Here is a 288,358-nt window from a genome sequence, read left to right as displayed (position 1 = left end):
CTGGTGATGGATTCCAGCTTTCTCTTCACTGACTGCACTGTTTTTCTGCTTGCAGCCTGAGAGTTCAAGACACAGGGGAACAGTCCAAACTTCAGTCTTCCAGTGGTGGTCCGAAGGGGACCAGTCCATCCTGCCACCTCATTCCCTCACTGGTCCTCACTGGGAAGAAAGGCAGGGGGTGTTCAAACTGCTTTGCTGACTCTGATTGGCCTTTAAATTTTCAAGGAAGTTCCCTGTGGTCCCTGCGCGCAGGAGGGCTGACAACAGCTGGGAGCAATCCAACAGAGTCCCGGTGACAAGGAGCACTCTCTGCCATCATGATCAGTGGCTGAGGTTGGTGACAGTACAGGAGAAAGCAGTGGGCAAGCCTACACCCATGGCCATTGAAGTATCTAAGCCAAGTGGCCTCTGAGCTGTTTGTATGGCCCAGTATACATAGCAGAAGGTGTGAGTTGGCACTGGAAGAACGGAGAGTATGGGCAACTGAAGAGAGATCAGGGGAAGAGCGATGCAGAAGAACTGACCCCTGGATCCTCTTGGGGGGCGGGGAATAGCAACTATCTGAGATGAAATGAAGGGGAAAATAGAAAATAGTCCAGTAGCACCTTCAAAACTAACCAACTTTGCTGAAGCATAAGCTTTCAAGAATCACAGTTCTCTTCTTCAGATGGATGGAGGGTAAGAAGAAACTGGTCAGATATATAGGTGGAGAGGGGAGGGAGGAGTAGATGCCATCAGTAGCTCTCCTTGCCTATAGACAGCCTCGCAGCCTTAAACGACTTCTCACTTACAACCATGAATCGGCTAGCAGAGTCACCAACACCGGGACCAGACCCTGCAACAAACCCAGATGCCAGCTCTGCCCTCATATCTCCCCAGGAAATACAGGACCTAATGGCGTCAACTACACTCTCTCTGGCTCTTACAGCTGCTCATCCTCCAACATGATATATGCCCTCATGTGCCAACAATGTCCATCTGCTCTGTACATTGGACAAACCAGCCAACCTCTGCGCAAAATAAATGGACACAAATCTGACATTAAAAATGGCAACATCCAGAAACCAGTGGGAGAACACTTCAGTCTATCAGGATATTCCATCAAGGACTTAAAGGTCATTGTAGTTCAACAGAAACTTTTCAAAAACAGAATCCAACAGGAAGCTGCCGAACTGGAATTCATATGTAAATTTGACTCAGTCAGGCTTGGATTGAATAGGGACTATGAATGGTTATCTCATTATCAGAAGCAAACTGATCCCATTAGCAGACGCTACTGCTGGCATCTCCTCCCCCCTCCCCTCTCCACCTACATATCTGACCAGTTTCTTCTTACCCTCCATGCATCTGACGAAGAGAACTGTGATTCTCGAAAGCTTATGCTACAGTAAAGTTGGTTAGTCTTAAAGGTGCTTCTGGACTCTTTTCTATTTTTGCTACTACAGACTAACATGGCTAACTCCTCTGGGTCGAAATGAAGAGAGGATGCCAGAGAGCTGATACATAATTAGAAGAGTCATGGTTATGCCATTGTGTGGGAGAAATCAGGGAGGCCAAGGCCAGGGACTTAAAATAGAATAAGGACACCTAGATAATAAAATCCTGTGAGTTCTTAATGTATGGAAAAAAGAAGAAGCCGATATAAAGTTTTTGCTGAGTCAGTGGAAAGAAAAAGAATGAATGTTAGGAGTGTATTATACAGAAGGAGATGAGCATCCAGAGAAGGGGGGGGCAGGATCTAAGAGAATGCCCAAACGCTGAGCTTGCAGAGAAGAAAGAAGGCAAAGATTACGGAGGGCGAGAAAAAGGGGAGAGGATCTGGGAGGGGGCCAGGCTAATCTGGCTCAGGGGACATGCTAGAGTTTGATCAAATTATGAACAGGATGGAGCAAACCAGGAGGATTCTCTTAGCCCTGGAGCTTGAGGTCAGGTCCTGCAATAAAACAAAGAGCCCAAAGCACACCTTAGCGGCAACACAGGAGATCCACCTCAAGACTCCCCAATATTTTCATTTTTGCATCAGAGCTGGGGGTGGGGGCAGGAGGCTGCCAGTTTCATAGGAGCAGCAGCCGGTGGGGGGCATTGATAAATAACATCCCATGAAGCCTCTATTAAAGGGGCAGGGCATTTTTTTTCTCCAGGGAGCTGGGAATCTTACCCCTTTCCCCAGCATGACTGCCCTGATCAAACTGTTCCCCAGTAGAAAATAATGATGTCAAGAGAGCCGATGGCAGATCACCCGTGTAATACTTTGTTTGGGTTTGAGTGGCCATGTTAAACTGCAGTCTAGCCTGTACTCAGTGAGAAGTAAATACATAGGACTAAAATAAATTTGTTTAGCGCTGTTGTGAAAACTATTGTAAGACAAAGGAGAGTTGTGGATTTTAAAGGCCTATGGTAGACCATAGAGATTGTAGATTGTATGGATTCCTAGAGCTTCCCCTCAAAGGTGTAGAGCTGTAGTTTGTGAAATCACTTTTGCATGGCGTTCCAGTAATCTATACAATCTCTGTGATCTTTACCATCGGTCAATTAGAATATTCCTAGAGCATCATGGAGGATGTGATGTCATATCAACTGAAAATCCATGCTCCCCAGGTGCCATCCCAAAAAATTCCTGGCATTTGCTGGTGCAGAATCGCCTACCCTAGGCAAATGATTTTTCCACCACGCGGAAGCTGCCCCCATTCATGCAGTGTTTATTGTGGCCAAGGCTGTTGCTTGTCACAGTGCCATGCCTCCTACCAGGGGTGGTTTGAGAGGCAAAAATAACCATGGGAAAAACCCCACCCATGTCCCCATTCTTTGACAAAAGGGGAAGTGAAGGAGCAAGTGTGCCTCTGGCCACTTGCTGGGGTGGGAGTCCTCCTCAGGGCTACTGCTTGCTGCAGCAGACCCCAATGTGGCAGGTGAGCAGGGCTGATTGGACTTCCCTCCACCTCTGGCACCCTAGGCAATTCATTGCCTATGTGCACCTAATGGATGGGCTGGGCTCTGCTGACTAATGTGCCAGTTGCAAAGGGACTGCAGAAGTGAAAGGAAAGGACACTTTGGACTCTGCCATTGGCCAGAGGCACAAAAGGCACTGGAAGGTTGCACGTCCCCATTACAGAGAAAGGTCAGCCTGGGCCAGAGGAGGAATGGCCACAGGTTAGGAACTAGAGTGGTATAGTGGTTAGAATGCCAGACGTGGACCTAGAAGACCTGGGTTCAGATCCTCACTCTCCCATTAAGCTCTCTGGATGACCTTGGGCCACTCACTGTCACTCTGTCTCAGACTAATATACCTCACAGGTTATTGAGCAGAACATGTGATGGAGAAGAAGAAAGGATGCCTGGAGGAAGTATGGGATAAAATCGTGACAGGCAGGCAGACTAACATGGCTAGAGATCCAGAGGAGTTTGCCCTGTTAGTCTGCATTTGCAAAATAGTAAACAGTCCAGAAGCTCCTTTAAGACTAACCAACTTTATTGTAGCATAAGCTTCAGAGAACCACAGCTCTCTTCATCAGATGCATTACAAATTCCCTTGTGGACCTTAGGGAGGAAGAGTATTTGCTCTCTACAACAGCTATTTCAAACTTGTCCAAAGGACTTAATAATAATAAAAATAATAATAACATTCGATTTATATACCACCCCTCAGGATGACTTAACACCCACTTAGAGAGGTTTACAAAGTATGTCATTATTATCCCCACAACAAAACACCCTGTGAGGTGGGTGGGGCTGAGAGAGCTCCAGAGAGCCCTGACTAGCCCAAGGTCACCCAGCTGGCTTCAAGTGGAGGAGTGGGGAATCAAATCAGGCTCTCCAGATTAGAGTTGTGCGCTTTTAACCACTACACCAAACTGGCTGCAATGAATTACACCAAACTTGGCTGCAATGAACCATGCCTAGCAGCAAGTGGCACTGTAGCCCACAAAATGAGGTGGGGAAATGCAGCCAGCACTGAAGGGATCAGAGAGTGGAGGAATACAAGCTCCAGTTGGCCAGATCCAGACAAAGAGAGAGGTCACTGAGCTTGGGGAGGAGGTGGTTCTGGAGCTGGAAAAGGGTGAGCTGGAAGCTCCAAATCTCACCTTATCAACTCAATGGTCAACCCCAAGCAAGACATAATTTTCTTATCTGCAAAATGGGAATGGCTGACCTTCCCTGGATTATTGAGATAGTGAATTTTTCTGACCACTCAATACTTGCAATATGAATTCTAATTATTATTATTCTCACCACAACAACATCTGTCCACATTCTAGCACAAGGGAGTTAGTTATAATCAGCGGAACTGTCAGGGCTGGACTTGGAGGCAGAAGTCTGGAGCTGGAGAAATGGACATTACGCACCTTCCACTTTTCCATTGGGCCAGGACTAATTCCAGTTGCCCTCCATTCCTGGAAGATGGTTCAGCCGCAATTGTCATAGAGCCCTGGTTTTTCTCCCCTCTGTACACAAATGCATCTAAAACTCTGTTATGTTAAAATAAAAGGTGTAAGGACAAAGTCCATGTCTCAGAAGCCTCCTTTTCAAAATAAAAGATTCAGCCAAAGACCGCAGACCAAAGCCTGAGGTTGCTGGAACCAGCTGTTGATGTACCAATGCAGATTCCTCTCGCATCTCCTTTTAGAGTACTTCCCAAAGAGCAATAAATAAAATAAAAATTTGGAAGCATGCAAGACAGGCCTCAATACAAAGGTCTGGAACTGGTGAGTATTCCATTTTTTAAAATGTTTGTTTTACAAAACTATTGGAAATGCAATTCTAATCATAATCCTAACTACTATACAACCTCCCCCCAATCACGAGATGAACCTCTATAAACCAAATAAAGAATATTAATATAAATTTGGCAATGGTATTCCTTGAACATTCCTAATCAGGATATTCCTAGACAGTTCCTTGTTGCACAATACTAGCTGTGTGGGAACCTAAGCCTGACCTCTTCAAGCAGGCCATTCCACCAAGTAGAAGCCACAACGGAGAATGCTGCAGTACCGGCAGCTGCTGATCTTATCTATTTGCAGGCTGGCACCTTCCAAAGGCTAATGATGTGCCACGCTTTACAAATCCAATATTAGACAAAGTCCTTTGCTTCCCAAACTGGGCTGTTATATATAGGTCCATACAGAACAAATACTGGAGGTGTTATTCTTGCCTTTACCAATCCGGTTCTAAGATTTACAGTGCAATCCTAAGAAGATTTATTCCAATCTAAACCCATTGAAATAAATGGGCTTAAACTGGAGTAACTCTTGTTAGGATTGCACTGTTAGTTATTTTGGAAAACTGTAGTTCACTTTGTGAATGAGGAGTTATGTAATCATATACATTTGAACCTAAGATAATCTTATCAGGATATTTGAAAGGTTACATTGACTCTTAATATGTGGAGCTAGTCCTGAGTCTTTTACTGCTGCAGAAATGGCTAAAGCAGCAAACCGGCCCACCCATCCACAGCCCCATAAGTGAATGGTGCAATAAAATCTGGAGTACTGATGTACAGCTTTATTGCTAACATTAACATACTATCAAGAAACTCAAAGAAGCAATTTTCAGAATGTAATAAGCCTGGGATATTAGTTGTTGTGTTCTGGAATGAAAAATTAAAAGCTTTCTCCGTCTGCTTTTCTATGAACTATTGTAACCATCTTTTTTGTGAATTATTGTATAATAAATATACAATATTATATATTGTATAATAGATATAACCAGTTTCTGCTGGATTGCCGTGTCGATCTGCAGTCGAAGAGCAAGGACCCGGATCTTGTATCATAAATGTTTCTTTTAAACTAAAATTTGAACAAAAAACTGCTCCAAGAATTCTTGCTGCCTTAGGGTTTTCAGTGAATAGACATGCTCTTTTCTTCTCTGTGCTGTGTGTAGAGTACTCCATCTGAAGGGGAATATTTGTCTGAAATCTGCAGATATGGTGTGGGGGCCCTTGTGCTTCCGGGACAGGTTTTCTCTGCCCCAGACATTTAGCTGGCTGTGCTTTTGTCATAGCAAGGCCATTCTGGATAAGAACAACGGCATTAAAAAAAAATCACAGTTGATGGATTGCAGTATATTTATGGATTTAGTTACGTTCTCCAGAAAGAAGTGCTCAAAGTGAGGTGCAGGATTACAGCAAAGAATGTCAAATGGGCTATAAACTCAGAAAACTAACAATGAATGGGCTCATGGCAAATGAATAGCCTGAAAACAAGAGATAACTGTTTTGACTGGCTCTTGTTTTAAACTGGCCTCTTTGTAATACCTCTCCCTAGGGTTGCCAGCACCAGACTGGAAAATTCATGGAGTTTTGAGGGTGCAGACTGGAGAGGGCAGGGTTTGGGGAGGGGAGAAACTTCAGTAAGGAATAATGCCATAGAGTTAGGGTTGCCAACCTCCAGGTGGTAGCTGGAGATCTCCAAGAATGGCAACTGATCTCCAGACTACAAAGATCAGTTCCCCTGGAGAAAATGGCTGCATTGGAAAGACTCTATGGCATTATGCCCTGCTGAGGTCCCTCCCCTCCCCAAACTCTGTCCTCTCCAGGCTCCACCCCCTAAATCTCCAGGAATTTCTCAACCTGGAGCTGGCAACCCTAATTACCCTCCAAATCAGCCATTTTCTCCAGGGGAACTGTTCTGTGGAGTCTGGAGATGAGCGCTAATTTTGGAAGCTCACTGGGTCCCACCAGGTGGTTGGCACCCCTACCTCTCCCCATTCTGTTGTTAGTAGGCTTCAGTATAAATTGATCAGTCTTTGGATATACACATTATGTAGCTGATGAAGCGAGGTCTGTCTGATTCATGATAGGTTATACTAGAATAGATTTGGTTAGTCTGGGCTCTTGTTTTATGTTACTACAAACAGTGGGAACCACTCAAAGGCAACCATTTCCAACCAGAAAATGCCTCCTGAAGCTGCCCCCCCCCACCATCAAATTCTTCTCTCATAAGCAGAAACAGCACACAGTGAGGCCAGCATAGGGGTGGTGGTTACAATGTTCTGAGAGTCAGCATCGTTTAACTAGGAAACCCAGGTTCGAATCCCCGCTCTGTCATGGAAGTTCACAAGGTTGTTGTCAGAATTAATTGGAAGGCAAGAGAACTATGTAAACTGATTTGGGTCTCCATTGGGGAAAAAGGCAAGATATAAAAGAAGAAAAATAAATAATAAAATAAATAAATACAAAAACATTCTCTGTCTAGTGAAAGATTGGCTAGGCAGGGGTTGAGAAGAATGAGAAGGCTTAGGTAGACTTTTGACTGTTGTTGTTTGGGGTAAGTAAATGTGGGCAGCTGGACAGCTGGGATCCTCCCCTCAGAGAAACGCTCACTGCAGAACCCCGAGGATCTTAATAGCAAGTTTGCTGGGATCAGCATTGTCAAGCTGGAGTGTGGCCTGTGGCCTAGAACAAGGAGGAGGTTGGGTGCGGCTTCCAGGGCTGGCTGATTCATCACAGGCTTGTGAGATTGATAGGTCTGGAGGGACAGGTCAGAGGTGTGTCTGTTAGGTGCAGCTTTTCTCCCATTTTTCCACAAAGGTGACCTTTCCTCTCCACTGTCCTCAGTCACTATGCATCAAATGGTTTGGCATCAATATGGGTCATCTCTATAACAACAACAACAATAATAATAACATTCAATTTATATACCCAGTTTGGTGTAGAGGTTAAGAGCATGGGACTCTAATCTGGAGAACCGGGTTTGATTCCTCACTCCTCCACTTGAAGCCAGCTGGGTGACCTTGGGCTAGTCACAGTTCTCTGGAGCTCTCTCAGCCCCACCCTCCTCACAGGGTGTTTTGTTGTGGGGATAATAATGCATACTTTGTAAACCTCTCTGAGTGGGCATTAAGTTGTCTTGAAGGGTTGTATATAAATTGAATGTTATTATACTGCCTGTCAGGACAACTGAATGCCTACTCAGAGCGGTTTACAAAGTATGTTATCATTATCCTCAGGACAATCACCCTGTGAAGTGAGTGGGGCTGAGAGAGCTCTAGAATTGCTGTGATTGACCCAAGGTCACCCAGCTGGCTTCAAGTGGAGGAGTGGGGAATCAAACCCGGTTCTCCAGGTTAGAGTCCCTCTGCTCTTAACCACTACACCAAACTGGCTATACAAAGTCTCTCTACCTGTTTCAAGAATGGGACAGGAAAAGAATCCCCTTTGAAGCTGCTGCTCCATATTCCCACCCACCCCCACCCCCGCAGTGCCCATTGCTGGATGCCTGCCCATCAGTTCACTTGCAAAGAATCCACGCAGGTCCCCTCACTGTGGGAAGACTGGCTTTGTCAGCACCAGCAGGGCGCACATGCTGGGCCATGAAGGGTTAAGCCACTTCCTGGCGGACAAGTTCCTGCAATGCCCCATTGATGGAAGAGGGAGGATGGGTATGAATGGGCAGCTGTGAAGGACAATGGATGCTTGTGTTTGAAGGGAAGCGGTGAGAGCAATGCTGGGGGGGGGCAGCACAGAAGTGGGTATAGGGTCGGAACAGAGCATTAGACTACATGGCCAGTTGATACAATCAGCAGAGCGGTCAAACTTTCTCCAGATTCTACCGCTTTGGGCTGCTGGTGGTGAGTGAACATTTCCCTGTGGGGAAAAAAGGCACAATGTGTATAGAAAGCAAACACATCGGGCACAAAGGCCTAGTCAGCTTTTCTCACTGGTCCACCCCCTGCTTCAGTGGGATCACCTGGTTGTCTGTAGAGGAGACTGTGTGGGGAAATGACCTCGTGAACTCTCCTCCCTGCAATCAGCAATGTTCCAAAACCAATAAGGGAGAGTTTGTGTGGTCACTTCCTTTCTGCAGTCACCCCTGCAGATGACCAGGCATTAGCATGGAAGCAGGAGGTGGGGCCAGTGTGCTCACACCTGCTTCGCTCTCCCTGTGCATTCATTGAACACACAGGGCTATAGTATCCTCCAGCCTACTCTCAGCTGCTCTCCATATTCCATGTAGGGTTGCCAGCTCCCTTTTGGGGGCAGAGGATTTCCTGCCCCTAGCTGCTGCCCTCTGCCACCACTTTCCTGGCTAGTGGGGGGAAATGGAGGAGGCAGGCTGCAGGCATGTGTGTGAAGCATGGCCTGGCAACCACTGGGAGGCCCTGGAGACAGGGACAAGGGGAGCAGCTGTCAGTGATGACATGACACCATGTCCAAGAAAACCTAGATGTGATATTTTACCTCTCTAGGAATTGTCCGAAACTCTTTGGTGAAACCATAGAGGTCCCAGCAATTTCTAGAGAGAACTGGCAACGCTTCTGGGTTCCCACAGGAAATGGCATCACTTCATTGGCCCTTATTTTATTTTTCTCTTGCTGCTGCTTAGAGTGGAGGCAGGCAGCAGCAAGGGAAATGAGTGTTGGGGAGAGGCTTGGCCTGCCCTCACTGGAGAGCTGGCAAGCCTAGGTTAATTTACAACATTGTGTTTGTTTGCAGACCGGACAAGTCCCTCCAGATGTGTAGAGAGCTCAGGCCTACCTTGTCTGTGTTTGCCTTCCTTCCTTCCTTCCTTTCTGCCTACCAACCTGCCTAACTCATTCATGGATAGCACAAGTGCCAACAAGTTAACCATTAGATATAGTGAATGCTTTTATTGTGAAGTGCCTTAAATGCATTAATAGAAAAGCAGTATAGAAGTATTTCAAATAAATTAAATAGCACATAAATAAATCACTGCTTTGGTACCTGGAGTTGTGCCCCACAATCTTAACATGAAAATGTCCCTTTTCCTGCTATCCAGGAAACTCTGAGTCATCCAGATTTAGTAAGAAAGATTTCAAAAGAAAGAGGCTGTGACAGACTATATGTGAGACTCATAGAATTACAAACTTCTGCAAATATTAGCCATGGTAGTACTGAGTTTCCAGTCTCCTGGCGTTCCATAAACTATGGAAAACTGAATTGTTTAAGTGGGTTTTTTTTTTACACAGATACCAGGCTGTACTGTAAGAAAACAGTTTAGAGAGATGCTTTGATAGAAGTGCAGGAGCGGTAGATTATACTACTGTGTGCTGTCTGTTGCTGTAACTATGCTCCTGCTGGGTAGCTTCCATGTTGTTTAATATATTGTGTTAAATTGCTTATGTTTTGTTTCAGCATTGTTTCAGCTCTGTATCAGATTTCTGCTCCCCCCCCCAAATTTCTGTAATCTGTACCCTATTGCATTGTTCATTGAATGCCCCAGCTGTTGATTGTATTGATTTACACTGTGTAATCCGCCTTCAGTCTCAGTGAAAAAGGTGGACTACAAATGACGTAAGTAAATAAAGTGTCATTTTACTAATAGTTTGACCACCTCCAACTATTATTAACATGTTAGGCACAAGCAGAATACCTGCTACACAGTGAGAAAACAGTCCAATTGAATTGCCTTGTTTGCTAAGGAAAAAAAACCTTTTTAGGTTCATGTAGACACATGCAAGCTTTTATGTATCACAGAATCTTTCAGCACATGTAAGTTTGAGCTTGACAAAGAATCCTTTGAAACACAAATGTTTGCATACTCCTATCCCAATTAAGGTAGTCCAATGAAAATATAATCTTGCCTACTTTGCTTTTTCCTTCTGTGTCATGCAGTTAATCAATAAAATCAACAATCTGCATAGGGTCTTGTGCTGTAAAACTGTGCAGCTCTTCAAATGTTCTGAAATTATCATAGCAAAAACATCCTCTCTAACCTTAATGGGAACAGGTAAAGGATGACAGCTGCTCAGGGACGTGGAAGGTTGAATGGCTTCTTACTTGCTGCTGAACACTTCGGCTGGGCTGGGACTTCCCTTGAACAGTTGCTAAAACCATTTGCTTGATGAGGAAATGATCCGAGGTTGCTGACTCTGGTGTTTCTCTTTACTATAGTAGCCTAAAGCAGAGCTAAGGGTGTGAGTCATAAAAATCCTGGACACACCCAACACTGCATAACAGGGACTGGGTGGCTGCTATATGTTCTTGAGATCAAGATGGGAGCTAAGAGGCAGGGCTTGCTTTGAAGCAGGATATCACGTATTCCTTAACTACAGTTATGGGTATCTGTAATAAACCGAGAGTCTCTCTTCATGAGACATCTGACATGTGAAGAATACGTGTCAGGAGATGCAGTGTTAGCTGGGAAGGGTAGTTTAAAAAGACAGAGCCGGCAGGGCAAAGGAGCTGTGTGAAGGGGTTGTGAAATGCCAGAAGGGATACTTCAGCCCATTATAACCTCTCCAGGTCCAAACCCGGATCTGGAAGGCAGCTCCAGCCCATTTCCATTCCTCGCTGGCCTCTGGTTGCGATCCCACACAGTTTTAGACTGGAGAGGTGAAATCGACAGAGCCTTTGGAGAAGCAAAGATGAAATGAACAAACCTTATGAAATTAACAAACCCTCTTTTTAAACTACGTTTCCTGGCTAACGCTGCGTGTCCTTACACTTGAGCATCCCCGTGGAAGATGTCTTTTGTAGAGAGACTTTTAAGTGTCCACATCTTTGTGGGACCCTCCCTTTCATCCCTGGGTCCTTGGGTTTCTCTTGTCAGTAGATGTTTGGTACACAGCAACAAGACTGCATGCCAGAGCATCATCAGCAAGTACAGTTTATACTAACTGATCTCTGGTTGTGGTCCATGATGCTAGGTTTCCTGAAGATGGAGGAGGCCCTGGTCCTGGCAGATAATTAGACCGAGTCTAAACTGACATCTGCCGTCAACATCACTGTGAGGGACAACTGATCAGCAGGCCAATTCATACATTACAATGTCCAAGTGTACCCCATAATGGACTATCCAACAAATATGGTCTGGGAGTTCCATGTTTGGAACATAATTCTTAAGTGCGCAGGGCCCCAGTTTGGATTGGGAGCGTTGTAAATGGGAAGAGGTCTTAAGCCCTTTCCTTGCACCCTTTTCCTTACCTGAAATGAGGAGCTGCTATTTAGCCAGTTGGGAAAACTTAAATATACTGATGGCTACATGTGAGTTTCCCCAATAAGGCAAATAGTAGTTGCATGGGGCCATTTCTGGTTGGGAAAACAGCGTGGGAGGAGCCCCCACAGGCGCCTGAAAATTAAGTTGTGTGAACTCCTGGCACACTTCTAATCAAAAGTCCTCGTGGTAGCCAAGTGTTGCATACAAGGACTTTGTGTCAGTTACCCTTAGGTGCTTCTTATCTGGATGAACTATCTATGAGCAAACATGGAGGTTGATGAAGCCCTGATGGTTGAGACAGTTACATTGCTGCTATGAGTGGCACCTTCCCACATCACAAAATGCATTCACTGTAGTGTCAGAAGAAGTCTCCATGCACTGGGGAAAAATGCCATCATCAGTTAAACAGGTCCATGGGATCCCACGTACTATGATTCTGATTTTAGATGCTGGTTACACTGAAATTTGAACTGTGAACTTCAGGCCTGAACATAGGAATGGCTTAATCTGTGATAATCACTACCTGGGCTGAATCCACACGCCCTCGGAGCATCCTGGTGTTGCGCTAAATGTTCGCTAAACACCCGGAAGTATAGCGTCTTTCTAGTGCGATTCAGAAATCGCTCTAGAAAGACGCTATACTTCCGGGTGTTTAGCGAACATTTAGCACAACACCGGGACGCTCCAAGGGCATGTGGATTCAGCCCTGGCCTTGCATGGCACCGCCTCCTCTTTGTTTCTCTCCTGAAACTTCCAACAGTTAATTCTTGCCTTGAACCCCTGAGTCCAGAGGCCATAAATCAGAGATGCTGATGTTTCTTCCAACCAGCTGACACATTATCCTATGCATTGGACTATTGGTGGTGGTAGAGGGAGGAAACAATAGGAAGTCTTTACTGTCCTGAACACAAAGGCCTCTTTCAAGTTGCCACTCTGCTCCCTAGGAGGAAAAAAAAATTGAAACAGCTACAGTGACCAAGTTACATGGAAAAGGGCATGAAGAGGAACCACGGGAAGGAAGTATGCATGTTCACAGAGCTTGGGGGGTAGGGGGAGACTAGAATGTTCTACAGAACTGAAGTCAAAGCTTCTACTGGCCATAACGCTCTGCAGATATAGATAAGCTTATAATTTATTAATCTGTGTCTTTACAGTGCCAGCCATATTTTGAATCAGCCATTTCAATAGCCACATGCGTCAGTTTTGGACCAGAAGTGCTAACCAGGAGTGCACTCGGACTTGGACTCCTTTAACAGATGGGAGATTTGTTCATTAGAGGGTTTTTTTCTGTCTTCCTTTCTGGGGGACTAAAAAGATGGAGACAGCACAATGGGAGTGTACTAAGAATCAAGCCGAAGCAGCCCTGCCATGAGGCCTCAGTGGATTCTGGGCCTCAGAATGGGAGGCAGATAGATCTGACTCACAGGGCAGAATCCACTGAGAAATTCTCCTACGTGAGTCATGCTGAAATGACCAGAAGATGTGCAAGAACCCTACTTCAATTTATTTGATTTATATTCTACCGCCCTTCCATGGCACTCAAGGAAGTTCATTCATTTCAATGAAACTTACAGATGAATGTTCAGCTGGATTGTTCCTCCTGTTAATTACCATGTATTTGCAAGGGATATTGTTTTGATTTTCCTCTATAGCCATAACAACTGAGGCCTTGGACCCGTACTGGATGTGGGGCAAGGAAGTCCCCATCATTCCTCATTTCCTTGCCAGCATGTCGGGAAGGCTATCCCAAGATCAACTATGGGATTCAGCAGCTGGAAGCTCTGGTCACAGCAGCATTCGGTTCTCTGTGTGGATACAGGAATTACTGATGGTGAAGCAAAACAGCTGCTGAATAATTGAGCCACTGCGGTATCTGATCTGATCTCCCTTTTTGCCTTTTGAATAAGCTTAATTACTCAATACACACACCTGTTCCTCCAGTGGCAGCTTGGGGGTTACGCACACCCCACCAGTCCATTTTGCCTTTCTGTTCCCTTCTTTTATATGGTTTCCTATTGCTCCCAGAGGCCTCCAACACCTAGTGGCTATAGGATGCTGCAAACTATGGAAGATGGCTCGAGGAAGTAAGCCAGGATAGACCAAATCCTGCAAAAGAATGGAATGCTGTGCTTTGTTAAAGCCCCTGAACCTAGTTTTATATAGACATGTTTGCACAATGAATGGCACCACCGACTCCAGTTTATGAGCCTGGAACCAAATCCATGTCTTAGGTTTTTCACTGGTGATTCTTAGCTATCACAACCTCATTTCCAGCCACTAGTTTAAAAGTACATCAGACAAATATGTTTGGTTAAAAAAACCCCCTGCTTTTAAAAAAAACATCACAGCATTCACAGGAGGGGAAAATGTTAAGTATTTCCAATTTATTTTATTAAATGACAAACATAACTACTTCAAACAAAAATTGCAGACACACCAGGGAAAATTCACGTAACATTAAAATTCTTGTGCTTGGCCTCTCGTGAGTCTTGGCTTACACTAGAGGAAGGATGTACAGTTGCCTTCAAGCTCTGTGGGCAGCAGGAGTGGACTTAGTCGTTCACACAGGCTGCTGAGGGGAGATCAAGGGCAGTGATCTGATATGATGCTGCAGGAGTAGGCTGGGCACAGGAATTTCTAGGGCAAGTACCGGAATTTCAGTTCTGCAAAAAAAATAGAGCAAATGTAAAATGAAAGCACTTCAGTTAAGTGTGTCTCCCCCACCCCGATGGGTGGGGGTCCTTCTGTAGTGACTCTGGAGAGAGTAGAATGCACTCTGTATCTGCCTAGGAACAAGTGCAGCTTACAGGCTGAGCTCAAGTACAGAGGCAGGAAGGAGATTGGGGGCAGATTAACATTACATGTAGGGTCAGAGATGTGCAGGAATGAGGTATGCCTGCCTTCCCTGAGAGGCAGCAAACAGATGGGAATGTGGCTCAGTGGTAGAGTACCTCCTTTGCATGCAAAAGATTCCAGATTCAATCCCTGGCATCTGAGTTTATTTATGTTATTTGTAGTCTGCCTTTCTCAGTAAGGCTCAAGGTGGATTAAATAGTCAATATGAACGACAAACAATGCAATAGGTTACAGCAACACACAGTACCAAGTAGCATAGTCTTCAGTCCCTATGCCTTTGCAAGGCATCTCTCTGGACCATTTCTTTACAGCACAGACCTCTTACCTGGGTAAAAAATCCTTCCTGAATAATTCAGTTTTGCATAGTTTGTGGAAAGCGAGCAGAGCTGGAGCCCTCCTAACCTCATCAGGCAGGCCATTCCGCATGGCGGGGGGCACAACAGAGAATTCGAGTGCGGGCAGCTGTTGATTTTGCCCATTTGCAGGGTGGTACTTGCAAATCCTTACAATTCAGAAGACCTCTGCTTGAGACCCTGGGGAGAAGCTGTAGACCAGACTGCTCTTCATAGACCAAAGGCAATTCAGTAGCAGGCAGCTTCATGGGCAGGGACAGCATTTGTCCTTCACAGAATCTGGACTTCGGTTTCTAAGGGATTGCATCTCTGAAATGAGTTTCTCTAGTGTTGATGCTTCCTCCAATGCGAAAAACTGCAGAAGTAGCTGATACTTTAAGCTTCAGCATCACTGCAGTTTCCCTCCCCTCATTTTTATATTCTCTTAATATAAATCTCATTCATGTATGGTGAATCTCTTTGATGGCAGAATAAGGCAAGGATGCCAAACTACATCACCGTGGTCAAAGGGATGACTGAGATGTGTGTGACAATTCAGAACTCCCCCCCCCAGGCGTCTAGCATTGCGCTGTTGATGTTCTTACTGCAACTGTTTCCTTCTTCTGTAGGCATGGGGCAAGGCCGGGTGAAGCAGCATCCATGTCCTCTGAAAAGAGGATGCAGAGAAGAACCCTGGATGTTGATCTTCCTTGGAGGGCACAGCTTCTCTTTGCCCTGTTGTCAGAGATGTATCCCAGGATCTACTTGCCAGTTACTGAGGCATGTGTGCAGTGTGTGAACACAAGCATAGCGTTGATACTGCAAGACGGTGACACAGATCCTGGTTTGAAACAGATCTTGGTTGAACAAAAGAAGCAGGCCTGATCATATCTTTAGTGTTTATAGTTGCAACGCACGTTTTTCTCAGATATGTTCTTGATGGTCCATTGTTGGAAAGAGATACATTACAAGGGTCAAAGGAATGTCCAGAATAATTTCAACAGCTTGTTCTGAACAAGTACAAATTTTGTTACATTTATTTCATGAGAAAGGTTTTCTAAGGCTCAGAGAAGGAGTCATGACATGCTATCAGAAGCGACAGATCAGAGGATTTTGATATGGTCATATGTATGCTTCCCAGGTGCCTGTCAGTGGCAGGCAAATTCGTAGCGGTTTTTCCCCTGCCCGTCAATCACCCCAGCAAGACCCAGCAATCGGGGAGAGGTGGCAAGCTTCCTGGAAATCACCTGCCACTGGCAAGCAACCTGGGCAAAAGCATGGCACACTTGCTCCTGGTAGGGTTGACAGGTCCCTATACCCTCCTGTCGGGGGGTGAGGGGTGGCGCTTACCTTGTGCCAGTAGCAAGGTTCCCAAATTGGTCCCAAATGAAGCACAGGAATGCTGTTGTGGACAGCATGACAATATCGCTTTTGGGGGTGATGTCATCATACTCCTTGGGAGTGCACGCAAAACGTGTGTTCCTGGGGTGCCTGACAGTGGTGGGCAATCTCCGGGAGCTGGCCACCTCCCACTGACCACTGGTCGGTCAGCAGGCAAGGTGGTAAACTCCCAGAAGTTTACCTGCCAGCAGCGGGCACCTGGGAACCCTAGCTCCTGGTTGGGTGCGCGCAAAAATGTCACTTCAGGAAGTGATATCATTGTGCTGCCCATGAAAGCACTCACACACTTTGCGTGGGACTGATTTTGGCCCCAAGCAGGCTAAATCTTAAAGAATTGGCCACCCACAAAGTGCAGGTGCACTCCTGCAGGCAGCGTGATGATGTCACTTCCGGGAGAGATGTCATTGTGCAAAGGAGACGACCAGTAAGTACTGCCTCCTGCTGGCTGCCAAGGAGACCTGGCAGCCCTTGGCATATGGGTTTCACATACTTAAGCCTCTATTATACCTGTATTAAGTAGTCACACCCAAAAGACCCCAGAATCTCTCAGACAGGTTGCATGAGACTCTCTTATCTTTCTTATAGCATTTTGCTGAGATTCTTAAAATTGTATTTTATCTTTTAGCTTTAAGATAGGCTAGATAAGAGATGATGACATGTATGCATATCTTCCGATATCTTTGACAGATGGAATTGTCTTTTGTAACTTTGTCATCCTTGTATGCTTGATTGTTTCAAGATTGATGAGATTGTTTTTAGTCTTAAAAGACAACATTGAGTGATTATTGGCTGGCACACATGGTTTTCTCCTGATATGTGGAAAATAAATAAACTTCTGACTTACCTTGAGAACAGCCATTTCTATACAGCTCTGTGGTTTAGTGGTTAGAGTGTCACTTTGAAATAGACAAAGAGATTCATAGTTTCCATGTGTCTAATTTAAAAGGAATGCTCTCCTTGCAAGAGAGAAAGTAATCCTTAGCGCTCTTGAACTTCTAAGCTTACAATGCACACCACTAATCACAGATGGCTCCACCTACCATATTGTAATTTTTTTCTTTTGCTGCTGCTTCTGCTGGGATCAAGGCTGGCCCTACCTAACAATCACATCAGCCATTGCTACACAACCACAAGAGTATTGATAGCCATCCAGGGTTGGGTTTTGTCAGTAAAAGGTGGGAGGGCAGGGCCCTTTTGGGGGCTGTTTTGGCCCAGGACTCATTGGGGCTAGGCTTGGCAGCAATCATCAGGTGACTTGCTACCACCTGACTAGCATTACTCACCTAGGTCTGGATGCGTGCTACTGTTCAGCAGCAGCAGCGGCTCCATGAAAGCCACTATTGTGTAATAGCACTTCAGACTAGTATCTGGGGGATCCAGATTTGAATAATCAGTCCGCCTCAGAAGCTCACTAAGTGACCTAGGCATACACACACTCAGCCTCACCTACCTCACAGGGTTGCTATGAGGATGATGCTTTGTGATTGCTGGGAACCTCTGCTGCAATATTTCTCTGTGTCGCTCTGTGTCTCATCCAGCATTTTTCTCTCATTACAGCTTCTTCTTTACCTTTTGCTAGATCTAAGAGGCCACCGCCTTTTTTTAATGGTTTCTCTCTTCTCCTTTTGGGTGGGCTCAGAGGGGGAAGGGACAGAAACATTCTCTTTGCCTTCTCAATTATTATTTGATTACTCTGACTTTAATCAGAATAACACAAACATCATTTAAGTCATCGTGCAAAAAGACCCCAAGAGGTGATTACTGCTAACTTACATGGTTTTAAAGAGGACTGGACAAATTCATGAAAGAGAGGTCTACCAATGATTATGCAGTATGCACCATTAAACGGAACATCCAGGGTCGGAGCGAGTATATCCCTGGATGCCAGGTGAGAGGACAAGCAGCAAACCTGGGAAGTGGATCCAAGGAAGACTGTACAGGAGCAGGAGCTTGGTGTTAATGGCCAGTATATCAGTTGCCCAAATCACCCACATTTTGAAGTGAGGACAAAGAGAAACCATGGTACTGATGGATGATAAAGGCTTTTGACTCCAGCCCCTTAGTGTGTAATTCTATTGTAACCACCACCTTGAGAACCCTGGTTGCAAATGTGGGGTGAGGATTGGGGGGGGGGGAGTTTTAAATACATATCAGACCAAAAAACTGCTGATTCCCACAATAATGTGACTGACAAATTGTAGTCAGAAACAGTAGAGCTCAATCCAATCTCATCTGTGAGGCTATCATCTCTCACTGGCACCGAGACAGCAGGACCCTTTTCCAGCATGTGCAATTAATTTCCTTGCTCCTTTGTTTCCAGCTCAGCATTCTTTCCATTCACAGATGGCTGATGTCACTTTTTAAAGAAAACGAGGCAGTCTCATGTGAAGGGAAAGAGCACTTGAAAGGCGCTTGGGGGGGATACATAAATAAAAAAAAGAGGTAGGAGGATTAGAATGATTTTTTGATGCACGGTAGTGGTGCAGGAAAGTGCTGGTTGTAAAACTGGCAAACGATGGGATGTTTATGGCCAGCATTCTTCCACAATGTTTGCTTAGAAGCAACAAAGACACACCCTCTTAGCAATGGAGGTGCCTGACTGGTTCCTGATGGAAGACAATGAACAGTTGGTTCTTCACAGAGCCAAATCCCTGCTTGATATTAAAAAAGGAACATTGCTTGTTGCTGAGTTCCCATTCTCCCTTCACTTCTCCCTCTCCCTTCTCATGCAGACTGTAATCGAAGGCTTCTGGGTTTGGCTTAAGCTCCTTTGCTGTGACATTTGAGTGCAGGTGCCTGGGCAAACTGGAGCTTGTTTCCTCTCCTCAAACTGGGATTCTAAACTGGAGATTGGACTCCGGTTGGCTCCGATTGTGTGCCTGCAATCGAATGTGATGGCAAATGGCAAACTGGAATTTGAGGCATGGCTTCCCAAACCCAGAATCCTTTGATAACACCCCAATTGCAACGGAAGAAGCACGGGAGCATTTTATTTATTTTTATTTTACTTCACTTATATGCCACCTTTCTCCCCCAAGTGGCTTATAGCTCTCCTCTGTTTTATCCTAAAAATAATCCTTTGAGGGAGATTAAGCTAAGAGTGTGATGGGCCCAAGGTCACCCGGTGAGCTTCCATGGCAGAGTGGTGATTTGAACCTGGGTCTCCCAAATCCTAGTTCAACAATCTAACCACTATGTCCTATCTCCTAGGAAGCAGCCTTTTGCAGAATCAAGATACTATCCCTCCCTGTTGGTCCAGATTTATCTACTCTGACCAGCAGTAACCATCCAGGGTTTCAGGCAAAGAAAGGTCTTTCTCAGCAGCTGCTGCCTGAGATCTTTTTAACTGGAGATGACAGGGAGTGAACCTGGGATTTCTTGCATGTAAAAAAATATGTATGAAATTATCAGAGATGAGTCTGAGACCCATGAAGCCCGTTCAAGAGTTAGATGCCAAGTTCTCCCTTTTTGAATAATTTGTTGAAGTTAAGTAGTTCTGCTCATTCAATCCCTATGAATAGTTCTTCTGATCCTATCACAGCAGGCTTGTATAAAAAAAGAAAGGCCAGATGACCAAAGGCTGGAGAATTGGGAAAATGCTGCTGCTTCTTGGGCAACAATACATTTCTAGGCATTGAAGTGACAAAGCACCCAGGATTTCTTTAGCAGCCATAGTTTCTGGTGAGTAGCCGTGTTGATCTGCAGTAGAACATCAAGACTTCAGTCCAGTGGCAACTTAGAGACCAACAAGATTTTCAGGGTGTAAGCTTTCCAGAGTCAAAGTATCAGGAGAAGGGAGCTCTTAATATGGCTTACACCCAGAGTCTCGTTGGTCTCTTAGGATGCCACTGGACTCAAATCCTGCTGCTCTAGCAGCAATAGCGTGTTTGGCTATTTTTTGCTCAAATGTTGAGAGAAAAAAAGCCAGGATCGAGTTGATGCTTATTCAACGTAGCTCTTGCAGGGGGATGCTTGCTCGGAGGAGTGTGCGTGTTTTCAGTCAGAATTTTTTTTCTCTATGATTGTGTGTTAGAAGGAGTTTGCTGTAGGACATTAAGACCTACTACAACTGGAGGCAACGTTGTGTGTAGTGATTAAACTGAATAGAAACCCAGGTCTGCGGATCTCATTAAGGACCAACGGGCTGAATAAAACTGTACAAATAAACCTAGGCGAAACATGCCTCGTTGTCACATCGCACAGGGTTTTAATTCGGGCTGAGAATGCCAGGGGAGACAGAGCCTGCTCCGCTTCTCGCAACCAGCATACATAAGTGGGTCCCAACAGTAAATCAGAAAATGCGCAGGCAACACGTGCGAACAAATTACACAGCTCGGTGTAAAAGGAGAAGAGCAACCAAACGGAGCACACTGTTTCGAGCAAATTTGCGCATGCCTGCTCCAACGCTTCGCTTCCTCTGAAGTTACATCATCACCCCTTCTCATAGAGCCACTCACCGTCAAGGCCTGACAGCCAATCCGGGATAAGGAAGGGCGGGCATTCATCTTATTTCTGCCCTTCCAGAAACTGGCCTCGTTATTGAGTCTGCGCGTGCGCAATCAGGGGCAAGACCAACCTTTCTCTTTTCTTTCTCTCAGACCTCGAGAAGCCTCTCACCGCCCTTCGATTGGGTACGTCACACGCTGTCCTTTCGTACGTACGTGTAACCGCCGGCTCGCTCATCGAGGCACCGGTCACTACGCGCGTGCGCGACCAGTCACGTGGGTGGTAGAAGCCCTGCGTCTCTAGAGTGGGGAGGGAAGAAAGGGAGCGGTCGGCCCGCGTGCACGCGCGCGCTCCCTCCCTTTCGCTCGCCCAGCCTTGGGCGTACGTAAGCCCCGCCTCCTGCCGTTCAGTCAGTCAGTCAGGCCTGGTGGCGCGGCCTGCTAGTGGGAGAGGGAGCGGGACGCGGGGCGTTTGCCTGAGGTGTGACGCCGAGGAGAGGCATGAAGCCGGGCTTAGCCGTTGCCGCTTGCCTCGACCCGTGAGGAGGCTTGGGAGTACCGCTGCTGCTGCCGCCTCTACCACCTCCCTTCTCAGCCCGCCGCCCACCCGCCGCCCAGCTCGACCGCCGCCTGGGCCGCCATTTTGTATCTCCCGCCCCCCCTCCCTTTACCGGCCCGGGCTGCGTGGTGCGCCTTGCGCTGAGGGGGTGCTCGGAGACACGGGCGGCGGCGGCGGGGAGGCCTTCTGAGGCGGAGCCTGGCGAGGGAGGGGCGCACGGCGCGGGGGGGCCCCCATGGCGAAGAAAACCTACGACCTGCTCTTCAAGCTGCTGCTGATCGGCGACTCGGGTGTCGGCAAGACCTGCGTGCTCTTCCGCTTCTCCGATGATGCCTTCAACACCACCTTCATCTCCACGATCGGTGAGGAAGCGCCGGAGACTCTGCCTCCTCACCCCCTTACGCGGCCATTGACAGGCCAGTGGGAGTTGCCCCTTCCTCTCCACTGTCTGTGCCGCCCCTTGGCTTTGAATAGGGCTTCTTTTCCATCCCCCTTTCCTTCTCTTGTCCTTAGTGCTCCCTCCCTTGGGCGCTCCCTATCGTGGGTGCTTCACTCTCCCACCACAGACGTAGCTGCCTGATCACACTGTGAGACAGAACCTGGGAGAATGGTCACTTTAATCTCCCCCAAGGCATCGTTTTATCGCTATGTTATTACGTTTAGTGTTGTAATCCCGAATCACTGCTTTGGTGTGCTTTGCACAATGTAATCTCTCCCTCCTTCTGCTCTCGCAGGATAGACCTTTTTCTTGATTTATATGTTTCATAGGCTGATTTTCATTTCTCTGCCATGTAGTTAATACATCTCTCCTACAGTCCATCTTTCCTGTAATACCTTTTATTTTCTTGGTGGAGAAATTTAACTACTGTAAACCTTGTTTTATATTGTGGGGATATGTTGCAATACTTGTTCTCCACCCTGGCTGAGAATAACCTCATCTGTCATTGCTGCTCCACAGTGGAGGACCTCTGCCAAATCCCTGTTGTTGGCCTACTTCGTGATGTTAAATACAAGGCATGGTACTGCTTCTGCTGTACTTGCTGGCTCTTGCATACTGTCTCCACTGGACAAGCTCCTGCTACTCCTGCCCATTCTTCTGCTGATTAACAACACCTCACTTTGTTCTTCTCTTCACACTGTCACCTGAAGTGTGTTTGGAGTATCATTATGGCCTAATATCTCTGTCGCTCCTTGGAGTGACATCACTGTCATTCAGGCCTTCTTATTCTCACCTTGCATCCTAAATCTTTAGTTTAGCATGAGTGTTGTTCTCCTTTTATGGAATCTTTCTCCTGCATGTCACACCTCATCATGTGTATCTGTTTTGCATGTTTGTTGGGTTATGTATGTGCAAATAACTGACCATGAGTACAACACTTACAGTTTTTAGTACATTCAATGTTTCTGTTCTCAGGAACTGTGAAATTCCAAAGTAGTCTCCAAGAAAACCTTGTAGATTTCAGAACAAATTGGGAGCAGGGCACAGGATTTAATCTGCTATTTTAGTTGGAGAATATCGAGTATAAGAAAATGAGTTTTGCTTTTCTTCTGGATTTTGTGGATTGTCCTGACTGGAAATAGGATGATAGGTATGTTGGACTTGTCAGAAACTGACAAAAGATGCTTTTTAGAAAGTTATGTTGGGATTGTGCTTTGTTGTCTAATACTGACATACTTGATGTGTTAGGCAGGTGTGACTTCACCCATTTGTATGTTACCTCAGAGATATTTCCAGGGCTGTGTATCCACATTTGCATGCTTTTTATCTTTGAGGGAGAAAAAGTGAGCTCTGATTTGTCTAACTTACAAAAATACCTACTTTGGTACGTTTGAAAATTCCTGGAAAAAAAACCTTAGGTCCCAAAACTTATCTTTTGAATGAAAAGTGAGGTCATCAGTATGCTGAGCTCAATTAATAGCACAGTTTGTGCACTGGAATGTTGTTGTTCAGGCATCTCTGGCTTTGGGCACCAAATGACAAGTGTGTTTCCTTAAGGCATTTCTATTAATTTCCTTTGTCCTGCCTCTAACATAGATGCTTACAAAGTATTCATCTCTCGTGAGCAGGTTACTTTTCAGCAATTAAAAACAATATAGGTGAAATATCTGTCTCCTAACCTGTCGGAAGAAGGTGACAGCAAAAGAATCAAATTGATGATTCAACTGTTGAAATTTGGTATACTTATCTATCTGTAAATCTTTCTGCCAGATTTTGTTAAAACAGGAATGGTTAAATAAAATGCTTTACATGCTTTACTCATTATACAAGAAAAATTTTCCCCAAGATCTCAAGTTACAAGCAGAGGTTTGATTTTTATTATTTCCTGGCCCATGTAGCAGTTCCTTTTAGTTAGTGATACTAATATGTTGAGACCTCTCAGCTGTATCAGCAGCTGGCACTGTTACATGATAAAGACACTGTAGTATACTGTTATTTTTACTAGACTGAGCTCTGATCTTTAGTGCTTTATACTGCCTGTACTGGCTGAGTGGTGTGGTTTAATACTCTTCAGATGTTCTTCTGACCTATATTGTGGAAGGAAGGGATGTGTGCTGTTATTCTCCGTGACCTTGCCCAGAACATTCTAACTGAAACTCAAAGGAGGTAGAGCATGGGAAAGCACAAAGTCTTAATGAAACACAGGTTAATTCACTTTTATCTGAAAGTTTTCCTCTGTAGAATCTAATAGAAATTCAGTTTAGTATGATCCTAATATCTTAAGATTATGCTTAATTTGTTTCAGATGCTGATAACTAATATTCATTAACTTTACTTTGTATAAATTTGCTGTAAACGACTTTCCATGGTGATAGTATATTTTGTCAAGGTTCTGTGGAGTAGGTTACCTTAAAGTCATTTCACATACATTTGCAGAGATGAACTTAATATTTTCTAATTGCGCTTTCAGTAGGAGGTAATAGCCAGTTTTGTTTCTCAGTTGTATTCATGCATATGTATTCATGCCTAGAAAATATAATGGGTTAGGTGCATTAATCTGTTGTATCTAAAATAAGTCTTGTGGCACCTTATGTCAGCAAGCTTATGGCATAGCATTTAACTGGCTGAACCCCATTTTGTGAGATGCATAAAAAATGACATTTTTTCTTGCGCTGTGGCATTTAGTACAGACAACTGGCTTTACTGAGTTGAACTTCTGATGATTTACTTTCACAGTCTTTCCTAGTTGCAATCTAATATTTGCTTGGAGGTGCTCAGGCTTATATATAGACCCTTGCCTGGTCACCCATGGAAAAGAAGAATCCTCTTGGCACTTTGAGGTAGGGGAGCCTTACAGAAGATGTCTTCTAGATCCTTACAGTGACAGTGTATTTGTAAGTGTATGTGTGGGCATGTAGGCTACTATCTTTAAACTTATTTGCAAAGTTGGGAGTGGCTATTTATAGACTATCAGTCTGTGGCAAGCCTCTGAGCATAATATTTAAATACTAGAGGCTTCTTCTGTAAGTACTATTGCAGGCACTAGCAAACTACACTGTTTCTGTAACTACTGCATAATAACTTCCCCTAAAGAGAGGCAGCCGAAACTTCAAATATTAGTCACTAAAAGTTCTAGTGTGGCTTGCTATTCTTTGTCTGCTGATAGGTGAAGTCAGGGCACTTTTTTCCCCGTACTGATGCCTTCAAGTTTTGCTTTCTTTTGTAGCCCTTAAACAAGTCCTGACAGATCTACTCATTTCCAAGTGGAACAAAACTTCACAACTGCCTGCCTCATTTAACAAAGCAGCAGCAATCGTAATACCTAGACTTTTTGACACTGATTTGGTATAAGGATCAAATTTATTTATTTCAGGGAGCAATAGTTTTTCAAAATGAAGGGCTTTTTGATAGTGTTGGTACACCTGCTAATATAGTACTTTGTTATTTTTAGTTGTGGCCCAGCTTCTGCTTGCAAAGTAAGTTACTGGGTGGAGGGCAGATGAATTCAGTACTCTGGCTAGGGTTGCTATAAATACACCCCAGTGCGAAAATCCACAAGTCATCATAAGTGCCTTGAACAGAGCAAGGATTCTGTCTTCCAAAGCTTGCTGTGACGTTTAAACCAGTCTTAAGAAAGCTTATTAAATTAGAATCTATCTTGCATTTGGATGTTAGTTTGAGATTTTCTGCATTGGAGTCAGCTTTTGAGAATGTTCTCCTTGTTTTCCCCCCTTACCTCCATTCCACCCAGGCTGTCATTCAATTAGTTTCAGCAACATCTGCTCTGTTCACAAGTAGAAGTGGTGCTTATATTGAAGAGTTGCTAGCCTTCATGAGCCGTGAAGTAGTATTCACATGTTTTTGGAGTACTTAGATGTTTATTTCTTGTGGGTTAAAGAGCTGCTCATGTAAGGTGACAGCAATTAAAACACACTAGATTTGTCATTTGACTTGCTTGCCATTTAAAAATTACTTTAGATAGTCTAGTCACTTATTGGGTTGAGTGAATGACTTGGGACTTCCTGCCCTTTACTACTACCAGTACCAGATGTGTTACCTGTTCTATTATTGCACATAAGTTGGAGCTGTTTGCTTTCATATATAGGTAACTTTTGAACAATTACAGTGGGTAAAGAGATATTTGTATACTTTTTGTTGGAGTGCTTAGGTAAAGAAAACGGCTGAGAGAGAGCACAGTGAAATAGGATATTGAGGATGCCATGAAAGATCTGTATCCTTGATTTCCTGAGTGCATGGCTATGAGGAACTATTATGGAAGCAGTGTTCTTCAAGGCAGGCTGAATACCTGTGAGGCTTGGGGCACTCTGTTGCAACTGCTTGTATAAGTAGCTTCAGAAATAATAGTTGTAGCCATAATTTGATTTCTAGCATTGAGCTGTGTAGTAAGGAATTGATGCCTCCAAGATTTATGATTATCCTACCTCTGTCTTTATAGCCTCTGTCCTAACATTAATCAGTGAATGCTTTCCCCCTTTCTCTTCTAGATGGCTTTATTTTGTGTGTGTGTGTGTGTGTGTGTGGATAGAGTTGAACTAGGATAAAGGTATGTTCTCAAGTTCTTGTATCTTACTTTTCCACTTATGGGGAAAATGGTCTGTTTTCCTACCTCTCAAATGTCAGCTATAGCAACTTAATGGGGAGAAGGAATGAATGGAATACAGCAGGACTGGGAAGGAACAGCATCCCACTGTTATGTTCTGCTCTCCTACACACTCCCTGCTGGTTGTAAATCAGAACAAGACTGCATTTTTTTCTGTTGCAGTTACAGAGCGAGATGGCCCTGGTCTCAAAATTTCTACTTGAGCAATCAAACTTCATTCAGATAGCTAGGTGCTTGTTCAGGCCCAACCGTCATCCTTTTCCCGACCCTAACAATTTTTGACATTTTCCTCTAGGTTCCTAAAATAACTCTTTAGTTGCTTTACAGTATTTTGTCAGGGGTAGATCTCAGATGTCTGCCTTAAAGGAAACAGAATTTAAGAAAAATAACATTTTACAAAAGTCAGTACCTCTTGCAGTATTGTTTGTTTTACAATGATTCCATGTCTTACAGATTCAGGACCAACTACGTATTTTCCCACTTCAGTTGTGTGTAAACAGTCAAATCCTTATGAACAGCAGCAGTTGAACATGTTTTGTTTTGAGAAGAAAGCTGTAAACTGATTGTTGTAATGGCTTGCATTTCTTTGTGTAGTATAAGCTTTAAGAAAATGTGAAGGAAATTTTAGGACTGAGCATTTTAAGGAAATAAAAGAGAGTTATTGACAAGATACAGTGACTTCTACAGCCATGTGAAATTAGCATTTCACTGTTTGCAGCTGCTAATCTGGCTGTCCCCTTTGTTGTTAAATTAGTCCTAGGACATAGGCTACACAGGAGTCCTGCTTTTGTACTTTGGAGTATAGAGAGGAAAACAGCTACTGTCCCACATCTTTCAGTTTTCAAGTAACAATATATTGGATCCCAGATAATCAACTAAATGATGCCTTTTTGACTTGATGCCATGACAAAGGCAATTGCAGTTTGCTGAAATCAACACAAGAATGATCTTGCTGGACCAAATCAAGGGTTCGTCTAGATATCCATGAGGAACTTGTATACATGTAGTAATCAGAAACGCATTACTTCTGGTTGTTGCTATTATGATACTTTTCATGAATTTCTCCAACAGTCTTTAAATTCCAGTGAAGTTAGGGGTCGTCATTGCTTGTTCAAGGAATGGATTTACTTTGTTTACTGTGTCAAGTGAAGAAAAGCTTTCACTTTTTAAAAAGCCTTCCAAATAATTAAGTTCATATGAAGCATAGTTTTTGTCTGTGGAGAGGATACATTCCATTACTTATTGCTTTCTCTATACCAAAACATTTTTAAACTTCATTTTACTTCTGTATCACACAATGTGAGTCCAAGTTTTTGAATTTTTGAGAACTGTTCAGCAGGTTGGCTATTAAGAACAAAAATAGGAGTGGAGGAGGGGTGATGTTTCAAAATATGTTGGCAAAAGTCTTCAGCTTCTAGCTTTCTTACAAGGGCCACCAGGAGATATTGTTGTCTCTACTAGATCAAATGGTACTGGGATACAAACCAGATTTTAAGATACACAAAGGCTTCAGGGATGAAGAAGCAAAAGAAGTGTTTCCCTTTGAAATTGTAAAAAAAAAATTGTAAGTAGTTCATTAGAACTTCACTCTTCTGATTGTAATTTTATAAAGCTGTTCTACATCATTCATAATCTTATAAAGCTATAGACTGCACCCTCTCAGAGTGAGCTGCTAAACTTAACCTTCAGCTGTTTCAGCCTGTTTTCATAAGAACCTACTTCCCAGTCATTTTACTTGCTCTCAGTAGCTTATTCTCCTGTTCTATAACTTACCTATTCATTTGCCCTACTTTTCTCCTGTCATAGTCAGGACCCAAGGTGGGTAATAACGATAAATACAAATAGTCATCTATTAAAATCATAAAAACAGGTAAGTCAAAGCCCACATCTACATTCAAGCTGTCTTAAAGAGCTCCCTTTTAAAGCTTCACTGCAAGGCACTTGCTTCGTTTCTTCCAGGAGGCTGTTTCACAGCTGTGGAGCAGCAATTGAAAAGGCCCAGGCATGAACTGTAACAGACTATATTCTCAAAGTTGAAAGAATTGCTAGGAGACCCTATTGGGTGGAGCACAGTTGCTGCATGGACTTATATAAGGAGAAGCAGCTCTTTCTAGGTTATGAGGACTTTTAAAAGTAAGCATCAGCACTTTAAATTAAATCAATAGGCAGCCAATGAAGTCAGTTCAGTAGTGGTGGTTCTGAAAGATGGCCCCTGATAATAAAAAGGCTGTCACATTTTGTACTACCTGAAGCTTCCAAATGATCTTCAGTGGCAGCCCCATGTAGGATTGTATTACAGTAATCTACCTTCAAACATGAATGACCAGATGGATCAGTGTGGCCAGATCAGATGTCTGCAGAAATAGGGATAACTTCCACATTAATGCAAGATTTTAATTGAGTTCTTTAATGAAATTGCAAACATCTTGTCAACCAGTATTACCTCAGCTTTATTTGGATTCAGTTGATTCTCACTCAGCCACATGACTACCACATACAGGCAATGGCTCAGCATAGAGATGACTCTTCCTGGTAGTTTAGATCAGGTGATATATAGCTGGGTGGTATCAGCATTTGATGACACCATGTTCCCTTATATATAATCTTGTTCAGGGATCTCACAGGTACTGAACGCTACATTGGAAGGAGCTGAACCTTGTGGGGACATCTCCGCCTCCACCCCCAAGGATTGTATGGATCTGATTCTGTATTTCCCACCTGGAGCTATTCTTTTCCCACTATCTTGTTTGTTTGTTTTATTTGACTTATACCCTGCCCTTCCCGCAAGTGAGCTCAGGGTGGCTTCCAACAAAATATATTATTAAAATACAATAAAACATTATTACAAATAGCATAAAAACCAATATTAATACACAATTATACCAACAGCATAAAAATTGCTCGTTGAGTACAGCCTACTTGAAAGGGCTTAACCCATTTGAAAACTACTCTACCAAATTGGCTCCTCCTCTAGACGATTTAGCAGTACTGTGCAGACCATGGAGTTAAAAGCAGCAAAAGATCTGATAGCAATAGCAAAGACGTACTCCCCTTATCTGAATGCTAAGATAATCTGCCTCTGAAGTCGCCTGTCCTGAAGCCGTGCCTAAAGCTTGACTGAAAAAGGTCAAGGGCAGATGTGTCATCCAAGTAAACCTGGAGAAGTTCTGTTGCCTGTTCAATAATTTTCCCATAAAAGGTGGACTTGATACAGGTTTATTTGCTGAAGATTTCTTTAATAAAGGTCTGATAATTGCTTCATTCAGGGACCTCAGAAAAAGTACTTCCAGTAAAGAGGCACTCACCATTTTCTGGATCAGAGTTCTTGTTACCTTGCCATAAGATTTTTCAAACCATGAAGGGTGTGGGTCTGGACTGCAGGTGGTAGTTTTCACATACCTCAAGATCTTGTTGATATCACTCAGGGAAATTAAGCTGAACTGACAAAACCTAGATGGTGCTAAAGAAACCCCAAGCAGCTGTTTACAGCAGGCTAAGAACTTCTTCCTCGCATCACTGAGGATGGACAGGAACTTAAAAAGGCAGTAACCTACCATCCTGCCCTCTATCATATTAGGCCATCATTGTTTGTAACTGGACAACCAGCATTGTTAATGGTATTCTAAGTATTTGTATGCCATGTTTATATTATCCATTTATTGTACTTGTTGCTTTACTCATCCTTTGCTAATATTAAACCTTATCAGGATATGTGCGTGTAAAAAATTTTCCCAGTGTCCAGCTCACACTGAATTTCATCTGTCATTGTGTTTCCCATTTACTCAGTTTGAAGTGGACGTTTTGAAGCTTTTCAAACTTTGTTCAGTTTTCAGCTTACTGGATTATTTGATGTCATCAGTAAACCTGCCTGTCTTGATAATTCTCTGACTCCAAATTAGAGTTGCATGTTAAATAAGCATCTGCCCCCAACTTACCCTTGCGGACTCCACTGTTTATTTCCTTCTGTTGTGAAAACTGTCCACTTTGGATCCTAGTTTTTCGGCTATTATCCTTAAGAGGACCTGCCCACATTTATCTCATGACTACTGAATTTGCTTAAACTTCCTAGAAATCCCAATCTGTATTTAACTCCATGATGGATGGAGGGTTTTAATGCATACTATAAACTTAGACAACTATGTAAGCAACTAACAACTGAATTTTTTGTGTAGTATAAACCTTTGTCTAATCCATTGAAGTAAAAATGTAGAGTTTCTTTTTTCAGATTGTAGTATGTGGACTTATTTTCTCAGATTGTAATAATTAGTATAAATATTTCCATTATGTTAAATCAAAAAGCGGATTTTTGGGTGTAAGCGTATATTATGTACTGTAAGGATAAAACTTCAGATGTTGTTTATTATGGTGCAGAGTTGTAAGGCCCCTGTGAATGAAAGGTTTCTCTAATGTTCAAACTGTAACTGGAAGGCTAAACTGCTTTAAGTTTTCTGGGCACTGCATCTGACAAAGAGCTGTGGTTCTCGAAAGCTTATGCTACAATAAAGTTGGTTAGTCTTAAAGGTGCTACTGGACTCCTTACTATTTTGCTACTACAGACTAACACGGCTAACTCCTTTGGATCTGGGCACTGTGTAACACTTGTGAATTCTATGGAATACACTGAACAGCAACTGAAGGGAGGATGTATTCATGGACTCAAGTATATGTTTTAAATGAGCTTGCTTTGTCTGATATCATTTGTCAGCCCCCTCCCCCCTTGTAGCCAAGTGAATAGAATATGTACTACATGTTGGATATTGCAGTGATGAGTTTGAGTTTCATGTTTTTCTCATCATGTTAAGTCCTGTGAAGAAGGCCAAGTTATAGACGACCTGTTTATAGAAGACTTGTGCTTTTAGGAAAGCAGTAGATTTCCTTGAATTTCAAATAGAGACATATAGGCCCAGAAAAAATGTTTTGTGGACTTTCAGCTTTTCCAGTGGGAAAGTTTAGAGGGAATTTCCTATGAAGAGGGAAATTCCTATGAAATACTTTCTCTTTTGGAATGAGTGAATTACTTTTTAAGTAATTACATTAGGACAATCTGCAGCAATAGCTACTGATAATTCCTACATTTATAGTAGAGTTCAAACATATCCTTGAAAATATTGTTTTTAAAATATGAATAATTCTGACAATTATTAATACGCTGTAAAGAGTCTAGTGTTTTCAGTGTTACAAAGTTTAACTTGATATCTAAATGTGTTGTTAGTCCTGTTGTGACTATATGAGTTTGTTTTCTTATTTTCAGTTTGTTTTTTCCTACCTCAGGTGGCAGAAACTAAGATACACATACCAAGATTGCATAGGGTACAACATATCCCAGCAATATCAAATATTGCAATTTTGCTTATAATAATAACATTCGATTTATATACCGCCCTTCAGGACAACTTAATGCCCACTCAGAGCGGTTTACAAAGTATGTCATCATTATCCCCACAACAATAATCACCCTGTGAGGTGGGTGGGGCTGAGAGAGCTCCTGTGACTAGCCCAAGGTCACCCAGCTGGCTTCAAGTGGAGGAGTGGAGAGTCAAACCCGGCTCTCCAGATTAGAGTCCCGCACTCTTAACCACTATACCAAACGAAGGCATTTATTTTAAAATTCATAAATATTTGAATTAATGCAATTTTATATGCTAAGTTATAAATTATGCATTTTACATTGTTAAAGCTATAAAATGTTACATTTGATAGGAAAGCAAGTATTGCATAGTTGAATTCCCCCTGAATTTTCACCCCCCCTCCCATAAAAGAGGAAACTGTTCCATGGATTCAGAATCTTCAGAAACTTGATATGTCTACTTCCAGACGATGATTCATCTCTACCTAATCTTTCTCATGTTCATTGTTTTGGCAACTTTATGAAAGGGTCAAGTGGGCTTTTCTATTCTTTTTATTGACTTGACTGGAATTTAAGTCAGTCTCTCTCAAGTTTCATACTTTGGAATAGCACTGGGATGTGATAGGAGCTACAGTGGAATGGGAAATCTGTAAATAAACTCATTGCCTCCCTTTCTCATGTTGAAACTATTCTACAGGCTGAAGATGGCTTTGGATCCAACTTATTTAAATTGCAATGGGTAAAAAAAAATCAATATATACTAATGATGTAAAAATGAACATTCTAAATTAGTAATGCAAAAACTTTCCTGTTATCTTACTGACAAGTGGTGTTGCTTAGTGTTGAAGCCAGTGAGTACAAAGACAAAAGCCAAATGTGTTCTTTGTGCAGATAAAGTTACAGATTTTTGTAACATATTGTTCATTTCTAGTTCTTCCTGTTAAGGCGGCCTTGATTCTATAGTATCCCTTGCTTTAATTGGATGTGTTCATCCTCCCCCCCTCCCCTTTGCTCATGGGAATTGATAAGCCATTGCTTGATGGGGACCACGATCAGGTTTAAAACAGTCTGGTAATATGAGTAGATATTGCTGTTTCAGCATCTACTGTCTTTCCAAGAACAAGAGATTGTTTTAGCTGTAAGTTCCCAAATTGCTTGGGTATAAGAATGTGAAAACTGGTCTGATTCAGGAATACAAAAGATCATCTAATTTGCACCCTGTCTCTGGTAGCGCCTAGTCAGAGATGCTTTTGAAGCTCACAAGCTGCATCATGGAGGTGGCTGTCTTCTATTTGCCTCATTTAGTAACCAAAGGTATACTGCCTCATAATATGAAGGTTACGTTTCAAGCTATTCTGGTTAGTTATATCTAAATGGTTTATAAATCCGTCTCTGCCAACAGTGATAACCGTTCCTCTAAGTGAGCCATTCATGCAACTATCTTGAATAAGAAAGGCCTTGAAAATGAGTTCATAATCGATTTTCCCCAGCAATAAAGCTGCTTCCTTTTGCAGTTTGCGAAAGCTATGTCCCAAAAATCTTAATCAGGGGTTTCAAGCTTATGGTCTGTGGACTGCATTCAGCTTACCAAGGGCACTCATGCAGCCCTTGAGACAGCCTCGGTCAGGGAAAATGGGTGGGTTTTCTCCTTATTTTTAAAGCTGCATATTAAGAAACCAATATTTCAGCTATGAAGGGCAAATTTGGGGAGTCAGCTTCTGTCTCTGTGGTCAGCCTGGCTGTGACTTGCCTGTAAAGGAGGCAAGGCAATTTCTTTAGCTTCTAGGTTAAAGAGCTGCACTGCACATGCTCAGAGATACTCTCTGTCTCTGAGAAAAACGTGAGTTTGCAGGTATTGCTTTCTCTTTCATCTGTGGTCCTATGAATACTTCCTTGAGAGGAGAAATGCACTGCCTAAGGAGAAGGGGGACAGATAATCAGGAGCTGGCCCTCCCTGTACTGAGCAAAAGGTGGAAGATAAATCTGTCGCGCTTGTTTGCATAGTGAAAAGTTGTTGCCTGCCTGCCCTGTTGTGAGTGAACTCCAGCTCTGCTCATTTAGGGTTGGCACTGCACAGCGCTGCTTCCTTGGTTCTCATCTCTCTGTCTGAAGGATAGTGGGGTCCCGAGGCAGGTAAAGTGAGTGAACGAGAGCACCAGTTGCATGCTGCACTGGTCTCCATGAGTGGCAGCATTGTGTGGTGCCTCTGTTACCCTCTTCTGCCCCCACTCCTTCACTCCCTCCCTTGTATTTTTTCCTCCACACCCCATTTCTTCTTTCTTCCCTTTCTCTCTTTCCCAGCCCATGCTCTTTTCTTCCTTACTGTCTTGTGGGGATGAGGGGCCAGTATTGGAGAATCCAGGACTCAGTCAGATAGCATGACTAGAAATGTCTACCAGTATCAGGGCGGAGCCTGGGGAGGGTTATAGAAGGGATGGTGGTGGGAGCTTTAATTCAGGTGTGGAGCTATGAGTGTAGCCCCTGAACGTCTGTTGGGTAGGGAATTTAGTCCTTTGCTCTCTTAATCTTGACTTCGCTGATCTTAATAGTACTTCTGATTTGGGCATGTGTTTAATGGGCAGTGGTCTGTATTAATTTTAGTGATGTATTTAAGCTGTATTTATTAATCACTTTGTTTTGGTATGTGGGTTGCCCTATGATTCTGTTACTGGAAATGGCTATTTATCTTGCAAGTAAATTGTTGCCCTTGAAGGAATTTGGGTGGGGAGACTGATGGGAAACCTCCCCCCTCCCACTTCAGGAATGAAGCAGTCATAATTTAAATACTCCAATATAATCTTGAGCTTTCTTTCCAGGATCCTTTAAACTGTGGGGTTTTCTCCTTAGTTTAAAGGGGTTTTTAACGGGTGGTTACTTGAAATCAGAAGGAAAAGCACTTCCTCCAGTCCAGGTTAACACAAATGGAATGACTAAGCTGTTGAGGGGGCAGCCCCCTAGAGCGCCCAAAAAGTGGGCAGGGGAGAAATTACATCATGCATCAGCTGAAGTACACAGTTGGGTGAGCTTCTCCCTGAAATGAATTTTATTTCTAGATCTGAAGTGTTGAAGGAAGCAAATTACTGCATTAACTGTTTCCCATAAGACTTTAAGCAGGTTGCAATCTGAGCATTGTTGGAGCTGTTGATAATTTGTAATGAGCTTGGATTTTTAAATATATATTTATTGTAATTGTAATATTACAGCTCTGTAGACTGTATAATTTTATGCAACTTACTTTCTTTTATCACAGGACAGATTTTAAACTGGATTTGACCGTGATTAATCAGAACAGCACTTTTCTGCTGTTCCTCTCTCTTTTTGCACTCTCTGGTATCAGTGCATGCCTTGAAGAGGAGGCAGTTAAAACTTCCATTGGCAACAGCTCCTTTCTCAAACCATACTTAAAACAAGGTGATCTGTAGATGGTTACAGGTGGGGCTGCAGAAGCTTTTGAAAGAATTGTGGGTGTATTTTGTATGTATTGCTACTACAGTTGCACCAACCCTCCTGTTTGCAAAGTTTATTTTATTTATGATCCAAATTTTGGTGGCAGTGCATCAGCGAAACAAAATCTTAATTGGAGGGTGAGCTAACTGTCTCATTTAAATCAAAAGTTGTCAGCACAGGATTGGAAATCCTCAATTCTTTTAGATCCAGTTCTACAACCCTGCCTTAATTTTCATGTAAAATGTATAGTGGCCCTGCCCTTTCTTTTCGTAGCAGTCATTTGCTTAATCTTGCTAGGGTGTAAGATGGAACAGATATACTAGGTGTGGCATGTACTGCTTAATGTATGGGGGCTTTCCTCTCAAACCATTTCAATTATAATTTTAAATATTGCAGGAATGAAATGTATCTGTTGCTATGGCCATCTTAGTCTAGATGGCCTCTCGGTTTAGAAGAGCATAATTATTGGGTCCATCTAGCTTAGCACTCTAATTCCAGCATTTGTGTGTTAGCTTGAAACAGACTTACTGTCAATCCTTATGGGTTATTGTAGGCATAACGGTACTTAATGAAAGATCTTCGCCCTTCTCTAACTTTTTCTTCTGTCATGCTTTCTTGATGCTGACTACAACTGCAGTTAAAACATTGACACGCAGTGTTCCATTTTAACAAGTCTTGAAGTTAATTGGCAAATGTTAAATGTTAAAAAGAAAACAACAGTTAAGGTTTGTGGCAGAAATTCTTACTAGGTTGCTAGCAAAATTCATATTTTCTGATTTTTTTTTAATACTGGGTCAGCACAGCTCTAAAATATTGTAGTTCATTGTTTTGAGATAGTGTTGATAGCTGTAATGACAGCTAATGTTGTGACTATTTTCTCTCCAAAGGAAAAAAACCAGTTAACAAAACAGGTTGTCTTTGTAGTGGGGATGATTTTTCTCCACAATCAATCCCCCAATTATTTATTTGTTATTTATAGTCCACCTTTCTCACTGAGACTTGAGGTAGATTACACTGTGAAAGTCAATACAGTCAACGGCTGTTCAGTAAACAGTAGGCTATGGATTCCAGAAGTTTGGTGGAAGCAAGCATCAGTTTGAAAACAAGCATAATTCCGAATACAGAGGTGAAATATTGCTGAACCAAAACATAAGTAATTTAACATGACACATTAAACAATGTAGAAACTACCCAGTAGGAGCATATCTACATCTACAGACAGTACCCTGTAGTCCTGTATGCGTTGGTAAAGAGGACAGTCCTGTCTCTTTACCAAAGCATCCTTCTGAGCCATTTCTTAGAGCATAGTTCTGTTGCTTGAATGAAAAAGCCCTCCTGAATAAAATTGCATGTCTCAGTAGCTAAGAGAGCCTTGGGCAACTTCATTTCCTGTTTTTAGTCTCTCAGTTACAAATTAATATATTAACAATGTAATGAGCCTAGGAACCATGAACCAACTGAGCATGCAGAAAGTCCCAGACTGTATCCCTGAAAACTCCAGTTAAAGGATTAGGTGATGTGAAAAACCTCTACTTGAGATTATGAGCTTCGAAAGTCAACTCCAGCCCTTTTAATTGTTCCTGGAAACCGATTGGGAGCCAGTGTAGATGTGCCAGAGTTTGAAGCCATATGGTCAGTATGATCCACTTCAATCAACGTGCTGACTGCAGCATTCTGCGTCAGTTGAAGTTTCCAAACACTTTTCAAGAGCAGCCCCATCTTGAGCACGTTGCAGTAGTCTAATATAGATGCAACTAGGACATGCAACACAGTGGTTAGATCTTCTTCGCTCAAGAAAGGCTGCAACTGTTAGAGGTTGTAAAAGGCAGTCATGGCCACAGCTGCCAGTTGTTATCCAGCACTAGGCCAGTGCCCAACAGCACCATCAGACTACAGACTCCTTCTTTCAAGGGGAGTACAACCCCATTCAGAACAGGCGACACCTTAAATCCTTCAGACCGTCCAGTTACCAGTAGCACTTCAGTCTTGACAGAATATTAAACTTCAGTTTATTTAGCCTTCATCCACTCCAGAACTGCCTCCAGGCACTGGTTCAGGGTTTCTGCAGCCTCCCTGGGATCAGCCAGAAGCACAAGATAAAGCAGAGTGTCACCTGCATATTGGTAACAACCCAGTCCAAATATCCAGAGGACCTCACCCAGAAGTTTCTTGTAGATGCTAAAGCGCATAGGGGACAAGATGAAACTCGTGGGACCCTGCAAGCCAAAAAGACAAGGAACTGACCAGCAATCCTTCAGTACCACCTTCTGAAACCTACTGTCCAGATAGGAGCAGAACCGCTGCAAAACTGTTCCTCCCAGTCCCAGCCTGGAAAGGCTGTCCAGAAAGATGCCATGATCAGTGGTATCGAAAGCCATTGGAGAGGTCCAGGGCAATCAACAGTCACACTCCCTATGTCCATCTCCCAGTGCAGAATATCCAACAGGGTGACCAAGGCTGTTTCAGTCCCATAACCAGATTGGTTTTTAGACCTAACCAGTCTATAAAAAACTGCATGAATGAAGTAATTTCTCAGCATCCCTAGTTATAACTCCTGATAACTGCGACGATTTGCCCCTCCTCCAGATAATTCAGTTTGGTTTTTGTTTTCAGATTAGAAAAATATGTACAATCTAGATAAAGAGGGCCTGAAGTGACTTCTCATGATACAAAAGCTTTATTCTTTCTCTGCTGTTCACTGTTCCTCCACTGTTGCTTATCATATCTGTCTCCTCTTTAATACAAGATCATATTTCAGTTCAGAAAGACTCTTCCATGCATTGCTTAGTTGTTTTGTACTTAGACAGTTGTTAAATTCAGGTCAGACTAGCATGGCAGTATAACAGACTAAAATGGCATTTATAGAATTTTGAAAGGTTCATTACTTCTATTTTAATTTCAGACTAATGAGGGACTGAATTTATTTTGTTTATTTGCCTCATTTGAGGATGAGGTTTTCCCCCCAAATACTGTGACTGTGCTTACCTGGGGTTCTCCTAGGTACTGTGGGAAAGGAAGATACAGATACTTGTTCTCATGTAAATGGTTTTAGAGAGCTGCTGGTGGCTTTGATTTCCCCTCCCCCAAGATCTTTTTGCATGGAGTGGAACCCTTGAATGCTTTCTGTTGGAGGCATATTACTTTACTTATTAAAATATGTATATTCTGCCTTTCTTCTTGGCTCAAGAGGAGTTGATGGAATTCTCCCCCAAGTAGTAGTGACAAATCAGGATTTGTCTTAAATTCAGAGTCATCACGATTTTGAGTAAACACAGTAGTGAAGGGGTAGACTTCATGAGTGGGAAAATATGGGAGCACAAATGCATATAAAGTTCAGTATGACTTTTTTGCTTGCAAAAATATTGTTCTGAGAATCTGAAGAGGCCTAAAAGCTGCTTAGAAAATCTTCTGATAATTCTAGGAAAAGATACAAGGGAGCTGAGTAGGTGAAAGTAAAATGCTCATGACTCATAGGTATGACTCATGATTTGACATGTAGAATGGATAGTGCCAGAGGCCTTAGCCTCACTAATGGGTTGTAATTTAGCAGTTGAATTGTACTTGCTGGAGAGCTCTTTCCCAATTTTCCTTCAGATATGTTTAATCACTTTGTGTATGCTCTGAAGCCAATTTGCACATCAAAATATATTAATGCACCCAGGCTACAGCATGCTTGACTTGAATTTGGAGTGATGTGATGCTTTCTAAAATGCATAGGTTAACTAGCTGCGAAATTTAGTTTCCATTTGCTTGAGACTGGATATTAAGCAAATGAAACTTGCAAATGACACTAAAGGAGGAAGAAGAGGACTGAGAAGCTATGTAGAATAGGATTACCCTACAGAACTGGAGTGCTAAAAATAGAATGAAACGTTAATGGTGCTAAAAGCATTTGGGAAACAACTGAATTTATCGACTGTGAGATTTCATGAGCTAGAAAATGACAATGGAAAAACGATCTCTGGAGATTGAGTGCTGAAATCATTACATTTCTGAGGTATACACAAATTCAAATTAAGAATATTTTCATAATTTTTGCATGAGATTCAGTTTTTACTTCTGGGACAGAGCACTGAAGCCTCATTCTCACCATCACCACCACTAGTGGGGTGCTTTTTCAAAAGGAAGATTTGATATTTTATTGTATCTTGTACATTTTTAATTAGATTTATGTTACCTTGAGCCCCTGAGAAAGTTGGGTTATAAATATTTTAATCATAAATAATCCTTCTAGCTTCTGAGGCTTCAGGGGGCAGATTCTAGCCCTTATAATTGCATATAGGAAGCTAAATTTTGTATGTCTGTGGGATTATAATGTATATGTAGCTGTGATGGTGAGCCACTAACCTGACCCAACAAAGAAGGCAGGTGCAGTGGGCTGTATTGGGTGAAATGCTTTTAACACATATCAGGATGTGTAAGTTCTTTGTAAAAGGTACCTGTGAGGCTATATCTGAAGTTGGTCAGTCTTGTGTTCATGGAGAATAAATTCAAAATAGAGAAGAAAAAATTAAAGGGCTCTGCTGGATCCAGGATCATGTTGCTAGCAGTGGCCAGTGAGAAGCTTCCTGAAAAGGCACAAGCAAGGTGGAGACATGAGAAACCGGTAAAGATCTGGAAAAAGAACTAAGTCCCATGGATATTTTATTATGAGTTTAACAAAAGGAGGCTAAAAAAACCCTCTAAACATTTTGGAGAGCATTAAAAAAAAAAACTACTCGAGTGAATATTGTTCTTTTTTGGAATGAGTAAAATGCCTTTAAACTCCGTTTTAATCAATAGTGGTAGTATCAGGGTTTTTATGAAAGAATCTACAACATTACATAATTCCTGTGTAAACTATGAACATACGTAGCATATTTTCAAGGATATATTATGTTTAAATGTGATTGATTTGCCCACACTCAACATGCTGCAATTTATCTGATAATAGATTATTTAAGAGCTTATTATTTTCAGTGCTGTACAGTTTATACAGTTGATAGATAGTATTTTATAAGGTTATTTGGACAGAAACACTTCTGATTGCTACAAAACTTGTTTTCCATTCAATGTTTATTAGTTCTGACTTCTCAATATGCACGCACGCATTTGGTAAATCTTAATTTTTTTTACTGAATCTGAGAAAAAATTCGGAATTCCTCAAATTCCAAATTGATTCTCTAATTCAGTTCAAGTATTTCTGAAAAATTCAGCCTTTGCTTTCTATGGGAAAATCACTCTGGGAGATATCCAGTGAGATGGAGGGGTAATTTTTCAACCAAACATCACCACATTTGGAGGGAACCTACTGATAACTGCTCTCTAAGGATCCCACAAGTTTCATGAATATTGAACCCAAGGGGCCAATTTTATGGACCCCCAAAGAAGGTGCCCCCAGCCACTCTCCATTATTCACTATGTGGGAAAGTATCTGTGAGCTATCCAGGGAGCTGGGGGTGGCATTTTTCATGCAAACACCACTAAATTTCATAGGGATCTACCCCTGACTGTCCTCTAATGAACCTCCCAAGTTTCAGGAAGATTTGACACTGGGAGCCAGCTCTATGGGCCCCTGAACAAGGTGCCTCCAGCCACTCCATTGTTTCCTATGGGGAAAGAAAGCTGACTCCCATTGCAGAAACACAGTGGGGCAAAGCTTGCCATGGCCCAGGCACACTCCCAAATGTAAGCTGAGCTCATCTCAGAGAAAGCCCAATAGAACCAAACTGAAGTACAGATAGGGAGTCCCCCCAGAACCAAAGTGAAACAACAGGTCCAACATCACATCAGAGAATTGTATCCATTCCACCCAAACCAAACTGAAGCAAGGGACACTGTTGCAACTTAGCCAGACAGAAGCAAACTGAAGCAGGGAAATGCTTTGTGCTTATGGTTGGGTACTGCTTGGTTCTGTTCTGTGGTGTTTTCCCCACTGGCTGAACCCAGCATCTGGCTGCTGTGAATGACCATGGTTCTGTTGGGCTATTTCTCAAGAGGCAAAACTGATACATGTGCAACATAAGGATAGCTTATAATAGTTACAGGGATTTTCTTTGGCTTTGGGTATACTCACAGTTTTGTTTGTAGAAAGCTGTATACTTTTAAGTTCCAAAAATATGCCAAATCCTACAATTTTATGTGCCAAGTTAGAAATTAAGCATTTTATTTTAAAGCAATAAAATACGTATTGCATGATTAAGTTTTCCCCCAAATCTCCCCCCACCCCCATGGCTTCCAAACTTCTAGAAATTTTAATCTCTTAAAAGGAGACAGTACCCTCCACCCAAGCAATTGATATTCAGAGGTATACTACTATCATACATGATTATCTGTATAAATACCATGGCTAATAGCTGTTAGACTTGGGCTCCATAATCTTGTCCTGCCCTCCTGCCATTATGACAGCAGATTCTATAAATTATGCAATTGTCCTGTATGTACTGCACATCAGTTTCATTGGATGACTAAAAGTGTTAGTATTACACAAGCAGGAGACATTTTTTTATCCACGTAATTTATTTATTTATTTACTTTGCATATACTCTTTTCTCCCCAGTGGGGACCCAGAGTGGCTTATAACTTTTTCCCCTCCTGCATTTTATTCTTGCAACAACCGTGTGATGTAGGTTAGGCTTAGAGTGTGATTGGCACAGTCACCCTGTGAGCCAGAGTGGGATTTGAACCTGGGCTCCCAGTTCCTAGTCTAACACTCTGACCACTACACTACACTGGCTGTCACTTATGGAAGATATTCCAACCCATTATTATTTTAATTGCTCTTTTCTACTTTTCGTAGCTCATACCTTTCTCCTTATCTCCCCTCCCTCAGTTTATAATGATCCCAAACATGGAATAAAAGAATCTGCCTTTTTCATTATTATGAACTAATGCTGATGATTTCATTGAGCTATTCACCATAGTATCCAAACAGAAAGAACAACCAAGATCATGAGAGCAGAGATCAGCCTACTTAATGTGAGGCCAGGGGAGGTGCTGACCTTAGAACATAATAGCAATCATAATGCATTCTTTTTTTATACTCTTTCTGTGCTGTTTATCTTAAAAGTATGTCCATTGGGCAGGTTTAATTATATGATTTTTAGATCATGTCTAATGAGAAGTGGCATATGTTGATCACCAGCACAGCTCGGTAGTTTAATCTTGCAGTGTCAGTCTTACATAAATATGCTCAATGCTTTATTGAGGGTGTGTATTCATGTATACAAGGGGTAAGGCTTTTCCCATTGCCAGTGTGTAGGGCACTTAAATAGTTTTTCTGGGCATGCTGTAATATTTTATTGCTAAATTTGCCTTTCATTTCATTTCATAGGGATAGATTTCAAGATCAAAACAGTTGAATTGCAAGGAAAGAAGATCAAGCTACAGATATGGTAAGTAACACTTCTGAATTTGCTGCAAACAGCACTAAGAGTGGAGGCAGACTACTTAAACACTCCTGGCACCATCAGAAAGCTGGTACTCTTTTATATGTACTGCATAATGAAATTTGGGTGACTGCACTGAAGGGGATGAAAACATTCACCTATTCAGGGAGAGGGCAGTGCTTTGTGAACTGCATTTATTTGTGTTCTGTGACACATCTATCTGGTTGCACAAGTGTTGTGAGGTCATCTTGTTTACAACATGATCTCCAGCTGAGGGGAAATAATAGTAAACAGCCAAAATGGTGACAATTTTCAGCATATATATGCTCAGTGCTTTATGTATGTCTCCCCCCCCCCCCCAAAAAAAAACCAACCATGAGGAGGCACACATTTGAATACAGGACTTAGGTCATGTTCGCAGAAAACTGCATTGGTCTGAAGAAATCAAAATGTCCATGTGTCTAGATTTAATTTTATGTGCATGTGAGAAATAAAATGGCCATGTGTCGCTGCATATTATCTCTGCAAGGTCAGCTGCTTAATTGTTTGATGAGATTTAAATTTAGTAGCAAGTAGTGTTAAACAACAACAAGGGTATAAAAATTAGAGTGTTAAAGTAGACCATAACATAGGGAAAATCCGCTGTGTGATTTCTGGAGGAAGCAAGTGTCTACTAATGATTTATTGTTAATTCTGTGCACAGACTGCTAGCCAAATATGTATTGCTAAATTAGTGTTCACTGTCATTGTGAACCTCAGTGGTGCATGTATGCTACCGACTTCTCCTTCTCCCATGTGGGTTCTACCTGGATCATCTGAGATGCAATTAACTAGTGTTCTGCTCTCTCAGCAATCCCTTTCTGCAACATAAAGGTTTTCTTTTTTAATAACTAAAGAATAGAAGAAGATTATTCAGAGCGCAGACCCCTAGTCAGTTGCATACCCAGAAGGAAAAAGGCAAATCGGCCCAGTGATGTTTCCTGGGAACACTTCCTGATTCCAGTCTGTTTTTATAGCTGTTGCTGATTCTGCAAACAGTATATAATGAATTGGATCAGGGTGACTTCTAAAATCTTGGTTCCCCACCAACATCTTAGGACAAAAGGCGGAGAAGCTCTGATATAATGCATTTTTACTGCTCATCTGCTGGCCCTGACTGTGGCTCTGCCTTCAGTGACATATTATGCAGTCAGTCTCCCAGTATAGCTAGAACTTGCTAAGGAAAGAAAAGGGGAGTCCTTACAACTGTATTACCACAAAAGCTCTGGTGCTGTATGTATCAAGCCTTTTCTTTATTTTACACAATAGTATGAATGTATCCTGAAACTTCAAAATGGAACATTATTGACCATGTCCAGCAATAAGCAGTTAGGAATTCTGTTGCTCAGTTTGCAGTAAACTTTCAGTTATTTGCCCTGGAACATGTATTTATTCTAAAATTTGCTGCTTATTGACATGTATTGAGTACCTCCCTTGCCTTTTTTATGTGAATCTCTTCATCCCTTTGGTGGTTTTTAGAGGCTATGTGGAAGCAATGGGACATGGTTTACAAAATGGCAGGTAGAGGGGATCCTGATTTTTATTTGAATAAAACGCTTGTAAATTAGTAAAATAGTCTTCTGATTGGCTGCAGTCACTGTGATTGGAAATATGCTTACATTGTTTCCCATCAGCATCCTATGTTGAAAGGCTGAGGTCTTCCAATTGAATGTTTTTTCACTGCTCATCTGCTGCATTTTGTTGTCCTACCACAGCTTCCAATTTAAGGACTGGGTCTTTAGATGAATAAGTAGAGGGAAAGCATGACCCTGCTCATGCTTTTGCAAATCCTGGTTTTTCGGTTTGTCCTGTTGTAACTGCACCCAGTTGAAGAAATAAGGTCTATTTAAAAATATATTGTAACCCACCTGTCCTCCTTAGAGCCTAAGACTGCTAGTATCAATTAAAAACCCTCTTACCTAGAACTTAAAATCATAATGAATAAAAATCTCAGATAGGAAAGATTTTCACAAATTTAATTAGAGCACCTTTTGAAATAAAGATCTTTACAACCCTCCTAAAAGCTAGCAGCAGTGAGATCTGACAGTTCTCCATGGGGAATTCTTTCCACAGCTGTGGGGCAGCTATAATAAAGGCATATTAGTTGGTCATGACGACCTGCTGTGCCACCCTGTTTGGCCCATTTTGACCAGCAGAAAGTAAGTGGCAGGCGGGAACAGATGGTCCTTCAAATACTTGGGTCTCCAGGACATGAAAAACTTTAAAGCTCAGCACTAGCACCTTGAATTCAGCTTGAAAGCAAATGAGTAGTGTGTAAAGCTTTCTTAATTGTTGAGCTACTTCACAGAAGCAGCTTTTCCTGGTTAACAAATGGGCAGTCACATTCTGAGCTAGCAGAAGCTTCTAGGTTGACTGGGAGGGTAATGCTCATGTTATACAGCAAAGTCAGCCTTGTTCAGGAGGTTTGATAGTCTATGAATATGATACAGATGAAAAACGTAATTTGTAGCCACCACTGTTTTTCTAGCAATAATACAAGATTTAACAGGGATGGTCAGGGTCTTGACAGAGTTTGCTAATGGTAACTGCACCATCAAGTAGATGCGAACTGGATTCCTTCCAGTAACACAGACTTTCCTAAGAGCAGCACATCTATCTTTGTCTGGATTTGGCTTCAGCATGTTCCTCCTTGATGAGTTTGATCATAATATCCAGACACTGTCAGGGGGAGGGGGGATGACATCACTATGTTATCAGCATATTGATGACACCTAATTCCAGAACTTTGGGTGATCTCATTTAGTAGTTGATGATAAATATTGGAGAGCATAGGGGACAAAATAAGTAATCCATATTCCAATTCTCAAACAGATTATTCTAGATCTCCAGTGATGACTTCCTTAGTTTGTTTAGATTTTTAAAGAACTGAAGCCAGCAAAAAGCCATTCCTTTTATCTCCATAAGCCTCTCCGTCCATTGTAATAAAATGTTGTGATCTGTAAAATCAAAGGCAGGAGACAAGTTCTAACAGAAATGGAGGTTGTCCAGTTAAAGACCTAGTCATTTTTGTCCTATAGACTGGCCTGAAACCAGATTGTAAAATGTCTCGGGCAGGTGCATGATTTAGATGTGCCCGCATTTGATCTGTTGCCACCTGTTCTCACTCCCTTTGCCTAAAAGGGGGAGATCTGAATCTGGCCTATAATTATCCAGATTATATTTGACTAATGAAAGTTTCTTTAATAAAGGCCTGACCACTGCCTCCTTCAAAGCTAAAGGAAATTTTCTCTCTACTAAAGAGGAGTTCAGTCCTCCCAAGACATGCTCCAAATTTGTCTCAGCTTGATTTAATTGGTCAGAAGAGGCAAAATCTGTATTGCAGATGGTATGCTTCATAGGCACAAGCCACTCTGTCTACATCAGTCAGTAAGGCCAAATCCACCCTCTTCATGCTGCTGTGATAAACAGATGCTTCTAGCAACCATCAGTAAAGAACCTAGTAAAAGCGCCAGACCGTTCAGCTGAATTTTCTCTCCAAAGGGATCCAGTCTCAGTATTAAGAGATCACAAACCACCTTGAATAATTTTGTAAGAGTTTAATATAACTGTTATAATGATAATGAAGAAAAACATTTTCTCTATCACCACCTTATGCTGCTTTCTTTCTCTAGAATCTCAGGTGAAACTTTCCTAGCCTTTAACCTGGGATCTTTTAATTGGAAACGTCAGCGGTTGAATTTGGATCTGCCTTTATGCCAAGTGTATTGACCTCCACTGAGCTGTGGCTTTACTAGCATAAGTTATCACATAGCCATGATTGTTAATGAGTAAAGGGCTACTAGAATCTCCAATCCCCAGAGGGCTAAGTGAAGTATCAATTGAATCCTCAAGAGGATATGAATGATAAAGGGTTTTTAATGTAATGTGATCCTGATGTGGAAAGCATCCTGGATGTTGCACAGAACAGGTGCTTGCCTTTGCAAAGAGGCTGTGGGGCTGGAGACAATGTTATTAAGGGGAAAGGGGGTGTGGCTCAGTTGTAGAATATTTGCTTTGTGTGCAGGAGGTCTCAGGTTCAATCTCTGACATCTTCTACTAAAAGAATCAGGTAGCAGGTGATGTAAAAAAAATAACAGCACCTCTGATCCCCTGAATAGCTGATGCCACTCAAAGTAGACAATGGCCTTGATGATCTAACTTGGTATAAGGCAGCTTCACGTGTTCAAAGATGGCAGGATGGAAAACCAACAAAGTGAATGCTGCATAAGTTTTCCAGGCTCAGCTGAAAGCACTGAAAGCTTGTAGTATGAGTGTCTTCATGCAATTTGAGAATTTGTTCTTGCTTATATAATGAATCACTTTATGAAACAGTTTCTAGATTTAATATTGTACACTACATATTTTCCTAAATATACATTTGTGCTTCTTTCTAAGTGCTATACACAAGAGTCCTGCAAGGTGGATGCTGTCCCTTTTATCTTCTCCCTCTGAGGCGGAGGACATCTTGGGTGATTCCCACCGTCCAATCGGGGAGGCAGGAAGTCAAATTCCTCTTCCTCTTCCTTGGCGTGTGGGACCACCCCCTTAGGCTCTCAGTTCTGTTCCTGCCTCCTGGGAGAACAGTTCTTTTTAGGTTAGCTGAGCTACCTAACTTCTTTAACTACTTTCACCTTTCCTTTTTGCCTTTTGCCTTAACTTCTTCTGATTCTGATTTCCATCTCTACCTTTCAAGCTCTCTTTCTCTCTTCCTTTCATCGAGAGAAAGAGGTCACCGTGGCTTCTAATGAGTCATCGGACTCGGAGGAGAGCCTCGGTCGTGTGGGTCAGATGTTTGATTCAGCTCCTCCCAGAGAACAACAGACGTCTCCTAGAAGGTGCTAACAGTCTCCTAGAAGGTGCTAACAGAATACTCAAGGCCAGCACGTTCACAGCCAATGCAACACTAGATGCTCTGTTTGCCTCTAGGGCCATGGCTTCGTCAACAGTGACCAGACGCCTTCTGTGGCTTAGGGCGTGGCCAGCGGACGTTCCATCCAAGGTTATTCTGATGTCCTATCCCTTTCAGAGAGGAAAGCTGTTTGGGGACCAGTTAGAGAAAATACTCGTGGAAACTAAGGACAAAAAGAAGGCACTCCCAAAGTCCTTGAAGAGATCAGAGAGAAGGACCTTCGGCTTCCAACCCTTTCGTACACAACACACACTCGCCAGAAGTGGTCCAGAGAACAAGAGATCCTGGAATTTTCAGGGCAACCAGTCCCGTAGAGGAACCTTTCATGCCAGGTCGCCACGTCAACAGATGAACTGTGGCGGCAGACGTGATGCAGAGGAGAAGGGACATAAGCCCTGACTCTTTGGATGCTCCGTTGGGAGGCCGTCTACTTCTCTTTCAAGACACGTGGTTGAATCATGAGACAGGTGCCTGGGTCAGAGAGGTAGTGTTCAACGGCGATTCGATAGAATTAGTCTCGTTTTCACCAGAGCAATTTCTCACTTCTCTCAAGAAGGATCCACACAGACGAAAGATTACGGCCAAAGCCATTCAACATCTAATAGACATTCGAGCAGTAGAACCAGTTCCCCCCAGCCAGCGGGGGAAAGGGGTATATTCAATCTTTTTCACGATCCCGAAGAGGAATGGAGACTGGAGATCCATTCTGGACCTCAAGTATGTGAATCGCTTCATCAGGATCCGACACTTGGATGGAAACACTGCGCTCGATTGCAGAGGCACTACAACAGGGAGAATTTTTACGTCAGTAGATCTGATGGAAGCATACCTGCACATCCCTATCGCCTCAGCTCATCGTCAGTACCTCAGGTTCTGTGTGGCGGGCGTACATCTTCAGTTTCGAGCAATGCCTTTTGAGATGGCTACCGCCCCGAGGGTCTTCACGAAGGTTCTCGTGAAACCTCAGGGAGATCAAACTCAGGGAGATGGGATTTCATCTGCACCCTTATTTGGATGATATTTTGATAACGTCCAGTTTGAGGGAAACATTGCTCCAGGATACAGCTACCATCACCCAATTCCTACAGGATCATGGATTCTTAATAAACTTGGCCAAGTGTTCTCTGAAGCCCTCACAATGTTTGGAACACGTGGGACTGTTGCTAGACACTCAAAAGTGTCGTTTTTTTCCTTACCAAGGTTAAAAGGCTCAAAACCAAGCAGCTGGCCTCAGCCATGATCAGACAGCCCATCTTTCTTCTGATGGAACTAGCCAAGTTACTGAGTCTGTTAGTTGCAGATGCAGAAGCGATCTACTAGGGGTGCTTCCATATATTACCCCTACAAGCATTCTTGAGACCCTTCCAGTTACAGATAGCTCAGAAAAGGACTGTCAAGTTGAGGGTTCCCCAACCAGTCAAGGACAGCCTACGATGGTGGACTGTAAATGCCAACCTGGGACAAGGGAAGAGCTTTCTGACTCCTCAGTTTGTACAACTCTTCACGGATGCCAGTCTGTCAGGTTGGGGAGCAACCCTGGAGGGGTCTCCAGTTCAGGGTCAATGGACAGTAAGAGAATCAAGCCTGCCCATCAGGCACTACGACACTTCAGATACGACATAGCCAAATGTCACATACTTGTTCGCATGAACAACATCATGACCAAGGCTTATATCAACAAACAAGGGGGAACCAGATCATCCCGCTTGCAAAGGGAGGCGAACAAGCTGATCAGCTGGGTGGAAGACAACCTTCTTTCAATACAAGCGGAACACATCAAGGGAGTTCTCAACATCGAGGCAGACTTACTGAGCAGGGAAGACCTTCACCCAGGGGAATGGTCACTCAAAAGAGATGTGTTCCATCTTCTGACAAGTCACTTCGGAATGCCAACAGTGGATCTGTTTGCCTCGCATCTGAACCACCAGCTCCCTCGATTCTTTGTGAGGTACTACCACCTGGAAGTGGAAGACACGGATGCGTTGACCTCTCGGTGGCCAAAGGGCCTACTATACGCCTTCCCTCCTCTTCCGTTAATACCCAAACCTGAGGAAGATATGAGAACAAAAGGCAACAGTACTTGTGGTGGTTCCTTGGTGGCCGAGGAGTCCTTGGTTTTCTACTGTACAGCTCATGTCCATCAAGCCCCCCCTGTGCCTGCCAGTGCTATCGGACCTATTACAACAGAGTCCAGTATGGCACCCACAGCCAGGGTGGTGGTCACTGACAGGATGGAAATTGAAAGGGAATCTCTCCAACAGAAGGGCTACCCCCCGGAGGTAATAAATACTCTCTTGGCTTCGAGAAAGAAGTCCACGACTAGAATCTACAACATCACCTGGAAGGCGTTTGTTAGATGGTGCAAAAGTAAGAGGGTTGTACCTAGGAGCCCTTCCCTCCACAACATCCTGAGTTTTTTGCAGGAGGGACTTGACAGAGGACTGAAACCAGCAACCCTAAGGAAACAGCAGCAATCAGCACTATCATACCCACTATTGAGAAATACTCTCTTGCAGTACATCCTCATGTCTGCAGATTCCTTTGGGGGGGGCGACGTTACTGAACCCTTCGATGGTACACCACTTTCCTACATGGCAACTGCATGCGGTATTATCAGCTCTTACCAAACCACCCTTTGAGCCTCTGAGGGATGTGTCTTTACGATGGTTGAAACTGAAAACGATTTTCTTGGTGGCAATAACTTCTGCTCGTCGTATTTCTGAGATGTCGGCTCTTTCCACACATCCAGACTTGTGTATCTTTCATAAAGACAAAGTGATACTGAGGACAGACCCGACCTTTTTACCCAAGGCGTATTCCACGTTCTATCGTACGCAAGAGATCAATTTGCCATCTTTCTGCCCAAATCCCAGACACGCAAAGGGACAAGAATGGCACACCCTAGACGTGCGCAGGGCTCTTAAGGTGTACCTAATCTGGACTGAACAGTTGAGACAGATGGATTTGCTCTTTGTCAATATTACGCCACCTAAACTAGGATCGTGCATGTCGGCTGTGGCTATTGCGTACAGTATTAAAACTTGCATCAAAGAGGCATATAAAAGTCTCAAGTTGGACATTCCTTCCAGAATAACAACACACTTGACACGGAGCGCAGCAGCTAATGCAGCCCTGAGGAAGAATGCTTCAGTAGAAGACATATGTAAGGCAGCCACGTGGTCTTCACTTTCAACCTTTGTCAAGCACTACCATCTGCTTACGTATGCATCGGCTGACGCAGCCTTTGGGAGAAGAGTTCTTCAGCATGTCGTTGAGGATGAAGATATAATCCCGCCTGGAACATAAGGGGACTGCTTTGGGAGCACCCAAGATGTCCTTTGCCTCAGAGGGAGAATGGATCTTTGGACACTTACTGTGAAGGGTCCTTCTCTTCTGAGGTTAGGAGGACATCTTACCCTCCCTAGATTTTCATCTTCTATCTTCCACTTACTCTGCTTGCCTTGCTGAGTCTAAACTGTTCTTCTCTCTAAATTGAGTATTGGTCTACTAACAGCCCAACAGGGTTTTGTGTTATAGTTGCAGTTATAGTTACAGGTTCAGTTGTTTTCAGTGTGGAGAGGATACTGCTGTGGGGATCCACCAGAACTGAGAGCCTAAGAGGGTGGTCCCACATGCCGAGGAAGATGAATTTGACTTCCTGCCTTCCCGATTGGACAGTGGGAATCACCTAAGATGTCCTCCTAACCTCAGAGGAGAAGGACCCTTCACGGTAAGTGTCCAAAGGTCAGTTCCCTTTTAGCTATTCCTTTTATCTTGTCCCAAATCTTTTCTGGCCACCTACTTAAACCTCCATTCCCCCCCCCCCCACACACACCCTTGCATTACTGGTTTGAATAGAGATTTTAGAAGCTGCAACTAAGGGATGTGTGTCACAAGCTTGCTAAAAGGCTACAATAGAGCAACCCTTCAGTAAAATTCCATGAGTGAAAATGAAGAAAGCTTTCATTGCTGAAGACAACAATTCCCTTCAGTGCGGGAAGGCTGCTTAGCATTTCATGGCATTGCAGTGCATTATAGTTGTTACATGATCTTCTTGCTATTAATATAAAAGCATTAAGATAACAAAATTGCTTCCCTTCTAAAAGCATTACTCCCTTGGGTGGTTGCTGAACTTACAACAAATTTCCAACTTACTGCTCACTGTATTTGTACTACTGTTTAGATTTCCCAACCTTAGTTTTTATGTTCATAAAACTCCAGCCTGCCTCAAATGTGATGCAAACAAGTTGGTTGTCTTAAGACAGTAGATGAAATAATAGGTATGGAGATAATACTGTCCCTGAAGGCGCTGGGAATGGAGTAGCAGCAAGGAATTGATGTGTGTGTTGCTGGGGAACAGGTGGTGTAGCTTGGATTGCTGTCAGAGGAACACATGAAGCTGCCTCAGATGGAATCAGACCCTTGGTCTGTCGCAGTCAGTACTGTCCACTCTGGCAGTAGCTTTCCAGGTAAAGGTCTTTCACATTACTTCCTGTCTGATTTTTTTAACTTGAGATACTTTCAGTTGAACCTGGGACCTTCTCTGTGCAAAGCAGATGCTCTTTCACTAAGCCACAGTGCCCCTCATCAGCTTCTGCAGCAGAAGACGGCTTAACTAAACGATCCCCACTCTGTCCTGTGTACTTTCCCAGTAAGAGATTAACATACCTACTTTGTGGGTACTTCTGAGACCAGTGTAAAACAGCTTTCTATGAGTTCTTGGCAAATCCTGTGATGGTAGTGGAGAAGCACCTCATGTGCTTTGCAGTAGAAATATCTTCAGTCATGCTGGAAGTCTTAACTGCTTAAGTTTTTTTTTGTCTTGCCTTTGTCATTTGGTGACAGCTCACTCCTTGAAGCTAGTTCAGAATACACTGCAACCTGTAACTGTGCCTGTTATTCTTTGTAAGCTATTCTGTTTCCAATCCAGGCAGAAGTGGTGTCTGTACAATCAGGTAATTTTGATTCTTCCCTGCAGTATTATGTTTGGTTCTTAAGAGCTTTCCATCAGATGGTAATCTGCTGCCTATTTATACATGCTGTGTTCTTGTACTCTAATTCTGAGTCGGTTTGAGATTGTTTAACAGACGAGCTGCCATCTGGGCTTCATTTCTATATTAGTAAAATGTCAGTCATTATGATGAGTGCTGTGTGAAGGGAGAGCCTGTAGATTGCAGGGACCCCTTGGGATGCTGTGCTGAATATGCAGTAATTCATAACACCCCTGGAGTCCCTGGCAGTGGAGGCCCCTTGCTGCACACATTTGGTAACCAAGGAACTGAAACCAGGGCTATGTAACATACTTCCTCACTGCTTTCTGGTCAGCATAAAGAGATTCCTAGGGTTTTTTGTTTGTGAATTTTACATTGTGTGTTCATGAACTGCCTTGAGCTTTGGAATGGGAGCATACAAATGTTTTAAATAAACAGTAGAGTGACTCATTGTGTATTTGCTGAGCCCTTACTCGGAAGCTTTTCCGGCTTACATACTCTAAACTTGCGCCAATAGCTGGGTCCAAATTAGCAACTCTCAGTTGCTTTGCAGTGTACAAAATGGCCATGTGAGTCTGCTTGCAGTACAGAAAATTCAAGGATTCAGAAGTTAGTGGAGATGGGACAAAAGGACCTTTAGGTTAGGTTCTTCCTCTCTTCAACATTGCTTACTGAGTAAACTCAGTGGGCTTCTTATGATGCTTGGAAGGTCTTCGATCTGCCATGGTAAAAGCACTTATGATACTGAATCCAGTAACACCTTTAAGACTAACCAACTTTACTGTAGCATAAGCTTTCGAGAATCACATCTGACGAAGAGAACTGATTCTCGAAAGCTTATGCTACAGTAAAGTTGGTTAGTCTTGAAGGTGCTACTGGACTCTTTTCTATTTTGCTACTACAGACTAACACGGCTAACTCCTCTGGATCTATATCATGCTACTGTGAATGCATCCACCGGACATGGTGTAAGAGAGACCTATCCTATAACAGACTGATCCTTTCAGTGGTAACACAGACTGCACTAAGCATTCTACACAATCTAGTCTCTCTTACTACCTTATGATACTGAAGTGGAAGTTAGTAATTTGTGACTTCTGGCTGCCTAATATCACTGTTTGGTTGTACTTTTTTAACCTATGGCATGGCTAGACTGTATTTGAATGCGTCTTTGCTTTCTTTCACAGGGACACGGCAGGGCAGGAGCGGTTTCACACCATCACCACCTCCTACTACAGGGGTGCCATGGGAATCATGCTAGTGTATGACATCACCAATGCCAAAAGCTTTGAAAACATCAGCAAATGGCTCAGAAACATAGATGAGGTGAGGACAAAATGTTAACACTGTGCAGTGCATTTGAAGGTCTGCATAGCCTGTTGTTGATGGTTCTTAATGGCCGTTGACTGTAAACATTAAACAAACAAACAAGGTCAGCATAGCAAAAAGTGGCTTTCTGAAACAGTGGGATGTGTGTGTTGCATGTGCCATAATAGTAAGTGCTGCTGTATATCAAGTCCTTGTTTGAAAGGGACCCTATCGATTAGATTCAATGAGGAGCTTCTGTAGCTAACCCATCTTGAGCTTCCTGTCCATATTTCGTATCTGCACAGCAGATGATTCTACAGCCTCTTCCATTGCTAAACTGCCATAGTTATGTACAGAAATTCTTGGTCTGTCTTTTTAGCTGCAAAACTGTAACACAGCTACCTCACTGGAATTACGTTTAACTGCAACATGCTCTTAGTAGAGATGTCCTTTTACCTTAAATGCTTTCAAAACTATAACCATGTATCCTCTTTCTGTAAATTTTATTTATCCAAAGCTATGTGTAAGATTTCCTCTAATGTTCCTTGTAATAGCTTGCCTCTTAGACATTTGGACATCCTTGTAACATCTCTGTTAATCTCCTGACCTTCGGGAACTCCTTTCCTGAACGAAGGTCACGCTGACTGCTCTTGCATATAAAACCTATGTGGAAGCATCTTTTTTGGTAACTGTCTAATGGGCTTTGGTTCCATTTTCAGTGGTGGTACAACTCTTAGCAACAAGGAGCTATTCAATGTCTCCTTCTATACCAAGTAGCGAAGAATTTGCTTAGATGCTTGAGTAATGCCAGTGGTGTCAAGCTACTGATGAGGTTTGTGTGCAGGGCGCTTGGATGGGTGTCAAATGAAGTGGAAGAAATTGACCCAACACAGTTACTGAAAATGACCAAGCTCTAATTATTATGAGGGCTTCTGTAGTTGATGATCAGTTAACACTTTAGTCATGGACCTCCTTGGCTTCTTTTTCTTTGACTGTGCTTCATCAGATTATTTATTTATTTATATCCTGCCCTCCCCGCAAGCGAGCTCAGGGGAGGGAAGATAAATTCACAATAAATTAACAGCTTTCTAATAAAACACCTGCTCACCGTATAAAAACCATATAACATCTGACGGAGGTGTAGGTGTGGCTTAACCATGCGTGGTCGCTCATATATGGGGGGTAGATGGTCAATACCCCCTACAAACATAGAAGAGACCGGGAGAGAGGCTCATTTGGTGGAAACCCTAATGGCCTCAACCATACGCCTGGCGGAACATCTCCGTCTTACAGGCCTGCCTGAAGGAGACAAGATTTTGGCGGGCCTGGGTGTCCTCAGACAGTTCCACCAGGTTGGGGCCAGGACCAAAAAGGCCCTGGCCCTGGTTGAGGCCAATTGAGCCTCCCTGGGGCCCGGGACCACCAGTAGGTGCTTACCGGCTGATCTCAGCACCCTCCGGGGAGTATATGGGAAGAGACAGTCCCTCACATGGGCTCCCAGTGGATAGTAATGATCAGAATTGCCATCAGGACTCAGCACCATGTTTGGATCCACATGACTAAAATGACTTTGTTACCTTCTACTGACCATGGTATTAAAAGTGGCTTAGAAATATTCAAAACAACCATTAATAAAATAAAACAGCAGATAATTTGGAGCAGCTAGAATTAATTAACCAAGATTAGTCAAAGCTGTCTATACAATGTCAGAACTAGCTAGAACAGTTTTTTCCTGTAATGATTGCTCTCTTCTAACATCTCCACCTTCCAGATGTAAATAGACCAGATTTCTCCCTGCACTTAGTGCAAGGTGATTCTTGCTTGGGAAAGAGTTTTATAACTGAGGTGCAGCCACTAAACAGCCCTTTCTCCCAGTAACTGTGTAAGGGATTTCATTTACTCTCCGCTGCTAAGCAAATTCAAAAGTCAGAAGGCAGGTATGACTTAAATAGACTTCGCAATCTCTGAATTATTGTAGATTTTGGAAGAGAATGGAGTAGGCAAATGCATGGGAAGAGGGGGTGATAATTCACAGACTCGGAGCACTGCCTTCTAGAAGCAGTGCTTGAGGCTAATCTTGATTCTTGAGCCTTCAGTACAAATGTGTCATACTGCTCTGTGTGGAAGGGTTTTTTAAAATTAGTCTAGTGTAACTTTAAGTAACGAAAGTAACGAAATATTGGCATGATCTCTCCATCACTGCAGCAGGCAGACGCACACACACTTCTCTTGCTACCATCATAGTTATCATTGTCCTGTGCATATTTTTTCTGGAAGTTGCTGGTGTCCCAGCTTTAACTGCAATTTTGCCTTGCATATATTCAGTCTATAAATACAGATTATGGCCAGGGCTTGAGGCACTAGCCACAAGGCCACAATGCAAGGGAGAGGTTTGGCTGAAAGGCTACCTGGAGATATAGGGCAGGCATGATGATAACTGTATACTGTCGATCTGAAGAACTGAAGGCTGATGGGGCCAATTTGGTGATCTTGCAATTGTTTGAATTCTAGCTAGGTTTGATGTAGAAAATCTCTTTACATGCATCATTCCTCCATTTCTCTGTTCTGATTGGCATCGTGCAGCACATTAGGTGCTTGTTTCATGGCTCCCTTTCTGCCACCCTGTAGAGCTGTGATGGAAACCACCAAGGTATCTATATTTGGACCCAGGTAGCTGATGTCAGTACTTAGTGAGCCAAGGCTTGAGGCAGGGTCCTGTTTGAGCTCATGTTGCAGTTTGGCAGTTGGCACATCAAGGCCATTTGCTGAGTTAGCTTTCTTTTGCTGAGAAACTAGGCATAACTAGAGCTGTACAAGCCTTCTGTACATATTTGTGTGGGATGGTTTGTTAGCTTGCCTTCAGTCCATGTAACTCACTTCTAGTAGATGTGATTGAGTAGCTAAGCTCCTCCCCTTTCACAATATTTGCTTGAGGGAGCTGAGGTAAACTTGGGCGGGGGGGGGTGTTAATTCATTTCTGCTTTCAAACGTTGGTATTAATAGTAATAGTAGCTTGTATAGGACTGTGTACAAGCATTAAAAGCAGTTTTCTGGTTCTGCTTCATTGTCTTTGCAGTGATTAAGGACTTAAGGAAGCTCCTTTGGTCACAGTAACACTGAGTGGAGTATTTCTCCACAGCCCATCTTTAAGACTATTGCACCTCTCTCATTTCCATGCTCCATGTCATACAGCACAGTTGGATCATTCGTGAATATCTTCAAACTCCCAATCAAATTTCAAGAGGAAAATACTACATGTGGTGTGAAAGAGTTTCTGAACTGGGCATTTTTCTAAACAACGATTCTGCTTCAGAAAAGCCAGATTCTACAGCATATCAGCACCTCTTGTCTTAATCACCTTTCCCTTGCTTCTTGAAAGGCAACATAGCCATGATGTGTGTCTTAATGAAACAGGAAATTAACTTGTGATACTAATTGAAATTAGTGAATAATTTGGTATCTTTATTAAAGCATAAATTTCTAAAGCGCTGAAAGTTCTTTAGCAAAGACTTTCCCAATATTGTGTGACAACAGAATCAGATACAAACAGCCTTCAGTTGTCATAGAAAGAGTATTTTCCCTATCTTACATGAAAGATTTCACCTACCTTAGAATATCCTATAGCCTCAAGTGAAAGGCGTGGTCCTCACAAACATTACAGGGTATGGTAGACTGCACATACCTACATAAATGTATTTCCGCTTTGAAGTTGGTATGGGGCTGTGCACAGACATTAAAGAGTTGTTTTCTGGTTCTGCCTTAGCATGCCAATGAAGATGTGGAGAGGATGCTGCTAGGAAACAAGTGTGATATGGAAGACAAGAGAGTGGTACCAAAAGCAAAAGGCGAGCAGGTGAGTGAGTGACAGCCTGTCCAGAGGTAAAGAGCTGAAGGCGGCTGTGGCCAGGCTTTTCCCCTTGAGCAGTGAAGTGTCTCCATTCTTGGCTTTTGATTATGATGCTTCCTGGGGGAAGTTTCCTCTGGAAGAATGTAGGGGGCATCTTTTGCCTGGGGTGGCCTCACTTGAAAGTGGACTGAGAGCAGTCAGCTTAGCCAGGGCTGGAGGGCTACAGTGAGCCTTCATGTGTTGAAATTTTTCACAGACCCAGCAGCTGTCTCACTCAGGTTGGTAGTTTTGTTGCACTTGCTTTGCAGAATTTTCTCTTTGATGTTATAATGAGATGTGAAAACCCCAGACTTGTCTTTTTCTCAAGAAGAAAACCTTCAAAATATGAACTTAAAGTTGAAAAACAGTGGGATTGAATATTTTCTTCCTTCTTTTTGACCTCATACAATAGATCTAATCCAATGAGAACTGCAAATGGTTTCTCGCCTTTGCCCTTCAGAGTGAGGCCTGTCCCATAGAGCCCCCAGAGTGCTCTGTAGGCCTATGGGGAATCTGTCATGTTAGTGCCATTTGGTTATGTCTTCAACAAACAAACCCAGTCTCTGCATATTGAGTGACATGCCTGCTTTGAAAGGGTGACACTTCAATTGCTGGACTGACTTTATGAGTACTTGACTTTTACTGCTATGGTTAAACGTGTTCTGTACGCTGCTGTGGGAAGTCTGAGGGCAGTGGTGGCTCTGTTGCCCGTTACCCATATGTGCCAGCTACAGGAAGTGTTTACTAACTTAACAGGCTTTCTTTCTTTCTTTGGTTTAGATTGCAAGGGAGCACGGTATTAGGTTTTTCGAAACTAGTGCAAAAGCAAATATAAACATTGAGAAGGCATTCCTCACGTTAGCAGAAGACATTCTTCGAAAGGTAACTACGGACTTAATTGCTTACTGTAAGAGCTCATGTGACCTGGTGTATAAATTTCCCCCCCTATCGCTGAAACTGTAAGCTGCCCTTAGCTGACATGTCACCCTTCATTCCCCCAAATAGTAGCCAGTCTTCTAACATTGTGAAAGGCCATGAGCTTAAAAGGTGCAATAAAGAGTAGTTTGTTGTTTCCCAAATTGCTTGGAAATCAACATGCATGAGAACATGACTGTGTTCTAAAATGCCATTTCTTTTATTTTTTATTCATTGATATCCCACTTTTCTTCCCAATAGGAACCCAAAAGTGGCTTATATCATTCTCTACTTCATTTCCCTCTCACAACAACCCTGTGAGGTAGGTTAGGCTGAGAGTGTGTGACTGGCCCACAGTCACCCAGCAAGCTTTCATAGTACAGCAGGGAATCAAAACCAGGTTGCCCAGATCCTAGTCCACCACTCTAGCCACTACACTACACTGGCCCATTTATTTCGGTGTAGCTTCGCCTGCCCACCACTTCCTTTCCTGTTTACATAAGAATGTAAAACAAATTTTTGGCACTGAGTACTTAAAAGAATACACTTGTCTGAATATTCAGCTTGACTTCTTTTCATGGACTGAGGAAATGGCTGTTGTGGAACCTTGGGATGCCTTGTAACTCTCCTGTGTTGCTTCTTTTGTTATAGACACCTGTAAAAGAGCCCAACAGTGAAAATGTAGATATCAGCAGTGGAGGAGGAGTGACAGGCTGGAAGAGCAAGTGCTGCTGAATGTGTTCCCCTCACCAGGCGCCATCCACCACCCCCTCCTCTTCTTGCTGCGGAATAAACCACTTTGCCCATTTTAACCTTAAATATTTTTTGTTCCTCATCTTAACATGGCTCCCTTATTCTTCTGTTTTAGGAGAGCTCGCTGACTATAACGTTCTTGAAACAAAACTGTATTAAAAAGAAAATCATGTCTGAATTGCTCTTTTCTTTTTTTATGTACCAGCTCCAACTCAGCATCACGTTCTGGTTGTATTATAGTATGGTCTTAACATTTAAACCTAGAGCAATCATTTCAGCTCCAGCCTGCAAATTGTATGAGAATAAAACTTTAGCATTAACAGTTTCTTTTGTACAACGGTGGGATTTTTGTTACAAATAATGTGCTTAAGTCACCATATTTGCATCAGTAAAAAAAAATCATTCGCCTTGAGTATGTAAATGGGGTTTACTTTGTCCTGTGCCTTATGTGGAAAGGAACTTTGATTCTCCCCTCTCCTTTCTTTATTCTGGTTGAAGCACGAGCAAGAGATTTACTATCCACAACTGATCATGCCACATTTCAAAAAAATATTAAACTCTCTTCCCATAACTTTACTGTGGCTGATGTAGTGAATTGAGGACAAAGAGGTTAGAGCAAGATATTCCAGTTTGCTAAGAGGCTTAATCTCTGACCAGTATCTGCTGCCATTTTCTTTCTCACTAGCAGTTTTTCTTTTTCTTTTTTGTTGCCTGCATGCAAGTTTTGTGTTTTTTTAATGGTGTGATGTTACGAGACAGTACAGTATGTACGCCCAGTTAAATACAAAGCACTGATCTAGCTTTCTGAGGTAAAATAGTAAGTTATCTAATCTTTGTCTAGCAACCATCAGACCAACTACTACTCTCTCCCTCCCTTCCCTCCCACATAGTCATTGGGTTCTATGGTAATGGAAGCATTAATTGCATGCACTAGTTTTCTATGGAGAATGATGTGGCTGTCTTTCTTTGTGTATGCCATGTGGTTCCCAAATCAACAACCATTAATAAATATGTATTTGGTTCTCTTGTTTGCTGTTCCAGGCAGATGACTTGGTAGCCTAGGATATATTTAAAATTTGGGTGGGGGGAGGGGTAAGATGATCACCGTCCCCTTCTGTGTTAAGTTCTTTATAATAAAAAAAAATCCCTTGTCTACAACTATGGGCAATTGTTAATTCTTTCAATGGATGCTAAAGAATGGTAAGCAAAAACAGCATTTTTTTGGTGCAAACAGAAAGGTTTTCTCTCATAGGGGAGAGCGTGGGTATGTGACTTACTTTTCCAGCTTGTGTGTTTTGCCTCTCATCAATGAGACACCTGTTTCGAAACAAGGGACTGGTGTCATTCACTTCTTGCAGAGCTGGGGTTCAGAGGACAAGGGACCTTTCTCTTGAGGCTCAAGCTGAAATCAGGTGCTTTGCTGGGACAGCGTTCTTTCCTGCTGCTTGGCCCATCTACACATGCTGCACGATGATTCGTGCAAGTTTTTGTACCCGCTCCTCCAAGAACACATGCTCCAGAAGTGAGCTTGCGGGGGACCTTTTTGCACTTGTTTTTAGGAAACTTACTCTGCTAATTACAGCAGCCAGTGATGCTGAATGAATTTTAATAAAAAGAAAGTGTTTGGAACTTTAGCCTTGATCTGATATCATCTAGTGTAGTGCTGATCCCTTCCTTGTGCTTGGCAATCTGTCTTTCTGTGCTTATTTAACCTTTCCCAGCTGATTGGCTGTTAAAACAGGGCTAAAACCTTGGGACTTGAGGTGACAAATAAGGAAAGTTTTGTTCCTCACATGTTGATGTACTGATTAGCATTGTAAATATAAATTGCTACCTTTTCAGATCTGCACTTTCTAACATCAAAAAAAAGGGAATATGGAGTATACATCAATTTTTTTTGTATAATCTTTGTTTAAAACATGCGATTTGCTTCCTGGGGCTTGGCCCTCTTGTATCTCTTTGAGACCCTTTGTAAAGCTGTGTTCATTAAGCACCAAGCAGTTAAACAAACAAACAAAAACAGTCCACTCTCTGGCACTACTAGCTAAAAATTCATATTCTACTTAACAAAAGTTAAATAAACTGAAATATTTCTAGCTGGTCTATTTCTGTTGATATTAAATGGTGATCTGAGTTTCATTGATTTTTTCAGAATATGTAAGCATGCCTCTTTCTCGGTCTAGTATCAAAATGCTGCTCATAGACACATTGCAATTCTGCCCAAAGACCAACACAGGAGGAGAGAAGAGCAAATGGAGTACACCAGCTTGTTAGTATCAGTATTTACATCCCTATTCCTTTATTTTGGTTAGGGTGCTGGTACTCACTCCATGGCTGGCTGAGAGCCACATTTGTGATGATCAGCTCAGACACATTTACTTTTATCTTTAGTATGAGGCCTGCGCATCACGAAGGCACACAGATTTATCTGTTCCTCCTGTGGCAGGTGTTTCAGGGTGGGAACCAAATGCTAACCAGAAGCCCTGTTGGGCAATGGCTTTATCCACTTTCCTGAAACATGGGGTCAGGTGCCATATTAGGGCATGGAACTTAGAAGAGCCCCATGTGGTTCTTGAGCCACTAAGCAAGTTCAAGAGTCCTTTGACAATTGCAGTATTACAAGCTCCCTTGACAATTACGCCCAGAATGCGCAGTTCTGGCCACTTCGCCATACCTTCCCTGTTAGCCATGTTTAGGCTGTTATTCCCCAATCCTTGGGCAGTGTAGGCTTTGGAGTCGGATACCAGTTTTCCTTCACAGTAGCAGTTCTATATCAAGACCAACCTATAAGCATTATTTTTAGTACAGCTAAGTAGTATATCAAAGTGTTTCAGTGAAACTTTGCAGGTTTACAGAGAAAAAGAGGCACCATCAAGGGATTACTGCTACTGTAGGAGGGTGAGTTAAAAGTTCAGGGTGTATATATGAGTGAGGCAGCTGGGGTTCAGACTTTGCTGTATAGAAGTTGCTGGATGTTATTGACTTAATCAGTGGGAGCGTTCATAACAATACCCTGTTCAGTGTTTCTCGTGTCTTCTATGTTCTCTGCCTTTTGAGCTGTGGACAATTCACAGTGACTAGGTACGATTCCTCAGGAGGGTTACACCTTTCTAAACCCATCGGGGTGTACCTTTGTTTTGGATTGCACTGTTTGTGTCCTTCCTGTTTCAAAATGTAGCTGCCTTCTGGAAGGGTCATGTATCTCTGGAAGAATCACTTCCAGCCATTCTGTCCCACTTTTACCTAACCAAGGGTGATCTACAAATCTTCAGCAGTTTGGGGACAAACGGGGCATTGGGGGTATTTATTTTTTTTGTTATTTATAGTCCACTTTTCTCACTGACACTCAAGTCGGATTGCACAGTGCAAGTCAATATTATCAACAGCTGGGATATTCAACAAACAATAGGATGTGGGTCGCAGAAATGTGAAAACAAGCAGAAATCCAATATAGAGCTGAAACAAGGCATAACCAAATTTACGTGACATATTAAACAGTGTGGAAACTACTCAGTAGGAGCATATTTGCTGCAATAGATGGTACCCAGCAGTATAGTCGACTGTCCACATCCCTTTACCAAACACCTCTGTGAACTCTCATTACAGCACAGCCTTATTACTTGTATAAAAAGCTCTTTTGAATAATTCAGTTTTACATAGTGCGTGGAAAGCCAGGGGAGTGGGAGCTTTCTTGACCTCTTCAGGTAAGCTGAGGCCACTAGAGAAAATACTTACAGGTAAGCTGTTGATTTTGCCCATTGGCGGGCTGGTACCTACAGAAGGCCTCGTTCAGACAAATGGAGCTGCTATGCCATAGTGTAAGGAGAAAGACAGTCCCATAGATAATGGATCAAGACTTCTTTATATGTGATAACCAAAACCTGACGAGTAGCTGAGTGATTGAAGAATGAGAGTAATGTGCCGTGCTGAGCACACTGCTTGCAATGGCTTCTACCAGCCACACGAGGACAATTGTTTCATATTCATCTGTGCTGAGGGTGAAATCCCAGATTTCTTCAGGGCCTTAAAAAAAGCACAAAACAAACAAATCAAATGGTGGCATTAAATTAACATTTAATAGGCACAATCCCGTGCTGCAGTCTCTTGGTCATAGCTTAAAGTTAAGAAACACAAGTCAGAAACTGATACAGGGTAGGGTAGAGAATAGAAGGTAGCAATCTGTGTAGAAGAACAAGCTGCACCATCTTGTGGGTCAGTTTTCCAATCACACACATTGTGTGCCCTGCCCCCTTCTCTCTGCTCCTGAGACCAAATACATCTATTTGTGTGTGTGTTAGTGGTAATTCACAGATTTTTGGTTATCTTGAATTTCTGCGGAATGAAAAAGCAAGGCATACCCATGCTCTCTATAAGTTCAGCAGCATTTGCACCAGAAGTACATGAAGAGACACTGGCTGGGGTGGGTGGGTTACACAACTGCTGAAACAGAGCAAAGATTTCTCCATTGGTCATGATCAAACCATTCTCCAGGGTTGTGCTTTTCCCCAGACGAGGACATTTTATAAAGGAATTTTTGGTGACCACAAGAGAGACCACAATGATTTCACACTTCACTTTCCTTTTGGAGAGGACAAAAAGACTACATCGCACATACACACCCTGGTCTATGGCTATTGAGGACTGGGGTTAAAGTGGCATGAGTGTAAGACAATAGCTTTTCTTTTGATTTTTAAATGCTTTTAGGTCTGCTGTCGCAGTGCAAGGAAGGTAGAAATCTAACTAAAGAATGTATTACAAGTTCATTGAACTTGCACTCTTCTGGTGGGGAATTAATGCTGGTGTACATGGGCTTTCCAGGTGGTCTCTCATCCAGACAAAGCCTGGCCCTGCTTCAATAAGCGTGTACCATCTCATGCATTCAACTAGAAGATGCCAGTGTTCTCCTATTTCAGCTACATAATTCTTCAATTCCTATTATAATTTCTACTTTGGTAGTGTTTCTAAATTCATCCTATGCCCTCCAGTGCTCTGATCCACAGGCCTATTTAAGAGCAAGTTCTATTAATTTCAAGGGAAACAAGACCATAAGATTTCAGCCAAAGACCAATTCTTGCTTTCAGCAGAACCCCTATATGCCAGCAGGGGGTGCTGCAATCAGATTTATCACAAATGTTTATTGGCATTTAAAGCCATTGTTTAAATTTTTTTTAGAGCTGCTGAGATCTCAAATCTGTCTGTAAACCACACATTCTAATCTAGAAACCACAAGACCTGTAGGATTGTAGGATTAGGATTAGGATTGTAGGATTAGGATATTTCTTCCATCCCTTTGCTCTCAAACCAATAAATCTCATAACCACCAGGCACCTTTTCTGAGTACAGAGAAACACTAGGGCAGTACCCCCTTCCAAGAACAGAACAAACCAACTAAAACTAAAAATATAGGTAGAAAGGAGGCCACTTAAAATGGACTAATAGATTTACTAGTCTGCTCTATACATTCCAGCCTAGATATATATCCTGCTTAACTTAGTGACAGAGGAGGTATGATCTACTTACAAGCTCTAGTTCATCAGAGGGGAGCTTCAGGTCTAGTGAGCAATAAGCAGCTCAGGTTCTGTGAAGTTGTGTGTGTTGTCTTGCAAAGTATTTTTCTTTGATTTAGAATTCTCAGTTGACTCTATGTGGCCAGTGCTGTTGTTTGAGTAAATATATAGGAAATGAAACTAGTTAGAACCAAGGCAAAATTAGATCTTGAAACAGGAGAGGATGGGATATCATCTGTCCAATGGTAGTAGTAGTGGGGGCAAGATTTATTCACTTCATTGGTAATCCACTTTTCTGCCCGTAGGGACCCAGAGTGATGTATAACCAGCTCTCCTCCTTCATTTTATCCTCATAACCATCCTGTGGCATTGGTTAGGCTGAGCATGTGCGAGTGGCCCAAAGTCCCCCAACAAGCTTCTATGGCAGAAGGGGGATTTAAATCATAGTCTGACACACTAACCACTGCAACATGCCAATGTGTTTGTGCTTACCAGTCTGTTCCAAACTAGCCTTTATTTTTGCCGGTTCTACTAAATCCTTATATTTGCACTGTTGAAAAGACACAAGAAAATATACGCTATAGTTAAAGCCAACCCAAGTAGCATCTGCTTGTCTTGGAAGGATAAAACATAAACGGTGACTCTGCTGCCAGTGTGCCTGCTGAGATGGCAGGAACAGCATCACAAAGGATAGTGAACTGGAAAAAGAACATAGTCAATGAGGCAACACCTTTCCTGGGATTGAAAAGTAAAGATGGAAGCCATACAGAGATCTTCTTCAGATAAAAGCAAAAAGAAAAGGAAGAATAAATTCAACAATCCTGTGATAAGAGGACAAGATCCTCTTTATAAATCAGTAATTGACTAAGAAATAAATAATGGTCTGTGGTCCTAAGACAGAGAAGTAAACAATGGAATCCCACCCTCCTCTACTCCACCCTCCAAAATTATCTGTATTGTAATGTCCTTGAAAAGATCTACAGTGCAGCCATGTGTACAGTTGTGATTACCCAGTTGAAAAAGGATATCACAGAGCTGGAAAGGTGTGACCTTCGGGGCTTTTTGCTTAAGAAAAAATGTCTGGTAACAACAACAACAACAACGTGCTTACATACCACCTTTCTGGGCAGATTAGTGCCACACTCAGAAGGGTGAACAAAGTCAGTGTTATTATTATCCCCACAATACAGCTGGGGGGTGGTGGGGCTTGGCTGAGAAGAGTGGCTGGCCCAAGGCCACCTGCAGAGTTCATGGCAGTAGCGGGAGTCAAACTAGCAGAGTGCTGATTCAGAGTCTGTCCACTTAACCATTATGCTACAGCAGCTGATAGAGGTGTGTAGAAGTATGCAAAAATTTCTTCTTTGTCTTTCATAATATATGAATTTGGGATCACCTGGTGAAATCAGCAGTAAGTCTGGGATGGATAAAAGAAAGAAATTATCAAGACAATTAATAATTAATACATGGAATTCACTGCAACAAGATTTGGTGCTGGCAGCTAGCTTATATGGCTTCTAAAAAAGGGTTAGACACAATTCATAGACTAGAAATGGCTATCAGCCCTTATGGAACCTCCATGTTCAGAGGTGTTATACCTCCAAATACCATTTGCAGAAGGGGGGATGACAGCTGTTACTTTTACGTCCAACTTGTAGAATTATACAGCTGGAAGGGACCCCAAGGATCATCTAGTCCAACTGCTTACACAAAGAAGGACATTCACAGCTACACCCCCTTCCCCCCCCCCCGGTGTTTCCTGCTCCATGTGCAGAGGAAGGCAAAAAACCTCCAGGAGCCCTGGCCAATCTGTAAATCCCTGACCCAAATGTGCATTACCCTGAGCACACAAGGAAGGGCCACGAGACCCGAGCCCTGGCTTACCCTTTCTTGCCCTCCCTCTCACAATCTGCCTAAGTTCCTCCTGACTCATAGAATCCGTATTGCTGACAGCCGGCCCTCTAGTCTCTGCAAGCAAGGAGAGCTCCCAAGGAAGTTTGTTCCACTGAGGAACCACTCCGTCAGCAGGTTCTTCCTGACACTTAGCCAAAAGCTTTTTTGGTTTGATTTTAACCAATTTGTTCTTGTCCCAACTCACTGAGGCAACAGAAAACAACTTTGTTCTACCTCTATGTGACTTGTAGGCTCCCAAGAAGCTTCTGCCTGGCCACTCATGGAAACCAGAAGCTAGGTCACCATTGGGCTCTTCTGATGTTCTTATGATTTTCCTTGATGCTCTCCTACCATGAAAAAGAAACAAGGTATTAGCTAACACAGATATACACTGGCGAGATTGCAAACATGCCCTGACTGGTCTGAGTTTAATTATAAAAGGTCCCTTTCAGGGCTTTTTTTCTGGGAAAAGAGGTGGTGGAACTCAGTGGTGGAACTCAGGACCTCACAATGACGTCACTTTGGGTCAGCTGGAACAAGGGGGGGGAGTTTTTTAAAGTTTAAATCACCCTAGGCAAAAATGGTCACATGGCCGGTGGCCCCGCCCCCTGATCTCCAGACAGAGGGGGGTTTAGATTGCCCTCTGCGCTGCTCAATCTCAACTCCCCTCTGTCTGGAGATCAGGGGGTGGGGCCACCGGCCATGTGACCATTTTCAAGAGGTTCCAGAACTCTGTTCCACCGCATTCCAGCTGAAAAAAAGCCCTGGTCCCTTTAGAAACAAAGAACTACACTTGGAAATGTAACTCCCTTTAGTAAGACAAGTCTGTAACTCCAGGATCATTCTAGTGTCACAGAAAATAGACAAAGACCTTATGCTTACCATAGGCCACTGTAGAAGACCTGCCTGAGTCTTGCAGGCCCTTGCCAGCAGGGAGCGCTGTGCACCCTTTAGAGGTCTCAGACTGGAAGGGAAGGGATTTCCTTCATCCTTGTCTCCCACACTCCCTGCTCCTTTCAGCTGGAGGAACAAGAGCTCCTTGGACACCTTCCCTTTGCCCCTTTGGTGGCTCCACCTCTCTGGAACTACCATGAGATCTGAGCCTCTTTCCTCAGTCCTGGCTCCATGTTGCCTCCCACCTGACTGTCGGGTAATGGGCTGTTAAAGGGCCAGCCACTGCCAACCAGATGATCATCAGATATTGGCTTAAAAGTGCCACGTGTGTTGCAGACTTAACATGTGGGTATTGAAGATGACTGCATGGAGCCCCTTGGAGTCAGGGACCCTGGGGGTCCCTCAGGTCTCCTGCCTTTCTGGCTGAGTCTCAAGGCTGATTACACAGTGTAAAACTATGCAGTCAAATAGCACGAGGCATTCAACAAATGCAATAGAAAACATTTTAAAAAATGCAAAAAAGTTTCAGACATTATATGTCAAAAACAGAGCAAAAATAGAATTACAAGTAGAAAACAAGAAAGTGCAAGATAATACATACAATAAACAGTTAAACGGGCTGCAATCCTGTTCCCTTCATAAAAGCATCCTCCATTCCATTATACTACAGTCTTACCAATTATAAAAATGCCCTCCTGAGTTCTGAATGGTTCAGTTTTACAGTCTGCAGCATGACAGAGCTGTAGGAGCTTTCCTGACTTCTTCAAGCAGGCCATTACACATAGTGAGAATCACAAGTTGTAGGTGGAGGGACAGCTATTGATCTCACACATTTGTAGGGTGGTAGCTTTGGAAGGCTTTGGTCAGATGTCCTGGTCCTGTAGATAGGAGGCCCCAAAGGCATGAAGAGTTTTATAGGTGATATGATGTAATATACAATATACAGAGCAAGATTCTCTTCATTCAAGCTTTGACTCTCAAAAGCTCATACCCTGGAAATCTAGTTTGTCTCTAAGGTGCTACTGGACGCAAATCTTGTTCTTCTATTACAGACCAACATGGCTATCCACTGAAACTATATGATGGGTAGCTGCAGATTATAGCCTGGGGCCTACATCTGGATGGTCTGCAGGAGCTTTTCATCTAGCCATCAAGGTACTTAACAATTTGATCAGGTGCTTCCAAAAACCTGCCCCATCATTTAAGGGCTGAATACCGTTAAGAGCAGACCACATTGAGGTTTCCACCAGCTTTAGAGGGTTTTGAGTTGGACACTGTCTCTTCCTGAAACAGGCAAAATTAGAACATCTAATACAAAGCGGAAGAGCCTCATAATCCCTCCCTCCCAGTTTAGGAGACTGACTAAGCCTGCAGTCAACCACAACTCTCCAAAGCACTATCTAAACTCCTTACCAGAACACATGCAGCTCAGGTGACAGTGTGTGTATAAGGCTGCCAGCATTTCAACTGGCACTTCTAGCTGTCCCTTTAATATCAATGTAATCTGCAGTGATTATCAAGTGGTGTTATTTAGCTCCATGCCATAACATCCCTTCAGCTGCCCATCTCTGAAAGAATACTTGCACAACCGCCAAACATGAGAACAAACACTATTCCAATATGTTGCTTCTACTGGTCTGCTCAGAACCCCTGACTGTATTCCACCTCCTGACGTGAGCAGTGGCTCCTCCACTGCTCCAACTGGCAATGTATAGACAATGCACACCACACAGGAAAACAAGAAGTGAGGATCCTGGCCTCAAACTGACTGATGGTAGCGTTGTGCTCGCTCGCTCGCTCGCTCTCTCTCTCTCTCTCTCTCTCTCTCTCTCTCTCTCACACACACACACACACACACACACACAAGCCCTCTCATTTGAGAAATGAGGTTTTTGCAAACTCTGCATGTGCCATATTTTGGCTATTCCCAAACTATGTGCTGGTAATGTGATGAGAGAGGCTAGTTAATTAAATACATGTATTATTAACACTATTTATAGCCCATCTTTCAACTTGCTGGCTAAGAACAATTAAAATATAAAACCACAGAATGAGCATTAATCAATGGACCTAGAAAGCTACAGCAGTCAGCAACATGATAATTATTTAATTACCATCTGTAGCTTTGTAGTTATAGAGATTTATGGTCATTATAAGATGACTGCAACAGAGCATGCAGAGATGCAGCAGACACCCTCTTAGGTGGAGAGACCCATAGCTGCCTCTTCCAGTCATCCTCTGCTGGGGGTCATGTAATTCTCCCACATTTCTGCACTGGCTCACTGAATCACTCCTATACAGAGATACGTCGACATTCCTTGCCCCTTAAAAGAGGCTGGGTGTTATGCCTCTGAACTAGTCACTGTTCTGTTGCAGGTGTGGAACTCCTAACTGCGCTGGCCTGAGACGGAAGCTGTGCTTGAGGCGAAAGAAGTCGGTGGCAGAAGGGCAAAGAGAGGGCCAAGCGGCCCCTGCTGAGAGGCAGTCTGCGCGAGGCAGCTCCCCGCTCGGGCACGGCGTCGCTTGGCGTGCCCTCGTCCCCTGGAGTGGGTGGCAGGTGGCAGGCGGGGTGCCCCGAAGGCGGCCAGCCGGGCGCTTCGAAGGGGCGTGTGAGCGCCGCCGGGCCTCCCTCCCTCCGGGGGCGGGTCTGAGCGGGCCGGCAAAGGCAGGCGAGCGACGGAGGCGGGGATGGTGCCGGCCGGAGAGAGAGCAGCCTGCAGCTTGCGCGCCGGGGCGCCTTGCCCGCGAGCGGGCCCTGCCGCCGGACGGGGCGGACGCGGACGCCGCCGCCGCGCTTCTTGCCTGGGGCGGCCCGGCGGGCGGCGGAGGAGCGGGGCCGGCTGGGCTGCCGAGCGTGTGCCTGGAGGGAGCGGGCGAGGCTGAGGGCGATGCCGCGGCGACGGGACGGACGGCCAGCATGGAGAGACTGGCGGCGGCGCTGGGGCGCGTCGCGTGGAGCCCGGGGCCGGCGCTGCCGCTCGACCTCATCGTGGCCAAGTGCCGCCTGCCCGCCCTCGTGCGCCCCGGGCCCGGTGGGTCAACAGTCGCGGGCCAGGCGCCTTCTGGGGTTTGCTGTGGGCTCCCGGGGAATTGCGCTGAGCAGGGTCGCCAGAGAGGAGCCGCCCAAGCAAGTCGCGGGAGTTTACTTTGGGGGCCGCGGAGGCGGGTGGAGGGAGAGGTCCGTTTTAAGGGGCTCGCGAAGGCCTCCGCCCCTCTGGCCTCGCATGTTTGGGGCGGTGAAATCCTTCCGACGGGTGTATTTTGGGGTCTCAGGTGGAAGATCCCTCTGGCGCCCTCCTTCCCGCTCATCGGCAGGGGGCACGATCCGCCTGGAAAGGGTCACCTTGCAAAAGTCCCATTGAAATGAACTGGAGCGGCACCCTTTTCAGTGGGGCTCGCGCAGGTGGGCTGCACCCTCTGGGCCGCATCTCTTTTTCTACTCTCTCACCTGACGCTTCACCTTGCCTCGAGGTAAGGCTGCCTTCCTCCGATGAGTCCCTGTGTCTCTATTAAATCAGGTCTTTATTACTTTTTTGGAAAAGTCGCTTAACAGCTTTTAAGCCCTTTCAGTCTGTTGCAGCGAGAATAATAAGCTCCATCAGAGCAGTTCATTTTTAAATGCCCCAAGACAGCCTCTTGAGTTCCGTTCATTTGTCCTATTGCCTGGGCAGGAGAAAGAACTTAGTTCTGTGTGTTTGTGCCGTGATTGTGTTTGGTGGGGGAGAGAAGGGAGGCATCTGTACTTTTGGTGGGACTTCGTAATCTGTTGGGGGTAAACCTTCTAGGGGGTTAGTTTAAGCCCTCTGTAGTTGCTTTGATGGCGCTCTATTAGGATGTGAAAATGTGTTCCACAATTGGAGGGGGAGGGGTGGCTTTTCAAACCAGAGGTATCGCCTACCCTGGCAACTGGTACCTCTCTCATCTCCACTCTCTCCCCCACCGCCCCAATTTCTGTCCCTCTGATTGCTGGGGAGGGATTGGTTGCAGATGGCACTCATTCTGTTCCTGCAAACCCCTGGCAGAGGGGAGCGAGGGAGGGGGGTGTTTTCGTGGCAGGCTGCCCAGCTTGGGTTTTGTACACCGTGAGAAGAATAGGAATTTTTTCAATCCGTGGTACGTGTGATGCCTTGAATACTAATGGGAGGGGGAGATCAGAGTGTCTCTCCTCTGTTTTATTTGTGAATGAGTTTGGGGAAGGGGGGTGAGGATGAGTCTTCAATTGCTGGTAAGCCTAATGAGACAACTGGGACCTGACCCCCATCCGCTAGCATAAATGACATCAAGGCAACAGACAGCTGTCAGTTTGGCCTCTTTTTTTTTCATTTCAGCAAAACGGGAGGGAGAGTTGCTTCGGCCATCGTGCCTTGTCCACCCCCTACGTGCATGCAGGCATGCACCAGCTGGGTTAACGTATGTTGTTATCTTGCAAAAAGCGTAAACTCTGAGATGCTTTTTTTCCGCTAGACTGGCATCATGGTTTCTCTCTACTGCCTGCTGAGTTTGTCTAATTCATAGAATTGGAGAGTCTGGAAAGAAACCCAGGAGACTCCTGTGCTGGGTGACGATGCGTTGATTCTTCACTGGCAGCCTGTGGGCCACATTGGGCCCTTGGAGGCTGCCCTCTCTGTGTTGCAGAGCTTGTGATGCCAGTTGTGGCAGCTGCCAGCATCCTGGTCCTTGCAGCTGTGTTTTCCTTACTGCACATGGTGCAGGGAGTGGGATCCTGGCAGCCACTGCAACCAGCAGGTATACAGAAGCTATTTTTTTGAATTTGTAATTGGGTCTTTTGAAACAAAGTGGCCTCAGGAGAGGTGGATGACAGGTGGGATGGCCACAATCTCAGCATTGTTTCAGGTGGGTAGTTGTTTGTCTGTAGTAGTAGAACAAAATTGGAGTCCACTAGCATCTTAAAGACCAATAAGACTGTCCAGGTATAAGCTGCTTTTGTGAGTCAAAGCTCACTTCGTTAGATATCATCTGCCAAAGTGAGCATTGACTCATGAAGACGTATACCTTGGAAAAAATTTGTTGGTCTTTTAAGATGCTAGTGGACTTGGATTTGAACATTATTGCTGAATGTTTGCCATTGCACTGGCAGATCACTCCACAAATCAGCTGGTCTTCAAAAAAGTGTGTCGGCTTGTGTGTGTGTGTGTAACGGATTAGAAAATAAATTCAAATTTGAAAGGTTTAAAAAAAATTTTTTTGAAAAATGTTACAAGGGATTGGGGTGTAGATCTGGATTTTGTGATGGCTGATTTTCTCCTGTTGTGCCCACCTTAATAACCTGGTAAGTGATCCCCCCACCTGGATGAAAATGAAAATGAAAATTATTAGCAGCACCATTTGTGACTGAACTTTGAGGAATGCCACGTGCAGTTGGATGGCCAAAAGTTCTGTGCAAGAATTGCCTGCAGGGTAAAGAAAGGAACCTGCATTCTGTGATGTGATCTTGGCAGAGCAGAGGAATTCACACCTGCTCTTTGCAGAATCGAGAGTCCATATATGAACACAGGACATCAGACCATGGTCTGTCAAGATCAATTTTGTCTGCACTGACTGGTGGCAGCTCTCCAGAATCTCAGGTAGAATTCTTTCACATTACGCATTATCGGAGCCTCTTAACTGGAGATGCTGGAGATTAAACCTGGGACCTTCTGCTTGAAAAACAGATACTCTGTCACTGAACCGTGACCCCTCTCCAGGACTTGAGTAATTTGTTCTATTCCAGTAGCATCATAGGATGGTGTTCCCCCTCTCTGGTAAATGAGGTCATCCTGGGCTGCTCCAGTTGTTCTTGGTAGAATACACAGAGGAGAAATCAGCCCCACTGAATAGCACAGTTGGTGCGTGGTGGTGTGAATTATGTAGGTTAATCTGCTGCAGGGTCATTGTGTGGGAACCTTTCTTTGGGTCAAGGTATGGCTTCCTGGCTCCTTCATGCCATCATTCAGGCACCGATCCACCTGTCGGCGTAGCTTCTGTTCTGTTTGCAATGTGTGCAATGCGCTGGAAAATTTGACAGATAAGGCAAGATGGAAGGGGTTTGGGGTCTGGGGTCTGCTCGGAGTAGGAAGAGAGGAGGCTGATGAGAGGTGAATCATCCTCAGGTTGGGCTGCCTGAAGGAGAAAGGAGGGTATATAGTTCTGTTCAGTTGCAGTATGAGCTAGTGTATTTCACTATAAAATGGCTGGGCTCTAGGAAGCACTCTAGGAACCTTAGGAGTTGGGGTAGGAGAGGACAGAAATGTTAGAATACGTTGCCTGGAAATGTGGAGGAGCCACAGTTTAGTGGCAGAGCACTTGAAGGCACCAAGTTCAATCCTTGGCATCTCTAGCTGACCGGAGAGTCATTGCCCATCGTAGACAGCCTAGGTTAGATGAACTAACATTCCGAAAGTATAAGGCATAGCTACATATGAGGTCTTCAAAAGCAACTCTTCTTTCAAGCAGAGATTTATGTCCTGCGTTTTTAAAAAATGAGTGTCTTCTAACCCTGATTAAAACGATTCCACAAAAAAGATCATCATCATCATCTCGGCAAAATCGCAGTGAAATCTATTCCGATCAGATGCTTGCTTGCTTGAACAACATTTTGTTGGGTTAATGCAGGGAAACTTGCAGTATAATCCTAGGCAGAGTTACTCCGGTTGCAGAGTTACCCCAGACTAAGCTCAGGATTGAAAGTAACTTATATTTTTTCCTGGTACTCTCTCTCTTGGTGGTGCATGAAGCAGAAGGTAGAAGATACTGTGCTGGCCACTTTATTACCACTATGCTGTCCCAATCTGTTATCTGTTTCACCCCAGCTTTTTTGTTTTCAATCAACTCGTAGGGTTTTTAAGGCAAGAGCCATTCAGACTTCCTTGGTGGCTTCCTATCCAACTACTAACTAGAGCTGACCCTGTTTAGCTTCCTAGTTCCGATGAGATCATGCTAGCCTGGGTTATCCAGATCAGGGATCAACCTAGGTTAGACTGGAGAAACCCTGCAACTGGGGTCCACTATTGGTCCCTGAGGCCGAAGGGCTCAGATAATGTGTCGTGTGGAGGTGGAGATGATGATACTTTTCTTTGCTGTGCGATGCACTGTTGAGTGTCTGATTTTTCAACCATGCTGAATACATTAAGGGATAAACACGGGAGGGAATGTCTTATGGAGGTGAGTGTGGACAGGTGGCTCCCCCTCCTCCCAATAAAGCTGCTTTCGGCAGAGATTGCCTGCTGGAGCTGCGTGAGTTGGCCAGATCACTCTGTGATAGGCAATGAGGCTATGCTGGACGCTTTCAGGACTGGATGCTTTAAGGTAGAATGTGCCCTGCAGGAAGAACTCTGGCAGAGAGATCACTTAATGCTTTTCTCTACAAAATTATCTGCAAATTCTTAATAAAGAACATCAGGAAGGAGAGTTGGGAATTTGTATTGGGAAGGAGCGGGTCTAACTCCCAGCTGTCCTTTCTGCTGGTTTTTATTAAGAATTCCCAACTCATGAAGGGAAAAACCTTTATTTCTAGCTCTCTCCCTGAAGAATGTATCCGGATGCCAGTTTTTGGTTTTCTTGTGACCAGCTTTGTCAAGATAACAGCTTTGGTGCCTTTTGTCTGCAAGCTTTGCCACCCCTTTCTCTCCACCTCCACCCCCTTCCTGGCTTGCTGTTGGCCCTGATACGCTGCTCTCTGAATGCAAAGAAAGCATTAGTACAGATCAGTTTGGAGAAGCTGCAGAGCAAAGAGACGGAACAGACACAAATGAGGATTAATTCCCAGGGCTTCTGGTGCACAGAAAAATAGTTTCCCATGCCGTGTTAATGGATTTACTTGGGAGCTCCCATCCCTGATTCCTGTGGAATATTTATCATCGGTTTGCAAGTGTGAACACAGCTACTGTGTCCACCTTGGTAGTGTTTTCTGGGAAGCCCTAGGTTCAAATTCCACTTTGGTTGTGGAGGTATTGTGCCATTTCATGTACAATGTTTTAAAGATATCCCCAAAATGCAGTGTAGCAATTGTGTGTTTTGACATGTGTGCATGTTGGGGATCGTGCCAAGGAATACAGTTTGGGATGCAGTCCATGAAAGTTGATCCCATGGAACCGGTTAACCTGTCTACAAAGAGCCTTTTAAGACTTACACAGCTGGCCAGATGGAAGACACCATATAGGAAATGGCTCTTGGTTGCTTTGGCAAGTTGCTGCCCTTGAGCCTTGCCTTACCCACCTCCCCAGCACAAGCAGAATGGCAGCAGCAGTCTGGCTCAAGGAAGGGTTGGCAAACCCAGTCAAAATAATTGTTACTCTTTATAAACGGCTGTCAATGGCTGGGGCATTGACAAGGGAGCAACGGGTGGGTGGGAAAGGAAGGGCAAGAGGAGCAAGGGAGGAAGGACTTGTTCATTTACTTCGTTTATACCCTGCCTTTCTCCCCAGTGGAGACCGAAGGTGGCTTATATCATTCTCCATTTTAGCCTTAAAACAACAACCCTCTGTGGTAGGTTAGAGTGTGAATGTGTGACTGTCCCAATGGCATCCAACAAGTTTCCATGGCAGAATGGGGATTTGAACCTGGGTTCAACGGGGAGGAAATAAATTTCCACGAGCTTAGAGTTCATTGCTGGTGGGTAAGGCTAAGGGGTTCATGGGAAAGGAGAGGTTTTTTTTGAAGATGAGGAAACACTTTGGAAATCTAACAGTGCAATCTTAAGCAGAGTTGCATCCTTGGACTTCAGTGGACTTAGAAGGGTGTAACTCTTCCTAGGACTGCACTGTAAATTGCTGTTGCAGAAACCATAGCCATTTGGGGTGAGAGGGGGTCCGTATTCCCCGATCACTACTTCTGAGAAATGGCTGGTGCCAGAGACTGGAAATGTCCTTGTAGCAAACATCTCTGAGTAGCTTTGTTCTCATTTGATGGAAGGATAGAACAACAACAATTGATTAATTCCAAGATGATATCCTAGGAAGGCTCAGATATGTTGGTGGTGGGAAGTGCCGTCAAGTCGTAGTCGCATATGGTTAACCCTGCTGGAGTTTTCAAGGCAAGAGACTAACAAGAGTTGATTTGCCATTGCCTACTTCTGCATAGTGATCCTGGTCTTCTTTGGAAGTCTCCTGCCCAATTACTAACTGAAGCTGACCCTGCTTAGCTTCTGAGATCTGACAAGATTAGGCTACAGAGACAGAGCGCTGGCTTCCCCTGGCCAAGTAAAGCAGGCCTTGTCCTCATGGCATTGAGTCCAGTGGGAGAATCCCCTAAAGCAATTCTAGGGCAGGCCTTCCTTTATAGGGTGGAATGGATCAGACGGTTGAGAGGAGATGCCCTCACCTCCCAGATAACTTACAGCTAATAGGAGCCTTACTTACAGTTAAGTCAGTTGAAGGGGCTTCCTCCAAGTAGAAGGTTGTCTGAGAGAAGCTGAGTCTCAAAAAGCTGGTAGTTCAAGGTGCTTCAAGGATGAATGGACAGCTAATTTGGCACGGCAGGGAATTCAATGTCTTCAAGGGTCCTGTGAGGGAAAGCAATGGTTTCAAAGGGGCTGCTGGCATTTCATGCAAACACAATGGACCTTGCTGGCAACAAGGCAGAGAGAAAGGGTGCTGCATACAAAGCTAGTGGCTATTGTCTTGCTAGCAGACATGTGGCAAAGCAGAACTTCTCTTACAAAAACATGCATCCCTTTGGGGGATAACTTCCACTGCAAGGTCCCCAGGGCAATCCTGGCCCATACGGCCCTTTGAACACATGCAGGCAATCCGTTGGGTCATTGAAAGAGTGTGTGATGTGGCCTCGGCATGTCTGAACCAGAAAGAAGGCACTGTGAAGTGCATGCGCCGTTCGTTCTCTTTGCTTCTCCTCAGTCCCTTTCCTGTAGGGCCAGGGAAGTGCTGTTAGAATCTTAGCATGGTGATGTTCACGGTGAGGGAACGTGGCCACACTTATGAGGGATTTTGGCATTACACTGCGATCATTAGCTGCTTTCTCCGTGGGACAAATCGAGTTATAAACTTTTTTAAAAAATTAGGTGTGTCTTCCCCCCTTGCCTTTCTGTCCTCCTGCAGTGATACAAAAGGATCCTCTTGCTGCTTGCTGCCAAGTAGGCTTATTTTTGGCTGCAAAGTCCTTGGAACGTAGCAGATTACCCTAGTAACCATTCCTGGCATTTGTGGCAGGCTGACTAGGAAAGTGGAGCACCCGTGGTTTGCCTCCTGATACCCGTTGGCTCATGCCCTATTGGAGACATGCAGTACAAAGAGCAGAGGCTTGGGGCTGCGCCCTCCCTAGGTTGATCTTCCTGTGGTATGTGAAAGTCCCTGGTTGAAATCTTATCTCTGCAGTGAACATTTGGGGAAGCAGAGGCGGAACATCGGCTTGGCATCCGGAAGATCCCAGGTTCAACCCCCAGCATTTCTCGATCAAAGGATCATATAGGAAGTGGTGTAAATGGTCATTGCCGGAGACCTCAAAGAGCTGTTGCCAGCCAAAATAGACGGTACTGACCTAGATAGACCAGTAGTCTGTCTCAGGATAATGTTTTCAGGAGTGACCCTGGCTCAGCGGTAGAACATCTGCTTTGCATGCAGGCGGTCCCAGATCCAGTTCTTCCAGTTATAGGATTAGGTAGCAGGTGATGTTAAATGACTTGTACCTGAGACCCTGGAGAACTGCTGCCAGTCAGAGTAGACAGCACTGAGCTAGGGAGACCAATGGTATGGCTCAGGAAAAGGCATCTTCATGCGTTGAATAGGTAGCCTTAGGCAAACCTCTATTTTTTCAGATAATAGACATGAAAAGATACCTACGGTGTGCAGATAATAATGTTGACATATGTTGTAAGCCTGTTGTGTGGATTACAGACAATCCATATGAACTGCTTTGAGTATTCCAAAGCATGCTACAAATGCTAAGGGTTATTATTTAAATATTCCATGCTAAGTCATGTTGTTCTGCATAATAAATGTCTTCTATTGCCAAAAGCCATAGAAAGAATCCTGATAAATTTCTTTAGGTTCTGATTCTGCCTACAGTCCTTGGGGCTGGACCAAAACATGTAGGTATCTAACATGGGAAATATAAACGGTCTCTTTCCTGTTAATTGATACAAAGCACAATCCACTGTGAAATTCCTCCACCCAAGCTACTGTACTTTTGGGTAACTCCTGTTCATTTCAGTGAGGCTTGTGCCAAAGAACATCCTGATGGGTTGTGAGGTTGTCAACCTCAAGGCGGGGCCTGGGGCTCTGGAATTACAATTGATCTCCAGACTACAGAGATCAAGTCCCCTGGAGAAAATGGTAGCTTCAGAGGCTGGACTCTGCGGCCTCACTTCCTCACTGAGCTCCCTCCCTGCCCCCAAACCCCAACCTACCCAGCACCACTTTCAAGTCTCCAAAAATTGCTCAAGGCAGAATTGGTAACCCTCATGGGTTGTGCCTTCTGGACCAAGAAATAATGGCTTCCTGCCTACCACCCTGAATGATGCCTCAGATCTGTTGCCGGACAGCTTTCTCCATAGAAGTCTTGCATCTTACAGTCTTATGCACAATGTCCAGTTAGGCAATCCCTGTTATTTCTAAATAGCTGGACAACAAAGCTAATTGAAATTTATCATGTCAAATGTGCAATTTAAAAAAAACAGCAGCAGAAGCAAAGCAAATAAAAGTTAGTAGTGATAGGATGTCCTATACTATGTTACTTCCAGCATACTGCACCAAAATTCCACCCCTTCCTGTGATGTCACTTGCAGGACCCGCCCCCAAACCCACTTCTTCGTCTGAAGTCACTTCAATGCATCATGTCTTGCGGCTTTCAAACATCTGATGTTTATTCTATGTGGCTCTTACATTAAGCAGGTTTGGCCACCCCTGCCCTATAGTGTGCCTTTCAAAGATGATGTCCAGCTGTGGCGGAAAAGTGCTTTATTAATCACAGAAATCCTTTTCAGGCAGAGGAAGATATCATATATTCAGAGACATATCAGTATCTTGGGGGGGGGGGCGGTGGATGGCTGCTAATTGGTCTGCTCCTGAGTATTTTAGCCCCAGCCTGAGACTCATAAATGAAGCAAATTAAGTATTTCCTGACCTTGAGAGAATTGGCAGGGAAGAACTTTAGTGATTTTATTTGTGCATGTCAGGCTGTTTCTCAAGGCACAGGAGCAAGGCAGGTAAAAAGAAACAGTAACTTTATCCAGTGTTCATTGTTGAGGAGCGTTCAGGCTTCCTGCAGAATTCCTGTCAGATTGCAAAACGAGGTTTGTCTCAAATGAGTCTTACTTCAGTGGGAAGAGGCCCTGAATTGGCTTGCTCTACTCTGCAGGCCAGATCAACAAACCACCAACTACAGTGAAAGGAAGGCAAAGCAGTTTCCTTGTTCCTTTCGACACCAGCTTCTCCTGTGGGAAGAAGGGACTTGAAAGGAGGGAGGTGCGGATAGGTGTGCAAAAGTGGGAGCTTTTTCACACACAAATTCGTTTGCTGTGCAATTTCTATGTGTGTGTGTGTGTGTGTGTGCGTGTGCGCGCGTGCGTGTGTGCGTATGTAGAACTCCCTCTTTCTTCAGCCATCAGTTAGCTGCTGATAAGGGGGAAATATTGACAACAGAGAGGCTCATGTGAGTGGTGTAACCAAACAAACTGAAAGAAAGCCTTCATTCTTAAGCAATAATAATGAGCAAGGATAAAGAGCAGGCTCAGGGAACTGAAGGGCTGTTTTTGGAGTCTGGCAGAGATGAGGCCTAATGGAAAGGGCTCACAAACCCCAGAATTCCAGCTATTAAGCCTAGTGGGCAAAACTCACATAAACCAAGACTCCAGAGATAAGGCCTAGTGGGCAGGGCTCATAGAAACCTGGACTCCGGGTAAGCATTGGCTCACATTTGTTGGTATTGCCTGTATTCCCCCGGGCATGGCATTGTGAACATTTGTACGAATCAACATTTGCCTTTTTAAGGGTCAGAACCAACTTTTCCCCTCACATCTGTACCAGGGGACAGGATTTGGAGTTCCCAGAGAGGACTATGCCCTGTTTGCCCCAGACTGGCTCCAGGGGGAGATGTCTGGGTTTGCTCAGCTGTTGCCCTTTCTAAGGAGACCCTCAGGCTAGGCCCACCCGGGGTGTTTGTCCACTCTGCTTGCCCAGAGCAGGGCCTGGCTCGAACCCCCCACAGGCCAGATTCAGTGTCAATAGAAGAGCTTGCTCCAGATGAGCATTTGGGCCTACAGCTCTGGCCATTTAGCAAGAACAAAGAGTTGTTTCCAGGGCAACCTGTCACTCTTGGCAGCAAAGACCTGCTGATCTTGTGTTGCTCAGGGAGGAGAATGGAGGATGTTACCCTGTTTAAAGAGCCATCTCAAGGGATCTCTGGGCTGGCAGGGGGAGGTGAGAGTGAATCCTACACCAGCTCCAACTGCCTGTGAGCCTCATGTGTACTTTCAGGGTCTTTTCTGTGCAATGCTAAAATGTTACCCTTTCCCATGCCCATCAGTGGAACAAATGATCATGAGAATGTACATTTGATGTGAAAGTAGCTTTTTGGTGCCGCCTCTATCCCATTGGCTTAGTACCATTGGTGAAAGTGGCAGGCCAATATCAGTGCTACTACAGAGTTATGCCTCTAGGCACATCTGTAAGCTGTCATTAATGATTAGGAGACAGACTTGTAAACCTTAGTGGAATCAGGTGTGTGTTGATCGTTGTGGAGTCACCTGCAGATTTCTGGATGTGTGCAGACTGACATTGCATGATAAAGTTTTTCAGTGGGGAGGGGACCACAGACGGAGGGTGTTGCTAAGCCTGTGCGTGCATGGTGGGAGGCAAGGGAGGCTTGGTCTCTCTGAGGGGTAAGATGCCAAGGAAATGGGGAGGGGAGGCCACCCGAATGCTTTGCTGAACTCTCATGCCCTTCACTACTTCCCCCTTGCAGGAGAGTACATGGAGGGAGTGAATGACCAGGATGTGCTCTTTGTTCATTCCTGCCGCCAGTGGACCACAGTGACAGCCCACAGCTTGGAGGAGGGACACTACGTCATTGGGCCCAAGATTGACATCCCCCTCCAGTACCCAGGTAACAAGATGGGGAAATTAGGGTGGGACATTTGAGGAAGGGACTCAGTGGCAGAGCACATGCTTTATATGTGGAAGGCTTCATGTTCTATCCCTGGATCACAGGTTGCAAAACTGAAATAGACTTTCTCTACCTGACCTAGATAGCCCAGGTGAGCCTGACCTTGTCAGATTTCAGAAGCTAAGCAGGGGCTGCCTTGGTTAGTAATTAGATGGGAGACCTCCAACGAAGATCGGAGTTGCAGAGTCAGGCAATGGCAAACCACCTCTGTTAGTCCCTTGCCATGAAAACACCGCCAGAGGTCTCCATAAGCCAGCCATTACTTGAGGGCACTCTCCACCACCACCTGAGAATATGGAGAGCTTCTGTCAGAGTAGACAGTACTCTGTTAGATAGAACAGTGGTCTGACTTAGTTCACAATAGGTTCATATATTCAAATTCTGATGGGAGGATCCCATACTAAGAGATGACGGAAGGGGTAAGTAGAGGATCATAGCGTTATTAGCATCACATTATCACAGGCACAAATTTGGATAGCATCTGTGAATTCTTGGGTTGGATTTATGATTTTAGATTCTGGACTTCTGTTTACCTCTGTGGGTGGTGGAACAGTATGGTATAGCCTGATCTCATCAGATCTTGGAAGCAGGTTTAGTACTTAGATGGGAGACCACCAAAGAAGATTGAGGTTGCTCTGCAGAGGAAGGCAATGGCAAACCACCTCTGCTCCTTACTTGCCTTGAAAGCCCCTTGCTGAGGTAGCCATAAATGGGTTGCGAGTTGCGACTTGATGGCGTTCACATACACACTCGCACATGCACCTCTATTGTAGGGTGTTCTAGCATAACTGTTGCTTTTGTGAAGCTTATGTTCACAACAGTGAAGCAGATTTGCTGACCGTGATGAACAAATTAAAATCAACAGTACATTGCCCTCGATGTGTATTGTGGTTTACCATATGATCCCTGCCCAGAGGAGCTTACAAACGAAACTTTGGTGGTTGGGAGAACAAGGAGAAGCAGAAGTGCAGAGACTGGACCAGAATTCATGAATCTAGGCCTATGGGTGGAAAAGCAGGACATTAAGTGAAGTGTTGCAAGCAGAAGATGCTGCTCTGTTGACTAGAAAAGAATAAAAAGCCTATCCAGAGGAATCATACTGCCTGCTAGTCAGAAAGGCCAGTGTGGCATACCCCATTCCATTACGGGCCTGCTCTGGGGTGGGGGGCTCTGAGCAAGCAGTCTCATTGGCTCTCCGAACACAGCTTCATCCAATTTCCATTCTGAACTAGTGTTCAAATTACAGAAGTGTCAAGGTGGTGCCTGGCCCCTGCCTGTTGCAATGGGGCCACTTAGCTATTATGCCCTAGGGCAATATGATCCCTCCCACCATATTCAAGGTAGGGTTGCCAACAGGCTGTGAAATTCCTGGAGATTTGAGGGTGGTGTCTGGGGAGGACAGGGTATAAAGCCATAGAGTCCATTTGCCAAAGCAGCTATTTTCTCCAGGGGATCTGATCTCTGTAGTCTAGAGATGAGTTGTAATTCCAGAAGATCTCCAGGCCCTGCCTAGAGGTTGGAACCCTAATTCAAGGGCCCATTGTGACTCTCTTTCATGGATCTTTCTGTGGCTGTGTGCCTGGTTGAAGAGGGCAGTCTCGTCTCCAGCTCTGCATTGCTTTTTTGACTCTTCCTTGGTCTGTCCATGCTATAGCCCCGGGTGGGCTCTCTCTTTAGCCTGCTGCCTGCTTGCCACTCTCCTCCCGCTCACTTAGTTTGACCAGATACAACTTGCTGTCCATCGTTGCTGCATCCCAAGTATCCTAGCTGGCTCCCAATATACTGCATATTCTGGTTGAGGGAATTTTCTAACCAATTGAAAAATGCCTTATTAACTGCTTAAAAGCTTAAATCAGTGTCAGGATCCAAAAGAACCCTAGCCAGGCCCAAAGGGAGCTGTGCACACCCTTCAGCTCCAGCAAAGGGGATGTCCAGCTCATATGGCCATGAGGAGTTACACAGCAGAGGGTTGGGTCCTTTCTATATGGGCTGGAAGCCCTGCTGGGGAAGAGGCGGACCTTGTGACACAAAAGAAATGCCGAGGCCCTGCTGGTCTCTGCTTTGTGAAGCTCCAGAATAGGGAATGGAAAGCAAGAAACAAATGCCTGCAGATTCCCTTCCAGCCTTAACGGGGTGGCAGGTGGATAGGTTCCAGCCCAGAACAAAAAGAGGCCCCTGTGATTGGTCACAGTGTGGAGATAAAATTTCACTGGCTAAGAGGAGTTTGGTTAATGAAAGGAATTGCCTACTGTACATCACTGCCATCCCCTTCAGTGGATAACCCTTGATGGGAGAAATACCGGAATATGGGGATGTATTTCCCCTTTTGGACCGAACACTTCACAAATATAGTGAGAGTGAGGGGCAAGAGTTATTGCTGCAGGCCTGGGGTTTGGGGGGGGGTATAAGAAGAACCCTTAAATAATGCTGATGAGACTGCTTGAATTTGTTCTCTCATTTCACTGCAGTTGTAAACAAGGAAAAGGAGGTTGTTGGTCTAGGGGGATAGAGTAGTCTGAGCTGAAGAGGGCATTAGGTTCCCAAGCACTTTCCTGATTGTTGTGCAAATGTCCTCATAAACCTGGCTTACAATGATCCCAGTCTTTCGACTGCTTTTCTACCACTGCTTCCATATGTATTTGCATCTTTTGTTTGTAGAAAGAGATGTGTTTGCGAGGAAGGGGGGGGGGAGAAATTCAAGAAGAATTTATTGTCTTCTAAGACAGCTTCTAAAAAGTACTAGCGGTGTGTCTGCTTGTTCTGAATGCCATTGCCAAAAGTAAGGCCATGCATGACTCTTTACAGCTGTTCCACAAAGTAACGTACTCTTTGTTCGATAATTTTGTATAGAAGCCTGTAGGAATGGAATTGGGGGTGTGGCTTACAAGGACCAGTAGGGGGGCTAAAATTGAGGGGAGTGGCAAAGGCTGCTTATGAACAAAAGAAGGCATGTACCCCTAAGCTTCCTTGAAGTCAGTGATGAAGACTTTGGAGTCAATGGGTTTCTAAGGGCCACTTCAATACTTCTTTTGGGGAGCTGCCACAATATTGCACCTTCATGGGACCCAGAGGATTCCACACCGTATCTCCTCTTGCAAGCGTTTTCCCTGGTTGACGAGAACCAGCTTGGTGTAGTAGTTCGAGTGTTGGATTAGGATCTGGGAAACCCAAGTTCGAATCCCTGCTCTGCCATCAAAGCTTGCTGAGTGACCTTGGGCCAGTCACACACTCTCATCCTAACCTACCTCAGAGGGTTGTTGTGAGGATAAAATGGAGAATGATAAAAGCCAGAGTCCCCATTGGGGAGAAAAGGAGAGTATAAATGAAGTAAAATCACATTCCTTTCCTCATCATTATTGGGCAGTTCTTTGCATTTTAGAGGGGTGTATACATGTGGCGCATGGTGGGGGACCTTTTTAAAAACATCTGATCAAGTGCGCACCTAATATAAGTCATGGCAGGCAAAGCAGCTGGCTGTGGGGATTGTTCTAGGGTGAGCAGGACTTCTGGGAGTGTGTCAGCCACTCTTTCCACCGTCCCAGGCTGTTTCAGAAGTACAAACCAGCTCGTAACCCCTTGTGCTGTGTAGGAGTAAGAAGCAAACACAATCTATGAGGAAAGCCAAGAGAAGTCAGCAGAGCAGGCTAAACTGTGGCTCAGGCCAGGAAAGTCATGGGAAAGTAAAGGGAGAAGGACTTGGGGCCTGTTTTAGGGTTCCCCAAGGAAGCAATTGCACAGGAGATAAATAACACCATCCCAAAATGTTGCAAAAAACCAAACATACTGCAGTGAACGATGAAATTCCCATGGTGCTAGTTCTGGTCATGGTAACGGAGATCCAAACAGCCTGGAGTGTGATCCCTCCTCAGTGCAGATTGAGTGTCCCAAAGCATACCAAACAGTCCCTTTGCGCAAATTGCTTCCTGTCCAGATTGGGAAAGAGTTGCCTTTGTCTCTACTTGGCTGGGGGAATCTGCTCCTCCAAATGGCCTTAGTGGATCTGGGCTTTTCTTTGCTCAGCTGATTACAGTGGTGGCTCTGCAGATTGGAAGCACACCCGTTCACCCTTACCTTTCAGTCCATCGTGGTTCTAAGCTTTTGATGCAAGAGCTCATTTCCAACAACAACAACATTCAATTTATATACCGCCCTTCAGGTATATAATATTGACAATGCCCGGGATGGTCCTGTGTGGGTTGAAGATTGTTGCTTCTTGGCCTCAGACATTTCCTCAAGCATTGCTGGAGGGAATCCTGGCAAGAGATGTCGCAAAGATGTCAAGAGGGCAAGCCTCGTTAAGAATATAGCAGTTGTAGCTGGCCTGTGCTTTCGAGAGGATAGTGCAGGGTAGAAAGAGGTGCCTGGACTCAAGGGTCAAAGAGAGGAAAGGGACGGATCGGCGCCGTGCTGGGAGGCAACGGAATGGGCTGGACAGATGGTGCAGTAGGAGGGGAGTGACCAGAGCTGGGAATTAACGGGGCTGAGATCATCCCTGGCCTTTAATGAGCCCACTAAGTGCTTCCCATCTTGGGTAATGATGTGCAAGAATGAATAAATAATGGGAGATGGGCCAGCAGGGGCCGCTAATCGCTGCTCCTGGGGGAGATGAACGGGACAGAGAAAGAGGAGAGGAGTGTGTTAACCTGCTTTGCTGGCCCCATTCATAAAATGGGAGCAGCTGGTTCCTGCCGCAGCTTGCAGAGAAAGGGATGGGGCTTCTGGCTGCCCTCCATTGTGCGAGGAATGGAGTCCGTTTTAACAGGAAGAGGCACAAAGAGATAGTAAATCCAGAGAAGGCCTATTGATATATTCCATGTACTCAGCGACGGTAATGCTGCAGGGCAGGGAAAGGCTTGATCTGTGGGAAGCAATCCTATGGGAAGTTCTTGAATGAAACGAACAGAAGATGTAGCAAGAGCACAGCAGTGCACCCATTTCAGTGAGGCTTGAGCAATAGGCCCTCTTGGTGGATTGGGTGCCTCATGCTAATATGGGGGGAAATAAGTTGCTGTTTTGATTTTCCGTCTTGGGTCGGCCTGCACATAACCCCAGATCTCACCTCCATCTATACCCTGTCTCGATTATACATTTATATCCTGCTCTTCTTCCAAGTTTCTCCCTTGCCTCCACTTTATCCTCATAGCAAATCCATGACTTAAGATTGCCTGAGAGATGGCTAGCCCAAGATTACACACTAATAAGGATTTGAATCTGGATCTTCTCAATTCTAGTCCAACACACTGCTTGTGTTTCTCAAACAGGGATCCACATGGGTACTCATGGCAGGTCCAGAAATCTTCTGTAAGGGCAGAAGGGCGAGTCCTTCTCACAGTCATCTGGCGAATGTTCAAACAGAACCCCCTCATTTTTCTAGCAATGGGGCCTCAAGAGAAGGCAGCAGGATAAAGTTCCCACTTAGGAGGGACAGGAGCTCCTACAGCCACCCCACCGGCCACCTCTCAGATCACCCTTGGGACACTAGCCTTTGAATGTGCTGATTGGTTACCAATAACTCAGCCCTAAGAATTCTGTTTGATTGAGTGGTACCAAGGAGGTACAGCCCTCATGCAGTTGTTATCATTATTTCTGGTATAAAATTGACCTGAGTTTGGTTCTACTTTTCAATGCAAAGGCTATCCGTGTAGAGACAGTGAGATGCCACTCTGTGTCCGTAGACAATAATAACTGATGGTAGTTTTCAGCTAAATACAGGTATTATGTGATGCTGTGAGCATCTCTCAATGTTTTTCCATCCCCCTTCCCACCCCGTTCAGCTACCCTCTGTTAGAAGTTATTAACCAGTAAAGAAAGTTTCTTGCTGTTTCCAGCAGAAAGTTCCTACCAATCCAGGAGTGAGATTGATTACAAGTTCAGTAAGGGCCTTTTGAGTTGTGGCTCAATAGAATCATTTATCTTTCAAGACCTGACCTTATAGGCCATGTGCTGAGAAAACAGACACTTTGTTGAAATTTGTTTTGAAAGCTTAGCTGATAAGGGTCTCGCTGTATTGTTTTGTGCACCCTAGAGGACAGAAACAGCCTGTGTAGCCCAGACTAGTTGGATCTCATTAGACCTCAGAAGCTAAGCCAGGTCAGCTGTGGTTAGTACTTGGATAGGAGACCACCAAGGAAGACTAGAAAGGCAAAGGCAAGCCACCTTGGCTCATCTCTTGCCTTGAAAACCCTAGGAGGGGTCGCCATGAGTTAGTTGCGACTTGACAGCACTTATTAATCAGAGGATGGGACCCTCCAAAGGGCATGCAAGGTATGCCTCATGCTCTTTGAAAAGGGCAGTGCTGGAAGGGGTTGCAAGTCTGCGAATATCCTAAATCCCAGTGGAAGCCATTGAGTTGCTAAAGGCTGAGTAGGGCTGCTTTGCAAATTTAATCTGGAAAAATGATTATGCCTAATTCTGTTCTCCATGAAGCACTGAGGGGTAGATTTGCCCTCTCGCCATCCTTACGTTTGGTTTTTTAGCACGGCTGTCTATTTTTTTAAAGAGTTACTAATCCTCATTAAGTGTCTTTGGATTAGTGACATTACGTCACTGAGAGCTGCGCCTAAATTGTGGCAAGGGTCTGGGACACATTCCCAGATCCCCATTATGTAGTTTTTATTGTCTCTTTAGCACCCTTGGACCACCATGTGTATCATGTTTACAGAGGTTTTAAAGTGTAGTAAAGCTACACTGCCTTTCTTTGGTCCCCATGGATGAAACTGATGATCTAGTATGAATCGAGGATTGCAAGAATGGAAACATAGCTGTGATTACTTCAGTTTAACTAATATGGAGTAGCTACATGAACTTTTTACTGCTGTGGCATCGGAAAGGAAGGGGCAGGAGAGATAACATTTATCTTCTTTATACCAACTTGTGAATATTCAGAGTTCTTTGACATACATAATCTTGGCAATCTGTGTCATGTAATTTTGCAGTATCCCCACATTCTGGAGTTGAGAGGTCTGAGGAGACAGTGGCTTCAGGAGCCACTCAGAGATTTTGTGGCAGTAGTAAGTTTTGAATCCAGGTTGTTTAGTTCTCTGTTCACGCCAGGGTCACCAAGAGGGGAAACTAGTAGGATAAGTTTCTGGGCACCGTGGCCACCCCAGGAGGGCATACTGCTGGGCTTTCTAGATTTGCTTTCTAGTGATGTTTAGGTCGGGTCAGGGTGCTGCTATGTGGATGTGTGTGCAGGAGGAGTATTTGTGTGGAGGTCTGTGATGGTTCTTGGCAGTTCTGACTCACACTGGTTCTCTGTGGCTCTGACTTGCAAGATCACAAGGGAAAATCCGGGGGCTGCAATAGGGCGTCCGTTTATTATGTGCTGTCCAATCTCCATAGTCTGGCTGCGACAGAGGGAGGGGGGCACAGAAGAGGCCACAGGTACCATGGTTACAAGTTTTCATCCATTGTAAAGCTTCTGTACCTCTTCCAGCTGGTACATTAAGAACTCTCCTCCCCTCCCCACTCCCTCGTGCTGCAGCCTGTTCTCACAACATCCCTTCCCTAGGGTGGGAAGGGTGAGATAAAAGTGCACAGTTGTTTGAAGAATGTTTGGGGGGTGGGTGGGCAACCCTGGCTGTCTTCCTATGTTGCTTCTTCTCCTTCTCCTGATGGGTCTCATTTTGGGCTGCACATCCCTTCTTCCTGAGCCTTTATTGTTTGCTGGATATGTGCAAAGGGGCCATTTGAGGAAGTGTTTGCAGATGGGGCACCATCTCCCTGCGGAAGGGTGGGTGTAGCAGATCTTGGTGTGGGGAGCTGTTAAAATAAAAATAAAATGCACCCCTCCCTTGTAGCAGCTTGGAGGGTGTGCTTCTGTTGGAACAGGGAGTTGAAGCAATTGAATTGGGGCTTGACCCAAGCTGGATCCAACTTGGGTATTTTTATAGCATCTGATCTCACCCTGGAACATGCAAATGGATCCAGTCCATTGTTCTTACTGGATTTGTACACCACTGCTAGTTTATTTTAGTGGCAAAGTGTGGTAAAAATCCTTTGATAAACAAATCCTAAACAAATACATAGAAGGCAATCTTGAGAATCTTACAAAAGCATCCACCAGATCAGGTCCCTGTTACAGTTGTAGCCTCTTTGCCAGAGAGAGATTTACAGTAGTGTTTAAAATACCTTTTAAGGTTTTTATCCTGTGCATTTGGGGGTGGGTGGGGGTTAGGGCAGACAGCACTTCCAAACTGCCTACAAATGTAGCGTGTGTATTCTGGTCAGCATGGTTTGCTTTTAGGGAATGATTTTTCAAAATGTTCCTAGTGAAACTTGCTAGAGGTGTCATTCTTCAGATTTCTTCTTGCTACTTCTGGACAAGTTAAATCTGAAGTGGGTGCTTGGGGGTGCATCTCATTTCTTGTGTTCATGGGTGTAAATGCATGCATGAGGACTCTGAAGAGATCATGCTAGACAGCTGATTTTGTGCTTTTAATATTCTCTCTCAGAAGAGGATCCAGAGGAATTAGCTGTGTTAGTCTGTAGTAGCAAAATAGTAGAGTCCAGTAGCACCTTTAAGACTAACCAACTTTATTGTAGCATAAGCTTTCAAGAGCCACAGCTCTCTTCATCAGATGCATGGAGGGATCTGACAAAGAAGGCAAAGCTTCATCCGCCCCTCAAATTGCTTATTGTTGAGAATGTCAGCCCACTGGATTGGAGTATTGGCTACTGGAAGATGCTCCTGAAAAATTGTCAACTAGTTTGAGGTCCGTTAAGAGAAATACAGTAGGAGAGAGCGCCACATCTGTGTCTCTGTCTGGTTTGGAGGGTTCTGAATTCTGCAGGGGCAACTTAGAGGCTCCATAGGAAGGCGGAGACCCAGATGTAGCTCTCAGGCCCCAAACCTTGCTCACACCTGTTCCATCTGCTCTTTTTAATGCTTGTTTTAATGTTGCTTTTACTGCTAGTTTTTAAAGGATTAATCTGTTTTATTGTTTCAATATGAGAGTTGTAAGCCATCTTGGGAATTGAATGAGTGGGATATTCAGTTAATTATTTAGACAATAATTAGTTAGATAATAATATAATGGTTGCCAGAACATTTTTCTGCTTATTTTGTAATTGTGAGGCAGGGTCTTAACACTTCCCCTTAACACTCCCCACACACATGCACACACTGTTCCCACACGTTAAACAGTCATTTGCCACATTGAGGCTATACATACAGGCAACCTATAACTGAGATTGAGAGAATACCTATCTAAGGCCACCCATTGGGCTCCCTGGCTGTGGGCCTTCAGGGTTGCCCCAATTGCTGCCTGATGAATTCATCTTTATCAAAAGCCTAGAAGACTGTATCTGAGGGATGGACAGATGAAGGGGAGGTGGGAGGGAGAAGAAAGTCCATTAAGGTCTGCCTATAGCTCACAGAGGGGACAGGCCCTTGCGATCAATCCTTGATCCTTGATTTATCCTTTAATGCTCCGGACGTCCGTCTGCATGCTCCATTTGCAGTCCTCTGTGGGAAGTGACTGCCTAGGAGCTGTTCATGCCCCTGTCTGGAGACAGAGCGAGGATACTGAGCCAGGTGGATGAGTTTGGCTACCAGTTTTGGGGAACCACAGGACTGGAATGGACTGTGCCCAGTGGTTCCAGGGTGGGATTTTCAGCCTCAGCACCTGCCGTCTCTAATGCTTCTTGCAAACCTTCAAAGGTGAGAGACTGCAGGTTCCTCAGCTACCAAACTGCTGCACAAGGATGCGTTCTGGAAGAACTTCCTAACCGAATCTGGCTTAAAGCTGCTACTCCTTTTTATCCCCAGTAGACAAATGGGATGAACTGTTGCTTCCCCTTTTCTGACTGAATGAAATCCTTTTGAACATTTGGAAACTGCCAATCATCCTTATCACATGATCTTTCCCCCCCAGGTTGAGTATATCCTATTTCTTCCCTGTCTATAAAAACCAGCTCCTTCCTGCCATCACACCCTAGGGTGACCATGATAGAGAATCCAGGCTATGCAATGAGGCTGTGCAATGACGAAGTGGGGACTGTGCAAATAGGAGCAGGCTGGCTGGTCCCTATCCTAATAGTTTAATTAATTTACATTATTTTTAGCTAGCCTTTCGCGCTGAGACTCAAGGCAGATTGTACTGTATAAGTCAATATAGTGAACAGGATGGGACATCCACTAAGTCATGTTATAGGATTAGGAGGAGTGCAGAAGTCTGAGATCAAGCTGAAACAAAGCAGAAGTATTAACATGACGTTTTAAATGATTACAATAGTGTTTTCAGGGACACTCTTTTTCTTTCTTTCATATCATTATGAATGTAAGAAATGCCGTACTGGATCAGACCAAAGGTCCATCATGTCCAGCATCTAGTTTCCAACAATGGCCAGACAGGTGCTTCCAGGAAGTCCACAAGCACAAGGGGTGGGGTAGGGGAGTGGAGGAGCAACCTTCCACAGTTGGTGGCAAGTAGATTTACCCTGCCTTTGAATATGGAGGATCCATTTAGCTATCTTACATACTAATAGCAAAGTGGCCCTGATCTACACACCTAAAAAATGCCCCAGATTTGCAGAAAAATCTGAAACCTTAAAAAAAAATACACTGGGGATTAAAAAAATGCAAAATATCAAAAGAGCTCCTGTAGCTTTAACCAGATGCCCTCAGTGGCTGTTATGAGGCAGTTAAGTAACAGGTCGGTATTCCAGGCTTGTTTACTGTAAGGAAAAGGCGGAGGGTGGGGGGAGCTTTCCAGGGCTGTTTGGGCCTTTGAGGGAGGACTTATCGGGACCAGGTCCAGAAACAACCATCAGATTACTTGATACCACATGACTTGCAGGACTCACCTGGGCCTGGCTGCTTGCTACTGCTCACCAGCAGCCCCTCCTAAAGCCAGTGTAGAATAGTAGTTAGAGTTTCAGAGAAGGATATGGGAGACTAAGAGCAGAACCACAAGTGACAAAAGGCACAGATTGGACACTGGTCAGCTTCCCTCAAGTTTTGATGGGAAGTGTAGGCATCCTGGTCTCGCAGCTTCGCTCTCTGACTGCTGTCCAACGGACTTTTCAACTGTTACTTGTCCAACATTCCGCCAAGCTGCCTACATTTCCCACCAAAACTTGAGGGAAGCTGACAAGTGTCCAATCTGTGCCTTTTGTCACTTGTGGTTCTGCTCTAAGTTTCCAATCTCTACTCTCCTGCAGAAATTCACTGGGTGACTTTGATCCAGTCACACAATCTCAGCCTATCCTACCTCTCAAGATTGTTGTGAGGATAATATTGAGGGAAGAAGGATGATGTAAGCTGCTTTGGGTCCCCACTGGGGAGTATATAAATGAAATAAACTAGTAAATATAGATGAAGGTAAGTTGTTTAATGGGTAGAAGGATAGAAGGACACAGAGAAAAGATAAGCTTATGGGGGCTGCCTGGAGGAAGGAAAGAAGAAATATTGTGGGGAAGGGGATACAGGGAAAAGTGAAGTACGCCACACAAGTCCTTAGAGGTTCCCCACCATGCAACCGGGCCTGGCCCAGTTGGCACCCTGCAACTGTGCCATAGGGGGGAGGTTGCCTGGGGTGGAAGGGGGAAAGGAGAAAATGGGGATGGACAAAGGTGGGTGGGGAGAAGGAAGCAGGAAAAGGGGCAAGGCTGTGTGGGGCAGGGAAGGGAAAGAAGACATGTGTGAGAGGGGGACATGAGATGCCCCCCGCACATCCTTGTTGGTTCCCACTTGTTATGACGAATAGCCCTGGATGGACTTTTCATTTTCTTTTTAAAACCAGTGATCATCTCCATATCTCATGACAATGAATTCCATAAGATAATTATACTTTGTGTGATGAAAGTGTTTCTTTTGTGTTTTCTGAACCTATTGCCAATCCACTTCACTGGGTGACCGCAAGTGCTAATTGAATGGCTGCTATTCACAACTGTGGATTGATCTCCCAATTCCAGACATTGGGGACACTTGTGATGAAGACTGCTGGGTGGCCCAGATCTTGCAGACAGGGGTCTTCCCCCCTTACAACTATGCCCTTCCCTCACATATATCCAGGGCTTTTTTTCTGGGAAAAGAGGCGGTGGAACTCAGTGGGTTGCCCTTGGAGAAAATGGTCACATGGCTGGTGGCCCCGCGCCCTGATCTCCAGACAGAGGGGAGTTTAGATTGCCCTCTGCGGAGGGCAATCTAAACTCCCCTCTGTCTGGAGATCAGGGCGCGGGGCCACCAGCCATGTGACCATTTTCAAGAGGTTCTGGAACTCCATTCCACCGTGTTCCAGCTGAAAAAAAGCTCTGCATATATCCCATCCACATTAATGGCAGTCGCTTGGTTAGCATCCAGTAAACACATCTATGTATCACATTTCCAACGGATTTCAAATACATCTCAGTAATCCATCCAACAATCCTATATGCTACTGTACTGTGTGACCTGTCAAGGCCTAGTGAAATATGATGAAGATCACAGATCTGTAAAAGGCAATCTGTAAAAGCAAATTGCCTACACAGCCCAGTTTGGATAAAGGTCTTGCAGAGAGGGGATTCACCCTGCACTGTGGTTGGTGTTGCTAGGCAAGATTGGGCTCCCAACACAGTTAGCATTTTGAAGGCCCAAAGGTATTTTAAAAAACCCATCTTTCTTCTTTTTGAGTGTGTTATGTGCCATCAAGTCACTTCCGACTTATGGTGGCCCTATGAATTAATGACCATTAAAACATCCTATCATTAACAGCCTTGCTCAGGACTTGCAAACTTTATGAACTCAAATGTGTGGGGAGCCTAGTTTTGATGATCATAACTAAACTGGGGATTGAACAGTTTAATCCCCTCTGCACCTAACCCTGATCCAAATCAAGGCTTTGCACATGTGTGCAATTTGCCCTTTGCAGATGGCTAGAGAATAGATCCATCATGGTCTTTCTTTTGTCTGTTTGTGTCCTCCTTGAGTTAGACTTAGGTGTTTTTTGAGCAGTAGAGGTTAAGCAAAATGCAAAGATAGAATTTGTTGATTTTATTTATTCTGTTTATACCCTGCATTTCTTCCTAGTGAAAACCTATAGCGGCTTATCCAAAAATGGCTTAGATAGAAAGACTCTTTGATTCGTGATTTCTTATTGGCTGGCTGGCAGCACATTGGAGAGAACTGGACTAAAAAATGAGACCTGGACAGTGACCATCTGCCAGCCAGAGTGGACAGTACTGGGTGGTTTGACTGCTAAATGCATGTTCACATGTTCAAGGTTGGGCATCAGTTGCCCTCTCTAAATAAGTGACAGCAACCGGGGTGAAAGGGTGAGTTAAGACCATCCCAGTGAATTCCTAGGAAAGGTAATTTCAAGTCCCAAAAGAGCCACTGGCGATATCTGAAAGCTGCCATGCACTTTGGAGGAGTGCTGACTGTCAGATGCTATGAAACATCCGTGTCTGCTCTGCTGTATGGTCAGAGAGTCTGAGAGTAGCTGTGATGGATTGGAAAGCAATTGACACATTGATTTGGCCTTCTCTTGCTAGCTTCCTCTCTATTCTTGGATTTCTATGTCTTTCTGTCTTAAGGGACCTTCTGACGTGGGGGCAGAAAAAGGGGGAGAGTCTTCCCATAAATGGAGCTGATCTTACCACTGCTTCTTTTTGGCACCTCCTTTTCTTTTCCATGGCTACAAAGGCTCCACAGGGAGAAGGGGCAGCTGATTTAATTCATTACTTTAGCTCTCTCCAAACGCAGATATAAATGTGTGGGATGCATTCACTGGGACTCGTCCCCAAAGCTCAGGTGGAAGAGGATCATGGAATGTGTGCAGAACGCCTTCCTAGCACTCACATTCAACACCCAGATCAGCCCTGGAATTGGAGAAATAACTATTTAACTTTAGAACCTCATTCTGAAAGAAGGAATAAGAAAAGACCTTTGAGCATGAACAGAGTATCTTTTCCTTACCACTAAATAATCACAAATTAGTCAGCTGGGAGAAAGAGTTGGAACTGCTGAATTCATTCTGTTAATGGGAGCACCTTTCCCCTGGCGCAAGGAACTTTTCTCTGATGCAAGAGTCTGCTCTGTTGCTAGTAGAATAGATATGTGGGTGAGAGTCAACCCATGGTCTTTCTGATTTGAGGGTCTGACTTCACATGCTGGCTTGAACTGCAATGCCTCGCATTCTGCCCCATGTCTCTCCCCTCACAACAATCCTGTGAGGTAGCTTAGGCTGACAGAGAGTGTGTGTGACTGGGTGACTGGCCCAGGTCATCCAATGCACATTGGAGGGGGCAGGGTTGAACTGTGATTCCTCCAGCTGTCGTCTGGCCCTCTAACCACTGCATCTTAGTGGCTCATACATAAGAGAATGCAAATTGAGGACATGGGCAGCCTTTTTGGAAAGCTGGGGAGAAGGTGAAAAGTCTGCCCCTATGCCAACATCCAGTCTGCCCCTTGGCCAAGCCATTCTGTGTCCAGCGGTTAATGTTTCCACAGCAGAGTAACCAGGACCTGCTTAGAGTTTATTTCTTCTGAACACGGCAGCTTGGCTCCCAATCCCAAATATTCATGAGTGTATGTGGGGGGAGGGGCTTGCTGTTTGCAGCTTGTGGTGAAAAGAATGTGTTCTGCACACCCTACAATGCAATCTGATCATTAGTGCATATATGGCCTCCAAGGCAGAGTCCTGGCCTGGAAAATGGGTCTGGTGTTGTGGAGAGAATTGTTTGTGCCTTTCTCACAATACTAGAACTTGTCACCCAGTGAAATTGACAGGCAATAAATTCAGAATAAAGTTATTTACACTTTACATGGTGCGTCATCACTACCACAAGATGGCAGCGAGCACCGGCTTAGGTGGCTTTAAAAGGAGATTGGGCAAATTCCTGAGAGAGGAGACCAGTGGAGTCCTGTGGAGAGTTAGACCGATCTAGGCCCATGTAAATTAATTAGACTGGAGTAGTTCTGCATACTGTTATAGCGGAAGTCAGTCAGTGGTTCGTAGTCATGATATTTAAATGGCTTCTCCAGGTTCAGAGTCTGAAAGAAACCATCCTAAGCTAGTCTACCATGAAGTAAGTCCCATGTTATCCAACAGGGCATAGTCCCAGAAAAATGACCTTAGGATAGTAGCTTGAATCCCTATTGCTGTGGAGAAAAGGACAGGGCAGGAGTATCTGGAAACATCTGGCTGACCACTGCAGTAAGTGTCTTCTTGTATTACATTTTTCTGTTTTAACAAAGAACTTCATAACAGTAATAGAGGATAGTTCTGTCAGTTGGCCATGGTAGTTAAAAATGAACCGTCCATTTTCAGGACATGATACCTCTGATGACCAAGTACTGGGGACAAAACATGGGAAGGCAGCCTTCATTATGTCCTGCTTAAGAACTTCCTTAGGGCATTTGGCTGGCTGTTACTGGAAACAATACCCAAGGACTAGATTTCCCTAGCCCAGCAAGGTAATTTTCAGCTGTGTAAGAAAGAGTCCTGCAGGCATCTCCATTCTACCAAAGGAATGTGGAATATGTCCAGATGTCCCAAGTCACTAGACCATAATGAGGTTTGCCTTTCCCACCATATTTCCACACCACCACCGTCCTCAACAGAACTGATGGTGTGGCGGAACGGGCGCTGGCTCTCAGTCCGGGCAACTGAGCCGCCGTCAATGGCCTGCTAGCCCTGCTATCAGCCTCCCACTGTCCCTGGTGGGCGTGGCTCACCTTCTTCGTCGCTGCCACCACTCACTGAATTGTACACCACCTGAATGAGGGGCAGTGAGACCCCTCTGGCTGAATTTCCCTACTGGGAAGTGAATTCCCCAATCTTTGGGTGGGCCCCGGAGAATTGGCAACCCACCAAGGTCTGGCCTGATCAGTTCTCCTGGGTTCCCTCCCTTCCTGTAGCGTGCCAAGTGGGGGAGCTTACGTAGTCAGAGCGCCACAAGGTCGTTTATATTCCAAAAAAGTATAATTTAATAACTATATACAAAGCAGGTAAAGGCACAACACATAGGGGTAGACCCCCCCCCCCGTTCAGAACTCATAGGGCAGAAAATCAAACTGAAGAGAACCGCTGTCTGCTTTCCCTACCGCACTGTTCCCTACTCTACCTTAAAGGGGGGGGGGGGTCTGAGGGAAGGTTCACCCTTTACTTCCTTTCTGCTGCCTCCCAGGCCCTCCACATTTAGGGCCCAGGCACCCGGGTTTCCCCCAGCAGCAGGAGCCTCTCCTTCTTCAACCAAGTAGGAGCCTAACTGCCTTTTTCCCCTCAGGATCTGCTGAGTCTCTCAATTCCGGCTCCGCCCCTTATTTTTCCCGCCCTTCTTGGCCCAGGGCAGCTGGGAGTTGTAGTCCAGGAAGAAGGGCTTCCTACACCAAGACTCCTGCAGGCCTCTCCCTGGCCCCACAGCCCATCAACCCTCGGGGGGAATATTTCCTCCCCTTTCTTTAAAAACAGATTAACAGCAACTGGCACTCATCTGAGCAAGGCTATTAATGATGTTTTGGAGGTTGTTAATTCATAGGTTAGCTGTCAATCAGAAGCGACTTGATAGCACATGACGTTCAACCACCACCACCACCACCAGAAGCAAGTATAGTTCTGATAATCACTTTTCAGATACTTTCATTTATTTATTGATCACTGGTATTTCCCTAGCTACCTATTTTAGTTTCCCTGAGCACAGGGATACTAGGTTGGGATCCAGTCTGTCTTACTGTGCAATCCTAAGCAAAGTTATATCCTTCTAAGGACCACACTACATGTGACATACGTATTGCAGCCATTTTGTGGCTGAAGACCTTCCTTCCCCTGCACCATGCTCCCAAGATTAGGGATATTAGTTCCCCAGCATCACATGCATATGTAAAATGGGTTGAGGAACCCTGACCTGTCTCATGGCAGATGTTGTGTCTAGTTTGTCCCTAAGTCCATGGACTTCAAGGGACTTAGGTTTATCTCTGTTTAGGACTGCAATCGCCCAAATCCAGGCACAAGTTTCCTAGCCTCCTCTTTATAACCTGGTAAGCATTGTGCCAAGTGGAGGCTTATGTAGAGTTGAGTGACCTGTAAGATATCAATTTCTGAAGAAAAAAGTTGTTCACTACTTCTAAATGTACCTATCCAATAGAGAAAGGGGGGTGGGAGAGGGAGCCATGAAGTGAGCAGAATTTACTAACCGTTGCTGAACAAAGGTTGAATTAAAAAGGAGTTATTAAACACAGCCCTCTTTCTGTAGTTGTAAACGTATCTCCCTGTTAAGAGAGAGCCAGAGTAAGGGAAGGTTACCAGATTTCAGTTTCCATTTTTGTACCGCTTCTACTGAAAGAAAAAGGTTCCTTTCTTTCCACTGCTCCATGAAGAGCCGACCTCTCTCAGCCCTTTCTTTTATTCCCCCCTCCTTTCAGAGTTTCTGAGGCTGCTGTCCTGAAATGTCTTCCTTCTTTTATGTCCGATTAGAACCTCCCCGCCCCCCACCTCTTAGCCCCAGAATATTCCTAGGAGTCTACAGTGGCCCTGAAGGTTCTGACACTACAGAAAACGCTCTATTGTTTTGTTGGTTGTCACCATTAAAATGTCATCTGCCATATATCTAGGTAGGCAGGCCAGAGGCAAATGAGGTAAACTTGTTCTGCAATGGGAAAGACTATGTAAAACTAGCCTCTGAGCGTTAATGGAGTGCAAATTAAATGTTCCTCGTCCCAAGTTGCAAGTCTGATACAAATTATCTGGAAGAGAGGTGGGAAGTGTTGTTTCACCACAGATTTATTGTTCTTGTTACCTATTTTTCAGGGATGCTGGCTTTGTGATTCACCTTTTTTAAAGGACTGCAGTCATGATTTCCATAACAAGTTTCCCAGCAAGCACATCCAAAAACCAAACTAATGTGTTTTGGGTTCCAATCCTGCAGGGAAATTTAAGCTGCTGGACCAGGACAGGGACGTCCGGGAGCCCGTTCAGTACTTCAACAGTGTGGAGGAGGTGGCCAGCATATTCCCGGATCGGGTGTTTGTCATGGAGGCCATCACCTTCAGCGTCAAGGTCAGCTGTGCTTCTGCAGGGTGAGCGTATCTTTCCCCAAGCACAGTTTATTTCTTTATTACATATTTTCTTCATTTACACTCTGCTTTTCTCTCTTGTGGGGACCCAAAGTGGTTTACATCATTCTTCTCTCCTCCATTTTATCCTAACAACTATCCTGTGAGGTAGGTTACACTAAGAGTGCATGGCTGCTGAGAAAGTGGTTGTGTGGGTGTGTGAGAATTCTCCTCACAGCTCTCTCTAAAGGGGAGTCTTAGAGAGAGCTGTTTTTATTTGAAGTTCTGTTTCTTGAATTCAGCTGCTTTGTTTCTCCTTTATTCATTCTAAAAGATGTTATTGGCCGTTAACAAAGAGCTGAATGGTGTCGGAGCCCACCCTTTGCAATCCTTGTGGTTTGTAATCCTTGTATTTGGCTGAGGCAAGAGGATCTAAATTTTTAAAATAAATAATTAACATCACTCCTCTTAATTCATTTTTCAAATGAATTTTCAAAACCTGAGCTGCTGCATCACAACAGAGCTGGTTACCCAAACCCAGGCCTTCTGCAACTTAGTGTCATCCTAAGAAGAGTTACACCCTTCTAGGTCCATTAAAGTTAGGGTTTCTAACCTCAAGGATATGAGGTAGGAAATTTAAATTGAAAATTTAAATATTTGCGAGAGGATGTGACCTCACAGGAAGGGGAGATGATCTTTGCCCTGGACATCACAGAACATGCCAACACATTCCTGCTTGAACTCCCTCCACTCCTCAGATTTCACCCTCCCGGCACGGCCCTCAAATCTCCTGAACATTCCCAAGACAGAGTTGAAGTCAGTGGGCTTAGTAGGATGTAATTCTGCTTAGGGTGGCGAAGTTAACTAACTTCTTAGTGATCAAACTTGAGGTCCTGCGAATGGGGTGAAAGGTCATTTCCCACCCACCCACCCCCAGTTTGACCGCTAGGGGATCTGGCAACCCTACCATGCAGGCAGATCGTTGTTTGCCAGCAAGCTAAGCAGGGAGTTGTCTACATAACATAGAGTTATGAAGACTTAAACTATATTTGGGCTTTAAAGCAGGGCAGCCTGTTGTCTTCATACCCTGATCTGAGCTTCCTGGAAGGATCTGGCTGGCTGCTGTTCAGAACAGGATATAGTTCTTATATGGCCTTTTAAGGACTGGTCCAGCAGGGGTGTTCATCTGTTCTTAAATATTAAGCATCTTAATAGACTTGTTTTTGAGAAAGATTGCAGATATTTTAAATCGCTCCCCCTGGCTTTATTGGCTCTACTTTAATAATCTGTGGAGATTGGAAGGTTAGAGGAAGGATCATTTTCATTTAAACACCTTGTTGACTTTCTTAAAGCTTCATGTTCCCGTTTACTATCTGTTTTTTTCCAGAGCTCTGTAAGAGCTCGATAGGGCCCAAGCACGGAGGTCCTGAATTAAACCGGATTCTGGCAAGGCAAAAGAACTCCCCCACACACACGCTCACCAAGGGCTCACTGAAACTGGGCATGCTACATGTGCAAAGCTGCAACATGGGTTGCAGCTTGGTTTCTATGAGTTGCTGTGGAGTGCAAAAGCTCCCGTGGGATTTCTTTTGCTCTGCCAACATCATGTTTTTTAAAGCAGGCCTTCCTGTCCAACGATTATCATGCTCTGGAATAGAACAGCTAACAGATATTAGCAAATGTGTAGGATACAACAGAGTCCAAGTTTGCAACAGAGACCAAGAGAGATTTCCAAGCCAGCACGTGGAATGCAAATATCATGGATTGTATTTGATGCTGAAACATAAGATGCTTGCTATCAGGACAAGAGGGAAGGGACGATTTTTACACCATCTCGGACTCAGAGAGAAGTTAAGGAAGCTGCTTCCAATCTGAAGAGGCTAAATTCTTGCATCCCAGCTTAGATTGCAAATAGCCTCTATGCTCTGCAGAGAGAAGACAGGCAGCTGAATGGCTTCAGGTGTGCCTGGTTTTCTACTGGCAACAGCCTTGGAACCCATTCAATAACCTATTATGTGGAAACCTCAGAATTATCTTTAACTGAGATTAATTAATCTACTAAAAATCTACTAGAAACCCAGCAATCAGCCATTTCTGTGGGTTCAGTTCTTGGTTTTTCACAACTCTGTGCTCTTGCCACTAAATTCTGTCTCTGTCTCTGTTTCCCTTCCCAAATGGAAGATATTTCCATTTGGCTTCTGGAGCAGACCTGTACAACTGATGTCCATACTAAACATAGTCATATTGAGACCTTTCAGGTACTCAGCAATCCACCTGCTCCACCCCCCTGCAATCCCTGGCTGGAACAACAAATGGATTATTAAGCTCTTGACAGATTGTCACATGTGGCAGGTGGAATGCGATCTGCTTTGGAATACAAACCATGAGGTACAGTGGTTCAACAGTGAGCAGGACCAGAGAGGACTAGATACCACTCACTGTGCCATGGAAGCTTGCTGGATGATCTTCGGCTAGTCACTCTCTGTCAGCTTAACCTACCTCACAAGGTTGTTGTGGGGATGAAAGGGAAGAAGGGAGAATCACATGTGCCACCTCTTTAGAGGACAGGTGGAATAAATAAAGATGATGGGTGGTGGTGGTGGTGCAGAAGCAGCCCTATTATGGCAGAGAACTCTCCTTGTTCTCACTGTCTCCAACTTCTCAATGGCTTCCTTCACAGGTTGTGTCAGGCGAGTTCAGTGAGGACAGCGAGGTGTACAACTTCACCTTGCATGCAGGGGATGAGCTGACGCTCATGGGCCAGGCAGAGATCCTGTGTGCCAAGACGGCGAAGGAGAAGTCACGCTTCAACACATTGCTTCGCAAGCTGGGAAAAACAGGAGGCACTGGTGGAAGTGGCAGTGGCTGCAGTGGGAATGGCAGTGGAGGGGGCAGCAGCAAGCAGCTGAAAGGCAAGATGCCCTGCCTGATCTGCATGAACCACCGAACAAATGAGAGCCTCAGCCTGCCCTTCCAATGCAAAGGGCGCTTCAGCACCCGCTCCCCACTGGAGCTGCAGATGCAGGAGGGGGAGCACACCATCCGCAGCATCATTGAGAAGGTGCGGCTGCCCGTCAACGTGACCGTCCCCAGCCGACCGCCTCGCAACCCCTATGATCTGCATGCCATCCGTGAGGGCCACTGTTACAAGCTGGTGAGCATCATTTCCAAGACTGTGGTGCTGTGCTGCATCCTTCGCAGGGATGAGGTGGCGCCCTTCCACTTCCTCCTGCTCACAGACATGCCCCGTTTCCTGTTGCCAGAGGGGATGTTGCGAGCAGGCGGAGACCCCCAGCTGGAAAAGCTTTTGCACGAGTGTGCTGCCCTCTGCCAGGAGTGCTTTGACCCCAACGAATACTCCAAGGCAGTGCGTGAGGCAAAGCCAGATTTCTCAGAAGAGTGTGCCAGCCCACGTCGTGTACGACTCTGCTTGCAGGGCTACGCCCGTGATGAACTAGCCCAGTCCTTCCAGCGCCTCTCGCTCTGTCTCTATAGTGCCACTGAAAGTGGCTGCCAGGACTCTGCCCCAGGAGGGAGGAACCAGCGGTTGCTCCTCCCCTCCCGCCAGGAACATTCTGCCCATCTTTCTGAGGCTTCAGACTCTGAGCGTGAGTACATGACGCCCGACTGGGCTGAACCCACATTCCGGACTCAGGAGCTCCCGTATGAGGAGCTGTGGACCAATCAAAATGCTGAGAATTTCTCAGAATCCAGCAGCAACCTTCCAGGATTGGAGAGTGCCAACAAGGGCCAACGTGACCTCATCTCCTTTGCAAACATCTCCTCCCCATTGGGCTCCCCGCGTTGCCGAGGCCACCTGAAAGCCGAGCCTTTGGGGGAGACTCCTCCTCCAGTTCCACCCAAATCGGAAGCGGTAAGAGAGTCTGGCAGCCAGTGCTGAGGGTGTGTGTTGAAGGGTGGCAGAGTGTCCTATTCTGACTTAAGTAATGTGTGTCCAAACCTCTGTTTCACTGCCCAAAAGGAAAAAAATATAGCTTGCCAGCTGACTGCAGGGCAGTCACTGTCTTTCAGTGAGTCTCCATGCTAATGCAGCCTAACTCTCAGGGTTATTGCAAAGACAAAGGAGGGCAGCCATGTATGCCAATCCCACTCTCCTTGGAGGAAGGGTGGGATGAATGTGTAATAAAGATTTGGAAGGAAAGTGGAATCTGCAAAGAGAGAAAACAAAAGAGCTTAAAAACAAAAAAGGAATTTGATTAATTTGAAGGGGCCCTCCAGGCAGATTGGTTTTTTTGTGGGGGGGGGGGGGGAGACTTGCAACTTTAGAATCATTTTGAACAGGCCACCTTATCAGCAGAGGGAGGCCTGTGGGTGAGAGCACCTTATTCTTTAGAATTAATCCCCCTCTTGAGCTGCCCTGAGGCGGCCAGCAATTTATAAGAATTGCTTCAGGATTTGGGTAGAGAATACCTTCCCAGCACCGAGATCAAGATGGGCAGTCGTGTTAGTCTCTCTCTAGCAGTAGAAAAGAGCAAGAGTCCAGTAGCTCCTATAAGATTAACAAAATTTGTGGCTGAGTATAAGTTTTCGTGATTCATGGCTTACTTCTTCAGATACAGCTAGAATGTGAGTCCATCTGACCTTATATCTTGGAGAGTGAAATGATTAAAGCCGAATGATAATAGCCAGTGAATGACAATAGCAGGTGTGGTTGGATAGGGTAGGGTATGCAGAAGAGTAGTGGGTGTGGAGAAATCAGCATTGGTAAATGAGCCAGGAAGCCTACGTCTCAATTCAGTCCAAGTGGATGCATTGTCTTGAGCTTCGCTATCAGTTGCAATTCAGCAATCTCTCTTTCTAATCTCCCTTTGAAATTCTTCTGCAGGATAACTCATAGAAACCTCATACCCTACCACAAATTTTGTTAGTCTTATAGGTGCTGGACTCTTGCTCTTTTCTACTGCTTCTGCCTGGTGTTTTACCTGATCCAAAGGTGATGGATGACCTTTCATTAAGAGGGCTTTAAACATTCATCAAGGCAGCTGTTCACTTCTCTTGGCACCCCTCCACCCCCACTGTGTACATATTTCCTTGCAGGAAATGAAGGATTAGTCTGTAAGAGTTTAGGCAAAAGCAGAACAGGGTAATGGATTGAGCACACAACTGTGCGTTGCAAGGAGTCTGGAGTTGCTGCTTAAAATGAGAGCCCCATATCAAGTTCTCCCCTCCCCATCATGTCTCGTTTCACTTGTGATGCCTCCTGCTGTCTTTAGGAAGTGGGTTTTCCTCTCCCACTATTAGTAGCCAGTGATGTGGAGCAGAAGCATGAAAACATACATCCTAATGGTAGGACACGGTAGGTTGGAGAGTCAGTGTGGTGGTGTGGTTGGCCTAGGACCTTGGAGACCTGGGTTCAAATCTACACTTGCCATGAAACTCACTGGGTGACCTTGTACCACTCATACTCTGTCAGCCTAAACCGGTTGTTTAGGTTGTTGTGAAGATAAAATGGAGGCAGGGAGAACCATGAATGCTGCCTTGAGCTCCAGGAGGAAGGGCAGGATATAGTCGCACTAAACAAAATAATATAATAATATAAGTTGTGCGGCCTTTCAGAATTACTTTGTCTGCCTTTTGGAGTACTTAAAAACTACTTTCAGATTTTCAGCCCAAACGGCAGCCTTTGCCTTCCATTGCTACCTCCAGCCTTGTTTCATTTTCTGATACCTCCCAGACCTGTAGCCTATTAACAGAAGAGCCTTAGGCACTTGGTTGCTGCCTGTGAATACCTGGGAAGAACGCCTACAGATTTATGGCAGGGCCCCACCCACCATTGGTGCTGGTCAACTGGATCTGTATAAAATATGCCACTTTGGTTTCTATGAATGCGTTAGATTCATTGCACATGTTCATTAACAGACAAATTCCTTTCAGTGTATGCAGTGTCACTTCAGAATTGCACACCACCCAGCAATGAGCAAGAACACCTTGTTTTAAGTTAGGCAGATGTCAACCAACTATATATAAAATGTCACTTTGGTTTCTGCGTGCCTTTTATAGGAACAGAATGCTTTAGGGCACTTCTCCTGCTGGCATCATGTCACAATGGATCGAGGTAGAAGGGATGCGGCAAGGTCAGGGTTACCCTGTGGATGTCTCCTTGTGATGTATTTAAGGCCATGAGGGGGTCAATTCAGGCATACTGATCTTTCAGTGCTAGGGTTGGAGAGACAAATGAGGATCTTTTCTTGAAATGTTTTAAAACCCAGATAAAAGAAAACTTAATAATGAATTATAGGTACATTTCACACTCACTGGTTACCGCGCTATTTCTGAGGAATCGCCACGATTGCAACAGATTTGGCTTGGCACCCATGCCAGTGTGAACACTGTCTGAGAAGTTTCTAATTGGTGTCCTGCATTTTGTTTCACACTCGCTTCAAAGCCCTGGTTTTGTTGCAGGCTTTGTGGGCTTAGGGATTCACGTGTTTTTTTTTTAAGTTTGTGCATGCATTGTAACGTTGTGACATTACCACTTGAAACCTCGCCCCTCCCTATGCACATCAATACTGCAGCCATTTTCGCACCCTAACTTTTCATGTTTGAAAATAGCACCAAGGGATGTTGAGAGCTGATTGTCCCTGCCCAGCAAATATTCCGGCCACCATTGGTCTCACGCGATCACATGAACCCTGAATAGGTGGGGTGCGGTGATCTTTTTGGAGAAAGACTCCCCATGTTTGTTCGAATGTCATATTTTAAGGCCATCATTATCATTTATATTGAGCATTAAAAATCAAAAGGGAAATGTGTCCAAACATTCAAATGAACTGAACTGGTTCTTTGCGGAGCCAGAGAGCATATCTACTGGTGGTGATTTCCCATGGCACCTTTTTCCCAAACAGCAGTAATGTAAGAGCGTTGCTTTCTATCCATTGATTTAAACAAAGATGTACAATGCTGAAACTTTACTGTCCTTTAGAAATACAAAAAAAAAATTACAGAAAAAGTGGACGGGGGTGCTGAAGAGGGTGGGTTTTATTAGATCCACACAGACTAATCAGCTCAAGGAAAAGGAGAGGGCGGTGTACAGAAGCAAACAGCTCAAATGTGATGAGGAAGCTTAAGAGGAAGCCACGGCAGCAGGGGGGAGGGTCCGCAAGGATGGGAGCCATAAGAGAGGAGAGGCTGAGCGGAGGCCTTGCTGGAGGGAGAGTTCCCCGCGGCCCTTGCTCATTCCCAGCCTTCTGCCCTCCTTTGCTCTGGGCTGCAGATAACCCCTGGTTCACAAACCCACCAGCACTTGGCAAGGACAAGAGGCAGCTGAGCAAAGATTAAAGTCAGCTCAGCCCCAGACCATGCACCGAGTGCCTCGCGTGCTGCACAGCCAAAGTGGGCCCCCACCCCTGGCTAGGGCTGCCCGCTAAGCCAAGCCCGACTTCTTTGGGGGCATCGTTCGGACAGAGGTGCCAGGGTGCAGAGGGCAAGTGCGCGCACTTGTACCCCGCGACCCTGGCCCTGCCTGCCTGCCTGCCTCCCATTCTGCACTCTGCTTTCCCTGCTTGGGCCAGGCCAGGCAGGTGCCTGGCTCCCTGCTGCCAGCCTGCTGAGCGGCCTGGGGGCGCTTCGCCACACTGCCAACAAATGCTGAAACGTTAGAAAAAGGGGCGGACAAAACTGTTGGGGAGCTGAGGAGAGTGGGTGTTCTCAGATACGCACAGACCAATCAGCTCCCGAGGAAAAGGAGGAGGAGGGTGAGTGAAGCAAAAAGAGGACAGAAGTGTTCACACTGGCATGAATTGGGCCAGCCGAGAGTCAGCAGCGGGTTCAAAATAACACTGCAGTATGTCTGCAGGGGGAAAAATCGGGGATACCGTGGACTAAGAGCGGCACTGCATCCCATGACTAGCTTGCAAGTGTGAAACCTCTGCAAACATGGGACATGAAATAGGTGCAGAAGCGCTGTAAAGTATGAGTGTGAAAAGTACTATAGAAGATCCAAAGATAGGAAGATTAATCGTGCTGGTAGACATTTTCCATTCCTATTATCAAAGAATGATTTGGTGATGTAAAAGGAGACTATACTTGTATAAATCATAAAGGGACAAGCGTAGTAGATTATTTTGTTGCATCTGCCGATTTACTCAAAAGAGCTGAAAGCTTGGAAGTAATGGAATATTTGCGAGGTGATCATTGCCCAGTGCAATTGTTATTATGCCTAGATATCTGTCACCTCTCCCTACATGTAACGAACTTAGCTTTAGCCCAGACATATAACACCTTAAGGTCATTGAGATGGTGTGAAGCCATGGAAGAGAAAGTTAAAGCCCAAACGGTGTTGATAAAAACCAGATCTGTAGATTCCCAAGAAACCAAGAATATGGGAAATATGGAATTTCTTATTGAACTAATGGACCACTTTAAGCCTTTCTTGGTAACAACAAAGCCTGTGGATACAGATGATTCCATTACCCTTTCCGTGGCAAAATATATAGGGGCAATAATTAAACATCAGAGACGTGATACTAAGTAAGGTTCTTCCCATTTTAATTTCTGCTTAAAGCAATAGCCGTAGGAGCAGGGATGGATGGATGGATGGGTGATCAGCTCATGTGGATCATCTTCATAGGAAGCATTGTGAGTTGCAGGGAGTGTGCATCTCAGGCAGGAGAGGAGAGACGTGATTCTGCCATGCAGGATGGCAACCCGCTGCCCCTGTACCATGGCTGCGACTTGCAGCCCCAGGCACATGGGCCCACCAGACATGCCACAAATCCCTCCAGGGACTGGCCTTGCACATTCCCTGCCTAGTCCTTCCACAGGGTGGGAGTGAATTCAAGAAGGATAAGGAGCTTAGGCTGGGGCCTGAGATTCATTTGGAACATTTCCCTCCCACTTAGGAGATTGTGCTGCCAAATTTCCTGCCCAGCCATTCTACTTAAGAATTATTAATCAGAAGAGCTAGGGAAAGAAGAGATCCAAAATAAAATAGCATCTCATAATGCCATTAAGGGCAGAATATACAATGGGCAAATATTCTGAATTTAGCATTTTCCAACTAAGGCAAATGCAGCAGACGAGGGTCACTTTGCAGAGGTGAAGCTGCACGGGGAGTCAGTGCTCCACTCTTCCCTTCTCCCCTGCAAATTCTGCCTCAGGGTTTTAAAAGCCTCTTTATTTCCTCATGAAAGTTCCAAGATGGGATGTAAACTTTGCTAGAGGAAAAAAAGTTCTGAGGGGGATAGGGCATATAGGAAGAACCATTGGCCGGAAGCTACAAAACCCCCTGCATTTTGGCAAAACCAGATGTGGGGCCCCTGTGTTTACTGTGACCCATAAGATTCTTCTTTCAAATTGTTGTGTATCACTCCATCTTAGAGGAGGAGCTTTACTTGCCCTAGGAGGTATCTGGCTCTCTACCACCACCACCCCAACAGCAGATGACTATCCATATACCATTTTGTCTTTTTCAGGTGAAGGAGGAGTGCCGCCTTCTCATTGCACCCCCAGTACCCCCACGGGGTGGTCACCCACCCACCTCTTCCAGCCCTCCAGTGCCTCTGCGCTTCCCTAAACTCCAGCCAGCTGCTTCGCCCAGCTCCAGCCTCTCCTATTATTCATCTGGACTTCATGACGTGTGAGTGAGGGTAGCAGTTGACCTCTACAGGTGGCGGGGCCAGGAACTCTGGCTGTGGGGTCTCAGTAGGAGGAGGAGAGGGACAATTACTTCATGTGTTCTGACATAGGTTAGGTCCCAGGCTATCCACATAAAGGGGTCCGGGCTCATTCTCAGAGCAGCGAGTTGGAGGATCTACCTATCTATCTACAAAATGTATACCTTGCCTTTCTGCCCTCATCAGGGCCACCAAGGCAGCTAACAGATTAAAAACGTAGTAAAATGCATCTTAAAAACCACTAAAACCAAACAAAAATGCATCATTCGAACACTTAAAACCAGGTTAAAGTACACAAGCAGTACAACAAAATACACATAACAAGAACAACTAAAAACAGGGAGGGAAGGAAGGATCGCTGAGGGAATGCCAGCTGGAACAAAAGAAGTCTCCACCTGCTGGCAGGAGACTGCAACAGAAGGGGCAGATGAGCCTCTCTGGAAAGTTCCTTTGGTGCCACAGTCAAGAAGGCCCTTTCCCAAGTGGCCACTCACCTCATCTCAGAAGGTGGGAGCACTTCAAACAGGGCCTCGCACAATGATTGAGATTCCAGAAACAGTCTTAACTCCCATTGAGCTTAATATAACAGAGGGAGCCAGATAGTTTGATTATTCTTCTTCGGTTGGTCCTGAGGCATGTTGCAACCTTTCAGGACCTGAAATTTCTGGCGTCCAAAGATGATGGTTATTTGCAGGGGTGCAAATTTGGCAACTGACACCAATGTTGTTGCAGAGAGAAGAAAGCCGGTTTCTCCTTGGCAGTCTCACTGGCTCTTAAGTTTTGCAGAAAAAGAAATTGCACCCTTCTCCCTAAATCCATCCTTTAAGGAGGAATCCCAGGAGTCAGTGTTACAGGTTCAGTAATGATGCTGCTTTAATGCCGCCCCTCCTCCCCAAGATAGCCCCTTGCCAGCCTCTTTGATTGTAAACAAAGAGAGCAGAGTTCAGAAAGGAACCCCTGTGGAGGACGGGTACCAGCTCCATGTCTTCTTGGGAAGGGGACCCATCCTCCCCCCTCCCCACCCCACTTGCATTCACCCTTTCGCTTCTCCCCCCTCACTCACCCCATGCCATCACAACATCAGAGATTACGTGGCAGAAAGGGTCACTTGCTTCATGCTGGCCTGTAGTGTTGAGGATGGACTGCTTTGACTTTGTACCGGGCTCCTGCGGCTTGTGCAATATGTGATATTTCTGGAAATCTACCATCAAATCAACTGGGGAGGGAAACTCCAGAGTCTGTTGTCCCTCTGTAGCTGTCCAATCCTGCTGTCTATTGATACCAGCCATTGTCAGAGTTCTCAGCGATATTTGGGAAACTTTGATCTGTGCAGCTGCAGCACACAGAAAGGTGTTGCAAAATAACAGACGCAGCTCACTAGTCAAGCCTGGAACCTACCTGCATGTTTGTCCTAGTATCAGTGATGACTGATGTAGGGCTCAGTGACTTCCGTGGGGGAAGGTTGCCTGAGGAGCCAGCAGGGGGAGCTAGAGTTTTGAACTTCTTCAAGCTGTTGTCATGTATGACCTTCAACATACTCATTGAGCAGGGATTTTTCCTCTCTTTCAGTAATGCTGACCCCTGCACTCTCTTCTCCTCCCTCCACCCAGGTCGAGGCCACAGAGTGGTAGCTGCTCCCCATCTCCGGACTCCTACTCCCTCTACTGCTACCCTTGCACATGGGGTGACTGCAAAGTTGGGGAGTCTTCTACTCGCCAGCTTTCCAGTCCCCAGGCACAACCCCAGTCTCCGCCGCAGCCCACACAGGCATCTTCGTGGTCAGATCCGTGGGCGTATAGCGACCTGGGATCCAGCGTGGCAACTGGCCGATCCACCCCACTGCTGGGAAGTGGCGACTCTACCACCATCAAGAGCTACCACAGCTGTCCGCGCCTGAAACCTCCCCACCCTCAGAAACGGTTTGCCCCCTTTGGGGCTCTCAACCCCTTTGCCAATCCAGCCTATTCGTCCAGCCCGGCTTCTTCTGGCTCCTCGGACTGGTTGGAGTCCCTTGAGTGGCAGAAACCGGCTGCATCCTCTCCGGAGACCTTTGACCCCTTTGAGGGTACTTCCTCCCCAGAGGGGGAGCTGCACTACAGCCCGGCTCCTCCCCCTCGGCCCACAAAGGCCTTTGAGTCAGCTGACAATATTGTCATCCGCACGGCTATGGCCCCGTTGTCCCCTACCATTGTTCACGGTGCCGAGGGAGGGGTCACCCGCTTATATTTGGCCCAGGGGGTCATTGAGGTGCCACCCACCCGGCTCAATGGGGACGGCTCACCCTGGCAACCTCCAGCTGACCTGTCCACACTATCCCTTGAGGAAGTGTCCCGGTGCCTGCGTTTCATTGGCCTCTCTGAGGACGTGGTGAGCTTCTTTGTCCGTGAGCGTATTGACGGCAGTATCTTTGTACAGCTGACAGAGGAAATCCTTTCTGAGGACTTCCACCTCACCAAACTTCAGGTCAAGAAAATCATGCAGTTTATCAAGGGCTGGAGGCCTAAGATCTAGCATGTGCAAGAGACCTGGAGACAAGCACAGAGGATGGTTACTTCCTGGAACTGAGGGATGTAAGGGACATGAAAGGTCTTCAGCTAAGACACCAGACCCACAGCAGAAGATGGAGTGGGGGAACCAAGCTCTGACAGTGGGGCGGGGGGGACTGTGTGTGCACATCTCTTTAGACGGGTCTGTTGGGTGAAGACTAATGAAGAGGGCTGGGGAGGGTTGGGTACACCTTTCCCATAATCCTGTGAAATGAGGAGGGGGAAAGAGGATTGATGTTCAAGAGGGGCAAGATAACAGGCTTCCCTTTTCCTGTACACTTAGGGGCAGGGGTGAAAGGAAGGGACAAGGCCTTACTCCCATATCCATACAACCCAGGCTGCCTCTCATTAAGAGATGGTACAGCCCTGTCTGCCTTTGCTCTCACCACCACAGAAAAACGACAACAGCAAGGCTCAGGCAAGAGCTGGGCGTACAGCTTTTGTTTAAGCACCCCGGGTCCAATAACATGGCTCTATGAGCACCTACGTGACAGCTGTCTCCCTTCTTGATATAGTACTGATGGTCACTTAGACCTGCTGTTGGGACCACAAGCATTGCTGTTGGCCCCTTGTGTGGCCACCGCCTGAGAGCTTCTCTGCCACATCTGCACATGAGGCTTTTGAGACTTCTGTTCAGCTACCCCCAAAATGCAATTCTTAGGGAGTTGGCAGGAAAATGCCATATAGTGAACAAAGGACTGCGTAGTGCAGGCCATGTGCCAATTGTGCTTGCTAACAGTAAGACCCGGTGCCAGCAGTCTTCTGGAACAGGATCCCTCCACTGCCACCATGCTGCTGGTAGAGAGTAACGTTCCAAAACCTGGCTCTTGCCTTTACGGTTGGTTTCTACTGGCTTCTCTCGTGGGTAGAAAAGGTTCCTATCAGCCTACAATTTCAGTGGGCGGGTGGGGGGGGGGGGAGCAACAGTTTAGCAGCTTCATTCTGCCCTGCACTGCAAGGGTAGTGTTAGCGCATCCTAGCGGTCATCTTGCTTTCTAGCTGCTTTTGAACTTGCAGGGGTAGGGTGAAAGATACTCGGTTCTAGGATGTGCTGAAGATTCATAACAAACATTCTTGGGAGTAAAATATCTTCTTGCCCTTGAAACCCTTGCCTTTAAGTCTAGAATAGGAACTGCTAGCTTCTTCAAGCTAGTAAATGATACACCTGGGTCTGGATTATTCCACGGCATGGGGCAAGGGAGAAACTCGATTTGAAAGCTCCTCTACAGAAGAATTTCTCACCTATCGAAAGCTAGTCTGCCACTGGGAACTCTAGGATAGCCTTTTGCCTTAAGTAATAGTTTCCTATGTGCAGAGAGCTGTTTATACAAATGGGAGAGAGTTCCACTGGTAAGCCGCTCACCCCCCCCCCCCTCCGGTGTTTTGCTGTGATACAGTCCATCAGAAATGGTACTGTACAGTTCTGCAGCAAGCCTTGTGGGAACACTGAAACCTCTTCCCTACTTTCCCTAATACTTGAAATTCCCCTCTTTGTTCAAGCACCTCTCTACTGCCCTAAGGGAAAAAATGAAGGTCGAGCTATATTATAAATGTCATGCTCCTGATTGGAGAAGAGGCAATCCCAATATTTCACATGGGAGGAGCATTCACCAGGCCTTAATTCCCATGAGATGACCCCTGCCGTCTCTTCCAGATCCTGAGGCCTGCAGGAGGCCAGCCAGAGTCCAGCACAGCCTTTTATGTGGCAGTTACTCTTAACTGCACCTTAGCACAATGTGTAGACAATTGGTTGTTTCCCTACGAGTTTCAGTGTCTTACTTCTCTGCCACGGCTGGTCGAGAGCTGCCACCTGGCTGATTTTTCCGCTTTTCTGCCAAGTGCTGCCTGTGGCATAGGAATACCGCTTTGGTCTTGAGGCAGGATGGGGGTGTTTGGTTGAGGCCTAGAGGATGGCAGAGTATTTGTATTCATTTCTACTTTAATCCTTGCCAATTAGTGAAATAAAACCAGTTTATTTTAAAGAAATAAACACATGCATAGTGTTTAAGTGGGCAGAGTTCCACAGCAGCAGTAGCTGCTTGGGGTGGGGGTGGGTGGGGGGGATATGCACTTGTAACCTTGCAATGCTTGCCCCACATAACAATTCCTAGACAGCACCATTGGGAAGAATAATCTACATACCATATTAGACATAGCGCAGAACTAATTGCCACCAAAGGGAGCGGAGGAGAGTAAGAAGCTGGGCAAGGCCATAAAGGCTCCCATTGCTGCAAGTTCTCTCAAGCAGGGATTTTCCACAAGTAAGAATTTTCATACCAATCGACTATACCCTTTAAAAGAGCAAGATGAAGCAAAGAGCAATATTTCAGCAGAGCAAGAGCTTCAGCACCTGAGGCTTGCTGAATGATGCAGGGGAAAGCAAAAGCCTTTGAATCTTGCTTGCTGTCCAGAGAGGTGATGCTATTCCAGGCTGATACAAACAGCAAGTTCATAAGGAGAAGATGCAGAGGGAGGAGAGGAAGAATTCTTTAGGAATGGAAAAGTCAAACCATCAGTTGTTGGGGATGCAGCAAGCATGGCTTGTCCAGCTCTGGAGCAGAACAGAGGCCCTGCAAAGGGGAAAGCATGGGAGGATCACCACCTAAGGGCATTGTGGCTCAGTGGTTGCCAGCTTCAGGTTGGGAAATGCCTAGAGATTTTGGGGGTGAGGCCTGGAGAGGGGCAGGGTTTGGGGAGGGGAAGGACCTCTGAAATATGCCAGGGTCCACCCTCCAAAGCAGTTTTCCAGGGAAACTGATCCCTATGGCCTGGACATCAGCTGTAATTGCAGGGGAGCTCCAGCCACCACCTGGAGGCTGACAACCCTAGTTGGTAGAGCATCTGCTTGGCATATGGAGGTCCTAGGGTTCAATCCTTAGCATCTCCAGTTAAAAGGATCAGGTTGAGGGTCTCTACCTGAGAGCCACTACCAATCAGAGTGGACAGCACTGATCGTGATAGATGAAGGGTCTAACTTTGTATAAGGCAGCTTCAGTTGTTCACATGAGATAAATTAAAAGCTGCTGTTGCTGGACTGGCATCCAAAATGCCATGGCTGGCAGCTGCACCTTGGACAGAAGGACACTGATGCTAAACCAGGATTAATTCTGCATATATAGTCTCTGCTCTCCACCCCCAATTTCCATTTTGCAATTATAATAGAACCTTAAGTAGGAAACCTGTAGGCAGAGGCCAGATGGATAAAGGTGGAAATCCAGCAGCTCATGAGGCAAAGCTTCTCTCCCACAACTTGCCCAGGATGAATGTGCTTGATGGGGCTTCGAATATGTCATCCAGGCTTGGCCCTTAGAAACTGCATTTGTATTATCAAAATTGCATTTGTATTGTCAAAACTGCTGGAACTTGGTCTTGAAGCCCTTGAGGTTCTTCACCCAAGAAGGAACCCCTCAGATTCACTTTGCATTTCAACATGAGCAAAGGTTTGGTGCAACTCCAGAATAAATGACACAAAGAATCCACTGAACAAGACATTGGGATTTATTCTGCAGAACTCTCTCTCTCTGTGAATTATGCCTGTGGGTCTGTCCTGGACATGGAAAGAACTGTATATTCATCACTGATGCACCCTTAGTGGCATTGGAACCGCAGGGTGCCAGGCTCAGACCGAAGAGAAAACCCTGATTTTATCTCCAGATAAAGAGAGGCCAACATCCGCTCGATGAAGGGTGTGTCGGGGAGAGGTAGTGCCTGAGCATCTAAGGCACTTAAAGGGTTAATACCCATGGCCACCTCTGAGCCTTTGGGCAAGAGGCTCTCTTCCTGAACAGCAGGCCTCTTTCCTCCTTTGGGCTGGGGAGAGGGCTCACACATCAGTGGACGGAGGCACAAACAAGTTCACTTGTGGAATTTCTTGCTGGAGTCCTTGGCATGGTCAAGCAGCAGCTGACATGGTGTGAACTGGCTCCCATAGACATCCTCATACTTCCTCATGCGGTCCACCAGCCGCTGGGCTCCATAGTAGTCTGCGTACCGAAAAGGCCCTGCCATAATATTTGAGGGAAGGGGGTTGGGGGAGGAAAGAGGGAGACTCATTAAGTTGGCACTAATGTCTAAAAAGTTGGCAAATGGATGCAAATAAAACACCACCCGCACCACTACAGCACAAAGGAGGTATTCAACACTTAAGAACTACCCCAAAGCCTAAACGATAATGTATGTGAAAACAAAATTACCTCCCAGACATGGTGGGAAACCCAGCCCAAACACGGCTCCAATGTCTCCCTCTACAGGATTACTGAGGATTCCTTCTTGCAAAGTGAGGACTGCCTCATTCACAAACCTGGCCACCAAGCGCATCTGGATGTCTTCCTCTGTGGAGCTGCAAACAAATGGCCATTTATTGAGTCATCCAATGGCAGAGAGAAACAGCTGGGCCAGCCCACAACAGCCTGGAGTGCAGGCTCCAGTGCACAGCTCTTGTGGGGTGTTGCCCTCTTATGAAACACGGATTAATAGCCACATTCTAGACACACACACACACACAGCTGAGAAGGCCAGCCTCATAGGTCTATCTCACCCATGACATCTTTACATTTACACATAACTTACACTTCTGGGTTGGCTGGCATCTTGAACCTCTCCAGGATCTCATCCATGCCAGTGTTGATGTTCCGGTTCTTTACACTTTCCTGGTAAATGTAGAACCCCTTCCCAGCTTTGCGGCCTGCCAAAGGAAGGCAAAAGGGAGGGGGAGTGGGTACAAAGATTAACAGTGAGAACAAATGCCTTCATTAAGCAACGAGGATAGGACAGGATGCATAAGCTTACAAGGGGAGAGAAGGGACACAGGAGTTTACGCAATTATATGTGTTGCAAACATGAAACCTTAAAAAAAGCACTATGAACTCGTCACAATGATAAACAGCACCACAGGATTTTAAAAAACCCTCTAGGTAAGTGTATAAGGAACAGATTTATCAGCAGCTTGGGAGGGGAGAAGAGGCTGTGTGTGTGGCTAACCCATCCTGGTATTCCGCAGGTCACTGACACTGTTTCTGAACACCTGGACAGCAGAAAGACACCCTAAGCATCCATTCCTTAGCCACTCCCAGGAGCACAGACATTTCTGAGAGTGAAAAGCTGGGATCTTTGCCTCAGTTGCAGCTGGGCAGTCCCCCCGCCCCGAACTGGCTTTACTACTTCCCTCTGGCAAGGGAGCCATTGGCCTTCTGTAGCTCATGCGAAGCAGCAGCTTTCTTCTGGGTCCTACTGCCAGTGTGCAGAGCTCCTCTATGCTACTCACCAGGAGGGTAGCTTGGAAATAAACGGAAGATGCAAATTTCTTGTTGAAGGACCAGCTGGGGCGGTGCGGTGGGGAGGACACACCCAGAAAAAGAAGCACAGCCCTTGTTAGGCCACGGGTGCTTACCCAGAAAGCCTTTGTCCACCATGGCTTTCATCAGCTCCACATTTCCACCTTTGAACCGTTCACCGAAGGCTTTGCCGAGATCCTCTGCGACGTGGGTAGCAACATCAACGCCCACTTCATCAATCAGAGTGGCAGCACCAACCGGGAAGCCAAAATTTGTTGAAAGGGTGTCCACTTTCTTGGGATCAGTGCCTTCCTACACAAGACGGAGTTGGAGCAACAGTGTCAGACAGGAGGCAGTCAGGGCATGCTGTTGCTTGCTATTGTCCAGCCACCCAACTGCAGTGAAGCTTGTACATAAAGCAGGCAGGGAAGAGGAGCAGGGGAGGACAGAAGATCTGAGATCTGAGAGTTTTTGAAGCAAGTTCTAGGAGCTTGAACCCCATTCAGACTGTATCAGAGAGGCAGCATCAAAGCCTTAGGGACAGGAGCGAAAGACACAATGAAAGTGACACGTATGTTTAAGCACAGACTCCCTAGAACAATTATTGCTTCATCCCTCAGCACTGCACATTAGACCCTGGCATGTGTTGAAAAAGCTGAGCACAGGTACTCAGGAAGGAAAGCTGCTCCTGTAGAGGAGGTGCCAGTGTGGCCCAGGGCCCCTCTGTGCAGTTAAGGCCGGAGGAACAGGAAGAGAGGTTATTGAGGTTATGAAGCTGCAACAGAAGGATAAGCATCTCTGCTCACAAATATTGCAGTAAGGAAAGCTTTGGGCTGTTCCCTCCTTCCCAACAAAAAAAGAAACCTCTCCAATGGGGGTCAGTGGGGAGGAGACTTCCAAAAGGTGCTACAAAACAGAGTTTTATCAGAATGCCCTGAAATTGCTACGTCTGATGTGTTTCAACTGCTGATGTAGTCTGTCAAGGCAAAGGATTATATGGTAACAAGGCTTAACCATTCCACCCTTCCCCATTCATCAATGACTCTTCATCTCATCCTTCCAGCACTGGGAGCATACTTGCCCCAAGATCTATCTATAAATGAAAAAAAAAGTATCCAGCACAGCAAGTGTGAAGCACTTCTATTAATCAATAGCCAACACCAATGGAAGAGAGAGACATGAATTTCTCCCACACTCCTTTCCCCCTCTATGATCCCTCCTTTCAACCCCTGGTACGATTATTCTTGGGGTGGTGGGAACATGTGGATGAGCACATCCTTGTGAGACAGGAGACTACAGCAAGGAGCAGAAGGGGAATGAGGCTCACCCCTCCTCTGCCCACCACACTCCATTGGCAGTTTACTGTAGTCAAGCCATTGTTTATTGCATCTTTTTGAGGATCACCTTTTTGAGAATGCTGCCCCATGTCCTTTTGCCTATTAAGCTGCTCCCTCATCCAAAATATCATGCATTTTTTCAGCATGGTTTGCAGCTCTGTATTTTTGGATTTCTGCTATCCTTACCCTATTGTATTGTTTAATTAATGTCCTAGCCATTTATTGTACTGGCTTACACTGTATAATCTGCCTTGAGTCCTCATGAGAAAGGTAGAAAATAAATAGCTCGGAGAAAGTGCTCCACAACCCTAGCCACTAACCTGGAGAACTCGAACGATTTCAGCCAACATGGGTGCAAGACATCTGGTAGTGTAGAAACCAGGGCCATCCTGTAAAGGAGGAAGCAGAACACTGAAGACAAGCCAGGCAAGGAGAATGGCAAGAGAAGAGTCCAATTATACACTTCCTTGCTTGGGCACAGGCAGAACCTACTGCTCAGAACAGGGAAGATTTCTGCAACTGATCGCAACAACCAATTTTGTTATTTGTTATAACACTTCTTGCCAGAGAGAGGTTTGAATGGCTGGGGCTAAGTTAGAGTCATATTTATTTAGTAAAAGTACATGCTGCTTCTTCAACAACCTGTTCAAGGTGGCTCATGAAGTTAAAAAAATACAATGAAACTATTAAAACAGTGCAAGACTTAATCATAAAAGAGCTATTAGAACAAGTTATGAACACAGGCCTCAAACATAAAAACATTCAGCCGCTTAAAATGATATTCACAACATAGTCCTCAGACTTGAGGGTGATCATGAAAACAGGCGAACAAAGTTGGAACTGCTCCATTAACTGTCTGAGAGAATAAGAACTTGCTGTATTGATTGTTGATCAGTAAACATAATAAAAATGCAAGTGGCTGAGCAGTGGACTTTCCTCAAGTTGTCCTGCGGATCCAGGGAGGTTGTGATATCAATGCAGTCTGATGCACAAAAAGTAATTCTGCACCATCCCAAGGCATGCACACAGCCTGAGCTTCTTTGGCTACTGTGCATGTGTTCCGATTTATGGCAACCCTATCAAATGACAGCCTCCAAAACATTCTATCAATAAAAGCCTTGCTCAGATCTTGTAAACTGGAGGCTGTGGCTCCTTTGATGGCGTGAAGGGAGAAATTGGCCCCTGCAGCTGGCCTCTCTGTGAGTGGCTTCATCCTGCCAGCTTGACAGCAGGCAAGCCACACAGTTTTCAGAGGAAGAGCTTATTCCTTCTTGCAGCAGAAGATTTTTTTTAAAAAGTCAGTCCCTCACCTTAACCACAATGATGACCTTCCCCTGCCTGAGGCCAACGGCGACTGCAGAGGCAGCTGTGTCCTGTGATGTTTTGTCCGTGGTGATGATTTCGAGCAGCTGCATCTTGTCGACAGGAGAGAAGTAGTGCATCCCAATCACCTGGAAAGAACAAGCAGGACAATAGGAACAGGATCAGCTTCTCTCCCACAGCAAAACATTGAACTGCCACAGGGGACAGCGATCCCTTGGTTAGGCAAATGTTTGGCTTAACTCTGCATCCAAAAGTATGCATTTCAGCAGGACCTCTAGGATAATAATGGGGAGACGGGGGTGTGCATGATGGATCTGCCCTGAGTATGTTTTGGGGGACAAGAAGTCTAGCCATGGGCAGTTTTTGTTCCTTTCAACCATACTGGCAGAGAAAGTCTGCAGCCGTTCTTCTTCGGCCCCACAGTGTACCACAGCTGGGAGCTGACTGCCAACACGACCTCTTTGTATTCCCTTCCTGTCCACTGCAAAGTGGAAAGATGCGCTCCTGACTGATCTTAAGGTCTGCAGCAGAACACTGAAAGGAAGGTGGCCTTCTAGAACCCAAATAATCTCCTCCTAGTGGAAGGGGCCAGAGCTCAGTCGCAGAACATGCATTTTGCAGGTCTTCAAGAACCAGGTGATGGGAAAGGTCTCTCTCTACCTGAGACCTCTGAGAACTGCAGCCAGTCAGAGCAGGTGAAACTGAGATAGATGTACAAAGGGTACAAGGCCTCGGCATAGTCTAATGGAGCGATCCCATGCAGAATCAGTGCAGTCTAAGTTCAGTGAAAATCAATGGGCACACATGGGGGTAACTCTGCACCCAATCACCCCAAACTTTTTTCACCTACCTTTTATCAGATCTGCATATTGCTAAAAACTTGTAATATAAAATAGTTTATAACCTTCACAGCTAGTCCTTCTAGACAGAAAGGCCATCTCTAACGTTTTCTTGTGCAAGAACCAGCATTTGGTCCAGACTGCTTCCATGTGACTGAAAATACCATGGACAGAAGGGAATAAAGGAGAGCAGGCCTTCCCTCACTTTAAAGTCCCAGAATAGTCCAAAGTGCTCAAACTGATGGAAGGTAAAGTACTGACATTCGATTAAGGCAAAACTGATAAGGAAGTGCCTGCTACTGAAGAGAAAGGCCCCTGGAAGACCAGAGTTATGCTTGTGCTAGATACTCCATTAACATTTAGCAATCGGATACTGAGCTTCAGAGTTCTTCTCCCACAAGAAGAACCTAGCAGGTTCCAGGACTCACCTTCTCTGGCCGTTTGCTGGCTGCAGCTATCTGACTGATGGGGAGAGCAGAGGTATTGCTGGCAAAGATGCAGTGAGGAGGGACCACCTGGGGAGATAAAAGGCGGGCATTGCATGGGAAGGGGGGGTTTCCTGTGGTGCAAAGATCAGTGCTTTCAGCAAAAGAGCTGAGCACACTAGGTTACCACGAATCGCAGGAGAACAAAAAGGAAGTTCAGCATAGGTTATACCATAACTTGAAGTCACTTCACATAATCTCCACCCTATGGAACCATAACAGACGCTGCCTAGAGTCAGAGAAGTTGTTTTGGTTGGCTGTTACTCCCCACAGGGTCACCATAAAAAGGGCACAGGGCAGACGTGTAGAAAGTTCGTTTGCTTCATTACCATGCAGTTTTTATGGGTCATTAAGAGATCATCCTACTGCTTAGAAGCAGCACCCCTACTGTAGCAGCATAGAGCAAGCTATTCATACAGAAGCCATCCCTAATATAGCAACTATTAAAAACGCAGAGAGGCTGTATAGAATATTAAGGTTTATGTAACAGTATCATGTCCCAAGGTCCATGAAGCCATTATCCTCCAAGTACCCTCTTATTTGCAACTGCATATGCCCCATTTTTATACCCCTTGTTTCTCCCCTTCCTCATGATCTTCAGATTGTATGCTGCTCAGGGCAAAGAAGAGCTGTTTTCCTGTTATTATATTCAGTGCATGAATAGTAAAGAGTCCAGCAGCACCTTTAACACTAACTAACTTTATTGTAGCATAAGCTTTCAAGAGCCACAGCTCTCTTCGTCAGATGCATCTGACGAAGAGAACTGTGGCTCTCGAAAGCTTATGCTACAATAAAGTTGGCTAGTCTTAAAGGTGCTACTGGACTCTTTACTATTTTGCTACTACAGACCAACACGGCTAACTCCTCTGGATCTAAGTGCATAAATAGTGATGGTGCCATAAAACAATTATAAAATGATTCTCATTTTCAGCAAGAAGCAGCTCAGCTGCAGCCATCTCCCTCTCTCCCCACCTCCCAGCACAACTAACTGTTTACACTAAACAAGATGTGTAATGATTTGTTCTCTTTAAGCAGGAAGATGCCATTCTGTGATTGTTCACCCCACAACAGCACTAATGCAGCCAGGGGCTCTGCCACAGCCCAAGAGCTCACTTCAGCTTCGGTTCACATGCAGAAGTACTGCGCAATGGCATGCAATAGTGTTGGGTTCCACAAACTGATCCCCTCTGAGCCCCCAGCACTCATCCCTGTGTGGGTTGAATAGTCCCCAGTTCCAAGCAGCCATTATGTTGTCCCAAATGGGATCCGCACAGGCTATTTAGGGCTGCCATGTCTCTGGTCAAGGACTGGGGTACTGAATGAGCACCCAAAATCTAATCCCATCTCATAGCCATTCTCCAGTTGTCCTAGATCCCAACAAAGCCAACAAGAGTCTTACTTACCGCTTCCACTTCCTTTACGACTTTGTGTTTGATGTTGATGTCCTCAAAGACGGCTTCGATCACCATGTCAGCCTTCGAAAAGTTCTTGTAATCCAGCTGTCCTGTCATGTTACTGAAGATCGTGTCCCTCTCAAACGATGTCAAGTTCTTCTTCTTCACTTTGTCATTCAAACTATGGAAGAGAAGGCATGAGTGAGCCGAGAAAGAGACAGGCAGGTTCAGAACCGAGAACAGGCTTGGAGTTGAACCCTAGTTCAAAGTGAGCTGCCCAAGCTTCCCAACTTCTTCCCAACCATGAGGGCCAGAAACAGATCCTGACATTCCAGGAATCACACAGCCTCCAAGGTCTTAACCAAATGCAAGGGCTGGCCCCGGTCCCTCGTCTGATTAGGCTGTGGACCCTCCACAAAGCTGGAGGAGGAGGGGGGGGAAAGGTGAGCTAAGCCAAAAATTATACCTGAAAGAGTACTTCCTATAAAAAGTATCTTGGAAGTTGTGAAACATGAAGATTGCTACATTCCAGTGGCCTACTCTTCTCATTCTTAGCTTCCCTGCTTCCAGACTATGTTGTCACGTATATGAACTTTTGCCAGCCCAAAACAATCTGGCAGAGAACATGCCTCTTCCCCACAGCAGAGGTAGTCCATATGCAGAGCCACCAAACTCCTGCTCCCTTTCAGCAGCAAGAAAGGAGGGACTTATTTGAAAGGAAGTGTGCACAAGGCCTGGAAGTCGGAAGTGAGAAGGGCTGGTCTCAAGTGACCTGCGGGTAAGTCCATTTGCTTTCATTTCAGATACGCAGTGCTGCCAAGGGAGGAGAATTCTCTCCATGCTGAACTCTACACTACCACTCCAGAAACTCATTGAGGGCCAAGCCTGCCCTGATACTAGATGTGGAATCTGGAGCAGAGCCTCAGCTCAGACTGAAGCGTTGGCATGACCCACAACTGTCCCAAGGCTGGACTGAGAGCCTACCCTTTGAAGACTTGCTGCTGTCCTCTGCTCAAGCCCTGCAAGGCAGTATCTTTCAGCAGAGTCTTCATCCCTTTATCCACAGAGACCTGCGCAATTCCTGCACCCATCAGGCCTGCTCCCAGGATAGCAAGAGTCCTGCACAGAGAGAAACATGGCGGAAGACAAGAGTCCATTCATGTTGGAAGCAGTAACTCAAGAGCACACTTGCCACCATTTTTCACTTTGCTGAAAACAGCCGTATCTTCTGTTTCCAATCCCCAGAGACTTTGGTACAAATAAGATGCCTGAAACCTTTGCATAAAACTAGAGTGCCCATTAGTGCTCCCCTTGGCACATAACCCTGGGCACAAACACACCAGAACCCTGTTGCTCTGGTCTGCTTGCCCTTCAGGCCGGCTTGCTAGCTCTTACCACCCAGTCTAGTCTTGGAGCTACAGTTCTGAAGCTGGACTTACTGGACCTGCTGCTTTGGTTGTCCAAACTTGTTCTTCTTGCACTGCACTTGCCCGTGGTACAGCCCCATCAGTGCCTTGCATTCAGGGGTCATCCCAAGTTCCCCAAATTTCTAGAAGAAGTGGGGTGAGTGGGGAGGAGGAAAAAACAAAACAATGTGAGGTTAGGGCCATTGGATCAGTGCTGTGGCATTTTTGTTATTGTTCCATTGTAGAGTCACACTCCAGAGTACCAGCTACAGCCCTGTTGCTTAGGCAGCAGGTTTGCCAGTTAGTATTTGCCTGGGTTTGCTGGTGTGGCAGACAGAACAACTCAATAAACACTGCTACTCATGTATATTCCTCCAACATTTCCCCTCCATTCCTCCCTTGCTCTTTTCACAGCACAAGGGAGAAAGACTTCACGCTGAGCTGAGCAGAGTGGTGGGATCCAACCCCAGGTCAGCTGTTTAAGAAGATCAAGGATATCAGCAGCTGAACTGGTCACCTTGTCACTAGACCTGGAGAACAGAACAGCTCCTACTCTAATATCCATCGCAGAGACACATTTATTTGCAGGACTGGACGGTTCCATAAATGGCAATAGACAGGAGAGACTGTCAATCTTGTCTCCTAGCACAGGTATGCCTCTGAGCCAGGAGGCCTTATCCAGGAAGTCACATCCTTGGAGAACCCAGAGTTATGTCACAGCAATCTCAAATAAAATGCAGGCACTCTGGAGGTTCACAACCCAGAGCAGAAAATTTGTGGGATACCATCAACAAAAATGGCCTCTGCCCATTACCAGCCCGTCTATTGTTTAGCTGTTCTGAAAAGCTGCTGCTGCAATAACCGGAATTATGTTAAATGAAGTGATCAGAAGAGTTTACTGTAAGCTGCTTTTGCTATTCCTGTGGGCATTTTTAACCCTCAAGTCCCTCATGAAAGGAGACCAAGACACAGAGACAGACAACATTCTGGATCCAACATAAGACCTCAAAAGAAATACCAAACAGGGGATACTAAAGGGACAAGCAGCCAGAACGACACACAATGATGCTATTGATCTAGATTCCCTCTGTTGTGTTCAGTGCACAAAGTGGTGTGCTGGCTATACATTAAGGAAATCTGTTAAGGGATGCTTGGGAGGAGGAAACAAAAGGGTGGACTTTCCTCCTGTAACATTACTGTTCTGCATTTGGAGGTAAACAACTCAGTGACAGCACCTCCCTTGCCCAAGTCAGTGATCAAGAAAAGCCAGCCAAGTGTTAGGAAACTCAAAGGAAAAATGCACCAAAGTTGGGAGCGTGCTAGGAAGTAGGGCCAGCACAATCCATAGCCAAAGGAAACACTGCTTCCACCCTCAGTCCCACCCCCACAAGTTGCTTGACTTTGCTGCTTCCATCCTTAAGTGGCTGTGGGGCACGGGTATCCCACCAAATTCCTGCATAAGCCAAAATGGCTCCAGCACAGGGGCAGCCCTGCTGTGGAAGGAAAGAAGGATGCTGGGACATAACCGATTCTCAGCAGCAGCAGCCGCTTCCCTTGAGCAAGTCAAACTGGAGAGTCGGAGCCACTTCCCAGCATGACCGACTCTGGGCCCTTCCGGGCTCATGTCCCTTCTCTTCTTCTCTCTTGAGGCAGCAGCACATCTGGGTGCCCTTGGTTTCCTTTTCTCACTGCGGCTCCATTAAGCCTCCTATAAAGACTCCCCCTTTGCACTACCTATCTGTTCTACTACCTAGTAGCCCTTTAACAAGCTCTGACTAGCAGCACTCAAAATTGCAAGGAAGGCTTCCCAGGGAAGTGCAGAGTTGCTAAGGAAATCGTCAGTACTTTCCCAAATCTCCCCCAACAGCAATGGCCCAGATCAGGCAGATCATTATTTCACATGGCATTCTCCAAGGGATCTACAGCAAGATTTTGTATGGCTTTGAGGGCTCCCTCCCCTGCACACTCTCTCAAAAAAGAGTCTCCCCTTAATCACAGTTTGTAACTTTTATGTACATGCTGGAAATGAAAAGATCCTCTACCTGGGATTCAAGAAGGTAGCCAGTTTCATTGCCCTGCTCCAGGCCAGTCTTCACAACCTACATCAGAGAGGCACAAAAGTGAATCATTTCACCATACTTTCTGCATTCTTCCTTGCCTGGAAGACCTGTAATCCCATTCTGTCTATGTAGAATATACTAGGTTGAAAATAGTCAGGAGAACTTGGAGATAAAGAGGGAAACCCCAATTCCCATCAGATTCAATGCCTATACAGGAAATTCACAGGGTTTTTTTTAAAACCTTCTTGGAGCAACTTAGAGGGTTAAGACCATTTTCTTGATCTAAATCACACAAGCGTGTGTGTGCACAAGTACACACACACACACACACACACTTTGTTTAACCCCCTTCCCCCCCCCCACAACAGAAGAGTTTGGCAGCATTCCTGCCAGAATCTCTGTCCACCCCACCCAACCATGGATAAAGAATTGGAGTGACTCTAATGAAGTACACATCACCTTGATGATATTCAGGGGAGCAGGGTACAGTCCTTTGGTTTGCTTCCGCACCTTCCCCTCCACCGTTTTGTAGACTTGTTGCCTCACAAAGGGAATAGCCATGGCGTAGTCTGTCACCTCTGCAAGACAACAGGAGTGGAAAGTCCAGCCCTTAGCAGACAGAACAGATAGAAGAGACCCCCGGAAGGAAAAAGCCAAGGTAACTCATCCAGGATTCAAGGCACAGGAAGGTTGTTTGCCTATACTGTGCGTATCACTCACTCTGAATCAGGCCCTTGTCCTTTTTCCGAGAAACTGTCTTGTTGGCTAGACCCCTGGCAAACGTGACTGCCACCTCCTCCAGGTATTCAAGCGTCCGCTCCTCAGGACTTTTTATACCTGGTCCTATAAACACAAAGAGATTATTTCTACAGGAACTGAAAATGCCCTCAGGTGGTCCTGTACTTTTAGCAATGCAAGCAGCTGATTTTCCAACAGAAAAGTTACTCCAAGAGAGACTGGAATTCCGCTGAGCAGCAAGGCTTCCATCGCTTCCAAGGTCCCTCTCCCTTGTCTCATGATTCTTTTAACAGCTTATGCCTGAAGGCAGGCACTGGGGGGCATTATTAGGTAGTGTCATGGACTGGGTGCTGGTTTGGTGTGGAGGGATGGCTCTGGAACTTTAAACCCTATTTTCCCAGGGACTTCCCCCATCTCCAAGTTGACACTCCACCTCCCCCACCAATTGCCTGTCTCAAACTAACTTCTGCCACCAGGCTTCCCAACTCCCACTCCCAATTTTCTCTTCACCACCACTCCATTTCCTCTATCTCTGCTCCTTCTCTTTGTCTCAGCTCTCCAACCTGAAGGCCACCTTCTCCATTTATTGCTGCCGCCACATCCTTTCTTCCTTGCCAGGAAAAACAGAATAGCAGAGATGAAACTCAGGGAGAATGGGTGTGGCAGTGGTAAGGGGAAGGGCACTCTACTCATGAAGGTGGCTCTCGGGTTGCAGAGCTAGTGGGTGAGGATTTGTCTCTCCCTACAGGCAACCCAGGAAATGGCTTGGTAAGGGTGGAAACTGTCTATTCATTTTCACTTCAATAAAGGGTCTCACGGGTTATGGTTGGATGAAAAATATATCCCTGTTTGGGATGGTGGGGAAGAGCAGCGTGCTTGAGGCAGTGCCTCCCCACCCACCACACTACTCTAAACGAGTCCCCGTTCCCAGTGTTATTTTGGGCCACACTTCTTGTGATACAAAAAGCGTTGGGAACTCAGTTTGATATGTACAGACAGATAATACTTAATGCATTTCAAGGACTTTTATAAAAAGGAAGTTGTTAATGACTTCATCCAGTGACTCAGAAATGTAAGCTGATGCAGCAGGCCGCCAGGCCACCTTCTACTTAAGCCTCCAACGTCCTTCTAAGGTCCTCCAATGAAGGAGATTTTGCCGAGTTCCTTCACAGTTCCTTCAACTGACTGCTCTTAGAATTAGCATGTTTTTCATGATTTTACAGTTCCATATCCCTCCAGTATACCCCACTGACAAAGCAAAGTGAACTGTATGTCCCGTCTCCCTTCCAGTATTTTTTTAGGTTGAAGAAACATTGGCATTCAAGCCAGAGGGCCCACTGCTCGGATTCCCCACTTGGCTGTGAAGCTCACCAGTGGCTACACAAGTCACTCATTTATCTCACGTCGCTGCTGGAGAATCCTGCGGCCCTGAGTGCCTTAGGGAAAGGGCGAGATGCAAAGGCACTCAATGACATTCATTGGTTGTTGTGGGTTTTCCGGGCTGTATTGCCGTGGTCTTGGCATTGTAGTTCCTGACATTTCGCCAGCAGCTGTGGCTGGCATCTTCAGAGGTGTAGCACCAAAAGAGGTGGTGCTACACCTCTGAAGATGCCAGCCACAGCTGCTGGCGAAACATCAGGAACTACAATGCCAAGACCACGGCAATACAGCCCGGAAAACCCACAACAACCATCGTTCTCCAGCCATGAAATCCTTCAACAATACAATGACATTCATATTTGGTCTCTGAGGTTGAGCTCACTGCTCAGCTCCTCATGCCTTTTGCCTCCAAATCGTTCTAGAAACTCTCCTTCACACCTCTTCCAGCTTGCCAATGTTTTTCCTTAACCAGGGTGCCCAAAACTGAACCCAAATGAGGGAAACACCGAAGTCTGTTCATGCAACAGCAACAAAAAACACACTCAGATCCTGTCACACATCTACACTAAGGCTCATGGCTCATTTTGTCACCCACAGCAAACTCCAACTTCCTTCCCGGTGCTGCTGCAGCCAAAATAGCCACCTTCCATCATGTACCAGCTCAACTGTTTCTCACTTCCAACATGTTTAGGCTTCTTAAAGCATCATTTTAATAATGCTTGGGCAGCTTTCAAATTTATCTAGCCACAGAACTGTTTGATTAAATTTATAATCCATTCTCCCTGTGAACGGGCTCAGAGCAGATAACCTCAATGTTAAAATTTACAATGGAATTTGCTTTAAAAGCCATAAACAAACATACAATTCAGTAATAACACAGCTCTAGATGGTGGCCCATATTTCCAACCCCAGCAGCCCTTCCTCTGAAGAGGCTCTTCTTTAGCCTTTGTAAGTGCAACCAAACCAGTAGTTTCAGTGCTGTTCAGATTGTTTATCATAACAGTTTGTCAAGTTTTTAGACAACTCTAGGTGTTTTTTTGTTTGTTTCTCAGGGGTGAGTGGGGCAAGAACAGAACATTTAACATACTGAGACTTATTATGCAGTAAAACAAAAGTTACCAGTTCTACCTGGTTAAACTGTAGGCTGTAGCCAGGTTAATTCCTCTATTAAGAGTCAATCTATACAAAAACACTGGTGGTGTTTTGGGGGGCAAAGTTACAGGAATTGTCACCACTAGTCCTATTGGCTGGATAAATGCTGAGAATTCCTAGAGATTATACAGTTGGTCGCCTACTTCAACTTTTCTTAAATGTAGCAACAGCATCACAACCACTGTCAAAACCTGGCTGTGCAAGAAACTCTCGTATTAGGCAGAGGTATGGGAATCTTCCAGATCTAACCTAGGGGATCTACCAGCTGGTCAACCAGCCCCATCTTTTTTGCTCTGTCAGCGCGAATGTTTCTTCCGGTCAGCATCATGTCAAAGGCAGCAGGAATTCCCACCTGAAAACATAGGAAAATGAATTTCACCAGCTAGAAACCATGAAACTAGGCAATGAGAATCCTCTCCGTAGACCTAGCTATGCACATCCTAATAACACACACAGCATTTACTCACCAGCTTTGGGAGCCTCTGAGTGCCTCCAGCCCCAGGAAGCAACCCTAATAGCACCTCCGGCGTGCCCAGGACTGTCTTTTTGTCCTTGGTTGCTATTCTGTACTGGCAAGCGATGGCAACCTAGAGAGAGTAGATCAAGAAAGCACCAGTAGATGCAACCACTTCTTCCCAAGCACTTTAATTTACAGAAATGCAAAAGTCCACCAACTTTGTTGACAACAAAGCTGCCCTGGGGTCAGCAGCCTCTGCAACAGGCCACCAAAGAGAACTTCTTCATTTTGCACTTAAGTTCTTCCCCTCAAATGCCTAATGAAGCAGCCACAGCCCTTGATTTAATCTCTCAGAGACTGAGGATGGTGGACCGTCTTGCTTTGGGTCAGGGAATGAGACTACTGGATGTCCAATCCATTCTCAGCTGTGATCTGATATGAGATTCCTTTTGCCCGCCCCTCTTAGAAATCACTGACTGTACCTCTAGCCCTCCACCAAGGCAGGAACCACTGATAGCAGCAACAATTGGCTTTGGAGATTTTTCAAGATTTGCCAACGTCTTCTGTCCTTCCTGAGAAAGCTGGGTGATTTCCTCACTGGAGGTACAGGCTTCAATCATGCTGCAAGCAGGACAAAAACAGGAATATTTCTCGTGAGGTAGCGAAGAAGGCCAAGGTTTCTGCTCCTTTTACTAAGTTCCTACACTTGCACAGCTTCAAGTATGCCAGATGCTGTAGCACAGTGGTTAAATGGTTTGGCTGCGAATCAGCACTCTACTGGTTCGAATCCCACTATTGCCATGAGCTGATGCCTTGGGTAAGCCACTCCTCTCAGCCCCAGCTCCCCAGCTGTATTGTGGAGATAATAACACTAACTTGTTCACTGCTCTGAGTGAGGCACTAATCTGTCTAGAAGAGTAGTATATAAGCACAGTTAGCAATAACAATAATAATAATATGCAAGTTGAGTAAGCAGAAGTTGCAGTTGCAAACATGGCAGTGCAACTGTCTACTCAATTCACTGTGCACTTTGCTGCCACACAAATCAATTTAACCTTGATACTGGCTCAGTCACTCAGGACACTGAATTATGCTGAAGAACTGACCATTACTCTTACAGGCTCCTAAGCTTTTATAGTAAGAGGCTGTTTCCTGAGGGTTGCCTATCATCAACTAGTGAGGAGGACTTTTATTGCAAAAAGAGCAGTTGCTCATGCTCTGATCCCCTCATGCTCCTCCATTTATGACGTCTACTCTGCACAATTAGTACTCTGCACAATTAGTACAATCAGTATAATTAACTGATGTGACAGCCATCCTGACTGGTTGTAACCATTCCGATTCTTTAGCGCTGTGATCCTTCCCTGCAGAGCACTGCAAGCGTGCTCTTCCAGCTTCTTAGGTTACCTTCCCCTTAAGAGTGAAATATGGCTTGTGCCCTTAATTTACCTGGCCTCACCTGCTTTATAGGCACCTTTCTGCCACATCTCTCATTTTCCACTATAGTCTGGATTGCACAGCTTTATCAGTGGGGAACTGGAGGACAGATTGTTCTGTCTTTGGGAAGAGTAGAAGTGGTGAATGTGCTTTTAGTCTCTTCAAAGCATTTTTAATGTAAATGTCCTTTTTTCAAAAAAAGGGGAAGGGGGGATAATGATCACCTCCTGCCTGAATGGGATTGTCTGAATTTGAACTACCAACCTGAAAAGACAGGTTAGGGTTCCAATAAATTGTCTGGAAAGACTGGTTGTCATGTTGGCAGCTGCTTACTGAAACCACTACAGTGTGAGAAAGGAAACAAAACTTCAATGGATCGGTGCTAACCTACGGTCTAAGAGACCTCGGATTAATACTGAATTCAATTACGGGCCTGCTCTGTATTTTCAGGAAAGATGCGATCACTATGAAGTATCTGGAAAACCCTTCCCATGGAGCTGCTGCAAAAGCACAGCAGGGCTAGAATGATATTTCAGATCCCTAGCAGCAACATTTAAGAATGTGCACATTGCGCACCCTAATAACACTAGATTTTCGATTACAAGATGAGCACATGCCTCTTTGCATACCCTGGTAGGAGTTTCCCTCCTTGGAACTTACTTGATATCGGCCCCCGCAATGAAGCAACCGGGCTTTGCTGAGATAAGGACCGCGCTTTTGACAGCATCATTGGTCCAAATTTCATTCATGACTTCTCTGAACTCTGCTTCCAGCTGCTTGGACAGAGTGTTGACCTGAAGGGAAGCAAAATGAGGGAAATTGAGAGCTTCTGCTCTAGTTGGAGATCATCCTATGCCATTAACTGCTCTTCCCATCCTGCTCTACAAAAAGGAGACACCACTTGGGAATGTAGCAGCATTTAAAAGCCCAACACAATTGTTCTGGTGCCTTTAAAGTTATTCCGGATAGGGATCGTAAAATCCAGAGCAAACAGAACACACCACTAGGAGGTCTTTTCTTTAGCTGTAAGTTCTCCCTGCACCATAATGCAGAAGACTTTAACCTCGTCAGATTCTGGAATTTTTTGTAGGGAGCTAAGAAGTGCCTTGCAAATGTTGCTGTAAACACATCTCAAGCTGCTCAGAGGGCTTAGAACAACATGCTGAGCAGAGTTTTTAATAAGCACAATGCCTTGTGGCACAAAACATTTGGAGAACTAGCCATGACTAGTCTTTTTCCACCTTTCCACAGTTACAGTCTGCGGAACCCACAAAGCTGATAGTATTTGCTGTAGATGACAGTCAGTGAAGTCCAGTGACTGATATCTGGATTGGCTCCCAGAGCACTTGATCTCTTTCTTCTGCCTCATCTGTTAAATAGAATTATTAATATCCTACCTCACAGCATTATTACGGAGGAAATAAGTAGCAGTTGGGATATTATGAGTGTTTCATAATTAATAGATCAAGTGTCCCCTTTTTCCTTTTACTGGCTGCTTCCTTATTCTGAGGTTATCAGAACTCTGATTTAGCCAGCCATACTGCTGCCCCTCGCAATTCCTTTTAAACACAAGCACAGTCTCTCTCCTCACAGATTCTTCATGGGTACCTTGATTCACTGCACTCTGAGGATGCTTTTTACTTCTACCTTTGAACAACTTGTGCCTAAAAAGAACAGGTGGGAGAGCCTACCTTGGAGTTTGGTGCATTAAAACGCACCACAGCAACATCTCCTTTGATGTCATAGCTAACGTGGGTCCTAGCTGGAAAGAAAGAAAGATGCATCATTATCGTTCATGGAAAGCAGAGTGGCTACTTTCACCCATGCTGGACCTCAATAAAGCTTAGCAGCCCATGCCAAGGATCTAGGGATAGGCTCCGCTGTAAGCCATTAGCTGAATGCGTTCTACAGAATCCAGTGAAATATATATGGTAGGATTTTTATGAAACACAAAATTCTCAGGTTTCACTTTACACAAGCAAACCTTATGGAAGTAGGAACTGAAAGGCCAGAAACCAGAAGATGGGATACTTCCAGCTGCATATGAACTGGCCAGTCCTACACCTTGCAACTGTACACTTTGTGAGAGATTAGTACGTTCTTGTTTTAGTTTTCACAGCTGTTATACTTTCCAGCCCCCCTTTTCACACTTTCCCAGACATCTAATCCTTGGAGGACAAGAATTACCATACTGGATGCAAAATGTGGGGAAGCTGAAAGGGAGAGTTAGCCTATTCTACATCCCACCACCATTTTCACATTTATTTGTCCTCATACATTCTGTATCCCCGCCCTGCTTCTATTTTTCATACTGCAGGCATACAAAGAAAGTAAATTAAAACCAAACTGCAAGGAGAGCAAAAGTAAGCTGGAAGTAAACTGATGCACATTTTCCTCTTTGGGCTAATTTATTTCAGTCAGTGCTGAGCTCCAGACCCCTTCCTAGTCAGACCCAAGTGTTTACACTTACATTTAAGGGGCGAAGAGGTGCTGAGGTTTCGGCAGGCATAACCTACAAGAGAAAGATCCCAGTTACAGTAGGGCTACAAAGGTATTTCAGATTATTTAAATTTAACATAATTTATACCCCACCTTTCTCCTCAATGGGGACCCAAAGCAGCATACATTGTTGCTCTCTCTTCCGTTTTACCTTCACAACCATCCTATTAGCTAGGTTAGGCTGACAATATGTGATTGGCCCAAAGTCACCCAGCAGGCTCCCACAGCACAGCATGGATTCAAACCTGGGTCTGCCAGATCCTAGTCTGACACTCTAGCCGATACCCCAGAATGGTTTCGTGATCCCTAGCAGCAACATACAGGCACATGAGTATCCAAGCACCAGGCTTTCTGCCCTGCCCAAATTACAGGCATTTTAAAGTAGGTTCTCCCTGACATCCTTGCTCATTCTGAATGGTGCTCAACCATAGCACAAGATCTGTACTAGTCAGCAAAGAGAGCAATTCCAACAGTGAGCTTCCCATGCCCGAAATTACTGAAGGCCACATGACAAAGCAGGATGGATGACCAAGAGTTTGCCAACATCTATCATTCAGCTGCAGAGAATGGCTTCTCCTGAAGTACAGGATGCTGGTTGGAAAGCACCATTAAAAAAAAGGTCCAGTTATACCATAAAGGCTAACATTTCAATATGAGCTGTTGTTAGTAGTTTGCTTTATTTTGTTATGACAGACTAACACAGCTACCCCTTTGAAAACACCAACCTTAGCTAAGGCAAGCAATATTGCCTTATGGTGGCTCGCAAATGCCACCATATATTGGTCAGTCTTTACGCTGCCACAGATCCTCACCTGGATAGTTCAGGTGAGCCTGATCTCATCGTATCTCAGAAGCTAAGCAGGGTCGACCTTGGTTAGTAATTGGATGGCAGACTTCCAATGAAGGCCAGGGTTGCAGAGGCAGGCAATGGCAAACTGCCTCTGTTAGTCTCTTGCCCTGAAAACCCCACCAGAGGTCATCCTAAATCAGCTATGACTTGATGGCATTTTCCACCACCAAGCTGTCACAGAGATCCTGGTATGCTCAAAGTGATACATGTTAGTCTCACCAGATCACCACAACACTTCACTTTCTACTCCCTAGGTTTGAACCTTTGTTTAATTTAAGTAACTATTTATATGAGATTTCTCCCAAATGGGGACTCAAAGCAGCTTACAACATAGAAAGAAACATAAACCACACAGACACACATGAAATGGTGAGAAGTCTTCTGAATTCAGAGTAGGTTTTCATCTCTCTCTCTCTGTGCGTGTGTTAGCAGACCTTCCAGTTCTAGGCTAAGAGCCAAAGGCCAAGAACCATTTAACCCGTGCCCCTTCGTTTGTACCTCTGGGCACACTCAGGCTTAAGTCCCTGTGACCAGAGGACAAACAAAATCAGCAACATCTTACTCAGCAGGTGCTAGCTGGCTAGCAGGGTATCATGGATATGGCTAGAACTATAGGGAAACAATTGCTAGATATGACCAAGGAAGGTGTTCAAGACACCTATGCACACAGAAACTGTGCTAGCCCGGCCCTGTAACTGTCAGACTGTGGCTTATTAAAAGTTGCAATCCAGACTATCTCTTGCAATTAGACATGAGTCCATTGGTTTCAAAAGATTTTACTGAATATAAACAACCATTATAGTCCACTGGCCAAGATGCAATATCTTGGCTGGTACACGGGTATTGTTACGAATGGAGGTAAAGGTTAAGGTACAGAATAGCATAGCCCAGCAATTCCCATCCTCCCCCCACAGTTCTCAAAACAAACGGCTTGAAGCTGAGAGAGTGAAACTTTCCCAGGGCTGGAAAGACTGTAGTCAAAACATTCCTCTTCTTTGAGATAACTGTTACTGGACTGCTTGTCACCTGCAAAAGAAGAGTTTAAAACACTGACAGGATTAAAATGGAGTCTCTCTGGTTAGAACACCCAAGGAACTTATGTCAGACCTGGCAGTAACTACGTATGAAGGAGGGGCTTCCCTGGGACACAGAAACTACAAGGGACAGGACTTCCGGTTTGGGATTTATGGAGGTCTGACGCAGCTCCAACTGCGGAACTGACCGGACTGCCGTTTTAACCGGCCGGCGGGGGCAAAATAGCCCGCGGCCGACTGCTCTCAGGCGGAGAGCAGGCAAAGAACGCTCAAGACCTCAGGGCGCGTTGATCTCGGGCGAGGGGGGGCTCTACGCAACGGGCCCCCTCACGACCCTTGAGGTCCCACCCTGCGACAGGTCGGCTACAATCTCTGCGGCAGTTTTGGGGCCAATTTGGCTGGCATAAGACCTACATACCCAAGCTTCGATTGGGGGAAGAAACGGAGAGGAGAAGTTAAAATCGAAACAGCGATTACAACCCGAGAAATGTGAATGAGAAGGTAAAGATCACTATCTTCTGTTACGGGACAGATTGATTAAAGCAGAGAGGAATAAAAGTAGATTTTCAAACTGCAACAGGCTAACGATAAAGAGGGGAAGACTCGGCAAGAGTTGTATTTGAAAAGAGACTCAGTTTAAAGAAGTTATTAAAGGAATTGGATTATTGTTTTGAATACTTGCGGTTATGGAGCTGTGAGAAAGAGATACCATCGCGAGACCTACTGTGGGAAGTTGGGAGACAGGAAGTGCGTAACAACAATAGAGTTGCTGGAGAGAAGCGGCCCTTGCTGGAGGGCAGGAAGAAGGGAATCGCCATCTTTGAAAGGGGAAGGGTCGCGGCCTCAGCGGAAAAGGAAGTAGGCCATCTTGGATTACAAAATCATAGAGGAACCATAGAGAAAAGACGCCCGACATTTTGGACGCTTTAAAATTTAATTTTTGCAAGAAGACCGGGACATTTGAAATAAAAGGACATTAAGTTTTACGCCACGGAGCTAAGGAAGAGAGCGGACTCGTGGGAGCGAGCCAAAGCAAGCCCCACGATGTCAAAAAAAGAGTGGCAATCGGCAATAGAAAACCTGGATAAAAAACTTTTAGATGTGATTAAAGAACTTAAGGACACGAAATTGGAGCTGATTAAAGAGGTTAAAGAGGTTACGCAGACAGTAAAATCGGAGCTGTCAGAAGTGAAAAAAGGCATGGAAACAATACAAAGTGAACTACAAGGAACGCAGCAGAGAGTTAAAACAGTAGAAGGCGCGATGGAGAATTTAGCAGACACGCAACAGACAGAGATGAGACTGATGAGGGGGAGAATGTCAGTTGCAGAAACTAAACACATGGAGAAGCAGTTACGTTTTCGTGGCTTGCCAGAAGTGGAAGGAAAGTCAGCGCAAGAACAGATGACTGAGGTGTTAGCTGAATACCTGGGGAAGGAGGAGGAGGAAGTTGTGGCTATCCTAGATGTGGCATATCGTGTGAATTCGAGAATTGCAACCCAGAGGAAATTACCAAGAGACGTAATTGTGCAGTTTACGACACGAAATATGAAAGAGAAGATTGTGACAAAACAGTTTCAAGATCCACTGGAGACTGATGGCAAGACGATTATCATAATGAAGGAATTACCCAGGTCAGTGTTATCAGATCGGAAAAAATATAAAGTGCTAATTCAGATCTTGAAGGACATGAAAATCAGGTACAGATGGGAGTTACCAGAAGGTGTGTCCTTTGAGTTTGGAGGGGCCAAAAAGCGCATCAGATCTGAGCGAGAGATGGAGCGATTTATAAGGGACAATGAAAAAGACTTACCAACAAGATCATGAGTATGGAGTGCAAAGTTTTATCTTGGAATGTAAATGGACTAAATTCACCGAATAAGAGAAAAAATATTTTCCACTGGCTATTAAAACAAAAATGTGATATTGTGTGTTTGCAAGAGACCCATATTAGAAAGCAGGATGTAAAATATCTAAAATCAGGAAAATTGGGCAAAGAATTTGTAGCGGCCTCCAACAAGAAAAAAAGAGGAGTGGTGTTGTACATAAAAGAGGAGCTACAGCCAAAATTTGTAATGAAAGATGTGGAAGCCAGATTTATTGCAGTGGAATGTACTTGGGATTTAAAGAGAGTGTTGGTAGTCGGAGTTTATGCACCTAACGGTGCAAAGGAAAGCTTCTTTGAGGATTTGAGGAAGCAACTAGATGATCTTTCATACGACCAGATAATTCTTGCCGGAGACTTCAATGGAGTGACGAACTTGGAATTAGATAAAAAGACAACAACTGCACAAAAGAAAAGAGGATTATTACCAAAGCTCTTTTTTGACTTGATACAACAGGAGACTTTAGAAGATGTATGGAGAAGAGAATATCCTAAAAGTAGACAATTTACTTTTTATTCTGCAAGGCACTGCACACTATCAAGAATTGATATGATCTGGGCCTCAAAAGACTTAGCGTTATGGACTAAGGAGGTAGAAATAATGCCGATGGTAGGCTCAGATCACAATCCAATCATGTGGAAACTAGGGAAAAGGAGAAAAAGGAAAGCATGGAGAATAAATGAGGACTTGCTACAGGAAGGAGAGAGTATGGAGATGTTGAGAAGAGAGACAAAGTTCTTCATACAATACAACGTAAATAAAGAAGTACCAACTGACAAAGTTTGGGACGCTTATAAGGCGGTTATAAGGGGCATACTAATGGACTTAAATGGTAGAGTAAGAAAAAAGAAAGAGGAGAAAAGACAAGAGATTGAGGAGAAAATAAAAGCCAAAGAAATACAGTTAAAAAAGAGACCAGGGAAAAAGAAATTATATCAGGAAATTAAAATACTTCAAGAACAGTTAACAGCAATGAATAATAAAGAATTGGAGTGGAATCTTAAAAGATTGAATCAGAAAGCGTTTGAAGGTGCAAATAAACCTGGGAAGTATTTGGCATGGCAACTGAAGAAGAGAAGGGAAAAGAAAACAATAAATAGAATCTGCGAAGATAATAAAACGTATCTGGAACAGACTACCATTAGTAGAGCCTTTTACAAATTCTACGCTAAGTTGTATAATAAGAAAGAGGTAAATAAAGAGTCAATAGCGTTATATTTGGAGAAATTGAAACTTCCAGTAATTTCGGAAGCTTGGAGAAATAAACTGAACAGTGAAGTAACAGATGAGGAATTAAACAAGGCAATACAATCTGCAAATCTAGGAAAGGCGCCAGGGCCAGATGGACTTACAGCGAAATTTTATAAGGTAATGGCCAATGAACTGGCACCATTCCTAAAAGAGGTGATCAATGGAGTTTTAAAGGACCAGCGGATTCCAGATACCTGGAATGAAGCGAATATATCATTGATCCCCAAAGAGGGCCAAGACTTGACTAATGTGAAAAATTACAGACCTATATCGTTACTTAACAATGATTATAAAATCTTTGCGAAGATACTGGCAGAGAGACTGAAGGGGTGGCTTTCGGAAGTCATTGAGGAGGAACAAGCAGGCTTTTTGCCAGACAGACAAATCAGAGACAATTTAAGGACAGTGATCAATGCTATTGAATATTATGATAAGCGTTGTGACAAAGAGGTTGGTTTCTTCTTTGTTGATGCTGAAAAGGCGTTCGATAATTTAAACTGGGACTTTATGTTTGCCACTATGGAAAAGCTACAATTGGGAGAAAGATTCATTAGAGCAATTAAGGAAATTTACAGAGACCAGACGGCAGCAATTGTGGTGAATGATGAAGCGACTAAGAAATTGATTATAAGTAAAGGAACAAGACAAGGTTGCCCGTTGTCTCCACTGCTGTTCATTTTGGTATTGGAGATCCTGATGATACAAATACGACAAGATGAAGAAATTCGAGGAATTAAAATAAAGGACTATTCATATAAGGTCAGAGCATTTGCGGATGACATAATGTTAATTGTAGAAGACCCAATGGAGAACATGCCAAAAGTGATAGATAAGATTAAGGAGTTCGGAGATTTGGCAGGTTTTTATATTAATAAAAAGAAGTCAAAGATATTATGCAAAAATATGACTAAGCAGAAACAACAATTGTTAACGGAAATAACGGATTGTGAAGTAACAAGCAAGGTGAAATATCTGGGAATCGAACTGACTGCTAAGAATATAGACTTATTTAAAAATAACTATGAAAAACTATGGACTCAGATAGAGAGAGATTTGATTAAATGGAACAGACTAAATCTGTCATGGTTGGGAAGGATTGCAGCAGTTAAGATGAATGTGTTACCAAGAGTAATGTTTTTGCTACAGACAATACCAATCATCAGTGACTCTAAGCAATTTGAAAAATGGCAGAGGAAAATATCAGACTTTGTATGGGCAGGCAAGAAGCCTCGAGTCAAAATGAAAGTTTTACAAGATGCAAAGGAAAGAGGCGGAATGCAACTGCCAAATTTAAGACTTTACCATGACGCAATTTGCTTGGTGTGGTTGAAGGAGTGGATGACGCTAAAGAATAAGAAATTACTAGCTCTAGAGGGATATAAAAAGATATTTGGATGGCACGCATATTTATGGCATGATAAAGTAAAGGCGAACTCGATGTTCCTGCATCACTATATACGGAGAAGTTTATATATAATCTGGAAGAAGTATAGAATTTATTTGGAAGAAGGAACCCCCTTGTGGGTAGTTCCATATGAGGTGATAGATCCGAGAGCTGTTGATAATGAGCAACAATGTTTAACTTATAAAGAAATAACTAGAATGGAAGAATCCAAACTTAGAATAAAGACTCAGGAGGAACTATCACCTTACTACGATTGGTTCCAGTATAGACAGATTAGAGATTTATATAACTCGGACTCTGTAAAGGGAGGAATACGAACAGAAAACTCGGAACTAGAGCAGACCCTTCTTAAAGAGGACAAGAAAAGAATATCTAAGGTATACCAAGCACTGCTGAAATGGTATACTGAGGATGAAGTAGTTAAAGGACAAATGGTGAAATGGGCCATAAACTTTAACAAAGAAGTAACAATGGAGGCATGGGAATACTTGTGGAAGACTACAATGAAGACAACGACATGCATTAGTATAAAAGAGAACATTTACAAAATGATTTACCGTTGGTACATGACACCAAAGAAGATTGCGCTAGGGAATTTGAACACTTTTAATAAATGCTGGAAATGTAGGAAGCATGAGGGCTCCCTCTACCATATGTGGTGGACGTGTGAGGTAGCTAGGCAGTACTGGGGGGAAATAATAAGAGAAATGAGTGAAATTTTACAATTTCAAGTTAATAAGAACCCAGAACTCCTGCTACTAAACTTGGGAATGGAGGGAATTCCAGCCCATCATAGGACGTTGATATTTTACATGACGGCAGCAGCTAGACTTTTGTATGCGCAAAAATGGAAAATACAAGAAGTGCCAACCATTGAAGATTGGATCCACAAATTGCTGTATATGGCAGAAATGGATAAAATGACAAGAAAATTGAGAAACCTGGACTCAGGACAGTTTAACACAGACTGGGAGAAGCTGAAACAATATTTGGAGAAGAAATGGGAGGTGGGAGGAGAACTGTGGCAGTTTGAGAACTACTGAAGTACAATAAAATGTAGAGGGGGGTGACTTTACCGGGGAGGAGAAGAGATAAAAGAGAATTTCTAAGCAGTGATGATATTAGATTGATATATATAGAATAATAAATAGAATATCGATAGAAAATAATTAATCATAAGGGTTACCTATAAGGATTGACTAACTAATAATATTTTCTTTTTGATTCTGTACAATGTACCAAACTGAATATGTTTATTTGAAGCTGTATATGAGTCAAATTGATTGATATCATATACAGACCTATGATTGAAGGGGAATAGAAATACTAATGTAAACAAATATAATTAAAATAGAAAGAAGAAGAAATAATGACATAGAATAAGAATAGAATAACATATAGAGTATAAGTTAAACTGATTGATTTATATGAATGTATGGTTTACATAGTTTATGATATATAGAAATATTTGAAAGTGAAATAATGAAAAATGGGATAAATTGTTTATCCATTATGGAAAAAGGGACTCATAGGCAGGGTACAGAGTATTAAAAATAGTTAAAGAAGTATTGCTTAGAATAAAGGGAGAATATATATTTGCTAGATAGAGGAATATATAAAGAGTAAGGGAAAAGGGATAAAGGGTTGGAAAACTGTTGGAAGTCAACAAAATGGGGGGGAAAGGGAGGGGGTTAGAAATTGGGAAATGGGAATATTGACTGTAATGTGTAAACATTTGATCCTAACCCAATAAAAAATTTTCAAAAAAAAAAAAAACTACAAGGGACAGGAAAACCTCCCAGGAACCAAACCAATCACTGTCAATGCATATCTCTCAATTCATCCATATAATTAAAGTGCTCAAAGGGAACAATGGCAGGAACTGCCCAAATTTCATACATTCAATCTATAAATATCGTAAATATGTCAATAAATAATGCAACAATATGCAAAAAGCAGCAATACAATATTTCTCCATCAAGATGCAATACAGAATTATTTATTTATTTGTTTCAACTTATATTCCGCCCTTTCCACACCAGCAGGCTCAGGGTGGATTACACTGCATAAACATTCCAATAAAACATTATATTTCAAAAGATTTAAAACCACAAATAAATACAGTATAACTATTTAAAAATTATAGAATTACAAAATCAATTCCAGACCAACTGTTAGGTACAAAACAATAGGATAATTAATCCCCCACTTGGAACCTCAATAACTATAGAGTCCAGAGACTGTAGTTAAGTAAGTATTCATTATGCTTTAAGTGTAAACTGTTATCTTCTTGTTGTTATTGCAGGAGAAGCCTTCAAAAGAAATTTTCAAAAGGAATATCCTTTCATTCAAAGTGTAATGCCTATAGAAGCCTTCAATGAATGTCTGCCCATCAAGATGTCTGCATCTTGATGGAGAAATACTGTGTTGCTGCTTTTTGCATGTACTTATTGTTACAATATTTATCGACATATTTACGGCCATTATAGATTGAATGTATGAAATCTGGGCAGTTCCCGCTATTTTTCCCTTTGAGCACTTTAATTATACGGATGAATTGAGAGATACGCATTGACAGTGATTGCTTTGGTTCCTGGGGGGCTTTCCTGTTCTTTGCTGGCCCTGTAACTTGACAGGCCACAAAAGGAGTCTAGAGGCTTAAAATAAAACAATCTTGGAGAGGGGCATAAAACAACAGAGTGACACGGTTGTATTGCCGTATATGCAGAGGAGTTAGCCGTGTTAGTCTGTAGTAGCAAAATCAAAAAGAGTCCAGTAGCACCTTTAAGTTACTGACTTCCTTAACAGAAGTCAAGCTGGGATTGAATAGAGACTATGAATGGTTATCTCATTATCAGAAGTAACTGACTTCCTTAACAGAAGCAAACTGATCTCCATACCAGAAGCTACTGTTTGCATCTACTCCACCCTCCCCTCTCCACCTATATATCTGACCCGTTTCTTCTTGCCCTCCATGCATCTGACGAAGAGAACTGTGATTCTCAAAAGCTTATGCTACAATGAAGTTGGTTAGTCTTAAAGGTGCTACTGGACTCTTTTTGGTATTGCCATATGTAGATTACAAGCCATTTAACTCATACTAATGCATAAAATGTACCAAGATCCAGATGCAGGGAGTATCGAAGAACGGCAGGAATGTCTAACTTTACAGAAGCTGGCAATATTATAGAGATACTAGTGGAGGGCCAAAAGATATTCAGATGTATGAGAAACCTGTAAACTAATTCTGCATAGACTCTGCTAACACAAAAAATAGCAAGAATTAACTAAGTAATGTTATATGTTTCAAAAAGATATTTAAAACATAATCTTGCTTAGTGTTTGAAATCATAAGACAAGAATTTGAGCCTCTGAAGTAGCTATTGTTAAGAAAAGGCTCTGAAACCCTATAACTATGACCAGTTAAACTGACAGCGAGCTGCTTCTTTGAAGAGTCTCCTTGCCTGTGACCTTCTTATCTTTGGGTAAGATACCTTTTAGACTCATGTAATTGCTCTCCTTAATGGTCTTTATATTTGTTATAATGGATGATTTCTGTTGATTGAGTTGTTATTAAGAATACTAAGTAGGTATGCTGTAATGATAAAAGCTTAAAAATTGAAACAGAGACTCCATAATTGTATTACCTGTGTACTATACCCAGTAATGAACCAAAAACATTACCTGTGGTGTACTTCTGGCCAGGAGTTAAATAATTTGCTATAGGAAAGCTAATTAGATGCTCAGGGCTTCTTAATGGCATGCCTATATCTGAATCAAGTCTGACAAGCGTCATCTAGAACAAGATTTGTTCCCACTTCAAAAACCCCTCACCATATCATGGCCCCCTTAAATCAAGCTAAGCATATTCTTTACCTTGCTGTGCTAATGCCAACTATGGGAAATTGAGCCTATCTAAACAGTACAAAAATTGCAGTGCAAGATAAAAACAATGCATTCTGCAATACCACCTGGGATGCCTCAAAAATGCTAGCTCTCCTGTTGCTTTAAACAACAGAAGGTACGTAAGCTGGCTAATATTTTGTATGTCCCACGAGACTAGCAACTGCTTAAAAATGCCTGATGACAAGGACTTTTTTGGATACCAGCTACTTACTATGTTGCCAACTACAGAAATCTTGAACTTGACTTCCAGCCAAGAATGCTGCTAGCTGATAACATCAAGCGGAATTACACAGGAGCATCAGATGCCATGGAAATAGAGTCTTATTTTAGCTCATGATGCACTGCACAATCCTATGCACACTAACTCAAAAGTCAGCGCTACAGTATCCAATGGGGCTTATCCCCAAATGTGGATAAAACAGCAACTGCAACACAGCCAGCACAATCCTAAACTGCTCTGTGTATTCCTATCCAAATATAATATTAATCAAATACCTGCTGCTTGATCAAACATTCTGTTTAATAGGAAAGTGTTGGTCTATATGGAACTTGGAGCAATGAAAGACTGCTTTTTAAAATGTATTTTTCCTGGCAATCAGCATCAATAAACGCCTTGGACAAAGTATTCTCTTGGCATGTTATAGCATTTTCTATACACAGATTCCTGAAAGTCTGAAACCTAACGCATGCCAGTTTAGAGGAAACACTGTTACCTGATGTTAATTCAGATGGCGTTAACAAAACACAGATACAGCACAGAGGGTTCCTAGCCTGGCCTAAAGAGAATAGCCTCATAAATCCACATAAGAGCAAGGAAACCCGTTTTAAGCAGCCCACAAGTCAGGCTTCATCAGAAGGAAAGCGTTTTGCTTTGCAAGTTAAGTGCCTTTCCTAGTCACATGATTTGGGCCCAGAGTTGGAGGTGCGCCACGCCCTCTGGCCCACTTTTCCACAACAGGCAGGAAAGGACCTTTCACCTACATTGCATCATGCCCAGAAGAGCAGGCACTTTGGAGCCTGGACTGTAGTTCCCTCCTATTTAAATTCCAAGTGAGTTTCTTCTGGCCAGAGCAGGACTCCCGTTCTCTCTGCAAGGGCCTAATCTTGTACTTTTGAGAACACACGGCTCAAAAAGGCTTCCTAGGACAAAAAGGCTGCTCACTTACTCGTTCAGGCTTTCACACAAGCAGCACAAAAAAGAGCCTGCAGCTCCCTGAACTATAGAGCCTACCTTGCCATATATTTACAAGTCAGATGTATTCAACAACACAACATTATAGCACCCACAGTGTACATTAAAGGCACTGCTTTCTGAAGTCTTACCATTTAATTATTTGGCTCTTTACACCCTCAGATGTATCAGGAAAGAAGAAAGCCAGAGCAGCTTATAGGCAGGTCAGAACATGACAAGAGACACGTACATGCTTAACAGAATTTCTTGATTAAGTCAGATACTGGGACTGCATTCTGTACCAAAAGTCAAGAACCCTCCTTTCCACCCAACTTTCCATCATGTTTCCTGCACAGCTGGAATTCATATGTTGATTAGATATTATGAAGCTCAATAGGGATTTGGGATGGTTTCCTCACTACAAGTAAGAGCTGTTTTTTCTGACAGGTTTATGTACACTACTCAGATTCACCCAACTTTGCCCATTCATTGACAGCTGGGTCTCCCCACCCCACCACCACCCCAAAGGGATCATTTGCTCTTGACTGGATCACATTTTGATCTGTGCTCTGCAATGTAGCACTGGCACACCTTGTTGTGGAGAACTGGGACTTCTCTCTGTAATAACTCCTCACTTCTGCTGTTTGTAGCTTTGAGTATAAATCTCTCTCCCAACTGAACATGATGAGCCTTGACCCATGAAAACTTCTGCCACAGGCAAATAAACTACCCCTCTGGAATCTGCAATTTAAAATCATCCAAAAGGCTAGGAGGGTGCCCATCGTGTTCAGGTGATAAATTTGAACGAGAGGGAGCAATGCTTATAAAGGATTATAGTAACACAAGACTCTGCTGGACAAAAATAAGCTTGAACAGAAATGCTAGTGGTAATATTGTCTTGAAAAAATATGCCAACAGTCTAAATTCTCTATCCATCTCCAACACTAACGTGAAATTCAGCAGATGTCATTCAGTTATTTTTCAAGACTTAAAAACAGGCACCAGCCACAACAGGAGCTTCGGGTCTTTGACAAGAAATACTTGGTCAAAAGAAAAACACAGGAATCAAGTAAAACACACAACCTGTTTGGCTCACGGCACATGGACTTTAGCCTCAGGACTACTAGCAGTTTTGAGGAAATTGCTACTTTATAATCCCTTCTTGCAAAATGTTGACCCTAGCCTGGAGCAACATCAGAAAGCTAACACAGTCCCATGGCTGGGCAGAACTTGTATACACATTTCCTTCAAGAACGGGCTCCTACTATCCATATGGAGAGATACCTCCTCTTGGCAACAAGCTTGAGGTCAAAGAACATGACAAACGCTTCTTTTCTTCCCATCCCCCTTGGCTTTGACTTCAACTCTAATCTTCTCTCACAGTCTTCTGGAGAAACCATCTCGCTCTTCGCCATCCAGGCACCAGCAAAAGACTCTGGGAAGCTTATACTACTGCTTTGCAGTTCTATCTTGTCTTTAATTTTATTCAAGTATTTTCCCAATAAAAATAATTTCCATATAAAGCATGGAATTCACTGGAATATAAAATTTAAACTACACTTGATTTGTGTCTGTTTTTCCCTACCAAATATTTCAGTTCAAATATCTGCTGCTATTGGGACATAACAAGATGGGTAGCCAAGTTAGTCTGTCTGTAGCAGTAGAAAAGAGCAAGAGTCCAGCAGCACCTATAAGACAAACAAAATTTGTGGTAGGGGATGAGCTTTTGTGAGTCACAGCTCACTTCAGATAGCAGGTATCTAAAAGTATCTGAAGAAGTGAGCTGTGACTCACAAAAGCTCATCCCCTACCACAAATTTTGTTTGTCTTATAGGTGCTGCTGGACTCTTGCTCTTTTCTATTAGGACATAACATTCACGAGATGTACTTTTAAATTCTGTTTATTATGTATGTCAAAATATATTTTTGTATATATTTGTATTTCGTTTTATTTTGAATGTCTGAAATGTTTTCATGTTTTAATATTTGCTACCTTGAAGACCCTGAATTAGGTGGAAAGCTAACAAACATTTAAAAATAAATAAATAAAATAAGCATGCTAAATCAGATCAACCTCTAGGTTACTGGATAACTGCTTGAATAGTTTTCCAATTCTAATTTTTCCAGAAACCCATATCCATGCTCAGTAAACAGAATGCAGGCCATTAGGGGTTCGATAAACCTCCTGGTTTTGCCACCTGCTCATGCAAAGAAGAACAGAAGTTGCAAACACCCTGACAGACCAGAATACATGGCTGGAGGGCTGCATTCCACTTTATTAGCCACAAGCTGAGAAGACATTCCCATCTGAACATTCCTTGGGCCTGTGCAAAAAAAAACTGAAAAGGAAAAAGCGGCTTTGGGACAAACAGAGCCAAAAGGATAAAGTCATAAAATAAATAACTTTGCCACATCCTGTGTTACAAAGGCTGACTATATAACCTCGATCAAATGATCTAGGGATTCTACTCCTCATGTACGTCAATACAGCATTGGCCTGCAACTGTTTTGCCACCCAAAGTGGGGTAGGGATAGGGTTGGAGAGAAGGTAAGATGAACAAGAGAAAGAAGAGCAGTAGATCTAGCTATGACTGATGGAATAAAGGTAAAAATATTTAAACAAAAAATTAGAAGTAGGGCATTTACTACAATGACATGTTCAGAGTCTGGAAAGGTTGAATACTACTGGAAAAGAGGACACTTGTGAGGATAAACATTTCTATCAGAATTGCCACAATATTTGATTTACAAGAATTTGGCCTACAGAACCTTCCATAGATTGACGCCAACATTTCTCTGACATATTGTCTCCACACTGTGATGGAGCAACTTGGGTCAACACGGTTTACAAATTTAAAGTGTGCATAGAGGGATGTGGAGAACTGGTAATGCAACAATCCAAATAGGCCAGGGACCCCTATCCTTTGTGCAGTGCCCCCCACAAGGGAACAAAAGATGTCAGACTTGGAAGTCCAAGAGCAGAAATCAGCAAGAATGTTACATTATGTTAATGGATTTTTCCTGGAAGAAAAAAAAAATGTACATAGATTACTACTACTCTAACAGTGCAATTCTAAGAAGAGTTACTCCAGTCTAACTCTGTTTGGGATGGCACTGTAAGTCTTCCCATAAGAACTGCTCTGTAGGAATCATTCCCAAATCACTCATTTCAGAATCGCTTCTGGAGAGGGAAACAGAACATAAATCCCCTTCTTTTCAAATCCCTCAGAGGTACTCCAAAAACTGTTGTCTTTCATACATTACAAGGTCATTCTCCCTTCATGTCTAATTTGCACAACTAATTCCTACATTATAGAACTGGTAACTCCAGGTGTAACCTCAGCCAGGATTAAGCAACAAAGCCACATCCCAAATGAAACTACACCAAAGTTCGAAAAAAACAAGTTGCTAAAGCATTATGACCTCGAGATCTCCAACAGCTACTGAAGCAGAGGATAGCCTTAGCAGCAATAAAACAAAAAAGGTAGCACTGGAATAGACAACAGCGGCCAGAATAAACTGGTCAGATTCTCTTTAAGGTGGCTTCATATTCTTGATTCCAATATATTCACTATAGAAAAGCAGAGCTCAAAATACATTCCAAACTCCTGGTCATCAGCCAACAATGTTTTGGTAGAAGCCTTGCAAAGGGATAACCAACACTTTCTAAAATTAAAAAAACCTTTGTACCTCCTTGCTCTTCAAATGCTGCTCCCTAAGACAGTGCCCCCTCCCTTAAAAAAAATCCTTTCCAAACCATCCAGAATCACTGCCTGTACTAGACTTATCACTGGACACTCCCAACACAATACTCACTACTCTACTCCCCGACCTCCCTCTGTAGACTTTCAGGTCTTCAAGCAGAGGCCATTTCAGGTAATCAACAAACACTTAGGAGTACTCATTCACAAAACACTTAATGCTTTTTCTTCACCCTATTCAGCAGTTGTTACAGCTCATCACAGAATAGCTTAAACACTGCTTTGAGAAAAGATTTGACAAGTTCATGGAGTGTATCACCATCAGCTAAATGGAATCTCCACATTCAGAAGAAGCCTGTCACTGAATACCATTTCCTTTGGTATTCAGTGACAGGCATAGGATGCCTTTTGCATTCATTCCCACCTGTGGACTTTTTAAAACATCTGGACTACCCACTATTAGAAAGAGGAGGCATGACCAGAAGGATCACTAGAATCTGATGCAGCAGAAAGGCAATTCTTACTGCCCATCTCAGAACAGCCTAAAAGCTTAGATGACTTCAGAAAGAGATGAGACAGATTCATGGTCTAACAACAGCTGTTAAAACTGATAACTAAAGGGAATCTTGTGTGTTCAGAGAATTTCACAATGTCATGTGCTGAGAGGAAAACAGCTGGAGAGGGCTGTTTTAAACTATTCTATTCAATTATTTCTTATGTTTGTTTTTTATGTCCTATCATTCCTACAAAAAGCTGAGATCAGCACATTCTTTACAACAACCCTGTGAAGTAGATTAGGTGAAGAGAGTATGTGAGAGGCTCAAGATCACACAGCAGGCTTCATAGGAGTGCAAGTTTGGTTCCAAGTTTCCCCAGTCCCAGCTCATAACTCTAATCACTAAAACACCCTGGATCTCTTAAAAAGTTGCTGTCAGACAGTGTGATAAGGGTAATTGCTTTAGATGGCTTTGAAAAGGATTAGACAAATTGATTCTGGAGAAATTTAAGAACACAGCTATTAGTTATCATGGCTAAACAGAGCCTCCATGCCATAGATTGTGCACCACTAAATGAAAACTGTGTTGGTGATGAGGAGCAACCTCTGCGTGTGGGTTTCCTGAAAGTATCTGCCTAGCTACTGTGAAAGAATGTGGACGAATGGATGCTGTATGAGATGAAGATGACTTTCTGAGCTCCCTTCCAGCTCTAGAAACTGTATGACCAAGAATTCCAGGTGGGCATCTGTATTAATCTGTAACAGCAAAATAAAGCAAGAATCTAATGGGCTCCTTAAAGGTTAATAAAATTTATTCCAGCATAAGCTTTCGTGAGCCAGAGCTCACTTCGTACATCTGATGCAATAAGCTCTAACTTGCGAAAACTTGAGCAGAAAAAATAATGGTCAATCTTTTAAGGTGCCCACTGGATTCCTGTTTTACTTTATATGAATGAAATAGTTTCGGAAGATAAAATCGGCTCTGGGAAAGCCAGGCCCGTAGGAAAAGAAAGAAGAGGGATGCTCGAGAAAGAAGGGAGAAAGCGGTTTGAAGCAGGACAGGAGACGCAGGCGGGGACTCTACAGAGGAAGGGGTACTACCTACCCCACGCCCTTCTCACATACACCCCACCTTCATCCCTTCCTTCTCCTCACCTGGGAGACGGCGCCGGAACGGGCAATATTTGGCGGCGGCAGTGAAGTGCGTCAAGCTGCCGATAGCTCTGACAGCAGCCGCCATCTTGGCCCACAGGGGAGGTCGAGCGGACTGAGAGAAGCGAAGGCGCCCCAAGAGAGCAGGGCGGAGCAGTCAAGGTGGGAGGGGCCTTCCACTTTCACCGGCGCTGCAGGCGGCTGTGAGGGCTGTCTCTACTAGTGCCTCTTCACTAATGTCGGCATGCCACTCTTTTCTACAACGGCCTGATTTTTTAAAAATGCTTTGCCTCCGTTTTAAAGGCTGTTTTTACGTGGAATCACTGGTGGTGCCTCGGGTAAAGGAGTGCGTCGGGTTAGGCAGACATTGGACGGATGTGTAGAATGGTGGAGGCCTCCGATAAGGGGTCCTCACTAGAAACGGCGCTTTGGAGAGTAGGAAAGGGGCGGGGCTTTAGAGTGCTGGCTGGTGAGGGAAGCGGTTTGGTGCGTCAGGAGAAGGCGCTGCCCGCTGTGGAGGAGGTAAAGGCGGCCGACGAAAGACCCAGCAGGGGTTACCTATTCCCCCCCCCCCGCCTCCGTAGTTGTGGGTTCGAATTTTACCACGGGTTGTGAGGTGAAGGAGGCAAATGGCTGCTCTGAAGGGTTGGGGGATAATAAGGGGTTTCGCTCCTGTGGGCTCTGTGTTGGGGTGGGAGAAAAGAATAGAACAACAGGTCGGAAGAGAAGCTCTTGGCTTAATTATTATTAATTAATGACTAATATTTTAAAAATCAGGAACCAGTTTAGGTTTTTTTAGAAACAATGTAGAGAGGCGCGAGAAAAGACTGTAATTAACTATACTTACTTTATAATTAATTGCAACACTTTCAGTGGTGCTCTACACTTTAAAGAAGCAAAGCCCAAACTGGTTCTTGTTTGCTAAGCGCTTCCATCCCTGTAAGGCAGGCAAGTATTATTCTTTCTGTATTACAGTTAGAGAGCTGAGGCTAAAAGAGAATAGCTTGCATAAAGCCTCTTAAAGAGCTTTTGTGAATAGCGAGTGAGATTCAGAGAGGAGATTTATGCCTCTTGACCACTGCTTTATTTATTGAGAGATCAGTTTAATGTATTTATATTTCATTTTTAACCGTGGTTGGTTCCCAAAGCAACTTACAATTTAAATCCATCCATGTTTTTAAAAAATTAGTTTTACTTGTGCAGTTATGGTTTTTTGTACTCAGTGAAGGAACCTTTGTAAACTAGTATGCAAATTGTTGTGGCTTGACAGAACACAGAGAAGTTGAGGCTGTCGGTTGGTGTGAGAGTGAGAAAGTCTTCTGTCTTCACTCCTTTCTCCTGATGGCTTTTAGTTGTTGGGCCTCATAGTGTCCATGTCTGATGATAGCTGAACATGCATCCTGACAAATAGAAAATGGGCAAAGCACAGATGACCTTCCTTAGGAGTGCTGAAGTTGCTATTTTATTTCTAAAGATCGGAAGCTGTCCACTGTATTATAGTAGCTATCATGATAGATGTGAAATTCAGACCTGGGACTAGTTTAGTTGTCTTTGTTACTCCAGTTTTACATGTGACAAAATTAACATGCATATGTAGTATGTTTTATGGTTGTGAGAGGAGCTGACCTTTATGTGGGTGCATTTTTCCTTCCTGCCTCTTATAGGAGATACCCATCTTGCGTGCAAATTTTGTAACATAAAACATGAACCTTATGGGAAGAAATTTGTGTTGGGGGTAGAATTTGGAAGGGGAAAGGTTATTTATTATAATGGTCTATGACTTTTCCTTCAAGAATCTTGAGGCCTAAAAGCAAAACTTCATTAAGTATTACAAGATACAAGTAGAGATCTGGCTTGGGAGAATAGTGTTCCAGGATTTGGAACTGGAAGGAAAAGATGATATATTGTTGATTGAGGGAGTCCTTCTCTGCAAAACAAATCAAAATATTTAACTGTAGGTTTAACACACTAATTTATCTGTACCTAACATTTTGAACTGTCCAGTCTGCAAAATTTATTTTCCAAAATAGGATAGATAGTGCATTAAAGCGCTTCAAACAAGGTCTGATAAGAAGGCTCTCTTTAGAGAACCTGCTTCTCAGTACAAAATATTTACGAATGCTTCTTGTTTAACTCTTTCCCATAATAGTACACAGAAATTTCTTTCAGAATCTAAATATTTATTCTTTGTTGATATAAACTCTAATCCTCCTTTAAGATATAAATTCATATTAAACTTAATTCATCTAGAGATGGTCATATGCATGCAATAAAAATTCTGTTAACATTACTCAAACATATAAATAAATATAAATGATTTAGAATCAGATCATACTTTGTTTCAGGTCGGTAACCATGTTGGTCTGCAGTAGAACAGCAGGATTTGAATCCAGTAGCACCTTAGGGACCAACAAGATTTTGAAGGTATAAACTTTCGAGAACCCATGCTCCCTTCTTCAGATGGTGCCTGAAAAAAGGGAACTGACTGCTGAACGTTTATACCTGAAAATCTTGTTGGTCTCTAAAGTGCTACTGGGCTCAAATCCTTCAGGTCATACTTAGTCTACTATGGAGTACATTAGAATTTCCATAGATATGTACATTTCTCACCTAAAATCTTCTGTGTGAGATTTCCTTCATCAAAATCCTACTTTCTCATCTTGGTAACATCTATACTGAATGAAATTTGCTATCTATAGAGATATCTCTAAGATCCTTAACATATGACACGAATATAAAAATGTGATTGGTCTTTAATTGAGTTGAGTCTTCATATTTTTATCATGATGTTTTGCTGAAGCTAATTTATATCATTGCGCACAAACACTGATAAATTTCTTATAAATCCTTGAAGTTACTAAAATTTAAAACAAACTGGATTAACAGGTTATATTTAGTCTTTATAGCAATTAAAAACATAGTTTTATCTGCTCTTTTCCAACAGCTTTTAATTGGTTGTCAAGGATAAAAAGACACCTCTGTTTTTCTACAACCTGCTAGTAAACTGAATTAAAGGTCATACAAAGTTTACAATAAAAGTGTATGACTTTAGTGTATATAATTAAAAACAAATATCTGTAACATGGAGTATAGTCCAAGGAAAGGGCATTAGCTTTTATGAAAACAGACCAAAGTTATTGTGCGTGGTTCTAAAATGCAAGCTATGTTTGTTTGTTGGAAGAAAACCACACAGACTTGTAGCACGTTAAAAGCTAACTAGCATTGTAACATGTGCCTCTAAAATTATAGAAGGATGAGGAAGTTGAGGGTGCATTGTTAGCTAGACAGGACTTTAAGCATCAGGGACTTAGATCAATTGGAGCTTTTCTGTGGGTGGATGGATTTCCCTCTCCAGAGCCAACTTCCTTGCCTTCCCCCTCCTACTGCTGCCTAAAATACCCACCCCCTGAAATGTGAAATGCTGCTCCCAAATGAATCTTGAAAATTAAACATTATGCATTGACTTAATCAAGGTAGTTTTCATTTGAAAAAAGTTAGATTTTCTAGCCAGGAGGAAAGAAAAATAGCTTTCAGCTAAATGTTGAACAAAGCAGGTTGTTTGCAACCTTGCTTTAAAAGACAAAGGAGAGCTTTGTATGAACTCTGTAAATACAAATTGTCAGGGATAGCTGTTCAAAGTAGAAATAAAACATTAAGTATGGGCTGAAGGTAATTCTATGTAACTTCATATTCTTATTTTAAAAATGATTAGAGACTAGGTCCGCTTGGTTGCAGTCTTTTTTGGCTTTGCTGGAGATATTAAGTTATATTAACCCAGTAAACAGAATTGGAGCAAAAAGGAAATTTTTCCTACAAATTGTAGGAAAAATATTCAGCAATTTAATCTAAAGAAATAAGATTGCATCTTTTGATGCATGGGGGAGAGAATAGCACAATCACATCTATTCTAGCATGAGTTTTTAGTTTCTGCCTGGTGGAAGCTGGCAGCGGTTCCCGAAGTTGATCTAGCTGTGACCTTGACTTTCTGGGCCTGTGAACTGGGCTGGGTGCCCACCTGAGTGTTGCTAACAAGCCAGCAGAGGTAATTACTTTTTTTTGTCCTTCCTTTGCAGATTTCAAAATGACGTCCATATTGACCTGTACAGTGAAAACCCTTCCAGCTGCCACAGCATGGGCTGCTCGACTTTGTAAGTGCTCTTCCTCTGGTTAATCACTACATTGGTGCAGCACTGAAGATTCCAGCCTGAAACTACTCTGGTTTATAAAAGCTCCAGCATCTATCTACCACAATCTGAGTTTCTGTGCACATACCTTTTTATTTTTTCTTGTGGTAACAAGCAGCCCAGGAAAATTGAGCGGCAGGACTATAATCTGCAGAGCCAGGTTGGATTCCCCACTCCTCTGCTTGAAGCCAGCTGGGTGACCTTGGGTCAGTCACAGTTCTTTCAGAGCTCTCTCAGCCCCGCCCCCTCACAGGGTGATTGTTGTGAGGATAATAATAACACACTTTGTAAACCACTCTGCCTGGGAGTTAAGTTGTCCTTAAGGGTGGTATATAAATCTGATGTTGTTGTGATTATTATTATACAGTAGACCTCTAGACTTGATCTTTTAAAACATGTTGTTTATTTACTTCATTTATACCCCACTTTTCTCCCCGATGGGGACACAATGTGGCTTACGTAATTGTCTCCTTCATTTTATGCACGTAAAAACCCTGTGAGGCAAATTAGGCTGAGAGTGTGCAACTGGCCCAATGTCAGCCAGCAAGCTTCCATGGCAGTTCTCCCAGATCCCAATCTGGCACTCTAACCATTATACCACTCAGGCTCTCAGATGTCATCTTTCACTCCCATCCAAATGTTTATATGGATGCATGATTATTTTATTTTTCTGTTTTGTAATACCGGTGTTGGATACTCTTGGACACTTTATCTGGCAGGCTGAGGAAATATTATTACTTAACGGTATTTTTCTGTTTTTCTTTTGTTTCAGCTGTAAGGTCATTCAGCTGTTCACTGCAGTTAAATACAGCAGGTAAAGCAACACCATGGCAACTTAACATGCATGTCTGTGTCATTTTATAAGTTGGTGTATGCAAACTCCAACTTTTTTTGTTAAGGGAGGGCTACTTTGTAAACGCTGTAAACACACGAACTATTGGCTTGCATCATAGGGATCTGGTCTGCATTTCCTTAATACAACAGGGTTCTTGCGTTAGTTGAAAGCTGACTGTTGACTGAACAGATCCACAGGATTCAGTCTGTTATTCCAAAGCTAGCATATGAGAAATACAAGCTGATTCTAGAAACATACATATGTGCACATCTCCCTTCTGTTGGAACATGTGTTTCCAGATTTGGCCCCTTGCTGCAATATTTATTTCCTATTTGTATTTCTTAAATTGTTTTAATAAGGAATATAATTTTGTGATGCAATTTACATGCATACTTAGAAATAAATCTAATTAAATGTTGCAGCCCTAAGTTGATTCTTGCTAAAACCGGTGTTCATTTTCTTTTTAAAGCAGCAACAAACCAGGGCAGGCGCGGGAGCTTCAACATATTAATTTGTAACTAGTTCTCATATATTATCACTAAGTTATTAAGAATTGTATGCAACAGGGAGTCCAAACTTGTGCTGAGACGTAGCAGTAGATTATGGGAGTTTTGTGAGTAGGTAGCCACAGTTAATAGTTTAGTAGTTAATACATAATGTTTGTTGGTGTATACCAGCAAGAACAGTTCTCTCCCCCCAATAGATATATTTGAGACAACTGAAAAAGTATAAATGCCGTTAAGTTAAAGAGAGGCCTCAAAGAAATGCTTCATCAGCATCTAAAAAAACCCCTAAGGTATAGAACAGGAAAAGATTTCAAAGCAATTTACTTATTTTTAAACCAAGTTCTGCCTTTCCTGTTTGCTCTTAAGTGTCCGCTCTCCTTTAAATCTTTTAACTTTGGGAGAATTGTGAACAGTGATTCTTTGCATTTTATAGTACTTTTGAGCATTTAGAGAGCTTTACATGCTTATCACATTGTTTGGGGTTTCGCTGCATACAGGCTGATACTTGAAAACAGGGGGGACTTCTGAGATGAAATGGTGGCTGTAGTAGGGGTGCCAATGTGTCAAAATGATGCTTTTTAAGGAAAACGTTAAACAGAAGTTTTGCTATCGATCTTTTGAGGCTCTATCCAGTAATTGGGCAACATTTCTTTCTGCAGTTCAGCCCAAGACTAAAAAGACTTTAGCCAAAAATGGGGTGAAGAACATTGTACTGGTGGATGGGGTTCGTATTCCATTTTTGCAGTCAGGAACCTCGTAAGTATTAAAGTTTGACTTGACTGAATGACTGCGATTAAATAAGTAAGACAAAGATAAATCCTACATTCTTGAGGCATTCATTGTTTTTCCTCTCTTCTAATCCTAAGGTATGCAGATCTGATGCCACATGACTTGGCCAGAGCATCGCTACAGTAAGTAGTGTATTAAACGGAATACAGAAAAGTATGAGTTTGTTCAGAGATGGCCATGTAGCAATCTAAAATAGCCCGTTTGTCCTGTTTTACTTGTGCCTCTGAGCCTAGAACACCCTTCCTTCTCCAAGTCTTTCCTCAATGGAAACTTTCCTGACCTACTATTGTTTGCTGTACCCTTGTGGAATGAGTTAACTCTTGTGGATTTTTCAGTTTTCAGCTATTCTTTGATATTCCAACTTTGTCAACCTATTGTGAAATGTAAGCTTTCTGAGCAAGGATTTTGTCTTAAGATAAGGATGTTGTTAATACTAAGTCAGTGAGGACGAGGAGGTTGGCAAGGCATGTCTGGCTTCTTTTAAAGAGGCTATAATTTGCCTCAAGCTGTAGAGATTTTGAATGATACAGAAATGCACATAGTCTCAAAGCCTTTTTAAATAGTTGGTCCAGGTCTTGTATACTGCTCTTCTGAACAGATTAGTGCCCACTCAGAGTAGTGAACAAAGCCAATGTTATTATTCCCACAATGCAGCTGGGGCTAAGAGGTAGTGGCTTATCCAAGGCCACCTGAAAAGCTCATAGCAGTAGTGAGATTTGAACCAGCAATGTGATGCGTCACAGTCCAACTACTTAACCACTATGCTACATCAGGCCTACATGTCCACTTTCTGTCCTTGATGCATTTGTTTGACCTCACTTCTGCTAAGATTATAACAGAATAATGAAACAGTCTGTTCTCCAAATTCAAAAATCAATAAAAATAATAACATTGTCTCAATGTTCAAATTATTTCTTATATATTAGAGGGTCTTGCAAATGAGATGATTAGTGAGAATGACATGGAGGCTAACATCCAGTTTATAAAGGTGTCAAGGATCAAATAATTTTTTACTACTTTAAGAGGCACTTCTGATTTATTATGGCACAGACAGCTACTTCATGTGTCACTTTTTTGGCATGGTAATCTTTATTGGTAAACAAAGCATCTGGCCATACCTAGCTAGTCTCACCTGCCTACTTATCTTTGATTCTCTCAACTCTATACTGTCTTTCCTCTTCTGACCAGATTCCACCCAAAACTTGATCTGCCAGATTTCATCATGCTTTGCTTTTGGTGCCTAGTACAGTTCACAAACTTGGAACTAGTACCCATGACATAGCCTTGAACAGGGCTTTTTTTCTGGGAAAAGAGGTGGTGGAACTCAGTGGGTTGCTAGCACAGGGGGCAACCCTTGGCGGGAGGTGGTGCCCCTCGTACCACATGTGCACGCGCAAAGTGCATGCATGCTCCCAGGGCCAATGACGTCACTTTGGGTCAGCTGGAACAAGGGGGGAGTTTTTAAAAGTTTAAATCTCCCTCGGCGAAAATGGTCACATGGCTGGTGGCCCCACCCCCTGATCTCCAGGCAGAGGGGAGTTTAGATTGCTCTCTGCGCCAGTTCCCCTCTCTCTGGAGATTGGGGCGGGGCCACCAGCCATGTGACCATTTTCAAGAGGTTCTGGAACTCTGTTGCATTGCGTTCCAGCTGAAAAAAAGCCCTGGCCTTCAATATGTAATGTAATCTTTGCATTCATTGGCTCCTTCTCTTCTTTCGCAGGCTCAGCTTTTAATAGAGGTGGGCTAGTGATTCTCTTAATTTGGCATGTATTCAAATAATTTCTTCCTGACCAAATAATTTCTTCCTCTGACCCACAGAGGCTTGCTGAACCGGACTGATATACCAAAGGAAGCTGTTGACTACATTGTTTATGGCACTGTTATCCAGGAGGTGAAAACAAGCAATGTTGCTAGAGAGGTGGGTTAAATGGCAAAGGAAAGCACTAGGCAGCTACCTTAAGACAGTGTGTGAAGGAGACAGAAGGGATGTTATCTTGAATTTCTGGACAGTCAGGTTTTAAAAGCAAGTGTGCATTTCTTTGCATTCAACAGGAAACTTGTGAATTAATAGAAGCTCACAACTTAGCTCTTTGTCCTCACTCTACAGCCTCTGGGGTACATGACAGACTCTAGCCTTTCTTCCATGTCTTCTGCAGGAATGAAAGAAGATGAAATTATAAAGTCACCTTGTGCTTCTAAAGCAATCGCTGTCCCCAAGCTCTAGAGGAGGGCTGTGGCTCAAGAACAGTGCTTTGGCAGTGTTTTTAATTTTATTTAGGAAACATGAATCTGTTCAGGTAGTATGCTTGAAGTGGAAGGCTTGACTAATTCCTTTCTTTTACACTTCCTGCTGAGATGCAAATTACCTGTCCCTTCATGTTTGCTGTACTAATTGAACCTCATTTTTGCTCCTTTGTATTTAACCTGTTGATCGTGAGGTTTAATCCTGTAGGATGTCATGCCAAACCCCCAGATGGGTAGAATTAAATGCCAGCATAGTGTTGCAAGCAATGGCACTGTTCAAGTACAGGCAAGTCTGGATAATACAAGAGCACTAATGTGTGAGGCTTTGTTGCTGAACTTGCAAAGTTAGGTGGTTCTAGAAAAGGATGATGGCCAGGGCAGAACAAGAGAGTGAAGCCTACACCACGTTCTAACCACCTTAGCTAGACTGAGAATGTGGCTATTAAAGCATGGGCTCTGAATACCAAGGGCCAGAGCCCAAGGTGACCCTTCAGCCAGAAAATAGATTAACAGAACAAGAGCAGCAAGCAGAGGAGCTTCGTCTGCCAGCAAGCACCCACAGGATCAGACTGCCAGCATGAAATTAATCTCCTGGTAGCTTCAGTGTCCTATACAGGGCTGAGCATGTTTGCTGTTAAAATATAACATTAAAAAATGTGCCACCAGCAAGTTTATTTCTCTGTGGTTAAAGGAGAGCCTCTGTCAATGCACTTTGAACTAGCTTGCTGGATTCTGCTCCGGTTTTTTTGGAAGCCTTTGATACTGTAGTTAATATGAACGCTGGAAAAGATCAGTATTCACCAGCACATGTTGACAATCTCTCTATTGTGGATTGATGCTCGCTAGCAAAACTATAAAAAATAGCTATCATAGATAAATTTTTGCCTTTTTCAGAACAAGTTGCTATTTGAACTTCCAGTAGTAAAGGCCAGGAAGCTGCCATTTTCTAGAAATATTATTGCAGTTAAAGGTTTTTATAATCCATTTCAGCCTTTCTCCTAAACAGATTTGTTTCATCTGTCCTAGTATGCTTGCCTTTTGTTGGCATGCTTGCTTGACTGATACATTGTCAAGCAAGACTAATAGTTTAACTTGCAATGCTGTCCTAACCTTTAACCCAGCTGGCTCTGTGTCAATTAAGGTGTGTCAGTCTGTGGCAATGTTTATTTAAGTATGTGTTACTCAGACATTTTGCTGCTGTCATGTGAAACTACTTTATACTGTCCGACCTTTCACCATATAACCCAGTGTTGTCTAATCTGCCTAGCAACTTTTCAGGAATGTGTTAGGCTGAGATGTTGGGGCCTGAGCCCAGGATGGTCTGGATGTGAAGCATGTTCTACCAATGAACTGTAGGACCCCCCCACAAACCTTAATGTTTTACCAGAATGTTTGGAATTTTCCTGTTCAGGGTTTCTTTAAAAATGCACTTGAAAAATTAGGGCTACATGTTAACTCACGTTTTCCAGGTATTTCTCTTCATTCTTATGCTAGTAGTACTTTTATAGTTTTTTTTCAGCCAAGGACGCCAGGGCAAAAATCCAGGCAAAACTGAGCATTGTGTTGTCCTATTTATACTGTAGAAACAAGACTGTTCTTGATGCTTAATCGGGAAAGCGCATGGTAGACTTTGTGCTCTCTGTTTTGCAGGCTGCCTTGGGAGCCGGCTTCTCAGATAAGACTCCTGCTCACACTGTCACTATGGCTTGCATCTCTTCAAACCAGGCTATGACAACAGGTATATCAGCCAAAAGGGCACTGAGCCTGCAGCTCTAAGTAACCAAGGCTTGCTGATTGGCTGCTGATACACGAAGTGACAGGGTGGCTTCTTAGAAGCAGCTGATTTCCATCTTGTTCATACCTGAACAGCCTCTCCTTGTAACAATTTCCATTTGAAACTGAGGAGGCGTAGAAAGACAACCCCCCCCCCCACGTGTGAGTCTCCATGAGCAACATCTTGGTAACAACTGCTTCTCCTGTAAAATGTCTTCAGTAATATTTTTCATTTATTCCTGAATTACCAGCTTTATATAGAAGGGACTATTCCCGTCCTCACTCCCTATTAAGATAACAAATAGGCAGAATCTAAGAACACCAAAGCTTAGGTGCTCAAAAGAAGGGGAACATAAGGAGAATAGAGATTTAGCAGTGGAAGAACAGTGAGACTCAGGTAGTAAGAAATAAGCAACCAGAAGCTCTAAGCAAAGTGTCTAGGAGCAAAACTCCATAGGAAAGATAAACTTTTGAGATAGGGATTTAAAATAAGAAGTTGAATGTGTGCAGCAGCTGTGCACAGGGAAAGAATTACAAGTCCCTGTCTTCTTGACTACTCTGTTATTTAATGTTGTTGTGCTGTTGTACATTGCCTTGGGTATTCTTTAAGAAACGAGGAAGGCTTCCTATGGATGTGCAAAGACAAGATTGAGGTAGTTTAAAGAATGGTGAACTTGGTGGCAGAAACGGTGCTGTGTAAGGACAGTGAATGATGTGGAACAAAGCTGCAGGAGGATGTTGCTTTCTAAAATAATAAAGAAGTTGCATTTCTCTGCTGACAATATCACTTCCTGGTGCCATCTTACTCTCCTGTGTAGGAGTTGGTCTCATCGCATCTGGCCAAAGCGATGTTGTGGTTGCTGGCGGTGTTGAGCTGATGTCAGATGTTCCCATCAGACATAGCAGGAAGATGAGGAAGACGATGCTTGGCCTCACAAGGGCAAAGTCCTTGCGTCAGAGGCTGTCCCTGATGTCCAGAATCCGTCCAGATTACTTTGCTCCTGAGGTAAAAATCCCTTGGTCTTTTGTCTGCTTGTTTATTCTGTCTCTTATGAAAGAGGGAGAATATATCCCTCCTCTCCAATTCACCAGGTTCTTAACAGCCTTGGCCCACTGGAGTGCAGCATTGGCTAGTAGGCTGATGATCCTGAACAAATGTTACATGCTTCAAGAGTCATCGAGAGCAGAAGAGCAAGAGGGCCATATCTTGGCTTTTTACTTACTTTTCAGGGCTCAAGAGTTGGATGCTCTGCCTGTTTGGAGTCTCCAACTTGAAGGCTTTAAACATGGGCACAGACCCAATGTGGCTCTTGGACAAAATGTTAACCTGAGATAACCTGAATGGTAATTACTTAGAGAACTCTCAGAATGGTGGTTGCAGTGGTTGAGCTACTGAACATTTATGCGCCATCTGGGTGCCACCTTTTCAGCTTTGCTACAGAGAAGATAGTGACCTAATGTTGGTTAGTGTGGCAATATGCAATATTCAGACAGAAAACTTGCAAGCAAGCCATAAGGCCTTATATGTCTTATAGCCAATTGGAACTTTCCATGGGGGTGCAGAAATATGCGTGTATCAGTAGGGCAGAAACAGGGGGAGGTGGGACTGACTCTGGGAAAGACGTTGCAAAAGGATGAAGCAAGTCTGGAAGAGGAAGAGACCTGATGGAAGCTGTGCAGGCAGGGATGGTAGTAGGCCTTGAAAGGTGGTAATGGTGAAGGAGGAAAGAAACCAAAGAACATAAGAACATAAGAGAAGCCATATTGGATCAGGCCAATGGCCCATCCAGTCCAACACACTGTGTTACACAGTGGCCAAAAAACCAGATGTCCTCAGGAGGTCTGCCAGTGGGGAAGGGACACTAGAAGCCCTCCCACTGATTGCCCCCCCCCCAAACACCAAGAATACAGAGCATCACTGCCTTAGAGGATTCCATCTTTACCTTGTGGCTAATAGCCACTGATGGACCTCTGCTCCATATGTTTATCCAATCCTCTCTTGAAGCTGTCTATGCTTGAAGCTGCCACCTCCTCCTGTGGCAGTGAATTCCATGTGTTAACCACCCTTTGCGTGAAGAAGTACTTCCTTTTATCCGTTCTAACTCGACTGCTTAGCAATTTCATTGAGTGCCCACGAGTTCTTGTATTGTAAGAAAGGGAGAAAAATACTTCTTTCTCTACCTTGTCTATCCCATGCATAATCTTGTAAACCTCTGTCATGTCACCCCTCAGTCGTTGTTTCTCCAAGCTAAAGAGCCCCAAGCGCTATAACCTTTCTTCATAGGGGAAGTGTTCCATCCTTTTAATCATTCTAGTTTCCCTTTTCTGCACTTTTTCCAGACCTATAATACCTTTTTTGAGGTGTGGTGACCAGAATTGTACACAGTATTCCAAATGAGGCCGTACCATTGATTTATACAGGGGCATTATGATATTAGCTGATTTGTTTTCAATTCCCTTCCTAATAATCCCCAGCATTTTTATTGCCGTCGCACACTATATCGACTGATAGTGTGCGACTGTAACTGATAGCAGATGAGTTTGTGAAGAAAGCAAGAAGTGTGATTAAAGGAGAATGGAAGAAGGGGGTAGCCCCTGTGGAGAGGCTGAATGAAAGTCTAAAACTTCGAACTTGGAACGTTTGGGGGAATGTATGCAGGTGGACAAGTGGCTGTTGTGCTGGTTGTGTGTTCTCCTGGGAGCTGATCTTCATCAAGTTCCTTCTGTCTTCCTGCAGCTCCCAGCTGTGGCAGAGTTCTCCACTAGTGAGACCATGGGCCACTCAGCAGACCGTCTGGCAGCTGCTTTTGCCATCTCGCGCGCCGAACAAGACGAGTATGCCCTGCGGTCACATAGCCTTGCCAAGAAAGCCCAGGATGATGGGCTGCTGACAGATATAGTGGCATTCAAAGTACCAGGTAAAGCAGCTCCTTACAGGAGTATATGGAAGGTTCATAACAGTATCATAATTTCATATGCCAAAAAAGGCAGTGTGTAGGTGGGAGGGTGCTTTTGTATCCAAAGGGATAAGAATGGTTGGCTGTTTAAGGTACAGGAACATTGTAAGGATGAAAAACACACAGGGGAGAGGGGGATGGTGGATCCTGCAGCTCCATTCTGCAAATGACAGTTCTAGACGCCCTCCCTTAACACAGGAGGCAAGCCCTTGGTATCATGGGATATTTCTTACACAGGGGAAAGCTGCTGCTGTTGGTGAAACAGAGCAACAAAATCCAACCCTTTTCTTTTCCTCTACCCCCAGTCAGTCATTCCTTTGTTTTTCAGTATGTACAACAATAATATCCAAATATTAAATCCTCCACACTCTCAACCACACCCAAATTGCACGAAGGAAGAACACAGAAGCTCTCCCACTTCTACCCTATTATCTGTGCCTAATCTTGTCACTACGGATCTGAATTCAGTTCTAGTTGGTTCTTAAACAATTAAGTATCCAAGATAAGCAGTGTTGTATCCTGCATTTTTTCCCATGAACAGAAGACAACTTACATGTGAGGGAGGGGGGGCGGTATTTTCACCAGTTATTCCCACACACTGCAGATCCGCACTTTGCTCCCATTTCTTGGGCATCCCCTGAACTCCAGTGGCAGCATTTGAGAGGGCATAGGGGCTGCAGTAGGAGGGAGTAGGTTCAGTCCTACACAATTTATTTTTATTTAAAAAATTCTATGCTGCCTTTCCATCTAAATAGGGTCCCCAAGGTGCTGAACAACCAAATGTTAAAACAGCATTTAAAATACTAAAGAGAAATTATAGCCATCTTGAATTGTGATGTGCCATGACTTAGTTTTAAAATTACTATAGTTGTGTGTTATGTGCCATCAAGTCACCTCCAACCTATGGTGACCCTATGAATGAAAGACCTCCAAAATGTCTTACCATTAGCAGACTTGCTCAGATCTTGTAAACTAGAGGATGTGGCTTCTTTTTTTAAAAAAAAAAATTATTAGGAGAGAATATTAATACATACAACTTTCAAATAACCTCTCAGTATCATTTTCCCCCACCCTTTCCCTCCCCCCTTTTTCAGGACTTCCAACAGCTTTCCAACCCTATATCTTAATCTATTCCTAATCGATCCCCTTTTTCTATAACTCATTATATCATCAAAAAGAGTCCAGTAGCACCTTTAAGACTAACCAATTTTATTGTAGCATAAGCTTTCGAGAATCAAGTTCTCTTCGTCAGATGCTTATGCTACAATAAAATTGGTTAGTCTTAAAGGTGCTACTGGACTCTTTTTGATTTTGCTACCACAGACTAACACGGCTAACTCCTCTGCATCATTATATCATGTTTACATTCTGCTTTGTTAAACTAAGCTCTATCTGTTAGCTTCAAATCTATTATTTATTAACTTAAAATCTGTTATCTATTACTAACTGTTAACTTCAGATATATTTAAATTTAAGCTAACAATTAAATAAAATATCTACTTTATTAATTTTACCAATATCTATTAACTCCAAATCCACTTAAATTTAGGCTAACAATTAGCTAATACTTCACTTCATATGGTAAAGATTCCATCTCTTCCAATTAAAAAAAAACAACCATTCTAATAATTTTCGAATTGCCATAGTTCGCCTTTCACGTCCCACTTCTTTTCTAAATATGTTTTCAGTCTTCCCCAATCAGTGAAAAATTCTGCTAGGTTCTGATCTCTCAGTTTTCTTGTCATTTTATCCATTTCTGCCATGTACAGCAATTTATACATCCAGTCTTCAATAGTTGGTATTTCTTGCGCCTTCCATTTCTGTGCGTATAAAAGTCTTGCTGCCGTCGTCATGTAGAATAGTAATGTTCTGTATTGCATAGGAACATCTTCCATACTTAAATTCAGTAGCAATAGCTCTGGGTTCTTCTTTATTTGGGTCTGCAAAATCTCATTTATTACTTCTAAAATATCTCGCCAGTACTGTCTAGCTACTTCACATGTCCACCACATATGATACAATGATCCTTCATGCTTTTTACATTTCCAGCATTTATCTGACATGTTTACATTTCCAAGCGCAATTGTCTTAGACGTTAAATACCATCTATAAATCATCTTGTAAACATTCTCTTTAATACTGGTACAAGTTGAAATCTTCAATGTAGTTTTCCGTAAATATTCCCATGACTCCATTGTTATTTCTTTGTGACAGTTAATTGCCCACTTCACCATCTGTAAGGATGTGGCTTCTTTTATTGAGTTAAGCCATCTCATTTTAGGTCTTTCCTCTTTTCCAGCTGCCTTCCACTTTTCGTAGCATTATTAACTTTGCTGGAGAATCTTGTCTTCTCATGATGTGACCAAATACGATAGCCTTATTTGTCATTTTAGCTTCTAGGGAGAATTCAGGCTTGAATTGATCTAGAATCCACTTACTAGTCTTTTTGACCATTCATGGTATGTGCAAAACTCTCCTCCAGCACCACATTTCAAATGAATCCATTTTCTTCTTGTCAGCTTTCTTCACTGTCCAGTTTTCAAATCCATACATACCATAGTTTTGATTCTCTTGATCTTGGTCCCCAGAGAGACATTTTTATCTTTAAGGATCTTTTCTACTTCCTTCACAGCAGCTCTTCTAAGTCTCAGTCTTCTTCTGATTTCTTGGTTGCAGTCTCTTTTAGTTGATGGTTGAGCCAAGGAATAGAAAACCCAACAATTTCAGTTGGGTTCAGTTCAGTACCCATAGTTGGGTCCTCATAAATGTATCAGAACTATTTTAAAGATCATTACAATACAAGATGCCTTAAAAACCATACAGACTTGCGTGGGTCAAAAAATATCCTAACCTAGAAGCAGCTTAAAATGAGAAATGTTACCTAAAAATTGGTCTAGTGTTACAGGCATGATTGAAACATCCAGTTTCCCCTCAACTTCTCGCTACCACGTAATAAAGAACAGGTTTCTTTTTCTCAAACCAGAGTTCTGTCCTGTGTGAACAGTAGCTATTGCGGCATCAGTGTTAAAATGCTAAAGGATTTACTGGTAGTGATGAAGCGGCTGGCAGTTGTTGTTAGTGGCTTGCCATTGACTTAACAGTCCTGATCTTACAAGTGTCCAGCTACTGTTTACTGAACATGCAGGGGGCCTGGAAAAAGAAGCTTCGTAAGAAACGAGGAAAAATCAAGAGCAAGAATTGGGCAGAAATGAAACCAACGATACTTTAGGCGATGTGCACCTTGATTTCTCAACTGGTTCTCTCGGTTCTTGCAGGCAAGGATACCGTTGTGAAGGACAATGGAATCCGTCCTTCTTCATTGGAGCAGATGGGTAAACTGAAAGCTGCTTTTGTCAAACCTTACGGAACAGTCACAGCGGCCAACTCTTCTTTCTTGGTAATGTTAAACCTGCATTTCTCCTCCTTTGAACAATAATAAAAGTTGCAAGTTTGCAACTTTTGCAAAAGCTGTAGGTGCTAAAAATCATAGGCTAGAGACCTGTGATCAAAGATTTAGCCAATCTGCTAAATAATAGATGAAATTCAGCACTTCCGCATCACTGTCATCTTATGATCCTCATGATTTCCTGGCCCATATCTGACTCTCCTCCCAGCCATTGTACGTTTATCTGCCGTTCCAGTCAACATTCAGCTGTTACTAACCTCCCCCTTCTTTAAGCCATGTGAAAGGTTCCTCCCCACCACATTCCCATTGCTGCCCCCTTTCCAGTTTGGTCTTTCTGCCACTCTTTCCTTCAGGCTGCTCCCACTCCACCATGCTTCACTGAAGTCTTTTCTCCCCGCCCCCCACTCCCCCACCCCACTGGACTTTCCTCTTCGTTTCTGACAATTCCAACTTCCTGCTGGGCCCTTCTTCCTCCTGCTTCTGCCAACTGGCTGTGCACCCCCCCCTCCCTCCTCCATTGTTAGGTCTTCTGTGTAATTTTTCTCTCACCCAAACAGGCCTTTTCTTGCCCTCCTGAGAGCTGGATGCCAGCATTTTGTTGCTGGTGCCTCCATTGATTCCGAGTAGTTAGAATGTTTGTGAATTTTTGGGACTGAGCTACCCTTCAGCCTATCTTTCAGTCATGAGTGAAATGGCTTTGGGTGGGTTTTCCTTAAAGTTGAGAACTTCTACATCAGGAAATCATGTCTTTATGAAGTAGAATCACATCTGTGTTGTGTCTTTGGAATACGCCCAACTATATGTGCTGTTAAATAATGGCCACAGTGAGTAATTAAGGAGATGAAGGTGCTATTGAAGTAGATGGTGGTTTGCAGTGTGAAAGAAATGTGGTCCCTGCTGCAAGGAGCTTACAGCCTGGAACATGAGATAAGGGAAACAACAAAGGATGGGGAGGAAAGTGTTAGTGGGGATAAGCTGGAAAAGAAATAGGCATTTATTCTCGTCGTGTGTTTCTCTTTAGTGAATGGCTGATTAATTTTCTTTCTCTATGGCAGGAATCTGTTTTTGTACCCCCCTAATTCTGCCTGTGTGCACTGAGAGTCTGTACCTTCTAAGTATACTAGCACAATGGCTAGATGATTGAGTCTGGGTGGTCTTGCACCAGCCACCCTGTCCCCGATAACCTGTGCCCTGCACTGTACCATTTGAGACTGTGGGTGGGACCTTGTATGGATGGAATATTTCCAAATGGAAAAACATTCTGCACACAGAAAACTGGACTGTCAAAAAGAGAGAGACACAGTTAGAAGCCTTCCCTCTACTGTGCTGGTTTTCTGCATGCAAACAACATATCTTGTACTCCAAAGCACAATTTTCTCACTTGAGTGAGAAGCCTCCATCAAGTACCTTCAGGGTAGTTATGAGGTTACAGTACCATGCTGAGCTCCTCTGGAAGTACTGCAGCATGTAAAGTTACCAAGCACGTCCTCATCCTGCCCCCACTCCTGGGTCTCACACAGCCCCACTGGTATTAGCACAAGTGGCCCCTAGTTTGCTGCTTTGCCCAATAGAGCTTTTCTCACTTTTTCAGACCGATGGAGCTTCAGCAGTCCTGCTGATGTCTGAAGAGAAAGCTTTGGCAATGGGGTACAAACCAAAGGCTTATCTCAGGTGAATATTTCTTTCTTTCTTTACATTATTTATAGTCTGCGTTTCTTACCAAGACTCGGGGTGAATTACGCATAAGCAATTTAACATATTAAATGATGCAGAATCTACACAGCAGGTACACAGTGGTATATTCCACAGTCCCCATGCCTTTACAAGCATCTCTCTGCACCTTGTCCTTACAGTGCAGCCCTTTTACCTGTGTAAAAAGGCCCTCCTGAATAATTCATTTTGCATACTTTGTGGAAAGCCAAGAGCGTGGGATCCCTCCAGACCTCATCAGGCAGACCATTCCATAAGGTGGGGGCCACAGCTGTAACAGAAGTCTTCCTTTTTCACTGCTGTCTGTGTTGTGCAAGTCCTGTCCACTGCTCGATAGCTCTTTCCTGTGCTTTCCTCACCCAGGGATTTTGTGTATGTGTCCCAGGACCCAAAGGACCAGCTGCTGCTTGGGTAAGTTGCAAACTATTGGGCCTCAATAACTTCCAAATTTGTCTTGTCATAAAAAGCCACTCCTTCTCAGAAGGACCCCCAATATTTACACACAGTGATTTCCCACACTCCAGTTCTGGCTGCAGAGTATGGCAAAGGGAGATGGTAGCCACATTACTCACTGGTAGATCACCTGCTTTACATGTCCCAGGCTTAATCCCCAGCATCTATTGAAAAGGATTTCTGGTGATAGGGTCGCAAAGACCTTTCTGAGTAGCCCCAGTCCATTCAACTCGATGTCCCAGTCACTTGGGTGCTGAGTTATCTCAGCTGGAGGAATGGCTCCTTTACTGTTCCTCTATGGGCGATTTTCCCAGTCAGAATCTCTCTACCCTTAAACCTACTTTTTTCCTGCTAAGGAGAAAGGTATATGAAGCCAGTATCATTTGTCCATTGCTCTAGTCAAACTGGGATCCCCACAGAGCCACATTAAAGTGAAAATAAAAACTATCTGGAGACGCTTCATGTGTTTCCTTGCATCTTTTGGTCTGGTTCATTTTTAATTCTTGCCAAAATAAAAGCACAGCACAAATAATATATGAAAAATGGTCCAGAATAAAACAATCCCACCCTTCTTTGACAAATTTGTAAGAGTCCAGAATATCTCGTAGGTCCCTTCTGACCTCAGGAAGATGGAAAAGATGCAGTAGGCAGGCTTCTTTCAAAACCCAACCTTTAGATTCACTCCCCTTTTGCTTACACTTCCGCTTAAAAATAGGTCAGGCTTTGGGATAAGGCAGCTTAGTATGCTGGTACAGTTTCCAAGGGCTAGACTGGCGATACTTAGTGTGAGTAGCAATGTATTGGCGAAAGCTTTCATGGCCAGAGAACGATGGTGGTTGTGGATTTTCCGGGCTGTAGAGCCCGGAAAATCCACAACAACCATGTGAGCTAGACTGGTGACAACAACCATGTGAGTAGCAAGTTTGTGGGGTATAAAACCACATGAAATAAGTAGACTTGCAAAAGAGATTTTGGCACGTGTCTTTTCTCCCCCAGTACAACTGATCCATAGGGTGGAGCCACGATTACTGCAACAGTCTGCCAAGTCATAATAATGTAATAATAATAGCATTTGATTTATAATACCTCCCTTCAGGACAACTTAACACCCACTCAGAGTAGTTTACAAAGTATGTCATTATTATCCCCACAACAAAACACCCTGTGAGGTGGGTGGGGCTGAGAGAGCTCCTAGAAGCTGTGACTGACCCAAGGTCACCCAGCTGGCTTCAAGTGGAGGAAGGGGAATCAAACCCGGTTCTCCCGATTAGAGTCCCACACTCTTAACCACTACACCAAACTGTGCAAGTATTGAGTTATTAACTAATGGAGAAATGTCAGTTCAGGTGCATGAATTTTTGGAAGCAAGTGCTACAGAAGCAACAAAGAATCATAAATGGGAGTAGGAGCCTGTGGGGAAGTATCTTTGAACTGTCATCCCTCTCTCCCCCCATCTCAGTACACCAGATGTAGATGATAGTAAGTCCTCTGTTATTTCTGTGCTCAGATCAACCCAAAGCGCACTCCTTGAGGACTTATTCTCGAGTCCGGAGGTGGGAGTAGGGTGGCACGAGCCTTCTGTGTTGGTATTTGTTTCTCAAGAAATAGCTGGGCCCCTCCATGTGCCCCTGACTGCAACTTTTGTTCTTCATCAGACCCACTTACGCTACTCCTAAGGTGCTAGAGAGGGCTGGACTGACGATGGCAGATATCGATGTGTTTGAGTTTCATGAAGCATTTGCAGTAAGTATTTCTAAAGCCGGGTGGTGGTGGGACTCTTGGGATGCGCTTTCCTTCCCTTTTTTCTTAACCAAAAAGCACCAAATTGTGTGCAAGTCAGTCGTGGGAGTTGTACAGCCCAAGATAAACATGGAAATTGAGTCCCATTATATAAAAATCCTTCTTTGCATTGATATTTGGGTTGTAAAATTGAAGACCGCGTTCTTCCTTGCCGTTCATAGTCTAAGTTCCTCGGGTGGACTTCACTAAGAAAATCTTAATGATGTGCCATGTAACATTGTTAGCTACGTTCAAATCTCACCTCCGCTGCATTTGGATGTCACAAAAAGACTTATGTCTGTGGTGGGCACGAATGCAGCTTGTTGTCATGTTCTTCCCGTCATGGAGAGGAGGGTGGGGAGCATGTGAACACGACCAGCTGTGTCAGTGCCCTTTCTGCAGGAATAGGTTTGCTACAATGTATGTTGTTTTATTTATAAATGATCAGGAGAACGAGTAACCTAAAGAGTGAAACACTTTGGATAGTAAAAGTCCTCCATATGTTTCTGGTAGAGGTGGCAATATGTAAATCCTGGGCCATCTGCACTTTTTAATCAGTCAGGTATCTCCATTCAAAGAGACGTAAGAGATCCTCTTATTGCAAGAGTTTGTATGCTTGGATCTGACTTGGCTGTTTCTGCTACACTCATTTTTTCCTTCCTTCTTTCCCACTTAGGGGCAAATTTTAGCAAACATGAAAGCGATGGATTCAGATTGGTTTGCTCAGAACTACATGGGCAGAAAGTCTAAGGTAAAATTGTGGTTAGCAATTATTTTAACTTTTATTGAACAATAATACAGCACAAACTTGATTCTTTAAAGATTAGTACAAATATAACAGCAAATTCCAGAAACAAGAATGTAACTAGTACATTAATACTAAGCATATGGAGCAACTTAACAGACTAGACTCTTCCATACTAAACCAAAAAAGCGAGAGGTTAGAGCAGGAATTTAGTAATACAATAGTAATTTGGGAAGAATATAGTTATTACAATACTTTGATTCAATTAAATTAGATAACATTTTCTCTATTAGAGACCACTTTTAAAAAAAAATTGACGTAGTTAGCAATTTCATTCCAAATTTGTGTGTTTATGCATGCTTACTTGTGCCCCGCTTGTAATTTGTGTTCCAGTCTCTCCATGTGTCTCTTGTTTGTTTGCTGCAGACCGTAACCCTTGGGGGCAAAGGCCACCTCATTTAGGACAGCAGGATTTGAATCCAGTGGGGCTTTGATTCGTGAAAACTCATACCCTGAAAATCTTGCTGATTTCTAAGGTGTCACTGGACTCAATCTCTGCTGTCCTACTACAGCCCAACATCGCTACCTACTTGAAACTATTTTCTAGGACACTATTGGATCTAACTCCAATAGCCAGTTCCCTCAACCACAGCAGCCTAGTGTATCCAGATGCAAGGAGTGTTCCTGCAACAGCCAAAACGGCCTGTAAACCCCGTGTGTGTGTGTGTGTGTGTGTGTTTGTCAATACTAGTCTTCCATTACTACATTTATAACTTACTTTACCCCCTTATAAGTGGACTTGCATGATTTATTCAAGGCAGGGGTATTACTTATTATATTTTTGCTTCTTGCAGGTTGGAGCCCCTCTTCTGGAAAAATTCAACAACTGGGGTGGGTCTCTGTCACTGGGACACCCCTTTGGTGCCACCGGCTGCCGGTTGGTAGTGACTGCTGCCCACAGACTGAAGAAGGAGGGAGGACAGTATGGGCTGGTTGCTGCATGTGCTGCTGGAGGACAGGTAAGAATGCAGTTGGCAAGTCCTGCATACTTTGGGCAGTGGCATTCCAGGGGCAAAAAGGCTTCATTTCAGCCAAACAAGAAGAAAAAGACTGGCTTGCCTCTATGATGCTGCTTTCTCAGAGTTGTATTTTCTTCCTCTTTGCTGCCTGTTCTCCTCTGCATGTCTCTAATCCAGTTGTTGCTGTTCCTCTTGCAGGGCCATGGAATGCTAGTGGAGCTTTACCCACAGTAAAGGCTCCAAAGGACTGCTGCAAATGGCTTTTCCTGAGACATCAGTGCTACTCCAGTGCACTCGTGCAAAATAAGTGGGTCTGATGCTTACCACAGAGAACTTCTGGTGGCCTTCGTAAATATTTTCCAACTGCCTGTGAAAGCTAACTAAGAGTAGACAGTTGTCCCCTGAGTTCTATTTATTAATGTCACTGAGGGGTGTCTGCAGTTTATCCAACATAATGGTGAGCCTCTTTCCTCCTGAGAACAGTGTTTAGGACTGCACTAATTTTGAAAGAGAGAACTTGCCAGCAATTAATGGTTCAGGTTTTAATACACAACTTGTATAAAGTATTATGCTTTTAAAAAAGTATCTGTAATCTGAACTGAATAGTGGAAGGCTAACATGAATTTTGTAAGGCAGTGGAAAATAGACTGTGGACAGCATTGGGGTACAGTGTCTGTCACCGCTCATCAGCCTTAATAAACAAGAGAATTATTAAGATTTGGGTGTTCTTTCCTTGTGTTTATTGCAGCAGCTTCACTTTCCGGTGGTAAGAGCATTTGCTTAGCATGCGGATGGTCCCAGGATCAACCCCCAGCTTTTCCATCTAAAGGGAGCAGGTCGTAGGTGATATGAAAGACCTCTACATGAGACGGTGGAAAGCTGCTGCCAGTCAGAGCAGACATTTCCAACCATGATGGGCCACTGGTCTGAGTCCAACTAAGACAGCTTCATATGTTTATATACCCTCCCTCTCTCTTCCCAGTGGGATTTCATCCCAGCTCAGATCTAGGTAGGGTTATCAGCCTCAAGGTGGAGCCTGGAGTTCTCCTGGAATTAAAACTGCTCGAGCTTACAGCAGTCAGTTCTCCTGGAGGAAATGGCAACTTTGGAGGACCAACTCTTGGAGATAGCACAATGCCATAATCTCCAAGAATTTCCTGAGACAGAGTTGGCACCCATGTATCTAGGTTAAGCAAATCTTCATCTGTCAGCAGTTGCAAGCAGAGTGGCAATTCAACATAATCTTCATGTTTAAATGTGGAATAAAAGTAGGGGAGGGAAATAGGACTACCAACCCATGCTGTGAACAGTGCTGTTGGTTTCCAGAAGCCTCTTGACCCACTGTCGGAGTTAAGTTTCCTACCAGTCAGTGGTTCTGTCATTCTATGGTCCTCTTTGCAAAGCTGTTCAGCTAAAAAACAAAAAGCATTCCTGACTTTCTACCCAGCAGCTACGATATGCACTTTACAAAATGGAAATGAGGGATGGGGGTGGTGGAAGTGGAGAGAACATTTGTTAATTGAGCTTTAAAATAAAGTTCTCCATTATTGGTATGCAAACAGTTTGGCTGTAGCGCAACCTCAGGATGTCCAGCTGTGATTTCTACCAGCTGTGATTTATTTTTACACAAGCCAAGCCCTTTGTTGGCCTGTGGCCAGTCTTTGGCTGGTAAGCCACAATTGATGTGTGAACATTGCTTCTCCCCACCACTTCCCATATATATTCATTCCACACAGCAGCACTTGAAAGACTCAAAGTCATTTAAAAATGCAAGGATCCAATCCTGATCAGGCCTGCAGCATGGCACTCGTGTCTCCCGCCCCTGTTTTTCAAGTGCTGAGAAACAGCTTGGGGGTGCAGCCATTTTGGCACTCAGTAAAGCATTGGGGGGGGGGGCAAGAGTGCCTCAGCCTGCCACTGAGCAAGCCCAGTTGAGATCCAGCCCTCATAGCATTTTTAAATGACTTTAACATTGCATCGTATCCCTGTCACATGTAGTTTGGCTCTCAAGTTCCTTATTTAAATATTGTGCATGAGCCTCATAGCCCTCTCTGCAGTGAAACTGGCTGTTTATGAGCAGGAAGGAACTATAGCCAGAGCAGTCCCCCCCTGCCCCAATTCACCTCTGCAACTTTCCTGGAATCTGTAGTTTCATTCTTGCTTTGTGAACACAAATTGAAATAAAAGATGAAACAATGGAACAAGATTGGCCTTTTGCAGCAGGATTCTGCTACCCAGGGCACCACCTCTGCAGAATCCACTGCAGTCAGAAAAAAGGTGTGGAGGACACGTCTATGGCCCTGCTGTGTTCCACTGCCCCTTTGCCCCCCCCCCACCCACAGAAGAGCCACTAACTCAACCTCCCACCCAGCCCTCAGCATTGATGAGACGACTCCTTGCCTCTGACAAGGAGTTCCTTCCCAAAAGGACAGGGAAACAGAGGACAGAGTTATGCTGGGCCTTTATTTCTCATGATCCTGCGTGGACAATTCTGGGAAAGAGCCCTGTGGGTTTCTGAACAGAAAGACCTTTTATTATCCCTGTTGTGACGGTGTTGGAAGCCCAGAAAAAACAGACAAAGGGCCTGGCTTACCTGAGATATGTTTATCCTATATGTAGGTGACTTGCACAGACGTTTCTTCAGAGCTCCCAGCACCTACAAGGAAACATACTAGCCTTGGGTGCCAACAGAGGAATGCAAAGTTCCTGGCCTTGGACACAGTTTTATTTTGCAGAGCTACTGCAACATAAAGAGATACTCCCTCCCCACGCCGGCCCCTGAAGCAGTTACCTATACCTTCCACTCTAGAGCACATTGGTACAAATTGCTACTGATACCCTTTAAAATTATGTATTGATTCAGTCAAGCTAAAAAAAGGCACAAGGCAAACTGGACTTTATTTTAAAAGTCAAAACTGTTATTCCAGAAATTATACATTTTTAAAATAAAAGCCAGCAGGCAAACGGGAGACAAGAAGATTGAACGCTCATCAAGAGAAGATCTAGCAAAACACAAGAGGTTGTAATACAATCAACTCCCTCCTAGGCTAGTTTTCTACTTGCAGGGAGCATTTGAAAATGCACGTCCTCATTTATTGCTCCAGAGTGATGCCCTCCGTTCTGCTGTTTCAGGCCTTCACCCACCCTGGCTTGCTGCATTTGTAGACCATGTCTGAGACATGCTCAGGAAAAAGACTTGTCAGCCTGAGGGTGTTTTCCACAGGGGGACAGGTTTGTGTGGTTTCTCTGATGCTGCTGATAACGTGCAGCAGCATACACTCCCACATGGAAGGCTTCTCTGTAGTTTCAGTCTCCTAACTGTGGTTATTTCCCCATGCCACCAAGACTTTTCTAGGTATTTTTTAATTGGCAGTTGGCTATCATTATAATCTGTGTATCAGGTTCTCTGAATTCTCAGAGCCAAACTACAAGTGAAGTCTTACACAGGTTGGACACTTGTCAGCTTCCCTCAAGTTTTGATGGGAAATGTAGGCATCCTGGTCTTGCAGCTGTAATGGAGAGCCAAGCTGTAAAACCAGGGCGCCTACATTTCCCATCAAAACTTGAGGGAAGCTGACAAGTGTCCAACCTGTGTAAGGCGTCACTTGTAGCTTGGCTCTGTTTCATTTTTTTTTAAAATAACTCTCTAGATTGGAGAGATGTCTTTCCTCTTATATCCCTGCAATGAAAAAGGCTAGAGACTTTTTGATTGAAAACTCAGCATTCACAGGACCTGATAAATTATTATAATAGTCAAGGGCTGCCACTGGGACAGGGAAAATGGCTGTTATGTGGGTAGGACCAGGAAGGTCTCGACCTTTTCACCCACAAAACAGCAATCTAGGCTTTACAATCTTTCCCAAAACCTCACAGCAAAGCAGGTGTGGGAAACAGAAAACCCAGGGAAAAGCTGGGAGGTGCTCAAATGCACTACAATGATGTGGAAAATGATGTGAGAGCCAGTTTGGTGTACTGGTTAAGAGCAGCAGGACTCTAATCTGGACAGCCGGGTTTGATTCCCCACTCTACTTGAAGCCAGCTGGGTGACCTTGGGCTAGTCACAGCTCTCTGGAGCTCTTTCAGCCCCACCCACTTCACAGGGTGTTTTGTTGTGGGGATAACAACAACATACTTTGTAAACCGCTCTGAGTGAGCTTTAATTTGTCCTGAAGGGCGGTATATAAATATTATTATTATTATTATTATTATTATAAAAGCAAAAAAGAAAACCCACTTTCCAATAGCATCAAACGTGTGGTAGAGGGCAAGGTCATGCAGTCAGCAACAACCCCACTTCCTGTGCCTTGGAACTGGTCACCATACCAGTTCCAGAGCCTGGAGATTTTCTAGCTCAAAAGAAAAAGGCATGAGGATGTTGGTGAGGTGGGGCACACTTACCTTCTTGTCCATTAGGCAGGCAAACAGCAGAACGAAAACTCCCTGGATAGGAGGAAAATGATTTTTGGTCAGCAGAACTAGTTTTTAATCATTGCGTAACTGTTATTTGCTTAAGCCTTTTTTAAGGATTTTGTAAGCCAGTTTAAGAACCTCTGGGCATAGGATAAATCATATTTTAAACAAATAAAATAATTAGCTAAATAGCAAATATCACCCTGTCCAACAACCTTACACCAAAATAACCGAGGGCAACTAGGAAGTACTTCTCAGGTTCAGCATGCTGCAGAGAAGTGAGTGGGAAGCCCCAAAGGTACCAGCACGGCTGCATGTGGAAGCCCTAAACAATGTCATTTGGGGGAGCATGGTTGTACTTTGAGGCCCTTAATAATTTGAGATCCTAATATCAAGTTTACTTAGCTTCTGCATAAATCCAACTCTGAACATAAGAGCAAAGTCTGTTTTTTGAGTCTGTCACCTGGTTAGGAGTGACCCAGAGATTTCCAATTTAGTTTCTGTTCCATTCAAGACCGCTTGGATTCAATCCCAAAGCAGGCACCAGGAAACACATAGGCAGGCACCACACTGGGGATTATTATTCAATCCTCTCTCCCTATGTGGCCTGAATCTGAACTGTGGTTGTGTACACCATTTATTTTTCACATGTTGATTGAGATCTCTGATCTTTGCCATACCTGTTTGTAACTTCAGATATGTGGATCCCAGGGTGTGAAGGTAAGAACCAGTACTTGGTTCCTAATAACAACAACAATAATTATCGATTTATATACCGCCCTTCAGGACAACTTAACACCCACTCAGAGTGGGTTATAAAGTATGTTGTTGTTATCCCCACAGCAATCACCCTGTGAGGTGGGTGGGGCTGAGAGAGCTCTGGAAGAGCTGTGACTGACCTAAAGTCACCCAGTTGACCTCAAGAGGAGGAGTGGGGAATCAAACCCAGTTCTCCAGATAAGAGTCCCACTGCTCTTAACCACTGCACTGCTCTTAACCACTGCACTTAATTTTTTCCTGTGGAAAAAATTAAGCAGCAAAACTCCTTAATTGTATTGTGTTAAAGGATTATAGAAGAAGTGGGCTGAGCTGTACAGACTTGGCTTTAAGAAGAGTCACTCCATTTTCTGTCACACACACCGGGAAGTAACTTCATTCCCATAGGTACAGCCCCCTTGGAAGCTCCAAAAGCATCTACACACCTGGAACGAATTGAGTATTGTAAATGCGTCATGGGTGAATCGAGAGGCATACGATGTCATGGTGATGATCCCAAACCCCCAAGTCAATCCAAAGACCAGTGTGAGGATAAGCAGGGCTCTGAAAATGCCGAGCAGAGCCTTCTTTTCCTCTCCTTGGGGTCCCTCGGACACGGATGGCCTCATGAGCTTGAGCAGCACCATAAAGAGGACCAGGAGGTTGGCTGTCACAATGACCAGGACAGGGACAGAGAAGGCATAGATTGCTTTGCTGCGAAAGCTGAGCCAGCAGTGGGCTTCATGGAGATAGCTCTGCTTTGGGAAGAAGGCGGCCACCATAGCCACAGCGAGGGCTAGCGGGCAGACGTAGCCTACAGTGATCATGGCAGGCGTGACGGAGCGGATGGACAGGGGTTGGAAGACCAAGACCAGTTGGTGGCAGAGCACGAGAGCTTGGACCAACGTCCAGAAGAACACGGCCAGGTAGAAGAAGTGGGTGAAAAATGCGGCAGCCACACACAGCTTGCTTGCATGGCTGGCTTCGAGCAGGGAGGCAGCCAGAAACCACACGCTCCCCATCAGCAGAGAGAATGAGATGTTGACCAGCGTGATGTAGCGGAAGAAGGAGACCTGGAAAACAGAAGGCAGCTGTAACTGTTACTGCTCAGTTACCCAAATGATAACTGGGACAATCTGGTCAATGTGGATATAGAACTCTGGAGTGTTTTAGCCATGGCCCCTTTGAGGGTTATTTCAGAATATTCATGGGTCACCTTTTTTGAACTCCACTCACTCAAGATGCTGCTCCAGTTCAAATCATCATTTGTTGTTTGTTTATATATGTGCCAGTTACCCACACTGTGTCATGCCCTGATGTGACCAAGAAAGAGAAACCAGGCAGGGCTTTGGAGGCAGGGGGCCTGTCAGCTGAAAGTAACTTTCCCAATCCTGAGGAAGGAAGCTTGGACTCTCGAAAGCTTACACCCTGAAAACCGTCTTGATCTCCAAGGTGCCACTGGACTCAAGTCCTGCTGTTTCCCTACCCCAAAAGATAGTGTGGGGCGGAAGGAGGAAATTTATCTACTTCCTCCTCTGTGCCAAGGGGCATGGTAGAAGACCCTGGGTCAGGTTGAAGAAAAAAGGGCCTGGCACTGCCAGCAAGTTTAGTAGGCTGTTAACTATCTACAGCCACTCATTACAAGAAAGTGGAGGCCGGGGTCCCTGATCTTTTTTCCCCCAGGAGTTCTTAACTCTCTCCCCGTTCTTTTTTGATTTATCCATCCACTCTGCCAATATTAACAGTACACATTAAGGCTTCTCTGTGCTTAGAATAAGCTCCCAGGGCGCTCTTCTTGAATTTTGAAAATTCTTTTAATAAAACTGCCCTTGGGAGAACTTGCCAGACAGGGTTTGCTTATGACCTGAGACTCTCTAATTGCCATATTTGGGTCAGGGAGGAGGTGGCTTGGCTCACTTGTTTGAGACACAATGGCCTGTTTGCATTTCCCATGTAAGGATGCACTGCTGTCTGCTCATGGCACACTGTGATATGGATTGTGTGAGTTGGGATACAGGGTGGGAACAGATCAAGCTCAAGGGCTGGAGAGAGTGTGTGCATGTTTGTGTGTCTGCTTGCACATGTGCACAAGAGACTTCTTTGCATTTAGAAGAGAGATTCTAACCTTGTTCTTCACCACGGAAGTCCAGACGAGACCGTAGATGAGCAGGCTGGCGACAAGGGCGACGATAGTGATGCAGACCCCAAACTTACACAGAAAGGTCAAGGCAAAGCTGGCGGGCACAGGGTGGGCCGACATGAGGACAGAGAAGGAAGAAAGGTATTGGCAGGAACAGTTGGTAGCCATTTCTGTGCTGGAAGACTGGCATCCCTGGGTAGACCAGCCTCCCACCCCCTCAAGCAAGGTGTGATTCCAGAACACGCACTGGGCCGTCCGCTTCTCTTCTGTGTCACTGGTTGTGTTCCGGAGACCGAACGCCATGTAAGTATCAACTTGTCTTACGCTCCTATTGTGGGATGTGATGGCATTGGACGTCACTAAACTACCAAGGATGTGCTGGGCGTCTGCACCATAATGCCTTGGTAGGATCTGCTCCATCTTTTTCAGCACCAGGCTGATGACGACGATACTCTGCTCCCTTTGCACCACTTCGCCCAGTTCCGCGCTGGAGATACGAATACGGAGCGGGGGATCTGTGTCGAAGATTCTGTCAAAGTCATCGACCGAGGTCAAGTTGAACATGGCACTCTGGAGTTCAAGATTGGGGAGCGACAAGTTGAACTCGCTGGTCACAGGCACCAGAAGTCTTGTGAGGTCCTCAATTGCCTGCAGGAACATGGAACCAGCTGACAGCTTCCAAGCTTGGACCTCCGACCACTCAGTCTTGGGATCTAAGTCTAGCATCCAGTTGACAGTATTCAGTAAGTCCTAAAAACAAGACAGAAAGTTCCCCAACGTGATGAATCAGTAAAATCTTGAACTGGCTGGGTGAGAACTACCTGAGGAACTACTACTGGATAGCTACTAGGATTGGCAGTAGCTATCCAGTCCTGAGGTCTTTCACATCACTTACTACCTGATCCTTTGAACGGGAGATGCTGGGGATTGAACTCGGGACCCTCTGCATGCAGAGCAGATGCTCTGTCACTGAGCCACTGGCCCTTCCCAGGTACTTACAGTCACAGAATTGCTGTCTAGTCGCATGTTGGAATCCAGAGCCACCTCAGAGATGACGTCCAGTATGATAATCAGAGTCAGGAGGTCCAAGGGATAGATCTTCTGGGTCTCGCTGGGGTTCACTTCCATCTTCAGCCACTCAATCATCCAAGGGACCTCGATTTGGGGGCTACCCAGCCCTGCCCGGAGTAACTGTGGAGTGGGATGTATGTTTGTTTGTCAGTGGATATAATATAGATTGAAAAAATTAAACCAAAATTCATTAAGGGGGAAAGGGGGTGTCTTCCTATGGAACTCATTGCCACTGAATTTGAAATATCCAGTGGCCAAAAAGGACTTTTAAAAAAAGGATTAGATGAATACAGGAGACCCTTTTCTCTATATACTATGTGAACTATGTTAGTAAAAAAAGATCATGAAAAGTTACTATCCAGTAGCAGTTGTATTCAGACACTGTGATAAACAGTAGTTTGTGCAACTAAGTCTGGTTAGCCAGCAGACATACGGGGCCATGGCTCAGCAGTCGAGCATCCACTTCCTAGGTTCAATCCTTGCCATCTCGAGTTTCAAAAAGCATCCGTTAACAAGTAATATATATGCATGACTTTTTTGTCTGAAATCCTGGAGAGCTGCTGCCTGTCTGAGTAGACAATATTGACTTCAACAGACCAATGGTCTGACTCTGTATATAGCAGTTTCATGTGCTCCTAAGTAAGACATGAAAATGTGGGTAGACTGTTGGTCCATCAAGGTCAGGATTGTCTAAAGGTAAACTGTGCTTTCAAGTTGCAGCTGGCTCATGGTGTCTCAATGAAATTTCACCTTATGGGGCATTCCTGATGAGAGATGAGCAGAAGTGGTTTGCCATTGCCTTGGTGTGTGTGTGTCTCCCATCCAAATACTGACCATGGTCAACCCTGCTTAGCTTCCAAGATCTGGCTAGTCCAGGCTATTAGGGCTGCTAGTCAGTATTGTCTACACTGTCTGAAATCCTGGAGAGCCGCTGGCAGTCAGAGATCTTGCATACCACCTACTAATTGATGCTTTTTAAACCAGAGATGCTGGGGATTGAACCTGGGCCTGTCATCACACCAAGGATTGAACCTGGGACCTTCAGACACTATGCCATGGCTCCACCCCAAACAAATCCTGGTTTATCTGTTTCTTGCCTCCAGCAGAGAAGACATCCTCTGCAATACTCTCTGTGGCCAGGTAAGTGCTCTTCAACAAACTGGCTGGTTTATTAATGAACAGATCACTACAATTTGTATAAACTGCTTAACAAACCTGTTAGAAATCTGGATCAATACCAGCCAACAAGCCACCAGTTTGTAGACACAATTTACTGGTGGATTGATCAAACCATGGTTTATCATAAAGTCAAACACAGCCAGAAGAAGGGGGTAGGGTTGGAAGATTCTTTCTGTTTTCCAAATGGGAGACAGGAATCCCCAAAATGTTTTTTTTTCTCAAATAATGTGCTGTTATGTTTGCTGCCACTGATGGATAGCCCAGGCAATCCCAATCTCATCAGATCTCAGAAGCTAAGCTGGGATGGGAGATCTCCAAAGAAGACCAGGGTTGCAGAGGTAGGCAATGGCAAACCGCCTCTGTTAGTCTCTTGCCTTGAAAACTCAAGCAGGAGTTGCCATAAGGGGCCTATGATTTGATGGCACTTTCCACTACCAATGTACTCTATTCCACATTAAATACAATTTTTCAAAACCTTTTTATCATAGAAGCACATCCTAAAAATATGCTTACAGTATGCTATCCCCACTAATTTCCACAACCTCAAAGGGTATCATTAGTAGTTTCACATATTGCTCTCAATTTGCACGGTGTTAGATTAACGGTTAAATGTTTTTAGATATCTTTTCTCTTGCAGGGCTTTATTTCTGGGAAAAGAGGTGGTGGAACTCAGTGAGTTGCCCTCAGAGAAAATGGTCACATGGCTGGTGGCCCCGCCCCCTGATCTCCAGACAGAGGGGAGTTCAGATTGCCCGCCACGCCGCCAAGCAGCACAGAGGGCAATCTAATCTCCCCTCTGTCTAGAGATCAGGGGGCGGGGCCACCAGCCATGTGACCATTTTCAAGAGGTTCCGGAACTCTGTTCCACTGCGTTCCTGCTGAAAAAAAGCCCTGCTCTTAGGTAAGTCAAGGGTGTACTCCAAATCCATATTCATTCTTGCCTAGAGATTGTGGGGCCCAAGTCCCTTTCCCATTTCTTTTGAGATGAAGCTTCTCCTCCTTTCAACATAAGTAAACTTTTAGAAATCAGTCATGGCAATGTCCTAGGAGATCTAGCTGGTAGCTACTAATTTAGGGAGTCAATAGGGAAACAGATAAAAAAAGTGAGCAGAGGCAGGTAGGAACAGGCCATGAAGCCCAGAGGGGGATAAGAGGAAAATGAAAAAGCAGTCAAGTTCCTGCTTGATTGTGACATTGAAAAGTGACGGGATTAGGGTTGCTGACCTCCAGGTGTGGCCGAAAGGTCTCCAGGAATTACAACATCTCCAGACCAAAGAGATCCAGTCCTGGAGAAAATGGCTGCTTTGGAAGGTGGACTCCGGTATTAGATCCCTCCCCTCCCCAAAGACCACTCTCCTCAGACTCTACACCCAAACCCATTTTCCCAACCCAGAGTTGGCAATCCCAAATGGGATAGAGAGTTGGTAAAGAAGAGCCAACAGATCATGTTGTCATCTGTTAGGCTGTGCTGTGTGATCAGACAGAAAGCAAGACATTAACTTCCTGGGTTATCCAACCAATCCAATTTATAACCAGATATTCAGTAACCAGAATCATCTGGCCCATTCCAGTCCCTGCCTAACAACCCCTCTCTCCTTGTCGTCCCTTAAGAAAACAACTCAATCTAGAGAGACGGAGAAGGAAGGAGATAGAAGTGCATGAATAAATGGGGCAATCCTCCTTTTGCTGAGCTGTCCAGTTTCCCTTGCTCTTTCAAGCCTAGCCAGCCTGAACAAACAGCATAATTTTAGCCCTTGAAGGGCTCAGGTCTCTGAAACTGAAAGGTCCCAACTCCCAGCCTTTCTACTCTTGGCTTTTTTCCTTTCTCCTTGCTCCACTTGTTTCTTCTCTTGTTCTGCATGAATGGGACAGCTTCCTCCACCATCTCCATCCGCAGCTCCCATCTTCGTGCCTTCTGCCATACTACCTGCTATACAGGACCTGGCCCACCCTCTCTTCAAGAAGCCATGGCCCAAAAGAGATAAGAAGAGTCCCTCTCTCTCACCTGAGCCTCTTGCAGCCCAGAGAGCAGCTCCTTGCTTGTGCAGTTGTTACGAACGTCTCCCCAGGTTCCACTGGAGAGGCAGCTCCGCCACATTATCCCCTCGCTGCCCTTGGGACACAGGATTTCAGCCACCTGGCCGGCCTTTGTCACATTCCACCTACCTTGAACATTCTCACCAGGGCAAAAGAGGTCTCCAGCTGTGGCGAAATGAAATCACAGCACAAGCATACAGTGATTACACTTAATAACTGTGCATTCTACCTGCATTCATGCATGTGAGCACGGCGTGCATGCACACACATATACACGCACAGTTGAAGTATGTATTATGAAATGTACACAGTTCTATTTTGCATAATTCATTCGGCTTCGAGACAGACAAAATCAAATTAGTTTTTCAAAAAATGAAAGTTGGGAATTCAGATAACCTTGTACACACATTATTATGACATTCAAACAATACAACAATATCCAGTTGTTTGTGGCCAATGCAGGGACAGGGTAAGCTGAAATGGCTGCCACGTGGGTAGGAAAATTCTAAGTTTCCCACCCACACAACAGCCATCCAAACTTTACTGCAATATTTCCCAAAACTTCACAGTAAAGCAGGTTTGGGCAAGATTGGAGAAAAACCAGGGAAACCTTAGGAGGTGCATGCATGAACTCCGACACTATAGAGAAATTGGTGGGGGGGACCCACTCCCCACTAGTACTGAACCCAAGGCAAATAATCCATGGGGAAATAGCCCAGGAAGGAGGATCAAGAAAATGAGCAGGACACTGAAGGCCACTCTGACCAGTGGGCCACCTTCCTCTCTTAGACCAATAGGGTTGCCAACTTCCAGGACCTCCAGACTACTGAGATCAGTTCCCCTGGATGAAGTGGAAGCTTCAGAAAGTGGACTTGATGGCACGGCATCACAGCACTGCTAAGCTCCCTCTGGTCTCCAAATTCTGCCCTTTTAGTTGAGATGGCAGAGGACATTTTAAAGGCTGACAAGTTGTATATTTTGACCAATTTGTCTTTGCTGAGTGTTTTCATGTGCTATGATTTTATTGTCTGCCATGTGGAACTATGTTAACCCCCATGAATCTTTGGAGAAAGGCAGGATATCCAGGTTTTAATAATTAATCAACAAAGTGGTTTTTAATCTGACGGTTTTTAACTCAGATGGTTTTACTGGGACTGGCTTTATTTTTTGCTCCCCGTGATTGCTGATTTAGATGATTTTTTGCAGTTGTTTCTAATAATTCCACAGAACTAACTGTGTACTTCCACACATGTTGGATAATGCACTTTACCTATTGTCTGCAAGTGGATTTTCCAGTTTCACACAGGAAAATCCATTTGCCAGCTACTGCTGAATTGCACTGAAAGTGCATTATCTAGTATGTGTGAAAGTAGCCAAAGTCTGATGCAGCAAAATAAAACAGTAGGAGTGGCACTTCAAGGACTTAACACATTTTATTTCAACATCAGTTTGTGTGAATCAGAGCTCTCATCAGAAGCACAGGGTGTACATACACAGAGGATACTTAGGCTGCTTCCACATGTTCCAATTTTTTCAGGTTTTCCCTGTCCCAAAACTGCATCTTCCCGATCTGCTTTGATAACTCACCTTTCACATGCATCATCCTCATGCATGTTTTGTGGGTGTCTGCACCTCGTCACAAATGACGCTTGTGCATCCCCACCCAACTTTCCTTTTTTTTGAGTGCATACGGGATTGCACTATACCACTCTCCTATCTTTCAGCTTCTGTAGAAACTGCATGCATAGTACTCTGTTCTCTACTGTTGATTTCCCACTTACAGATTTAAATGCAAAAGTGTTTAATAAATATGCGAACAGTAGAGAAGCGCGACTGCACGATTCCATATTCAAAATAAAATCAGAAATGGCATTCCGTTCTCAATGTTGTTCCTAGACTGACAGTTCAATTGCTGAGTGATTCAATGTAGCAAGCACTGAAGTATGAGTCCCATAGATATTGTAATAGCACAAGAACCGTTAAAAAAAGAAGAAGAAAAAAGAGGGGGAATTATACAATTGCCAGATGCATGTGTGATGTTTAAAGGAGGGGTAATGGCAAGAGGAGGGGTTGGAGATTTGTGGGAGGGTTCTCTGAAGTGCAAAAAAGCCTCTGCATGCATTGAAACTATAGGATAATCATGTGGAAAACCTGCATCAAAAATAAACACGGACCAAAAAAATGCTTAAAAACTGTGATCATCATGACCTGCTTGCATACAGGAAATGATGACGTGTGTAATGAGTGAGATAACCTGCTAGAGTTCCGTTGGCAGGCTGTCCCATTAAGGACATGTGGAATGGCCTTAGTGTTACAATCAACAGGAGAGGGAAGATGTTACAAAGAGGAGCCAGTTTGAACAATAATCAGTCAAAGAAAAAATCAGTCCCTTCAGAACTGATGAGGACCATTCCTAACCCTAGAATGTGAGCCAAGTAGGTCAAACTGCTAATCAAAGAAGGTACAGTGGGGAACATGATAAGCGGAATTAATTAACATCTGTGAAGACCAGGAATAAATTTAATTTGCCCCTGGACTTCTGTTTTATTTTGCTTGTTTTGTAAACTAGCAGTCTAGAGATTTGCCAAAGCAAGCAAGCATTTTTTTAAAAAAAAACAGGCTTTCATTCTTCCCCATCTCTTATTTGACGTTACCTTGAATCACGCTCACCACCACGGAAGTCTGTATGGATCCAAGCCCGCTGCCTTCAAACTTGCATTGGTATGTGGTGTCACTGCTGGGGCAGGAATCCAGGATGAGGAAGTGGCAGAGAGGGTCTTCAGCACCCACCAAGTCAACTGAAGAGACAGGACATGATATGTTCAATGAAGCGAGGAAGTGGTTTGGGCCCATGAGAGAAAAATGGTTGAAGGTTCTCTTTGGCTTGAAAATGATAAGCCAGGAATAAACATCCCATTTTACATGGCAAGAATGCAAAGAAGCCTCTTGTAACTCTCAGAATCTTATCTCCCTGTACAAGTGGTCATGCACCAGGCGAGCGTGGAGCTCATCTGTCAGGCTCCTCACTCTGGCCAGTCCCCCCTCCCCTTGATGCACCTGGGTCTGGTGCTCCAGGATTCCAGGATGCTTTCAATGCCCCGCCTCTGTTTCGGATGCAGCACTGCAGAGACAGTCTACCCGGGGAGCTGCAGTTCATGGAGACTTGTGACGGCATCTGGACAATGTCTGCTGCTACAAAGGGGATTGTAACCACCTGCCTCCATTCCTGTAGGGCGCTTCCATTCAGATAGCGGCAGATATACTCTCCTGTGTGATAAACAAGGCAGAACTCTCAGCCGTTTCACCTGTTTTTTGCCTGTGAGCACTCTGCTGCTGCTGCTGTGTGTGTGTGGAACTGTGTACGTGGGTGCAGATTTGGGGAGGGGGGTTGCCACCAAGGGTGACATTTTTGAGCACTGTTGGATGTACTCCAAGTTCAAAATAATCCCAATTCTTGCACTAAATTTTGCAATCAGAAATTACACAAACTAAGCAAACTTATGCATATAAATTATGGATGCATAATTTATTCTGGGTTCACTCATTCAATACAGCCACACACCCCCCAAAAAAACATATACACCTCTTTTAGAAAGAAGGGCGTGGAGATTAGGGATTGTTGCTTAAAGGACAAATGGTGAAATGGGCCATAAATTTCAACAAAGAAATAACAATGGAGGCATGGGAATACTTGTGGAAGACTACAATGAAGACAACGACATGCACTAGTATTAAAGAGAACATTTATAAAATGATTTATCGTTGGTACATGACACCAAAGAAGATTGCGCTAGGGAATTTGAACACTTCCAATAAATGCTGGAAATGCAGGAAGCATGAGGGCTCCCTCTACCACATGTGGTGGACGTGTGAGGTAGCTAGGCAGTACTGGGGGGAAATAATAAGAGAAATGAGTGAGATTTTACAATTTCAAATTAATAAGAACCCAGAACTCCTGCTACTAAACTTGGGAATGGAGGGAATTCCAGCCCATCATAGGACATTGATATTTTACATGACGGCAGCAGCTAGACTTTTGTATGCGCAAAAATGGAAAATACAAGAAGTGCCAACCATTGAAGATTGGATCCACAAATTGCTGTATATGGCAGAAATGGACAAAATGACAAGAAAATTGAGAAACCTGGACTCAGGACAGTTTAACACAGACTGGGAGAAGTTGAAACAATATTTGGAGAAGAAATGGGAGGTGGGAGGAGAACTGTGGCAGTTTGAGAACTACTGAAGTACAATAAAATGTAGAGGGGGGTGACTTTACCGGGGAGGAGAAGAGGTAAAAGAGAATTTCTAAGCAGTTATGATATTAGATTGATATATATAGAATAATAAATAGAATATTGATAGAAAATAATTAATCATAAGGGTTAACTATAAGGATTGATTAACTAATAATATTTTCTTTTTGATTCCGTACAGTGTACCAAACTGAATATGTTTATTTGAAGTTGTATATGAGTCAAATTGATTGATATCATATATAGACTTATGACTGAAGGGGGATAGAAATATTAATGTAAACAAATATAACTAAAATAGAAAGAAGAAGATAGAATGAATAACATATAGAGTATAAGTTAAACTGGCTGATTTATATGAATGTATGGTTTACATAGTTTATGATATATAGAAATATTTGAAAGTGAAATAATGAAAAATGGGATAAATTGTTTATCCATTATGGAAAAAGGGACTCATAGTCAGGGTACAGAGTATTAAAAATAGTTAAAGAAGTATTGCTTAGAATAAAGGGAGAATATATATTTGTTAGATAGAGGAATATATAGAGAGTAAGGGAAAAGGGATAAAGGGTTGGAAAACTGTTGGAAGTCAACAAAATGGGGGGGGAAAGGGAGGGGGTTAGAAATTGGGAAATGGGAATATTGATTGTAATGTGTAAACATTTGATCCTAACCCAATAAAAAAATTTTCAAAAAAAAAAAAGAGATTAGGGATTGTTGCATTTAGAGACAGGGAATTACATTTATGGAGGAAGGGCACTGAAGCCCTGTCTCTTTTGATTTGTAGGTTTTCATCTGATCCTGCAAACAGAATTTTGAGCTCCCTGCTACTCCTGCAGATATGAATTCTACAAACTTAAGAAACAAAAAGCAAAGTTTGTAAGAATGCAAAATTTGGTGAAATGTTTGTGCTTATTCAGCAACCTCCTGAACAAAGAGAAGGTTGACCACTCCCTGCCCTGTAATTAAGAGAAACTATCCCTCCAGGGTGTGGCCCGTAGTTGTCCAAGGGGCAGTAAGACCCACAATCCAGACAGCCACCCGAAAGGGCTCCTTCAGATTGTTGTTAGATTATTACACTGTAGTGAAATAGAAATTACCGACTTTTTAAAAAGCCTAGGGAGAAAGAGCCCTTCAATGGTATGGCAGGGAGTAAATGCAGGGAAACAAAAGGCTGCCAGCAGCAGGGAAAAGTCCACATGATGGAAGTCCTGCAGATGCGCCACCGGCAGTGCAAAAGACAGCAACACAAAGAACTGGTGTGATGCGCAAGACCCAGCTCTCTCATTTCAGATTCAGACAAGAATTTTCTCCCAGCCTCATCTCCCAGAATGAAATTATAAATTCCTTAAAGACAGAAGAGAAATATGGTACCAGCCCAGTCTGGGGAAGGAGAGGAGATCCTCAGCACAGCCTCCGAGCTGGTTTGCAGCAGCGACACTTCCATCCCATTGCGAATCTCCTTGGCCTCGCTACGCTCGCGACTGAGCAAGTACCACTTCACATCCGTGGCTCCTTCCCCCAAGCGGAAGGAGAGAGTCAGATCAGCTCCGGCTCCCACAGAAGCTTGTTTGGGGGGCAGCGTTGAGCTTTCCGAGACTAAAATGAAGAAAGAGAATTTGGATCAGACACAGAGGAGTTGCGGGGGGGCGGGGGGGCTTTAAGAAGCCACCAGAGGTGCACTCCAAAGCAGCCTCTACATTTTCCCTGGGTCCTCCTGCCCACCTAGTGTCTCTTCTTCATACCTTATGAAGTCCAAAGGGGCACGACTGGGCTTGTTGGGGAAACCAACGCGAATCCCTGGAAATGTGGGTTTCCCCAAATAGCTCCCCCTGGGACTGCTCCAGGCTGAGAAAATGGTGCAGGGGGGAGGCTGAAGCTCTTTCTCTATAAGCGCCTGATTCTGGTCCAAATTGGTACAGGCTACAGGAACCGAGCACAGCTCACATGGGTATGAGAGTGCTATCGATCTGGGAAGTGAACCTAGGTGTCCCAAACTTTAGTGGAATGCTCTAACCACTACACAACAGAGGCTCAGTTTCAGGACTGATACATGAACTGTGGGTCAGAGAGAGAACTGAGCAGCATTGGAGGAGCATACAAAAAGAGGCTCCTTGGCTGCTCTGAGAATAGGATGTCCGAATGCAAAAAAAAAAGGACAGGGTTCTGGTTAATATTGCTGACTGGATAGGAGACAAGTGACCTGTCCCTTGAATAGAGGTTTAATGGGCCGCTGAATCTTTTCATAGCATGAAGTTATTTAACAGCTGATAATTGCTTGCAGCTCAAACAAGTATTAAAGGGACAGTGAGAGGGACCAGTTTAAAAATTGGCGACCCAAGAGTCACAAATGATGGATCCATCCCATGGCTGCTGTCACCATTTTCGAAGCATTTGTAGTTCTTTAAAAATTGCTCCAAGGCCCCAGGAGCTTTTGTTCCTCCCCTCACACCTTTTCAGGTGCCTTTTCAGCTCCCCATTGCTATCTCGGCACCTGAAAAGGTGCAGGGGTGGGGGGGGAAGAGCTCCTGGGGGTGCTGTGCCACACACATGCTCCGGCTCAGGACCCTGCGGCAATTTTAAAAGAACTACAAATACTTCAAAAATGGAGACGGTAGCCAGAGGATTGACCCGTGGCCACTGTCACTTGTAGTTTGGTCCTACGAGCCAAACCAGACACATCAGCATCCTTGTGACTGCCACAAGAATGCTGTCACCATTTTAATGTGACTTTAAAATGTTGCAATTGGTTCTGCGGTGTGGTGGACAGAGGGGCTTGTTTCTCCCCTCTAGGGCCTTATCATGTACCAAAACGGCAGCGCCTACCCGGGACGCTGTACTGGCACTTGAAAAGGCGTGGTGGTGAGGGGGGGGGACAAGAGTACCATGCTGTGGCACTTTAAAATGGCAATGGCATCCTCGTGGTAGCCACAAGGACACCATCACATCTAGTTCGGTCCTCGCTTTCAGCACCTGCACAACACACGGCATGTAATCAAATGAAGCCCACTTGCAAACCCTTGGATAGCCCCACCCATCCTTCTTTACAAACCCAAATCCCCAAGCACAGAAAAATCAAAGTCCACCATCAGACTAAAAGGTTCTTCACGCTATAGATCTGCTGACATTTGGTAATTCTATTACCATAATAATCTGGTAATAATCTGGATGACTCTGCTAGGACTGAGGAGCTGGGAGGGGAGCTTGCCTTTCGAGGCTGAGAGGAGGGACTGGCAGTAACCGGTGTCTGAAGAAGTCCAGCGAAGGCACTGGCAGGGGGGTGGGAGGATGATGGAGATGAAGGACTGAAGGAGGCCCCCAGCCCCACAGGCTTGCAAGCTTGTGCAGAAGCTGTCGCTCCACTGATAACCTGGAAGGCAGCGGCAGTCCCGGCTCTTTCCTTTCAACGGATCACACTCTGGGGAGAGGAAAAGACAGAGGGAAGAACAGACTTATGGGAAGGTTTTCATGAGCCTTTGTGCATAAGGTGTCCATGCCCCACTGTGGCTCTCTTCTCCACTTCTAATCTCGGCCACCATCCTCCCCCCTCAACTCAAATTCCCCCCAAACTCTATTTTCCTCCCCATTTTAGCTATTCCTCCCAACACTGGAGGGAAGAGAGTGCAACTTTCCCACCTTTTTAAAAGCTCTATCATTACCACTATGGGTCACTCTAAATGTTACTTCCTTCACAAGCTCAACCCAGGCTCGCTCAGAAACACAGCAGTTCTGGAGAATGGCTTGTATAAACAGAGGAGAGCCAAAATGGCCTCAGAAAGCTGTGGCCAGGGTAGGGAAAGCTCCTGGCTTTCTCCCAAGCATTTTTCTTGTGCAAAAACAGGGTTTTTTTGAGGGGGGGGGTTCATTTCTGCTGCCACATGCACACACAATACCACCACATGCAACAGCAGAAATGGGAAACCTCTTCCCTACACACACTGGTTTTGCACAGGGAAAAAAAGCTCAGGAGAACTTTCCCTCCCCTGGCAGCAGCTTTCCAAGCCCATTTGGACTTTTTAAAAAATGCAAACCATTCCCCAGAGCTGCTGTGCCGTCTGCGAAAGTCTGGGTTGGGTTTGTGGCAAACTGGTGAAGAAAGTAACATTTAGAGTGACCCTGTATCTAAAAGGAGCCAGAAGAGTTGCTGTTGCCATGGATGCCTGCAGGGGGCAGCAGAGCACAATTCTTGTGCACTCTGGCTTCCTCCACTGAGGGCCCAAACTTGACTTGACATGAGTAGTAGTTACAGGCCAAAATATATAGAAGTGTGACATGAGTACAATCAAGGGAACTCATCTTTGAGATGTTACCTTGTTCAGTGTTTTTTATTATCATCATAATCATCATTGCCCCATATATTAATAGATAAGTGCCCCATATATTAATGATGATAATGATAATAATGCTTATAAACCACTCTTCTAAACAGATTAGTGCCCCACTCAGAGTGGTGAACAAAGTTAGTGCTGTTATTACCCCCAGAATACAGCTGGGGTGCTTGGGCTGAGTGGCTTAACCAAGGCTGCCTGCTAAAGTCATGGCAATAGTGGAATTCAAACCAGCAGAGTACTACTGATTCACATCCCAACTATTTAACCATTAGAATGTTGAAGGAAGGGAGGGGGGCGTGGCATCTGTGCAAGATGGATGCATATTGAAGGAGCTCCAGCTCTCCCCCGCCTGGAAGCATGTAAATAAAGCTTTTTAAAGCTTAAAGTTTGAGGAGGCTATGAAAAAGCAGGGGCTGATGAAGAAAAAATCACCAACAAAAGCAGTTAAGTGCTTGCAAAACCTCTTTGAAGGAGCTGACTTTGAAGTGCAGAAAAGCCAAGGCCTGGAAAGCAAAACAAACATGGCCGAGGGAATACTGGAAGCTAGTGCAGAGGTAAATAAACAGCTTTTACTCTTACCTAAACAAATAGCACAGCTTGAACAGTCACTCTTAAAACAAATGTCGGCTTTAATACAGCCCCTTTCAATGCAGTTGGCAGACATTAAACTAGAGCTCAGTAAAACAAATGCAAAAGTTGAAAATGCCCTGGATTTGGCTCTTATGTCGCAGAGGGATATTCGTGAGCTCCAAGATACCTCTGACTCTCATGAAATGAGGCTAATTAACCTTGAAGTGGCTGCACGAAGAAACAATTTGAAGATAAGAAACATAGAAGAGTTGCAATCTATTAATGATAACTTAATCACAATGCTAACTAAATGGTTCTCCGAACTGCTCAATTTACCTAACGATGCAGAGCTAACCATCACTAAGGCTTTTCGACTGGGATCTGAGCAGGCTGCCAAAAAGAGAAATCTTCCAAGAGATATCATTGTGGAAATTGCAGACCACAAAATACGCAAGCAACTAATGGATGTGACCAGAGTCAAAAGCCCACTTCTTTTCAACGAAAAGCCAGCTTACATCTTTCCTGATTTACCGGGTGAAGTGTTGTCCAAAAGGAAGGACTTAAAATCAGTCACTTTAGCCTTGCAAAGAGCTAACATTCGTTACAGATGGAGCAACTTTATTAAACTCTCTGTCATGCATAATGGAAAACAACTGATTGCTTCAAATTTAGATGAGGCTGAACAATTGCTGCAGAACTTGCATGTGGAGACTCCGATGGATGTCAGCAAGTATAGTCAAAAAAGAAAATTTCCAACACCTTCTCCTCAAAAAGGGAGTAAAATCCCTATTCTGGACAACTAATTAAGAACAACAAAAAAGAATTAAGCTTAATGTGGGAATGTGTTTTTGAGTTTAGTCAACAGTTGAGGTGGAAATTCTCTGCACGTTAATGTTCATCTTATTTTTCCAGGTGGGGGGAGCCTAGGGTGGTTTCTTCAGTGTGGCTCCTGTTGGGTTGATAGTTCCAAAGGGTTGGTTTTTTACCAAATAGCTAGTGTGTGCAGTAACACACTAGTCCAAGTGAACTATAACTGTTTTTTTTTCCTTATAAAAATTTCTACAGTTTTATAGCTTTGAGCTGTTACTAATAAGATTTGGGGGAGGGAAGAGGGGTATACTGTTATAGGGTTAAGGGGAATTGTATTGTGGAGGGTCTTGTTACTATAAAAGTTAATTAGTTTAAGTAGTGATTTTTAATTTTTTTTTTTACATTTGCTAGAACTCAGCCTCTAAAGTGCACCAGTGTAAAAATATTTTATTTTATAGCTGCAAATTAAAATATTGCTTATTGTATATCTAAGCTGCTAGCTTAGTGTTCTTTGGCTTCTGTTGAGTTAGTTTTTAAGGGTTGGGTGTTTTTTTTTTCTCTCTCAACAAATAGCTAGTGCGTGAAGTAACACACTAGTCCACGTGATTTATAATTGTCTTTTTATTTTTTCTTACTCAAGTTTTTATAGCTTCATATTTTTATATTTTTTAATGCTCTGTTACTAATAAGAACTGGGGGAGGGAAAGGGAAATAGTATTAACGGATTATATAAAAGTGATTTTTGTTTTTTATAAAAGTTAATTAGTTTAAATAGTGTTTTTATAGATTCCTTTCTACAACGCTTGATAGAGCTTAGTTGTTTGTTTTTTGAGATAAAATGTATTAGAGCAAAAATACTTAATTCTACTGTCACAAATTAAAATATTGCTTACTGCAATCTTTGTATCTAAGCTTACTAGCTTAGTATTTTTAGTACTGCTTTAATTTTAATTTTGGCAAAGAAACATAAAAAAGGGGGGGAAGAAAAGAGGAGGAAAAAAGAGAAGATTAGCTATTTCTAAGTTGAAGAAGTGTTTAATTTTTGGTCGTTAATAAGTATCTGATAAGTTATTTGAGAACTATTTTTTCTTATAACAAACAAAAATAGATATGGCAGACCATCTCAAAGTTATTTCCTTTAATGTACGTGGCCTTGGAAATCCGATTAAGAGAAAACGAATTATTTCTGAATTATCTAAAACAGGTTCAGACATTATTTTACTACAAGAAACTCATTTTGATTCTAAACATACAAAAAACTTGAAGTCTAATCGTTATCATTTACAATACCATGCAGTTGGGACTTCCAAAGCAAGAGGGGTGTCCATCCTTATTTCAAAAACTTTACCATTTCAACTTAATGACTTAATTAGAGACTCTAAGGGCAGGTTTCTATTCATTAAGGGTACAATTGAAAACCAGCTATACACCTTTGGTTCTATATATGCACCTAACCAGGACCAACTAACATTTATAAAAAATTCTTTAGACAAATTTACACAATTTAGTGAAGGCATTCAGATTTTAGGGGGAGATTTAAATTATATAATAAATTATAAACTAGATAGATCTAGACCCAAACAGAAGACATCTAAATATAAGAATGACTACTCCGGTCTAGCACGCCTTTTAGAGAACAATAACCTGGTTGATATTTGGAGGTATCAACACAAAAATGAAAAAGATTTTACCTATTTTTCTTCAAAATACAACATTTACACTAGAATTGATTATTTATTAGTTTCTGATTCAATTACAGACAATATAGTCAGCTCTGAATTAGGTAATATTACCTTGTCAGATCATGCATGGGTCAAATGTTCATTACAAATCAATCCAAATTTTTTCAAACCAAAATTTTGGTCATTCAATAAGTCCTTAATTACCAATCAAACAACAGTCACAGAAATTAACAAGATTATAGAATTAGCTATCATTGATAATAAAACAGAAAACATTTCACCAAGCATACTTTGGGATACAGTGAAAGTTGTTACAAGGGGACATTTAATATCTCTTTCAGCACATATTAATAAACAAAGAAATATCCTTAAACAGGAACTCCAAGAGAATATAAAAATGTTAGAAGCTACCCATAAAAGAACATGCAGTAAAAAAATTTATAAAAAATTACTATCTCAACGTAAATTACTTGAATCATTAGATATCAATAAAATCCAAAAAAAGCTACAATACGTTAAAATAAATTACTGGTTCAATTCACCCAAATTTTCTAGACTTTTGTCCCACAAGATCAAAGACAAAGAGACACAAAGGTGCATTAAGAAAATAATCGACACTAAGGGAGTAGCTCACACCACAACAAAAGAGATTTTGAATGTTTTTGAGGATTACTATACTCAGTTATATACATCCAAAAAACCAAATCAGAAGTCTATTTTGCAATTTTTACAGTCACTAGCAAATTTAAAAAAACTGGACACTAAGCATCAATCTCTTTTAGATAGCCCAATTACTCAACAGGAAATATCAGAAGCAATAAAATCATTGCCAAATAATAAATCGCCAGGTCCTGATGGATTTCCATCAGAATATTACAAAAAATTTATCATGCTTATAAGCAAACCTTTAACTGAAGTTTGTAATGAAGTTTTAGAATGTGGTAAGATGCCTCCTTCTTGGACAAATGCTTCAATTACTGTAATACCAAAACAGGGCAGAGATGTTACCAACCCGGGGTCTTATAGACCCATATCCCTTTTAAACCAAGATTATAAAATCTTCACTATGGTTCTAACTAAAAGGATAAATTCATTCATTTCCCACTATATTCACCAGGACCAATCTGGTTTTATTCCATCTAGAGACCTGACTAACAATATTTACAAAACTCTAAACTTAATCTCATACTGCCAAACAAATAATATAGAGTCTGCTTTTATTTCTCTCGACATTGAAAAAGCTTTTGATTCCATTGAGATCCAATATCTTAAATCAGTGTTAAAACATATGTGTTTTGGTGATAAATTTCTAAGAATGATAGACACGATTTACTCACAAAATACAGCTCAAATTAAAATCAATGGTTTTTTTTCAAATAAAATTGCCATTCAGAGAGGTACGAGACAAGGTTGCCCACTTTCCCCCATTTTATTTATTTTGGCTATGGAACCCTTAGCAGAGACTGTTAGGAATGACACCCAAATACAAGGGATTACCACCAAAATTTACAACTTTAAATTAAGCCTTTTTGCTGATGACCTATTGCTCTATTTGGTAAATCCAATTAAATCGATTATTCCCCTACAGGAGACACTAACAAAATTCAGTAATATTTCAGGGTTAACAATTAACCAAATGAAATCTCAATTGCTCCCAGTCTATATTCAAAAAGATTCAATTACCCATCTAAAAAAAATCTGTAATTATCGTTGGGTCTCTAAATACATAAAATATTTGGGCATTAATATCTCTACAGATTTGAAGCAACTGTTTAAACTAAATCATAATGCAGTTATAGAACAAATAAAATTGAACTTAGGCAAATGGAACAAATTAAATCTCTCTTGGTTTGAAAGGTATCATATAATTAAAACATTTATTCTGCCAAAACTTTTATTTCTTATGAGAGCAATTCCACTCAAGATCCCGCAGAAAACGATGAAAAATTGGCAAAGTTTGTTAAATAAATTTTTATGGAACTATAAAAAACAGAGAATTGCTTTTACCACACTCCGACTGAAATATGGGAAAGGGGGTTTTAATTACCCAGACCTTAACACATACCAAGTAGCTACCAGGTTATTGAATGTAGTCCAGATTTTACGAACCCCAACTTCTTTGAATTGGGTTACAACGATACATCCTAATTATGCACCTCTTGTAATACAGAATTTAATATGGAATGTTAAAAATGATCATTTATGCAAATTGATAAATAATCCTTTTTTAGTGGATATACTGAGCATATGGTCTCAATACAAAAAAAAGATTTTGCCAAAATTATCCCGGTTTTCATCCTTTTTAGGACAAACATGGTTTCCCCCAGGCCAATCTAATTCTTTTATGTCTTTCTGGCAACAACAGAATTTAACTCGTTTAATTGATATATCCACAAGTACAGGTTTTTTAGGTAAACAAGACTTAGAACATAAATTACAACAAAAAATGCAATGGTTTACTTATCTTCAACTTTCTCACATGATGTATCAAATTGGAATTAAACAAATCCTTAGTAACCCTATGACAGAATTTGAACAGCTCTTAAATCAAACAGATTGGACACAAAAAGGTTTGATATCCAAACTTTATAATTTGCTTCTTAATACCTTTGAATTAAAACCTCAGAAATATCAGCTAGACTGGCAAACCGATTGTGGATCTGTAATTCCCCCAGCCCAATGGGAAAAAATTTGGTCTTCTAATATAAGAGATTCTCGCATAATAAACAACAGAATTCAAGCTTATAAAATTATCCACAGATGTTATTTAACACCAAAGAGACTCTCATTATTTTCACAAACTCAGTCACCTTATTGTTGGAAAAGATGTAATTTGATAGGTTCTTTCAATCATTGCTGGTGGAATTGTCCCCTAGTTAAAAACTATTGGATAGAGATTTTAAAGAATATAAAAGAAATAACAGGTTATGAAATACCCTTTGATATTAAGCTAATTTTTCTAAATCAATGGGACAACATAGATATCCCAAGCATTAGGAAAGAATTAATTAATGACCTCCTAATGGTCGGAAAATCCCTTTTGGCAGCTAACTGGAAGTCCCCCAAGATCCCATCTATCGACAGTTGGTTTTCCAGAGTCTGGGATTATTATATCCAGGAGAAAGTTTATGATTCTATTTATATATCTCAGCATTTTCCAAAAGAAACTGATTTTATGACAAAATGGCTCCCTTTCTTTGACTACTTATTAACCAATGATATACACCCTCCAAAGCACTTATTGTTTGTCTCATGGTGTTTCTGAGCAATATGTTTGGTTTCATACAAACTGTAAAGAACCTCCCTCTCTGCTTAGGTATATTGCAATTCTCTAAGCAAATTTTCTTTTTCCTTTGTTAATATTATATTTGAAAACTGGTAGTATATTATAAGCTATCTGTTTTTTCTTGTATTATAGTTGACTTTAATATTGTGTAATTTGTTTTCCTGTTTACGCATTGTATGTTGTTTTTTTAAAGTTAATAAAAAGTTTATTTAAAAAAAAAAAAAAAAAAAAAAGAATGTTGAAGGAATACAGGATAGGCTGTACTAGAGAACAAACCAGCAGAGTGCTGATTTACAGCCTGATCACGTACCCGCCATGCTTCAGCAGCTCGAAGCATGATGTTGCTCTGTTTGGCTTGGGAGCACTGCAAGATTGGAGGAAGGGCTTCAGGCTTCCCTCCTGCGCTGTTTTTGACAGAAGAAAGAGCCATAGAAGAGGCCTATTTGCCCTTTCCTCAGGTTCCTAGTGAAAAACAGCCCCCCTCCCGCCCTCTGTGTCCTTTTCCACTGGCAAAACCGGAGTGGAAGGGAAGCCTGAAGCCACTCCTTCCTTCTTACAGCACTTTCAAGCCAAATGGAGCAATTCAATGGCTTGAAAGAGAATCCCCTTGTTCTTATGTGTGACTACAATTCAGGCTGGGCACTTGTGATCCAACTCCCATCATATGTATCATGTATTTTGGCCCTATTGGAAAGGAAGATAGAGCCAGCCTTTCAGGCTGGGCATGGGACCTCTGCCAGATTCTGGGCCCCAGCAGGTGACCAACCATGCTGACCAGCTCTGCATCTCAGATGACATAATGAGGATGTTTTCCAGTAGAGTTTGGACAGAGACTGGCAGAAGGGCCTGGTCTAAACGTGAGATGGCAGAGTGCTGAGGTGGTAGAATGGACTGTACCACTTCAGATTGCAGACATGTGATTGCAGATCACATGTTTCAGGGTTTCCCTCCATTAATAATTCCCCAACAGTGGAAAAAATCACACAGCATGCAAAGGGTTAAGCAACAGCCTTTCTTCCTAATGTGCTAATTATTTTATTTGTAAGGAGTTTTACTGAGAAGAGCAATCAAACTGTGCCCTCCCACATGCACACCTGCAGCCTGAAGTGGTACTGCCCATTCTACCATTTCAGGATGCTGTTGTCTCATCCAGTCACATTTGTAAACCAGGTAGAGAGTTCTAGAAATCAGGGGCTATTGCAAAGCTCAAAATGGTAGGGCTGGAGGTCATGGACAGGGAAAGATCCACCACACCCAGGTCTCCTGCTCCTTTAAATACCTTACTTTAGGCTTCCTTTGCTACCTGCTGCCTGGAATTCCCTCCAAAACCCATTATGTGGCTCCCCCCCCCTTCCTAAGATGGAATGATGAGGAAGTAGACAAAGTGAGGAGATGAACCTTGTCAGGAGACTCAGATTGAGAAGTACAAGACTAGGGACTAGAGGTTTGATAGAACAGAACGGAATACCACTGCCAGGGTTTGTATTTCCCTTCTATATTTGAGAGAGGGTAAGAGGGCTTATTCATATGGGCAAAAACGGCTGCTGACTGAAGGTGAACCTGGAACACCGGTAGCGAGGTCTGCCAGATACTCACTCACCTGTAGTTACAGCAAGGGCAGTGATGGTGCTTGCTGTGCCAGCAACAGCCCGGGGGACACTCACAGTTCTGAGGGTACTCTGAGTCTGAGCAGAGTTCAAGGTAGCAGGGGCCACTGGGGTCAGCTTGAGGTAGGCAGCACCACGAAGGACACCTGAAGTAGCAAACACATGCAAACTAGAGCGCCTATACTTCCCAAGCAGAAAGTCACAGGTTCGATCCCTGGCATCTCTGATAAAGCCTTGAATATTTGTGAGAAAGCCAAGCTATGCTACCTCCATGCTAGCGGCCGTATCCAGATGGACACAACACTTCTGAATTCCCTGTAAGTGTACTTGTGGAAAAGGTCATGTTTGTTACATAGAGCTTTTTCTAAAGGAAGCGCAGCCTTCCGTCTGAGGAGAGGAATTTGGATGCATTATGGCATGGATCCTGCTTTTCCCCATCCCCAATTTAATCCTGATTTAGTCCTTTCTTCTGAAAGTCTTTTTTCTTTGCTACTCACCAGGTGCTCTTTTGACTCGAACTGAGGGGTCACAGGAACCGATATCCTTTACTGAACTTCTCACACACTAAAAAAGATGAAACGAATTCTACAGTGGCAGCCATGTTAGAGTCATGTGACGCTGGAGTTCTATGCTGAAAACTCTGCACATGTAATTTGGCTCTAAAAGGCTGCTACAGCCTGCCCTCCCCCCATTAGGGTCGACAGGGTTTCAACAAAAATACTGGAATCACTTGATTTAGAAAAATTGTCCCATATGTGTGTTTAAACCCATTTGTCCTGTGCAGGGACAAGGTGGCTTGGCAAGGTGGCCCACTGAGTAAGAACAGGCAGAGAAAGAGGTAGGCCCTGAAGTGCCACTGCTGCCGCTGTGTGCATTTTATGCCACACCCATGCAGGCAGGTAGATCCCCCACCAGACACGGACGGTTTAGTAATTCTGATGCCCCAGGCAAAAGTCAAGGATGGGACCCCACAACTCCTTTATTCCCACCCAACCCACTGATTTTAACTTACCTCTTAGGGTTATTGAGAGGATAAAATGGATTAGGGGAGAATGTTGTAAGCCATTTTGTGTCTCCATTGGTGTAAATATTTACTCCATTATGACACACAAATCAAAGTAACCCCCCTTCCATCCCTGCCTCGTTGCCTCTGGAGTCAGGACAGCAGGAACTTCAAGGGAAGGAAGAAGGCAAGGGGACGAAGGGTAAAAACAAGATTAGTTCTTAGCATGAAAATGACCTCTGACGTGATTTTGGGAACTACTGCACTGATTTTGGAACAATGATACAAACAGACTCACCTGCTGCCATCTGGTCAGCCAGGAATGTCACCAAGATTGAGCGGATGGTTATTTGTGCTCCCCCCTACCTGCAGCTGCCTCGTCAGACAGTGAGAAACAAAGAAGGGAAAGCAGTCTGGGTTTCCCCCCCAGAAAGGAGTCAAAAGAGACATCCAGCTCGCAAAGCTGGCAAACCAACGAATAAGTAACTCCCCACCCTGCAGCATAGGGGATAGTCCGGAAACCAGTCTTCTTCAAGGGATAAAACTGTACCTCCTCCTTTCAGGGAGAGGGAGAAACCACACTGCTGCTTGGGGAGGGGGAGCATCATCTTCTCCTTCTCCCAAGTGGGGAACTATAGAAATGCTAGTATCAGCTACAGATCACTTTCCATTTGCCCCCTGCCCCATCCAAGCCCTAGAGTTTGATTTCTTTTCTCTTTTTTTGCTTCCTTATTTTCTCCCTGCCGTTCTATTTTAACCCCTGAGCGCCCTCCCCCCAACTATGTCCCTCTGAAACTGCCTCCTTCTTGGAACTCTTAGAAAATACAAGACATTTCTGTGTCTGGTTTTTTTTCTTCTCAATTTATGTTCCGGACAAAAAGCACAAATACCAGCCTGTCCAGTTCAAAACAGGACAGCAGGCAACCCAATATCCCAAACTGATTGGGAGTGTGGTACTGATAGAGAAGGAATTTAATTTTTCTCCCCCAACATACAAATGGAAATGCTCCCCCAGGTAACTTTAAGCCTGAATCTAAATCCATCAAAAATTTAGCAAGAATATGTGCAACAAATATAGAAAGCAAAACAATGGCCCGGAGGTTGAGAATGCTCAATCTACATTCCAATTCCAAAAAAAGGAGATGCCAAAGATTGCAGCAACTATCAGGCCATTACATTAATTTTCCACCAAAGCCGCTTACATCATTCTCCATTCCTCCATTTTATCCTCAAAACAACCCTGTGAAGTAGGTTAGGCTGAGTGTGTGTGTCTGGCCCAGAGTCACCCAGCAAACTTCATGGCTGAACACGGTCTCCCAGATCCTAGTCTGGCACTCTAACCACTACACAATGCTGGCTCTCATGGTTGCAAGACCTGAGCAAGGCTGTTAATGATAGGACATTTTGAAGATAATTAATTCATAACCAGAAGTGACTTGACAGTATAATAATATACGCACAGAACTCTTTCTCCAAGGACAGAACATCGCCCAACTGTGTCAACTTGCGGGAGCAAACATCCTCAAATTTACATGTTTTTCCTCAATGCCTGGGAAGCACAGGAAATGCCCGCTTGCATGCAAAACTTAGCCTCCGGTGAAGGCAGGGGTGGGGGGTCATCATGACAGCTTTTGTAGCATACATTGCCAGTCTAGTGTGGGACAGGGGAGGGGGACAGATGGAAAATTTGGTTACTTTGGTGTGCAGATTAGGCCATACTTTGCAGCTTGGTGATTTGTTTTTCCTGATTTTTTGGGCTCATCTACCCCACAGACTATAGTTTCAATTGTTATTCTTTCTCCCCACAGAATTTTGGGGACTTGATGCTGTATAACCTGTAACTTTCCTGCCTCCCACTTCCCACTTCAAGCTTCTATTTCTTTGAAAGTCTGACACCCTGGGCCGTGGACCTCCAGGAGTATCATAAAATGGCTGCCACAGAAGGTGAAGCCAACCATAAAATGTTAAAGAGTGGGATTATGCATTATTTTAATATTATCTCTTCATTTTATGCGGAAAACCTGTTTCACAGGATTACTTTTTAAATTAACATATTGTTTTAAAATATTTGCCTTCAGTCATACAGTGAAGGCGCTTATGCTACAGTAGCAACTCTGGCCAACAATTTTTTTTAAAAAATCTGCACATGCAACCAGCTCTCCAATGGCCAGGCTGAAGCCTTGCTGGGCAAAAGCTCCACCTGGAAAGAAACTGACTGGCGCCACACTGGGAACCCCTGCTATATCCCATTTTACCTGAGTGCTAGATTTTTTAAAGAACCTGTTCATTCTGGTTGGTGCTGGAGAGACATTTGTCCATTATCCAACAGAAATTTCCATTTTTACTTATTTTTCTTCCCAGAGGGCCTTGGTGCAGCCTGAAACCAAATTCTCAGTAACAGAGAATCATTCACAGTAAGCGGACAGCAAACCACATCAATGCATTTAGAACTTCATTCATTTAAGACGTGAGCTAAATATGTTGATTTTGGGCTTCTGTAAGAAACACTGGGTTGAGGAGTGGCGACACTGATGATCTTTCTCTATAATGCTAAGTTGGCACACAGGATGGGTCAGACGTTTCTGCTTGCCCTGAAAGCCCCTTCTCTGAATTCCACCCACCTCTGCTCTGGAAATACATTTGAAGAGAGGCGTTGAGAGAGTGACTTGAACAAGGGCGTCAGCCTTGATGCCCCTTCAGTTTCCAGCAGCTCTCGCATTCTAATAAGGAGCTGGCACACCCCAGCATGTATGTTGAACAGCAACATGCCAGATCAGTCTGCCTGGAACTGATTCTTCCCACCCCGCTCTGACCCTTTGATTTGTTGGTCCACCAGGCTTTTCACACTTGGGCTCAAAAGGTTTCCAATCCTACTCCTATTCTATAGGACTCACTGAGAAAATAATGTGGCCTCAGCCCCAAAGTGATGTCCAAAGAAATTTAGGGTGAGCAGAAGGGCGAGTGACTTACCACGTGCGCAGCTCCTTCCACAACAGATCCCAAAATCTGAGGCAGGCAACTTAGAGTCACAAAAACCAGGCAGGGGAGCATCACGCCTGTGCGACCTACAGCAGGTCTGTCCCAGAGCATCCTGTGTTGAATGTTCCACATCTAGGACTGGACTGCATGCAGCTCAGAAATGCAAATGTGTGTGAAGGTAAAGCCAAGATGCATCCACGATGCAGTCCAAGGTTTGTATGTTCAGGTGGGGAACCAAACATGGGTAGTACACAGATCAGGGATTGGATTTGCATTTGCATGTAGGCTTTGTGGGGCTGGAGCTGGTTAAATCCCAAGGAGCAGGGTTGAGAGAAGAGCCAGTGGATAAAGTAGGAGGCTGAAGTTGGTTTCCAGTTCCCAATCTGCAGCGCTTGGTTCTTTTTGCAAATCCAAGTACGAATAGCCACAATACTGAAAAAGCTTTGTACCCCAAAGAAAATACCAGGGCTCTCTGCATTGCAAAATGATATCCTTTTGTACCTGATCCAAAGTCTGATATTAGTACTAATTACTTAAAAATAGGAGTCCCTAAGAGAAATTAACATTAAGATACTGGGGATAGATGCACCTAAACATAAGCTTTGAACCGTGCTGAACCATATACCACCAGACTTCAGGAACCGTACTGTATAAGGTGCCATACTATGTAAGGCCTGGTTTTGGTGCCAAAGGTTACAGTTTGGATTGCCCCCAGGAATCCTGTATGATTCAATTGTTCAGATGCACAGATCTGGGCAACTCCATCCCTTCCAAACACCAAAAAGAGCTTTGGAAAACCTGAACTATACACCCTCAGACTCTGGGAAACTATGCCCTGTAAAGTGATATATTATATACACGTGTGCCCAATCCAAAACCTGCTTCTGGCACCTTCAAAGTGGGCTGCACCACTGAATTTCCTAAAATGTGCTGAATTAAGAATTAGGGCAGCCACATCCCTCCTGTGCCCAAGAAAGAACTTTGGCCTGCCCCAAATCCAGATTCTGAGGGCTTTGCCTTACAACTTGACATACACTGGTGGCTTTTCCAAACTCTGGTTTTGGCATCAAGAGCTTGAGTTTGGGTTGTCTCCAAAATCCTGTAATTATATTTTGAGGATCCACCAAATAAGTAATTGGATAACTTTCCGCATCCAAAAAAGAGCTTTGGATCACTCCAAATCAAGCACCTCATAGTCTTTGAGGACTGTAACCTGTGATATGACATACTCTGTTGCCCAGTCCAGAACCCGGTACCTTCTGTGCATGTTAGGAACTGAATCATATCTTTTTTCTGGGAACAAACCAAAGTGAAGTTCTTGGTGCCAGAACCAGGCTTTGGGTCAGGCACCAGTGTATGGAACCTTGCAGAACTTTATTTGTGGTTGGATTCATTAATTAGGAACTAGGAACTGCAAATAAGAAACTGAGAACTGGGAACCAACTTCAGCCTCACAGGTAAGGCTCTAAGGGCCATTCTGGAGGAGCGGAGAGGCAGGGCTCAGAAAGGGAGGCTGCTCAGAAGATCAGGACTCACCAAAGAATCTCTGAGTTTGTGATCCCAGCAGGGCTCCTGGATCTTGGATGGTGGTCTGTCCAACTGTTTATTCTGCCTGGGAGCGACTGTGCAAGATCTCAAACCATGTCTTTCTGCACCTTGCTGGCAATCCTCTAATCTTTTTACGCTATATAGATGGAAACTTCTGAATGCAAAACATATGCTGTACCACTCAGCTGTGACAGAGAGATGGGGCACAACGCTCAGACTTCAAGCTGTTCCTTCTGTTTAAACTCTTTGATGAGACGTCAGTGTAGATAACATACTGCTGTAAACATTTTAAAACATGATGAATTATGGGTTTTTAGGGGACAAGATAGGGTTGCCAACTCCAGCTTGGGAAATCTTTGCAGATTTGAGGGCACTGCTTGGAGAGAACAGAGTTTGGGAAGGGGAGGGAGATCAGTGGGGCTATGATATTCTAGGACTTCAATTTCTCCTAGTCTGTCTGCCAAAGCTGCCATTCAATCCAAGGGAACTGATTGCTATAGTCTGGAGAACAGTTCTAATTCCAGGAGAACTACAGGCCCACCTTGAGATTGGTAACCCTTGTATGCAGGGTTGCCACTCCCTGTGGGGGCGGGGGATCACCTGGCAACCAGACAGAAACCGGGGGTGGGGGTGGGGGATGAGGGGCAGCCATTGGCAACGGCAAGATGTCACTCTGGGGAAAATCCACAGAATTTCCAGTGTTTCCTGGAGAGGCATGACCTAAATTCTGGGTTTCCCCTGGAAATGATGTCATACCATCAGCCTACTGGCCATTTAAAAAAAATTCCACTGCAGCTTGGGATTGGCAACCCCACAAACACGGGTGCTTCAATCTGCACATGTTCAGAAGCATTCCTGAGATGTGTTGGCCCTCCCACCTTTCCATACTAGGAAATACTAGAATTCCACCTCTTATCAAAAGCAGTTTCACTTTCCTCCATTCCCACATAGAGTCTGACTTTTTGTCTGTTGCCTCACACTGTGTTGACATTTTAATTGACATTTTCATCCATTATGCCCCCAGATCTCTTTTCCTCTCAGTCTTGACTAGTTCATACTCCATCAGCATATATTTAAAGTTAGGGGTTTTGGTTCTAGTGTGCATCATTGCCAACACTGATCTTCATTTGCAACACCCAATTTAAAGAAACTGTCATGGAGCTGTTCACAATTGGCCATGCTTTCCAGCACCCTGGATATTTTGGTACCTATCTGAAAGCATCCTCTGGCCAACCTAGATTTTAATTGTGCAGTAGGGTTGCCAACTCTGGGTTGGGAAATTTCTGAAGATTTGGGGGCAGAGCCTGGGAAGGAGTGACACCATGGAGTCCACCCTCAGAAGCTATCATTTTCTCCAGGGGAACTGATCTTTGTAATTTGAAGATCAGTTATAATTGCGGGAGAACTCCAGGCCCCACCTGGAGGTTGGCAACTGCATACTGTTTCCTGACAAGCTTAGCATGTGGTATTGACATTTTTCTAATTTATTTAATCCTTCCCCCATCTTGCTTGTTCCAAGGAACTCAGGGCAGCATACCTAGTTCTCTCTTTCATTTTATCCTTGCAACAGCCCTGTGACATAGGTTAGGTTGGACAGGGCAGGATCTCTCAAAAGATCTGGATTAAGTAATAAATTTGACTTTGTTAGAGAATATTTTATTTCTATTGATGAATCACAGCCTGTTCAACACTTCTCTAGGATTTGGGGCAAAGCTTTTGGCATAGAAGCTGATGCGCTTTCTGGCACCTTTCATTCTAAAGCTTACAGAGAGTATTTCAAGAGGTGAGGCTTATCAGTTTTATGCTTAAACACACACCCCATGTAAGGGTGTGTCCATGTGAGAGCATGCCTAAGTGAAACTGGGATGTTTGTCAGCAAAAGGGTGCATCAGATTAGAGAGACTAGAGTACGAGGTATTGTGTGTGTGTGTGTGGGGGGGAGATACTTCTTTCTTATACTTTCATACCACTTGCATTGTCATTAAAAGGGAGTGTTTCTCCGTGTGTGGGTTTGGTGGCTGAAAGCCAGGCGCCCAGAATCTTGTTTGGGCTTGAAGAGGAGGAGCAACAGGGAGTGTGGGAAGGCAAGAGAGCTGAGATCACTTCCCTGGTATGTTTGGAGACCGGCACAAGGACTGGGAGGGTCTGTTGCAGAGCAAAGGCCGCACGTGAATCCCAAGGAGGGTACTTGTCTGGGGATGGAGCTATAGATCTTATCCCTCTGGGTGCCCAGCCAGCCTAGGCCCACCCACCACCTACAGTGAACACAAGAACATTGGCCAAAAGGACCTTGGCTAGCAAGACAGCTCTGTACTCTGCTGGATGGTGAGTGCATACCTGTATAACATGCCGTGTTTCTCTTCCGTATGTCAGTTCAGGCTGCTTGTGTCCATGTTAGCTCTGTCATTTTGGGCCACTTTTACAAGTGCAGCCATTCCAACTAAACCGCTTGCAAGAACGAATTAATGTCCAATACTGTGCATGGCAGCAAAGGCACATGAGCAGCTGGCCTCAGCTGAGTGCCTACCAGCTGTGGTACCTGTTGCTGCTGGTGCACATCTAATTGGTATCTATTTCTGGCACAAATGATCCACAAATAGTTGTGGTGTTTTTGCACTGAAGTTTGAAATAATAGCTATTCAGCTTGTGTGAGTATTCAGGAGTGATAAGCATTACTGAAAAGAGTTTGGGGGTGGGTGTTGATGCTTTAGAAGGGGGGCATAACAATTTATTTATTTATTACATATATTTGTTGCATATATACTCCACTCCTCTCCCCACTGGCGACTCAAAGTGGGTTACAACATTTTCTTCGCCTCAGTTTTTTTCCTCACTACAACCCTGTGAGGTAGGATGAGCTGAGAGTTTGATTGGCCCCAAGGTCACCAAGCAAGCTTCCATGCCAGAGTGGGAATTCAAATCTGAGTCTCCTAAATCCTAGTAAAAGAGTCCAGTAGCACCTTTAAGACTAACCAACTTTATTGTAGCATAAGCTTTCGAGAACCACAGTTTTCCTCCATGCCATCTGATGAAGAGGACTGTGGTTCTCGAAAGCTTATGCTACAATAAAGTTGGTTAGTCTTAAAGGTGCTACTAGAATCTTTACTATTTTGTGACTACAGACTAACACGGCTAACTTCTCAGGCTCTAAGTCCTCGTCTACCCCAACTCTTCCCAGCTCAGCTGACCAGCCCAAAAGTCCCCCCACCCCCGGCCATGCCTCCAGGATTCTCCACACAATTTTACAGCCCTCAAAATTACAAAGGCAGACTTAAAAAGAAAAAAAAACTACTAATTTTTCCCATGACTCTTGTGTTTTCTATTAATATCCCCATCAATAACTATTAGCCAGTATGGCTGAATGGAATCTCCAAGCTCAGAGGCGGCATTTCTTGAAATGGAGCAATGATTAATAGAGGTTTAGGCCTCTCTGCCCTGCTTCTTGGGGCATCTTCTGGCCATTTTGTGAAACAGGATGCTTGCCGGACTAGATAGACCACTGACATGATGCTCTTACTATATGTCTCTCTCCACAAGACATCTCACACAGGGATGCTCAAGTGAAAGATCTTACACTTGTTCTCCCATTGTGGATACACATGCACTGCTAGGGAGACGGAGTGCAATTGAATATAAGACCACACCGAAAGTAAGTCACTTGAGCGTCCCCGTGTAAGATGTCTTGTGTAGAGAGATTCTATGTTCTTAAAAAGAAAGATGCAATTTTGTTGGGAATGAGATTTGAATAACCTGCTACAAAAATTCCACTGCAGCATGGAGGCAGCAAACCCATGCTTTCTGGGCACGGGAATTTGGAACTAAAATGGTGAAGCATGCCAATTATCTGACCCACCAGAGTTGCCAGCTGCTTGATCTCCAGTACTCCTGTAAAAGGAACTTGCCTCTTGTCAAATGTCCGTATTTTGGTTTCATGTGACCAATGTAGGACATCCTACATGGGACATCCTATCCTTCAGGCTACACAACTCTCCCAACAAAGTACAATTAAAAATAATAGTTTCCTCCTATTTACTGAAGGGAGCAATATTTTACTAGGTCTTGGATGTGTGTCAACAGTCAACAGGTGCCTGGCTGCAGACTTCCTGTTTGAATAAATACTAAGCAAAAGGGAAGGGAACAGGGAGAGGAGAAACAGCCCCTGATAAGAACAGAGGAAAGGTTTGGGCCTTGGGCCCTGTTGACCCTTAAAGACCTTGCTCTTCCCTCATCTTCACTCCTGCTTTAATGTTTTTCCCATTGTGGAAGCTACTTGTGGGATGTGTGTGTGGAAAAGGCTGGAGTTTGTGCTGATGACAGATGTGCAACCCTTTCTCTTTCAAGCCTAGAGTTACCAGCTCTAGGACAGCAAATCCATGGAGATTAGGAGCAGAGCTTGGGGAGGGTGGGGTTTGGAAAGGTATGGCACCCCAGCAGAACATAATGCCATAGAGCCCGTTAGGGTTGCCAGTCCCCTGCCAGAGGTGGGGGATCCCCCGCTCCCACCCTCTACCCCTGACCCTGCTTGTCTGCCCAGCAGGGGAGGCATGGGCCTCCTGGTGGCACGCTCCCTTGCCGCGCAGCACAATCCCAGGAGAAGTGGTGGGCTCCTGCAGGCCAGGTCAGGCCCAATTCAGGCCAGATTGGGCCATTGTGGAATGCTTCCATCCTCTGCAGCGGCCTGAATCTGGCCTGATTCGCCCCCACCCCTGCAGTGCGTGGGAGTGCATCATTGCACAGACTCAGGAGTACGTGCTTTGCGCACACATGACTGTCCACAGCTAGGGTAGGTGTCAGGTCCCCCACCTCTTGCCAAGAGGACAGGGGGACCTGGCAACCATAGACCCCACCCTCTTTGTAATCTGGAGATCAGTTGTAATTCCAGGAAACCTACAGGCCTCACCTGGAGGTTGGCAACCCTATTCCATGGCAGATAGGGTTCAGATAGGGTTGCCAGCCTGCAGGTGGGGGCTGGAGCTTCTCCTGGAATTACAACAGATCTCTAGATACAGAGTTCAGTTCCCCTGGAGAAAATGACAGCTTTGGTGGGTATACTTTATGGCCTTATACTCTGCTGCTGCTCTCTCCCCTACTGTGGACATTTTCCTTTAATATGAGACGGGCCCTCCTAGTTAAATGATTGGTCCTCTTTCTAACAACCCTGGAGCAAGTGTCTTCCAGAAACTCGCCCAGCTGCCTTCTTTATGCAAGTGGTCCTCACAGAAACCACTTCGGGGGATGGCACTGGAGTGCTGAGCAGCACAGACACAAACCACTCCTCAATAAAAGCCAATGGATGCAACCCTGGATGGTAATTCCAAAGGGGTCACTGCGTTAGTCCACAGCTGCAAAATAAAAAAGGAGGCCTGTCGGCTAACAAACGTTTACTCCAGTATAAGCTTTCATGAGTCAGAGCTCATTACCTCAACTGCATAAAGTGAGCTTTGACGCACAAAAGCCAATGCTGGAATAACTTTGTCAGTCTATAAGGCACTCAAGGATTCCCATTTTAAGAAGTAACCCACCTCCATCTCTGCCTCCTGCTTTCCGCAAAATGCTTCGTGGTTTTGCTCAGGTATGTTACCTCTGCAATTAAAAAAATGCTACTCCCCATTAGAAGGGACTGGAACCAAGGAACATATACCTCTTGGGCAAGTGGGGTTAACCTTAAGGATGCAGATTCCACTTACATGGTATCCAAACATTATTGCACACTGTGCTGTAGCAGATATTTGCAACTGGAGTGGCTTGTCTACACAGGAAAACCCAGTTGTGAGTAACTGCTGTAGTTGAACAAGAATGTAATATGCAATGACATGCAAATGCACATAATTGCACTGGACACATACTGTAGCTTTTGGTTTTGTTATCAAAGTGAAAGGAAGACTCTAAGGGAAATCAATGCCCTGCAGGGCTCAGAGGATGGCGAGAGAAGGCGATCGGTGGAGCAGTGGACGGTGTCGGAGGTATGTGCCTGGCTGAACAGCAGACCCTTGGGGGCTCATGGGGGCCCCCTGCTGGAGGCAGCAAGCAACCACGCCATCTCGGGCAAGGCACTGCTGAGGCTGACAGAGGAGACGATGGAGCGCATGGGGATAGGGCCACAGAGCCTGCGCCAGGAGCTGCTGCACGAAGTCCTGTGTCTCCGCATTCAGCAGGAAATGGAAGACCTGCTGGCTATTACAGATGCTGAAAGCTAGCATCTGCTGGCATCAAGGTGGATCCATCTGCAAGCTGACTAAAGACTCCCCTATTGGGTTCAAATTATGTGCAGTGAATGCATTTGTCAGAGTTGGAAGCAAGGCCATGCTGGATTTGAAGGGGGTGGAGGAATAAGAAAAATCTATGCCCTAACACAATGTTTTTATTTCGATGTTTATACCCCCCTTTTCTCCCCAACGGGGTCCCAAAGTAGTTCACGCTGGCATTTCCCCACTCCTGTTTTATCCTAACAAAATCTTGTATGGTAGATTAGGCTGAGGGAGTGACGGGCTCAAGGTCACCAGTTAGTTTCTGTGGCCAAGTGAGGATTCAACTCTGGGTCTCCGATATCCCAGACTGACACCTCTAGCTACCAACTCCACTCTGGCAGTCACAACCAAGCCAACAAAGCTGTAGAGAACAAAGCAAGGAAGGGGAGCGGAGAGGACGGTTACAGTGGCCCATACCTGATAAAGGCAGTCACAGAAGCAACAGAGAACAGGGAGAAGGGAGAGAGAGAGAGGAGAGAAGCGACAGGGGAGGAAGGGCAGTAGTAGCTCCCGCTGCTGAGCCCAGAGGCGGGGCCCAGCTCCACAACCAAGTTCTCCAAGCAGCTGCTTGGGCTAGAGAAAGGAGGACGATGCTGATACACTGCAGGGGCTTGGCTCATGGCTGGGTGCCAGGGGCACAGGATTGGCTGGGCACCATGTCCTGAATCTGTGCTGCCACCCACCGGATCCCAGCCTATGCAGCAGGGCTTGGCCTGGAGCACAGCTGTCACAGCACAGGCCCTGATGAGTGTACCAACAGTGGGGCCATTTTTGTTTGACCTAAATAACATCTTGAGGGTGGCAGAACGAAAAGAGCTGCATCTTTCTACTGTGAAAACAAGAAACATGCTCCAAAGTTACCAGGGAATTTAGCTTGAAGATATTAGTCATTTCTATCTCCTTGGGGGGAGGGGCGGTCCATTTTGCAGATGAAAATCAGCATGACAACAGCAGGATAGAATGAGACTCGCAGTTGTCACTCACGTGAAGCAGAAGTGGCTCTAAGCCCTGATCTTCTTCAGAACTGCCACCTACATGAAGAAGACATCCTCAAAACACAACTCTAGGACAACCTGTCATGCCGGTTTGTGCTCTTGCCCAATTCCCAAAACTTGCAAATAGGGTTTCTTCCCTCCCCCTCTTCTCACACTTTAATCCTTTGCATATAAAGACTTGGTCTCCATCTACGGGTGTTAAAATTGACAGTACAGACTGCAGGATGGCGGGGGGGGGGGGCAGACATGTTTTTAAAGCTTCCCTACGTAAAAGCACCCTCCCACCCCTTACAAGGCTTAGCCTAGCTGTTTGCATGCGATGCTAGTTTTCCACTTACAGAGGATTATTATTGGAGGGGAGCTTTAGAAAAAAATGTAAATAATCCACCACCAGATATCTGAAATGGTCCATTCTACCTCCTCACCGCTCTGCTTCCTCATTACCAGGCATGTCCAGACCAGGCAGAAACTGCACATTACTCAACTGTGGCTGCTTCCAGTTTCACTGGCTGATGACGATGCCCTTGGTTCCCCCCCCCCATACATCCATGCTTTTATATGCCATTTGTGTTAAGCTGCTTCTTGCCCTCCTGTGCCAGGGTGGGATTTCTGACGGGCAGGGCTCTCTATTGTTTTACCTTCTTCTCACACAGAGTGAAAGAAGAATGTCTGCAGCTAAAAAAGCACAGCTCTGGGGGCAGCTGTGCACATGTGCCAGTTGTAGAGCCAAGCACTGATGTAATGCAAGAATTTAAGGACTATGGTGAGAGAGAGAAAATGGAAGCTGCTGCTGGACGCCAGAGCTCATCTAATGATGCTTCCGTTACTGGAACGCTTGGATTTCCGCAAAGAAGGGAGATTTCTCTGCATGCTGGGAGGAAGCGATTCATCCTTCTGCTACAATAAAATGGGTTTTGATGACTTGGAAAACATGCCATCCCTGTTTGAGCTTTGATGCATCGTTCTGTAGGACTTTTATAGGGAACAGCAGACCTCTCAGCAGCTTTCAACACACCATCAGTCATGGTATCCTTCTGGGCCATCTTTCTGAGCTTGGATTCTTTTTGCTGCACAATTCTGCAGTGGTTGTGGTCGTACCTGGAAGGCAGGTTTCAGAAGGTGGTGCTGGTGCTCCTTGCTCTGTGGGTGTGTAAATGTCAGTATCTAGCCCTTTCCATTCCAGAGATAAGGGGCTCAAAAAAGGTAAGAACTGGCTTAAAAATGAATAATTCAGAACCTAATTAATTGCAGCAAGAAATCATGATGTTATTGCATTGTAGCGGTCCAGCAATTGCCAATTTAAAGCTCTCCAGTGACACGGGGAGATGGTTGCCACAGAGGCCGAGGCAAGAAAAGGGGTCCCAGTATGGGCAGTTCTTTCAAAGATGTGAACCTTCTGCTCCCTACAGTCTGCCAGGATGCTTTGACTGTGGGTCATTCAAAAAAGATTATTTCAAACTAGTTTGGGGGAAGATTGCGGCAAAGCAGGAGAAAATCCAAAGGGGTTTTAGGGATGACATTATAGACAGGATGCTTCCCTCCCCCACATATTCCAGTTTGGATGCCAAGCCAGAGCAAGACCTCCACGTGGAATTCACCATGGTGTGCTTTCAAGATCCCTAAATCATTTTTAAACCATGTTGCAAAGGAAGGTGCTAAGAGTGACTTCAATTGCAATGAAATAATCTGGAATGTCTTCATTCACACCATGTGTATAGTTCTCCAGTCTTTCCTGTTCCCACCTAGGCATGACTGCATGTAAAGGAAAAAAAATTCCCAGTCATCATTTACACTTCTAAAGGATATTTACAGGAGCACTTTCTCCTGTAAACTCCTTAGCAGGGTTTAGTACTGCTAAGCATGCACAATTGGCTAATCTAAATTAAGTGTCTTGAAGGAACAGCTACAGTCGTCAAAGGCCACTATTGGGCATGACATGTTACCGAGATGGAGCATGACAGAATAAAGAATTCTTAACTAGAGGTCTGCAGCCAAAAAAGCTATTGGAGTCATTGGAAACCAATGTGCTATTCGGCTGCAAACTTCTTGTTCACCCCTCACACTCCGAGCCAGAAGCAGCCTATATATTCCCTAACTAGTCCAAGGGCCTGTGTATATGTTCCCAAACATCATCTGCTTCTAGAAACTCAACCAGCTCTCAACAGTCTCCTTCCTCCTCTAGAGCTATAGCTCCTCTAGAGCTATAGAGCTACATAGCTTTAACCCTCAAAAACAGTTTTCTTACTTGTAAGAATTCAACAGAAACATCTTCAGAAGCCAGTAAAAAAGCTTGGAAAATTTTTTTATTGAAGTTTATTTCCATAGTAGGTTGGGTTTTTTTAATACAATAAATATTTACCAATAATAGCATTTCATGGATCAGAATTCAAATCCATCGCAAGACAGTCAAAGCTCCCAATAATGTATGTATAAGTCAGATATGACTCCAGACCAAGTGTGGAGTGCTGGGAGGTCCACCCTGCCCCGCCCCACTGTGACAAGGTACATTTTCCTATAGCTATTTTCTTCCAGTAATAATAGTCTATACAATTAGTTTGCATGGATGCAGTCAGTCCAGGTCAGAGCCTGGTGAACTGAACATATTGCAAAATACAAATCAGAGAATCCCTTGCCTTAGAACTGTGGTAAGCCCTTCCAGGCAGACAGACGAAAAGACCAAGGCATCATCTGGAGGGCCAAACTCTTAAAGGGACCCAGTTTTACATTCCCCCCAAGGAGGGGGGGAGGCATGAGCCAGATTTGGCCCTCCCAAGTATGCTGTGTTGGAAAACGGGCCCACCTTTCAGACAATGGCCTGCCAATTAGCTTTTCCAAAATGCCAAGATCAAGGAAAAGCAAGGCAAGTTCAGAATTTATGCACGGTTCATTTGTAATAGAGCTGCCACCCCTGTTTCCTAATGGGGCCCACTCTGAATGCAAGCAAAATAAGGAGCCTTTCATGTGCAGAAAAAAGACAGGCCACAGACCCTTGCCAGAGCATGGAGAACCTCTTTACATTTATATATACAGCTTTAGACAGAGGCCTAATTTAGCCTTTTGCCAGAGAGGCAAAGCCATGGCCTGAAATGCCTGCATTTCCAGATGGGCCTGCAGTAGAAAACATGCCTCCAAGTCCCAGAATATGGTAGCAGAGTTGCTGCTAAGCCTGGGACAGGTGGGGTGGAAATAAACCTATATAAGCAGGACCTCTCTCAGAAATCCCCATCACAGAACTCTACCTCTTATGATTGCTTTTCAAAGCAAAAAAGAAAAGAGTTCTTTCAAGGCTATGGCTTACACACACACCCACACTGCCCAACCAACATTGCTGGAACAAGCAAAGGTTGTACAGACACCATTGTCCAGGGCATTCTACTGAGATCTAAACTAGAAATAGCCAACAGGTCCTCACGAGGTACAGACCAACCCCAAATTATTAGCAGCCACTCTGAAAATGAGTACACCCTCAAAGTTGGTACCAAGTAGAAGCAACCAGGTTTGTATGCCAATGAACCATAAGTCTGCTAGCCATTAGTTATCCACTTCCAATCTAAGTTTCCTAGCCATTTGTTATCCACTTCCAATCCATCTGACTCTCACCTCCACAGCAGAAGTGGATTCTGCATTCTGCTGGAGCCTTCTGGACTCGGCCGATTCCTTCTCTCCCCCTCGTAAGAACTCATTAAGCAACTGTGAAAGCAGATCTTCCCTTCACAGGAGCGCTTGCCTGGACCAAGCTCTGCCTCCATAGTTTGGATCCTGCAGAATGCAAATGTGGCATCTGCCCTGTGGCAGGTCTCTGTCCACAGACCACAGAAGAACCCTGCTGAGCAACTCCTTAGAAGTCAAAGCAGCTATTGAGGAGGAGCCATGAGTCAAACCACAACAAGCAAAGCAGCAAGATGGCGCAGTCACTTCAAGCGGTGAAAAAAGAGAATTCCAGGGTGAGCAAAATGACTGCCTCTGTCTCACTAATGGAAAGAACGTGCCACTTATTCACAGAGGGAATCCAGCAAGCACAGAGGACTCAGAACAACTTTCAGGCTTTTACAAATTCCTCTGGGATGCAGGGGAGAGGCAAAACACACAGTCACCCCTGCAGTACACATAATACCTTTAAGAATACTTGCGCACACAAAAAGGTGCTACAAACACAAAAGACAAAAAATTGGTGCATTTGATTCCCACTAAATTTGCAATAATGCTTCCAATGTTATCAAAATTAAGACCAAACCAGCACAAATTAAATCCGTTTCCCCTATTTTCACAGCAGAAGATGCTATCCTTGCACCTTTAAATTGGACGGTAAGTTTAAAAAAAAAATTAAGACAACTGACTTCTTCCTCAACTTGAGGCAAGTCATTTAAGGCACCAATTTCCTTATTATTGAGAAGCTAAGACAGACAGACAGGAAAGTAGAACCAGGTTTTTAGACAGAAAGAGACAGACAAGCAATCTGCCTTGGAAGAAGCCTGTAACACAAACGCAGAAACACCGTGAAGGGGAAGTTGTCCTGGCACACTGGTGGGCATGCACAACTAAGCATCGATGATTCCAAATATACTTCCACCAGGCAGGGTCGATATGTACTGCATCGTATCAATGAGTCAGAGTTTTGCATGCAGGTGACATACTTTCACCCTGCTAAAACCTTTGGCTTCTGCAAAAGGCCATTCTTCTATCCAAAGGATTTTTACATGCAGGACATTGCAGGACATTGTCATAGAACCCCCAGTTTGAAGAGCCCGGCACCAAGAGAAAGAGAAAGGGAACCAAGCATTCCTGCAATGGTTCTATGCACAAATGCACACAAAACTTAAGCTCTTTGCTCTGATTCAGCAGCCTCCAGAGCCAGAAAATAAGGCTCTGTAAGATTTTAAGTTTGTGTTATATTTTTCAAGGTGCAGTTTACAACTTGTTACGGTATTTGATTCCACATGTTACAACATCAGCTATTCAAGCACATCCTAATTCCCCTTGTGTACCCTTCCTTCCTGTGCAAAGTAATTTAATGAAAAGGGGGGAAGGAGGCCCCCTTCCCCACCACAGTTCAACATTCATCAAACAAGCACAATCAGAATTTTTGTTTCGTCATCCATGCCCCCACCTCAGGTTTCTTTTCCTGCTGCTTTTTGCAATTTGTACCAGTAATTATCAGAATCTGCTCTTCTCTTGCACATTAAACATTTACAAACAGAATCTGCGGTCAAACTTAATTTTAAAAATATATATACACACAGAAAAAAGTGAGCTAAGAACTGGAACCTGGATTTTACAATGCTCACACATCTTGCTTGACATAATGATTCAAGTTTACAAAAAAAGGGGGGGAAAGTTAAATAGTAATTTCACAATTGAGATTTTTTTTTCCTACAGAAATACACATCTCACCCACAAGAGGGATATTCCAAGCGGGATTTGCCTGCCTCACGTTTCATAACATGAAACTTTTACCCTGCTGTAAATTACATATGAACGTCCTCTGCTGCGCTCCATTTCTTCCGGGTGCAGCCTTTCCAACAAAGTTGGGTTTAGGCGGCACTCTTCATACAAGCACAAAAATAAAAAGTTTTCTTCATTAAATAAAGAAACATACAGAAGAGGGGGAAAAATCAGCACTTGAATCTTCACCACCACTCAGTTTTAAACAGGATTAAGAATGGTTGGCCACAACATTGCCAGTTGGAGAAACAGAAACAAGCCACATGGTTAGAAAGGTCTAACTAAAGATGGGTTATAAAATGACCTTTTCCCCCCACACACCCCACCCCCCCAAGAAAAGAAAAAGCAAATTCTCTTCTCCCCATACTAAAACAGTATAGTGTTAGGAAGGTGTGCATACGTACACTTACGTGCCTGCCAAAGGAGCCTTGGAAATATCCTCACACAATATTGTAGCTGCAAGTGTACACATTATCACGAGAAATTAACACCATACACCACAAACAAAAACCTTGAAATAAACATAATGTATGAGGGTCTGACCATTTCACTTTGAGCTCCAAGCGTGGCTACTGGCACGTGGTGGGATGATGACCCCTCTAGACACACTTGAGTTTACAGCATCTGCAGTGTCAATATCTGCAGGGCCAAAATGGTGGTAGGCAGAGGGGAGAATGGAGTATGGGGGAACATTTTACGTGTTAGTCATGCTTCAACCAAATGACTTTCATCAAGCCTCTTTTACTACAGATTTTCTACAAAAGCCCCTTGCACGACTTAATCTGTGGCAGGAGATGTGGAGCAGTCCACCACTTCATCCTTTCATTCTGAGAGGCCACGTTCTCAGGGCAGCCCACGGATGTTCTGTGGCAGTCTTGTGGCTCCAGAGACACTGCCAGTGCCTGGCTCTTGGTTTCGGATTTTTCAAGGGTTCTGAATGGCACTTCCCCCATGCCTGGTCTTGACGATTCCTTGGGCACGTTCCGTTGGTCTACCCCATGATCGCAACTGTGAAGTTTCTTCCCATTCATGTGGCATGATGGAGGGGGCAGGGAAAGAACAGTCTCCACTGCCAGTCTCTGGAATTCTCTGCCCCTTCCCATGACCTTCCAAACTGGGTCAATTCAGTTCCATGGTGATGGCTGAAGTGTATTTACATAGGCTGCTGACTTTACAGCGCCTCTGCAGAGTGCAGGCTGACTTTCTCCTCTTCCGCTGCCTCCTCCACGGCTAGTCAATCGGAGTTGGGCTTCCGTAAAGAGAAGGGCCGAATGTTGAAGTGCTTGCTCAGCTGGCTCACCTGGGGAGGGGGCGGGGGGAAGAGCAAATACAAAGGATGCTTTAAGCTTGACAGCAGGGCAGATGCGTTACTCTCCCTTCCTCTGTATAGCAAGCTGTCTTCCTCTCCTCCATCAGGCTCTTTATCATGGGCAGCATTTTTCCTTGCCTGCTTACTTGCCCTTCTGCTGCCAACTGAATCTCCATCTATTTGTCAACAGCTGAAGTCATGAACAGAAGAAACTGGGTAAAGGTCCCTTTTCCAAGGAACAACAACCTATACACTCCCTTGCCCATAACGCAAAGGAATATGGGCACATTCCGCAGGGGGTGGCCGTTTAATGTGCGGCTGCAAGCACACAGAGGAGACTTGGTGGCTCCTTACAGACTAAAAGATTGATGGTGGTAGAAGCTTTTATCTGCCAGAACTTGCATGATTCAGATGGACAAAGTGGCCATGTAGCCTGAACACAAAGAGAAGGGGGGTGGAATAAGATGAACCTCATGGATTCGGTCTGCTAACAATGGCGATTTCCTCTGGCACAATGGGCCTTAAGCTAATGTAGGAGGCCTGGATCTGCATGATCCATTCTGGTGCTCCCCCCCTCAACAAACAGGGTCACACTGTGCATTATAACTGAATATTGCAAAGGAATACCACATCCAAGCAACTTGGGTATCTTGGCAAACCACCACTGGTGCTGAACAGGCACTAGAAGATGAATAATATACACACACCAACTAAAGAACCAATATGGAAGAAGGAAGGGGTGATACTTTCATTCTCAGCAGCACAAGGAAGAAAAGCAGGCAGTCATTTCATCCCAACTGGAGCAATTTGAGCAAATCACAGTAAAAGCAGTACTAGTATGTCTGCTAGAGAACCCCCAACCTGCAACACAGTGCACTAGCAACAGAAACAGCTGCCTACAATACCCACCCACTCAAGAGATCGACATACATGGACTCAGAACTCTGGTCCATATAGGCCAGTACATTCTGCTCCAGATCACCATGGTCTCAGGAAGAGGAAGGGTCTTTTGTAGGCGTGTTAACAGCCATCTGCACATAAAGAATGTTTATCACTTGAGCTACAACAGCCCATCCCAAGGTTCTTTCCTTCCTTGGTCCCAGGAAAGATGATGTAAGAGAGACAGAATGGTGGCATTTCTGTATTTCTTTGCGATGAGAGGGCGTTGTCTATTTTGTCTCCTTCCTACCCCTGCCAATCAAAAATGTGAGGTGCACATTGGCTGTTCTTGGCTTTTGACTTAAAAATCTTGAAATCCTTTTCAAAACCCAACTCAGCAACTAAACTTTACATAATTCAAGGCTATTTTGATTCTGGTGTGTTACAACAGGAAGTGAAATAAAGAACTGTGCCATTTCCCAACACCAAGCTACAGGTTTTGCTAAGATTTGAGTTCAATAACACCTTCGAGACCTACAAGATTTTCAGGGTACACGCGTGCAAGAGTCAAAGCTCCCTTTTGTCAGCTCACATTGTTCATGGCAAGAAGCTACTTGTGGTTGTGAAGGGGCCACAGCCCAGTAGCAGAGCACCTGCTCTGCAGGTTCAGTCCCAGGTAGTAGGTGATGTGAAAGACCATACGACAAACTAGACAATGCTAACCTTGACAGACCTAATGATCTGACTCTGCATAAGGTGGCTTCATGTGCTGCTTTGCTCCAAAGACATCTGCATAGCAGCACAGACAGCAAGCAGCAATTTAAGGTGCTTCAAAAGCAGGGAATCGCCTGTAAGTAGGCTAAGGATATGGGTTAAAACACAACAGACTTGATGCCCTTGTCTCTGCCATCCTGCCTCTCTCAGATGCTCTCTGTAGAGGGCTGCTGTTTAGAAACAGCTGAGATCAAATGTAAGAAAAGCTGGAGACTGTGCTGAAGCCTCTGGCTACTTGCCATGGGGGCAAGAAACTCTGGTAGGCTGCTGGGTGCTCAGTGAAAACAAGCTTACCACACCGACTCCGTAGTGGATGTGTGCCAAGGTGATGATGCCAGTGAGCAAGTAGAGGAGGAGAGTTTCGTAGCGCTGTACTAGCCCTGACATTATGACCAGGAGGGCAAGGGCAAGTGGCAGGAGCATCCAGTTGAGAGGCTGGCACCGGGTGCTGCTCATCTGGCAGACTATCAGCCGACACTAGAAAGGATGAAAGAGAAAATTAAAAGGTGATCCAGCACAACACAGCATAAGGGCACCAGGCACCGTGTTAATCACACAAAATGGCAAGGATCCCAAGGATTAAAACACCAAAGGAATAAAATTCTGAGATTAAGATAGGTAGATTTGTACGCACTGGTGTATGTTGCGTAGCCTTGTTTTCAACATCCGGAAGGGCAAGCAGCTCAGTAGCAGGACTCATGCTTTGCATGAGTACCAAATTCAGTCTTGGGCATCTCCTGACAGTCTACAGGTGTTGGAAAAAATTTCTCTGCCTGAGACCCTGTGCAGCCACTGCCAGTATAACAACGAACCAAGAGGTCTGATCTTGGCACAAGGCAGTTTCACATGTTCAACAATCAGATATTCAAGTAATTTCGATTCTCTCTAATTACGGAAGTGCAAGATGACCAGGAACGTGAAACTTCCTTGATGCGACAAACCAAACTGGGCTCCACAGATCCAGCATCTCATTTCCAACAGAGACCAAATTCGTCCAGCAAGCCCACAAGCAGGGCATGATTACAAACAGTCATCTCTTTATATTGTCGCAGGCTTTCACGGCCGGAGAACGATGGTTGTTGTGGATTTTCCGGGCTGTATCGCCGTGGTCTTGGCATTGTAGTTCCTGATGTTTCGCCAGCAGCTGTGACTGGCATCTTCAGAGGTGTAGCACTGAAAGACACAGTGACACTGAGACACAGAGATCTCTGTCTTTCAGTGCTACACCTTTGAAGATGCCAGTCACAGCTGCTGGCGAAACGTCAGGAACTACAATGCCAAGACCACGGCGATACAGCCCGGAAAATCCACAACAACCAGTCATCTCTTTGTTTGCTCCTCATCACCTGGTACTCAGAGGAGTGCTGCTTCTAAATATGAAGGTTCCACATAGCTATTATGGCTCCTAACTGACTGACCTGTCCTCCATAAATTTGACCAATCTCCCCTTTTTTAGAAAATGCAACTCACAGAGCTGGAAAACGGTAATGATGGGAAAGACAACTGTAAGCTCAGTGGTACAGCACCTGCACTGCAAGCAAAAGGCCCTGGATTGAAATGGGTACATGAACACAAAGCTTATACTGAACCAAACCACTGGTCTTATCTAGGTCAGTACAGTCTACTCAGACTGGCAGGGTCTCGTCAGGGTCTCAGGATGAGATCTTGCATATCACCCACTACCTGCTCCCTTTTGATGGAGAACCCAGAGGTTGAACCTGTGACCTTCTGCATGCAAAACAGGTGCTCTGCCACTGAGCCACAGTGCAATCCCTCATTTGTATTTATTTTATTCATTTATGTCATTTGTAGTCCGCCTTTCTCCCTAAGACTCAAGGTGGATTACACAGTGTGAGATTAGTAGAGTCAATATCAAGAACATTTCCATAAACGATGCCATACGGTAAATAGATACAAATTCACAAAGATATAGTGTGAGCAGGAATCCAATACAACGTAGTGGTGAAGTCTATGATTCCTAACTCATTAGCGAAACATCTGAGACCTCCTCCCTACAATACGTGCCTCCTGTCAAAAGTATGAGGTAGTAGGCAACATGAAAGACGTCTGTCTGAAACCCTGGCCCAACACAAGACTGTCTTTGACAGATCAGTGGTCTGACCATACAAGACAGCTTCACGTGTGGAATCCCAGCTACCTCTCACCAGAAGCCCTACTCAGCCTGCTCTGGGAATCTGAGCTTCCACGGAGAGTCACCCCATGCATTCTTGATGTTGCTCTGTAACCTTAAATAATAGTAATATTGAATTTATATACCGCCCTTCAGGATGACTTAATATGCACTCAAGAGTCGTTTACAAAGTATGTTATTATTATCCCACAACAACAATCACCCTGTGAGGTGGGTGGGGCTGAGAGAGCTCCTAGAAGCTGTGACTGACCCAAGGTCACCAAGCCGGCTTCAAGGGGAGGAGTGGGGAATCAAACCCGGTTCTGCAGATTAGAGTCTCAGCACTCTTAACCACTATACCAAACTGGCTCTCATTCCTTAAAGAGATGAAAACTTCCAATTCTCAGTGCTGACTCTTCTTTAAGTAGCTTGATTCTAGGTTCATACATGAATCCCCCCAGCACGTGAACATATATGTGCAGGCATGAATACACATGGCCCTTGGACACAGAAGTGATAGCTGTGTAGGAAATTCATAACTTGTACAGTGTTCCATTTCATCACCTTTAGGCTGGGCTTTACTCTGCCCTGGAATTCAGGCTTTTCCTTCTTGCCCCACAACTTGACTTGGACAGCTAACCAAGGCACCTGTCCTACATCGCTGAATGTTACTCGCCTCTGTGTGTTGGTTTTAAAGCCTGTGGGGTAGGGGGGAGGATTTACCGAAATATTAGCAAACGCTGTCCCGACCATGAAGTAAAAGAGGCGGGGGTGGGTCTCGAGGATGTCCGACGGTGACTGGAAGATCCAAACGGTGCACAAGACGAACAGCAGCACGGGCGACAGAAAAGGCAGCATCGCTTCATAGATGGAGTCATGCTTCAATGTGTTGCTTGAGTAGCCTCTGAAGGCAGGAAGCAGTGGAAACATTAGCAAATGGAGAACATTTAGCACTAGCGAGAAGCAACAATTTGAGGGCATTTTAAAGGCCGCTGGGGAATGCAGCATCTGGAGATGAGAAATTCAGAGGCCCTTGCTCATACTTCTTGTGTACTCCTATTCAACAATGAGATACCAAGCTTTCGGAGGAAAAGTTGGCAAGGATGAAGAGCAGGGTCTTTTTTTAGTGGTGGTGCCCTCCTCTGTGCCATTGTTACCAAGGAGGGACTACCATGCCCTTTGGCTTGTAGTTTTAGAAAGACGGTGTTTTCAGAAGGCTTTGGGGAAAAGATGATTTGCTTTTTAATGGGGGCTGTTTAAAACAACAAAATAGCTGGGTTTTGATATTTTACTGCTGAAAGGTAAGATGCTGCATGATTTGACTGTTTTCATGGGCTGGTATTATAAGTTGCCTTAAAGGACCAAGTCGTATTATTTAAAATTGAAATGATAAAAAAATGCAGCACGCCTTTCCTTTCTACTCCACCTCAATCAGGTGTCTGCCAGAAAACAGCAGAATCCCACATCGCCAGGCAGGGATGGAAGCACTATCCCACAGAGGAGCCAATGCCTCTCCCCAGGCATTGCCAGGCTCAGAACAGGGAAACGGAGTTCTGGGTCTCCAAGTCTCGAATTATCTGAGCACATCTTCAGCGCTCCTTTGCATCCCTCCAAGAAACCAGGGCGTGGGGTGTGTGGGTGGGACAGAGATCAGCAGCAGAGCATGTGCTTTCCATGGACCAAGCCCCAAGTACAAACCTCCAACAACTTGAATACTTGTGCCCAAAAATGCCAGGACTGAGATCCATCATCAAAATGGCTGACAGCAGCTGTCTGGACTTTCCACTATTAACAAAGGCAGTCCTGACAGCCCCCCATTTTCACAGCTGCAACATAGGCAGCAGGGAGCAGTGCACCTCAATACAGCACATGGCTTTACCAAAGTACACCTGCCTGACAAACAGATTAGAGAAGTGGACAGCCAATATCTGCCCTTCTTTTAGATATCTCAAGGGAAGCTTCTCAATTCTCACCCACAATGCTTATTACGGTAATGCATTGGATGGGTGCCTGGCAATACTACAGCCCGTATCAAGCACTGACACTTGATTTTGGAAAGCACTTACTTGTAGTAATTATGCAGGCTCATGGGAAGGGTCACAGTGAGTGCACAACCTAAGGGAAGAAAGGGCAGGTTACTACTCCACCAGAAGCACCTATCAAGCAAAGTCTACTGGCAACCCTCCTCAGTATCACAGCTGCTATGAAGTTAGAAAGCAGTTTCACTCTACTTTTGGGAGATACATATGAAGCTGCCTTATGCTGAGTCAAGCCACTGGTCCATCAAGGCCATTATTGTCTACTCTGAAAGTGGCTCTCCAGGGTCTCCAGTCTCTCATATCACCTCCCACATGACCCTTTTAACAGGAGACGCCAAGGACTGAATCTGGGACCAGCTGCAGGCAAAAGCAGATGCTCTACCACTACTATGGCCCCTCCAAGGCACCACTACAGATCTGACGTGCAGGAATGTACCTAACCAGGGCTTTTTTTCAGCAGGAACGTGGTGGAACAGAGTTCCGGCACCTCTTGAAAATGGTCACATGGCCGGTGGCCCCGCCCCCTGATCTCCAGACAGAGGGGAGTTTAGATTGCCCGTGGAGGGCAATCTAAACTCCCCTCTGTCTGGAGTTCAGGGGGCGGGGCCACCGGCCATGTGACCATTTTCACCAAGGGCGATTTTAAACTTTTAAAAATTCTCCCCTTGTTCCAGCTGACCCAAAGTGACGTCATTGTGCGGTCCTGAGTTCCACCTCCTCTTTTCCCAGAAAAAAAGCCCTGTAACTAACACACATACAATGTGAAGGGAAAATACATTTATATCCAAGAGATTTATTGGTAAGTTCCAAAGGTGGGTCTACACATTTCAAACTCTAGGTGGCAGAAAGAGCAAGTGTTTCAGTTTGTTCAGGGACAGACTGCACATTCTGCAATCATGCAGAGTCTTATGTTTGGCAGAAGAGATGGTCATTGCCACGCTGACCACAAAGACCACAGTATGGGGAAGGCAACTGTGTCAACTTGTGTTTGGGTTTGATGTAGACTTAAAACTTGCCTGCTCCTGCCAAAGGCAATGCAAGGGAAGAAAACATACTTTATCTTGCAAGTTTTGCCAGCATTTGTTTCAGAAAAACTTCTATGTAATTTTGGTTATGAAACTGGATTACTATATACATGGATACAAGACGGGCTGGGTAAAAAGTACTGCCAGTATTTGAAAGATTATTAATCAGCAATAATCTGGTACTGCATTGCCTCCTGCAACAAATGGCTTAGTTTTTAAATAGTGATCCCCAACAGCAAGGCTACAAAACCTATCAAGTCAGACAATGCCTGCTTTCTTCTGCCCAGCTCATGTCCAATTCTAGTGGGGAGAAGCCATGGCTCAGTGGCAGAACACTTGCTTTGCACACAAAAGGTTTCAAGTTCAACCCCTGATAAGTTCAGTAAAACGGGTGGGGTAACAGGGGATGTGAAAGACCTTCTGCCTCAGACACTGGAGAGTTGCTGCCAGCAAGAGTAGATAACATGGGCCTTCACAGACAATTGTCTGACTCAGTATAAGGCAGCTTCACGTGTTATATGGTTTTCTGTATAAAGAAAATGGGAAGGGGGGAGATGAGGACCCAGCTGACCCCATCAAGATGCTAAGATCCTGGACTAGAGACATGTTCCGCAGCTCATCTGAGAAGTTTGGCTCAGAAGGAGAGGGGCCTTGCCTAGAGAGGCTGGCCAGGCCAATTCAGAAGACGCAGATCATAAAAACCTCACCTAGTGTTTATTTACTCAGAGCAAGCCGCCTCTCCCAAGAACCACTTGTGGCAGTTTAATAATTAAAATAAAAAATGGCTCGTCCTGCAACACTTAGCTCTAGAAAGCGTGAGGCCTCCAGCCTAAGGAGCTTTCCTCTGATGGAAGTGGCTCTTTTCTAGTTCAAAGACAATTGTCAGAAGAAGGCTTCAAACTTCACTGATCGCAGAATATAAAGCCAACAAATCAATAAGGGGACTGGTGCAGTTGTTTTGACAACTTAGTTGCTGCCAGTTTATTGTTGCAATCTTATGGAAATATACTTTTTCATTCTCATTGTGATAATATCTGGTTCAGACCAAAGAATGCTTTCTGCCAGCAGAAGGGCGAGGTGATTTTAGTCAAAACTTCTATCCATCCGCCCATTCCCCAAAATCTTCTGCTCTTCTAAGAGTAGCATTTTGGAGAGCTCAGCTGACTGCCACATGAACGGGAATGCAAAGAAGTTCTGTTTCATTCCAGGAGAGCCTCCAGACAGCAGAAAACAACTTCTAGATCCAACCCACTGTTTTAAGGTTAAGGTTTTCAAAGCATGTTTAAGCCAAAATAAAATATTACATTTTCCAGCCTAATAACTTTTGAGCAAAACAAAGGCTTATGAGTATCTTTTTAGGTCATTTTTCCTGTATTGTTTATACTTTGGAAGCCACCTTGAACAGGCCCTCTGGAGAGGCAGCCTGTACGTTTTCTAAATAAGTGATAAAAAAAATTAACATCAAGGGATTAGAAGTTTAAGTAAAGGCACTCTAGACTGAAGAGAGGTTTGCACAAGACCAGTCTACTTGCACAAGACCAGTCTCAACACTGTGAAAGACCAAATAAATGAATGCTAATTTATTGGAACGAAGGAATTATAGGAAGCTTAGTACCAATTTTTCAAGGTACAGATTTCTGCATTAAGGTGGTGATCAGAGAAGACATGGGCGTTAAGCATGGCTTGCGTAAGTTATTAATGGCACATCTGCTTATCAGGGCAAGCCAAAAAGTACTTGCACTGGCATAAGTATAACCTAAGCATACTCCTCCATGTTTCCTAGGGTTCATAGATCGCATCTGGGACAAAAGTCCAGAAGCATTCATTAGCGGCCCAGAAGAGAAACGTGCAGGCTTCTCTTCTCTTGTGCAAGCACCCTTTACCTGTGCTAGAAGAAATCCGGCACCCCGATGCTGACACACCCTGCTGAAAGCCCCACCCAAATGTCTTGCACATGTAGTCTTAAATTGAAGCTACCCACAAATATCAGCTTTAAGAGGATGGGAAATGCTCAATCTTTTGAAAATCCATTTCTCCTAATCCAAAATGCAATCACCAGCATTTAGAGTTCAAGCACAGCCAACCTGCAGTCACCTTAGCCATCATTTTTCATTCGATCTATTTTTTCAAAGATCTTAAGAGAATTATCTTAGTAACATAGTATTTACCATACCATTTGCTCCAGACTAGCACTACTGTCACTTGGATCCAGGTTAGAGTCAGTAAGTTTAACAGAACTAGAACAAGCAGGTACTTTGCTGTGACCCAGTTTTTGATAAGCTTTAAAATACACACACTGTTCAGATTTCTTTTACAAGAAACATTAGATTGTGTTTTAAAAAGTTTCAGTTACAAAAACAGGCTTCAACAGGGAGCTCCTTACCAATAATCATTGTAGTGAATAGGTCTCTATATAAGAAATTAAACAGGAAAGGTTCGTACCAGGCCTCCACTCCCACAATCGAGGTCACTATGTACACTATGGAAATGGTCTGGAAAAGAATTGCAGGGTGTTAGCAGCAGGAGAAATCGATCTGATCAGGTGTCATTTTTCCAATACTGCCTAGCAATTAGGACATTCTTATGTGTATCACGTTACAACACATGGAAATCTGCAGCTGAGGAGGGGAAAAAATCGCTCAAACTGCTGTTTCATCCAGCCCTGCCCACAACTAAATTCTCAGAGTTGTGCATCGGTCGCAACGGGCATCCAGACTCAACCATAAGGTTCATACAAAATCTCAATGCAAAAACTACTAAAAAACCTGTTTAATTTATAGATCAACGGCTCTGAGCTGGAAAGAACCTGGTTAGAGTCTCAACCTCTGCCACAAAGTTACCAGGTGGTCTGAGGCACATCACTTGTACATTCTCAGCTGTTCCTCATCTGAATCAGGAGGATAACCCGTGCTCATCTACTTTACCGGGGACTTACAAAGATAACCAAGATAATGTGAGGCATCGCGCTAGCTTTTTCTACAATGTTGTTGGACTTGAATTCCCCTACTTCCCTGAACAACTCATCCTGCTTCCCCATCACTGAAGAGCCAGTGTCGTCTCAGCAAACAGCGTACGGTTGGGAAGGTCTGGATTCAAATCCCTGCTCAGCCACAAAGCTCACTGGGTCACCTTGGACTAGTAAACATCACTCTCACAGGGTTGTTGTAAGGATAAAAGGGGTAACTGATCGAAGCAAGAAGTGCAGGAAGCAAATGTACCAAGCAACAGCTGGCTCAGAAGCTGTGAATATCTTTATCCAAATCCAAAACATTCTCTAGCAGCCTAAATATTCCTCTACTGCTTTGACAGTGTATTGGGCTTGATGAGTTACCCTTCAGCAATTCTTAGAATTGTCCAAACCCTTATTTTTCTGCTATGGCACATCTAGGCTGTGGCAGTGAGTGTATAACCCAAAATCTAATACTAATCTCAAGAAGCAGATGGTTTTTAGTTGGGGCTTGTAAAGAAAAAACGAACTAGCCGAATATTTACAAGTTTCCCTTCTCTACAATGCCTGAGATTTCAGCAGCTACTGCTGTTTCGGTCTAGGAAGCAACAGAAGTTTGTTCCGATGACCTTCTTACTCCAAAAGCAAAGAGTGCTAACAAATGCAAATTCCTTTACATCCTCCCCTCCACGCCCCAAATGTTGTCAGCCTGCAATTTTTAAGACAATACTGTGCAGAGGAAGACAAGGAGCTGGGCCAGGGTATGAGAAACCAAGGTTCAGTTTCCTTATCAGCCATTGAACCAGTGAATTTCCAGTCAACAAGATCTCAACAAGTGGGAGAGGCTACAAATGTAAGAGCGCAAAGGGCTTTTGAAAGGCTCCAGCGCAGTTAACTAGGAAACGCTCAACAATTCCCCTCAAAAGCAGAGAAGATGGAAAAGAGAAAAAGGACCACAGATGCCTAAGCCACTAATGGCTAATATCTAACGAAGGCTAATATCTATCTAATATCTCCACAGTGATCGCATTTGTCACACAACAGTGTCAGAGACTACTCCATTGGAGGACCCCCTCAAAAGTTTGATAGCATCTAATTTCTTTAAGACTTTCATCAGGTATTTTTTAAAAAAATCAGCCAATGACCTAATTTTTAAACAGCTGATCAATATGTATGACCAAAATAGTTCTGAAGAAGAAAAAAGTACACTTCGTTTTAGAGGATGCACACGTGTGACCCAACAAGTACCACTGGGAAAAGACATTCCCTGCTGTGAACCCCTGAACTCATGCCATTTGCAAGAATTTCTATTAAAAACAGGTAACAGAATCTGCTGTCCAATTAATTGGTGGGGGCATATTTTTAAAAGGTATGATCTATCAAACAGCTCCTAGTGTTTTTTTTAGTTCACATTCACAGAAGACATGGCTATAATGAGTGCTAACAGATGACAGAGATGGAGGCAATCATGAAAATCAGAAATGCAACCTTCATGTTCAGAAGAACTGTTGCTCATTAGCAAAAGCTGGGACCAAAAATAGGGCAGCTATCACCGTCTTGCCTTGCTTTTATGTATTCCAGCGATCTAGAAATTTTAAGTTTCAGCCTTTACAGGCATTTGTATGATGCAGCATTGTAATTCAGTTTTTACAGGCATGTAGGACAGTTCTTCATTATTTCTGAAGAGATACACGTTGGGGGATAACCTTGTTTCATTGCAGGGCATGACCGCGCAACCCTCGAACACACAAGCAAGCTAGACTGTAGTTTCTAGGTTTTCCTTTAGAAATTCAAGAGGCAAGAAAGCCAGCACTTACCACCTGGCTGATGTCATATCCCCACGGCAGGAAGAGAATCCCTGTATTATATTTCTCCCAGTGGGAGAGGATAAATGAGAACAAAACCACCCAAAGGAGTAGGTATAGGACAAAGACGCTGACGCCATTGGGTCCCCGGCCAAAGGTGGAGTAAACTGTCACCACGAAGAACATGCAAGCCCAGCTGTCCAAGCCATGGTCAAAGAGTTCGCCCAGCGGGGTGCTGGATTTGGTCCGGCGAGCCTGCTTCCCATCCACACCATCTGGAAAGGGGCACAAAGACTGTAAGAGATGGCACGGTTAAAATCACTGCAGTCTAAAGCTGCTTGCAGCCCCAGTGATTGGCTGTGACTTACACTGAAAGAAGGAAGATACTAGGAGAAATCCAAAACTAACATATGTGCTTGTTGAAACCATTCAGCTTCAAGCTTCCTCTTGCTGTCGTCCATCCTGCCTTTAACCCAAGAGTCCCCAACGTGGTGCCTGCGGGCATCATGGAGCCTGCCAATCATTTTCAGAAAGCAGGGGGTGCTTTTGCCCAGCATGGCTTCTGATATGGCACTGGAGATTTGACTGGCTGTTCAGTTGAAAATAATGTTGCGAGGGTGGCAGCATCCACCAGTGTCGGTTTTATTCTCTTTCACTCCTCTCCTAGTGTATTTTTAAAATTATCCCTCTTCTCCCCTGCACTTGTATTTTCTCTGGATGTGTGCATGGTTCTGCCTCCTGCAGCAACCAATTTGTGGTTGCACCCACTACCCTGTCAGAATCCCAAAGATGCCCAAAAACTCAAAAAGGTTAGTGACTCCTGCTCTAACCCAACCCATAACGGAAACCTAGAAGTTACTAATAGCCTCAGAAGTATTTCTTCTGAAGGGGTTTTATAGTCAACGATTACTTCGAACTAAGATGCTGGGATCTTCCACAGACTGGCCTCTTGCCTGCAATCGGCCTGAGACAAAGGGGCAACACTCAGTGCAGACAATTCTTCCTTGGTGATGAAGGATACCCTGCTATAGGGATAGCCAAATCAGAGCTTGCTGGCTTCTGAACCATGCCATCTCAGCCTCAGGGAGAATTTCCGTATCTATCACAACCCAAGTTGATTGCAGGAAGCAGCTGGGCAGCCTCAATACAAAGGAAAAATGATGAAATCCTACCTCAAGTATGCATTTTGTAATCAGGAGCGTGAAAAGCATATGGAACTCAAGGCTAAGGAGTTTGCTCATATTGTCTATTACGTATCAATGCAACATGCAGAAAATCGTAAACTCTTACCTAGTGTGTAAGCTACGAAATTGAGAAGACCCACTATGACCCACAGTTTGTTAGGAACGTGCTCGTGATCAGGCGCTGTGGAAAGAAAACACGGAGATGAGAATCAAGTATGCAAGACAGTGTAACAGCAGCTTTTGGGGAAGAAATGCGCACTGGAACAGTTGAGGCCCTGGGACCATTCTTTTTTTTGGCACTCAGCTCATTCAATTGCCTTCAACCAACCTTCTCTGTAGGCATTAGTAAGGCCTTGCATGCGGATTCGGTTTCGTTTTCGCAGCCATGTCGGACGCTCCTCTCGGCAGGTCCGAGAGGAAGCGGCCGAGCCGCCTGACCGGGCGGCTGATCTGCAAAGGTTAGCCCCCAGACTCTCAGGCAGGGAGTCTGAGTCCGGGACGCGGCGGGAAGAGCCCTCTGACAGATCGAGGCAGGGGGTAAATCGCCCGTTTGTCCCTATGGAGGCCGGCAGACTAGCGCGGCACCCAGTGTGCTGCCGGGCTATGGAAAACGGCAAGGAGCAGGATTAGGCGAAAGCCTGCAAGTAAGCGAATCCCTTCTGTTACTACAAGCGCATGTGAGGAGTGGTGGGGTCTGAAGGTTAGAAGACTCGGATTTTTCCCCCCTCATAGAGTCTCGGAAGATTGGCGGTTTCCCCCCCCCCTAAAATGGCAGCGAAAAAGCAGAGTCCTTCTCTTGGCAAGTCAGTTACGGCAGCCTTGCAGAGGGGCGAGACGCTTGAGGAACTGGTTAAAAGAGCGGTTATGGAAGCCATAAAACCCTTTGTTGACAAGCTGAATGAAACAGATCAAAGGGTGGGCTTAATTGAAAGCGATGTGAAAGCCATTAAAGAAGCAGCGGGGGGGGGGGGGAGAGAAGTCTGCCCGGGAAAGTGCGTCACTTACGAGAGCAGCGAACAGGGAATTAAAGTTGGTGGAAAATCAGCTGATCGGATTGCAAGTGGAGCGAACACAAACCATTTTGCGTCTCCAGAATGTTAAAGAGGAGGAAAAAGAGGATTTATGGGATCTCGCCTCGGAACTTTTAGCGACACCCGCGAGGGCAACTAAAGAAGAAGTGAAAAGCGCCATTTTGGGAGTCCGTCGGGCATCTTCAAAATATGCAACGAAGCGGCAGCTGCCTCGCGAGATTGTTATCGAGTTTTTATCTAGGAGGGTCCAGGACAGTATCCTATATAATTCATACAATGCGGAATTGGACTTTCTGGGAAATAAAGTCAAGATATTGAAGGACGTTCCATTTTTAGTGCGGAAGAAAAGATTTAAGTACAAGATGTTGGCAGCTCTCTTGAGGGAACGGGATATAAAGTACAAATGGCTACTCCCGGAAGGAATCGGGTTTAGTTATAAAGATAAAGCTTACAAGATTAATTCGGAAGATCAGCTAAGGGATTTTGTGGATAAAAATTCAGAATTTGGACCAGACACCAAGCAAAGAGAAGAGGATCCGAAGCCTGAAGGGAGGGGGGAGGCAATGAGCGCTCTGGCGGTAGCTGCGCAGAGGGAATTGCGCCCGAGGCCCAGGGGAGGGAAAAAGTTAATTTGAACTGTAATTTGTAATTTGTATGATCAACCACTCCGTCACTATTTTATTAAGCTATTTTTTACTATGGCAGTATGAAGGGAAAGCACTGAAATGTAGTGTTTAGTGTTTGTAGGTCACCTTCCCCTTTTTTCCACCCCTCCTTCCCTTTCTCTTTTTTCTCCCTTCTTTCCCATCCCTTGTGCTATTGTAGTCTTTTGTAGTTACTGTCTTGTAGGTTATGTATGTATGCAGTAGTTTTGTATGTTAGATATTGAAAAATAAAAAATATTATAAAAAATAAAAGTAAGGCCTTGCATGCAGTGGGTTGAATCCAGCAATACACATGCAGAATTGAGTGCAGTTCTGCTTGCACAAGCAGTAGCACAAGGGTTGTGGCCACAGATAGTATTTCAATATTATTTTAATGAGATGGCAAGGTGCCTATGGAGCAATAGAGCAGATAGTAAATGTTTTGCACAACTTGCTTTTGAAATCATCTCAGAATAGACACCTTGTGCTGTCTTGGGCATACAAACGAGAGAGTGGTGATACAATCACTTCCATTTAGCGCGAGGAGACAGCAAACAGTAATTTCTGTGCTGCTGCTTGAGCAAGGACTGTTGCACACGAGGCATGCTTCTGGTGAGATCCAACCCAGCAGTTGCTATTCCCGCTTGCTTCTGACCCATCTAAGAGGAGGGCACCTAAAAGAAACACTTTTTGCCAACAGTGTTAGCTTGTTCTAACTTCTCAGTAATAACTTGGATTACCAAAGAGATCCCAAGCTCTGTCTCCTCAGGGCACCACACGTTTCCAAAGGGCATCCAGCAAATATAACCAACAAATTTGTTCAACTGAAAAAGATTAGAACCTCTGGAATACTCTGGGCAGCAAAGCAAAGGTCCCGAAGGCCAAGCACAGATATTACACAATCCGTGAGACTCTCCATGGTCATGCACAAGAGAATAGGTTACATCCTCAAAATGCCATCTAGTTACTGTGCTGCATCCAGAAGTTAAAGGTGGCAGAAAAGCATAATTATTCCTCCTGTTCAACACATGCTCAGGACTGAAGGCTGGGAATCTAAGTGGGAACAGTGACTGCCAGCATAGAACTAGACAGGCATTTAATCCAGAATTGCGTTGAGTGTGCAAATTCACATACGTGACTTGTTTTGATCTGCAAGCAATGATAAAAAAGTTGCTCTTTCATTTTGAGATTTTTCCTCAAGGCAATTTTTACCTATAAAAGCTTTCAGCATCATTCTCCCCTCCTCCATTTTTTCTTAACAACAACAACAACCCTGCGAGGTAAGTTTAGTACGATAGGTCCAAGGTCACCCAGCAAGGTTCCATGGCAGAGCACGGACTTAAACCTGGGCCGGCCAAACCTTAGACCAATAGTCGAACCGCTGAACTGTGCTGGCTCTCCTTTATAAATTCCTCTAGTGAATCAGAGGAGCTGTCTCTTTACAAGACTGTTGTCACGTACAGATCCCTGGGAAGGAGACAATTATCCTGGTTGACCATAAGAAGTCATGTCTGTTTTAAAAGTTTCTGAGGAAGAATCTCGACATGCATCAGGAAATTTAACTTTCTACCTCTTAATGGCAAAAGTATTTTGCCCTGAAATTTTACCTGCACCTTTCAGTTTTTCCTTAGTAGCCACAGCTAGAAATATTTGCATTTCTATAAAGTCTGGAACTTAAAATAGCAGAAGCCAGATCTTTAGTGTGATCTTGCAGCATCGTGTCCCTGTTTCACAGGTTGCAAACACTGCCTAGTGACAAGGGCATTAGCTTTTCCGGTGCTCCCTTGGTGCAGAAGCAGGTGCTCTGATGGAACAGCTTTTCCTTTTTTTTTTAAAGTTTTTTTTTATTTTTTAATTACTAGTACTACAAAAAGGAAAAAGTGGGAACAGGGAGAAGGGGAAGAAACAACACATAACAACACAAACACTACATCTACAAGTAATGCATTCCCTTCATACTGCAATTATTTAACATTAGAACTTTATAAAATGCTGTTAGATTGGTAGATCTTATAAAATACAAACTACAATCAGGATTAGGTCTTCTTCCCCCCTCTGGGTCTCGGTCGCAATTCTCTCTGAACAGCTACAGTCACTGTGCTCATTCCCTCCTCCCCTCCCCCTTCAGGCTTGAAATCCTCTTCTTCTTGCTGGAACTCTTGATGTTTACACACAAAGTCCCTTAGCTGGTCTTCCGATGTTATCTTGTGAACTTGATCTTTATAGCTAAACCAGATACCTTGCGGAAATAACCATTTGTATTTTATTTCACGTTTCCTCAGAAGAGCTGCAAACCTTTTATATTTAAATCTTCTTTTCCGAGCTAAAAATGGAATGTCCTTCAATATCTTAACCTTATTGCCCAGAAAGTCCAAGTCCGCATTGTATGAATTATATAGGATGGTGTCCCGAATCTTCTTAGATGAAAAGTTAATAATAATCTCGCGAGGCAGCTGACCTCGCGAGATTTGAAGAAGAAGCCCGACGGACTTCCAAAATGGCGCTTTTTAACTTTTCTTTAGTTGCCTTCGCGGGTATCGCCAAAAGTTCCGACGCCAGATCCTTTAAATTCTCATTTTCCTCCTCCTTCACATTCTGGAGACGCAATATTGTCTGAGCAAGATCCACTTGCAACCCGATCAGTTGGTTCTCCAACAGCTTTAGTTCTTTGTTTGTTGCCCTCATGAGTGCTGCATTTTCCCAAGCAGACTTTTCCGCCCCCACCGCTGCTTCCTTAATGGTTTTCACTTCACTCTCAATTAAGCCAACCCTTTGATCTGTTTCGTTTAACTTGTCAACAAAGGGCTTTATGGCTTCGACGACCGACCGCTTTACTAGCTCCTCAAGAGACTCTCCTTTCCCCTGCAAAGCAGCTAAGAGAATAGCGTCCGACATGGCCGAGAAAACGAAAACGAATCTGATGGAACAGCTTTTCCATTTGCAGAGGAGGAGAGGGCATTTTTGCCAATATCCCTCCTGCTGCAGACTTCCAGTTTACCCTCCATACTGTTCCTTCAGGCCCACAAACCCAAGGACCATGATGGGGTGGCAGTGGTCCAAAAAAGGCAGCAGTGAGAAGGTGAATGTGAAGAAGTGGCCTTCCATTAGAATGACTCTGATTAGGAGTCTTTACTAGGCAGACCATTCAAGGAAAGAGGACCTAGACCCTTCCATGCCTTCTCTTGAAACCCGCTGTCTTTGAGTTAAGGGATCAGAAGTGGGGGGGGGGGAGCCCATGGCATCTAAAAGTACTGGATGCTGATGCCTAAACATTGGAGAATCCCCCCCCGCCTCAGACCCATACAAGCGTCACAATCAAGGTATTTATCATTTACAGTTTTTGATAATTACTTCTTGACCCCTTGCTGTTTCACTTCTGCATGAAGGCACTGAAGAAGGTCATTTGGGCTGAAGGGTTACGTATGTGCAGGTGACACCCCTCTCTATCTTTTTTGCCTAACTAGTTCTAGGGAGGCCACAGATGTTGTGAACTAGTGCCTAAAAGTCATAACAGACTGGATCTGGTGAAGAAACAAAAACTTAATCCACTAAAGGTTCTCTTAAGGTTGTTGCTTCAGCTGATCCAGAGACTGCAATCTCCCCTCCTTTAAGTATCAAGTATACAGCTTGGTGAGCACTTGGTGATGCTTTGCAGCAGTGCCCAGGAGTACCTTTTGCCAGCTTCAGCTGATGCACCAGCTGTGGCCTCTCCTTAAAAAGGCTGACCTACATATAGCCTCGTAATACCCAGACTGCATTTTGTAACACTATGTGGGGCTGCTTATCAAGAGTGTTCAGAAACTGCAATTGGCTCAGAATAGCAGTGGGCAAAATATGAACCCGAGCTTCCTGGACAGAACATATAACTCTGATACAGTTTTGTCTATACCGGTTGCCTATTGTTTCCAGGTCCAGGTCAAATTACTGGTTTTGACCTTTAAAACCCTAAATGGTTTGGGGCTCAATGGTCCAAAGGACCATTTCCTACCACTCTGGAAGTAGTTTTACGATTCTGAGATGTGGGAGGTAATATAAAAAATATGCACACACAAAATATATCCCGTATAAGACATAAAAAACAATTTTCTATGTTAACTTGGTTATCTGTTAACACCGAAAGCCTGAGTATTACTTTTCCAGCATTGAATACAGTAACCATAACCATATTGCCACAGAACCAAGCAAATTCTTCTGGGGCCACAGCCTAATGTAATTTGACCCATTATACTTACTTCCCACATCTTCTGCAGTTTAACAATGGGACAGGATTGGAACATGTAGACTCTTACACATTTTGGCAAAATGTAACTTTGCACTTACTGACCGATGGAACAAAATTGTATCCTTTCCCCCCAATAAGGTAATGAATATTATTTAACACAGTCACTGGATCCACCATCAAATCATTCCCAGATACTACTCTAGTTGCCTCTAATACCGACTCTAATTCCAGACCCTTAAACCTTCTCGTGAAATAAACATGCATATCCGGGCCATGACTGGCATTTTTCTGGCATAACCTTCCTGTAGTCTCTTTCAATGAGACTGATTAACTGGAAACAAAACAGTGCAGGAGATAATGCGCATGTTAAGGGTAAGCTATTGGAGGATGAGGACGCCTATGTAAACAGTGATGGAGTGGTGATATGAAAAGCAATATACCAGCAGAAAAGAAGGGCCAGGAACTGATGTACCACTAATGAGGCTAAAGAATGCAAGGAGGAAAAGGGACTACCATGCTGCGGCCTGAAAGAGAAAGGGAGTGCCTGGCCAGCACCCAGCGCTCCTCATGGATTTATGACAGCATTCCAGACTGTTCAAGGCCACCAGATAACGTGAAAATTGTCACCATCTCAGCAAATTGACAACTCCTTACACATGTCAGCCCAGATCGCAGCTTTGGAGTTTATCATTTAGGAGGAGTTAGCCGTTTTAGTCTACAGTTGTAAAATAGTAAAAAAGTCCAGTAGCGCCTTTAAGACTAACCAAGTGTATTGAGGCATAAGCTTTCGAAAACCACAGTGCTCTTCATCAGATGCAACTGATGAAGAGAGCTGTGGTTCTTGAAAGCTTATGCCTCAATACACTTGGTTAGTCTTAAAGGCGCTACTGGGCTTTTTATCATTTAGGGAAGGAAAACACTGCCACCACATTCCCATTCCCAACATAACTACACTGTCAAGAGTTAAGAGAACATTCTAGGCCAATCAGACTGGGTGTGCGCATGAAGGGATCTGGGGTTAGCAAGTGGCAGCAGCATGGATCCTAATGATCAGTCTAGGGCAAAGCACAGCCATCCCCCCCTCCTTGCACATCTTTAGATAGCTCAGGGGAATACATAAGTAAAATGGCAGAGTCCAGACCATGCCTGCCCACCTCTTCTACCCTTTCAGGCCATTACTCTCCCACCTTCTTGGGTTGGGCAGGAAACTGGAACCTCTTTCATCCACACCTTCCTCAAATGCAGCCCTACAAGGAAAATTCAAGTTGTCCAGCTCCTGGGATGTGCAGCAGCACATTACTAAGCACACTGTATAGTCAAATTGAACACACCACAGTGAACAAACAAGAACCTTTCCATGCACAGACACAGTGCCAGGAACATGCATTTCACATCTATATCATTCTGGTAACTTACCAGATGCATAAAAGTCAGGATCAAAATATGCCATGAGGAAGAAGTTGAAGACAAGCAGCAGGAAGCCAGAAAACGTTATCAAATTTGGGGCCAGCCACGTAGGGAAAATCTACAGGAAAGCAGTAAGAACACATGCAAAAAACACTCTCATTAATGAGCACGTACAAAAGGCCTCTCCATGGCATTTAAGAGAGGAGGACATGACTGTTAATGTCAGGCAAGGCTAGCCTTATCACTGTGAGATAGCACAACAGCTTCAGGCCATAACGTGACTGTCTCCAAACACTTAACATCCCCTTCAAGAGGCCAAGCTTTCACATTAGTCACAGACAAGAGAGACAAGAGGCCATATCAACCAGAAAGCACCAGGCTGCTCTGGCGATTTCTCTACTTACAGGGACGTTAAGCAGATTCACTTCAGGCACAGATACACTCAAAAGAACAGAAATCAAAACAAGGAAAACAGCTCACCTTAACCACCGTATTCCAAAACGGGTGCATAACATACAGGGAGAGGGGGTTGCTGTCCACAGCGCTGTACTGTGAAGGAAACAAACGGGGACAGAGGTTAGGCTGAAGGCCTCAGCAAGTCTTTCAAGGCATCTTAATCTAACAGATACAGAGAAGCATGCATCTCTTCCCCACTGCCAAACATATTACCAAGCAACAGAACAACTGGATATTCTCTGACTACCGTACAAAATCCCAGCTATCCGGAGCTACTATTATCCCGCAGAGCTCGCCTGACTGTACAAGACCCTATGCAATCTTTTCGTGAGGCATCAATATACATTCAGGAGCATCAGTGAAGCCACATACAGTTTAAGAGGTGCAATTCAGCACAGCAGAAGTTGCTGTTGTAACCACATGCCCTGTATACATTCAGGGACATACATTTAAACATTCCTAAGCATTCTATTACCAACCACCCAGAACACTCTTCCGCCTCACATGAAATTTCCAACTTGATCCTCTCTTAACCATTTTGTGTTGTGCCTTACCATCAAAAGCAACAAGTATGTCAGTTTTTCCTGGTACAATAGCTACCCCTTTCAGACAGGCAGAGCAGGCACTGCACCAATAAAATCCTATATATCATCTTGTCCACTTGACATTTTCAGAACCAGTTTAACATCATTTCTGAACACAGAACTTCAAAGTGATTTAGGAGGAAATGAGATTTCAGTTAATGGAAGAGGATACTTGGCAGATTGTGTATATCCCATTATCTCTATCCCTCTTGTGGAATTAGAGAGAGATTGATTGGTGTTAGTGAGTAGAAAGGATCTCTCAAGTTGGATGTTTGCTTGCACTATACAAAACTCTGATTCCTAGAAGTAGAAGTGGACTGAGGGCCACCTAATCCAAAATTTAGCCTGAAGACAAAGCCCTCTACACCAGCTTTAGAATTTAGAATGGTTCAACGGATACCTATAGCAAGAGGTCTGCAGAGGAAGGTAGAAATCTACCACAATCAATAATCTACCTTGGGTATAGCAGACACCAAAGTGAGATGGAATATCCCCTTTCTGGTTCTAACACGTCATAAAGAATGGATCTGAAGATAGCTTTCCATAGGCTTAGCCTACATCTGCAACCCCATTGTCTTGCTGTTCACATTTTTGCACTGGTAGCTAAATGAAGCTTTTGATTTTCAGTTACATTTTCAGCTTGTAAAATACATTTTCAGGAATTCTGGATTTCACCAAAGCTGTAATATCTTAATACATAAAACGCTGTCGGTGTATCTGGATGTTCCAGACTACAGTCCAGAGTGTCTGGGAATGCAAAAGAGAAAGCACCAAAGACGGCAGCGGTGATGATAGCAGGCAGAGAATAAGCATGGCTAATTATACATTCTCAAGTTCTGCTGCTGGTGGGGATCAGGGGATCAGGCCAAAGGATTCCTGGAGAAGGTGATTTTTGAGGAAGAGTTTGAAGGCCAAGTCACAGCACTAGATAGGTAATCAGGCAGCAGAATTTTAGGCAGCTCAGGTAAACAATGTGGGCAAACAACCAAGAGGGAACTGAGCATGACGTCCATTTCTAATGAAGCACCTCTTAATATACTCAATTAACATAAACACAAGACCCAGAATTCAGCTTTCCCTGGTGCAGAATTTTTATTACATGCTTTGTTTCTTTTAAAAGCAGCACAGAGTTATCTGCGCACGAGCCCTGGCTGAGATTAGTCCATTTTAATTTTACAGCCAGTTGAATAAATCCCTTTAGATGAAGTGGCCAACGCGTTTCCTTTGACAACTCTGGCAAACAAAGTCCAAGCTCTAGGCTGTTCATTTTCAAGCCTTTAAGTGCTATAAGTGAGTCAGAGTACTACTGGGAAGGAAGCAGGGGGAAAAAAAACCTGATAAAGGGTGTGTCATCTAAGCATAGAACAGAGGAAAAAGAAGAAAATCTATCCACAGAAAGCATCATAATCTTCATACCACAAAGTAAAGATCAAGTTTAAACTGAATTATTTTAAAGGAATCTGATCAGTACAGCCAAACAAAAAGGCAGCTTAGACATTCTTTTGGGAGGGATGGTGGCATGGTATAATCCGATCTTGTCAGATCTTGGAAGCTAAGCAGAATCAGAACTTGGTTTTTTACCCAAATAGGAGGTTTCCTTAATTAGCTGGGGGAATTAGCATTAAAGGAGACAATTGGGAGGGGGACTGAAATTCTCCATCTATGCCTGTGGGGATTATTCCCTTTGAGAACTTTCAAATAAACAGGCAGATGTTCAACTGAAAAGGTTTCTTTATTAACAGAGAAATAAAAGGCAAGCATACAAAAGAGTGCACACAGCATACATACAGGGCTAATGAAGAAAACAGTGAGGAAATGGGAGAGCAGTTTCGGGGGAAAGGCAGTAATTATCAGTTTCGAAGAAGAGGTCTACAGAAGAGCAGTAAAATGACCAGCGTTTCATGGAAAAGAGGACAGGTCCAAACAAGTTTGGGGGCTTGTGTTCAGATCCAAAGGTGCGCGCACGCATGCACGCACACACGCACACGCGGCTGGGAAGCCCAATTATAGGACGAAACATTCCCAGGGGCAAAGCTGACATCCTGCTCCCAAAAATAACTGAAAGGCTTGCCTGGAGGTATGACAATAAATTAGAAAAGTTTTGATATGACTATCTGGGATGGACTATAGGTGAAAATATTGCTTGATGACCTGATAAGTACCAGACAGGAAGGCTATCAGGGCTGCTGAATAGCTTTGATTAGGGTAGATGGGTGGGGTGAGGTAAAGGAAGGCGTTGATGAGGTTAGACAGGAAGCTTCGTTATCTAAACTTCTCTCCAGGGCGTGGGGGCCATCAGTCAGTCATCTCCCCCTCTGATTCATGTCCTGGTACCTTTCCAGTCTCCAGGTCAGCTGGCATCTGCTCTGCCTTGAGGCAGGCAGTGCCTAAGACTTATGCCAAGGGGTTCATGAGATCCCATATCTATAAACTGCCCTTGCAGCATGAGGAGGGGATCTGACTGCTAACAAGATGGGAGACCACCAAGGAAGACTCTGCATAGGAAGACAATGGGAAACCACCTTTGCTTCTCACTTGCCTTGAGAGCCTCAATAGGGCTCAGCATAAGTCAGTTGTGCCTTGATGGCACTTTACCCGCACAGACATTCTCTTACAGAAATTTTTATGCAGAGATTTGAAAAAAAAATCTTTCCCTGGGTCTTTGTTATACTTTTTTTTTGTGAAAAAATTTTTTATTGGGTTAGAATCCATTATTTTTTACATTACATTCAATTTTCCCCAAATTTTTCACTTCTAACCCCCTCCCTTTCCCCCCCTTTTGTTGACTTCCAACAGCTTTCCCACCCTTTGTCCCTTTTCCCTTACTTCTGTTAAATTCCTCTATCTAAAACAAATATACATTCTCTATTATACTAAGCAGTACATCCTTAACTACTTTTCTTGTTATATACCCAAACTGTAAATCTTTGTTTCCATCTTGGATAAACAATTTATCCCATTTCCAGTTTTAAATATTTCTATATATCATAAACCTATATATCATAAACCATAAAAATCTTACATTTAAATCAAACAATTTGACTTATTCTCTATATATTACTCATTGTATCTTTTTATGGTAATTCTATATAACTCATCACATAGTCAATCAATTTAACTCTTCTGTACATTCAGTTTGGTGCATTATACAAATCTTATCAAAGAAAGAAAATATCGTTGGTTACTCAATACTTATATTTAAACCTTATCATTAATTATTTTCCATCAATATTCTATCTATTAACCTATATATATCTATATATATATCAATCTGTTAATCTAACTGCTTATAAATTCACATTTATCTCTTCCCCCCCCGGTAAAGTCACCCCCCCTCTACATTCTATTATACTTCAGTAGTTCTCAAACTGCCACAGTTTCCCTCCAACCTCCCATTTCTTCTCCAGATATTGTTTCAGCTTCTCCCAATCTGTGTTAAACTGCCCTGAGTCCAGATTTCTCAGTTTTCTTGTCATCTTGTCCATTTCTGCCATGTACAGCAATTTGTAAATCCAATCTTCAATAGTTGGCACTTCTTGTACTTTCCATTTTTGCGCATACAAAAGTCTGGCTGCTGCTGTCATATAAAATATCAACGTCCTATGATGGGCTGGAATTCCCTCCATTCCCAAGTTTAGTAGCAGGAGTTCTGGGTTCTTATTTATTTGAAATTGTAAAATTTCACTCATTTCTCTTATTATTTCCCCCCAGTACTGCCTAGCTACATCACACGACCACCACATGTGATAGAGGGAGCCCTCATGCTTCCTACATTTCCAGCATTTATTAGAAGTGTTCAAGTTCCCTAGCGCAATCTTCTTTGGTGTCATGTACCAACGATAGATCATTTTGTAAATATTCTCTTTAATATTTGTACATGTCGTTGTCTTCATTGTAGTCTTCCACAAGTATTCCCATGCCTCCATTGTTATCTCTTTATTAAAATTTATAGCCCATTTCACCATTTGTGTTTTAACTGTCTCATCCTCAGTATACCATTTCAACAGTACTTGGTATACCTTGGATATTCTTTTCTTGTCCTCTTTAAAAAGGGTCTGCTCTAGTTCCGAATTCTCTATTCGTATACCTCCTTTTACAGAGTCCGAGCTATACAAATCTCTGATCTGTCTATACTGGAACCAATCGTAGTTCGGTGATAGTTCCTCTTGCGTCTTTATTCTAAGTTTAGATGCTTCTATTTTAGTTATTTCTTTGTATGTCAGACATTGTCGTTCATTGTCAACAGCTCTCGGGTCTATCACCTCATATGGAACCACCCACCAAGGAGTTCCTTCTTGTAGGTAAATTCTGTACTTCTTCCAAATTGTGTATAGACTTCTCCGTACAAAATGATGCAGGAACATCGAGTTGACCTTTACTTTGTCATGCCATAGGTATGCATGCCATCCAAATATTTTTTTATATCCCTCTAGGGCTAATAGTTTCTTGTTCTTTAATATCATCCACTCTTTCAGCCAAACTAGGCAGATTGCATCGTGATAAAGTCTCAGATTGGGCAGTTGCATTCCGCCTCTTTCTTTTGCATCTTGTAAAACTTTCATTTTCACTCGAGGCTTCTTGCCTGCCCATACAAAATCTGATATTTTCCTCTGCCATTTTTCAAATTGTTTAGAGTCTCTGATGATTGGTATTGTCTGTAGCAAAAACATCACTCTTGGTAACACATTCATCTTAACCGCTGCAATCCTACCCAACCATGACAGATTGAGCCTATTCCATTTAATCAAATCTCTCTCAATCTGAATCCACAATTTTTCGTAATTATTCTTGAACAAATCTATATTCTTTGCAGTCAGTTCAATTCCCAAATATTTCACCTTACTTACTTCACAATCCGTTGTTTCCATTAACAATTGTTGTTTCTGCTTAGTCATGTTTTTGCATAGTATCTTTGACTTCTTTTTGTTAATGAAGAAACCTGCCAAATCTCCAAACTCCTTGATCTTATCTATCACTTTTGACATGTTCTCCAGTGGGTCCTCTACAATTAACATTATGTCATCCGCAAATGCTCTGACCTTGTATGAATAGTCCTTTATTTTTATTCCTCGAATTTCCTCGTCTTGTCGTATTTGTATCATCAGAATCTCCAATACTAAAATGAACAACAGTGGAGACAACGGGCAACCTTGTCTTGTTCCCTTGCTTATAGTCAATTTCTTGGTCAATTCATCATTTACCACAATTGCTGCAGTCTGGTCTCTATAAATTTCCTTAATTGCTCTGATGAATCTTTCTCCTAATTGTAGCTTTTCCATAGTGGCAAACATAAAGTCCCAGTTTAAGTTGTCAAATGCCTTTTCAGCGTCAACAAAGAAGAAACCAACCTCTTTATCACAACGCTTATCATAATATTCAATAGCATCAATCACTGTCCTTAAATTGTCTCTTATTTGTCTGTCTGGCAGAAAGGTCTTTGTTATACTTGATAAACAATATATTTCTCCAAGAAAGTCTAGAAATCCAAGCCATTGTCGGTGCCACAGAACCAGGTCTTAGTAAGTTCTTGTCTTTGTCGTGCAGCCATCACTATCTAAAGGCCATTTGCTTTGGCTCTTGATTCTTGTGCTTCAGAAGGACTCTAAACAGTTAAAAGAACACAGACTACAGCACAAGGGTAGCTGAAATTACTGACTTTTCAAGCCACATATATCTTCCAGACTTTGAGAGCTGCTGTACATGCATGTGATTTTTGCGGCACTCAGGCTGAAGCCCATCTACACTGGCTCCCAATTTGTTTCTGAGCCCAATTCTGGATGCTGAAGTCAATCTTTAAAGCCTTGTATAGCTTAGGACCAGCATAACTGAAGGACTGCTTACTCCCATACAAACCTACCCAGTTGATAAAATCATCTTCTATGGTCCTTCTTTGCATGCCCCTGCCTTCTGAGATCAGGCAAGTGGCAACTCAAGAGACAGCCTCCTCGACTCTGGCATCAAAACTCTCCCCTGTCCCTTTCTGTCATTGTCTTCTGCCAACAGGTAAAGACATGTCTGTTTTGTTTGCCATTCCTTACTTCCTGACTTATGTTTTAATTACTGTTTTGTGTGCTTTTAACATGTCGTTTAGTTTGGGTTGTAATTGTTTGTACAGACTTTTATTATACATTTTAAATATTTCAATCTGAAGGGATTGCACAATCTTTTCTAGAAGGAAAGGCTGAAAAGAGATGGCTAAAATAAAATGTATAAAATCATGCACAGGGTATAGAGAGTACACAAAGAACTTTTTCTCCCTCTTCAAAAACATACTAAAACTCAAGGACACTCAGTGAAGTCGATGGCCAGGAGATGCAGGATAGACACAAGGATATACTTATTTACATAACAGATGATTAAGATGTAATTTGTCTCCAGAGAATACAGTGACGGCCACAGGCAAAGACAGTTTGAAAAGGGGATGAGGCAGGTGTGTGGAGGATAGGTCTATCAGTGGCTATTAGCCATGGTGAATGAAAGGAACTTCCACATTCACAAGCTTCTGAATGCTGGTGCCAGGAGGCAATATGAGGGAAAGGTTTTGGCCTCTGTGACCTGTTTCTGATCCTTTCCAGCAATTGGCTTGACACTGTGTGAGATGGACCACTGGTGTGATCAAGCATGGCACTTTTTAAGTGATAGCAGCCTTGGCGGCCTTGACTCTGCAGAAGGGCGGCATGCAAATTTTGCAAGTTAACTAACCAGTTACATGCCAGTTCTTCACCTATCTCCAGAGGAACTTAAATTCAAAGAACCTCAAATGAACTTCAAACGTCTACAGGGCAAAGGTCAACCGCAGACCAGCTGAGGTGGGGGAGAAAACCCGTATCCTTGCAAAACTTGATAAAACCAAACCCACCACCCATTCATTTTCTTCCAGGGCCTCAAAGCTTGCTGAAGGATATGGCTGACCCTCCAGGGCACAAAACATGAGCAACCGGCACTTCAAGTTGAGCAAGTATTTCCAGAGGACATGCTGAAGATCCTCGCAGTCTGCAGCAATTTTACTTCTGTAGTTATGCATGCCCTGATACAGAAAGAAGTAAATGCAACCACAATCTTAAACAAAAGAATTTACACTGCTTTTAAACATTTAATTGCTGAGTTCAGTGAGTAACGAATGCTTTTTATTGTAAAAAGTTAACACATATTTACATTCTATAACTCCCGTGTTGATTTAATGTGTTCAGTTTAATAGTAAGTTGGTTAAGAGTTCTGAGGGACCAGGGCTTATTGACCTCTGAAGGTCTTCTTTAGAACTTTAGAATAAATCTATTTGTACATCTTACACAGACTATTCTTCTGTAAGCGTGAGAATGCCTATACACACAAAGTATAAAGGATCAGGTGATCACTCCTGTTTTCAGTGGACAGAATTTAAACTAGGTGACAAAAGGATTCCATGAGAGAAGCCACAAAGGAGAGAAATGCTGGTTGAAAAATAACAACTGGACAGAGTTACAGAGGATAGTGTGAGAAGTAAAGCACGCAAGGAGGAAAGGGATAGCAGTTTTATTATTTCAATATAACAGCCTTAAACGTGTTAAGAATTTGTAGCCTTTTATTCACTTCTTTTATATATCCTGCCTTTCTTCCCAATGCACAAAGCAGCTTACACTGTTCTCTTCTCGTCCATTATTAGGCTCTATTTAATACTTTATATTAAATACAAAAAGATCAAGGTGGTCATCCAGATTCTCTGCCCCTTCCATGCATTCAAAGCCTCTGCATAAAACCCTGAATTTCAACATGACATCACTAACAGGAATTAAAAGCCAAAAACAGAAACAGCTGTGGGGATCGAATCCTGTCAGTGTAGGTTTTTATAACCCGGTCATCCCAGTGAACATATAGCGCCTTTTCCCCCTTAGAATAAAGTGAATCTTATTTGGCCATTTAAAACAAAACAATTAACCAGACTGGATAAACAAATACTACATCTTTCTTCATACGCAGGGCTGCCTGGTGATCTAAATTTCATTCTGCCTCGCGGTAGCTGGTTTTGGAGAGCTGTCAGCATTTCCCTCTCCTTGGCCTGGTGCTGGTTATTAAGGTTACATTTAGTTGTATTTACTGAAAGTAAACCTTATATTGACTTTGGATATGAACTTTATTTTGATTTGATATTTGAAAAAAGATTAAATATTAAAAAGACAAGAAAAAGCTTAACGTTTTCTCTTATGATGTAAGAGGACGTTTCTCTTATGATGTAAGAGGAAGAATAGCGTTAATGGTAATGCCCTAGGAATCTTTACAGATATATAATCTCTTTACAAATAAATTTACTTGACAATAATATAGCAGTAATGGAACTGTGCTCCCCGCTCTCAACTTTTTCTGGCCTGAAAATGTTATCATAGGTAGGCGTTCCTCAGGATCTGAAGAATTCAGGTAAGAGTTCCTCCATGAAAAAAAGTTTGGGAAACACTAGTCTACTTTCTTCATTGCAGAAAACACAATATACTCGGCTGGATCCTATGAATTAAGAAGTGATGTTGGAAGATCTTTCCCTCCCTTCCCCAAGAACCCTTAAGACAACTAAAAAACCCACACTGGCAGGGAAACTTGTGGACAAAAAAGTATGGGGAGGGGTCTGCCATGGAGTGGAAAGTAAGACAAAATTGTCTCTCTTGCAATTTGTACAGATGGAATGCTTGTTTGGCTTCCTCTGTCAACAGAAGAAGGCACAAGGGGGATTTGCTCACCACCACCCCTCACTGTGGCACTCTGTGCCTCAAGGTATTTTGTCCCGCACAGCTCTGCTGATCTCCAAGCACTGGATTTTTGGTGGTTTAAGAAGGAGGCAAGGAACAATCCATCCCCATGAAAGCCATGTACTTGTGAGTTCACAGGGTGCACCCAACATAATTAATCTGCCTCTAAATCATGAAGGTTAATAGTAAATCTCACAATAGTAAAAACCCTGGCCGTGTCATTAGGATCACTTTTGAATGACAAAAGATGTGTGGTAACAGATTTTTATTTAGCAGCTCTTGAAATTACTGACTAATGTTTGCCTATGCTGCAAAATAAAAGAATGACAAAAAAGCAAAGCACCCTTAGGAATCAAACACGTAAGAGAGTGTGTGAACCACAGCTAAGGGTCAGACAATAATTACTCAATACTTAGCAAAGCATAGAAAATTCTCTTCTTAGCAGTCTTAAAGCAGCTTAGTACAGAAGACAATGAATAGATTCTCATATAATACATTCAAGAAAACAAAAGCAAACAGTAATGTACAAAGGCAAACGGCCAGACAGTAAGGTACAAACATTCAAAACTGTTTCCACACTTGAAAAGACTAAGTTCTCAAGTCGGTGTAACACAAGGAGAATAATGGTAGAATCCAAAGTAATGTCTCTCAAAAGTAGTCAAAGAGCTTATATTATTTGTGTTGCTTTCATAATTCTAAGGATGGAATGAAGAAGATGGCAAGCTTCCAACGGCCGTAGACCCAACATGGAACCGGTCATCTACGACGCTTGTTTCCAAAGAAGAGGCTTCATCAGGGGTCAAACAGTCCTTGCCATCAAGTCTATAAAGCACATAATGTCTAATAAAAATAAATACATAAGCAAACTTCAACTGAACTGAACCTACAGTAGGATTTAGGAAGACTAAGAGCATCTAAGATATCATAGTACACTCTGACTTACGAACCCCACAGACATCTGCTACCAACATCAGAGGTCACTTTCCCTGTGGAAGGTGTCGGTGTTGTAGCTTAGTTCTTTCAGGATCTAGGGTAACTATTAAGGAAGTAAGACTGTTTATTTGAAATCCTTTTCGACTTGCCAGACAGAAGCTGTTGTCTATTTGATTATGTCCCTGCAATTTATTGTACATGGGAAGTATCATGCGGTCTGTTAAGACACGCATTTCTGAACATGTGCCTCGTATTAAGAATAAAACTTCTGATGCTCCTTTGGTTGAACATTTTTTACTTCATCACCATAGGGAGACGGACTTTAAATACACAGTATTACACGTAGTGCCAAAGTGTTCACAGCAACAAATGCAGCAACTGTTGTTGCAGTGGGAAGCCCATTGGAGTTACGATCTCAATAGTTTAAAACCTGCTGGTTTAAATCAGGAATTAAATCTTGCTTGTTTTCTGTAGACTTCCAATTGTGTTATTAGAAAAGGGAGGGTACTCCTTTAAGAGGATGCTTTAAAAAGTAACTTTGTGGCTAATTGCGCACAGCTATGAAACGGGTGCATCCGGCTGCCGCTTGAGAATTGTAACTCGTCAGCGCAGGTGAGTCTAAAATGAAAACAATTCAGTTCAGTTGAAGATTGCTTATGTATTTATTTTTATTAGACATTATGTGCTTTACAGACTTGATGGCAAGGACTGTTTGACCCCTGATGAAGCCTCTTCTTTGGAAACACGCGTCGTAGATGACCGGTTCCATGTTGGGTCTACGGCCGTTGGAAGCTTGCCATCTTCTTCATTCCATCCTTAGAATTATGAAAGCAACACAAATAATATAAGCTCTTTGGCTACTTTTGAGAGACATTACTTTGGGTTCTACCGTTATTCTCCTTGTGTTACACCGACTTGAGATTCGACTGTGGAAACAGTTTTGAATGTTTGTACCTTACTGTCTGGCCGTTTGCCTTTGTACATTACTGTTTGCTTTTGTTTTCTTGAATGTACTATATGAGAATCTATTCATTGTCTTCTGTACTAAGCTGCTTTAAGATTGTTAATAAGAGAATTTTCTATGCTTTGCTAAGTATTGAGTAATTATTGTTTTACCCTTAGCTGTGGTTCACACTCTCTCTTACGTGTAAAATAAAAGAATGCCTGTTTAGTATACTAGCTGAGGGCAAAAATGGAAAGCCCACAATTAAGTCTCACTTCTGCTGTGAATTCATCAGTCATCTCCCTCACTCTCAACCTCAGTTCCTCCCCTCTCCAATCGGCAATTCAGGATAACCCACCACTTAATTTTCAGAGCTGGTTTGAGGATTACTGCAAGTTTGTGTGAAGTAGGTTGAAGACACCATAAACAATATAATCCATAATAATTAGCATATAAAAATAGGAACATAATGAAACCTGTCTGAGAGGATGTGGCACTCAACATGAAGAGTCCATTTGCAATATTAGGGTAGTTGTAGGCACTTCACACAATAGTATTTCTTGCACGATCACCACTGTTAACATGCAACACGGGCACATATATTGTCAGCCTCCATTTATATGATTTTCCTACATAGATATATCTATCTATGCAAGAAACAGTCTCATGTGAAACCTCGTATGCGTAAAGATTCAAGGGCGGAAAGAGTAAAGAAGAACAGCATGGTAGACCTAAGCCCCTAAAGTTACAATTAGAGTTATAGGCAGATAATGTAACCAAGAAGACTCCCCCCCCCACACACACACACCCCAAAACACAGATTATGCACAATTTTTCTTTTTAATATCACAGCTACCATGATGTTATCTATTGTTATCTCTTTAGGCATCATTTTGTTATTTTTCCCTCTGCTGTGTATGAGTGACCACCTTTCCAAGCAAAAAACAGGAAAGGTACACAGGAATTGTTCCTTAAACTCGTGCTTCACTGACGATCAATATCACATACAAGAAAAGATCCCACCCATTCCTCTGAGTTGTGAAAAGGGCAGACCTACAATGACCACACGATTTTGACAATGGTTACCGAGACAAGCAGTTTGTGGATCCTTTCACTGTGCCCAAATCTGTCCACTATTTTGTTTTGCTTCATTAATTTGGTGAAGGAGGCGCTTGTCTATGAAAATGGATGCCGCAATAAGCCAGCTCTCCTCTAAACGTTTCAGAGGAATGCCATTCATTAGGCTTAGGCCTGTGCTCCAATTTACAAGATAACAGTTGTAATTTTTAACAAACCATGCATTTGTTTTTCTTTGGGGGAATATACTCGTTTTAATGCATGCTGAAACCATGTACACAATTTTCATACAAACTGACCTCACTGTTCAGGCTTATTTCTCAATGATAAATTCCATGGGGAGGAGGGACAGAGACGTCATCGCCAAGGTCTGAAGTTCACCTAGCAGCACTGTAATTACTTGCGTAAACTCCAGAGTTCATACTGAGTAGCCCCCATTTCATTATAGAAGTACTTGCTCTTATTTCAGATCTCTACAGCACAAGGGCTTGCAAATCCAGTCTTTGGAAACAGCTTCCCCAAAATACTCAATGTGATCCCATTTGAAACTGCAGGGCTGCATCTATTTTAGCCAAATGCAACTAAGCCTTAAAATGCAGGGGAGGGGGTGTGCCTTAACCACTCTTGGCACAGTGTCTTCTTTAGAGCTCAAGTTTGAATGTTTGATATGCTGGCAAAAACATCACTCTAGAGGATCTCTATATCCTTCTATAAACTGTGGCTGGTAATCCAACTGGGACCGCTCTTGGATAGAGGTAACCTGGCCAAAGTCACCCAATCTCGCGTACCTGATCTGGATGTTTGTTGAAATGCACTGTACATGGGGGCACTTTTGAGTAGTATCTGGAAACTTCAACTGATCTACAATATGGCAGCCAGGCTGACTGTGACTGTGCAGATATTATGACAATATTAAGAGACCTATTAGACCAGCGTTGGGGAAGGGAGGTGACGGGAATGGGATCTGGATGCAGGCTATGCACCTCAATTACCCCAACTGAAATATCAGAAGGTGGAGCACAAGAAAACAGAACCAAAGAGATGATTCCAAACCCTGGAGGACTATAAGAATGTGGTAGATCATGGTGTCTAAACAGAACTGAGTATCATTCAGTAGCAACAAAAAAGCTGAGGCTGAACCAAGCTGAATTTGAATACTGCTAGTGCAGAAGAACTGCACATATTTCACAGTAAATACAGCACTGTTTGAGATGCCACGGATTGTTCCATAACCATGCAACAGAAACGGCCTTTGGATGCTTCCTATCAACTATAATCTCTGCTTAGCATACGGGTTGGCTCACTCCACGGCAGTGAGCCAACGCTCAAAGGATAACTACAGCTTTGTGCTCAAGCCTCTATCACAATTCACGCCTCTTCTAGTTAGGCCTATTTTCTAGCAGCTTCAATAAGAAAAGGCACTTACCACAAACACACTGAAACCCAACCTCTGCCCCCATAAGAGAGTTCAGTTACCAGTTGATATATTTCTACAGTATAATCTCCACTACATTTTTCTTGCATCATAGGATTAAGCACCATGTTCTCTACTTAGAGAACTTGTGGGGGAAGGAGACAGGTGATATCATGTAGCTACATAAAGCGAGCTTGCTTCAAACTGAAGTTAGTTGTCTTTTAATTACAGCTATTGGTGCATGGAAAAGGAATACTCAGTTTCACTCATCTCAGCTGCATGGTTAAAAATAATAAACGCATGCAATAGTCACATTGATTGGGAATCTAATGACCAACAAAAAACAAACTCTGTTGCTGGCTTAGTTCACATGCCATACTGCCAAACCTGGGAAACTCAGCAACGATATGGCACAATGCCTAAACAAGACAAAACAAGAACTGAACATTAAGAAAGTCAAACAGGTCCAAGGATTTGCTTCGGCCCCTAACTCCTTTTGAGGAAATTATTTCGAACGGGGAAGATGGTAAACAGGGTAGGATTTCAACCCTTTACAAATTATTATTAAGGGTGTTACATAAAGACCCTCTGCCATACCAAAAAAAAATGGTCTGATTCTTTAAAACGGGTTATCTCGGAATCCGATTGGAAACATATATGGAATTCCCCTTCCAACAAATCTAGTTGTTGGAATATTAAATTCCAATTTTACAAGCTACTGTCCAATTGGTATTTAACACCACATAAATTGAATCAGATGAACAGGTTGTTGAGCCCTCTGCGTTGGAGATCTTGCAAGCAGGAAGGCACGACCCTACATATGTGGTGGGAATGCCACTATGTTCAGGAATTTTGGAGAGTGGTTCACAAAGAGATATTCAACATGAATTTCATTGCCATACTCCCCAGAATTTCTTCTATTGGATTTTTGGCCCAACTCTGTGTTAGACAGGAATACCAGAACTCTTGTCTCAATATTAGTTGCCTCTGCTCGTCTGGTCATTGCTAGGAATTGGAAATCCCTCAAAGGCCCATTGCTTAAAAAATGGTATCAGAAAATATGGGAGCAATATCTGATGGGTAGGATTATGCATAATCCGTTTTTTGGGAACTTGCATATGGCAGTCCCTTTATTTGAATACGATGAGATCTGGAAACCAATTTGAGATGTTTTAAATGCCAAAGAAGTAATTCCCCCCACGCAACAAAGTTAAAATGCTCATTTATTGTAATTCTTGGGTTTTTAACAATTTGCCAAGAGTGGTTTTGATAATGTCTTTTATGGCTTAGTTTTAATCCCTTTCATGTTTGTACAGTATGGTTTTATCATTTCTTGTATTAAATTTGGATTAAAAAAAAAAGAAAGAAAGTCAAACAGCTGTAATCCATATGCTTGCCTGCTGAATGCTTGGAAACTCAAGCCACAGTTTGGGTTCTGAACTATACATAGTGCAAACAAAGGCTTGACCTTACATTTGAACTGAACCTGTATGTTTCTTCCTGGCTTGAATTGTCACATGTGTTAAACAAAGACATGGCAGAGAGGCAGTATATAAGCCGAAAAAATAAATTAAACAAATGCATTCCTACAGCTACCAGAAAGAAAGAACACACCTTTTCTTACTTACTAGGAAACTGGTGATGCTGACAGACATATGAGAAGGAAAAAAACAACCCACAAGGATATTATTGTTTATGCTACACACCTCAGGTCAGGCTCACCACCCTCAAAACCAGCACAAGCAAACACACACTTACTCTTGTATCTCCAGTTCCCACCCCCAAGCCAGAACTGCTCCAAGTCCAGCTCTTACCTGCATTTATTGCAGAGCTGTGAAGATTTCACAATTCCAAGCAAGTGCAGGAAACTCACAGAGTGATATCTGGAGCACAACATGCCTGGAACCTCAGCGAATTCAGCTTTGCTTTAAACAGAATTTATCTGGTAGAAATTTTTTTAGAGAGTCAACAAAGCAGCTGCCTGCCTTTCCTAGTAATTCAGTCAAAACTATCCCTAAATCACACTTGATGCCCTATAACTAACAACAAGTTCCAGAGAAGACCTCTCCCTATTTCCTATGAGGAAAATAGCTGAATTCCCTTTATTGCAAATTGAAATTGGTGGGGAAGACCCATATGCAAACACAGAAATCATGTCAAACCCTGCAGTATTTGCCTCCTGAACTGCAGTACATCATAGCAAAATGAGGTTGCTGCTGCCAAGGAGCAAGCTCTTAGAGAGAATCATTTGTGTACATTAAAAAGCAGAGCAAAGACCTTATGTGCAATAAGACTTAGATCATGCCATAAAGATCTCAGAAGACAAGATGATGTATTTTAGTGGAACAAAATCCGTTCAGGTTCCATCTACGGCTGCTGGATTGAGGGCCAAACTACACGAGGCACCCAACATGTGTTCTTCATATGTCGGATCGTGCAAGGTTCCCTGGGTAGTGTAGTCTTACAAAGAACAGCCACTTCATACGATTCTCTACCAGGAGAAGAGCCAATGTTTTTTCCAGTCAAACCATTCCCTTCAAAGCTCTATACAAAGCACTGCTTCAGTTATGACTACTGCGCCCGTTCCACGTTGATTGATACTTGTGTTGTTTTTGTCTAGTTCAAATTATGGAAACTAACATTTGAATCTTCAAGTTCCTCCTAATCTGGGGTCTCTCTAGAGACGGGTGTGTGTGTGAGGACTCACATACTCACCTGGACTCACATACTCCAGACCCCTTGCACAAGGGCATTACTTGTACACCGGGCCAGCAGCATGTGTGCCCGTTTGCCTGGGCTGCCTACTGGTAGCAGGCAATCACCACGTGGCCTGCCTCCTCCCACCATCCACCAGTAACCAGCAGGCAGAGAAGCAAACCACCAGGAGTTTGCCTGTCAGGTACCCGACAAGTCTATTCTAATCCCTCTAGGCTATTTCACATGTAACACAGTCACAAACCCTGATCTGAAGGAAATGAAGTTACCATACAGTGAATGAGATTGGCCTGTCAAGGTCAATATTGTTTACTCAGACTGGCAATAGCTCTCCAGGGTCTCAAGCTGAAGTCTTTCACTTCACTTACTGATCCTTTTAACTGGACTAAACATGGGATGCTCTACCACTGACCCCTCCCCTAGTAGAGTTTGCCCCCTAGTAGAGTCAACAGGGAGCCAGCTGAAAATTCCTGAGAAGCCGTATCCTTGTGTGATAAATGTCCTGGCTGAGAACACACACAAGCATTTTACGTTCATTGCATATACTATGCATATTCCTAAAAGACGTGTGAACTGGTCCCAAGCTAGCTAACTTCAATTGAGGCCATTCAGAAGTTACACACTTAAGAGCTCAAAGGAAATTTGCCCCCCGCCCCCCCCCCCCCGCACCAAGAGGTCTTGGGACAAAAGCAGAAGAGTTGCGCAGCTACAAAACAATCACACCTGATTTGGCTGGCTGCCTTCAGTTATAGTTACAAACAAATTCAAGCACATTTATTGATTTATGCTCCTGGTTTAGTCAGTTAGGTTCAGGAATGTTTGAAACGTTAAGTTTCTGCCCCCTCCCCCTGCCAAATCTGGTGCATCTCAGCTGGAGGATAGAATGGTCATGTACAAAGAATTAAAGCAATTCAGCCTTGGCACAAACTAGGAAAGCTTGGACATCTATCCATACTCGGCTTCAAAATGGAAAACCTTTTCCCTGGGGACTTCAGTATGCTGGGCTGCTTGTTTTTCTACCACAAATAAACTTTAAACTCTGTATCCACAAATTGGGATCAACCATGACAGGGAAGAGCCGTCAGACATGTGTCCAGTTTACTATTCATAAAACTGGTTCAAGCACCGCAATTACTGAAATGCATGGGATGGCTGTGTGAAACAGACTATCGAGTTCTGTAACCTTACTTGCTCGACAAGGGGGTCCAACAAGCATCAAAAGTCACTTTAGGATACCAAAGTTCTGAAACTGGTTCCGTTTTCCCGGGGAGAAAATGCGCTTAACTCTTTGCTCTGGAGTACTTACCCATTGATGTTGCCTGTCCCCATCCCTGACAATTCAAACCACTGTTGGAAACATTTCCTCCTCTCTGGTAGCAGTCATGCACACATTCCATGCATGTCTCAGGAAGCCCATGAGCAGCTTAAGAGGGTAGCATGTTTCTTCCTCCTACTCCTCAAAGGATTTTTTTTTAAAGATCACAACTACCTCTTTATTGAGTTTATTCCAAGGCTTATGAAAAGACAACACAAGTCACAGAGTCTGACCTGTGTTCAACAGCTTTGCTTCTCCCTTTGTTCTGTGCCTAAAGACATGCTGTGAACAGCTGAAGCAGTCCTCACCTGAACCCGAGCGAACGGTGCCCTTAGGATTTTGTAAGACGAGCTTCTGTGTTGGAAAAATTAGTACTTCAGAGTGCCTTGCAAGCTCTTCTAAAATGCCCCATACACCTGCCATGCTTTGTAAGAGTCATTTCCCTTCAATCTTCCACCGCATATTGTCGACCTACACATTTATGTAGGAGGTAACTCACCAATATACCGTTTCAAACAGCAAAATCAACTTGTTTTGACCATCATAGTAAACATCCTGGTCTTAGGGCATTTGCGGCAGAGAGGGAAAAAGATCTGTGGCCAGGATCCAAAACACCAACTTTAGGTATACTTGCCCAGTGGGAATTACTTTCTCTGAACAGCAAACTGCTTTCGAAAGCTCCCTTCTTAACCTTCATACCTCCTTAAGGAGACATTCTATAACTATATTACCCTTACGGCAACAGTTCTGTTCTATACTGCACAACTGAGGCCTGTTAAAAGGATTACCAAGATAGTGCCATGCTTTCAATACTTGAAATGAGCCATGGGAATGCTAACAAATTTTTACCTGGGTCTGGTAGTCAAGCCTGCATTGCTACGGTGCTTTCAAACTGCAGCCCTAACGCCATGTACTTCGAGCAGAGATTCCTGTAATTTTAAGCCAGCTTCTGAAAGACTTCTTTACTTTGGGGCCATGACAGGTCTTGTTAAGTCTATTAAAGAAACAGTGAATTATCTTGTGCGTATTTGTTTTCTGTACTTCAATCCTGTGCCTCTATTCTAGTTGTCTGATGAGTCACTTACTTGGATGTTTCCTAAGAATGTTGGTCTCGTGATTCTCTTCTGCCAGTATTTTCAATTATTTAAATCTATCTCAATGAATAATATAGTACAAGTCCAGGGAAGCCAATTTCCACTGCAGTTATTCCACATGCACAGTTTGCCTACCGAGAACCAACTCTTGCAGAGTTCAATAGTGCTCACTCTCAAGCATGCACAGGACTGCAGCCTGCATGCAATGCATTGTTTAAAAAATGTTCAGAATCACAGTTCAACTGAATATCCATGTTTATTGCGATACCATAATTATGTTCTAGGAATGTTAGTTTTTGAGTTATTCATACTTCAAACAGTATTCTATAGAAATAGGATACAAATTTTTTTTTCTGAGAAGCTGCATGAAAAGGTTTTATCTGGCTTTGACAACCTTATTCATATCAAGGCCAGATAAAACTTTTAAGAACTTCCATGTTTATGGTTTCTATTTACAACATCCCCTGGACACATTTTTTCTAGCTTGTCTGCTGAAAAAGAATGCATGGAAATAAAAAAAATATGTTACTCACTGCAAGGACAGCATGTGTGTCAGCTTTAAGAAGAACTGTGCTCCATATACTAAGAGTCTGGAGAACACTAGTCTGTGCCTTGTATACACCACTGATCTCGCACTAAGCAAGGGTGTGGGAATTTTTGCATTTAAAATGTATCTGCAGGAATTAGATGGTCTCAAGGCTTAGAGGGCTACTTGCAAGCATGAAACACAGGTCAGACTGTCAAACTAATATCTGGGAGACCCCACTTCGAATCCTCACTGCCAAGGAAGCTTGCTGGGTGACAGGATTTCTATGTTTATCCAACAAGGCAAACTGCAACAATTTGACATAGGGAAAATTGTGCAGGGGGAAAGGCTTAAATGATCTACTCCACCCAGGAGCAGTGCCAGGGTTTCCGGCGCCTGCAGCCAGCCAGACGGCCGGGTGTACGCACCCCCCCCCAGCCTGCATGATGACATCGCGTGTGATGTCATCACGGGCGTGCACACTAGCCAGCCCGATTGCTGCGGCGGGTGGCTGGGACGGAGTGCAGGTAGCCTCCCAGCTCTCCTGCTCGGTTGCCCTGCACCGCCCCAGATGCCTGCCCACAGCTGCTGCGCCCGGCTGGGGGCGTGTGCTGGCAGCAGCGCAAGGCAGGAGGGCTGGGAAGCTGAGGCTCCGTAGCACACACTCCCGCCCCCAGCGCCTCCTCCGGTGCCCCACACCCTGAGGCAACCACCTACCTGACCTCAATGTGCGTGCCAGCCCACCTCCATACCACATTAGGAATCTGGATTGAATTACTTATTCAAAGCAAAAAGCTAGAAGCACCATACATAGAATTTCCAGTGTCTCGTTGTTTGGTGTGAGGCTTTCAAGTTCTATGCATTTCAGAGACTGGAACGTTCATTCATGAAGCTGACAGTGCCAAGCTCGTATCTAAGGAGCTATTTGGAGTAGGTACCATTCTTTTCTATGGGATGGTGGACTAAAGTTCCCTTTTGGGTCTTTCTCAACTCTGATTTCATCATCGACTATTCAAAATTCTGAAGACAGCTCCTATCACAATTCACTCTTATGATCATCTCCGGAGACTATTTTTCCTATTAAGTGACTAATTTTGCTGAAACACATGAAGACCAGAAATAAATGCCTTGGTTGCCTAAAACAAGGATCAAGTCCAAAGGAAGCAGCAGAAATAGCAACTCAGACAAACCCTCAAACCCATATTATAGCACAGATATATCAGTTTAAAAAAACTGCCTGAATGAAAGCAAAAAGCATGTTTAATTCTGGCACTTATTAATCTGGTTGTGCTTTTGCCTTCTAGAGAAGGTCAACAAATAGAATGGATTTTTTTGTATTGCAAGTTCTCAGGGAGACAGAATGAGATAATAAGGCAGCCACATATGCCAATAAGAGTGCATACCTCAGCAGTAAAAAAGCTGTAAAATTTCTGAAAGCATGATGGGAGTCCTGAAGCACAAGTTCAAGATGTCTAGAAGACTTCTCTACAACCACCATGTTTCTCTATTGCATAGATAAAGTAACTCACCTCACATGTTGCATGCATGAAAAGTCAAATGTGTTAAATTATGCAAAGGCGCATCACAAACATACTCTAAATAGATTCCTGGTCAGAGTGGATGAGGATCAAGAAGGTTCTGGTGGCAAGAGTGGAAGGAAACTGCAGCCAAGAGATGGGTTTGAGTAGGTTACTGCTAATACTGTCACTATTAAAACACAAACCGCCTTTTGCATATTTGATGCTTAGGGAAGTGACAAAGCTCTGGATTCCATCTCCCTTCCCCTCAAAGAAAACCTTCAGTTACAGAAAACTTTCAATCATAGTCAACTGAGGGATTGTTTATTATACCTTATAGTGACCAGGGTTGCAGCAGCAGGCAAAGACAAACCACCTCTATTAGCCTGCTGCCATGAAAACACCTCCAGGGGTCACCATAATTCAACTATGACTTGAGGGCAGAATTTTACTTCATTTACCCATCCTAACAGGAAACTGGACAAATGGATGAGGTTTCACATTAAAGTGCTGTGAATCTTCACCTGTCTCAGTTAAAGAACTCACTGAGTGGCCTTGGGGAAGGTAGATGCAAACAAAGAAAAGGCCCCTTTCCCACGCTGCTTACAATCTAAATGCTGTAAAAACAGCATGTATATTATGGTTCTATCTAAAGTCAGGGCTTTTTGTGCTGGTATAGGCCAGTATGGCGTACCAGCACTTCTTTTGGACAGTGGGGCTTTGGCAGTCTTTCCTGAAACCAGGCCAACTGAGAAGCCATGGCCTGTCCTGAAGTTGAAATTGTCCCCGCTGATGACATCAGTGAGTGTGACGGTGTCCATTGGCTCTTCTCCTACTTTTGTTTCTGGCCTCCCTACTGCCTACCCTCTCCGGCCTGTCAGCCACCATTGGCTTGCCTGCCCACCTCCTGCAATCTAAATTCCCATCTTCTGCTGCCCACCTGCCCTACAGCCTTCTCAGGGTTGCCTCTTTCCATCTTCTGGGGCCTTCTTCAACAGCCTGCTTTACAGAGCTTCCAAAACATCAACAGGTCCTGCTGAGTATAATTGTCTTCCAACAGTACATTCCAAAGAGAGGGCACCACAATCATAAAGCCCTCTTCCTGGTAGAAGAAAGTTGTGCCACCTGAGGGCCAGGAACCACCAGCAAGCCCTGCAAAGATGAACAAAGCAGGCGGGGGAGTTCATAAAGGGAGAGGTGGTCCTGAAGATATGAGGGTACCAGACCTTGAAGGGCTTTAAATGTGAGGCCCAACACCTTGAACTGGATCCAGAGGCTAACTGGTTATCAGTGCATCTGCTTCAAAATCACTGTTATATGACAGTACCATGGTGACTTTGCTAGTTCCCCTTTATCCTTCCTTGGATACCAAAGTCTCATTACTGCCTCCTTGAGGGAGTTAGAAAATTGGCCTGATGCGAAGGAACAGTTAGTTGCTTGCAAAGAGCTTCCCACCACATCAAAGCAAGATTTAATGAGCCAAGAGGGCCAGGGGTCCAATGAGCAATTAGTAGGCCTTACAGCCATCACAGTTCTTTCAACATCTGTGGGAGTAAGTGGACTGAAAGAGTCTAAGAATGGACCCAACAATGCAGGCAGAGCTGTTGGGATGCCACTAGCAATAAACTTTGCAGCCAGGTTGGCAGGAAGCACAGAGACTTTATCCGTAAACTAAGTCACAAATAAGTCACAGCTAGAAATCGAATAATCTTCCACTTTAGACTCTGTAGAAGGAGTAAACTGCTGATCAATCTAAACAATTGAGCTGGATGCGAACTAGCAGACGTGATGGAGTTGTAAAAGTAATTCCTCTTTGCCTCCTTCACCGCCACTTCATAGGCCTTCACCTGAGCCCTAAAACATATTCCCATAGTCTCATCATGAGTCTGGCTCCACTTAAGCTCTAGCAGTCTTGACGACCTCTTAGCCTGTCCTAGCTCCTCATTATACCATGGAGCCACCAAGGGCTGAGGGCAAAGAGGAAGCAAGTCTAATGAGGGCCTCCTGAAGACCCTTATTCCAGGACTTGGTAAACCCAAACTAACAGTTTGCTGGACTAACCAAACAGAAGACAGAGACTGGAAGAATCAAGCCAGGGCTCATGTATCCTCAATTTCAATTAGGCCTCTAAGAATAATTTCTTCAGATAGTGCAGCCCCTGCCAACTCACTCTATCCATAATCACCCCTCTGCCTCGCCCCTTCTCTATCTGGTATGGGGAAGAGGCAAGTTCAACACAAAAACGATTTTGGAGTTATACTCTCTTCCCCCATTGTTCAGACACATGCCCATCACACACAACATACTCTCCTGCCTTGTTATCCAAAACTTATCGTCAGGAACAATGGAGAACGCAGAATGGCTTCTGGAAAATCAAGCAGCTATCCTTAAGGGGTCAGAATGGCTCAGCTTTTTACGATTCATCATCAAATTCTCCCCTAACATTAAATCCTTCTGTTTCAAAGGAGATCCTTGTCCTACGCAGTTAGGATTTTCAAAACCAGCTTACTTTTTATGAGTTACATGGAAATTTTGAATGGAGGTCTGGTGTATGTCAACGATGCTACTTACCCTTTCCATAGCAGACTCGACCCCACCACCCAGTCCCTTTAATGGTAACACCAGCAGCCTGGATAGCACTATGATAGCCACACATACTCTCTTCCTTTCATGGCCTTAAGGGAGAAGCAGCTCATTAAAGGAAATCAATTACAGCTGGAATGCACGAATATGGACACAGAAGGCTATAAAGCAGAAATAGAAAGCCATGGAAAATCTACTTCTGGTTCCTGTGGCTTTCACAGACATAAAGCTGGACCCAGACTAAATTGGCCATTTCCACTGATTCCCCGTTTCTGCAGCAGATCCACCTTATATCATTCCTCAGGGTCCCTGGTCCCATGGGAGCAGAATGTTGTGGAGACCAATGGACTATCATTGGAAAGTCTGGATCCAACTCATAATCTCAAGCTTATCTATTTGACACACAAAAGCTGAAGTGGAAAAAAATTTCGCAGGGAAATGTTTCAGGAGTGTCAGACAGAATAAAGATTTATAGCCATTTCCAGACATGACACTTAGTTGTGCTCAGCTTTGTCACAATATTCAAAATGTGGAGCCACCTGAAGCCGAAAAGAATGGGGGAAAGGGCAGTCGTAACTTTAGCCAACCAAATTCCTGATGCTTCTTCAATGGTTCTGGAGAAGTTACGTTGCACATAGCAAAAAATTAGGCAGTTTGCTACAAGGTATTCCTGGAAGCATGCTTGATTCAGAATATTTACTTCATCACATGCTGTGTAATTAATTATAGAAATTCAAATAAAAAGGAAAAAAACTAATAGGAGGGATGCCAAACCAATGCAACCAATTCAGTAATAGGTTACACTATTGGATAATATTGGTTACATTATTGGATAAATCTGGAAAGCAAGGGTGGGTGCTGTTCCTTCTTCTCAATTAATTGTCAGTGAGACGAGTTCTTGTTTGGCTACTCACTGAAAGATGCAATGGGTAGACAAGATCTATAAACATGACTGATCAAGGTTCCTGAGCACATTTGCTCTGTAGGTTTTCAGACGCATTTTGCTCCTATTCATGCTCACTGTGCATACATGTTTCTGCTTCCACAGAACACACCTAGTTCAGAGAGGCCAGTATCAAGTATAAACACAGAGTGCTTTGCAGACACATCGTAGATGTTCACAAAGCCAAAAGAGAAACACACAAAATCCACACTGTTAAGAAAAAACCCAAAAGACTGCTCATAATAATATTCCTATAAACCCCCACTGCTGTTCTTTTATTGCTTCAGAGAACCAGGGAGGAAATCTACCAGTCATGGTGTGACATACATTTTATATGTAGGGCAGTTGAAGTGTTAGGGAGAAAACCAGAATTGTGACCTAGAAAACCCTCATATTAGCAAAAGCTAATCCATGGAAGGCCAAAGCAATTAACTATTAGCTTACTAGGGGCAAAGCTACAGGCAAAGAGAAAGCATTTCCTCCTTTAAAGATCAACCTGCAGCTTTACCAGATGCAATATATGACCACATGATCTTGCTGTATCTCCTTCCCAGTAGCCAGTCCTATGGTACCCTTTTCCTCCAAGAGTCTTCAGTGTTCCCTTGCATGCACAGCACACAGACAACATTGTAACAGTACTCATCATTTCTCCATTCCAGCTTCCAAATGCTTGGCTCCACTTCTGTCTGCAATCCCAATGGGGCCAGAACATGCAAGTCTTGTCAGGGTCCTCCTTGTCCCGTCCCCATTACAAAAAGAAGACCCCACCTAAAAGGGAGCCATCACAAAGGAAAAACATTCTGCGTTCCTCATTACACCTCAGGCTTGCCTTCCCCTGAGGATATTCAAGAGAAGATCCCCGCCACCTGTCACAAACTGTTCCCACCCAAGAGTCAGAGGCTCAGGCAGATCAGGCGCTGGTTCCTACCCAAGACTTAGAGCCCCTGGAAGATCAAGAACCCCCTGAGTGGCCCCATCTGCCTGATTTCCCCTAGTAGGCAGAAAGCCAGGAATGAAGCCTGGATCAAGGGAGAAGCACATGTCTGGCAGCCTGGGGCCTTCCCTCTTCTCGTTATACACAGGAAGATGCCAATCCTTGAGTCTTAACAATTCACAGAGAGCAATGTGGTAAAGAGTACCAGCTATACAAAGGAATAATTACTCACGTTGTAACTTATGTCTACAAATTTATTCCTGCTTTTACACACGTATATGAATCAGTTAATGAATATCATAGGAAAGAAACCACATGTAAGAATTCAACAAGTCAGAAATTACATTTGTTCAGGCGTCTGGTATCTTCTCTACATTAATAACAATAAAGTGCTGTGTGCTCAAGGTGCTTCTTATCATTCCAATTGCACATATGAATAAAGTACAAATGCTCACTGGCACCATACAAACACCAGTCCTTATAATGCCATTCAATCTTCAGGATGCCCGATATTCCAACCATGCGGTAGTACAAAGTCAATGAAACATGACAGTTGACCGTAGAATTCACAGAATGAAAGGTCCTTGGTTATCTCCTGTGCAATAAATCAGTTCTTCTGTGATAACAACTCCTCTAACGGGTGGTCTAGATACCTTATCACGCCCATTTCAAAAATCTCTTTTTCAAAGACTACAGTCAAAATTCTTCAGTCATCTCTTCAGTAGCCACTAATACAATCATTTCCTGTGTCACTTACACATCTGTGGATGGTACAGGCTCTCTTAAACAAGAAGTGTAGGTTTTATTTGGGGAAAACTGAGTAAGAAAGCAAGGTGGAAGCAAATACTTGAAGCAAATAAAGAAAACAGAAGGATTTCATGCACATGGGAAAATGCAGAACAAATAAAACACAGAAAGCCAACAACCTGAATAAACTACTTCCCTAGCTTAACAGCTTACAGTTTTCTGTAGAACCCAAGCCATGTTGGCCTGACATGGGCCTATCCTCCAAGGACTCCTCCCTCCTTGCTTGCTCCTGGGAAAGGCAATAGTAACCCTTACTTCAGGGTTTTGTCATTTTTGCTACAATCACACCCTTCCCAGCATGACTAAGTGCTCTTTTCTTGTGCTCTAGATGGTGCTAAGCCTATTCGTTGTTTTCGGGTGTGATTTCCTGTTCTGTTCCTGCTCTTACTAGAGAGGCTGTCCAAAGCAACGGTCTGAATTTAAAGCTGAATCAAAATAGGGAGTCATAGGGACCAACGTGGGATTCAGAATAGCAGCTACGCTCAGTCATCCTTTTGAAAGACATGTCTGTTTTCCCCAGAGATCAACGAGGCTTCTGGGTAAAGAAGCGGAATGCAGAGAAAGCGGCAAAGGCTCTCTTGTCTCTCTTGCACTACCCACCACCTTCCATATAAAAAAAAAATAAAAAGTGTGTTCATGTTTTATACGGGTAGCTTGAATGGCACACAAGACATTAAACCGATTTGCCCCAATTTGGGTTTTTTCAGTGGTACAGAAATGCATGAACTGCAAATGAAGACAAACTCTTACACTCACTGTAACAGGCATCAATACCTTCCCATGTTTAGACAAAGAACAGATCATAGGACCGCTATCAAATCTTGTTTTCTTACAGCAGACACCATGTTAATTTGTTTGCCACATATCAAAGTTATACACTAAGGGGAAAAAATTATTTTTAACCTTGAAAAGCCCAAGGGAATTTGAGAAGTGTTATAAAATAAATTGCAGTACTAAGCCATAACAAATGGATTAGGTTTAAGCCATTCTTTCCAAGGGACACCACAGGACTGGAAAGGAAGCTATGAATGCATGAGCGGAAACAAAAAGGAATGATAAAGTTAGGTTATTATATAACTCTAATGACTAATTTTAACACAAAACAACTAACAATTTATTCTTAAAGTATAGGAGAAGCGGGGAGGGGGGACAAGCAAAAATCCTACTTTCTCTTTCACTGCTCGTAAATGCAATGGAGGGAAATGAAGGATATCATTGTTTCTCTTGTTAATCATTCTACTACTTCCACACTAATTAAAGGGGCATAGGTTTACTCCTTAGTGATCAACTGAGTGGACTCTTGACTCCACAACTGTCCTTATATCCACATATATAACCATTCTGTAAGTTGCCTTCAAGCTCTCCTTGTGAGTTTTCCCCACACATCTTGTTGGCTACCTTTAGGAGACAGGCTGGAACAGACCTCCAAGTCAGGAGTGGTTCTTTTTCTACACTTACAGAAACAGCATGGATAAGCTCTGGAGCCACCCAGAGCCCTGGATGGATTAAAGTTTCCACTCCCCAGAGTTGCAGCAAAAAGCTTGAAATCACAGCTGGAACTAAAAGAGATCTTGCAGAAATGTTCTCTTCATCTAGATTCATGATGCCAGCGTACAGACCCATACTCTTCCCCTTCCCACCTTGCCCTCACTCTCTGCCTTTTTCTTCTCCCCCCTTCATTTCACAAGAAAATTCCAACTTTTTCACAAAGCATCAGAGTTAAATAAAAATATGGACTCCAAGGCATGCAATTCCTAGAATTCTGGGTTGGGTGACACCTTAGAAACTATGCCATTCCCCCTGCTAAGGGGTAATTTTCAGGATTTATAGTCTCCTTGGCTCCATTTTCACAGGGACCAAAAGCAAAAAGGAGGAAAAACCCATGGGATCCAAGTTTCAGTAGAGGAAATTTAAGTTGGCCACCTGGAAGTTAGATGTTGTCTTGTTTCTTTATGATGACATTTTTCGAAGGTTATAAAAAACTCAAGAGCTAAGTAACTCGTTCACCTTCTGTGTGGATTTTTGGTTCAGGCTAAACATAGTACAGAGTCTTCAATGAATAATACACACTGGCATCCAATTTTTTTTACCTGTGTCCCATTGGCAGGTGACGATGATAATAAACATAGCACAGACACAGATAACAGGAGCCATATAAGAAAAATACAATGTCACTCCAGAAACCACCCACCCACACACACACACACCATATTTCATGCCCACCAACTATATCATTAAACTAGCAGAAGAAACTGAACGGCCAAACAGTCAATTTCCAGAACTGTGCAACCTTGGCTACAACTGAGCTCACTAATACTGCCAATATACAAAGGTTCACACTGAAATAAATAAGCCTAACACAAGTACTTGCCAGAAACCCATACCAGAAAAGGCACTCTATGCATGTCTTCTGGTAGGTCAGCCTACAGAGGTCGATGCTGCCACAAAAGGCTGCACATTATGGTATACAAATGCTCCTCCCAAAAGGAGTGAACTTCTGGTAAAAGGCACTGGCCTGGCTAAACTTGGGGGTCTAAAAAGAGAGAGGCAGTCTTTCAAGAATATTGGGCTTTGAAAGTTAAAATCAGCACTCTGAATTGCACCCAGAAACAAATAGGCAGAACGCATATCCATGCTTCCAAACCGTTTCTCAAAAGGCAAGGCTGGGTCCAGAAGCACTCCTAGACTATTAATATCACTGGACAGTGAAAATGCGACTCCATCCAACCAAGGTATATCAGTCCCTTCAAGAACATCTGCCTTCCTAGCCAACACCACATTCACCCTGCCTAGATTCAGTTTCAGCTTGTCTGTCCTCATCCATCTGACTAGGGCTTCCAAGCATGGATTGAGGACAGAAGCAGCAACATCCAGATGTGATGATAATCTGTAGCAGATCCACCATCACACATCAGATTCCCAGACAAGACTGACAGACCCTGTGCTACTAAGGGACTACAGCCAGCTCACAGCAGAATGTCCTCCCCTCTCTCTGTCTCTTCCAGCATCACCTTTTCACACAAACAAATCTCTGCCCACTCTTTTTAGCAGAGAAGAGGAACCACCTGAGAATTAAGTATCATCCAGATGTGATAATCTGTAGCTTCCATAGTATACTGATGACATACAGCTCCAAAATTCCAAATGATCTCAAATAAAAGGCTTCACATAGTTGTTAAAGAGCATAGGCTCTTTAACATAGTAGTTAAAAAGCTCTAGTCTACACTATGATGAATGCCACACACTTGTCTTCACAGGGCTGGGTTAAGCTCTGAAGGAAACTCTGTCATTGATATATTTCAGACGTGCTCCAAACCTTTGACCAAGATTAATCAACAAAGTAGTACAGTCCCTTGTTAAATAAATTTTTAAAAGATACTGCAGACAGCTCCAATAAAATTCATAAAACAGATTTCCCTTCTCCATTTTGCATCCAGAGATCATCCACCACCAATAGCAAGGGTCAGAACACAAGAGACAAACTTCGCATGAAGAGGACTTGATTGGGAATGGTAGTCTAACACCGCCCCCCTTCTCCGAGCAAAGTGGATTTTCTTGCAAAGAACAGCCACTCAACTGAGGAGATTGTCTTTCAAAGAGATTCTCTCAAAGAGAGACTGATTTTCTTTCAAAAATCCAATCAGCTGGTTTTGCTTCACCTCAGAGACAGGGGTGGGGTGGGGTGAATCCGAGCTGCGATTCCCTGCCAGGAGAAGAAGAATGAGAGGGACAGATTTCTCTCCTCAGCTTTTTTCCTGTCTCTTATTATGTAGGTCCCCCCACCCCTATTCCAAGTTCTCAGAGGAGTTTTGAAAGAGTGTGTGTGTGAGAGAAACTCCCCCCCCATCCCTCCCCATCTGATAATCACATTGAGTGGATGGTTTTTTAAACTACAATTCCCAGGGATCATTGCAGGATCCAACACTTGCCCATGAGTATCATGTGTTTTGACCCTAAGGCACCCTCATGACTAGCCTGGAAAACAAATTTAAAAGGGACAAGGAAGACATGTTCATTCAGGTGAGTCTGGAATTGTTCTGTCACCATCTGGGAATCACTTTGCCTAAAAGTGCCACCACGGCATAATTCAGAGGAGTTAGCCGTGTTAGTCTGTAGCAGCAAAATCAAAAAGAGTCCAGCAGCACCTCCAAGACCAACCAATTCCACTGCAGCACAAGCCTTCGAGAACCACAGCTCTCCCCGCCAGATGCATCTGACAAAGAGAACTGTAATCCCCGAAAGCATAATTGTTAGCATGTCAGGTTGGATCTGGGAGGCCCAGGCTTAACGCCCACTTTGACATGGAGATTTGTTGGGTGATCTTGAGCCTCTCACTGTCTCAGCCTAATCAGCCTCACAGGGTGGTGATTGTTGTGATAAAAGCAGAATGTTGAAATCTGCTTTGTGTCCTCATTGGGAAGAAAAACAGGGTATCGATAGTTAAATTAAGAACAGCAGGTTCAAAACCAACATAAGATTTGCCAAGTTCTCTTTGTAAAGAGAAACCTTTTTCAGTGTGGAAGCAGAATTGCCTTTTCACTCACTTGGAAAATGATCCTGGACCTAAATCAAAGATATATTTACTATATTGGTCAACTCAGTCCCTGTTTTGTTCAGGTATGATCCATGGGGGTGTGGAGACAATCAAGTGTACAAGGTGTGGCCTTGACAGTCCTATGCACCCTGTACCTACCAGGCAAGGTGATTAATCTGAAAAAAAAAATCCAGTAGATTTTTATCTCATTTTTCCTCCAAAGAGCTCATGGCTCTCCCCCACCCCCGCATTTGATCCTCACAACCACCCTTTGAGGTAGATTTGGCTGATAGCGAATGGCCCAAGCTTCATGGCAGATTCAAACCTGATCTCCTAGATCCCGTTCCAAACTCTGATCATAAGAGACAGGTAAGCAGATGCTTCTGACACCACCACTTGTGGACGTACATCTAAAACAAAATCCAAGTTGGATTTTGATCCAAGAGATTTGTATCAGCATGGAATCTCGCAAGTGTGACACAGTAGACTGCCGCAATTTCATCATCTCTTGGGGTTACTTTACAAGTTCCAATACCTCAACAAAATTTGGGAAGCTCCACCGGGCAAGGTTCGGGTGACAATAGCAAAGAACACCTTCCTCCGCTACCATCTTCACCACTTTATAGGCCTGCAAGTAAGTTTTATGTCATCGACAGGCACCAGTCCAACTCACCTGCCAATTTTGCTCAAGGCATCTCCCAAGCCACTCCCTGCCTGAAAGTTCCCTGGTGTGCAAAATGAACTGATGGTTTTTGATGCAAGGCAGCAGGAGACCAATAAGCAATGCTATCTATAGATGTAGAGAACCTGGAATTCTAAACTGCCACCAGATGCTCCACCATCACTGCTGAGACTCCCACCATCACGCCACCACTTGGGGGCGGGGGGAGAGAAGAGCGAACATCACCTGAGCCTTCAGAAGTGATGATTTGATCATGGAAGTGGTCGCCATTCAAGTGCCATTATGAAATCACCAGAAACCCCTTTTCACACATCAGGGTCTAAACAACCTGGGATTGTAACCACCAAGGATGAACTTGGATGCTGAAATCTCCCCAAGCAATTTCATCTCGGGTTTCCAGCACTAAGACTACCTTTGACAGCTGAGGCAGGAAAGATCTAGATGACTAATACACCCAGTGAAAGACATCTACTACCTGCCTAGGATAATTGTGAAAGTAGAAGAACCTGGGACAATTACTGAAACCCAACTACTCATCCCCCTAAATGAGACTGGGAAAGGATCAGAGATGGGTTAGAATTGGTTCACTACAGTCATGCAGCCAGGTTTTACCCATGTGACTGTGTCACATTTTTGCCCCGGCCTTCAAGATATCAGCAACGGCCTTCCAGTTCCAAAGAGAAGATAGGGAACTGCACTCTGCAATGAATCAACTAGGTCTCCAGCCAGCAAGAAGCAATCAGAAGCCAGCCATGGTCTTCTGCGGCACTGAGACATCTGTGACATCTGCTTCCCTGAACCTCCCCCTGATTTAAGCAAGTGTTTGTTCCAGTGTTTGAATGAGCAGAGAGCTGATTACTCCTTAAGCTCTTCTGCCAGCGGCACTGACTCAAAGAATGAAGGTTCAGGGGACTATGCATTCTTTAAAGGACCAGAGTCACAGGACAGCAGCAAGAGTTGTGCAGAGCTGCAATGGAGAGTCTGGCCTTTAAGAAGCGGTGCCACTATACAATCTTTGTTTTGTTGTCTGTTGTGGTGCACAACAGATCCGGGGGGGGGGGGGATTATTACCCTTGAAGAAAAACAGGCAGCAGTGCTCTGTGTTTCAGACTGAAATTGTCAATTCTGCTTGGCTTCTGCCTGGTTTTAACAAAGAACATTGCTATTCTGGGGACAAAGCACTGTGTTCTTAAGAAATTTTGCTTACAGAGATGTGATAAAGACTATCAGATTAGTCTTAATCTTATGCTACACTCAGAGAGTTTTCCATGCTTCAAGCCTAGCCACTCATATTAAATCAGCAGAGAAACGCCCCAGGGCCATAGGTATGCCAGACTTTGGGATCGCAGCAGAAATTGAGCTTGGGCAAAGAGAAAGTCAGAAACACTTCAACTGCAAAGCTTTGTTTCATTAAGGTATTCTGCAGAGAACAGTAGCTCTCTTACCTAGAGACTAGCTTTCCCTTGTAAAATTACACTTAGTAGGACTTTCCTCTAGACCTTACAAGCATCTACTCATTTCGGTCATTAAGGGTAGCATCTGCCAACCTAGTATGATTTCTATAAGCTGTGCACTCATATAGTGATGCAAATCCAGATGGTGGTGGAAAGTGCCATCAAGTCACAAATGACTTATGGTAACTCCAGAGGGTTTTCCAGGCAAGAGACGTTTGCCATTGCCTGTCTCTGTGTAGTGACTCTGGACCTCCTTGGTCTCCCATCCAAGTACTAACCAAGGCAGACCCTGCTTAGCTTCCAAGATCTGATGGGCTAGCTAGGGCCATCCAGGTCAGGGTGATACAGGAAAGTTAAGTTCTTTGCTTCTTCATCACCATAATTAAGCTGCTGAAACCATCAGAATAAAATCAGAAGTTTAGGCAAGTCTCCTGAATTTCAGAAGATTTCACAATTGTTCCTAGAACTTCATGGTGCCACAGCATTTATGACAGCTTTTCTTCAATTTGTTTGTTTAAAAGGCGGCAACTACACATCTCCAGTTCAGGACTAGCGAATTCATACTCATAAATTCAAGGCTAGGCTACTGCAACACACTTGCTGGCTTCTCCTTTGTGATTGTTTGAAGAGTTCTATTGGTCAAAAGTAATTAGAAGAATTATGACCACACAAGATGATGACCTGTTCCAAATGAACTGCCTACTTAAGTTCTCAATAAATTTGGCTTAGCATAACCAAAATTTTTCCGCTGAAACTAGATACAGAGCCAGTGTGGTGGTTAAACAGTAAAGAGTCCAGAAGCACCTTTAAGACTAACCAACTTTACTGTAGCATAAGCTTTCAAGAACCACAGTTCTCTTCATCAGATGCATCTGACAAAGAGAGCTGTGGTTCTCGAAAGCTTATGCTACAGTAAAGTTGGTTAGTCTTAAAGGTGCTACTGGACTCTTTACTATTTTGCTACTGCAGACTAACACGGCTAACTCCTCTGGATCTACGAGTGTGGTGGTTGGGATTTCAGATTATGAGTTTCCTGTGGAAGCTCACTGGGTGACCCTGACTATCACACACTCAGCATAACCTACCTCACAGGTTGTTGTGAGGATAAAATGGAAGAGAAAAAAAATAAGCCAACTTTGGGTCCCCACTGTGGAGAAAGGTAAGGGCCCATAGACTTCACCACTATGTTGCCTTGCATATTATTTGTTGCTTTGAACATGTACTCCTATATCCTACCTGTGCTTCATATTATGTAATGTCAGTGCTAGAAGTGATTATGTTCTGTTTCAGTAATTCTTCAACTCTGTATTGGATCTTTGCTAATGCTATATCTTTGTAAAATCCTATGAAATTGTTTATGGAAAGGTCCTTGACCCTGTATGGAATTGTCCTTGATACTGATTGTACTAATCTCATACTATGTAATCCGCCTTGAGTCTCAGTGAGAAAGGCAGACTATAAGGACATAAATAAATAACTACAGAAAGGCTGTTCCTCTAAATGGATGTAGCTTTGATTGACCCTAAAGGCCATAATCTCACTCCTGTATTCACTTAAATATTCAGATTTTTGACATCTACTTTTAAAAACTGAATAAACAGTTGGATTTAATGTATGCCCAATGAATTAATGAGCGATTTATTACCGCAGTACCAAAGGGGTTGGGGGCAGGGAGAAGAGTGAATCTTCTAAAATTAGTGTCAAGTAAACAGATGAAGAGGCTGCCTGGAAAATGTTAGGAAGGGAGTGGGGATTGTGCCTAGTATCCAAGTTTTATCCCTGAGAGCCATCCTCTTCCAGATCCATCCATTTCCAGGCAAAATTACCTCCGTATTATCAGTGTTTTCAAAGCAACCATCAGAAGCTTGCTGTTCATGACAGAGATGGAACAAAATTCAATTTTGACCCATAGCAATATGTAATGTGTAGGCACTAGCTCTACACAGAGAGGGAAATTCAAGAGTACTTCGGCAGCTAGACACCTAGCATTTTTCCATCCCTACCCAAAAAAATCAAAACTGTAATCTTCAGAAGCAACAAGTAGATGCACTGACTGTCTAATTAAACTAGTTCCAATTGCCAGAATTTCCCAGAGCTATGAAAGAATTACAGTCACCAGTTTTGCAAGTATGAATCTCACCTGTTTGGCTGCCAAAAAGCAGTGCTCTCTTGTGTGATCACCACAGCTAAATTCCCACAAATCCCATAAGCAATTGAAGCTTCTCAGGCGAGTTAGATATCAAGAAAAGCTGGTAACATGAGCAGGCCACTACAAATCCAGAGCTATTGGCAAAATTGCATCACAGACAGAGAAGGCATGTATGTGCTCTTAGGTACAGAGACACCACTTGGTTAGCTCCATGGAGCAAAACTGAACGGAGGAAAAATGTTGTCTCTTATTGGGCTAGCTTCAGAAGAGAATGCAAGAATCTTCTGCACAAAGATACCGATTACCACCGCCATCTTCAAGCAAAAGTTACTCATGCAACCACCCTCAACAGGATTTATAGAGGAAAAACTATGTAAAGAACACCAGAATCCCAAAGAGATGCCTTGTGCTACCAGCTATAGAACCCAGTAGTGACAACTGATTCCACTCATCATTTCTGTTGAGACTGAAGCATTCCATTATTAACTCCAAAAATACCTTTCAAGGAATATCAAATGTTTATAAGGTAACATCACTACTAAATCTGTTTTACTTTGTTAAAGTGAAGAGCTAAACTGGAAGCACAAAGGTGCAAGAGAAAGCAGTAGATAACGCAGCCCCACATACTCTATTAGTAAGTAGCAAACACATAGCAGCATCTAGCAGGCTTTAATAATTAGCTGCACATGTAGGACTGTAAAGCAGTCTCCTTTGCACGTATAATAAAATTTTGCATCACTTCAAGTAGGCTAAAGAAGTCATTCAATTTCACCCCTTTCCTGTTAATGCCCAAAGGACTTTCCTAGCATGCATTCACCTCTGCAGCTAACAGTTTAAACTTGGTTGATATGCCGGTCGCTTAACCATGGGCAAGATTTGCCACAAAGCATTCTATGACAGGACTAAGAAGGAAAGAAACCCAACTGTTGTTGCAAGCTCACATGGCAGGGACTATATCACTTGCACATAGCTCAATGTTTGTTAAGTGTGTAGGAGGAGAACACATCCTAGAGGCAAGTGTGGTTGACACCTCCACCCTATTCCCCTTGTCTTCTACATTCTTCCCACATGTAGTCTAGGCAAGCCCTTACATCAAGGAGAAAACAATTCCATGATTGAAAGAAGCCAGGAAAATAATACAAGAGGGACGTGTGTAAATGCATTCACACAGGAAACCAAGTGAGCTTCACAGAGCATGCATGCATCTTTGCCACCGTTCTGCTATCAACAACAAGAGAAGCTATGAAGACTTAAACCATCTGGAGTGCTCATCTTCCCTTTTATATAGTTGCACTCTTGAAAGCAGCAGGAAGGCACAAGACAGACACCTCAGGGGAAGATACATCTGCACTGCTGCCTTCTCTTCCTCCTCTCCCTCCTGCCAATGCAGATTCTGCTGCTGCTTCCAGTTAGATACACACAAAAGGGCCAATATCTTACAGACAGGAAAACAAAAAAGAGCTTCCTCACTGACAAACTCTCTTGAATGCTGTAACAGTGGAATGGTAGCGTAGAAAGGCCAGCAAACTCCTGATGCTCTGCCCCAGTGCCAGGTGGGGGTGATACCCAGGTAACATTTTTAATTAAGTGGGAGAGGGGGAAAAAAAGGTGACAGTGAAGGAACAACCAGCTTCTCATTTGGAATACTGAGTACAGTTCTGGTCTCCATAGCTCAAAAAGGGCATCACAGAACTGGAAAAAGTACTGAAGAGGGCAACCAAGATGATTAGGAGGTTGGAGCTCCCTTCCTGTGAGGTTTATAAAATTATAAAAGTTCTTTTCCCAGCACCAGGGATTGAACCTTTTCCAGGAAAGCCAGATGTTACCAGGTTCAGTGGAAACATGACCCCCCCCCCCCACGATTTCACAAGTCAGAGCCCTTCCCTAGCATTGCGCACGTATGGAACCACCTCATACCAAACCAGACTACAGCCCAGCCCTATCAGGCACAGAACCGTCTCTTTTCTACACTTGCTACGTGAAATGTTTTAATCGGAGGAATCAGGGACCTTCTGCCTATACCAAGCACAAAGTGATACTTGGCAGCTCGCCGAGACACAGTGCAGAGTGCGTGGGAATGAAGATGCCTCACCCCGAGTCAAAGCAAAAGCCAGCGCTGCCCCCGGCCCAGAAAACTCCCTCCCAGATTCGCTGCCCCAAATCCCCGGGGTCCTCCTGCGTGCTGCAAACCATGTGCTACCCGCTCCGAGCGATGCGTGCTCGCCCTCTGCGGATGCCGGGGAGCCGCCGGGCAGCATCCTCCCTCTCTCCCTCCCCGCGGCCCCCTCACCCCGTCGCTCCCTTGCCAGAGACCCTAATGAGGGGCGCCTCCTCCATCCAGCCCCTCAGAAACGCCTACCCACCACACACACACCTTGTACTTGTCGAAGCCGGCCAGCTGCTCGGCGCTCACGTACTCGTAGCCGCCCATGGCGAGGGCGCAGGGAGAGGGGCGGCGCGGGGCTGGGGTCGCTCCGTCCTCCCCGCCTCGCCTTCTCCTCCTTTAGACAGCAAGCAGCAGCGGCGGCAGCGGGCCCACATGCGCAGAAAAGCCACCCGGCTTCGTGAGGGATTCGAGAGCACCGCCCCCCTCCTCGGCTTCCGTACATCACTCCGCCTCCTCCCCCGGCTCGTCACCGCCCGCCCCTCGCTTACTGCTCGCCGTCCGAGATCAGCCCATGCGTGACGCTATTGAGCGTCACTCCACCGCCATCTTGAGAGAGGCGGTGCCCACTCGTCAACAACAACAGCCCGCCTCGTTAGAGTACTTTGTCCCTATTCCCTCTCTGATTCGACAATTCTTCTGCCAGTCAAAATATTGACTCCAATAATATCTCGTCTCTTCTTTCTGGCTCTTCTACACTTTAATTCACTATTTACCTTGGAAGCAGCTGATTGGCTCTAAGAGTGTTGCGTAATCTTTCGGGTTGGGTACCTGCTTAAGTTAACCTTTCGGTAAAAAGAAAGAAGACTGGGCGCACGTTCATCTGTACTGGAGCATTTATTTATATTTTGTTATTTATCTCATTTATATTTGTACCGGAATATTTGTTTATATTTATTATATTTATCATTTATGTTTTATTTATATTTGTTTTTACTATTTATATTTACACTGGAATATTTATTCCAGTATAAGCTTCCCTGAGTCAGAGTGGGTATCTAAAAGGCCGATGGATTTATATTGAAGGGTGTAAACAACAAAGGGGAGTGGGAAGATGTAACAGAGAGAGGCTAATTTAAAACAAGATCCGATCACAAGAGTAATGGATGCTGCTCCAGTCTAAGGCCATTTAAGTCAATGGGCGTAGTCTGGCATATTTTTTAGGATTGCACAGTAAATTAGATAGCACTACCTTGCTTACAGTAAAATCAGATCCAATGAAGGGGTAAAATTAGATAAGCATATAGGATAGTATAAAGCTTCAGCTGAACTAATTATCATCTAAAAGGTGGCCCATGTTAAGATGTTAGAACTTAGCATGACTGAGAAATCCCAAATCTTTCTGTTTTGAAAGCAGAGAAACATTTGATTAATCCTAATCCAGCACTTCAGGCTTGAAAATTCATTTGTAGGAGAATAGTGACTTTTAAGATCAACAGTAACAAAATGACCTGGAATTTTTGCTCACTGGTTTCTGAATATTAACTCCACATATCACGCATGCAACGAAATGACTTCTGAGTTACAAAAAAATCACGCTGGAATAAATGTTGTTAGTCTTAAAGTGACACTGGACAATTGTTTTTTGCTGCATAGCTTCCCATCTGGAATTTATGCAATCAACCTCTGTGTTCCCCTCTTCCTACTTGATTGGCAGTGCTGCAGGCCGAATTGGGGGGGGGGGTGCATTCAGTGCCTGTAGTCCATCTCTCTTTTCCTTCTTCTTTGTGTTTAAAGTGGTTTGCCATTGCCTGCAGCTGCAGAGGACCCCAGTCTTCCTTGGTAGCCTCCCATCCCAGCTAATCCGGTCCAAGATCTGACCTGATGGGGCTAGCCTGGGACAACTGGGTCAGGGCAGAAAAGGAAGAAAATGTCTCCCGCAGCCCTGCAAAATAAGTTGCACTAGTCATCCTTTAGGAATGTGGTGGTTGGGCACAGGTTCCCTGATGGAGTCATCCTTAGCAGGTGTCCTTATAATCCTACATAGGTCTATTCAATGGTGCTTACACTTAGGGAAGTGTTTAGGATTTCCTTGCAGATGCAGCAGAGGAAAATTGTGCTAAGTTAGGCATATTAACCTGGAGATAAGACTCATTTAAATCAGTGGCATTTACTTCCAATTACATGTGCTTAGGAGCAGGTATGAATTGCTGCAGCTGGGCTGTGTGGCAGTATATGGTTCCCAACTGACGTGGAAAAAATGTCCTTTTAGTAGAGGCTTAATGTATAGAAACAGGCAGCTTTTCATGGCATAGCCAAAGTTTCTCATAAGTAACTCCTATTAAGCCTCTTAAAGGAGCACAACGCTTCTCTCTCCAGGCTTGTTGGCAACCCTAGCAGCGTGCTGTAGGCCTGAGTAAAAGATAATGTATAGGAGGCAAAACCCTTATTTATAGGAGTACAAACTTGCACAGCATCCTGTCTAAACTTCACTGCTACCTATGCAAAATATTTTTATGACAATATTTATATCTTACTGTTCCTTATGGCTTATAAATTACGGTTTTAAACATACAAAACAAAACCTCAAATAACCCCTTCCCTCCCATTAAAAAAAACTTGCAATGTATACAGCATTGAGAAATTAAATGAGCTTGCAGAGCCACCTGAAGATTTCTAGTGATGATGCACACACCTTTATCTCCACAGAGTAGGAATTATAACAGAAAAATAATGAATTTTGGTGAATGCCAGGCAAGCTACTTTAACAGCCAGCAGGTGGCAGCCTGAGCACCATAGTAGATACATTGTTTAGTTGACACATCAGAGGTTTGCAATGGCTCAGGAGGTGTGCCATTGTGCACACGTACCTATAGGGCAGTAGGCCAGGTTCACTGAAAGACTGTGTAAGTACAATGTGGTACAGGTTACTGCTTCTGCCTTGCCAGCACCATCTTTAATTAGGTCTTAGTGTAAATTGATACAATCTATATGGAGAGGTCTAATAAGCAATGTAATAGGACTTGGATTACAGAGATCTATTATAGAGATCTGTGCTTTTGCAAAAGGGAGAATGGTAGAAGTGGTGGTACAACATTGTTACACAGAGCTCATCAATCCTGCAAGAGTCATTAACTATAGTATAAAGAGCCCCGTGGCGCAAAGTGGTAAGCTGCAGTACTGCAGCCCAAGCTCTGCTCACGATGTCAGTTCGATCCTGGCGGAAGCTGGGTTGAGGTAGCCGGCTCAAGGTTAGCTCAGCCATCCTTCCGAGGTCCATAAAATGAGTACCCAGTTTCCTGGAGGTAAAGTGTAGGTGACTCGGGAAGGCAACGGCAAACCACCCCATAACAAAAGTCTACCAAGAAAATGTGATGTGACGTCCCCCCATGGGTCAGTAATGACTTGTTGCTTGCACAGGGGACTACCTTTACCTTTTATTATAGTATAGTCCTGTTACCTTTGTAGAAAAGCTCTCCTGAACAACTCTATTTTATACAGTTTGCAGAATGGCAAAAACATGGGAGCCCTCATGACCTCAGGCAGGCCATTTCACAGGGTGAGGGCCACAACAAAGAAAGCCCATGTACGTTAGTTGATCTTGTTTCTTTGCAGAGTGACACTTGCATAAGGCCAGATCAGTGACGCTATCCTGGTGGAACATAGGAAGAGAAAGAATCGTGGTGCAGATATAAGACACTAATGCCATGCAAGGCTTTGTGCATGATAGTATCTCGAATTGGATCATGTGGCTGATGGGCAGCCAGTGGAATGACTGTAGAATGTTTATACTCTGTCTAGCTCTTGATAATAACTGCACTGCAGCATTTTGTACTGAGAGTTTAACAATTTGTTACTGGTTATTCAGACATGAACTCAGCCAGCGTCAAGGGCTAATGTGGAGTCACTGGCAAACGAAAAGTTTGAAACCTTCAAAGCCATTTAGGAACCAAACATTCTACCTTCACTGAAGTTCTTTGTTTTATTCTTTAGTTGTAATTAAAACCACCAAAAGCTTCCTTCCTGGGTTTATAGTGGATTGCAAAAGCTAGAAAAGGTTATGCAACTGGATAAATGCTGATCTAGCCAGCTGCCGTGGATATGTCCAGTGTAAAGTTTGACCTAGTAGTAGCTGCAAACCTGGAAAGTGTGTACCCTTGTTAGAGACCACACAGTAAGCTGATGACACCGCCAATGGTTTAAAAGAACTGGGAGCAGAGTGTATAAAACAAAGGCTGCTTCCAGAGATTTGTCTCCAGATGAAACCTGGCAAGCTCCCGCATGCCAAGCACAACTTGTTCCTGGACTTTTCCTTCTAAACCAGATTAAAAATAAATCTTTTAAAATCTAGATCAAAGGGGATTCTGCAGTCTCCTTATATTGACTATGGGGAGGGGGCAGAGTCAAGCTCTGCTTTCAACATGATGCTACAGCAGCACATCTTGCCAGGGCAAGGGAGGGGGTTTGCAGGCCACAAGTGTCCCAATGGAAAGTGCCTTGGGTCTGTGCTTTTGCAAAAGGGAGGTACAACACTGTTACCCAGAGCCCCTCAATCCCTCAAGAGCCACGAACTCCTCGTGCAGGGTTTTGTATCATACAGTGGAAGGCCCTCAGGGGCACCCCCCCCCTCAGTCCCTGCTGCATCTTCTGATGAGGCAGCCAGTTTCCAATGGGAAATGCATCCCATGCCCCAATGAAGGAATCATTCAGTGACACTCTGGCACTCCTCATACACCGGCCAAAATGAATGACCAGTGTTTGCAGGATGTTAATCATTACATTACTTCCCATTCCCCACCAAGAGCATTGATTACAACATCATCATAATAACAACATTCAATTTATATACTGACCTTCAGGACAACTTAATGCCCACTCAGAGCGGTTTACAAAGTATGTCATTATCGATGGTTGTTGTGGGTTTTCCGGGCCTTCGACAATATGTCATTATCATCCCCACAACAAAACACCCTGTGAGGTGGGTGGGGCTGAGAGAGCTCCTAGAAGCTGTGACTGACCCAAGGTCACCCAGCTGGCTTCAAGCGGAGGAGTGGGGAATCAAACCCAGTTCTCCAGATTAGAGTCCTGCACTCTTAACTGCTAACTGACTTGCCTGGTAATCTAATCAAGCCATTCATCAACAGGATAATGTATCCCCTGCCCTATTAGCACCCCCCTCGAACTAACCTGAAAATCTGGTCCCCACCACTCACCAAAAGTGCACAGACTAAGTCAGGGGTCCCCAACATGGTGCCTGTTGGCAGCTTTCCTAGCACCCCTCAAGTGATTTTAAAAAGTGAGCGAGGCCAGATGAGGCTTTGGCCCAACAGGACCTTCTGACTGGCCATTAGAGAACTGATTGGTTGTGCAGATTTTTTAAAAGTTGCTCTGGCAGCAGCTGCCACCACATCAACAGGATCTTCACTGTATGACTGAAGGTAAACGGTTTGTCTTAAATAATATGTCCTTTTAAAAGGGCATTCTGTTAAACAGCTTCTGCTTGAAGTGCTGAAGAGTTACTTTTAGAGTGATGCATAATCTCACTGCCTGATATTTGTGACTGGCTTCAGACAGAATAAATGCTCCTCACAGTCTCTGGGTTGACATTCCATAGGGTGGGGCTACCAATCTCTTGATCAGGTGAGGAAGAAACTTTGAAACGGGAGGATTTCGCTAGCTGGCCTGTAGCGGTTACATTTGGAAAGGCTATGAAGAACACTCCTGATTATAGACATTTGACTTTTCTTCTATGCATCTTTGTATAACTTGAATGTTTACTGATTTCTAGATTATACTTGTTATTTGTCATTGCATTGTTGTTCAAGTTTGCTTCTGTATTATTCCAAGTTACTCTACATTGTATAAAACATTTGGTACATTGAGAAGGCATGGTCACTTTATGAACAGGCATTAGCACTTTGTATATTGCCGTAGGAATTAGTGATTATAATGTGTATGAGCACCTTGTGTGTTGAAATTGATGCTTGAATTGTGTGTGATATACCTTTGATTGCCTGCTCCCATTGTTAAACCTTGTTGCCCTCAATACCGTATTTCCCTAAATGCATTAAATGATCATTGGAGTATAATTGATTTATATATTTATTTCATTGATGTATTTCATTGCTCTATAATTATATTTATTAATTTTTCCTTTATAGTTCTCTTCTTGGTCTTGCCCAAGACCCAGCAAAGATCCCAGACCCGGGAGACTTGGGCTTCCTGGTGCCGTTGCACCATATCCCATGCCAACCGCTCTTAGGCGTCTCGTCGGCCTTGCATCACTTCCCGCTATGGATCCCATTCCCTGGCTTCTAGCCACCCCCTGCTACTGCTCACCTGGCCAGCAGGTGGAAGGGCACGGGAATAGGTTAAAACCTCCCTGGAGCACATTCCTGTGCGCTCCAGATCGCTTCCACATCATGCCAGGAATTACATCGTTCCCAGTGCAATGTAGAAGCAACCCAGAGTGTGTGCGCATGCTGCGCATCAGGTAAGTTCCACTGGTGCCCTCCCATCCCCTGGTTTGAGCCCCAGGGGATCGGGCATCCCTACCTCCTGCAGAAGCTCATCCACTGTCCTGTCTACTCTCTTCCTGGAGGTCCTGGCAGGCCTCAGAAATTGGAGAGGGGGCAGGTTTGACTGTCTGTCTTTCTCTTTCCTCCTCCCTCAGTCCCTCCTCCTTGGCCTCCTTTTGGAGCAGCAGAGTGGCAATTAATGGTTTAACATTTAGATTTAGATGGGCTAACATACATTAAGCTTGTGGTCATATTTGCAAATTTTTTATTTTATGTGTATTTACAATACCTCGTGGTTCATCATGGTTCAGCTTTCTGTTGTCTGGTTTAGAACTATACTACGTATAGGCACATATTTTCTTCGTTCATGCCTGTTCCTCTGATTTTATTTCCCATATTACTTTCTGCAATCATATACACCTTTAGGATGGTTTTGTATCTGTGCCTTGTATTCATGTATCTTTTGCAACGTGTGAATTGTGCAGCAGTGCCTTCCCATAAACTGTTCAGTTTGTATCAGAGGAGTGTGTGTCTTCCTCTTGACAGCTGCATACCCACCAGGGTGATAGGGACTGATTTAACCCCAGGAGCCTTTTGCTGTGGTCACCCCTGTCACTGTGTAACCCTGACTCCGCTAGGGGGCTAAACAGTACAGTTATTTTATATATAAGGGGGGGAAGTGCAGTCTTCTTCAAGTGATTGGAGAGTCTGCAGTAGCAGAGTGCTCGGTTTTAATCATTAGTCTACATTATCCTCTTAGATATGAGAATTCCTTGTACTAATTATTGAAAAGGGGGTGGGATTGTGGTTTTTACGATTTATTTATTTATTTATTTATTTATTTATTTATTTATTTATTTATTTATTTATTTATTTATTTATTTATTTATTTATTTATTTATTCGATTTATAGCCCGCCCACCCCGCTACCGAGCTCAGGGCGGGTTTCAGTAAAATGCTCAAAAGCATTAAAGCATATAAATACAATTAAAAACCAAAGAACACCATAAATACATATAAAAGCATTTCAGATGGCGAGCTCCCTCCAGTTTCCCCAATCATAATATAAACAAAGCAGAACAGAAGGGGTGGGGCCACAATTGATAATAATAATCTGGTGACTGCGCTTATAGGGAGGCAGATGACCACGTTGCCCGCCTGACAACTAGTTTGTATTTTGATTGTTATTGTGAATGGTTGCATGGATGTTATATGAATCTTCCTAGAGTAATTGGAGTAGGGTTGCCAGCCCTTGCTGAAGATGGGGGATCCCCTGCCTGCAGCAAGCCAGCAGGGGAAGAAACAGGAGAATTTACTGGTTGCTGTGGCACCCTTCTGGGGGATGTCATGATGTTGCTGGTGATGCGATGATGTCACTTCCTGTACACCCAGAAGTGATCATCATGCCGCTGGGTGAAGCCCTGATATTTGGTTAAAACCTAGAGTTTTTGACCAAATACCAGAGCAGTTCTCTGGCGTGGTGGTGACATGATGACATCACCGCCAGAAGTAACGTCATGACACTACCAGCGAGTGCGCATGTGCTAATGTCCCCCACTCCCTGCTGTCTCCCCCTGTCCCTGCCAACCTGGCAACCGTGGGCTGGAGGGCCTGAAGTAGCAAGGAGCTTGCTTCAGGAGGATTCCATCTTGCCTATAAATTTATACATTAATATCTTAGTGACCACTAGGAACTGTTGAAAAGGAAGAGGCCAGACAACAGAAGGCAGAGCAGAGGTGTATGTCCATTCAACTCCAAGGGACTGACTTGATTAAATTAAAAGAAATGCTGCGCTGCTTGGGTACAACAGGCCTGAACGGTTCCGTGTTAATTATTGTTCTATAAACCTTAATTATTGTTCATATACCCTGTCTTATGTATGAAAAGAAAGAAGAGATTTGAAGTTTGCTTATCGTTAATTTCATTAATGTCAGTATCACAAGGTGGGATCGTGCTGTCCAAAGACTTGAATTCAGCCAGTTCATTAAGTGAAGAAGGATTGCTTTCGAGATCCCTCTTTGAGTCCGAATGAAGCAGCAGTTATACTTGCATCTGTCCAATTAGTATGTTAAGCAGGACGTGGTTAACAAACCTTATGTTTAGGTGTGTATTGACGGTCTTGCTGTCAGATTTGAATATTGTCCTCTATAAACTTATGAAGAGATACAGAATCAAAGAAGGTTTCAACTACTGCCAAGAGTTTTTGTGCTGTCCTAGAAATTAGGGGTAGATGCTTACAAAGCCACAATGGCATTGAACTGCATTAATCGCTCCTCCATGTGAAATGAGAAGCTTGAGGAAATCTTTTCTACTGTTCACATGCTTCTTCTGCAAATATGCCATCTTTCCTTTGGAAGAATCTAGCAGACAAATCTGTATTTTGTTTGTTTCATCCTTTAAGGTCATCGCCGGGGACTGGTCTCTGTGAAGATCAGCAAATGTATGCAATGGGACAAGCCTGCACAATGTTGTGGTTAGAGTCAGGAGCAGACTGGGAAGTGAAAATGGCCCTGGAATAAGCCACGATGAGTTGCTACGAGTCAGTCTACAGGGGCCACTCAACCCACCAGTTCCAGCTACAGAAAGTAGCTCATCCATTGCTTCCTCTTTCAGAGTCTCTCTACACAAGACATCTTACACAGGGATGCTCAATTGTAGAGAGGTGTAACGTTAGCCAGGAAGCGTAGTTTTAAAAGACAGAACCAAAAGCTTTGTCAATTTCACTTCTCTATACAAGGATAGCTTGAAAAGACAGAGCAGGTAGAGATTGCTCCTCAGAGGATTTGTTAATTTCATCTTCACCACCCCAAGGCTCTGTCAATTTCATCTCCCCTTGGGGAGGTGAAGATAAAATTAACAAATCCTCTGAGAAGCATAGCTCTGTCTTTTAAAACTCATAAATAAATCATTATGTAGGCCCCAGAAACTTAATTAAAGGATTTCATGTTTGGGCCGTTAGGAGAGTCTACCATGTGGCATAGAAAGCAATCCCATTGAAGGGTGGGATTCTAGAGTTGCCAAATCCAGATTAGGAAATTCCTGGAGATTTGAAGCCAGACCTTGGGAAGGGGAGGGACCCCAACATGGCATAATGCCTTAGACTCCACCCTCCAATGCTGCCATTTTCTCCATGGGAAGTGATCTTTGTGGTCTGGAGATCAGTTGTAATTCTTGGAGATCTCCAGGACCCACCTGGAGGTTGGCAACCCAAGGCATGAACCATATCTGGTAGGCAGGAGACGCAAGAAGCAGGGAAGCAAGACAGAGCCTAGGAAGGAAGGTAAGCTGACATAAAGGAGACAATGCAAATAGGATTTCCTCTACACTGCAAATCCTCACCAGTCTCCTCTTGTATATGCCTCACTTCAAAAATTTTAAAGGCCCAGGTCAATTTATAGCAATGGACGAATATAGTTTAAAACAAAAATTTTAAGTCCCATAAATAAATAGCAGAAAATAAAAACAAGCCAAATCCAGCTCTGTAAAAAAGTGCTTTTTTAAAAAATG

At 43.8% G+C, this 288,358-nt stretch overlaps 6 protein-coding genes across 7 annotated transcripts; 3 read left to right on the top strand and 3 right to left on the bottom strand.

Moving 5' to 3' along the window:
• Nucleotides 1–21,362: 21,362 nt before the first annotated feature.
• Nucleotides 21,363–61,608, top strand: RAB10 (RAB10, member RAS oncogene family). The gene is made up of 6 exons (XM_054989055.1): nucleotides 21,363–21,852; nucleotides 42,657–42,717; nucleotides 53,838–53,976; nucleotides 57,722–57,811; nucleotides 58,625–58,726; nucleotides 59,411–61,608. Exons 1-6 carry the CDS (start codon nucleotides 21,726–21,728, stop codon nucleotides 59,492–59,494), a joined length of 603 nt encoding a protein of 200 aa, XP_054845030.1. The 5' UTR covers nucleotides 21,363–21,725; the 3' UTR covers nucleotides 59,495–61,608.
• A 9,112-nt stretch (nucleotides 61,609–70,720) lies between these two features.
• Nucleotides 70,721–112,168, top strand: GAREM2 (GRB2 associated regulator of MAPK1 subtype 2). Its single transcript, XM_054993442.1, has 7 exons — nucleotides 70,721–70,835; nucleotides 81,718–81,858; nucleotides 99,766–99,896; nucleotides 102,573–103,415; nucleotides 103,461–103,766; nucleotides 109,327–109,490; nucleotides 111,138–112,168. Exons 1-7 carry the CDS (start codon nucleotides 70,721–70,723, stop codon nucleotides 112,036–112,038), a joined length of 2,601 nt encoding a protein of 866 aa, XP_054849417.1. The 3' UTR covers nucleotides 112,039–112,168.
• Nucleotides 112,169–115,553: 3,385 nt separating this feature from the next.
• HADHA (hydroxyacyl-CoA dehydrogenase trifunctional multienzyme complex subunit alpha) lies at nucleotides 115,554–150,838 on the bottom strand. The gene is made up of 20 exons (XM_054989041.1): nucleotides 150,709–150,838; nucleotides 133,825–133,866; nucleotides 133,046–133,116; nucleotides 132,015–132,148; nucleotides 130,400–130,538; nucleotides 129,928–130,047; nucleotides 129,710–129,812; nucleotides 126,911–127,033; nucleotides 126,650–126,768; nucleotides 126,173–126,229; nucleotides 124,164–124,273; nucleotides 123,709–123,843; nucleotides 122,734–122,905; nucleotides 121,274–121,360; nucleotides 119,994–120,134; nucleotides 119,004–119,072; nucleotides 117,463–117,658; nucleotides 116,643–116,757; nucleotides 116,267–116,412; nucleotides 115,554–116,074 (listed from the first exon to the last, which is right to left on the bottom strand). Exons 1-20 carry the CDS (start codon nucleotides 150,791–150,793, stop codon nucleotides 115,929–115,931), a joined length of 2,310 nt encoding a protein of 769 aa, XP_054845016.1. The 5' UTR covers nucleotides 150,794–150,838; the 3' UTR covers nucleotides 115,554–115,928.
• Nucleotides 150,839–151,143: 305 nt separating this feature from the next.
• HADHB (hydroxyacyl-CoA dehydrogenase trifunctional multienzyme complex subunit beta) lies at nucleotides 151,144–173,822 on the top strand. The gene is made up of 16 exons (XM_054989030.1): nucleotides 151,144–151,227; nucleotides 154,779–154,853; nucleotides 155,662–155,703; nucleotides 156,890–156,986; nucleotides 157,097–157,141; nucleotides 158,838–158,937; nucleotides 160,914–161,001; nucleotides 161,855–162,042; nucleotides 163,774–163,954; nucleotides 167,269–167,390; nucleotides 168,991–169,070; nucleotides 169,473–169,520; nucleotides 171,218–171,305; nucleotides 172,018–172,092; nucleotides 172,941–173,105; nucleotides 173,304–173,822. Exons 2-16 carry the CDS (start codon nucleotides 154,787–154,789, stop codon nucleotides 173,337–173,339), a joined length of 1,422 nt encoding a protein of 473 aa, XP_054845005.1. The 5' UTR covers nucleotides 151,144–151,227; nucleotides 154,779–154,786; the 3' UTR covers nucleotides 173,340–173,822.
• A 661-nt stretch (nucleotides 173,823–174,483) lies between these two features.
• Nucleotides 174,484–202,554, bottom strand: ADGRF3 (adhesion G protein-coupled receptor F3). Its single transcript, XM_054972787.1, has 13 exons — nucleotides 202,545–202,554; nucleotides 201,237–201,389; nucleotides 192,166–192,375; nucleotides 190,332–190,556; nucleotides 187,837–187,965; nucleotides 187,353–187,496; nucleotides 184,667–184,863; nucleotides 181,411–181,602; nucleotides 180,397–181,161; nucleotides 178,718–179,344; nucleotides 177,504–177,545; nucleotides 175,699–175,761; nucleotides 174,484–174,516 (listed from the first exon to the last, which is right to left on the bottom strand). Exons 1-13 carry the CDS (start codon nucleotides 202,552–202,554, stop codon nucleotides 174,484–174,486), a joined length of 2,790 nt encoding a protein of 929 aa, XP_054828762.1.
• Nucleotides 202,555–216,301: 13,747 nt separating this feature from the next.
• Nucleotides 216,302–278,793, bottom strand: SELENOI (selenoprotein I). 2 transcript variants are annotated; one of them, XM_054988996.1, is made up of 10 exons: nucleotides 278,604–278,793; nucleotides 241,336–241,404; nucleotides 240,865–240,973; nucleotides 233,658–233,732; nucleotides 232,380–232,642; nucleotides 229,999–230,107; nucleotides 226,618–226,666; nucleotides 225,275–225,455; nucleotides 222,715–222,897; nucleotides 216,302–220,758 (listed from the first exon to the last, which is right to left on the bottom strand). In XM_054988996.1, the coding sequence occupies exons 1-10, from the start codon at nucleotides 278,658–278,660 to the stop codon at nucleotides 220,630–220,632; spliced, it is 1,224 nt and encodes a 407-aa protein (XP_054844971.1). In that variant the 5' UTR covers nucleotides 278,661–278,793; the 3' UTR covers nucleotides 216,302–220,629. The 2 variants fall into 2 exon arrangements, with proteins under 2 accessions (XP_054844971.1, XP_054844980.1); XM_054989005.1 differs by having other exon boundaries at nucleotides 220,693–220,758.
• Between the last annotated feature and the right edge of the window lie 9,565 nt (nucleotides 278,794–288,358).

This window comes from Eublepharis macularius, chromosome 1, assembly GCF_028583425.1.
Source record: "Eublepharis macularius isolate TG4126 chromosome 1, MPM_Emac_v1.0, whole genome shotgun sequence".
In the NCBI taxonomy this organism is placed as follows: domain Eukaryota; kingdom Metazoa; phylum Chordata; class Lepidosauria; order Squamata; family Eublepharidae; genus Eublepharis; species Eublepharis macularius.
The sequence above is the reverse complement of the archived record's forward strand: the minus strand, read 5'-3'. Positions and strand labels throughout refer to the sequence as shown.

Coding starts and splice junctions, on each gene's coding strand:
- GAREM2 (XM_054993442.1), top strand. CDS start 70,721: ATGGAGAGACTGGCGGCGGCGCTGGGGCGCGTCGCGTGGAGCCCGGGG. Junction 103,416..103,460: donor AAAGTGGCTGCCAGGACTCT/GCCCCAGGAGGG, acceptor CCCTCCCGCCAG/GAACATTCTGCCCATCTTTC. Junction 103,767..109,326: donor TTCCACCCAAATCGGAAGCG/GTAAGAGAGTCT, acceptor TGTCTTTTTCAG/GTGAAGGAGGAGTGCCGCCT.
- SELENOI (XM_054989005.1), bottom strand. CDS start 278,660: ATGGGCGGCTACGAGTACGTGAGCGCCGAGCAGCTGGCCGGCTTCGAC. Junction 241,405..278,603: donor CCGGCTTCGACAAGTACAAG/GTGTGTGTGTGG, acceptor TTTCCTTCACAG/TACAGCGCTGTGGACAGCAA. Junction 232,643..233,657: donor TTTCGTAGCTTACACACTAG/GTAAGAGTTTAC, acceptor GCCCCTTTCCAG/ATGGTGTGGATGGGAAGCAG.
- HADHB (XM_054989030.1), top strand. CDS start 154,787: ATGACGTCCATATTGACCTGTACAGTGAAAACCCTTCCAGCTGCCACA. Junction 162,043..163,773: donor CAGATTACTTTGCTCCTGAG/GTAAAAATCCCT, acceptor GTCTTCCTGCAG/CTCCCAGCTGTGGCAGAGTT. Junction 167,391..168,990: donor CGGCCAACTCTTCTTTCTTG/GTAATGTTAAAC, acceptor TCACTTTTTCAG/ACCGATGGAGCTTCAGCAGT.
- ADGRF3 (XM_054972787.1), bottom strand. Junction 190,557..192,165: donor CCTCCTCTCAGCCTCGAAAG/GCAAGCTCCCCT, acceptor TCTTCATTTTAG/TCTCGGAAAGCTCAACGCTG. Junction 181,162..181,410: donor TAGACAGCAATTCTGTGACT/GTAAGTACCTGG, acceptor TCTTGTTTTTAG/GACTTACTGAATACTGTCAA.
- HADHA (XM_054989041.1), bottom strand. CDS start 150,793: ATGGCGGCTGCTGTCAGAGCTATCGGCAGCTTGACGCACTTCACTGCC. Junction 124,274..126,172: donor GCTACCTTCTTGAATCCCAG/GTAGAGGATCTT, acceptor CACTTCTTCTAG/AAATTTGGGGAACTTGGGAT. Junction 116,413..116,642: donor ATGCCAGCCAACCCAGAAGT/GTAAGTTATGTG, acceptor ATTTGTTTGCAG/CTCCACAGAGGAAGACATCC.
- RAB10 (XM_054989055.1), top strand. CDS start 21,726: ATGGCGAAGAAAACCTACGACCTGCTCTTCAAGCTGCTGCTGATCGGC. Junction 21,853..42,656: donor CACCTTCATCTCCACGATCG/GTGAGGAAGCGC, acceptor TTCATTTCATAG/GGATAGATTTCAAGATCAAA. Junction 58,727..59,410: donor CAGAAGACATTCTTCGAAAG/GTAACTACGGAC, acceptor CTTTTGTTATAG/ACACCTGTAAAAGAGCCCAA.